Source organism: Leopardus geoffroyi, chromosome B2, assembly GCF_018350155.1.
Source record: "Leopardus geoffroyi isolate Oge1 chromosome B2, O.geoffroyi_Oge1_pat1.0, whole genome shotgun sequence".
NCBI lineage: Eukaryota > Metazoa > Chordata > Mammalia > Carnivora > Felidae > Leopardus > Leopardus geoffroyi.
The window spans coordinates 106,939,661-107,228,018 of record NC_059332.1 but is presented as its reverse complement, the minus strand read 5'-3'; the positions used below and the strand labels follow the sequence as shown (position 1 = coordinate 107,228,018).

Below are 288,358 nucleotides of genomic sequence, written 5' to 3'. Positions count from 1 at the left end.
TTACCTCATACTGAGAAACATTGTGAAGAAAATACAGTTTTTACATTTCAAAAAAATGGTCATTTTGATGTAGTTGCATCAAGGTGGCTGCTTTAATGGTCTTCCCTCTATCAGAAATGCCATCAGAACATCTGTTAGAGTCCGTGGAAAGAAACCCTGACTCTAGACTACAATAGGAGGCAGTGTGCTTTCCACCCCTCGCATGCTAACCTCAGGTGACCTTCCTGGGAACAAGCTATGGACATTGTAAAGTGGGAGAAATAAAGTTCCAAACAACAGCACCCGTCTTAAGCATTTTTCCTGCTCACCCCTACCTTACAGGCTTCCCAGTTCTGATCTGGATTTACACAGGTTATCCACTCTGCTTCTCCCTCCAGTTGTTTTTTGAAAAACAACTTTATTGAGATATAACTTACATATCATAAAATTCACCCATGTTAAATGCACATCGCAATGATTTTTAGTAAATTTACCAAGTCGTACGAGTTGTGTGCAATCCAGTTTAAAACATCTTCATCATCCTGGTAAAGTCCTTTATGGCCATTTATAGTTAATCCCCATTCTCATCCCCAGCCACAGGCAACCACCAATCTATTTTCTATCTCCATAAAGTTGCCTTTTCTGGACATATCACATAAATGGAATCATATACCCCTCTAGTTTTGACATTGCTTCTTATCACCAATGAGAAATTCCAGATTCAACCTCAACTCTCAGAAACTGACCAGCCAGACCCAGGTTTGCATAGTTAGTAAATGACAGAGCTCTGACTCAAATCCAAGTCTTGTGATTCCAAATTCTTCCCAGTGATCTGAATGCATTTTCAATGTTGAATGGAAAATTTGGTGATGGCTGTTTAGAAAGCCTCAAGGATCACTGGCCTTCTGGGTCAGGACACTGAGTTCTTGACTCTTCTCAGCCACCAGGGGGGGCCCCAAAGATCTATCTTTGAGCTGGCTTTTGCTTGTCTGTCGCAGCTGGACATCTTAAGAAAGAATGTCAATTGTGACCTGAGTGGGATTTTTCTGGGTGGGATTTTTCTTACAAAACGTTTCTTCTCTGGGTGATTGCAAATAGCAATGAAGAATAAAAGCTAGAATATTTTGGTGCACACTGGAAATTTCTTTCCAGGCTTCTCAGACCAGGATTGCTTTTTTTAATATAATAAGAATGGGAAAATACAGACTTGATTCAGGAAACTGATGCAGAGTTCTTAAGTTATGATGATATAGCATAACAGATATTAATTAATCATAATATTAAGGGGATGTTGCTGATCTTTTGCATTTTTACATAACGAAATCGATCCTTTGAGGGAAGGGAAATGGAAACATGTTTTTAAGTTGTTGCCCAAATCCAGTTTCTGTGTAGCTAGAATTAACCAGATAATAATTCAGTATGACAACTGAATTAATCTTTTGAGGAATAATTTTATCGTGATATTTCCCCAGCTATCTGGACTAAACATGGCTGAATGTGGTTGACAATTTTGACTTTTTTTCCAGGCTCTGAGCTGTTAGCACAGAGCCTGACACAGGGCTCAAATCTACAAACCATGAGATCATGACCTGAGCTGAAGTCAGATGCTTAACTGACTGAGCTGCTCAGGTGCCCTGATAATTTTGACTTTACAAGTTACTCAGCACTGTAGTCTCCAGAATCCAGAGGGCATATGTGCCTCTTGGCCTCCCCCAACTGAATACCTTCTACACCCCTTTCTATTCTGGATGAATGGAGGGATGGATGGATATGGCTGCTCAACAGCTAGGATGGTAGCTCCTGGGAGCATCTTCAGGAAAACTTAATGATGAGTTGCACTCAGCACCATACCTGCCAGTTGTGAAAGTCACTGGAACCATATGCCTGGTGGTGCTGTGTCCCTGTTCTCTTCATGGACTTCAGGATGGCCAGAATCCTGGCTGCAGCTGTGGAACCAGCATTAGGCCAGAGTCACAAGACATGGGTTTCACGACCAGCTCTTCCATACCTTGCTGTGTGTCACTTTTCCTTTCTGTATCTCATTTGTAAAATCCATAAAATTAGCCACCTTCTACCTTACAGAGTTGTTTCAAGGAATAAATGATTAGAAAAGAATGCTAGACAAAGGCAGTGTATGACTAGTATAGCACTGGGCCCGTGCGAGAAAGAGAGAAAAGAACTCCAGGCAAAGACTCAAAAACAGAAACAGAAGAAACTCAGAGAGGGACAGGGAGAGGGAGAGAGCGAAGGAGAGAGAGAACATCACAGCTCCATAGGCACAGTCCTTCTTGCAAACACACTGTGGTACATCAAGACCTCTTTCCCCATCTTTATGCGTAGCCACCCTTCTCTGAAAAGTAGAAAATAATTCATCCCAGGTTCACAAGATGATTTTACTATTAATATCATTCAAACGTCAGAACGTCAAGAACATTTTTATGCTTTTCCAGGAGGATTAATGTGCTTTTAAAATATAAATGCCCCAACCAAATCTCAGGATTGGGTGGTTCCAGTTAAAATCTCACATTCACTGAAACGCGAGGTCTGAACTGACTCACCGGAAGTGGAAGCCGTGCCTCTTACACCTAGCCTGCACTTGACAACAAAGCCATCGGTGAGAACCTGCCTGTAAGTGAGGACATTGAAAGGATGGTGCTTAGAATATTCAAAAATAGCAAACCTTCAAATTTCAGCACATCTAATTATATGCAATTAATATGCTAATTAGGAAACACAGCATTCTGGCCACCTCAGAAGGGTCCCTGCTGCCTGTGGGAGGCACTTGCATTTTCACTACAGGTTTCCGTCTCCACATGGCAGGCCAGTAGAACTTGGGCCACTTCATACTCTGACTAGGAAGTATTGTGTCTCTAAGAACTGATGAAACTATAGTGTTGAAATAGCACTTTTTAAAAGAGTGGTAAAATACACATAAAAGTTACCATTTTAACCATTTTGTAAAATGTTTATTCATTTTTGAGAGAGAGAGACAGTGCAAGCTGAGAAGGGGCAGAGAGAGCAGGTGGACAGAGGATCCTCAATGGGCTCCCCACCGTCAGCACAGAGCCCAACTTGGGACTCGAACTCACGAACTGTGAGGTCATGACCTGAGCTGAAGTCCGACGCTTCACTGCCTGAGCCACCCAGATGCCCCCCCCCCCCCATTTTAATCACTTTTAAGTGCACAATGCATTGGCATTAAGTAAACTCACAAGGATGTGTAAACATTATGACTATCCATTTCCAGAACTTTTCAAAATCATTCCAAACAGGATGAAACATTAAACAAGAACTGCCCACCCCACCCAGCCCCTGGTAACCATGAAATAGCACCTTTTAAAAAAGTTTTTATTTTAGTTCCGGTTAGTTAACCTACAGCGTTATATTCGTTTCAGGTGTACAAAACAGTGACTTAACAGTTGCCTACATCACCCGGTGCTCATCGGGACAAGCGCGCTCTTTAATCCCCATCACCTCGTTAACCCATCCCCCCACCCACCTCCCTTCTGGTAACCATGAAATATCACTTTTTAAGCACATTTAGTGTGTCGGAGGTGAAAAAATCATTTCGCAGAAAGGAAAAGTGAAGGAGTCGAAAAATGGCGAAACCCCACAAGAGTTATTGTAGTGAAAACCGTAACTTTGCCCATCTTTTCCTAACCCAGAATGAACATCAGAATCGGCCAGGGACACGAAACGTCGTTGCATATAGGAAGTAAAGATGATGCCCGATCGAAGATGTGTCTGCTGACCACCGAGGAAGCTCCCACAAAGGAAGAAAGGGGCAGAATCCCCCCGAGAACCCAGAGGGGTCCAGGCCAGGCTGGTAGGCGCGGCCTGCCTGGGGTCAGCAGCAGGGGCCAACCGGCTCCTCCAGAAACTTCGGTCTCAACGTTTTTCCAAAACTACACATTTCATTATTACTCAAAGGGACATTGTTCTACAGTTGGAAATACCTACACAATTACCTCTTAAATAAAATTCAGTTTCTCAGCCAACCACAATTCTTACGTTTAAAAAAGCGTGTGTAGAAAAATGTTAATGGAGATGTTAACGATAATAAGGATCTATCTTTAATCTGGACTCACGAAGTCTCTTCCTTTATACTTTATTTACGATCTTAGGCACTCACTGTAACTGGCCCCTTTCCAGGACGCTGCTTCTACGCAAAGCCCATGGATTTCATTGTGAAGAAAATACGGACACTTAAAGCTTTCTAGGCTCCCTTCCCCCAAGGCATTTTGCTAATGTGTACCAGAACATTCTTGAAAGGAGAAAAAAAGAAAAAAAGAGCGAGAAAGAAATGCTTTGTGAAGAAAAGGATCTGCCTGCAGGCATTTCTAGCACTACTGCCTCCTGTTAATTTGCAACCTAGTTAAGAGAACCGGAAACAGTTTGTTGTGTGCGGTGCTTTCTGGAACAGCTAACCTTCATCTGGACACTTAGGACGCTCCAGCCACTGTGCTACGTTCTTCCTGTGGATAATGTCGTTTGCTGGGCACAACTACCCGATAAGGTAGGAATCATTTTTATCAATATTGACGAAATTGAGGCTTAACGACTTGAAGCAACTAGCCCAGAGTCACACAGCAAGTAAGTGGTCTAGCCAGAATTTTTAAAATAATTTTCTTAAATGTTTATTTTTGAGAGAGAGAGAGAGAGAGAGCGAGGGGGAGGAGCAGAGAGAGAGGGACACACAGAATCAAAGCCTGGTCTAGCCAGAATTTGAACCCTAAGTAGTTTGACTCCAGGGGCTTCGCCGAGTTAAACTACACTGATTTAATTTATGCAAAATTTCAATAGTATGTGTACATTTTTACTTATATCTTACAGATGAGAAAACTGGAGTTTAGAGTAGTTCATTGATTGGCCCAAGATTGCAACTATTATGTGATTGAGCACAGAATCAGGCTTGGTGTGCTAGACCCCCAAGCCCTTGATCTTCCCCTTAAATATCTGAGCTGCTTCCATTCCTTGGGGCCACTTTATTTATTTATTTCTAAGTTTTTAGTTAAATTCCAGCTAGTTAACACACAGTGTAATATTAGTGTCAGGTCTACAATATAGTGATTCACCACTCACTTACAACAGCCATTGCTCATCCCAATAAATGCCCTCCTTAATCCCCATGACCTATTTAACCCATCCTTCCACCCACCTTCCTTCTGGGAACCAGAACTTGACCTATTTTATTTTATTTTATTTTATTATTTTACTTTTTCTTCCAAATTTTTTTTTAAATTCTAGTTAGTTAACATATAGTGTAATATTGGTTTCAGGAGTAAAATTTAGTGATTCATCGCTTACATACATCACCCAGTGCTCATCATAACAAGTCCCCTCCTTAATGCCCATCACCCATTTAGGCCATCCCCCCACCCGCCTCCCTCCATCAGCCCTCAGTTTGTTCTCTACCATTAAGAGTCTCTTACGGTTTGCTTTTCTCTCTCTCCCTTTTTTCACCTCCCCCTATGTTCATCTGTTTTGTTTCCTAAATTACACATATGAGTAAATTCATATGGGATTTGTCTTTTTCTGACTTATTTTGCTTAGCATAATACACTCGAGCCCCATCCACGTTGTTGCAAATAGCAAGATTTCATTCTTTTTGATGGCTGAGTAATATTCCATTTACATATATACCACATCTTCTTTATCCATTCATCAGGCAATGGACATTTGAGTTCTTTCCATAGCTTGGCTATTGTTGATCCTGGGGCCACTTTATTTATTTACTTATAATTTTTTTTTAGTGTTTATTTATTTTTGAGAGAGAGAGAGACAGAACATGACAGGGGAGGGGCAGAGAGAGAGGGAGACACAGAATCTGAAGCAGGCTGTAGGCTCTGAGCTGTAAGCAGAGAGCTGGACTTGGGGTTCAAATTCATGAACCACAAGATCATGACCTGTACTGGAGTCAGAAGCTTAACAGACTGAGCCACCCAGGCGTCCTGATTCTAGGGCCACTTTAAAAACTGAAGGGAAATTGAATTGATGTATGGCAAGAGCAGTGTAATGGCAGCTTACAACCTGCCACTAACCTCCCACCAACCTGTTGCTCCTGGGAGGGCTCCAGGGTCTGAGAGATCTTTGCACACTTTCTTGGTCTCTCCCTGCAGTCTCTTGAATGGCACTTGACAGGAAGTAGATAATCAAAGTTCAATTACTGATGAGGATGAAAATAATACAAATTGTAGGCCTTGCTTACATGCTATCTGGCTCTGATAGGAACTACCAACCAACAAATGGTGGAGATCCAGATGAAAGAAGAGAGAGCATGTGATAATACAGTAATAAGTGCTTTATGGAATGCTCAAGTGCTCTTACCCTTAAACATTCGGTTTTCTCTCAGGAAAAAGCAACTTCAGTGATCTAAACTCTATAATTTAGGACAGGAGCTTTTTTTTTTTTTTTTTTAAATTTTTTTTCCAACGTTTTTATTTATTTTTGGGACAGAGAGAGACAGAGCATGAACGGGGGAGGGGCAGAGAGAGAGGGAGACACAGAATCGGAAACAGGCTCCAGGCTCCGAGCCATCAGCCCAGAGCCCGACGCGGGGCTCAAACTCACGGACCGCGAGATCGTGACCTGGCTGAAGTCGGACGCCTAACCGACTGCGCCACCCAGGCGCCCCAAGGAGCTTTTCTCTACCCTTTGTGAAGTTCTTGCAAACTTGAAGTTATGACTCAACAAGCTTCTCTCCAAACCAAAATGTGATGTCAAATTTGGACTGAGAAAAAATTCTATAAACATATATAAATTTAATTTTTATCCTAGAATGTTAATTTTATCTATGTGACTCCTGAGAGAAAAGAATGGTTATCATCATCTGAAAATGAACATACTCTCAGTCAGGGAGCTGGTCAACTAATAATTATGGAAAACCTATGTTCAGTAAACAGTAAAAATGGTTAACCCTAGGGTAATACCGTTTAAACTGAGCAACTACTCTGGTACATGTGAACAATCAATGCTTTTTTTTTTTTTTTTAATTTTGAGAGAGAGCACAAGCAGGGGAGGGGCAGAGAGAGAGAGAGAGAGAGAGAGAGAGAGAGAGAATATCCCAAGCAGTGTCCATGCTGCCAGCGCAGAACCTGATGCAGGGCTTGATCTTATGAACTGTGAGACCATGACCTGAGCCAAAACCAAGATATGGATGATTTACCAACTGAGCCATCCAGGTGCCCCTTTTCTTTAATATTTATACTGAGATGTAATTGACATAGCATTATACTAGTTTCAGGTGTACAACATAATGATTTGACATATGTATGTGCTGCAAAATGATCACCACACTAAGTCTAGTTAACATCCATCACTATACATAGTTATGAATTTCTTTTTCTTGTGATAGGAACTTTTAAGATTTGCTCTCTGAGCAGCTTCCAGAAACAACATACAGTAGCTTTTGTTTCAGACTGAGATTTGAAGTCCAGGAAGAGGATGTTCAGAAAGCAAGTTGGCTACCCAAAGTAGATGGGAAAAGATAGATCCAGAACAGGGACCTGTGGAGCCAGAAGCTCAGCTGCTCTTTCTTTCTTTCTGTTTCCCAAGGGCAAGAAAAGGCAGGGCACTGAAAGCTCAGAACTGGTAAGGCCACTAGAGCTCTCCTTTGAAGGAGCAGTAAGCCGACAAGAGCTGAAAGTACGTCCTTATCAGAAACTGCTGTAAGGAAAAGCTCTCTTTTCCTCACACATTCACCTAAGCCAGCGGTTGGTTTTCAATTGCTTCCTCCCTGGTCTATTCAGAGAGCAAGTCCCCTGGGCTAAGAGGGAAATGAAGACCAGAAGTAGGTCAGAAGCCTGCCTCAGCCTCCTTGCTCCACGTAGAGATGCTTTTGTTTCCGGTTCACCTTCTTCGTTTCCTGGGGTTTGTGTTCCTGAAACTGCTCACTCAGACGTCGGCCATGACGTTGCCTCCTTCTCAGTCTTTCCCTCTGACATATTTCTGCTCTGTGCTGCTACTGTTCTATTGGACAGCGCAGGTGGAACCGCAGAGCACCTGCCAGCAAGCTCTTTCCCAAACAGGAAGACGTTCCAAAGGTCGGCCTTTGGAGAGAATGCCTAAGGTCAGTGGTCAGGTTCAGGGTGGGGAAGTCAGATTGCGGGAGCAGAGAAAGTGGGAATGAGGAGTGGAAAGTTGGGAATAATACATTTCTCAGACTCACTGGAGACCACACACGCCCCGGGAGGAGGCAGTGCCCCAAGCGAAGTAACTGGAAATGAGAGGGAGCTTTGTGCCTGTGCTGGCAGTTAAGCACAGTGGGGGTGGGGATGGGGCCCCAGTGGAGTTATAGAGACCGCAGCCCAGAGGCCTGGAGGGGCTTTGCAGCTGGAGGCGGAGTCTCTGAGTCACCACCAGGGGCCTTAGCCTGATGGAAGCCCTGCTGAGCACAACACGAAGGGGCAGTTGGCATGCCTCATCCCGCCCACCAGAACTTGCCTTTTTCTTTAGTGTCTGTACACTATATTCACTACTGCCTCGTCCTACTCCTCTGATCTTTGGCCTTCTTCGTTTATCTCTCTTTATCCTAACCTCACCTTCTGCTTTTCTCTGTAGATCCTCTCTCCCTACAGAATCCTTGCCCTCCTTATTCGCTATGTTCTGGTGCCTCTGCACACCTTCTCTCCAGCCCTGTTTTGTGCCTACATTCTAATTCTCTGACTTGAGCCACCTCCCAGACCATCCTCTCAGGTCAGCTCTCCCAGCAGAAACTTACAACAGGGGCACTACAGTTGGACTGAAATACGGTACCACTCTCTTTTTTCCAACCTCTTGATTCAAGGGATGGATGGGTTTTTTTTCCAGATGGATGGGTTTTTTTCCAGCTCATGTTCTGGAGGCTTATGGTCCTTTTAACTCAGACCGCAAATCACTGTATTAGAATCAGCATTTATCGTAAGGGATTCTTTTTTTTTTTTTTTTAATTTTTTTTAAAGTTTATTTTTGAGAGAGAGAGATTGAGAGAGAGAGAGAGAGAGAGAGAGTGCATGAGCAGGGGAGGGGGAGAGAGAGAGAGGGAGACACAGAATCTGAAAGAGGCTCCAGGTTATGAGCTGTCATCAGCACAGAGCCTGATGCGGGGCTTGAACCCTGAATGATGAGATCATGACTTGAGCCAAAGCCAGATGCTCAACTGATGGAACAACCCAGGTGCCCCTCTCTTAAGGGATAATGGCCAGGGAATTGCTGGACGCTTGTATCACTTACCCTGATGAGGCAGAGCAGAGCCACTCAGTTCAGGGACCTCTGTGGCTAGTCAAGGTCACCTACCCAGCAATCCCTACCCACCGTGTTGTTGTGAGCACTTACCTTATTTCTTCAATCATCATCTACTTCTTGAACTTACAGTTGAGGCATTCACAGCTTGGTCTCATTTATCCAAAATGCCCTGGCCCCTTCTTGTTTGCTTAACACAGGACTTTGGAATTTCTTTGTCCCTTTATGGCATCAACTCTTTTCTACGTAATTCTTTTAGCACAGAGGTCTAAAAGGACTTTGCAGAATTTCACTTTGAAGTCTATGCAGGAAATATTACTTTTAAGGACACTGGAAAAAATCTTCCAAAGTGAAATATTAATTATATCTGATATTTTTCTGGCCTTTGATGTAGAACGAAGACTGTCTTGTTTGCCTGGGACAAACAGCGCTTTCTCTCATCTCCTTTTTTTCCCCAATAAACTTGAATTCCCTCGTAGCTTTTTATTTGCCTTAAGGTCAGAACACTGGAAATGTTTGTGATTTTGAAATGCAGGGTCTTTCTGACACAAGGATGAAATTGTTACAATTTTACAACTTGTCCTAGAAAAATAGAGGATTACAAGAATAAGAGCAATTGCAGGAATGATACTTATATGAACATTGAATCCAGGTTGCATGAATTGCACTTGGCAAAGGATTGTGACCAACATTGCAAAGAAACTTATGACTCACTGAATTATTTTGATAGCAACAGAAATTACCTCGGGAGTCTCTGACACGTTAAGATTATTCTGTGTGTTATTTCTCACTAATTATAGGCCTTAAATTTTGCAATTCAAATGCTGTAAGCTTTGATGTGTCATGACCAGGGTAAGGCAAGGAGGACTTGATGCATCTTATAAAGTAATGAAATGCTGTAGCATTTGTGCCTTTAGAGAAGTTTTAGAACATTCTGGTTATTATTTATAGTAATTAGTATTCATGGAGTGCTTTAGATGTTATATTACAGGTGGAATTTAGTCCTCTATACCACTTCCTTACCTTCCTCCACAAAAAAAATGGTATAATGAATTTGATATCTAACATTCTCATGCATGGTTTACATGTGTATTATAAGTTAATTCATCTTTAAACAATATATACTATTGTGTCCCAAGTTTTGACATTTTATCTAAATGTAACATACTGTATAAATCCTCTTGCAACTTGTATTCTTTTTACTCCGTGTTCTGTTAAGATTTAGTCTATTGATTCACGTAATTCCAGTTTATTTATTTAAATTTCTCTAGAGTATTCTTTTGTATGACTAGACCTCAAGTTATTTATCCATATTTCCTGTTGGTGAATATTTAGGTCATTTTGATGTTTCTCACCGTTACAAACAGTGTTGCAATGAACATTTCTGGACATGTTTTCTTGGGCATATTTGAGAGGATTATTTAGGATGTACACCTAGGAGAAGAATTTCTGGATTTTTAGCTTTTCTTTCACTTTACTAGACAACTGTTTTATCAGGAAAACTTTTTTAAAGTGTTTATTTATTTATTTTGAGAGAGAGAGAGAGAGAGTGAGCACATGTGGGGGAGGGGCGGAGAGAGAGGAAGAGAGAATCCCAAGCAGGCTCTCTGTTAGGGCAGAGCCTGATGTGGGCTTGAACTCATGGACCATGAGATCATGACCTTAGCTGAAATCAAATGATGCTCAGAAATAAGAGAGATGCTCGAAATAAGAGTTGGATGCTTAACTAACTGAGCCACCTAAGTGCCCCAGGAAAACTTTTGATTACAGGTTATAAGAAAGCTCGCTAACAGTTGTTTAAGGAAAAAGATTTAATTGCCCTATTTTGTCAGCAAAAGACCCAGCCACTTTTAATGCTCTCACTCTTGCTACCTTAGTGTGATGGCTTTATTCCTCTTGCTTATCACTTCATGATCACAGAATGGCTTCTAGAACTCTAGTCATCACAGCCTCATTTCAGTGTTCCAAAAAAGAGAATAGAGTATGTGGAAAATGTGTTTGTTTGCTTGTTTTTGCTTTTGTTTCCCAAAGAGGAAAAAACCTTCTTAAGTTTTAGGGTTAGGCTGCTTTTGACTTAGGAGGAGGACATGGGTGAGGAGGACAGTGGCACCTCTACCCCCGCCCCACCCTTGGATACTCTCATGTCCTGGGAACCAGGAGTTCCTCATCAGATCTCCCTTTACATTCCATTGGCTAGAATGGGTTTGCAACCCCTTGGTGTTAAGGAAATGGCAAAGCAAGTGTCTGGCAAAAGAATATGGGTTGGTTATGATCGGCTTAAACCATACACTATTCATACGCTGAGCCTCAGGATGTTACTGCCCTAAATTTTTTAGGGTTTGGTAGACAAGGAAGAAGAGTGAAATGTCTAATGTTTAGGCAATTAACATCCATCCACTTCCAAACTCTGAAGAGATTGTTCCGGTTAACATTCCCAAGAACAGTATCTGAGCATTCTTGTTGGGCCATATCCTTGGCAACACTTGGTAGTTTCTTTTATTTCAGCTTTTTTGAGGTATAATTGACCAATAAGATTGTAAGATAAATTGCCCTCACCTAGTTAAATTAACACATCCATAACAAAAGTTAACACATCCATTACTTCACACATTTATTATTGATTGATTGATGAGATTTAAGTTCTACTTTCTTAGGAAACTTCAATTACATAATACAGTGTTATCAACTATATTCACCATGGGTTTTTGAAGTTTTTTTTTCTTTAATGTTTATGTATTTTTAGAGAGACAGCATGAGCAGGGGAGGGTCAGAAAGAGAGGGAGAGAGAGAGAGTCCCAGGTAGGCTCCAAGCTGTCAGTGCTGAGTCCGACGTGGGATTCGATGCCTTGACCATGAGATCATGACCTGAGCCGAAATCAAGAGTTGGACGCTCAACTGACCTAGTCACATGTTTTACATTACATTTACATTACATCCTCAGACCTATTCATCTTATAGCTGAAAGTCTGTACCTTTTAATCTCTCCCTGTTTCTTTCACCTCCCAGTCCTGGCAACCACTTTTCTTCACTCTGTTTCTATGAGTTTTGACTTAAAAAAAAAAAAATTTCCTACAAATAAGTGATACCATGTAGTATCTGTCTTACTCTGTCTGGCTCATTTCACTTAGCATAATGCCCTCCAGCTTCATTCATGTTGTCATGAATGGCGAGATTTCCTTCTTTCTTATGGATAAATAATATTCCATTGTGTGTTTGTATATATATGTCTATATCCATACATCCATTGATGAGCACTTAGGTTGTTTCTACCTCTTAGCTATTATATATAATGCTGCAGTGAACATAGGAGCAGAGATGATCTCTTCAAGATTTTGTTTTCATTTCCTTTCCAGAAGAGGGATTACCGGACCATGTGGTATTTCTATTTGTAATTTTTTGAGGAAACTTCATACTGTTTTCCATAGTGGCTGCACCACTTTACATTTTCACCAACAGTGCACACGGTTCTGTTTTTACCACATCCTCATCATCACTTGTTATTGCTCGTCTTTTATTATAATAACCATTTAACCAGTGTGAGGTGATATCTTATTGTGGTTTTGATTTGCATTTCCCTGATGATTCTTGATGTTGAGCACCTTTTCGTGTACCTGTTGGCCATTTGTATGCCTTCTTTTAAAAAATTATCGTTCAGGTCCTCAGCCCATTATTTTCACCAGATTGTGTTTTTGCTATTAAGTTGTGTGATTTCTTTATATATTTTGGATATTAACATCTTATCAGTCAACACTTGATATTCTCAGCCTTTTATTGTTTTTTTTCAAAATGATGGGTATGAAATGATAATTTTTTTTAAACTTGGGATTTTGAGCATTTTGTCATACTGAGTTTTTAGTCCACTTGGAATTTATCTGTGGCATGTGGTCAGGATTCATTTTATCTGTCCTCCTCCTGTAGGGTAATTTGTTTGTTTAATATTGGGATTATCTCCGTGAATATCTGGCTAGAACTTATCTCCGAAAGTATTTGGGCCTGGTGTTTCTTTTTGAGATACATGTTATAACCCACACTAACTCATAAGTATGTAGATATCAGATGTTTCTGTACATTATATGGACTGCATATAGATGATACACATGGAGTCTGTATTATTTGTTAAGTTATATTTTTCTAAGAATTCGTACGTTCCTTCTAATCTTGAAAACTTAGCATGACGTTTTTCATCACATTTTCAATTTTTTCATCTGCTGCCTTCGTGCCTATGCTCCTTCTTCATTATAAACACTCTTCATATATTTTTTCTTTCTACTTGAGCAACATTGCCGTAGATTTGTTTATATTATTGATCTTTCCAAAGAAACAGCTTTAGTTTTATCGACTATCTTTGTTGTATCTTTGTTTTCTTTTTGTTACTTTCTTCTTGTATCTTTGTTAGCTCTTTCCTCCTGTTTTCTTAGTGTGTATTTTGTTGCCCTTCCCCAAACTTCTCTACCTGGAAGTTTCACACTTCAATTTTCTGTGTTTTCTTCTAATATGTTTTCTTCTATGTTTCTATGTTTCTTCTATGTTTCTTCTATGTTTTCTTCTATGTTTCTAATATGTTTCTTCTGTGTTTCTTCTTCTATGTTTTCTTCTAATAGATTTCCTGAAGAAAAGACTTTCGTTTCCTAGCTTGTGTAATTATTTTTTTACAGATGTATTTTCTTACTCTGTGTATGTGTTATTTTTCCTATCATGGAAACAATAAGCCCTATATGTTCTGGAACAAAATAAATTAATAGGTAACAGATCCTAAGTGAGGCAGTGGCATTGCTCGGAGGCAGTATTTGCTTTCAGGTCACTGATGTTAGGAGCAGTCAGGCTCTCCTGTGTGTCCCTTGGTGTCCCTGCCAGGCAATATGCCACATCGAAGGGAAAAAGGTATCTGGCCAGGGCGTGTCAGTTTTTACATGCCAGGGATACTTCATGTATCTCTTTCGTTGGTGTAATCCGTCAGCACCATTTCCTCCTCTTTTCTTTCAGTTACTAGTTCCTTTACACTCCAAGCCTCAGTTATTAAAAAGGAATGAATTATCCCCAATGCACTCCAACTCTGAGGGGAGTCAGAACCTTCTGTGACTCTCTTATCACAAGCATTATAATTCATGCTATCTTCTCGGGGGTTTTGGCATCAAGTCTTCAAGGAGTTCTTCAGTACAAGACAACAAGCACATGTTAAATAAGCACCAGGTGGACAACAGGTTGGGGTATAAAGATAATAAAGTGTTGATAAGGGCTGAATTATGTCCCCTCAATATTTATATGTTGAAGTTCTAACCCCCAGTACATCAGTCAGTGTCTGGATTTGGAGACAGGATCTTTAAAGAGGTGACTGCAGTTAAATGAGATCACTGAGGAGGGCCCTAAGCCAATCTGTCTGATGTCCTTATAAGAAGAGCAGATTAGGACACAGACAACACAGAGGAAAGACCATGTAAAGGCACAGAGGGAAGATGGCTATCAACAAGACAAGGATAGAGTCCCTCAGAAGAAACCGACCCTGCTGACACCTTAATCTTAGACTTCAAGCTTCCAGAGCTGTGAGGAAACAAATTCCTGTTATTTACGTTTCTCAGTCTGTGGTACTTGTCATAGCAACCCTGACAAACTCATACAGGCAGATTCTCTGCGGCAAAGGCTTTTATATTCAGTAAGGGAAAATGCATGCTCAGGAATAATTTCAATGCAAGGGCAGAGTATGAGTAACCACTGTTTGAGAAGGATAAAAATGGTGCAAGGAAGGAGAGGTCACTTGTAGCTGTGGGAATCTGGGACAGTTCTCTGCAGGCAGTGGTCTTTGAGCTGAGCCTTATAGATGACACGGGAAAGATGGACATTCCAGATGGAGGAAACGACATGAGGGAGCCCAGAGAAAAGCCCAGAGTCTTTTAGAAGAAAATAGTATCCTGTAACAAGTTCTGTCTCAGTTTAGTTGCAGCTCCCAAAAGTTAGAATCAAAGGAATTGATGACACATACCTGTTTGTTCAAAGTTAAGTTTCCAGTCCACCTTCATAGGACTTTCAGAGGAGGTTGGCAAAAAACCAGTTCTGCATCTCTTGGCACCTTACACAATTGGAGGATGTACAAAAGATTAGAATTTACATACAAGAGATTATTGTTGGCAAGAGATTAGAAATCTGACAGTTAATTTCTTTGGAGAAAGTTGTGGGAGTACTATGGCAGCCCTTCTCCCCTCTGGAAGTATTTCCTTTCCTCTTGAGCCAATTAAAAGGGAACTTTAAGGACACTACTCAGAGATGTGCCCACTGGATTCTGTAAGGATGAGAGGCTGCTACTGGACCCGTGACTGGAAAATCCTAAAGTCAAAGTCTATGACTGGAAAATTGTGTAGGGAATGGAAGTTGTTGGGACAAAGGGTACTTGAGTGATTATTCCCTGGGTTAGAAGTGGCCACAATGGAGAGAGAGTTAGTCTGCCCAATAGTCTTCTTAAAGCAGGCTGTGACCTTAACAGAAGGAGTGGATTCCCAAGTCCCAGGGGTTGAGGGAAGACATTGGATGGAGAAAAAAATCATCCCTATCTCAGGAGTAATGGAGGGATATATTCCAGGTGGAGCCTCCATAGATCCACAAACACACACCAAGAGAAATACCAGCTTTAAACCTCTTCCAGCTGGAGGAAACCAGTGCCAGGTTCCTTGCCACAAGTGAAGGCAGAAACTGTCCTGCTCCTACCCTTGTCTCTCCCTGGGTCCCCTTCTGTGAGGATCCAGGATTAGCCCCATGAACAGAGGACAGAGAGGCATGGTCAGAAGCTCAGATACAGTAAAAAAAAAAAAAAAAAAAAAAAAGAAGCCATCATGCTCTCTTTTCCCATAGCATCAGTTTGGAGCAGCCTTAATTGGGGAAGAGAGGCTTTGAGTGAGATTTGGAGTTCTACGTGTGACTCAACAGTTTACTGGAATGAGGCTATTATTAGGACTCCTGTTGACCACAGAACTTTTCATTATTCACAGGTGAGCTGCCTGAAACTTCACTGAGGATAGTGACGAGTGCCCCAGAGCAGGTGGGATGGGCTATGAGGGGAAGGAACCAGGTTGTCTTCTGATTGTGTCCTATGAATCCTGCTCATTCAGTGTAACAGCTACAGTAGTTTAGTTTGACATAAGAAGCAAAAAGGGGAATAGGGGAAAATACTGCTCTAAAGGTAACGAAAACTTTATGTAGGATTTTATGTAAGACTATAATGCTGTCCTGATCGTTTAGAATTTATTCTTGAGACAACAGGAGAAATTAAAGATGGAGCAGAAATAGGGGCTCCTGGGTGGCTCAGTCGATTGAGCATCCAACTTTTTATTTTGGCTCAGGTCATGATCCCAGGGTCGTGGGATCAAGCCCCACGTCGGGGCTCCACACCGAGTATGGAACCTGCTTAAGATTCTCCCTGTCTCTCTCTCTCTCTCCCTCTGTCCCTCTCCCCATTAATGCTCTCTTTCTCTAAAATAAGAAAAAATTAATAATAATAATAAAAAAGATGGGACATAACGAGAGTAAAGTGATCAGAGCTTCAGGCAGGCTAATGTGAAGAGAAGCCATGGTGTACTTAGCAGGGGAATGCAGAGCACCCCACCCCTCACCATTTTCCTGCCAGATGCCCTAACTCCATGTTTCCAGGACTCACTTATGACCTGTACACAGGGCCCAAAAGGGGAAGCTGAAGCCAAATTATAAGCCAGAGAATCTCTTTGGCTGATCTAGTATTATCAAAATTGTCTCCATACATAACTAGCCTTTAATTTTACTTAAAGTACAAAACAGAACTCTAGGTTTGTCAAAAGTGAACACTATATTGTTAAAAAAAATTATATATATACACACATATATACACACATACACATATATGTGTGTATGTATATGCATATACATATATTTATCTTATATGTATATTGTATGAATGTATTTATATTTATATATGTGTATATATATCTTATATATATATGAAAAAAATCATAAGGAAAAGCAAAAATGATTTGTTTAAAAGTCAATATAGTTGTTACCTCTGGAAGGAAGGAAGGGGGCCATAATCGGGGAGGGACAATGTTAAAGACATAATGAGATTAATTGGTAGGACATTAAATATATTAAATATTGTTAAATTAAAAGTATTAAATGTAAGAGAGTATAGAATCAAGGCCCAAGTAAAAGAGTTAATCTTTGAGATAAGCAAGGAAACTTTATCTTTTATAAATAATGATGGAAAGGGTGTCTTTACAAATTGAGAACGTAGGGGAGAAGATCGAAGAAATTCAGTCATTTTGGTAAAGTGGAGTAAAGGTCATATGCTGAGAGTCCGAGGAGCAGTGGGGTGGTTGAGTGTCAGGCCCCCAGGGTCTGCAACACAGTTGTTGCTCAATAAATGTGTGTTGAATGAATGCTGATTAAGAGTATTTTTTTAAAAATTAGAATAAACACTGCTGGTCATTTGCTAGGAAACAAACCATGAAAGAATATAAGAATAAAAGAACACTTGGACAGCTCTGTAGGTTCAGTTGAGGTTAGTAGCATAAATCTATTGTAGTAAAGCCAACTGGCAACCCAAGAGTTCTAGAGAAGAAAGAAAATGGTGGGCTTGGAAAAGAAGGAGTAACAAAAGGGAGGCATTCTAGGGGGTTAGCAAAGGCATAATAGAAAAGGCCAGTCATGGGATCAGGCTGGCTAAAGAGGGAAATGAAGCAAAGAGGGAAATGAAACCAGCCTTAGAGGTTGAGGGACTAAAGTTCCCCTCTTCTGAAGTTTCTCTCTTTACTGGCTCTTTCCCAACACCATGCAAACTTGCTGTATTTCTCTCATCTTTAAACAAAACAAAGCCTACACTTGACCTCAGTTCCGCTGCCAGCTACTGCCCCATTTCTCTGCTCTACTTTGCAGCAGATGCCCTTGAAAGAGTCTCCTATATTTACTGTCTTAAATTTCCCTTTTCCCATTCCCTTCTAAACCCATTCCAGTCAGGCTTCTTTCCACTGAAATACTCAAGTCAATGTCACCGGTGACCTCCATTTTGCTAAATACTCTAATCAATTTACAATTCTGATTTTACTAGAGCAATCAGCAGCATTAGACATAGTTGGTCACTTCCTCCTGCTTGACACAATCTCTTCACTTGGCTTCTAGGGCACCATACCTTTGGTTTTTCTCCCACATCTCTGGCTGCTCCTTTCTCCCTCTCCTATGCTGGCCCTCCTCTTTTCCCTGACCTGTTAACCTTGGAATATCCTAAAGTTGAATCCTCATTTATTTTCTCTTCATTATCTGTACTCCTTGGCATTGCTATCCTGCCCCAAGACTTTAACCGCCACCTATGTCTCCCAAATGTCTATCTCCTGTCCAGAACTCTTTGTTGAAATTCAGACTTGTACATCCATCTTTCACTCAACATAATAGATATCTCAAACTAATTTTTGTCCAGAACAGAACTTCTGATTATCCCTCCCTGCCCTACTCCTGCATCTGTTCCACCCATAGTCTTCCACTTTTCAGTTAATGTCAGCTCCATCCTTCCATCTGTTCAATCCAAAAGTCTTGGTGTCCACTTTTACTCTTCTTGGATACTGTAAATCCAATCAATTAGCACTTCCTGTAGGTGCTTTCAAAATATGTCTAGAAGCCAACCATTTCTCACTACACCCATTACTAGTACTCTGAGCCATCATATTTCACTTACACAATAGAATGGAATACCCAGAATATCTTGTCTTGCTTATATCTGTTTACTTCCCATCATCTCTCCCCACCTCAATCTATTCTCAACATAACAGTCAAAATGGTTGAAAATGTATTAGATCGTGGGGCATCTGGGTAGCTGAGTTGGTTGTGTTTGACTCTTGATTTCAGCTCAGCTCATGATCTCACAGTCATGGGATCGAGCCCCATATTGGGCTTGCGTTGGGCTCCGCACTGACAGCACAGAGCCTACTTAGAATTCTCTCCGTCCCTCTCTCTCTGCCCCTGCCCCACTAGCACTCTCTCTTTCTCTCTCTCTCTCTCTCTCAAAAATAAATAAATAAACTTAAAATAAAAAGTATATTAGATCTTGACATTCTTCTGTTTTAAAATCTCCAATAGCTTTCCAACATATTCCAAGTAAAAAGTACAGTCCCTCCAATGACCTATGACATCCTCCACAATCTGTCTCGAATTACTCCACTGAGCTCATCTTTACCACTCCCTCTGCTTTCAGTTTTACTGTACTTCTTGTTTTTTTTTTAAGTTTACTTATTTTGAGAGAGAGAGAGAGAGAGAGAGAGAGAGAGTGTGTGTGTGTGTGTGTGAGAAGGAAAGGGCAGAGAGAGAGAGGGAGAGAGAGAGAGAACCTCAAGCAGGTTCCATGCTGTCAGCACCGAGCCCAGTGTGGGGCTTGATCTCATGAACTGTGAGATCATGACCTGAGCCCAAAGTAGGATGCTTAACTGACTGAGCCCCTGCATTTCTTATTATTCCTACAACATGCTTGTCTTGCTCCTTACTTCAGGCCTTTGCTATGGCTGTTCCATGACCTCAAATGTTCTTCTAGATCCCACAAGGCTGACTCCCTTACCTCATCCATGTCTTTGTTCAAATGTCAATATTTGATTTAAAATCACACCAGTGATTTTGGTAATCACTGGTAAATGTTTATCAGATGCTCTTCTGGGAAAAAAGAAGCTGAACTATGTCTCATTTGCACATTTTCATGGTGCAAATGTTCAGGAATTTCAAGTTACCAACGTGATGTCACTGAATTGATATAGCTGAATGTGGCTCTGGCAAAGAGAAGCCACATCAACTCTCAAGAGCTGGTGCAAGATGATTGCAGCACCCCACCGAATGCAACCCTCTCTCCCTGCCATTCCTTGATCCCTCTTAGTGTGCCCTATTTTTTCCAGAGCATGTATCACCTTCTCACATAACATGTTACTCATTATTATGTCTATGGTCTACTATCTACCTTGGGATACCATACCCCCCAAGGTATTCTTGTCTGCCTCGTTCACTGATGTCTTGTCAGAACAATGCCTAACACAGAGTAGGCTATTAATACACTGTTGAATGAATGGACTTCCTAATGAGGGGTTATAGTACAGATACAGCATTGATTGACTAGGAGAATGTACAGGACAGAGAGCAGTGGTCAGACTTGATGATAGGACTATTCAGGACAGGCATGGTCATGCTAAGGAAGGGCTGAAACGGAATGAAATGGGATCGATGCCTTTGGATGTGAGAACACTGTGAAGTTAGGGAGTTCTGAAAAGCTGTCATCTACATGTAGTTTTATTTTTATTTTTGGGAGAGAAAGAGGGTGCAAGTGAGTGAAGGTGGGGGGGGGGGGAGAGAGAGAGAGAAAGAGAAAAACAGAGCTCACGCAAAGCAGGGCTTAAATTCACCCAATATGGGACTCAAACTCATGAACCATGAGATCATGACCTCAGCCAAAGTCAGATGTTTAACAACTGAGCCACTCAGGTGCCCTACCGTCATGTAGTTTTAGAACCAATCTCTTTTCTTGGCAGTAAATCTTGGAAACATGGTTAGAAACCTCAGGGCTTTTTGAGATTGAATATCAGCCTGCTTGTTTTGAAGCTCTAAATTTAACTTAAAGAACATTATTTCAGAATATATCATTATTATCAGTTTGAACAAAAAGAATAATGTGCATTGAAAATGAACAAAGGGAATTTATAGATGTGCACTTACTAAAGAGAGAGAATTCTTCATAGTTTTGGGAAATTCTTTGCTGCCACTTTTCTTTGAATAATCTGCCCTTGAGACTTACTTTTAACAGTGAACATGTTAATGTGACACATTCTTCACATCCTGATCCAGGGCCTTGAACATCTGGATTTTTCTCCTTTCTTACAGTTTAGCAATTACATTTACACTGGAGCTTCTAATAAAACTTTTTTTCCTAATGTACCACAGAAATCCATTTCTTCTCCATACATTCAGTGACATAGGACAATGCCAGCAAGTGTGTGGTTTCTATGAGTTCTAAGCCTAACCAGCAATTAATTGCCATGCCTTTCTGAAACTCAATGTTTTACTGTTCTTACACTTGGAGATAATCAGCCTCTGCCTACATTGCCCTTGATTTGAAAGCTACTCAGCCAATTAACAGCAGTCTCGAAGTCTTTATAGGAATGTTTCCTAGGGGAAGTTGTTCTCATTTATTCAGTTTCTCCAAAGGATAGCTTTCATGAATGACATAAAGGTTGAGTGCCATTTATTATTCTCCTCTGATGTATTGTTGGCTTTACTGTTTGGATACAGGGCAGTCAGGATAGAAAATATTGACGTTCTGTCTACTTAATTTTATCTACTTAAAATTTTTTAAAATTTCATACCCAATGTAAATTTCCACAATCAGAAAAGAAGACCAGAACACAGATGATGAATGTAAGTGCTGATTCTTGGCACTCAGTGAGTGCAAATCTCCACGAGCATCTCCAGAAGGACAGTGTATTGGAGATCTCCCGAAGAATCATTTTCTGCAGCTGTTTATTTTGGCCTTGTGAGAGCTTTGGCATGCAGAGTGTGGGTTGCGGTGGGGTGGCTGCTGTCAGCAATGTGACTGCTGTGAATTCCCTCCCTGACTTGGAATTCTCCTCGCCCAGACCAAGAGAGGCAAGAGGCAGGTCTGAGTGGGTTACCCTCTGCCCTTTGCCCTGATGGCTGCCAGATGTTTCCATGTTGCTCACTGCCCGGCTCACTTGTCCCTAACCCACTAGCTACTTGATGGTTCCTCACGAGATTTTCATCTCCAAGGCGGGACTCTGCTGGCCTGAGCCATGCTGATGAGACCCAGGCCACAACTTCAGTTCTGTCCGCTGGCCGGTTGCCAGCCCAGTACACGTCCTTGTCACATTGTGAACAAAACCACAGATACTACTGGGTCAGTCCAAACTAATTCCCCCACACTCTTCTAGAAAACAAACAAAACCTTAAGGTCCTTGCTTTAACGATAATTTCAGTCAACAAATATTAATTTGAACACCTCATTCTGGCATCTGCCCTTCTGAGGCTTATGTGGGGAGTCAGGAAACCCATAGTAAAAAAAACAAAAAAACAAAAAACACACCCAACAAAAGAGAAGTTGTACAGAGCACTGAATGCTACAAAGAAAACATGGTGAGAACATATATCTGAGAGAACAAGGCCCCTCAGGGAGCATAAAAAAGGTAGCCAGGGGTTCAATTAGAATACAGTGGCCTCACATTTAAATGTTATGTGCTCCTGGAAGCCAAGAATTACAGCACTTCTTGATACAGTGAAATCCTACTGCACATACATCAGGCTCTGGTTCATGAAAACAGTCACGTGAGAAGATGGAAATGGTAAGAGGTAGAATGTAAGTTTTAAATTAGGACTAGCCAGAGGAACTACATTCTAAAGGAAAACATAAATATGGCAAAGCACAGCTTCAGGTGAGGGATTTTAATGACTTCAAGCCCCACCTTTCCCCCCCAGTGAGGTGAATGTAAGCGTGGAACCGACAGAGGCAGGCCTGTGCCATCTCTGTGTGGGCACAGACGGTGCATGATGCCTGCTGGCTCCCAGGCGCTGTGTTGCTCACAGCCCCAGGCTGTTCTCCAGGAGCAGTGCTCATGCTCTGTGTCACTTGACTGTTACATTCAGACACTAGAGCCAGGTGTCTCTTGGACAGGTGTCTCTAGGTCCTCTCCCAGGACAGCCAGTCCAGAGGCTGACCGGTCGTCTGTGAACTGGCCCAAGGCGATAAGCTCTGTACCAAGGATGATGATAAAGTGAGTTTGTTAATCAGATTCTCTCTCATGCTCTCTCTTGCTGGAATTAAAACTGGGAAATATGGTAGCAGGAGAAAAAGCAAGAAAGCCGAGGCCAAGAGAGAGGCTGAGGCACATTAATGCTGAGCACTGGAGGGAAAACTATCCTTCCTCAGCCGCTGTTGAGGGGTAGCAGGAACTAGCAATATCTCCTCTCCCCAGCCCCTCTTCTCCCTCTAGCCTTTCAGTGGCTCTGGCTGACTCTAGCTGCCAGGATCTGTGTCTTTGAGTCTAAAGGCCTTATTTGCAGAATCTATAGGCTAGAAGTACCAGGAAATCAGCACCTCTCAAGAATAGCCTTCAATCAATGGCTCCCGGGAGTCGATATATAAATACTACCCCAGGTCCTTTGCCCCTGGGGTAGGATACATCTGGGTTTCTATTTTGCACCATTTCTTCCAGTTTCCCTGCCAGATGAAGCTTCAGTCACCCGCTGTCATAGTGGCTTAATCAGACATCCTTTATTGCCTGCCTACTACTCTGTTCTCTTCCCTATTCCTCTGCAAGTATTTCCTGTACCTCCCAAATAAAGTATTCGCATATGAATTCTTATCTCAGATTCTGCTTCCCTCAGGAGGCAAGAAGGTGACTTTTAAATACCGAATCTTGAACACCAGTTGCCAAACCCCTCCTGGGTGGCTGTGCCTGGCGTCTTGGAGCTTTTTCCTTTTACCAGGTGTGTCCTTACTCAGCAAGTGGCCATTACTAGTGACCAAAAGAACCTCAATTCTCAAGGCAGGAAACAGGTGTTTAGGGAAGGAAGAAATTTAGTGGGTTCTATCTTACAGATAGACCCATATCCTTTAGGAATATTTTTGGTAAATATTTGTTTCATGCTAGGATGTTTTGTCAAAGCAAAGGCTGATTTCTAGTCAAAGTATTTAATTGGGTCTTCAAAACTTCCTATCTCTGTGAAAATGTACCGTGATTGACTGCCGTGTGAACACTGACACCGTTAAAGATAGGAGGTGACTATCCTAGTACAATCTGTGCATGACACTGTTTTGGAAAATGTTAGTAACCTATGATATTGGGGGAAATTTTTTGGAGTAATACATGGTTGGTTGAGGAATTCTTATCTCTGATAGATTCCACTTGAAGAAGGCTGGAAGGGGCGCCTGGGTGGCTCAGTTGGTTGAGCGTCCGACTTTGGCTCAGGTCACCATCTCACAGTTTGTGAGTTTGAGCCCCGCGTCGGGCGCTGTGTTGGCAGCTCAGAGCCTGGAGCCTGCTTCCGATTCTGTGTGTCTCTCTCTCTGCCCCTCCCCTGCTCATGCTGTCTCTCTCTCCAAAATAAATAAACATTAAAAAAAATAAAAAAAAAAAGAAGCTGGAAGACTAGGTGCTTATATTATATTCATTCTGAAGAGAAAATGTTTCTCCACAAGTTGAATCTAGACCAATTTGTGTGTGTGTGTGTGTGTGTGTGTGTGTGTGTGTGTAGTGATTACATTATGATACATTCATATCATAAAATATTATGTTCAGGATGTCAAAAAGTGCAAAAGACCTTAAAATGTGTAAAAATAACTGCTGAGTGTTCTGTGTAACACCCTCCCACATTATGTCCACCTTCCATTATCTCTGAGACATTTTGTACTCTAAGTTGTAGAAAATAATAATAATGCAAATGATTGTTGTCTGTAAAAATGCAAATGAGCAGTGGCACGTGCAATTGATTATTGCCCTGCAGATCTTGACCAGTTTTGCAGGCAAGTTAAATTCATTTCAGCATCTCAGCACTACTTGTTTTTATTTTATAATAACATGAGAGTCGTTATTTTACCCTTGAAAAAAATTGTCCTTAGACAATGAGATGTAGGTGAAGGAAAAAAACAAAAAACAAAACAAGTTGTTCATTGGCATGAATTAATTAATGAAGGTTCCAAAGAGTAGGGGTCTTGTCTGGAAATTATTGGGAGGTGGGTTCAGAGCCAGAGGAACATCTTTAGGGTGAAGACTGCTCACGTGGAGCTAAGCATACAGGCCTTGGAAGTAAGCAGACATAGGTCCAAATTCGGATTCCACAATTTACTAGCTGTGTGGTTTTGTGTAAAACTCTTAACGCCCCTAAACATCAGTTTCCCCCTTAGTAAAACAGCAATATCTTAGGCCACTTGAAGGATTAAATGAATCGGTGCATGTTACCCTTCATGGTACCTACATGTATGAGTATGTAGTAACCCTAACTATAACAAAATATATCCCCATGTGAATTTTCAGAATGGTACAAAAATAAAAGTTAAGAGTAGGTGTGGGAAGGCCAGGGCCAACCAGGGCCAGTCATGGCCAGAGAGATACAGGGCAAGCTGTGAGCATCAGGTAGGGTGGCAGGTGGTGGGCTGGACAGAGGGAAGTCAGCAGTTACCAGGAGAGCAGTTGAGAGGCTTTGGAGGAGAAGGAAGCAACCAGTGTCCTTTCTTACTCTAAAGAGCCCAGTTCTGGAGTTCTCACACAGATTGCAGGGTCTGTAGGAGCCAGATTCAGAAGTTGGGCAGACAAGCCATGTAGAGCAGAGAACTGAGAGAGTCTGCACTTGGGTTTTGGCATCAAGTCTGAGGTCTTGCTGGAGAGGCCAGAAGAGCCAAAGGTATGAACTGGGAAGCAGGGCTTGCAGGTAGACCGGAGAGTTCACGGCGTCAGAGTCAAGGGGGCCTGCTTACTCCCTGTCTACTCACACCAAGGTAGGTGGCAAGCCCTCCCACCCTTCACTGTAAACTGTGAACGTTGGACTTTGATTCCCTGAGGCCCCTCCAGCCCAAAGATCAGTAAGAGTGGCACGTGTGCACACATACATGAATGTGCACACACACACACACACATGCACACACCCGTGCACTCACAGAGCTTCTGAAGGTATCAGCAAGAGGCAGCCATGATGTAAATTATACCTGACGGGAGTGGCAGCAGCAGCAGCCACTGACTTTTAAACCCAGAATCAGGGTTTAAGTAGCTTGATTTCTTCTCCTCAGTGTTTTGAGGAAGTACAGATTTCTCACAAAAGAGGAAGGTGTGAACGTGTAAACGGGAGGCATATTGTTGGACAAAATGGCACAGAAGTCCCCAGAACACCATCACTGTTTCACTGCTGGGAGCCTTTTTCACTAGATGTATCTACCTGATTGCTTCTCCTTCATCTTTTTTTTTTTTTTTCATTGATAGTAGGGTTGGAAAATTCATCTAGCATACAGCAGTGCATGTACCTCCCAAAATATAGTTTTGTTTAGCTGGGCAAATCCTCCTGCCAGGCTCTCACTTTTTGGAGGAAGGTGAAGTGGGAACTCCCATCTGGCCAGTTAAATATATATTCTAATTGCTTTGAATGATCTAACTTGCTCTTTTACATATCAATACTGCATCTTTTAGATTTCTTTCCCAGTCCCTGCTCTTCCCAAGGCAGTAACTGTGATCAGATATGGATATGACTTTGTGGGTTGGAAGAGGGCTTTGGGCCCATAGACATAGATCTCTTGGGCCTTTTAGACTTCGCAAAGTCCTCCAGGTCACAGGGCTCTGTTGGTATCTGCAGCTGAAGCCTGAGGCTGGTGGTCTGTGGCCTGTTCCCTTGGCTTCGCAGGGCCTGGTGGTCTTCACTTGCAGACTGGACCTCACTTCTGCTCTTGGTGCTACTGTGAATCCCTTTGTGTCTTAGCTGAGTTCTGCATTTGGCCTCTGGTTTATGTTGTCCATGCCATGGCCTCTGTGCAGAAATAGCCCCACCATTTCTTCTTTGATCATCATGGCAGTTACCTTTCAGCCACAGAGGAAGAGAGGGGCCTCTGGAGACTAATCAGAGCACCCTCCCTGAGTGTGGGTGCCTGCTGTTTCCTTGGGGTCATCCTGCTTGTCTCTTTCCGGAGTTCTAATGGGGGAGTAGGGCACAAGATCCCCCTGCTTTCCATGTCTCCTCAACTAGCAGGACCCGCTTCTTTGGAATTTTGTTTGAAGAGAAGTCAGAACATACTTGACGAAGTGTTTGGTTTCTGGACTTCCATCTTTTTCGCCTTCCTTCTCTCCACTGGACTGGACGGAGTGGATCTTCCACTTCCCTTTAGTGTCCGTTTGGAATTTCTCTTGTTATTTCCTTCTTTCCTAGAACAGCAAGTCTTGCCACCTACTTACCTTCTCCCAGCCAAACGTTAACGGGAGCTACCAGCTAGGACCCCTGAGGCCAAAGTACGTTAATTAACATCACAAAGATGTGTCCCTGCATTCATTCATCTAATCATCAGGACACCCTTTACACCTCTGCATGTGAGGCACCAGGCTGACATAAGAGACACAAACAGGAGAAAGACTCTCCCTCCTCTCAGCGAGCTCTGTAGCCTGGTAGAAGAGACAGACATAAAAATGAGTAACCATAGTCCAATACAGGTGGTTCTAGGGTCAGGATAAGAAGATGCAATAGGGCACCCAGGAAGGGGTGGGTGACCCTGTGTGGATCTGAGTGGTTCTGGGAAGGCCCAGCAAAGATGACAGTTTAGAGGAACTAACCACTGAGCAAAGAAGTGTAATCCCCCCACAGGGTCAGTAGACCAGGTTGGAAAGAAAGTGCTGGACTGGAGAACAGCAAGGGTGGGAGGTGTGGTAGAAGGAAATGGTGGGGGAAGGGGGGTCTGGCACCAGTTTATGAGTTTGAGGCTGAAGAATTTGGACTTAATCACATGGGTAGTGGTTTTCTGTGGGAGTGACATGTCTGTGCATGGTGTAGGACACAGATCTGTGGCTGGCCTGCAAGCACGTTTGGGGGAGGGGTGTCATGTTGCGTCTGCTCCTGAGCCTGTTCCACACTGCGGTTGCTTCTCTCGCTACTCTGCTTCTTCCTACCGCTACTGATGACTGCTGCCGGTCACTGCCCGGAGCGCCAGGATTACTGTGCTACTTGGCACAATGATGCTACTTCTACATTGTCATCAGCTGAGAGGTGAATGCGGATGCCATACTCTTTTTATTTCCCTCAACACCGTCATGCAGGCCGTAAAGACATATCAGACTATCGAAGGGTTAGGGTGATGTAGAAGGTTGACATTAGAGCAAGAAATCTACTTGGAGTTGAATACGGGTTTAAATCCCATGATCTGCAATTCTTAGTGCCAGAAACCTCTGAAAGCTGATTAAAAATGTTAGGACTCACCCACAAAGGCTCCACTCTGTGATATCACTATTTAGTTATGCTTTCTGGAGCCGCTTCTGGCCACGAGGCTGAATACACTCTAAGAGAATGTCAGAGTTAACATCAGTGTGCCAGGAGCTCACATCCACAGGGAAATTAGAGCCCAATGTGGCTATAGGATTCTGGATGAAGCAGTAACATGCTAACGACAAAACAGTTTCCTAGAAACAAAGAAAGACCAAGACAGGGTGCTGCCAGGAGAAATACAAGAGCAAGAGCCTTTTTCTAAGGTGCCTGAGAAATAAGGGCCTTTTTGCTGTAGAATTTAATCTCAGAGCAGAATTTGTAAAAAAAAAAAAATTTTTTTTTAACGTTTATTTATTATTGAGAGACACAGAGCATGAGCAGGGGAGGGGCCGAGAGATGGAGAGACACAGAATCTGAAGCAGGCTCCAGGCTCTGAGCTGTCAGCATAGAGCCCGATGCGGGGCTTGAACTCACAAACCGCGAGATCATGACCTGAGCTGAGTTCGGATGCCCAACCAACTGAGCCACCCAGGTGCCCTTGAGAGCAGAATTTATTTTTACCACCAGATAGCCTTCTGTTGGCAGAACTAAAGGCATTTATTTCAAGCAGCTGTCTCTTACCATTGTAGGTGAATCTTTCTCAGCAGCAAAAGTCCACACTGGGGATTAGGCAAAGATAAGGTTAAAGAACTCATTTAGGGCATAAAGGTGTAGGCCTTAAATGACAGACTTAGTAAATATAAACTGTAATAATGAGTTTTTAAATTTTTTTAAACGAAGCATACAAATACAGTCAATTCTCATTGTTTGTGGCAGTGATGTTCTAGAAGTCTCCGGTAACGCTGAATTGGCGAATACTGAGCTTGTCCTTCTAGGGGAATATTCAGGGTTGTGAGTCCGGTCACAACACATTCATCAGCCGCTCAATACGTAACTTTGTTTAGTGTGTGTTTCTGTAAAAGACACCTTATTTCATGTATATTGTTGGTTCATAACTGAACTCACAGCCAGCAGCACTGTAATTCATGCCTGAATGAAACTTATCTAACACACATATTTCCTCCACAAGGCACATCACTTGTTGTGTTTAAGAACACTACAAAGCTCTTCAGTACTACACACAGGGACCATTTTAAACAGTGAAGTCACCAACAAAAAGCACAAAAGTGTGGAAACTGTGGCACTAAATACACTGCAAAAGGATACTCACGTATACCATGAGCCTTGACCTCAGCTGGGAACATGCATGTTAAGTGACTCCAATTTTTCACCACTCTGTGCATGTTCATGACTGTCTCTGAGAGCACTGGGAACACTGGTTTGGGGGGTATGAGTAAATTTTAGCCATTGGGCAAATTCGCAAATACTGACTCTGAGAACACTAGGGATCAACTACATGAGCTTTGTGTTTGTTTGTTTGTTTTTAAGTTGTTATTTATTTAAGTAATCCCTATACCCAATGTGGGGCTCGAACTCACAACTCCGAGATCGAGTCACATGCTCTTCACATGCCAGCCAAGCGCTCCAGACTTTGTGTTTTCAAAAGAGAAATTCTGGTGGCAGTGTCATGAAAAACCTAAAGGAAGTGTTGCTTTAGGCAGACTATTCCATGTGTGATATGTTGTTTGGGACATAGGTGAAAGAAAGAAAAGAACCCCCCTGGAAGGCTCCCATGTAGTTTGTAGGCTCCCAATAATTTGCTCCCTGCAAATTATTTCAAAGCTAATCAATACCTAACAGGAAAAGTTATTAAAGTAAAATATATCAATAGCAATAAAGACTTATTCAACATAAACCTATAAGTCTAATTCTGGGAATCTACCCAAAGGAGACATGGGAAAAGTTTAAAAGTTTAAAACATGGGAAAAGTATATACTGAAAATGTTTGCCACAGCGTTATCTATAATTGGGGGGGGGGGGAATGGGAACAAACGTAAATATTTAACAAAAGGGTTATGGTTAAGTAAATCATTATGGATATATACCAGACAACATATTATATAGTCATTTAAAATGCTCATTAAGGGTACTGTATATTCTGGCTCACACCTGTTAGGGTGGCTACAATGAAAAAAAAATTGAAAAAATAACAAGTGTTGGCAAAGGTGTGGAGAAATTGGAACCCTTGCGCACTATTGGTGGAAGTGTACAATGGTGCAGTTATTATGGAAAACAGTATAGAAGTTCCTTAAAAAAAATAAAAATGGAATTACCATATGATCTAGCAATCCCACTTCTGGTTATATATCCAAAAGAATTAAAAGCAGGGTCTTGAAGAGATATTTGTACACCCACATTCACAGCAGCATTATTCACCGTGGCCAAAGGGTGGAAGCAACCTAAGTGTCCATCCACAATGAATGGGTAAACAAAATAGGGCATATAAATAAAAAGGAAGGAAATTCAGACACTGAAACAATATGGATGAACCTGGAGGACGTTATGTTAAGTGAAAGAAGCCAGCTACAAAAAGACACTGCATGATTCCACTTACATGAGGTACTTAGAGTAGTTAAATTTATAAAGACAGAGAGCAGAATGGTGGTTCTCAGGGACTGGAGGACAGGAGGAATAGGGCACTGTTGCTTAATGGTGTAGAGTTCCAGTTTTGCAAGATGAAGAGTTCTGGAGACTGGTTGCACAACAGTATGGATGTGATTACACCACTGAAATGTCCACTTAAAAATGGTTCAGATGGTAAACTTTGCATTATGTGTATTTACCACAGTTATGAAAAGGAAAACTATATAGTCATAAGAAAAACATCAGGGAGCTAACGATAAGTCTAAAAAGCAGAATCAAACATTATTAATATAACTTGATAACAATTAGCAGAAATCTATGCAAATGAAAAAATGATGAAAAAGTTCAAATGCTTACTGTGATTATATGAGTATGGTAGGATACCAGATTTTTTTCTATTTTTAAAGATAAAAATATATTTATTAAAAGTGAACTAGAGGGGCACGTGGGTGACTCAGTCGGTTAGGCGTCCGACTTTGGCTTAGGTCATGATCTCATGGTTCATGAGTTTGAGCCCTGCGTTGGGCTCTGTGCTGACAGCTTGGAGCCTGGAGCCTGCTTCCGATTCTGTGCCTCCCTCTTTCTGCCCCTCCCCCACTTGCACTCTGTCTCTCTCTCAAAAATAAATAAACTTAAAAAAATTTTTTTAAGTGAACTTGATAGTAAAAATACGATTTGATTAAAAAATTAAGGAACATTTTTGTTCAGTGTGCTTTCTATGTATGTTAATTTTAGATTTCTGTTGAAATGGATGGCAAGAATTATTCTGTGGTTTTACTTTTTAAAAACTCCTAGTACTTGAAATATAATCAATGAAAAGTATGCTTAAAATACTCACATAGCTTAAAAAAGAAAAAAATTCTCTAGTCACAATAAATGGATATCTAATCATTTCAGCTCAGGTTGCTCAAAAGTCACTTGAAAAGCACTCTAGGGTTTGTTGTGTTTTTTTTTCTTTCAAGAAGAAAATGAACAAATGAAGGAATGAGCAAGCAACTAAAGGAAACTTGCCAATCCTGCTTTCTTCAAAAGAAATGAATTGCCACATGGAAAGTAAAGATGACAGACCACAGTCACTACAGCTGCAGCAAGATAAAAAATGAATATTAATGATTGATTTCAAATTAGCCAGCTCTTTTTCTTTTGCCCACAGCTGATGCTATAAGGAATATTGAGTCTCAAGAGATTACTGAGCTTAGGTGGCTATAATTCATCTAATCGCCATTCAAAAGAAAAAAAAAAGTCCCTGTTCTGTTCAGTTTCATGAGATTTAATGTTTTTAGCATTCTAATTGTGTTTGTGCACTCCAGTGATGAAACAGATTTTTCCCCAGACTGCTTTCCATCTGGTTGTTTTGTAACCATAAACAAATTACATTAGAACTAATTTTTTTAAAACCCAAACTCCCATTTTCTATTCTGTTTAATGTAGGTGAGTACTTGAATGAAATCTATTATTTTCTGGCTTTCCTAGTGCACATTTATTATTTAGTTATGTGGGTGTGTTTGAACCTATCTGTATATCTGCAACTAGAAGTACACATAACACATTTATGTAAATAGATGTGTGTATAATATACACACATGTATACATATATTGGAATATATATGTGTGTGTGTGTGTATATATATATATATAACTGATATATGCAGATATATACATATACACATGTGCAAATCTCTAGCTTTTCTCTTTTATATGCCCTTTAGAGATTTTCTGTTATATTCTTTTAGACTATCATAGTTTTAGGACTTGGCTTGCAACCTCAGGTGTGTGGCAAGAGTCTGACCTCATCGCCCCAGGAAGATGGAGTTTGTTTTGACTATGTCAGGAAGGAAAGAGTTTCGTAAACGTGTCCTGGAAAACTCCGTGAGCGTGTGACGCACTGACACTGCACGGAGCACATGCTGGTATGTTGATCCCAGGGAAGCCAGGAAGGGCGATGCCTTCCACGTGGTCTCTGCCCTACAGGCTGAGCGCGCCTCAGAAAGGAGCCCAGCAGCCAGAGGCCTCCCTGTTGGACCTGCTGTCAATAAAGTGCAGTCTGTGAAGATAAACCCACCTCACGTTGGTTCTTTAAAATCAGTTCTGTCTTCATTAGAAAGACACAGAGGAGCTGGGGTGGAAGGTTGGTGTGCAGCCCTCTCTCTTCCTTCTAAATCTGCTCACACTAGCCTGAAAATTCTTCTTTGGGGAAGGATGTCCTAGAGACTGGGGGCTGTCTTGTGTCCGTGAGCAGCCCAGCTCCACAATGCCAGTTGGGAACCCCAGGAAGAAGTCCCTCCTTCTGCTGTCAGTGATGGCTGGGTGCTGCCTGGTCCCCTCCAGCTGCTGCTCCCAGAATTGTGAGCACTTCTGCTGCCTGGGCAGTTTTGCACTTAGGCATTCTTAGGTAAAGACCCAATTAGGTGGATAGTTGTGGCAAGCAGGGCTCTGAATGGGCTGGGGAGGCCATTTGGGGTCCCGTTTGTACATATGTGTTAGCCACTAAGATATTATGGAGTCAGTGGGAAGAGCAGGGTGGAAGCAAAGAGAGGGTTGAAGGAGGAGAAAAGAAAAAGCTTCCCTCTGTCCCTCTTTAAACTCAGTGAAACATGTAAGCTACCCTTAGGTTTCTTTTGAATTGGGATGCTATTTTTGTAGTCACTAGAAAAAATACCAAACCTTCATGATGTCCTTGGCTTACAGGGCTTTTTGAGAGTTTCCCCTTCTGTCTGTTTCAGAATCTGGCTCCATCAAGCATCCTCTTCACATCTTCAACTTCCTTGAATTTCCAGGCTTCCTTTCTCTAGCGGCTAGCCCGTAAATGCACGCAAGAGTCTCTTAGCCAAAGGAAAACATTCATTTGAACTTGTGCTACCCTCTGTCAAGTGCCCCATTGCCCCTTCCTTTTTATGCATCTTCTTAAAAGTATGGTTTACACACACTATCCTTCACTTGCCATTTGCTCAGGGCATAACAGTCTATCTTCTGAGCTTATCACTTTTGGAACTGCTCACCAAAGCAGTTCACCAGTTATTCACCAAAGCTATCTAATTTTCAATCCATCGGACTTGATTCATTCTTCATCTAGCTGGACCTTTTTGCTGCACTGACACCAGAGTGTAAATCATATCTGGGCAGAGATTTTGTTGCTTTGTTCACTGTTGTATCCAGAGCATTCTGGAACAGTGCCTGGCATGGAGTAGGAGCTCAATGGTATTAGTGGAATGAATGAACGGAGACTCGTTCAAGTGTCCACTCCTGGGCTTCAGGGACTTGGCACCCTCCTGGTTCTCCTCTCAGGCCATTCTTTTCAGCCCTCCTTCATGGACATCCTTTCTGTCAACATCCCTCTGTTCCAGAGCGCCTGGGTGGCTCAGTCGGTTAAGTGTCCGACTTCGGCTCAGGTCATGATCTCGCGGTTCGTGAGTTCGAGCCCCGCGTGGGACTCTGTGCTGACAGCTCAGAGCCTGGAACTTGCTTCAGATTCTGTGTCTCCCTCTCTCTCTGCCCCTCCCTGCTCTCTCTCTCTCAAAATAAATAAACATTAAAAAAATTTAAAAAGAATCCCTCTGTTCTGCTGTTCCTGAGTTTCTTACTTGTTTGCATCTCCTCTCATTCTATACCCTTTCTCTGAGTGATCTCATCAACCTTCTGTTTTAGCTCCCCCAGCATACTGAGGACTCACAAATTAGATCTTCAGCCATGACCCCTCCTTTGAATTTCAGGCTCAAATGTCCGAATGTCTCTCAGTCATCTTTCTTTTTCATCCTCAAAGTGCCTCGAAACCAATGTTTCTAACACTGAGACTTCAGTCTCTTTCCCCAGATCTGCTTCTCTTGATCTCTCATTTGATAGAACCTTGTCACCAGAGCTAGAGTATATGAGTAAGTGAGGTCTTAAATATGAGCCCCTGCTTGGAATTTGACAAGTGTTGTTCATGTCAGGCCAACTGGAAGGGTGGGTCTGCTTCAGAGACCTGTTTACACAAAGGATTACAAGTCCCCTTGGGAAAGGACTCTTATCAAAGGAGAGATGTATGGGCAGATTAGACTGGTTTGGGATTGCTGAGTCTGGGAAACCTAATGGTCAACTTTGATTCTCTTTCTCCCTTATATGGTCCTATAGGACAGATGAGGAAACTACCTCATCATAAGTACATAAAACATTATATAGAGGGACCATAGTAGGTACGTACAATCTTCAACTTATGCCAGCTTGCCTCTTGAAAATTTTTAAAAAATGTGTCTCCTTGTCCTGACTGTTTATTTGCCAATGTGCACTCAGGCCCATTCCCAGCCTGCCTTCTATTCAGCAGGAAAGCACATTCCCCTTTCAGCTGAGAGGTTTGGCAACGGGAGGAGCCATTGGAAGCTGGAAGGTAGGCAGAAGGGAGAAGCCAGTGTAGTTCTCCCTCTTGCTCTGCCTCTGCTAGCATTTGCCCCACAACAGCTCTGGGCTGCCTTTGCCGGCTTGCAGCAGCCAGACCAGTCATAGCTCCGTCTCCCAGCAGATGGCCCAGCTTCTGGCTCTGGCTACTCTACCTCTTCCCTTTGTCTTCCAGCCTCGGGGTGACAGTGACTTGTGCTTTTGCTAGCTTCCGTACGGTATTATTGTCCTTTCTTAGGCTTTTCATCATTTTCATCACTAGATAATCAATTCACTGTAACTGTTTCCTTCTCTTTGAAAGACCTGGGGGCATTTCTGCTTCTCTGACTGGATCCTAACTAACAGTGCCCCTTACACTTCCCTTCCTCCTCCTCACTCCTTGTGCAGACCCTGGTCATCCCGCACCTATACCCCTGTGTCATTGTCTCCTCTCTCATTTTCCTGCCTGCGGTCCCCTCTCCTTTAAGTTACCTTCCTCAAATCTGCCCCAATGATATGTCTGGAATATAAATATGATCTCACCATTGCCATGCTTACAATTCCTTTTGTGATTCCGTGTACATTCAGGAAAAATTCCAGATCTGAGCTCCCCGTAGGGTATCTGCTAGCTACACATGGCTATGGAGCATTTGGAACGTGGCCCATCAAAACTGGGATGTGTGTAAGTGTAAAACACCCAGCAGGTTTTGAACATTTAGTACAAAAACAAAACAAACCAGTTTATCATCAATTACTTTTAATACTGAATACATATTGAAATGATAAAATTTTGGATATGTTGAGTTTAATAAAATGTATTATTGAAATTAATTTTATCTGCTTCTTTTTGCTGTTTTTTTTTTTTTTTTAATTTTTTTTTTTTCAACGTTTATTTATTTTTGGGACAGAGAGAGACAGAGCATGAATGGGGGAGGGGCAGAGAGAGAGGGAGACACAGAATCGGAAACAGGCTCCAGGCTCTGAGCCATCAGCCCAGAGCCCGACGCGGGGCTCGAACTCACGGACCGCGAGATCGTGACCTGGCTGAAGTCGGACGCTTAACCGACTGCGCCACCCAGGCGCCCCTTGCTGTTTTTTTTTGACACGATTATTACAAAATGTAAAAATACATACGTGGCTTGCATTTCATTTCTTTTGGAAGAGCACTGCTCTAGACTACTAGAAACAGCAGATATGACCCCCCAAGAGCCACACACTGGCTTGTCTCTCTAGCCTCACTGCTTATGACACCCTGCTTTTCACTTCAGGTTCTAGGAAATACTAGCAGTCCTGAGCCCCCCGGGCCTGCACCCTGCTCCCATATCACTTAGTGTCACACTCCAACCACCAAGGCTTGTGCTTCCCCCCATCCACAGCCACACCCCACTGGGAAGAGGAAAGGAATGTTGGGAAGGGTCCAAGACAAACAGCTGAGGTGCTGGGAGGCTTGAAAATGTGAGACATTAGAAATTCTTGCTTCCTCCTGAATGATCTTTCTGGGTCCTCCCCTTTTCCTTTGATTCCTCCTTGGGGTGAGCTTTTGGTGCTCTTGATCCCTCACTCAACCTGGGACTGGTGGAGCTTGAGAAGCCAGACCCTTCCTTCTCTTCTCTCCACTTAAAGCAGGGCTATAAACTCAAGTGTATGGTCCTGTGTATCTCATCCACTACAAACACTACATAGTGGCCCCACAGCTAATAAAATGATCTTGCCCAGGGCCTGTCCTACGACTATGGCTCTCGGTTGGTAGCCTACAGTGGCAGATGGTTGAAAGATGGGATTTGAGATGTTGATCCTGAGGATGCAGAAACATGGCTAATGCACACTGTGCTGTATCTGGGCTCTGGGCCTTTGTTCATGTGTCCTCTGCCCCTCTCTTACTCTTCTTTCTCCCTGCTGACTCCACTTGTTCTAAAAGATACATTTCAGATGTGCTTCTGGGAATACCTTCCTTATACCTACGTATAACTCCAGTGTTGGATTTATGGCATCTTATTTTCCCGATCAGTTAAGTCTCTCCCCCTCTTTGGACTGTGAGTTTCAATAGTGGCAACCCTATTTTGTTCATCTTTGATCCCAGTGCCTCACTATAGAAGGTGCTGTATTAATATTACATCAATAAATGACTAAATGTATGGATGGAAGGATGAGTGAGTGATTGATGCTTCTCTGAGGTTCTTCACAGTATCTGACACAATGTCATACACATATTTTTGGATCAATAAATAATATCATTTGAATGACTGAAAGTTGAATTCCAAGATATGCTCATTAAACTAAGCTACAGAACCAAAATAAAAACCAGATTTCTGGTCTAGCTGCCAGTACTTTTGTATGTCAGGAATGTCCCCAGATTTGGATCTAGTTTAAGGCCACTTTAGAGGTAGACCCCAGACAAATATGGAAGAGACAGATTGGTAGAGTGAAAAGCTGCCAGGGTTCCAGCAAAACAAACAGCTTATCAGCAGACAACTGTCTCTTACACACTTCTTAATTAAGGATTACATTCATTATTGTCACTTTAACCTTGAAATACTAGTATACCTGAAGGTATATTGACTTGAAAGAAGGAAGCCTGAGTTATTGTTAACGTCTGACAACTATTGGCCAGGTTTTCTTGAGCAAGTCATTTACTCCCTGAATCTATTTGTTTATCTGAAGTCTGGGAGAAATAATACTCACTCTGTCTGTTTCACCAGGCTTGGTGAGAAGCAAGTTGGGTTTGATATATCAAGAGCTTTGGAAACTATACATTGTTATACAAATGTTGGGAATTAAAATTATATCTCACATTATTTCTTAATTCCTCATGGGGTTTAGAAAGGAATAGTGGAATAAGATTATAGTTTGATAGAAACATTTGCAAATTCAAGTATGTCTTATCTCAGGCTACTTACCCAAATCATTCTTTAACACATATTAACCTTAAATGCTATTTTTATTGGATGAAGTTTCAAAATACTTTAGTTATAAAAAAATCTGTCTGTACATAGAACCCAATCTTTCTGTTATGCTGGCAGTCTCAATTAAATGCCCTGACCATGTGTTTTAATTTTGGTCTTGTTTTTTCTCTAAATAAGATAGTCTATAGGGAAGCTGAAGAAGGAATAGGAAATACTTTTGCTAACATACAAACTCATGCATATGTGTGTGCAAACTGGTCCTTATTGAATTGAGAACTACATTTGTTTGTTTGTTTATGTTTGTTCAGTATTCTCTTTTCCATTGTTCTTATATTTATTTCATCAAATTTTAAGAATATTGTTGAAATTATAACTTGGAGGAGGTGATTAATGACCCCTAAAGATAACATGTCGTAATCTCTGGAACCTATAAATGTTACCTTACATGGAAAAGGGATCTTTGTGGATATGATTAAATTAAGGGTTTTGAGATGAGCAAATTATCCTGGATTGACCAAGAGGACCCTAAAATGCAATCACAAGTGTCCTTATAAAGGAGAGACAGAGGGACATTTGACACGCAGAAGAGGAGAAGACAATGTGACCAGGGAAGCAGAGATTAGAGTGACATGGCCATTAACCTAGGGATGCTGGCCACCATGAGAAACTGGAAGCAGCAAAGAACAGATTGCCCCCAGAACCTCCAGAGCGAGCGGCAATGCTGACACCTTGATTTTGAGCCACTGAAACTGATTCTGGATTTCTGACCTCTAGAATTTTGAGAGAATAAATTGCTGTTTTTGAAGTTATCAAGTTTGTAACGAGTTGTTACAGTCGCATTAGGAAACACAAACTCTTCATGGGATTCAGGAAGAAGGGCACTTAGAACTAGTTATGAGAACTAGTTATAGATCCATGATTCCCAGCCTCTTCTTCAAGATTTAATAAAAATGTGTTGATTGAGCCGTGTAAGGTGCCTGGTCTGGTGCTAGGTGCAATAAGGAATATATCTAAGAAGTAAGAGATACTCTTCCCTGGAGGAGATTGTCATTTAGTTGAAGGATCAAAACAAATAGATTAAAACTCTTAGCTCATAATTCAAGACAGTGGCTAAATTAAGGGATAAATTGTTCAGCACCCAGTACTAGGTGATGTGAGCAAAATAAGCAGAGGTAAGAGCCAGAATGAACAAGGGAGGTTGTAGGCAGAGAAACCACCCACGGGATAGAAAGCTTATGGGGCGCCTGGGTGGCTCAGTCGGTTGAGTATCCGATTTTGGCTCAGGTCATGATCTTGCACTCCGTGGGTTCCAGCCCCACATCAGGCTCTGTGCAGAGATCTCAGGGCCTAGAGCGTGCTTCTGATTCTGTGTCTCCTTCTCTGTCTGCCCCTCCCCTGCTCAGGCCCTGTCTCTCTCACTCTCGAAAATGAATAAATGTTAAAAAAAATTTTTTTTTAGAAAGAAAGCTTATGAGGGGAGAAAGTAAGAAGTTCCATGGTTGGGAAGGGTTTTTTGCAAAGGAAAAATTGAGGAGTGGAATATCAACTTGATATTAGAGGAAGAAGGGAGCCTTTGGCTATTTGGGACTAAAGAGTCGAATGATGAAAACTATATCCAGGGGAGGCTCGTTTTTCTTTTTTTTTTTTTTCTTTTTTTTTTTTCAACGTTTATTTATTTTTGGGACAGAGAGAGACAGAGCATGAACGGGGGAGGGGCAGAGAGAGAGGGAGACATAGAATCGGAAACAGGCTCCAGGCTCTGAGCCATCAGCCCAGAGCCCGACGCGGGGCTCGAACTCACGAACCGCGAGATCATGACCTGGCTGAAGTCGGACGCTTAACTGACTGCGCCACCCAGGCGTCCCTCGTTTTTCTGATGGGACAAATTGCACACTCTATTTGGTCAGTCTGCCATCCCTTAATAGGTGGAAGATGACATTATATTTTAGAATACATTTTTTTTTTTTCTGAAAATTTTCCTTGAGAAATGTTTGGGACAGCTGTGGTTCTGCTTGAAATGATTGGAAATACTCTTGAGATGCCAGAAACAGGAGACTCAAATCCTTCTCTCCATACTCCCAATTAGATATAATTGATATGTCCCCAGATCTTATCAGCTAAAAAACAAGAACCTTCATCCTTTAATATCCAAAGTGCAATGAAGCCTCATTTCGTGGACAAGAAGAAACCCATTTTTCTACTGATTGCCCCTTTAGTGTTTTCTGGACATCTTAGGGGAAGAAGGTGTGTAATCTGACTTCCTCAGGCTGCTCTACTTCTGCATGTCTGTTGCTCTGAGCAGAGGTTCTTGTTGCTGTCTTTAGTCCTCACAGCTCAGCAAAGACCAGGCTGTGGTGGGGATAAACAGACATCCAGCACAGAGCAGCAGACACTGCTGCTAGAAGGGTGCTCCTATGGATAATGAGCCCAAATCAGTCTCAGCAAGAGGCATTAAAGGAAACTTCTATTAGGCTTCAACATGGAGGGGGCTGCTTCCTCCAAAGAGCATACCCAGACAGCTTCCTATATCAGAGTATAGTCTCAGGAAAAGAAGATCCTTCCCTCCTCTATCTTAGGCCAACTCACTCCCACATCAGGATGGCTGACAGTGGGAATATCCATCTCAGGTTGCAACTTGTTTAGTTTAATGAGGATTTCATAAATAATGTGTGGATTTTTGCTCCATATGATGGTTAATTTTATGCATCAGTTTGACTGGGCTAAGGGATGCTCAGATGGCTGATAAAATATTATTTCTGGATGTGTCAGTGAGGGTGGCTTCAGAAGAGATCAGCATTTAAATTAGTAGACTTAGTAAAGAAGATAGTCTTCATCTCTGTGAATGGGTATCATCCAATCCATTCAGGGCTTGAATAGAACAAAAAAGCCAGAAAGGACAAATTTGCTGTCTCTATTCTTGAGTTTAGACATCCATCTTCTCCTGCCCTTAGACATCTATACTTCTGATTCTTGGGTTTTTGGACTCAGACTAAGAGTTATACCATCAGCCCCCTGGTTTTTAAGCCTTTGGACTCAAACTAAATTGTATCAATGATTTTCTTGGTTCTCCAACTTATGGACAATAAATTGATTATGGGAATTCTTGTCTTCTATAATCCTATGAGCCAATTCCTATAATAAATTTCCACACACACACACACACACACACACACACACATCTTAGTGGTTCTGTTTCTCTGGAAAATCATGACTAATACAGTACTTATTTGTAATAAATAAATGGTCAGTTCTACTAATTATTTTCAGTGAAAGGAAGTGTGTTACAGAGACAAATAATTGATGGCAGCTTTAATTAGTATTCCTCCAGCTTTCAAGGATAAAGTAAAACCCTGTCTCTACCATACTCCATTACGTATTTATTGAACTCTAAATGTGATTCAACAGCCTCCACCAATCAGACGCCGCAAAATGAACTCCACCCTCTATCTCTCCTCTATTTGATCTTCCACTACATCTTCCTGTCTTTATTCTAAACATTACTTTACCCATTCATCCATTTGGGGAGATGTTCAGTGTCAGCAGAAGATAGTGATCTCTTAGTGACATTCCTCAATTATCTTCTTTTTCAAAAGCACTTAGGGAAACAGAAAATGAGAACAGGGATATGGAATCAATGTTTAAGATATGCCTTGTAATTGGAGAAAGGATGGGAGGTTGAAATACCGATGAAGGTCAGGAAGGGGGAGAAATTCCAAGTCCGGGACTGTGAGAAAAAGTGAAGGTAGAGCCGTGGGAGACAAAGAGCCTGTATCAATGGTATTGAAGTGAACCAGAGGGGAGAAGGGAGAGGATGACAGACCATGTTGAGGGCAAGCAAACAGGAGGATTGACCTCATTTCTCTTTCATTCTTTATGTGCCCTGTAAATTCTCAGGATTAAGTAATCTGAAGAAAGTAGTCCCAACAGAATAATCATACTTTTCAAGATCCAATTATAAATTAGATTTGGGCTCAGTTGTTTTTATAGGAAAACGTGGCAAATGTTACCATAATCCTTTGTCCAAGGCTGTACAAATGATGCGATGTAGGAAGCCCTTATTTGTTTCCAGGGAGAAAATGATCCATGGCAGGTCAAACCATCTAGGGTCACCCAAAGCTAAACTCCAGGGATGGCTTTGTTTTTTTATTTGGTAACAGGATATTTTGAGAACAGATGGACATTGAATCTGAAACAGAGGTAGCCTTGAAGCCACTACAGAGATGGCACAATATCCAGCACTATACTGGGCATTATAAAGAAAAATAAAGAGGGAAATATGTTTTAAGCCAGATAAGCAACAGGTTGAAACCATGTTTATGGAAGACTACTTCTTAACCACAATCTGATTATGATTTATAGCTAACAGTCAAATTTTACATGAAAATTAATATGACTAGAACCAGCATTGTTTACATATAAGTTTGTTTGAACAGACTCCTAGAGTACATAGGAAATATGATCAAAATGTAAATATTTTATAAGTTCAAAAATCATGACATTCTTGAGTCTGTTTGTAACTGGACTTTTGTTTTTTTATTGTTTTTAATTTTTTTTATGTTTATTCATTTCTGAGACAGAGAGACAGAGCATGAGTGGGGGAGGGGCAGAGAGAGAGGGAGACACAGAATCAGAAGCAGGCTCCAGGTTCTGAGCTGTCAGCACAGAGCCTGACGCGGGGCTCGAACTCAAAAACCGTGAGATCATGACCTGAGCCAAAGTCAGTCGCTCAACTGACTGAGCCACCCAGGCGCCCCTAGACTTTTTTTTAAAATCAAGAATACTGAGACCAAAGTTGTTGCTTCACAATCTAAGTACGTCTGATATGGACTTCATGTCTTTATCTTTTTCTCCACTAACACCATTGTCGTCGTCGTCGTCATAATCATCATCACCACCACCACCACCACCTACCATCAGCAAACATTCATAAAGTGTCTACATGTTTGCGGCACTAGACTGGAAAAAGGGAAATCAAAGGGCTATACGTCATAGTTCTTTCTTTCAGAGGGATTAGGATCCAATCAGAGAGTGCAAACACAAATTAGCAGTCAAATACAGGAGCAAAATGTATGCAGGTCAGGAGCAGCTAGGTTATTTTGCAGAAACAAATTTTGCAGAAACAAATAACCCCCACATTTTGGAGAATTATAACAACAAAGGTGATTTCTCAGTCCTTCTATATGGCCATCACAGATTGACATGGGGGTTTTGCTCATTGTAGTCACTCAGGAACCCAGGCTAATGAGGACACCTTTCTGATACTGATTTTATAATCATTGAAGCAGGAAGAAGGGAAGGTGATGAATCACCCAATGGTTCTTAGAGCTTCCTCCTAAATGTTACATTGTCACTTCTGCTCATGTGTCATTGTCTAAAGCAAGTCATGTTCACACCTGACTTCAAGGGGTGGGAAAGTTTGATTCTATCCTATGCTAGGGAACTATACATATCTGGTGAGCAACACAAATGCTTTCCACAAAGTGTATATATTAAGAGCCAAATAAGTTATGTGGAATGAATAAATCTTTTGTAAATCTTTTCACAGGATGGAAATTTAGATGATTTATGAAAAAATAAAAATAAAACAGTATCACCTCACATCCATCGAGATGGCTACTACAAGAAAATAGCAAGTGTTGAAGAGGATGTGGAGAAATTGGAACTCTGTGCACTGGTGGTGGGAATGTAAAATGGTGCAACCGTTATGGAAAATGGTATGATGTTTTCTCAAAAAATTAAAAATAAAATTGCCATTTGACTTAGTAATTCCATTTTGGGGTATAGCCCAAAATATGGAACAGGGATCCAAAGGTTATTTATGTACCATGTTCATGGCAGCTTTATTCACAGTAGCCAAGTGGTGGAAGCAGTCCAGGCATCCATCTATGGATGGATGAATAAATAAATGTGGTATATATATATACACACACACACACAGTGGACCATTTTTCATCTTTAAAAAGGAAGCAAATTCTGACACATGCTAAAACCTGGATGAAACTTAAGGATGTTATGTTAAGTGAAATAAGCCAGTCACAAAAAGACAAATACTGTTCAATTCCACTTAAATGAAATACCTAGAGTAGCTAAATTCCTAGAGATAGAAAGTAGAAGGGCAGTTTCCAGGGCCTGAAGGAGGGAGGAAAGAGGAGTTTATTGTTTAATAGATACAAAGTTTTGGTTTTGCAAGATGAAGAGTTCTGGAAACGGATGATGGCCACGGTTGCACCATGTGAATGTGCCTAATGCCACTAAGCTATGCACTTAAAAATGGTTAAGATGGCAAATTTTACATTAAGTGTATTTTACTGCAATTACAGATAATTTTAAAATGCAAACAAAAAACAACAAAAAAATTTAAAAACTTCTAGACTTTGTAAAATCAGCAGCCATTTATTTTTTTCCTCAGTTTGAGGCATCTCATTTTATATTTTATATTAGAGAGTAATTCTCTAATGTGATGCTTACACATTCCCCACTGTCCAAACCCTGGTGGCTCTGCCTGCTGCTACATTCCGAGAGTTCCTATCCTAATTAACATTTCAGTCTAATAAGATTTTCTGGCTCCTAAAGTGTGATCTATCAATTGTTGGCATATCTTGGGATATGGCCAGGCATAACCCAGTTAACTGTAGTGGAACAGGCAGTCTAGGAGGGGGTGGGGGACAAGCACAAGAACAGGTGCCAAGAAGAAATGCAGTCAGCAGAACAGGTAGCAGGGCAGGCCTACTCCGCAGGGCAGGAATGAGTAGTGGGGTGATCCATTACAACAAAGTTGCAGGGTGTCCCAATGTGGAATTTAGGCAGGTGGTGGCATTCTTGGGTTCAACAAGAACTTAGATAGGTAGAGGATATTGGAGAAGTTTGTTAGCAGTTCCTTGTTTAGATTGTTCCCAGAAGGGAGACTGACCAGAGTATGGCAGAGCTTCAAGCCTCAAGTGAAGACAATTTAGCAGGTTGGAAAGGCAAAATTCTCAGCACTCAGAATCCCTGTTATTAGATCTTGCCACAGAGATGGCCCAGAAAGGGTGACTGAGCCTAACTTTTAGAATTTGGGGCTGAAGTTTATACTCCTCTTGCATCAAGTCAGGATTGGCTCCAGGCTGAGCAGAGCAATGGTTAGGGCCATGAGGACTGGGGGCTAGCCAACTGGTCAATGATGAATCATGAGAAAATGGAATCATTCATTTAGAGACATTGAGTTTTGGCAGCTGTTAGTATTCTCAGCAGCTTCTCAAATATAAGGAGTCTACCAGTAAAGAATCTAGCATCCTGAAGACCACAAAGCATGTCAGAATTTAAAAACTTATGACACAAAGAACATTTTGAAGTAGAAGCACTCTAAGCTCTGGGCTGGAAGGAAAAGTCTTGGCAAAACATCTATACCTAGTATTCCTCTGGTGTAAGTGACAAATGCTGTATCATCCTAACTGGCCTCATAGAGAGGAAGATCCTGAATAGAGAAACTGTTGGCCCTAGTGAGCAGACACAGTTAGAAACAGAATTTTGTATGTATGTATACATTCAATTATATGTATGTATATAATCCATTTCAAGTCCAATGGGAGTGTGCACAAAACCTGGGACTTTACAGCAAAGAGAAAGCAGCTGTACACCAGTAAAAAAAATCTACAGACTGTCCTTCTAGTGCTTTGGTTGAGTACTTGCAGTGGAATATTATGCTGTTCTGGGCAGTGCTGGCATTTTATCAAAGAGGAAACTAAGGCTGGGGAGCTTATTTTCTCAAGACCTCTTGTCTAGGTGATGGCAGTCCTGGGGTAGAATCCAGTCATGAAGGGGATAAGGAGAACTGGAGGATCCACATAAGGCTCAGCACAAGAGAGATTTGTAACTATGTGGTGATGGATGCCAACCAGACTTAATTGTGGTGATCACTTCACAATATATACAAACATTGGATCATTATGTTGTACACCTGAAACTAATATAATGTTATATGTTAATTATATCTCAGTTACAAAAAGGAGACAACCACATTTACCAGTATATGTTCATAGTCTTTCTTTTTTTTTTTTTTTTTTTTTTTTCAACGTTTATTTATTTTTTTGGGACAGAGAGAGACAGAGCATGAACGGGGGGCGGGGCAGAGAAAGAGGGAGACACAGAATCAGAAACAGGCTCCAGGCTCTGAGCCATCAGCCCAGAGCCCGACGCGGGGCTCGAACTCACGGACCGCGAGATCGTGACCTGGCTGAAGTCGGACGCTTAACCGACTGCGCCACCCAGGCGCCCCAAGTTCATAGTCTTTCTAAAGGGAGATTATAATGTAAAAAACTAATATAGGTGGGCACCTGGGTGGCTCAGTTGGTTAAGCATCAGACACTTGATTATGGCTCAGGTCATGATCTTAATGGTTTGTGAGATTGAGCCCTTCATCGGGCTCTGCGCTGACAGTGCAGAGCCTGCTTGGGATTGTCTCTCTCTCCCTCTCTCTCTCTGCCCCTCCCCACTCTATGTCCCTTTCAAAATAAATGAATAAACATTTAAGGCAAAAAAAAACAAAAAACAAAAAAACAACCTTATCAAGGCATTTACTTCTAAAATTTTTTTAAAAAGATGGCGTGGGGAAGAACGTCCAGGTCTAGTCCAACAGGAGCTCATATAGCACTCCATCACCACCTGGGAAAATCTCTGTTCCAGAATTGTAGCTGAGTGGTCTCCTAGCTCAGGCTTGGAGACTAAGATTCAGTGACTGCCTTTATTCTCTAAAACAAACAAACAAACAAACAAACAAACAAACAAACAGGTAAAATGACAATTTGAAGGGTAACTGAATTCCATGATCTTTGCTGAGATGTATGAGGAAGAACCCGCCCTTCAAGGAAGCCCACTTTCCTCAGCATCCCAGTTACCCACCCTACCCTCCAGGGCTCAGCCAGCTACCTGGTCTCAGTGGCTCAGAAGGTTGGCCCCTGGCACCACTGTTGGAGGCCAGACTTCGGCTCATGATTCCTTTCCCAGGCTGAGGACAATGCCAAGTGTCAGGGCCAGCCTTGGAAGAAGAAAAAGCAGGTATTTTTTATTTAATTTTTTTAACACTTATTTATTATTTTTGAGAGACAGCATGAGTGGGGAAGGGCAGAGAGAGAGAGGAAGATACAGAATCTGAAGCAGGCTCCAGACTCCAAGTTGTCAGCACAGAGCCCTACAGGGGACTCGAATTCATGAACTGTGAGATCATGACCTGAGCCGAAGTTGGCCGCTTAACCGACTGAGCCACGCAGGAACCCCAGAAAGCAGGTATTTTAAATAAACTCTGGATTCAGAAATGCTCTAATTCATAGTGTGGTATAATCGACAGAGAATACATCTGTATTAGTTTCCAATTGCTGCTGTAACAAATCATTCCAAACTTAGTGGCTGAAAACAACACACATTATCTTATAGTCCTAGAGGTCAGAAGTCTGAAATGGGTCTCACTGGGCTAAAATCAAGGTGCTGGCAGGATTGTTTTTCTTTCTGGAGCATGGAGGGAATATGTTTTCTTGCTTTTTCCAGTTTCTAGAGACTGCCTGCATTCATTGGCTTGTGGCTCTCTCGCATCTTCTAAGCTAACAATGGCTAATGGAGTCTTTCTTGCATGTTGTCTACTTTGACCATATTAGCATATTAATCAAAATTGTTTTAGATTCTGAATCCGATAATTCCAATATCCTTGCCATTTCTGGCTTTGATGCTTGAGCTGTCTCTTCAAACTGTGTTTTTGGTCTTTTGGTATGCCTTGTCATTTTGTAGCTGTTCATCATGTACTGGGTGAAAGGAACTACTGTAAATAGACCTTCAGTAATGTGGTGGCCAGGATGGGGAAGCATTCCACACTCCCGTGATCAGTTCACAGGCTGGTGAGCTGTGTGTGCCTCTGGACTGTGAGCTCACAAATGTGTCTCAGTTTTTGTCTTCCCCTGCCCCATAGGTGGGAAGCGATGGCTAAAGTGGGCTGGAATTGGGCATTTCCTTTTCCAGGTCAGTTAGGCTCTGAGAATACCCCAGCTGGTTAGGCTCTAGTTAACTAGTTTCCCCTGAGGGCAGGCCTTGTTAAGAACAGAGTGCCCTGGTGTATTTCAAAATGGTTCCTTTCCCTCTCCCCTGGCCAGAAGCATGAGAGGATGTTTCTCCCATATTTATTGAGGGAGCCTGGTAGAGCTCCTGGAGGTAAGTCTCATGCTGCTTTGGGCAGGTTGTTTTACCCTGGCACGGGTTCCCACCGTGTCTGCTGTCTTGCATCCCTGCTCAGGGAAGCTCTGATGCAGGCACACAGGCCTGTCTTTCTAACCTTGTGGGCAGTGGTTTGCCCTGTGTCTTCCATTCTCTTTTGGATCTATGAAGAGATGTTGATTTCCCAGTCTCTTCAGCTTTTTGTTGTGTTGTTAGGATGGAGTGGCAACTTCTGAGTTCCTTGCATGCAAAACTAGAGACCGGAAGTGTCTATGAGCCTTGCTTACATTGAATCTCTCTGACTCTGACTCTGACTCTGCCCTCCTGCCTCCCTTTTACTTATAAGGATATTTGTGATTGCATTGGTCCTAACCAACTGGTCCAGGACATTCTCCCCATTACAAGACCTGTTGATTAGCAACCTTGATTCCCTCTGCAAGCTTAATTTACCCTTGCCACATAACATAACCAACACATTCACAGGTTTCAGGGACTAGGATATGGACATTTTGGGAAGGGGCATTAATCTGCTTACCACAAGATCCTTTGTCAAAACTTTTTTGGGGAGAGGAGGGAGGGGAACAGGAAACGCTGGGGTATTGTGAAGACAGAAGCCAGGGAAAGCATCAGGACAATTATCACCATTTCCTGAACCCCAAGATGCCTCCACAATATTCTCTAAAGACTTGTTGTTCCTTCTGTCCTTGTCTCTCAGTTCACCCCAGGGGAATTGAAATTTCATGTTTGAGGAGGAGTGGGTTTCTCATTATACACAGACACAGTATGTGTTGAAGGAAAATGAAGGCAAGGGTCTTTTCCCCCGAGGGCCAGTGGATAGTGCTTCTAAATCAATAGTTTTCAAAGTACAAGTTTCAGTCCTCTGTTAATGATAGTAATGAGTCCTGAGATCAGTTTAGAGGTTGAAGAACAGCAATAGAGAAGAAGAGAGAAGGAAAAAGAGAGAGGGAGGAAGAGAGAAGGCAAGAGGGATGGAGGAGGGATGGGAGGAAGAAAAGATGGATGGAAGGAAAGAAAGAAGGAAGAGAAAAATGAAGATTACCAGGGTGCCCAACGTGTTCTAGGATAAAGATTGTTTCAGTCATATCTGCGCGCATGTGCTGGCTTATGGTGTAAGATACATGTTCACAGTGAAACCGTCTAAAAATCTAGGGGCTCACGAGGCAGCTGCAGATGTTTGCATGGAGAGGCTTTCCCTGCAGAGGAGTCGCCCCTAATTACTACTGAGAAAAGCGAATCTGCTTGTCTGTGCAGAAACTGTGCAAAAGGACTTTAGGGGATTAAGGAAGCCAAAAGGATGGGAATGTGGAGAAAGGAGATCAGAACAGAAGATGGAGAGGGGCACCTGGGTGGCTCAGTAGGTTAAGCATCCAAATTTGGCTCAGGTCATGATCTCACGGTTCGTGAGTTCAAGACCCACGTCCTGCTCTGTGTTGACGTTGCAAAGCCTGCTTGGGATTCTCTCTCTCCTCCTCTCTCTCTGCCCCACACCCACTCGCATGCACGCTCCAGCTCTCACCCTCTCTCAAAATAAATAAATTAAAAAATTAAAAAAAAAAAAAAACAGAAGAAGGAGAGATGGGAGTTCAAAGGAAAAAGGAGAAAGTGAAATGAAATTAAGAACGTTAGTCCAGTTAGATAAGAACAGAAAAAGGGTAGACTCAAAAGAAATCATCCAGGAAGTTAAGCCTGCACTCACATGCCTTCCTGGGTGAAAGAACAAAAACGAGAAACCTCAAAAATTGGAACCCAAACCACCCTGTGATCAGTATCCCCTCTTCCTAAGGCTGTAGCACCAAACCTCAGTTTTCATGCCCGTGCAGGTGCTTGTGGCGAGAATATGTGCACCACCGCTGGCCAGCTGGCCTTGGTGGCATTTAGCTGTTGTCACCTCCAGCTGTGTCACCTGCACCTGTGCAGTGAAATCGGAGCAGGAGGAAGTGAAAATGACAGGGGACCTGGTCTGGGTGATGGGCAGTAGGCCATGCAGCACCCATTGGGGGTTTCTGTTTAATGCTTGCTGGACATTCAACGTCGACCCAGATGATCAGTTCACCACCCGCTCAGGTGCAACTGCTATTAAGCACTGTTAGACGCAGACCAGGTCCCATTAATTCTGTTACATGTAGGAGGAAACTGGGTCTTAGAGGGGTGCTAGAAATTATGCAGGAGCGGTAGGTGGCAGGTTGTGACTCTAGCCATCCTCTGACCTCCTTATAGGAGGTCACCTACAAGGACCTCTTTCCACCACAAGGACTTCTACCCTTCAAGAACGAACTTTTCAGGACGCCTGGGTGGCTCAGTTGGTTGAACATCTGACTCTTCATTTCAGCTCAGGTCACGATCTCACGCTTTGTGAAATCAACCTGAGTGTGGAGCCTGCTTGGGGTTCTGTCTCCCTCTCTCTATGCTCCCCCAACTCTCTCTTTCAAAATAAATAAACTTTAAGAAAAAAACCCACAAACTTTTCAAGGACCCATGCCTATCATACATGGAAATTGGGTCAGCCATTTATGCCTCAGACCTCCATGTCTCCATCCCCGACCAGGTCCCTCCTCTGAGGTTGGGACAAGTGGATCTTTGGGAATACAGTGTGTAGGTTACATTTGGGGAGACTGGGGAGCCCAAGAACATGTCTTTCTCCCCTAATCAGGGTTCTGGGAAAGGCATGATGAATAGGTGAAGGCAGCCCTCTCTTCCCAAGATTAAAGTAGAACTTAAGGTCTCCTTCCTCCCCCTAAACACAGAATGCTTACAAAGAAAGGAAAACATGATTGTCACTTCACTCCTATACAAAAATTTACAAACACCTCTTTAAGTACTATATTCACATCCAATTTTTGTTTCCTTGGTGTAACTATAATGACAGTTTACTAGTCACTATTGTTCTTTCTAGCATTTTTCCCACTTCTTTTTTCTCCTTATGTCCTCAAGCAGCCACACCTGCCTGGGAACTGAAAGATTCTAACTGAGGGTAGCAATGGGTCTGACATGAAACCTCTGGAAAAGACAGCCACTCCAATGGATGTCTGGGAACTGGATGGGGACTCTGGAATCCTGCTCACCTGCCCATTGAAATGTCCTTAAGAAGGGAATGTCTAGAGAAGTGGAGATTGGGGACATGCGGACCTCCAGAGAGGGCATGACATGAGGTCTCCATGAATTCACTCACCTGTTGTCTCCTTCCCATGTGACAGGCTACACACTGGGTAAGAGAGAGTGTCACTGTGTTCCATCATTAGGAAGAAACATTAGATCACACAAAATTAAGCAGAAGGCTTTCCTTCAGGACTTAGTTGAATAAACAAACAAGCAGTATGAATCTCCCAAAGAGGAATTTGGCATGAAGTCAGGGGTGGGATCCAGATTTGTGAGTCCTAGAGCTCTCTTTGGTGTCCCTTTCAAGAAAAGTAGCACAAAGTGAGGGCAAAATATTATTAATCTTGTTATACAGAAGAGGAAGTTGGTTTCAGAGCAGTCCAGGGAAGTGTGGTCCACACCACACAAAATCATGAGTATAAATTAGGTGTACAGCTTTGGATGTTACCCATACAAATAAAGCTAATGCCTTCTTAGCTCATGGTTAATCCATCTCTATACTCCATCTTTTCTGAAAAATTTTTACCGGTTTTTCTTTTGGGGGGGTTGAAGGGAGGTGAGGAGGGGAGAGCACCTAAGGGACCATGTTTCAAAAAACACTCTTCAGGAACTCTGACCTGGTCTAAACGCAAAGTCGTGGGGTCTTTGGTAGCTAGTCTGGCTCTGCCCTGAAGGGTCTGGGCACATGCTCTCATCCACTTGAGTCTCTTTTTAGCACTGCTTTTCTAATTCACTGAACAAAGTAGTGGCCCTTGGACTGGCACTTGTCTGATATGAAATGATAAAGAAAAGTCACTCATGGGGCGCCCGGGTGGATCAGTCAGTTAAGTGTCCTACTTTGGCTCAGGTCACGATCTCAGTTTGTGAGTTTGAGCCCCATGTTGGGCTCTGTACTGACAGCTCAGAGCCTGGAGCCTGCTTCGGATTCTGTGTCTCCCTCTCTCTCTCTCTGATTCTCCCCTGCTCGCTCTCTCTCTCTCTCTCTCTCTCTTTCTCAAAAATAAACATTAAAAAAATAATTAAAAGAAAAAAGAAAAGTCACTCACACCTTGATGATGGCTTCAGGGATTTGTTGGGGTTTGTTTGTTTTAAAGTTTATTGATTTACTTTGAAAGAGACAGAGACAGCATGAGCAAGGGAGAGGCAGAGAGAGAGGGAGACCAAAAATCCTAAGCAGGCTCCGCACTGCCAGCTGCGGAGCCCGATGCGGGGCTCGAACTCGCGAAATGTGAGATCATGACCTGAGCCGAAACTAAGAGTTAGATGCTTAAGTGACTGAGCTGTCCAGGCGCCTGGGCTTTATTGTTCTTATTGCTGTTTGATTGATCCTAGACACTGTGCAGAAGGTTGAGACCTCCTAGAAGGTGAACAGGCAGTGACACCTTCCAAAGAGAATGAGTCAATGCCCTGGGAGGCTGCTTGGAGAAACCACATGGAGAAACCACTTGGAGGACAGTTCCTTTCAGTCTGCTGGTTTTTAAAAGGTTGCTCATTTCTGACTCATGTCACACAAGTCAGTGTGTGACAATTGTCAAGGATGAACTTGGGCTGCACCTTTAAGCAAACACTGCTAATGTGTTTCTGATTACATTAGCAATGCTACTCTTTCCTGCATGTTAACTCACCACGATGGATTATCAAGAGTATATATGCTCATACCGAAAGTTCATGTTAACATGTGTCTGTATCTTTCTAGCTGTAATTTGGTTTCCTACCGATACAAGTATCAATAAAATCTGAATTAAATGTAGGATGGCTGGCATAAAACTAGAACACAAAAGATTTAGATTAGCTCTGAAGATTTACTAAGAGGGCCAGTTACTAAACACTGAAATAGGTTAAGGGAAATTACAGAATCTGTTTCCCTGGAGGTTCTTAAAATAAGACAATGTCTATTCTATAGAAGAATGTTCCAGGATCCTGACAGAAGGAAGATAGCCTAATTTAGCTGTCAGGGTCTTCTAACAAGAATCACAGATACGTGCTCGAGGTATCCATTGAAGAGGCTTTCCTACCCAGATGGTATTTTGATTCCTTAATGCCCTGCTGATCTTGTTTCTGTTAGGAGAATTAGAAATCCCATTCCAGATCAGACTAGCCAGGTATGAGCTTATTACCAATTCCACAGCTCCTTCTTACCACTGTGGTGATTATACTCTATACGGTAAGGCAATTCTTGTTGTTGTTGTGGTTACTACTATAATAATTATTGTTATTACCTACCATTTTTGAGTACTCACTCGCTATATGTCAGGCACTATGCTAGCTCTTTACACACATTACTTCATTTTCCTCACCTAGCAACATCTTAAGATGAGTATTATTACATCCATTTCAGAGATATTTAAACTGAGTCTTGGAGAGGCTAAGTAGCCTGCTGATCATAGATCAGGATTCAGACCGAGGTCTACTTGACTCTAAAGCCTGTGCTTTTATGTACCACAAGGTATGGCTAATGTTTTTAAAAGCACATCAGACCCATATAACGTTGACTCTTGCATGCAATCTCATTGGGAAGCTATACTTTTCTGTTGGTGCTCAAAAGATGCGAAGCTCTCTTTTGGAATTGACTTCATTTCCACAGATACTTCAGAGGGTCACCAAAAATGACATATTTTCCATCAATCCCTGAAACTTTAGGTTGAGAAAGATCTTCATGACTATTGAATATTTATTAAAAACATTTTTTTAAGTTTCTTTATTTTGAGAGAGACAGAAAGCACAAGCAGGCAAGGGGTAGAGAGAAAGGGGGGACAGAGGACCCAAAGAAGAAGGCTCTGTGCTGACAGCAGAGAGTCTGACTCAGGGCTTGCACTCAGGAGCCATGAGATCATGACCTGAGTCTAAGTTAGATGTTTAACCCACTGAGCCATTCAGGAGCTCCATTGACTATTTATCATGTAGGTGTTCTCATTAGGAAAATAAAAGTTCTGTTAAAAACTATTGAAAATGTAATAGATTATTTTGAAAATTCTCAAAATTATTTGAAAACCCATTGAAGACATGTCTTAAGGGAGGAAAATACTTGAGGACTTTTTAAAACCAAATTTGGTGAGTTGGGAGAATAATCCACTTATAAAAAAACAAGAGTGAATGATAAAATAATGATGTCAGGTTTTTTTTATGTGACATTGTGACATATACAATTGTATACACCCTGTATTTCCATCACAGCCAACTGTGGCCCCAACAATGATGTTTGTCATGGAGTCTACTCAATGACCTAGAAACGTCTCACCTATTCAGTGACCTGTATCCAGGAAAGGGCCAAAATGATGACCTATAGGAAATGCATTAATTTAGCACCTGGTAAACTTTAGCACAAAACATATGGTGGAGGTGATGATGTTGTGTGAAATATTTCCTCCCTCAGCAAGATTGCCAAAAATGTGCTCCTTTGCTCTTTTCTCTATTAAAGATGTAGGGGGAAAGATTCTTTTATTTGTGCCTGTAATAGATATATTTTCCTTAAATAAGATATAGGTCAGTGATAAGCATGAACTTCATAAATATTTTTTATGGGTTTTAAAGGATTTATTTATTTTGAGAGAGAGAGAGAGAAAGAGAGAACAAGTGAGGGAGGAGCAGAGAGAGAGAGGGAGAAAGAGAGAATCCCAAGCAGGCTCTGCCCTGTCAGCACAGAGCCCAATGCCGGACTCAAACTCATGAACTGTGAGATCATGACCTGAGCCAAAATCAAGAGTCAGATGTTTAACCAACTGAGCCACCCAGGTGCCCCCATAAATATTTCTTATGCGCATTATAAGTGGGAAAAAATTAGCCTCGTTATGAAAAAAAAAAAAGCATGGTATTCTTTTGATAAGAATTTTGAATTTATTATATTTTTTGAATTTGAATTTAAAGTTGAATTATATTTTTGAATTTTGAATTTAAAGTTTTGATTCTGCTTCTAATAGAGTTTGGGTCATATGTTGGCCACAGGTAAATACAGACGGAATCAGGCTTATTTTCTGTCCCTGTTCTCCTTATATACCTTTATCAGATATCAAGTTCTCTGTTACTGTGAATTTCTCCATTCTCCTACAAGCCTCCTATGTTCCTAATCTTGTCAAACCTTTCCCTTCTATGATCTTGTCCAGAAAATCACCAATTTCCTGATTCCTTGCTCTACAGGGCTTCTCAAAGCCATAAACCATATACTGTGTCCATTCTCCCAAAAACAAGCCAGACTGAATCGAAACTTCATATCTAGACAATGGGAATAGCTTTTTCCTCCCCACCTCGAGTTCCTTCTTCATGGAAGCCACCCTTGCCAACAGCAAGCACACTTTTGATCACTTGCCTGACAAAATTAAGTCAGGGTCATTCAGCAAGTATTCTATCAATTTTTTACTCACCTCATCGTCTTGTATGCCTTTACTGTGGCTACAAACCCGTTACTGTCCCTTCCCTCAAAGGCCCTCTGCCTCTGAGATATCTGCAGAAGATTTGGCCTGGCACTTCCCACCAAGTGATGCCACTTGTGTTCCAACACTGTTCAAGATTGTCCTCTGTCCTGATGTTTTCCCAGGGTGTATGTGGTTTCCATGTTTTTATTCCCACAACTTGCTTTAACATCCTTTTATCCCTTAGGCACTGAATTGTACAAGACAACTAAAGGTAGAAGTTAAAATTTTACATGCAGTTGTGCTTGTATTTCTACCCTCTCCATAATTTCCTCCAGCTTCTTTCATGCAAGAGTCAATTTCCATTTTTGATGCAACTCAAGCCTTGGGCACCAACCCCCCCCTCCTCCCCTGCTGCCCAAAGACCTATTAGTCCCCTCTCAGTCCAAGATCATCTTTAAAAAATTCCACCTTCTCCTTCAAAATGTTGAAGTCAAAAAGTCCTTCCTTGGGCTATGTGACCAAACTTCTCTTGCTAGACTTAATCCACTGAATACCTTGATTTCCTTTGTAAAGAGTTTTCTCTGTAAAGAAATCATTGGTCCTAAAAGCTGAGTTTTAAAACCATTCTCTCTTTTTTCCAAATCTTATTTAAATGTTGGGTGACAAAGGAGGATTTGAGATTTTTAAAGAGCATTTTTCTCTGCACAAGCTATTAATCTGAGATTAAGAGGCCTATGAAGCTATTTAGCTAGGATATGTTTATTTTTTTAGGTACTGAATTCGTTAAGTACATTCATATATATCAATTTATTTTACCCTCGAAGTAATTCTTGGAGATGGCTTTTATTATTCTCAAGTTATAGACAATGAAACCAAAGCTCAGCGCAGTTGAGCTGTGGGTTCGTCACCCCAAGCTACAAGTAAAGTAGGATTGATGCTTTGTTTTATTGCCATCTAGGCCCAGCACTCTTTCCTGCTTCCTCGCTGTTCTGTGTCACGGGCCTCTGGTTAGCACTGAGCCTCTTAGTGAGAAAGAGACAAAGGATAATGTAGCATGGTTGACAGTGGTGGTGAGGCAAGCAGACCTATGGGGAATGTGTCATTTTGATTAGATATTACAGTCCCATGTACATTTGGAACTATTTCTGGGCATTAATTCAGTTCCATTGTTTCGTCTGTGTGCTTACAGTTAGTATCACACTCTTAGTTATTGAAGCTCTCTATTTCAGTATCTGATAGGATTAGTCCCTCTCTCATTGCATTCTAGTCTCAGCCCCAGATTTTCTTCTTGCTTTAGAACCAGCTAATCCAGGGGCGCCTGGGTGCCTCAGTAGGTTAAATGTCTGACCCTTGATTTCAGCTTAGGTCACGATCTCACGGTTTATGAGTCCGAGACCCGCATCGGGCTCTGTGCTAACAGAGCAGAGCCAGCTTGACATTCTCTCTCTCTCTCTCTCTCTCTCTCTCTCTCTCTCTCTCTGCCCCTCCTGCGCACACTCTCTCTCTCTCTCTCTCTCTCGCTCTTGCGTTTCTTTTTCTCCCTACCTCAAAGTAAATAAACTTAAAAGAAAAAAAAAAAAAAAGAACCTGCTTATCTAGTTCAAAACATCATTATGAAGATTTTGGGTCTTCTGTCAAAACTGTAGATTAGATCAGAGAGTGTTTACATCTTGATGTTTTTTGTCTCCCTAACATAGAACACCGTAAGTTTTTCCCATTTGGGCTAGTGTTCTTTTGTGTTTGTTTAGTGTTTCCTAGCACTGGTGTCTTTTGTGTTTTTACCAGATCATAAAGGTAAATCTTTTTTTTTTTTTAATCACTTTCAAAATAATCTCTCTCAGGTCATTCTCTGTATTTGAATGGTGCTGTCTTTTCCTTTCTCCTACCTTCCCTCCTTCCTTCCCTCTGCCCTCCACCCCTCTCTCTCTTTCTTTTTCTCTCTTTCATACAGCACACATGAACAACACACAGGAGCTTCTTCATTCACAGAGTCATCGAGGGCACTTAAACTTAACAGAACGGTCCAGGACCTTCTGTGATGCAATAAGGTGTTGTTTTCCCCTACAAGAACATGACAATAGGCTGTCATAATCTTCAGGATGGAGGGATGTTTACCTATTTTGTCGACTGCAGTTTCCATATGCCTAGAACAGTACTCAACATATAGTAACACTCAGTAGCTATTTGTTGAGTGGATGAATGAAAAATTCACTATGGGCCTCCCTAAATTCCTTGGAACAACAAGGTCCTTGGTTTATGTTAGCTGGCAGGTCAAACTAACTCTGGGTATTTTGTTGTGCAAAGTCTGTTTAGAAGAAAAGCAGTGTGTAGACTATAATTTTCTCCCTGTGTGTGTTACACTGACCTATTTCTATTAATAATAAATGCCCAAAGCTCTATTGAAAATAGCCATATTCCTTTTTGCTTATTATTAGCCAGAGTCTTGAAATTCACACTTGCACAAGGATGGCTCTAAAATGGATCCTAACAGATGGGTACTTCTTGAGCTATCATAAGGCCGATGGAGAAAATCCAGTCAATGTGTGGGTTAAGTCTGTGAAGAACAATCCTCATTCTGATGAACCATGTTACAAAGCCGGGCACTGGGTTCTTCATCTTATACTGTTTCCTGGCAGTGTGGGAGGCAAAGTGCATGCAGGAAACACTGTCACCCTTGTGGTTTCAAACAGTTCAGGTTGCCTTTTATGAATATGCATGAGGGGCTGGGTCTTGCTCTTGCCTCTTGAGTTTTCTTGAGTTTAACTTAACCCTCACAAACCCTCTTCCTGCCTATCTTTTGAAGACGTTCCTTGAGGGGATTTGAAAAAGTGAGTTATTTCTCCAATTGTGGAGCATTTTACTTTTTCTTTTTCTCTTAAAGATGACAAACGGCACCCTGATTTATTTTTATTCACCGTGAGTCATTTACTAGTCTTATTTTATAAATAATATTTTCTACATCTTACTCAGAGGCAGATGGGAAAGTTCAAGGAAACACCCTCTGGAAAGAGGAAAAGTATTTCAGTCTGGATTTGTACGTTGGTGCCATTGCTAGAGTCCCCTATGCACAGTGCTGCCATGAGGAAATAAACAGATGGCAAATAGTTCTTGCAAAGCAGCATTTAGAGGGGGTTTTCTTTGTTTGAGAAGTGACTGCTATTCTGCTCGTAGGGTGAACTCTGTGTATTCCAGAGAATGCAAAAAACAAGTTGGAAATGCTTTTCTAATATTCGTAAAACAGGTCACTGGGTCTAAAGGGCGCTTGGCCAGTTGGGAGCACACATACACACACTTGATAATCATTATTGCATGTTGTCTTTGCGAGAGGAAGTGGGGGAGGGGAGGGGAGCTCCTCTGAGCCAAGAGGCAGCTCCAGGAACCCACGTGGTGAACAGCATGTGCTGGGAAATGCCAGCATGTGTCGCTCCTCAACTTGGCATACAGACTCAACTCCTGTTTGACAAAATTCACAAGGCAGACAGGGAGTAGTAGGGTTGTTTTCTCTGGACAAACAGTAATGGGTGAGGAAATGGGCAAATGTAGGTTGCTATGCAGTTGTTTTGCTGTTGATGTGGGAGCAATGCCAGGCAACACTTAGATACTGGGAACATTTTCATTAATCTGCAGAGTCCCAGCCTTTCCATAAGAGAACCCCCACTAATGTCTTTTCCTTTAATGACAATAGTTAGGGAGAAAATGTACCTTTTTCCTAGATGTGCTGCTTTTGTTTCTCCACAGGCTAATAGTCCCTTCCTGAAATCCATTATCTACCTAATCCCAGTTGTCATAGATTACCAATTTCTAATGAACTGTTTCGTTTGTTTGTTTTTAATGTTAGGCATTCTTTTTTTTTGTTTTTAACATAAACATTTGTGTTTTAAAAATTGCTCAGCACTATTTTGGCATTTAAAGTTCATGATGTAAGAGCTGATGATTTTGCCTCGTTGTTAAGTGGTGAAATAACAGGGTCAAAGTGAGGTTAACAGGATTAGAATCCCAACTGGACTGGAGTCTTTCCTTTTTTTTAAAAATGGTGGGGGAGAAGAATAGAAGGGTGGAAGGAAGGAAGGGAGGGAAGGAGGGGGGGGGGGAGGGAGGAAGGAAAAGTCTATTCAAGAGAAAGTCTTATCTGAGCTAAACCTTTTTATATGCTCTTCCTATGTCTTACTTTATTGGTTCCACAAATACCTTTCTTTTTAATTTTTTTTAACGTTTATTTACTTTTGAGAGAGAGAGAGAGAGAGAGAAACAGAGCATGAGTGGGGGAGGGACAGAGAGAGGGAGACACAGAATCCAAAGGAGACTCCAGACTGTGAGCTATCAGCACAGAGCATGACACCGGGGCCAAACTCAGGAACCGTGATAACATGACCTGAGCCAAAGTCAGACGGTTAACCGACTGAGCCACCCAGGTGCCCCCACAAATACCTTTTAAGAGTACACTAGGCATTATGAATAGCATAGAAATTTTGGTTACCATTTAAGGACATACTCTGGATTTTAGTCCCCAAAACTAAATCTGTTTTTCATTTTGCACCTCATATTCTGTCTCCAATGCCATTGAAAAAATAAAATAGATTACCTGTGACTTTTATTAACACAGTTTTGTTTTATAGCAAGTTTATGGATTGTGTTTTCCCCATGTCCAGTTATCTCTACTCTGTTCGGCTGTCCTGGACCACACAACTTAATCCAAGGTCTTAGAACCATGCTGTGTCATAAAAGGTCATGCAAAGTGTGCTTTTCAGTGAGTTTTTTGCAGCCTTCCATCCCAGGTCTGGATTGCTTCCTTAGCACCTCTTCCATGAACTCCAATTGCTTGTGAACTTCTCTGTCTTCCCCATAGGCTGTGAGTACATTCAAGGAAGGGCCTGTGCCTTGTTCATTTCTGAAGTGATGGCAACGTAATCAGCACTTAACAGATATTTGTAGAAAGAAATGAGTGCTGCGCAAAACATCTTTGTTTATATATTCTGACTTTATGGACTTTTTTGTTTTTATGGAATTGGATTCCAAAAGTGAGTTTGTTGGTTGAAGTCTCTCTATATTTTTGATTTTACTTTAGTTTTATTTTTTAAATGTTTATTTATTTATTTTGAGAGAGAGCATGAGTGGGGGAGGAGCAGAGAGAGAGGAAGAGAGAGAATCTTAAGCAAGCTTCACGCTCAGCATTCGGCACTCAATGCAGAGCCCGACACAGGGCTCAATCCCACGACCAGGAAATCATGACCTATGCTGAAATCAAGGATGCTTAATTGACTGAGTCACCCAGGAGCCCCATTTTAATATATGTTGCTAGATTGCTTTCCAAAAAAGTTAAAGCATTTTCTCCCATATTTCCACCAGTAGTAGGTTTTATTGGTCTTCTAAATGTTTGCTAGTTTAATAGTATAATTTTTATTTTCCTGGCTATTCATCAGTTTGAGTGTTTGTTGGTGATTTAGATTTGCTGTTCTGTGAATTAACTTTTTATATATTTTGCCTATTTTGCCACATAAAAGTTTGCATTTAAATCAATATATATAAAAACAAGTATAAAGTCCTCTTTACCTAAAAATTCCAATTGCAGGTATGTATCATACAGAAATATTTAGATATATAAACAAAAATATACATGTAAGTATCCTATTACATCCCATCTGCATAATATATGCATAAGCATCCCATCTACAAACATAAGAGCATTGTAGTAACAAAAGCTGAAGTTTTAAGAAAAGAAGGTAGTTTGATATATGGTGTTTTCTTATTATGGAACAAGAAGAAGCATTTTAAAAAATGAGGTAAATCATGTACTACATAAAGGATTTCAGCCTATTGTTAAATGAAAAAAGCAAGTTGAAGAAGAGGAATTGCATAGTACTACCCTACATTGTATATTTAGAAATGCACAAGTGGAAGAAACTGTTTGTCCTTAATCTTAGAAACAATGAGAAACTGTTTTTTGACTCACGCTGCAACAAGCAGATAGCTACTATTGTAAAAGCTAGGTCACATTCCAAAAGATGCACTGAGGTTTTTTTTTTTTTTTTTATGTTTGTTTATTTTTGAGAGAGAGAAAGAGACAGAGCACAGTGGGGGAGGGGCAGAGAGAGAGGGAGACACAGAATCTGAATCTGAAGCAGGCTCCAGGCTCTGAGCTGTCAGCACAGAGCCCCACGTGAGGCTCAAACCCACAAGCCATGAGACCATGACCTGAGCCTTAGTCGGACGCTCAACTGACTGAGCCACCCAGGCGCCCCTCACTGAGTTTTTATAATGTGGGAGATACATGACCAATTCGAGGTGGCAGAGAAAGAAACATAGGTAGAAAACTCAGTGAGTCAGTTCCTTGAGGGATCAATTAGTTGTGTAGTGACTAGCAAGAGGCACGATTAATTATTAATCTTATGTTTCTTTCTGTGACGACTTTCTGTATTATTTGACACATGTTTCACAAACTCTGATATTGATAGCTAAGGATAGTTTACAGTTCAGATGGGTAAATTCTGTGTTTGTAGTGAAAACATTTAATAGAGTCCCTATCTTTTCAGATCCTCTCTGTTGTGTTTCCTAACTTAGATTTAGTTTGTGATAAAAGCGTATCACAAAATTCCGTGTTACTTGAGATCATCATCTCAGTATAATGAGTTGGCAAGTAAATTCTGTGTTTTGCTCCTGGATCGTTAATGTTCTCTATCATTTAGCTTTCTTATCAGTTTATTGAAAGTAGCTTAAGTTTAGCTCCGAGTGATTTGCTTCATAGGCCGTAAAGTTTTATTCCTATTTAAAGGAAGACACGCCTTTCTAATGTTTACATTTTGCCCTCTCGAAAAGATGACTTAACTATGTAGTTTCCACAACGTAAGTGTTTATGCGTATGCCTGCAAACATCTTTTTGTATGTAAACCCTTAGAAATGAGCACTGTATGGACAGAACAGCAAGCTCTTAACAGGCTTCTGTGCAGGGACAGGGAGAGGGAAAGGGGAAAAGGGATGCTTTGAGAGTTCACTTTTATTCTGAGTACTTCTATAATGTTTGATTTTTTTTTTTTTAAGTGAGAATTGTTTCGTTGTTTGGTATTTGGGTAATGTTCAGAATGAAAAGAGAAAATAACTAGTAATTAGCAAAAATCAATGTTTTCTGTATCTCTCAGAACAATATTCAAGGAGATGACAACTTTTTGGAGTCTAAGGATGCCCTTTAATTTTTGAGTAATTTTCTAGACAGTTATATGATAGTAGTTATACATTTAGTATCTGTTTACAAAAGAAATAATTATCTTGGGGTGTGCCTGGGTGGCTCAGTCGGCTAAGCATCCGTCTCTTGATTTCAGCTCAGATCATGATCTCATGACACTGGGCTCTTCACTGGGTGTGGAGCCTGCTTTGGATTCTCTCTCTCTCACTCCCTCTGCCCCTCCCTGCAACAACAACAACAACAACAAAAAAAAAAAAAAAAAAAAAAAAAAAGAGAAAGAAAGAAAAGAAGAGAAGACACTACAAATCCATTTGTAGTTTTTAATCTGAAATATTATCTTGTCCATAGGGTTTCTCTCTGGTATCTCAACTCCCTTTCCTCTCATCAGTCTGGCAGATCCCAGCCTCAAGTGAGTTCACCTGTATGTCTCCCTGTGTGCACCACACCCCACATTATCGAGGTGTCCTGGAGAAATAACACGACTAGGCCATGGGTACTCTCCAACTCCGTGTCATTAGGCCGCAGTCCCTCACAGCTGTCCAGCAACCCTCCTGTGTTTCCCTAGTCACCTTCTCTTCCACTTGCCATAGTAAATACTTCATCCACTCACCTTCTTCTCAGACATCAGCCTCCAAATAACTCACTTCTCTGATCTAGTTTTAGTTTCAGTCTTCTAGGCTAGATCCTCAGCTCTCAGCGGGTGAGAGCTTGCCTGCTTTGCTCACAGTTACCTCTCAGGACCCAGCCTACTGCTAGAGTGGGCACTCAATAAATATTTAAGGAATGAGTAAATGAGTGAATGAATGATGCTTTATAACAAATAGATGAGGAGGGATATGATGAAGGTTTCTGGGCCCCTTTGAGGGACTAGTGCTTAATGACGTGGAGCTGGCCTAGCACGCGTGGCTGCGTGGTATTATTCTCCAGGGGACCGCAGTAGCGTGGGCACACACAGGGAAACATAAAGATGAAGTCATTCAGGCTTGGGGATTTGCCAGGCTAATGAGGAGCAAGGGAGCTGAGACACAAGAGGGAGTGGTTAAAGTGAGGGACCATGGGATCTCTGCTGGGCAGGGAAGGAGTGAAGAGAGGAGGAGATAATAGGGGCAGATAGGGCAAGGCTGATGTGAAGGCCTGGAATAGTTCTGATGGCCTGTGTGAAGACCAGCTAACTGAGAGCTGGAAGTGGAGGGTATTGTGGTTGGAGAGAGAAATTCTTGCCTAAGGGTTTCTGAGGTGAAGCAGTCCAGGGTGGTGGGTTGAGGGTGTGGCTGAGGTAGTATGGGGCTGAATGACCAGAGGGGTCAAAAAAAAAAAAAAAAAAAGAGAGAGAGAGAGAGGCCTCCAGGACGGTGGATATATCACCATGTAGATGTTCCAGGTGAGGAGTAAGTCTGTTTATGGGGGAAAGCGCCACCGTTTACGATGACAGCAGGGACTGTGAGACTCAAAACCACCTCGATGAGGTGGGTTGGAAAGGGATAAAGGAATTAAATACATAGAGATGTGAAGAAAAGAAATTATTATGATGTAGGTGGTATTGACTGATACTTCAAGTTGGAGAAAAGACTTAAAAGAGAGGAGTAAATATTGAAGAGCAGTGAAAATTGCATGTAATTATCGGTTGTTTAAAGCAAACAGCACATAAAACAAAAATTCCAGGAAGTTCAAATACATGTCTCATCATTTGTTATTACTTGAAGATAAAAACTTAAATCATATAAAAGTTTTCTGAACCTCTCAGAAAACGTAGCATCATCTCAAGGGGCTCACTTCTAGAAGGAAAACTGTAGTAACTTGCCAGTTCTAGTTCTGGTCAGGCATTCCTAGAATACCTTGGAGTGGATTTTAGTCTCACAGGGATCCCACTTCCAGGGTATCAACAGGTCCTGACAAATAAAGCTCTTGAAAATGTTCTCTACTGCAATGCTCGGTCTGCAGACCTAGTTAATGACAGAAACACATCTACTTCATTTCTGGTACTTTGCTGATAAACTTGGACTTAAATACACACAAAACTACTGTTCCTTCTCCTCTTAGAAAATGAAACTAACAACAACTGCCTTGTCAAAGCATCTGTGTTCTATTACTACTAAATTTAAGGCAGTTTATCAAGTATACATGACATGCAGGATTTGAGTCCTTCCCTCACAGAGAGCAGTGCCTGAGGAGCAGGGACACAGCAAGAGAAAGGCTGTGGTGCTAACAACAAAGCAGCCTCCAGCATCCCCCAAATAGCTCGGTGTTGACTGTGGGCAAAGAGCTGAGAGCAACAGTGTGGGACCGAGTTGTCAGGGAAGGCCTCCAGGCATTACATAAATGCCCAAGGAGAGAGAAAGAATTCACACCAAGGAGGGAAATTATTTATGGCATTGCAAGGGTGAAAAGATTTTTTTTTTTCAAGGTCCTGGTATCTCTGATACTGTATCCTAGTGTTTAGACATATGGAGTCACCATTGCCATTAAACTATTAAAATGTGGCAGAAGACTTGGAATCTCTTCAGAGCATGTTGTAAAAGGGCTGACACAACTCCAATTATGCCTTTGGTACAAGTATCATGTCAGATTGATGTCTGCAAAAGGAGGGGGATTTGGGAAACTGCATAATGGGTTCTTGTATTGTTTTTATCCTTTATTTGGTGCAGTCCACACTCACCATGCCACTAGTAGCTTCCACAAAACTCAACAAGGTCAAGGTCTGTACGAAGGACTTGCTAGCTCCTTTGATCCCTCATGGAAACCTCTTAAAACCTGGATTTGATTCAGAGGTCTAAGCAAAAGCCCTCCATGAAGCCGTGCCATGCCTTGTAACTAAACTTTAAGCATTTTCTCCTTCATTGTTCCTTTAGCAGAAGTTATATCCCTGCTGCCCATCTATAAATTGTCCAAGCTGGAAAGGATGTTTTGTGTTTTTTTTGTGTTATCTCACAGCCTGGGGGAAATTAACAGATAAAACAAGAAGTCAAAATGTAATAAGAGGGGCACTGTGCAGGATGGTGTGCATCTCTTTGGTATGAAGAAAAGACAGAGCACCCTTCATTTTCTTTTAGAGACTATTTGACCCATGGGCTTAACAAAAGCAGCAGAAGAAATGAGCCAAGAGTGGAAAAGAGTGTGTGTTGGTGATGTTGTTACTTAGCAACAGGAAGCTTCTGGCTGATGTTCTGAACTGAACAAAGGAAAGCAGCTATGACAGCATGGAATAAATGAATGGGGAGAAAATGAAAGGAAAGAAAGCAGATGCAGTGGTGGAAGAAGGCTAAGAGGGAAATGAGAAGTAAAGGAAAAGCATGGAAATGGATGTAGTAGTTACTTAAAAACCAGAATAGTATGAATAAAATCATTTGGGAAAAAAAATAAATGAAATAAAGATGGAAATAGCCAGAAGAATAAGAAACCATCTGCAGGGGAAGCTTGTAGGCAACTAATTGGTGGAAGAAAATCATGCCATGTATTGAACTCACAGTGCCTGGAATCTGAGTTTGAGGTCATGTAGGCTTGAGGCAAGGTGCCCAGAACAAAGTCCACACCACTGAGTCTGATTAGGCTACTCAGAAAATGAGCCAGGAGGTATGATAGCTCCAGGGATATTTTGGTAGCATGTTAGAATAGGTATGAACCCATAGAATAACCCTACAATAACTTTTAGGTTTTTAGACCACTACATCAGTTCTGACCCAAAAGGGCAACCCCAGGAGAATTGGAGAAACTTTAGATCTGGCAAGAAAACTCCTAATTCCATCTCTGATTCTTTCAAAATCTTATTACAATGTCATAGCACAGAGCAGGCCAAAAAAGTATTTACTATGGATACATAAGCCTTGATGTAGTCCCAGGGCCTTTGACATGGCAGTTACATGACATCTTGTAGGCCTGGGTGTTTGTTTATATTACATGACCAGTAAACTTGTCTTCTACATTTGTTTCTTAAAAGGGCAACCATGCTTCCTAGCCCATCCTCCGCATTTTTTGACCATTTACACTTGTAAGTCAAAATATCATGAGCATTTCCTCCCAGTATATGTACATTTTTATTCACAAGCAATATACATATACTATCCAATGATACGTGGGTCATTAGAATATGACAAGATAAAATTACATACATGTGTTTTTAATTTTATTTAATTGCTTAAGCGTTTTATTTTGTTTGTTAATGGAAACTTCACCTCCTTATCCTTACCTTCATTTCCCCACTCTTCCTCTAGCCTACCTACCTACCAACCACAGGGCATAACTTAGGAGGTAGCATGGAACAGGGGACATTAGGTATTTGCAGTAAATACAAGTGGAATGACATTTTTCCATTCCCTGCTCGGAGCTGTCACCTCATATTTTATAGGCATACATGGAATTACTTATGTTATCAACTCCCATTATTATTATTTTTTTTTTTTAATTTTTTTTTCAACGTTTATTTATTTTTGGGACAGAGAGAGACAGAGCATGAACGGGGGAGGGGCAGAGAGAGAGGGAGACACAGAATCGGAAACAGGCTCCAGGCTCTGAGCCATCAGCCCAGAGCCTGACGCGGGGCTCAAACTCACGGACCGCGAGATCGTGACCTGGCTGAAGTCGGACGCTTAACCGACTGTGCCACCCAGGCGCCCCTCAACTCCCATTATTTATATTACCACCTTATCAACTCTATATGTTATTCATTAGCTACATATAAAATAGGACTAAGTTTTTAAGTTAATCCTCTTTCAAAAACACTTCTTTTATCTATAGCATTTAATTTCTTTTTTTTTTTTAATTTTTTTTTTTAACATTTATTTATTTTTGAGACAGAGAGAGACAGAGCATGAACGGGGGAGGGTCAGAGAGAGGGAGACACAGAATCTGAAACAGGCTCCAGGCTCTGAGCTGTCAGCACAGAGCCCGATGTGGGGCTTGAACTCACGGACCGCGAGATCATGACCTGAGCTGAAGTCGGGTGCTTAACCGACTGAGCCACCCAGGTGCCCCTATAGCATTTAATTTCTAGTTAAGCATGGCTAAATGACAATACACTTTTTGGTCTGCTTCTTTCTCAAATCTCACTAAACTGACAGTGAAAGGATAGGCCATGAAGAAGCAATGAAAATTAGAAAAAGCTTGGTGTATCTATTACTGCATAAAAACTACCTCAAAACTTAGTGGCTTAATATAACACCATTTTTTAGAAAACCATTCTTGGGTCAGCAATTTGTTCAAGGTGCGGTCCGGATGACTCATCTCTGCCCCCTGTGGCGTCAAGTAGGCTTACTTGCAATTGCAATCAGTGGGCATTTAGCTGGGGTTAATAATTAGGGTGCCTTAGTTCTCCACATGGCTTCTCCAGCAGGTGAGCTCAGGCTTCCTCACGTATTGTTGAGATTCCAAAGAAGGCAAGAGCTGAAGCTGCAAAGGCTTCTTGGGGACTTGTTAGAAGTCATAGACATCACTTCTTCACTTCTGCAGCATTCTGTTGGTTAATGCAAGTAGCAAGGTGTAATAGACTGGGTTGTGTTCCTCTGAAACTCTTATCTTGAAGCCCTAACCTGCAATGTGACTGTATTTGGAGATGTACAGACTTTAAGAAAGTAGTTAAGAATAAATAAGGTGATAAGGGTGGGACCTTCATCCAATAGGACTAAGTGCCCTTCTAAGAAGAGGAAGCAACACCTGGGATATGCATGCACAGAGAAAAGGCCTCAGTGAGGAGGTGGCCTTCTACAAGCCATGGAGAGTGGTCTCACCTGATACCAATCCTGCCAATACTTTGACCTTGGACTTCCAGCCTCCACAACTATGAGAAAATACTTTCCTATTGGATAAGCATCCAGTCTATGGCATTTTGTTATGACAGCCTCAGAAGACTAATACACAAGCCCAGCCCAGATTTAAGGAGTAGAACATAGACTCCACCTCTTGATGAAAGGAGCTGTAAACAATTTTGTGACCATTTTTAATCCACCACATTTGGAAAATGTCAGCTTGTTTTAGAAAGTGTAAGTATATCAAAAGGAATACTTAGAGAAATGCACATATTACTCCTCCCTACCACTGCTTATTTTCTTTAAACAACTTTGTAACTGAAATTGCATCAACATTTTTTATCTAGGTAAATAAGAGGTAGTAACTTAGTAGGCATATATATAATTAGGTATAACTAGAAAATGATATCAAAGGCATAGAATTTCCACTAGAAAGCGGAAGCCACATTATGCCAAAGCAAAGCTATATATGGAGAATAAATATAGAGGAAAAAAATGCCTTTTCTAAGATTGAGCATTAAGCTTTAAATACTGTATTAAATTTATTCTTCTCTGACTACTGAGTGAACATTTTTCATTTTCCATAGTTGTTGTACCATATCAATAGATGTTACATCATATGGACCTTTCTCCGTCCTTTTCTCTAATAAAAACCTCAATTTTATTCAGGTATTCAACCTATCCCTTTTATACAGAGGCACACTAATTAGATTGAGCCATCATGTTAATTCCTTTCCTCTATCCTAATGACCAGTTCAGAAATCCAATATTGAATGCTATTTTGTACATGCCATTTCCATGGTGACCATTACTGATGCAGAGAATGCAAATCACTCTGAATGGGAGGACTTATAATCCATGACTCTGAGATGGATGGTCTCTCTTCTACTGAACATAAACATTGTGATCTGGTGGCCACCTTAATAACCATGAGGACTGCTCACCTAAGAACAAAGGTAATACACTGAGGCTCCTGAATGTCAGAATTCTGTCTAGAATTCTTCTTGTGTTATGTAATAAGTGTTCTGACTCTTTAGGCCAGTTTCATACAGGATTTTTTTTTTTTTTTTTTTTTGCCTGTAGCCAAAAGAATCCTTCCTATCTGATGATGCTGTTCCTGTTTAACCTGAGGAGTCCTCAGTGATCTCACATGGAATGGTTTTACAAGGCAAGTCAGTTCTTTCCATATTCCTCCATTGCCCCTCAAAATCGCCAGATCTGTAAGCTGATTGAGATCTCTGTATGCCTCACAAGATCCATTTTAAAGCAAATCTAAGAAGAGAAAACACACCCATCAGAGGAATTGAAAGACTGCTAATTTATGTTGGTAAAATATGGAGAATATGTGTGGAAATGGATTCTGAGAGTACCAGACTGAGGAAGGAAGAACACAATTATAGATCAGATAGAATTTATCACTAGGGATGCAGTTATTGGAGATTCTGGATTTAATGTTCTAGCTCAAACAGTTGGAAGTTGTCTAAATTATTTGCTAAATTATCTCATGAGCTGTGCTCAACAGTAGCCCATTCTAAATGAACCTGTGATACTAGAAATTTCTTATTAAAGGGGAAGAAATCCAGAAGTTTTATGGAGATATAAATATTGGGTAGATTATCTCCTGTGAATTGTTCACCTATTCCCTGTTTCCTTCTTCTAGGGGGAGGAAGAAATGACCAGAAAACATTTCCCATACCAGGGGCTTGAGAATTGTATAGGTGTATGCAAGATCCCACTTCTTAAAAAGCACTTTGGTGGCTCTTCATATGCTGGGGTAAGAAGAAAATACTCTGCGTTGGAAAAGCACTCCTGATTTCAAATTGGAATGCTAAGGTGGAAGAGGGCAAGTAGTGGCACTTAACTGTCAAAGTCAAGGTGGGCATGCTGACCATAATAATAACAATAGAGCTGGCATGGTGTTCAAAATGATACAACTCTCAAAAGTTTCTGCAAGTTTTTTATATGTAAGAGACTCACAGTGATCAAAATAGATGATAAGTTAGGGTTCTAATTCATTTGTATAATGGAAAATACTCCAGGGTTAGTGGTTACAGTTCTAGTGATGTGTTCTTGAGCTCAGTAGTTCTGGTGGTGGCCTTTGGACACCTGCCTCTCCAATCTTTACAGTGATTTTGTAAGCACCTAATCTCCTGTCTTAAAACTCTTCTACTTAAAGTACCTAGAGTGGTACAGTGCACATAACACTCACTGATGCATTCCACTAGAGCTCTAAACTCTTGCCATGATTCTTTCTTCAGTGTCTGGGTATATTATTGGGATAGATACTCTCAGAAAATGGCAGAATTCCAACATTGACTTCTGGTCTATTGATTAGAAGCTACCAAAGATATATATTATGGTAGGAATAGTTTAGTGAAAGCTCAGGAGCTCAACCTCCCAGACCTCAATTAAAAAAAAAAAAAAAAATTACTGAGGGGCACCCAGGTGGCTCAGTCGGTTGAGCATCTGACTTTGGCTCTGGTCATGATGTCATGGTTTGTGGGTTCGAGCCCTGTGTCGTGCTCTGTGATGGCAACTTGGAGCCTAGAGCCTGCTTCAAATTCTGTGTCTCCCTCTCCCTGCCCCTCCCCCCTCACGCTCTGTCTCTCTCTCTCCCTCTCAAAAATAAATCAAACATTAAAAAACAATTAAAAATACTGTAATTTTTTAACTGCCTCTTTAAGAAAATGCTGAGATGAGGCTACTGTATTTCCTATCATATCCCCACTTTGGGCCAGTGCAAAACATGGGAGAATTTTGGGGTGCCTGGCTGGCTAGTTGATAGAGTGTGCAACTCTTGATCTTGAGGTTAGAAGTTGGAGCCCCATGTTGGGCATAGAGATTACTTCAAAAAAGGAGATGGGAGAGTTTTGAGAATCCAGGGGATTACTATAGGCTGAGTCAAGTAGTAACTACAAGTACATATGATCTTCCATGTGTAGTTGCTTTATTGCAGCAAATCAACATATGCTGTGGCATACTGACTGCAGCTTTTATCTGGACAAATCTTCTCCGTTCCAACACAGAGAATACCAGAAGTAGTTTGATTTCGCCTAAAGTGGCAGAAATAGATTTTCAAATCAAGATTATCTTAATTCTCTATTCTATGTGCCATAAATGAGTCTACAAGAATTAGGTTGTCTAACCATCCCCAGGGCTAAATTGGTGATAATATGCTGATGAGTTCCAGAGAGCAGAAAGTGCTGGTATCTTAGACTAAAAGTAGGCATGCCAGACGGTGGGAAATAAATCATATGTTAATACAGTGAAGTTTCTTGGGATCTGTTTTGTGTGGCATGTGAGTTTATCCTCTCCAATGTCAAGGACAATTTGTTTTCTACATCTAGAAAAAAGTGCTGTGATTAATGGTGCTGTTTAGATTTTAGAAGCAGCATATATCACATTTTGTATGTCCTTCAGCTCTTTCCTGAGACACCTGAAAGGCTGACAGCTTTGAGTAGAGTCCAAAGGAAAATTCTCCATGTGGTCCAGGCTGCAGCTTTTCCATATGGCCTTGTAGGATCCAGTGAGGTTAGTGGTCATTAAAAATCAATTGAAGTCTGTGGTGTGGAAAGATTTAATGCAAGATTCACAGCAGAAAGATCACAGTTTTAGGACAACGCTATACCTCCTTCAGTGAATAACCATTCTTCTTTGGAGGAATAGTGCTTGGCCTGCTATTGGGCCAGCCATATACCTGGGCCATAAAAACCAGGTACTTATGAAATATAAGCTACCTATCATGAACTGAATGTTATCTGATCTACTCAGCTATAAAGTCAAACATATCCAAGTGGAAACAGTCTGTGGGTGAGTGCATCTTAGCAGATCCTGAAAGCTCCAGTCTCACATACTGATATCTTCCTGTTATGCCTACTCATGCCACACTGCCACCTCTCCACAAACCAACCCACAGAATCATGAACAGTTAACTCTCTATTACGAGTTAACTGAAGAAAAAGAAAAAGAGAGCATAGTTTACAGATGGCTTTGCATAATAAGCTGGAACCATTTCAAATGGATTGCTGAGTCCTACTCAGTCCCACTGAAGTGAAGGTGGAAAATTTTACCAGTAGGTACAACTTTGAGAGGTATGACGTCTTTGTTTTTTTCCCTGGAAAGAGAGATAAGTTAATAGGCAGTAACAGATGATTTAGTCAGATTGACATGGACATGAAAAGAGTAAGAAGGCCAGAGGACTAGTGACAAAAAGGCTTGGGAAGAAGCATGTAGGTGGGTCTCATAAAATGGGCCCATGTATAAAGATAGTTAGGTTCCATATACATGTCCATAATATTGACTGACAGCCCAATATCCATTCTTGTGAATAAAACTTCAATTTTATACAGGTATCCAGGCTCCTGCATGTGACTTTATACTCCAAGGAAGGCTGGTCACATTTACACCCAGCAGGTGAATCAATTAATCTAGCCAATCACAGTTATCTAATCTCCTTATGAGTGGTTGGTTTATGAGAAGCCACGTGACCCAATTTTGGCCAATAAAACATTGCAGGAAGTCTTCTGGGGGGTTAGTTCTGTGCTAGTTTCTTCGTCTATTAAAAAGAAAATAAGGGGTACCTTGGTAGCTCAGTTGGTTGAACATCCGACTCTTTATTTTGAGTTAAGTTGTGATCCTGGGGTTGTGGGATGGAGCCCCGCTTCCAGCTCTGTGCCAACAGCATGGAGCCTGCTTGGTACTCTCTCTCTGTCTCTCTCTGTCTCTCTGTCTCTCTGTCTCTCTCTCTCTCTCTGTCTCTGCCCCTTTCCCCTGTTCACACTCTCAATATACAGGTAGATAGAAAGATAGATAGATAGATAGATAGATAGATAGATAGATAGAAAATAAGATAGTCCCTTCATCTGCCTCACTTGGAAATGGGAGTTAGCCTTACAAATAAGGAAAGAGAGGGGTGCCTGGGTGGCTCAGTTGGTTAAGCATCCAACTTTGGCTCAGGTCATGATCTCTCAGTTCGTAGGTTTAAGCCCCGCATCAGACTCTGTGCTGACAGCTCAGAGCCTGGAGCCTGCTTCAGATTCTCTCTCTCTCTCCCTCTCTCTCTCTCTCTCTCTCTCTCTCTCTGCCTCCACTGCTCACACTGTCTCTCTCTCTCAAAAATAAATAAAAACTTTTTAAAGAATTTTAAAAATAAGGAAAGAGAGGGTTGCACTTGTGCTTGTATTGGTTGTAGCAACAACTAACTGCATCAGTGGTAGTACAGAAAGTATGGTGTTGACAGTGGCAACTGTGCAAGCTGTAATAGCTGACACTAAGTGGCAGCAGCACCCATGTCCTCACAGGACTAGTTTCGTGTTAGATTCTGGTTGTGTCCCCGGCTGCATGGCTTCTGAACTGGATTGCTCTCCTGGATTGTTTTGTTTTGTTTTGTTTTGTTTTGTTTTGTTTTGTTTTGCTTTGTTTTTAACGTTTATTCATTTTTTGAGGGGAAGGAGGGGAGGAGAGAGAGGGAGACACAGAATCTGAAGCAGGCTCCAGGCTCTGAGCTGTCAGCACAGAGCCTGATGTGGGTGGGGCTCAACTCACAAACCTCAATATCAGGACCTGAGCTGAAGTCAGACACTTCAACTGACTGAGCCACCCAGGAAGCCCTCTCCTGGACAATTTTTGAGCTAACCAATAAGCCTTTCAATAAATCCTTTTTCTGCCCAAACCAGGCATAGTCCATTTCTATTGTTTGCCATGAGGTTCCCTGGCAGATATAGATCTTCTGGATCAAATGATCTTTGAGATATTGGTCCAAAAGAAAAGCATTTTTACAGCACTATCATTGTTTTCAGAGTTGAGTGTTTCCTTGCAAGTTTTACTTTTTGATGTTATTAAAAGTTAGGAAAGGGGCGCCTGGGTGGCTCAGTCGGTTAAGCGTCCGACTTCGGCTCAGGTCATGATCTCGCGGTTCGTGAGTTCAAGCCCCGCGTCAGGCTCTGTGCTGATGGCTCAGAGCCTGGAGCCTGTTTCAGATTCTGTGTCTCCCCCTCTCTCTGACCCTCCCCCATTCATGCTCTGTCTCTCTCTGTCTCAAAAATAAATAAGCGTTAAAAAAAAAAAAGTTAGGAAAGACAAATGTTTGTCCACCTACCAGTAGTATTGTCTGGATCAATCTCCAGCTTGTACAAATAACTAAGGAGTAAAACATGGAAATTTTAAAAAATTATTTAAAATTAATAATGGACTAAATGAAAAATATGAAATTGGAAATGGAAAATAAAGGCAATACCTTACATAGAAGTTTTGGTGCTAGCTTTTACTTATTACTGCTCCTGAAACAAATAGGCAGAAGTTTAACTCTCACAGAGACTTTTAAAATGTATCATCAGACTATCCTTTTTCATGAACTGTATGTTGTAGTTTCACCAGTTTTTCAAACTATCCCGAATTCTCTGCTTTCCTTCCATCTCATCTCAACAATTTGGGCCACATGATTCCTACCTTCACAATCTTTGTATGTCTATACCTTCAGGCCAATGCTAATCAGAGGTAAGAAGAATTTAAATAGCCCCAGCCTCACATTTTGGCTTACTGTATGCCAGGCATGCTTCTTGGGATTAAAGATGCTTCAGCATCCCAAAGATACAAATTTCAAGTTTTAGTAGGACTTCCTTTCTAATGATTTCTCTCCTTGCCTGCCAGCAAAAATCCCTCATGCCCTCTTCTGTCAATACATCTATACTTTGTTTCATTTCCTCTGTACTGGCCTAGCTCACTGCCATCTGTGCCCCAAGTATGGAAGGGTAGTGGGAAGTCTCAGTAAATCTATTAGATGAAAAGAAGTTGGGCATTGTTGCTTTTTCCATTTGAGAGATTAATATTTTTATTTACTTCAGATGTATTATCTTACACTTTTGTAAGACCCAGATGTTTTAAATTAGTCAATGAGGGTGAGTCTTTTCTTGTTGAGGTGGGACGGGCGGGGAGGTTGTTTTTTATAGTTGCAATGCTTAGCTCTGAACTCTGTCCTTGGGGGACTATTTTAATGGCTATATCACCTGCTGGCTTTGGGAGCAAAGGCTGATTGCTTTCAATGCTTTGTCCCATATATGGGTACATGCCTCTTCCTTGGACACCATTTAGTTCAACTGAGATACTTAATACCCAAACTGAACTTCACAAAAGGCTAGATTATAATGAAATGGCAATTACTAAGAGTAGGACCATAAGAGTAAATAATATAACATACATTGTATAACTTACTCATCTTCAGCTTTTAACTCATTATAGGGCTTTTTCCTTTCTGTTTTGTGTTCTGTTTCTGCAAGCCCATATCCCCAAATAGCTGGCCTTGTCACTCTTAAGACCCAGAAAGGGATGGAAACTTCCATTTACCTTAGACCCATCATCTCAGTTCTGGATTTCTACCTGAGGGCCTCCTTCCCCGGATATTTGATCCTGGTAATAACCACAGGCTTTATGAAGGAAGAAAAGACATCTCCAGTGGCATAGCCTAACCCTACCAGTCCTATCCTGAGCACACATATCAGGCATTAGTCAGGCCTCTTTCAACTGCAGGTGACAAAAATTTATCTTAAACTTGCTTAATAAAAATACATAATTCTTTGGCAAAGATAATTGAAAAGACAGATCTTGCTTTTTCAGGCAGGGCCGAACAAGGAAGTTCAAATGACTGTCATCTGTCTTTCGTCATTTGACAGAGCTTTTCACGTGCTTTCTCTTTTTCTCTCAGTCTTACTCTTGTTTAGAACTCTCCCCCCCCGTCTATTCTTCTTTGTTTTCCTTTCCTTTAAGTCCATCTCCAAGGAAAATTGCCCACACTTTAGTAAAAATGGCATTAGCAACTTTAGATCTACCTTAAACTACAGCAGTCCCAATGAAAAGAGAATGATGAAATCCCTGCCTTTTGGTGTGGGTCCATCAAAATCTTAAGAGATGGCTCTGATTGGCCCAGTGTGGCTCTCTGAACCAATCCTGTAACTGGCAGATGGAGGCTCTGATTGGCCAGCCTAGATAATGTAACTATTCCTGTGGAAGGAGTGCCCTGTGGTTGGCAGTTTTACTAGGAGCAGAGTGGTATTTTCCTAAAGGAAAAACCTCAAGGCATTCAAAAAGTGACAGATCCAGATACACTATGGTAGTCCCAATATTTGTTCTAGAGATGTAGGTATATAACAGCAGGAGATTATTAGAGTCATAGTAAGATAAATTTGCTATGGTCTACAGGTCAGACACAGAAAAAACTGTGAATTATTAATTATAAAACTGGTTCAGTCATAAGCAATCTGAAACATTACATCACCAGAGTTGTGGAGAATGGTCTCCAAAGTATTAGACAAGCCTAAATCCCATATAAGATCAAATGCCATATAAGGCATATCCAGAATTTAACATGAACTATTTTTGAACTTTAAATTTAATGAATTTACTTTAATTAATAATTTAAAAAATATATAAGTTATAGACCCAATTTGGCTTTCCCTGAAAGCACAGGCTGAGACAAAGACTTGGCTGCAGATCATATGTTAAGGAAGTAATTCTAGGAAACAGGGAGAGTGAGACAAGAGAAGAAAAAGTCAATATAAGGGTGTGTTATTTAAGTCTCTGCTGAAGGCACAAGGACTCAGTTTGGCTGAAACTTTTGGGAAGTATGAATTTTTTTCAGAACTTTCTATCTGAGGGAAGTGAGGATGAAATATGGTTCCCACGTTGGCTAATGGCTGACATTTGCCCTGGGGAGTAGTAGCATAGCTCACTTTAGGGCTGTGTTCATATGTAAGACCAGTGGCTCCAAGGCATGGAAGAGGCACAAGACCGAAAGTGGAATAATTCTATACCTGCTTGAGTTAGGATCTTGTCAACAGAAGGTGAACCTTAACACTTAATAGCTAAAAACAGAGATGGGCCAAGGGAATGGGAATGGGGCTCCAAAGTATCTGCTATATAAAATAAACATATGTGAAGACCAAATATGGTACATACATGGTTTGCCAGTATTTGATTTTCAGTCCATTGGTTTAGAAATTCACAAACTAGGGGCACCTGGGTGGCTCAGTTGGTTGACCATCTGACTTCAGCTCAGGTCATAATCTCATGCTTCCTGAGTTCGAGCCCTGTGTCGGGCTCCCTGCAGTCAGCTCAGAGCCTGCTTAGAATCTTCTGTCTCCCTCCCTCTCTCTCTCTCAAAAATAAATAAATAAACAAATAAATAAATAAACATTAAAAAAAAAAAGAAATTCACAAACTAGGGGTGCCTGACTGGCTCAGTCACAGGAGTGTGACTCTTGATCTCAGGGTTGTGAGTTCAAGCCCCACATTGGCTGTAGAGATTAAATAAATAAAACTTAAAAAAAAAAGGAATTCACAAACTAAATTCATATCATGATCTAACCAACGTCTCAGAAACTGTAGAGATCAAATACATAAGAGGGCCAAGTTTTGCTTCTTATTTATGTATTAATTCAACCTATTTAATGGATGTTTGCCACATGCAACATGCTGGAGATATATCCAAGAACAAGATAAACAAAGTACCTGCCTCACGGAGCTTGCGTTCTGGTTAGGAGATAGTCAACAAAGGAGTAAGGTAATTTTAGATTATTGGGTTAGAGGTGCTGGTGAAAAATGAAACAGCAGAAGCTAATAGAGAAATATGGCTGCTATAGCAGATAGGGTGGTCATAGAAGGATTTTCTACATGAATAACATTTGAGGAGAAACCTGAATGAGAAGGGGCAAGCCAAATGAAGGTCTGGGAGGAACATTCTAGGCAAGATGAACAGTTTATGTAAGAGCTTGTAAGGCAGCAGGAGCTGTTATGTTTGAGGAGCAACGGGAGCAACACTGGTGAAGTCAAGAGTGAGGGAAGTAGGAAGAGATGAGGTGAAACATGTCAGCAGAGGTCAGGTCAGGCAGCGCCCTGCTGGCTATGGCAAGGGGGTAAGGCTTCATTCTTCGTGAGATGGAAGTCACCAGAAAATCTTGATCAGAGGAGGAATGAGATCTGATTTTCAATTTTACAAAACCCACTCTGGTTGCTGAGTGCAGAGTGTTCATGGGCAATTGTGTTCCCTGTATTCATGGAACACAACAAACCTGCATATTTGTGTTTTCCATGAACAAGTGACTCTCAGTCACGTTTTGTTTAAAACACATAATAGGTTTCCACACAAAGTCTTACACACAACTGTTCTTACTAGCATTACTCATAATAGCTGAAAAGTGGAAACAACTCAAGTGTCCATTAACTGAGGAGTTGAAAAACAAAATGTGTTATTTTCAAGCATATATCCATACAATGGAAAGCCATTTAACAATAAAAAGAAATATGGATGCCTGCTACAACATGAACGTCAAAATCCTCAGGCTAAGAATTCAGACCCAGAAAACCACATATTACAAGATTCTATTTATATGAAATGTCCAGAAAAAGCAGATCTATATATAGAGAAAGCAGATTACTGATTGCCTGAGGCTGGGAATGGGAACAGAGATTAACTGCAAAGGAGCAGGAGGGACGGGAATGGAGTGATGGGAATGTGGCCGTGATGGCTGCACAACATGTGAAATCTACTGGAAATCACTGAATTGCATACTTAAAACAGGTGGATTTCAAGGCATGTAAATTATACCTCAATGAAGTTGCTTCTTAAAATATATAGTTATTTCTAAATTGAGAATATATATCCTCAGATCATATAGACCCCAGGTCTCCACAGACATTGGACTGGCTGACAGACTTCCCCCACCCCCTCGATGCCCCGCCGCCCCCTCAGAACTCCCCTTGCTTTAGACAGCAAGTGGCCCTGGTCCCCAGTGGTCTGCTTTGTGAGTCAATTGAGTTAATGTTTCTTCCTCTCCAACTTTCCTCCCTCTTAGGAGATGGTCCCCATTCCAAACATTCCCTATTTCTCTGATTTTCAGAACTTGCAGGTTGGTCTCTTCCTCTGTAAGAAATCTCTTTATCGTCTTCTGCCCACTTATTTCTTTCTCTCAGTTTTTGGCAACTGTTTTAAGAAACTTTATTTTCAGGGGCACCTGGGTGGCTCAGTCGGTTAAGCGTCTGACTGTTGGTTTCTTTTGCCTCAGGTCCTGATCACACAGTCGTGGGTCGTGAAATAGAGCCCCGCCTCAGGGCTTGTGGTGGGCATGGAGCTTGTTTGGGATCCGCCCTCTCTCTCTGCCCCTCCCTCTCTCTCTCTGTTTTCTTTACTGTCACCATCACTCTTTCTCTGTATTTGTTCCATGACCTGAGCCAAAGTCAGATGCTTAACTGACTGAGCCACCCAGGCACCCCTCCTGTTATATTCTTAAAGGCCAAAGGACAATCATAGATGTAGCTAAGTAAAACTAAATTTCCCTGTCAGTGGAACAGAAGACAGATTCTTCATTTTTGGATCTTCCTATCACATGAAATATACAATTCTGGGAATAATTAGTATATTAATAGTCTCAATTGTCAGAGTTCACTTCTTGGTTATGAATATGTAAAAGAGTGAGATTCTGGGGCGCCTGGGTGGCGCAGTCGGTTGGGCGTCCAACTTCAGCTCAGGTCATGATCTTGGGGTCCATGAGTTCGAGCCCCGCATTGGGCTCTGGGCTGACAGCTCAGAGCCTGGAGCCTGTTTCGGATTCTGTGTCTCCCTCTCTCTCTGACCCTCCCCTGCTCATGCTCTGTCTCTCTCTGTCTCAAAAATAAGTAAATGTTAAAAAATAAAAATAAAAAAATAAATATAAAAGTGAGATTCTAAATTCCTTTAAAATTCAGCTTATAGGAAACAATCAGGACTGAAGATCATAATGCCCTGTTATGTGAGATTATGAAATAAGGTTACTATTATGTCTTGCCCTAAGGGAGGTGGATATATACAGACATGTCAAGGCAGAGTGCATTCAGGGGCGTAAAGAAACTGTTCAGCCCTATTGGGAGAAGTGTAGGAAGAAACAATGCTGAGCTTTCATTTCCTGTGGGTTGCTCATAATTTATGAGATTTCTTTGCATCTTCAAATATCTTTAAGCCTTCCATATACTTGTTAAGCCACAATAATGAAATCTAAGATCATAAACAACAAAATCTCCATTTAAGTGTGGGGTGGAATTTTCTAATGCAACCTAGGGGGAGAGTATCTCAGCAAAACAAGTTTGGTTTTATATTTTCATTTATGACTGCTAATTTTAAAATAGGCTGCTATAGAAAAGGGTGTGAGTTTGTTTTAGCCTGGTCTCCATTTCCTGTGTAAATCCTTTGGATGGGTGTTGAGTATAGATATGAAATTACTGGAAAAAAAAAAAAACAATCAAAGAGAAAATATTATTACAAAAATTAAACATGAATTTTCCATGTAGTTATTTTGAAAGGAAAATCAGTTTGGCAAGGCAAAAAAGGACTTTGGCAAAATAGGTGGCCCTCACCCTCTAGGCTCCCTGAGTAAAAAAAAAAAAAAAGGCCCAGTTCTTTGGAAGGATCATCCCCAAAGGTAAGTAGGCTATGATCCAACAAATACCTTTTTACCCCACAGGTTGAAGTCTGTAAGAACCATATGATTAAGTTCAGGGATTTTACTCAGTTGGCCATGCTTTTGAATCCTGCCCTTTAATTTACTATATGCTTTACAAAATTTGGTAGCTGTAGTAGACAGTTACACCCGGGTGCTAATCACCTCTTTCAGTAAGAAAAAGCATTGGAATTTACGAATGGGCATTGACCTGTCGCTATCTGTTGATGAGAATATTGTGATCTTTGTCAAACCATGCTACAAATGCACCCAGATGTGGCACTGATTTTCCAACATTACTGCTGGAGTTGGGAAGGGAGACAGATGAGTGGGTGCAGTGTACCTTGGGGAATATTACTCTTCATGCCCACCTGGGCCAAGTGACTCCTGCAAACAGCCAATAAAAAATTTAAAAATTAAGTTTGCATATAGAAATATATATGGTTCATATCTTTCCATATAGGCGTTTAAAGGTGGGGGGTGGGGAATGAATTCCCACCAGCTTGGCATGAAAAAGATTGGCTTCTTCTCCAAACATTGCTTTGGAAGTCTTCCCAAAATGAAGCTGTCCAATCAAATTGCTGTAATCCTAAATAGTAAAAACATTGCACTAAATTTATTTATTTTTTATATTCAATTAAATTTAAGTTTTTAATGTTTTATTTTTATTTTTATTTTTATTTATTTATTTTTTTAAAGCTTAATGACTTTCTTTTTTTTTTTTAATTTTTTTTTTCCAACGTTTATTTATTTTTGGGACAGAGAGAGACAGAGCATGAACAGGAGAGGGGCAGAGAGAGAGGGAGACACAGAATCGGAAACAGGCTCCAGGCTCTGAGCCATCAGCCCAGAGCCTGACGCGGGGCTCGAACTCACGGACCGCGAGATCGTGACCTGGCTGAAGTCGGACGCTTAACCGACTGCGCCACCCAGGCGCCCCTTATTTTTATTTTTGAGAGAGAGCATGAGTGGGGAGGGGCAGACAAAGAGGGAGACAGAAGACCTGAAGCGGGCTCCATGTGCTGGCCATGGCAAACCTGATACAGGGCTCAAACCCACAAACTGAGAGATCATGATCAAGCAGACGTCGGATGCTCAACCAACTGAGCCACCCAGGCACCCCATTAATGTACTATATTTAAATGTAATATCAGATTTTTCCAACCATAGTATAAGAATCCACAAAATCATCTTGTCTAGGATCTTCAGAAAAACGCACACCTTTGTAATTTAGGATGGATCACTCCTTGGAAGCCTCCAGGAGCTCCACAATTTCTCTTAGTAGCAACTATAAGATTCCAACTGCCTTAATCTTCATGCCTGATAAAATCTTGTACCTTTTCAAATTTGGGCCATAGCTCCCTATTGGGCATTGTTCGGGTTCCTTGTCCTTACTGTGGTTATTATTACCACTCTTGAAATTCAAGAAAGACACCCAAGTTCTAGAAACATTTCCAATTTGGATCTGTGAATTCCAAAAGTAATATTTTAGTATTGAGTATCTGATATTCAAGAGCAAAAATTTAAAGAAGGCTTAAAATGTGTGTGTGTGTGTGTGTGTGTGTGTGTGTGTGTGTATTTCAAGAGTAGGAGGACTTAACTTTTGGACACATTATTTTTTGAAGCTTCACTCACCTCTACCTGAAGCACAAACCAAAGAAATGTGAACAACTTAGTGGTAGAGGGGACACTTCTGTGCCTTGTGCTTAACACTTCTTTTTGGAATTAAACTGTGGACTCTTGGAGGTAAAGCCCGTATTTCACATACAGAGAGTCTGTGTTTCTGAATCCCAGCACCTGGTATAACCCTAGTACATAAAGTACTAAAAACATGATTGACAAATAAATCAACAAATTAGTAAGCACGTATTTACAAACTACTGTGACTACGAAATATAAGGTCTTATTAATAAGGTCAGTTTATGATATTTAGTTTGAATAAACAGCTGCTTGGATTTCAAAAGCAACCACATTTTCAATTTCTTTGTGTTTTTCTGAGATTAATAATTTTGAAATGAAAATGTGGGTGGAAGCATCTCAAGTTTGCAGGAAAGTTTCGCAGGGATATAAGTACTATTAAAATGAAAATCAGGGGGCCTGGGTGACTCAGTCAGTTAAGCATCTGACTTCGGCTCAGGTCATGGTCTCACAGTTCATGAGTTAGAGTCCCACATCAGGTGAGCTCAAGCCCACTTTGGGTGAGCTCGTGCCCTGCTTCGGGTGAACCCAAGCCCCGCTTTGGGTGAGCCCTGCTTCTCTCTCTCTGCCCCTCATAAGATTCTCTCTCTCTGCCCTTGCTCACTTGCTTCCTCTCTCTCTCTCTCTCTCTCAAAAAAAAAAAAAAAAAAAAGGAAAATCGCAAAAATTTAAATAGTCAGTGGGAGAAAATAGAACAACTTCAACAAAAAGATTTTGAAATCTTTTTTCTTGAAAATATTAACATTAGATCTGTTTATATTAATCATGGACATGCCGGGGGTTTTTTCACCCCAGATCCCTGATAATTAGTATTGTCTTGTCCAATTCCTTTCTTCCCAAACTTTCTTTCTCCATCTTAGGATTCTATAGATGTATCCAAGAGTACTTGGACACCATACACTCTAAATAAAAAACATAGCACAGTTCCTTATAAAAATGTGCTTCTGTTTGTTGTATGTGTTCTTTTTCATTTCTACATTTGACTTGTAGAAATCCACATCTTTAAATTATCATGACTGCATTCAATATTAAGGTCAACAACTGTACTTTTCTATGTTGAATTCCTGGTAAGTTTCCTATGTTGAATTTCTTGGCAACCAAGTGAAGGTTCTTTATAAACTGGACTAAATAGCTCTTATTTACTGTCAGTCCAGAATTTAGTTCTCCAAGTAAATGTCATACGCACAATAGTCCTGTTGTGGATTCAGAACCAAGTACCATTTCAACAATAGCAACCCCTCCTCATCAGTCCATGTTCTGTAGACATCTAGTTCCAGCCAGGCACTGGAGAGACACCTAAGAATGTTTTTAATAGTTCTGTTAGGCCATAAATTCTGACAGATTCCCAGATGCTTAGAACTAAATTATTTTCCTGCCTACCTGTTACCTATGTTATGCACGTCAGGTCCACGACTCCACCTCGAATCTAATGCATAATCTGAAATGCCGGCAGAGGTTGCTCACCAGTAGTGTAATTTTGAGGAGTTATTTTCTTTTTTCCTACATTTTCCAAATATTTTTCAAAGAGCTTGTGTTGTTTTGTAATTAGAAAATAAACTTTGTTTAGAAAAAAACAAAAGCAATTCCAAGGATAGATATCAAGATATTTTGTATACAGGAAAAGATTCTTTTTCAAAATTATTATTTCCGGCTGCCAGTGAAATTTCTGCTCTGATATTCTGGCAGACTATGAAACCATCTCAGAAAGAATTTAGCTTCTTAGTATAAATATAGAAACATCCTCTTTTTCTACAAGGTTGAAAAGGTTGTCCACGTCTCTCTCCATTCAGCTCCAGGGTAGTTCAGAGTATGTTTGATTTCAAAACATGTAGAAGGAGAGGTAAGTCAGCAGCTTGCCGACCACATCAGGTCCAAATGCCTGTTCTGTTTGGTGACTACATGATTTAAACATTGAAGTTGAACACCCCTTGCATGAACATTTTGTTCCCCAGAGGCTCACCACATATTTAGGTAAGCTGCCTGGCACCTGAGGCATTTGAATTTAACACCTTTAGTTTAGCATTTAGTAGACTGAGAAATAATGTCACTGAGACATGTTAGACAAAGCAATAGTTGTACTAATGACCTCATTCTGCTTTTCATTTTGCATATGGGAAAAACTAATTTCAGAACTAAGGAATTACATTTAATTCAGTGTCTACAGTCACATGCGTCTTGTATAACCTTATAATTTTATCCCCTTCATCTTCCCCTGTTTAATCTGTTTTGCACACATTTCCTGGTTAATATTCCTAGAGCTTAACTTTACCCATGTATTTATTGTTTATTCATTCTTTCTTTCTTTGCTGTGTGCCAGGAAACAAAAAATGGATAGGAAGCTCACAGTTTCACATCCCCTGAAGGGGATCACATGTGTAAATTAGAAGTAACAGGATTGCCATGGTAGGAACAGAGTTCTATAGAACCACAGAGAGTGAAGATTGTGATAATGCCTGAAAAGTTTTCCAAAGGTGGCAATTGAGCTAAGTCTTGAAAGAAGTGGACATTCAACTGGTGAGCAACTTAGATAAAGGCATTTGAAACCAAAGGAAGAGCAAACCCAAGGCACAAGTTCAAGGGAAGACCTGGGAGATTCAAGGAATTGCAGTTAGTTTGGTTTGACTGGAGCACAGGGAGTAAGGAATAGGGAGAAAGGAAATATGCATTATTCATTCATTTCATGATTCATTTGATAAATTGTTTAATGACTTACTATGTGTCAAGCATTGATTATACAACAGTGATTTATATAGACAAAGCATTTGTTGCACAGAGATGACAGTCTAATAAAGTACACAGAGAAGAGGCAATAAGATACAGTGTAGTAAGTGTTATGACAAAGTGAATACTGGAGGTCAAGGAAGCACAGAAGGATGTGCAGAGGTAGACAACAGTATGGCAGATTTTCTGATGTGCTGCTGGTTCCCCTTCATGTGTAAAGTATTTTTTCTGGGAGTGCTGCTAGAAGACAACCCTCAAATTGTAGCATTGCTCAAGGTTATATTTCCTTCCAGGAACATCCTGCATCCAGTCCTTGATCAATGTATTATATAAAGCTCTTCCCCCCTCCCCCAAACTTAGAACATTCTGAAGGGTCATTTCAGCTACAGAGCTCCCTGTGGGGTAGGTTGAGAGGCCTTTCTGAGACTGCAGAAAAGCTCAACTCTTCCCTCTGCCTAATCCGGTCTCCCTCCCTTCCCTTCCCTTCCATGAGTAGTGACCCACAAGGAATTCTCTAGTAAGTGTCCTGAACACTAGTCTCTGTTTCACACACAGTCATCTTTCCTGAACAGATTATGAAGTGTTACTGAATGCCATTTTAACTAACTTGGATTTTGTGTTAATATCAGTTGGATACACAAAGACCTTTTACCAAGGAAATAACATGATCATGTGTGTAAGTTAAAAGGGTACAAAACAGAAGAGAGATTAGTTAGAAATATCTTTAAAAAATGTAAGCAATAAATGTTTAAAATCTGAATAAAGACAATGACTATGGAGTAGAGAGAATGAAATGGATGTAAGAGGTATTCACTGGCAATATTGGCAAGATTGGGTGATTGATTACAGGTGGCAGACAAAGTAAATGTTCTACAAGATCTCCCAGGGTCTTTGGCTTGAGAAAAAGAATAAATTTTGGTGCCATTAATCAAGGTGGAAAATATAGGTGAATAAACAAGACCCTTAGTGAATATGATCAACTCATTTTTGGACCAGTTGAGTTTGAAGTCAACTCAATGTAGTAAAATGCAAGTGATGCTTGGCAGATAGTTGAAAACATGCACTGAGAGATGAGGAGAGAGGACACTACTAGACATATAGGTTTGGGGACCATTAGCATATTATGTAGTAGTTAAATACACAGATATACATGAGCTTAAAGTATCACTGTATGCTCTAAAATGCTCAGATTTCCATAGTGCTAACCGAAGCAATTCCTGACTCCTCCAACTGGTATTCAGACAAAACAATGATGATTCAGCACTATGGACAGTGGCAAAATTTCTTGCACATCCCTGCCCCCTCCTAACCTCACCCCCCAATATTTTAGTTCTGTTAGATAAGGGTTTTATTATCTTTCCCTGTTTAACCTTGCTTTACCTCCCACCAATCCCTTGGCCCATATCATATGTTTAAGGTAGGCTGTGTTAAAGTCATCTAGTTCAAGTTTTTCTTTGTTTTTATCAGATGACAACCTGAGGCCCAAAAAGGCTAAACGATTTGCTCAAAGCCACATTGTTGGGTTAGTGACAGAGCTGGGACCCAGATTTCCAGATCATTAGATCATTAATGATCTAGAACATCATTAAAATGTTCTGCTACATATAACATGGACCAGAGACTCCACATTTTTCCAAACAACAAGTTTTAAGCTAATAGTTTGTAAGAAATAACAATAACAGCAATAAAATAAAATAAACAAATAACTTTTTATCTGATTCTCTGGATCTTAGCTTAGTCTTATGCTCAGGAAAATTTTTAAAATTGGTTATATAATTATTCTATCCTCTTTTTTTAAGCTTATTTATTTTGAGAGAGAGACACACACACACACACAGAGAGAGACAGCACGAGTTGGGTAGGGGCAGAGAGAGAGGGAGAGAGAAAATCCCAAGCAGCTGCCACACTGTCAGCACACAGCCCAATGCAGGGCTTGAACTCACGAACCATGAGATCATGACCTGAGCCGAAATTAAGATTCGGACATTCAGCCGACTGAGCCACCTGGGTGCCGCTTATCCTCTGTTTTTGAAATCCTTTATTGGATATCCTAGATTTGTTCCCAATACAGCATCTTTCTTCCCATCTTATTCATTACTTTATCACTTTCTCCAAATTCTGAGAGATTTTTGGAGCTTATCTTCAGATTCATTGATTTGATTTTTGGCATTTTCCAATTTTACTCTTTGCTGCTTCTGTTGCATTTTTTTTTTAACTTTACCAATCCTATTCTTATTTCTGAAGCAATCATTCCTAATTTCAAATTGTTCCCATTTTAAATATGTAATGTTATCTTTTTTATTTATTATTATTTTTTTATTTACATCCAAATTAGTTAGCATATATGTACTGTTATTTTTTAAAGGGACAGCTTTATTGAAATAAAATTCATATACCATAAAATCCACTCTTTTAAACTATACAATCCAGTGGTTTTTAATATATTCATAGCATTGTACAATCATCATCATTATCTAATTTCAAAATATCTTCATCGTCTGCCAAAGAAACCCCATTTACTTATTAACAACAACTTCCTATTTCCCCAGCCTGCTCAGCCCCTGGCAATCACTAATCTACTATCACTATGGATTTGCCTTTACTGACATTTCACATAAATAGAGTCATATAGTATGTGGTCTTTGTGTCTGGCTTCTTTCACTTAGCATGTTCATCGATACTGTAGCATGTATTAGCACTCCATTTCTTATTATTGCTGAATAATATCTGTGTGTGTGTGTGTGTGTGTGTGTGTGTGTGTGTGCAGTTTTGTTTATCCATTCATCAAATGTTGATGGACATTTGTGTTATTTCAATTTTTTGGCTATTAGGATAATGCTGGTATGAACATTCATTTATGGAGTATTGCATAAACATATGTTTTCATTTCTTTGGGGTACATTTCATTTCCCTTGGGTATATACCTAGGAGTAGAATTGCTGGGCCATATGGTAACTACGTTTAACCTTTTGAAGAACCGACAAACTATTTTCCAACATGCCTGCACCATTTAACATTCCTATGAGCAATATATGAACATTCTAATTTCTCCACATCCTCACCAATACTTTTAAAAAAATGTTTATTTATTTATTTTGAGAGAGAGAGTGCATGTGCAAGTGGAGGAGGGGCAGAGAGAGAGGGAGAGACAGAATCCTGAGCTCAACATGGGGCTCAATTTCACAGCTGTGAGATCATGATCTGAGCTGAAATCAAGAGTTGGGATGCTTAACCACTTAACTGACTAAGCTATCTAGGCACCCCTGTCACCAATCCTTCCCATCACCCCCCACCACCACCGGCCCCAAGAGATTGGGAGCCAGGGAAAGGGACAGAAAGAGAGGGAGGGAGAATCCCAAGCAGTTTCCAAGGTTAGCTTGGAGTCTGACTGCAAACTCAATGCCACAACCCTGGGATCATGACCTGAGCCAAAATCAGGAGTAGGGTGCTCAACCAGCTGAGCCACCCAGACACCCTTCCCCAATACTTTTTATCATCCTTTTATATTATAGCTTTCCATCTGGGTGTGAAGCAGTATCTCATTGTGTGTGTGTATGTAGGGGGGAGGGATTTAATGTTTATTTATTTTTGAGAGAGAGAGAGAGACAGAGTGTGAACAGGGGAGGGGCAGTGAGAGAAGGAGACATGGAATCTGAAGCAGGATCCGGCACAGAGCCCAACTCAGAGCTTGAACTCATAAACAGTGAGATCATGACCTGAGCCTGAGCCGAAGTGGGATGCATAAGCATAACCAGCTGAGCCACCCAGGCACCCCTCTCATTGTGGTTTTGATTTGCATTTCCCTAATGACTAATGATGTTGAGCATCTTTTCATATGCTTACTGACCATTTGTCTATCTTATTTGGAGAATTGTCTACTCAGATCATTTTAAAATTGGATTGTCTTTTTATTGTTGAGTTGTAAGAGTTTTGGATAAGGTCCCTTCTCAGTTATGTGATTTGCAAATATTTCTCGTTATATGAATTGTCTTTTCACTTTTGGAGTGCAAAAATTTTTAATTTTTATTAGGTCCAACTCATCTGTTTTTGTCTTTTTCCATTTGTGCTTTTGGTGTCATATCTTAGAAACCATTGCCTAATCCTAGGTCACACACACACACACACACACACATACATGTATATATATACATTTTTAAAAGAGTTTTATACTTTTAGCTCTTGCAATTAGGTCTACAATCCATTTTTGTGTTAAATTTTGCATATGGTGTACATATGGCATAATGTTCTTTTGAATTTTGATAACCTAGCATCTTTCTAGTTTCTGGCATTGAGATATTTTCTAAAAATTTTTTTTGTATTATTAACTGTTTCATGGGTGTGATCATTTACGTTTATTCCTCTTTTTAATCTCATTTTATAGATTAAAACTAACTTTTAACTTAGAAGATGGTTCTTTTGCTTGTTCATTTTTATGATTGTGTTCATGTCCATCCATGGAGTTCACAGTTTTCAGAAATGTTTGTGGGTCAAGGCGCCTGTGTGGCTCAGTCAGTTAAGGGTCAGGTTATGAGCTCACGGTTTGTGAGTTTGAGCTCCGTGTAGGGCTCTGGGCTGACAGTGTGGAGCCTGCTTGGGATTCTGTGTCTCCCTCTCTCTCTCTCCCTCTCTCCCGCTTGTGCTCTGTCTCTCTCTCAAACATAAATAAACACTAAAAAAAATAATAATAAAAAATAAATGTTTGCAGGTCCTGTTAAAATACTAGGTGCAGACAAAGGGAGAAGGGAAAAGTTAAGATTTACGATAGTTCTACTTTAATAAATCGAATTCCAGCTGTCTGTTGGAGTAGGGAAAGAATTACAGCCCAAAGTGGTAGGGCCAGACTCTACCATGTAGTATAGAATTCCTCCTTGTCTTTTGTGACTTAGTATACCAAAGGTAAGCTGGATGTCATGGGATATTGCTCTATATGGACCATTTGATAGTCTTCTCATAGCTGTTGGTAGGATTATTATTTGTTCCTCCCTGACTGCCCTATATCTCACATTTGCCTCTAGACACAGAACACTTTAGCAAGTGCCAATTCACATTCCCCATTTTTATATCTTTTTTACATATTCAGTAGTAGTTAAAACCCGTAAACTCAATGTCTTTGATCAGAGCCCTTCTTTTAGCTGCTAATTTGGCTCTGTTCATTACTGAGTATTCATGGCTTCTATCTACTGGCTTAGATGGAAGCCAGTTCAGCTTCCTATTCTCCTCATCCTAAATGATTATTTTGTGGTTTTGCTGGTGTTCCCTATACTTCTCCTGCCCCCTCCATCACCTCTCCTGACCTTGGTGACTGATTTCTGGATGTTTTAGAGAATTAGACAGGGATCAGAGACCAATTTGTGCTTCTGCTGGAGGCCCCTAGTATTTCCACATTGCCTCACCTTTCTTCATTCTTATAGTGAACCCCAATTACATTTAAAGTAACCAAGTCTTTGTAGTATAGAAGTGCCTAACACACATACAGGGGCTTTGGAAGGATAATGAAGTACCTTATTCGTCTTTATATTTCTCATAGCACTTAGCACCATGCATGCACATAACAGGTGTTCCACAAATAGGTTAAAGAATTCACTTGAGAGGCACCTGGGTGGTTCAGTCTGTTAAGCATCCATCTCTTGGTTTCAGCTCAGGTCATGATCTCATGGTTCATGCGATAGAGCCCCATATTGGGATCCATGGGGCTCGATGGAGCCTGGAGCATGGAGCCTACTTGGGATTCTCTCCCTTCTTCTCTCTCTCTCTCTCTCTCTCTCTATCTGTCCCTCTCTCCTGCACACTCCCTCTATCAAAATAAATAAATAAACTTTAAAAAATAGAATTTACTTGGGGTGCCTGGGTGGCTCAGTTGATTAAGCATCTGACTCTTGATTTCTGCTCAGTTCATGATCTCACAGTTTGTGGGTTTGAGCCTCACATCAGGCTCTGTGCTGACAACATGGAGCCTGCATAGGATTCTATTTGTCTCCCTCTCTCTCTGCCCCTCCCCTGCTTGCTCTCTCTATCTCTCTCTCTCCCTCAAAATAAATAAAAATAAACTAAAAAAAAAAAGAATTCACTTGAATAATTAAGGTAATAATATATAAATTCTTAGTAAATAAAAAGCTTCGTCCATAGTTCAAATAGCTTGAAGATAGTTTTCATCCTTATATTTATTTTGATGGTAGATTTGAAATGGTACAGATGGATATCAGTGCTTTATACACAATACTGTTTAAAGGTAATTTAGAGCAGAGAAATAACATATTCTCAGTAAATTTTAACAACAAAAGAGTTGATGGATCAATGATATGAAATTGTACTTTTATCTTCATTGTATGAATTGAAACTAATGTTTTTCTTAGTAACAGTAGTGTTTTATATATTCTCAATACTATTCCCGAAAGGACTTACAGTGGCTGAAAAAACATACAATAGAACAAATCTTAATGTAATGTAATAAAAATAGTAAGTTATAAGGAAAACATAAAAAGAGAAAATGTATGTAGGAAAAAAGATGAAACCAGGAGAGATGTTGGTAAACAGAAGCTATGGGGCAAGGTCACCTACATGCACTTGCTGTGGAAGGCCCCATGTTAGGCTCTGACTTTTCCAAGCAATTTCAAGACTGCTCACAACCAGTTATAGAGTCGATGTCTATAGATTTAAACAAGCCAATTGCTCAGGATGAACACAACTTCTCCAGTTACTGAAACTAGACAGAAATTTCTCCAAAAGGTTGTTACAAAGAGTATACTATAAGTGATAATGATCACCATCTTTGAAACTAACGCAGTACAACTTCATAGGAGTTATTTCTCAATATAGGTTAAAAGCACACAATTCTTTATACAGAAAGCTCAGTAAACTAATTTTAAGTTGTGCAGTGTTCTTAGCACTGACAATTACCCTGATGTTGGTCCTAATATGGAGAACATTTCCATGGTCAATTTGAAATGCTTAGATGCCTCTAATGCAGCTCAACAGCCTTGAAGAAATTTCCAAATAGGCAGGCATTTTGTTAGATAAAATACACCAAAAAAAGTAAAATAGCAAGATGTCTGTGGTTTCTGTGAGATTTCTGGTGTGAAGTGATGCATAACAACCAACCCCAAATTTCAGAGGCTTAAAAGAACAAACATTTGATTTTCTTGCTCAGGGTTTGGTCAGCTCCACATCTCCTTGTTCCTGAACCAGTGGGTAGTCAATAGATTGCAAAAGAAAAAAAGTAAAGCCAAAGACAAACATGTGGAAAGCCTCTGTTTTCATCACGTTTGCTAACTTCAATTGGCCAGAGGAAATCACATAAGCAAGCCCAACACGGAATAGGTGGGAAAAACGGTCTGCTTCCTCTGACGGAAAGCACTGCAAAGCCAGTTGACAAATGCTGTGTAACTCTCTATCAGGGAATAATTCTATTTGCTATACCCCTTCACCTTTTGTTTTCCATTTAGTACTCTAAGAATCATACAACTTTAGACTTGTAAGGAAACTTAAAGTTTGTTGAGGACAATCTTTTCACTTTTTTAGCTGTTGATTTATTTATTTTGAGAGCGAGAGAGAGAGTGGGGGTGAGGTAGAGAGGGAGACAGAGAATCCCAAGCCAGATCCATGAATCCAAGCTGTCAGCACAGAGCTCAACACAGGGCTTTATCCCACAAACTGCAAGATCATGACCTGAGCTGAAATCGAGTCAGTCGCTTAACCGACTGAGCCACCCAGGCACCTCAGTCTTTTCATTTTATACATGAGTTATCTGGGGCCCAAGGAGCTTATGGGACTTGGTATAAGTCAGTTCTAAGTTCTGCTATGTTGACCTAAACGTTGTGATGCCTCGATATTCCACCTCTAAACCCTAGCTCTACGTGGAGTTTCAGGAGTTTAGTTAGTGAGATGGATATATGATTAAGGATCTAACCTTCAATTTCCAGAGGTAAAAGCCTAGATTGCTTGTGAAGATAGAGTTTGGGTAGTACACTGAAGGGAGCCCTTAAATTCTAGGTTCTGACTTGGAGGAATTGGTTTTTCATTGAGTTTTTGTAAGGAAAATATTTAGACTCTGAGTTGTTATTTAAAAACAGGTTATGTTTCCAGAAGGAAATGTTTGTTTCCCAGTTGCTTTCCATTGTCTCCATGTTTCATCTGACAAAGAATCAAATGTAAGGAAGGGCTAGAGGGTGGGTGGGTGGACTGAGGATGGAAGACTGCCAGAGATGGAGGAAAGATATAAACAGGGCCTTTTCTGGGTGACTTTTGTTTTTTCAGTTTCCCTAATGACCTCCCTGAGGTAAATCACCAGGGGCTATGTATTTGGCTTACTCCTCAAAAGCAGATCAGAGCTCAAATGGTAAGTGAACTGAAGTGGACTGGAGTAGGGTTTGTTTTGAGAGAAGGGAACAGCTGTTTCTCCTGGAGTCCTCGGCAGACATGGAGCCTGTCCATTTCCTCACTGTTCCTAGACGGTATTGCTTACAGCCCTATTTGTGGTCTGTTTACTGTTCCAATTCTGTAAGTTTCACCGGATATTACCTTTTTTTTTTTTTTTTTTTTAGAGACACTTAATAGTTAAGATAGTATTTGTTATCAATGTCCTGGCCAAGAATGACAGCTTCTTTAACATTTCATGGTTTTACTTCCAGTTTGTTTACTTGTGTGTATCAGCTCTCCTGGCAAGAAACTTGACCCCTGTAGATGATATTATCTTGGAGGAATGTAGGGCTAAGCTAGAGGGTAGTTTTTTCTGAGAATCAGTGATCTGACCATACATAATAAACAAAACCAGATAAGAAGCAGCCATTCAACATGAAACACAAAGAGTAATAATTTAGCTATACAACTTTAAAATAGAAGCACAAGAAAAGATGCAAAATACATTTTAAAATAATTATTTCCTAACTTAATCTTGTTCTGTTCCCTTTATTTTGGCCTGAAACAAATGGTCCCCAAATTTTTAAGTATGATTTCATTTTAACCTAAAAAAATTCACATAGCCCCATGTAATAGTAATTGTAATTTTAGTAGAATTCATGGAGAAAATATATAAGGACAAAACACATAATTGTGAATTCAGTAATGCTTTTAATTAAAGTTATGCCTTATTGAAAAAAGAGCATTTATATTCATTTGAAGAATAGGAATACAAACCAATGCAAACCCCCTTATTCAGGATACAAATAAGCATACTTCATGGAACTATTATGGGTCTCTTTGTAATCATTTTAAAGTTCGCAAATTTCCACGACTTATAGTTTGGGATCTAAACTTTGTCCTCAATCTTTTATTTTAAAAAAGTTTTTTTTAATGTTTATATTTATTTCTGAGACAGAGAGAGACAGATCATGAGCGGGGGAGGGGCAGAGAGCAAGGGAACATAGAATCCAAAGCAGGTTCCAGGCTCTGAGCTGTCAGCACAGAGCCTGACGTGGGACTCGAACCCAGGAACCATGAGATCGTGACCTGGGCCGAAGTCGGACACTCAACCCACTGAGCCACTCAGGTGCCCCCCCGTCCTCTATCTTTTATATCTGTCAGTTTTGGAAGCTGTTCTATTTTATGACATCATTGGTCTCCTGTCTCCATAGGCCATGCAAATTCTTTTTTTTTTTTTTTTTTGACTGATCATAGTTCTTAATTTTTATTAATTTCAAATTAGAGAAACTTTGCTCTATGAATTAATAACTACTAAAGCCATTGATAAACTTGTTCAAACAGTACTTAGATTCCAAAATGAACCATGATTGTACATATCATGTTCATATGTTGTAATGGGATCCTGTATGATAAATTATTTTAGAAAATATTATACAATGTTATAGTTTTATCATATAAGTCAGTATCACTTATTTGCAATTGATAATCTCTTAAAACAATGTCTAGATTGATTTAATATTTCTTAATTCCTTCTTTCAAATTTTCTTTTAAAACATTTTTGTTAGGGGTACCTGGGTGGTTCAGTTGGTTGAGCATCCAGCTTAGGCTCAGGTCATGATCTTACAGTTCGTGAGTTCAAGCCCCTCATCGGGCTCATGGAGCCTGTTTCACATCCTCTGTCACCCTCTTTTTCTGCACCTCCCTGGCTTATCTTTCTCTGTCTCAAAAATAAATAAATGTTTTTAAAAAGGTTTGTGTTTTTAATTTTAAAATGTTTATTTATTTTTTGGAGAAGGGTGGGAAGGTGCAGAGAAGGAGACACAGAATCCAAAGCAGGCTCCAGGCTCTGAGCTGCCAGCACAGAGCCCGATGCAGGGCTTGAACTCATGAACCGTGAGATCATGACCTGAGCCGAAGTCCGACGTTTAACTGACTGAGCCACCCAGGTGCCCCCTGAAATATATTTTTTTTATCATGATAAGTGTACCCTTTAATCCCCATCACTTATTTCACTGATACTCCCCCACCTCCTTCCCACTGGTAACCATCAATTTGTTCTCTGTAGTGAAGAGTCTGTTTCTTGGTTTGTCTCTTTTTTCTTCCTTTGCTCATTTGTTTTATTTCTTAAATTCCACATGAGTGAGAACATATGGTATTTGTCTTTCTCTGACTGATTTATTTCACTTAGCATTATACTCTCTGACTCTATCCATGTTGTTACAAATGGCAAGATTTAATTCTTTCTTATGGCTGAATAATATGCATATATATATATATATATATATATATATATATATACACACACACATATATATCTGTGGTATACATATAGACCACATTTTCTTTATCCATTCATCTATCAGTGGACACTTGGGCTGCTTCCATAGTTTGGCTATTGTCAGTAATGCTGCAGTAAACATAGAGGTGCGTGTTTCCCTTTGAGTTAGTGTTTTTGTATTTTTTGTAGCAGTAGTAGTGCAATTACTGGGTTGTAGGATATTTGAGAAACCTCCGTACCATTTTACACAATGGTTGCACAAGTTTGCATTCCCACCAACAGTGCACGAGGGTTCCTTTTTCTCTACATCCTCACCGACACTTGTTGTTTCTTGTGTTTTTTATTTGATCCATTCTGACGGGTGTGAAATGATTATCTCATCTAATTTTGTTTTGCATTTCCCGGATGATGAGTGATGTTGAGCATCTTTTCATGTAGGCCATCTGTCTGTCTGCTTTGGAGAAATGTCTGTACATGTCTTCTGCCCATTTTTTAATTGGGTTATTTGTTTTTTGAGCATTGAGTTTTATAAGTTCTTTATATATTTTGGATACTAAGGCCTCATTGGATACGTCATTTGCAAATATCTTCTCCCATTCTGTTGGCTGCCTTTCAGTTTTGTTGGTTGTTTACTTTGCTGTGCAGAAACTTTTTATTTTGAGAAAGTTCCAAAAGTTTATTTTTGCTCTTATTTCCCTTACCTCAGGATACATATCTAGAAAAATGTTGCCTTGCTAATGTTAGAGAAATTACTGCCTGTGCTCTCTTCAAGGATTTCCATGGTTTTAGGTCTTACATTTAGGTATTCAATCCATTTTGAGTTTATTTTTGTGTACAGTGAAAGAAAATCGTCCAGTTTCATTCTTTTGCATGTAGCTGTCCAATTTTCCCAACACCTTTTGTTCAAGAGGTTGTCTTTTTCCCATTGTATATTCATTCTTCCTTTGTCAATTGTGGGTTTATTTCTGGGTTTTCTATTCTATTCCATTGATATGTGTCTATTTTTATGCCAGTACCATGCTGTTTTAATTACCACAACTTTGTAATACAACTTGAATTCATTTTTCTTTTTCAACATTGCTTTGGCTATTCAAGGTCTTTTGTGGTTCCATACAAATTTTAGGACTGTTTGTTTCAGTTCTGTGAAAAATTCTGTTAGCATTTTGATAAGGATTGCATTAAATCTGTAGATTGCTTTGGGTAGTATAGACATTTTAACAATATTTGTTCTTCCAACCCATGAACATGGAATGCCTTTCAATTTCTTTGTGTTGTCTTCAGTTTCGTTCATCAGTTTTACAGTTTTCAGAATACAGGTCTTTCACCTCTTTGGTTAAGCTTATTCCTAGATATTGTATTGTTTTTGATGCAATTATAAATGGGATTGTTTTCTTAATTTCACTCTCTGCTGCTTCATTATTAGTATATAAGAATGCAACAGATTTCTGCACATTGATTTTGTATATTGCAACTTTACTGAATTCATTTATCAGTTCTAGAAGTTATTTGGTGGAGTCTTTAGGGTTTTCTATATATTTGGTAACATCATTGGTCTCCTGTCTACCAAGGCACTGCAAATCCTTGTTAGTTGGATCAAAGAGGACAAAATCTATTGAACTAAACCTGTCTTTCTAAAGTCAGAAGACTAGAATTTGGAGTATTTTTTTAAAAAAAATCTACTATGTGTTTGCTTAAGGAAATTGACAACTTTGAGAGGTGGCCCTGGGGAGATGCTTGCTCTGTCCAACTCAATAGATTATTGTCAAGATCAAATTAGATTAGGTAGCACCTAATTATATAAATAATAAATGGGGGCTGGCCAGTCAGTATTTTAGTAAAATCTTCCCAGTTGAAGCCCAATCCTTAGCTGATGCAGTACTAGAAATATATAGGTTTCCTAGAGTTACACTGGCTTGGGTGACTTCCAGCTCTCCAGACTCACAGTGCCTTGTGAGACAAGGTGTAAAAGGTCTGTACAGTGGATTGGTTGGAAGTGGTGGCCTAATTTTAAGATTTGCCTCTGCCATTTTAGTGAATCATTTAAACTCTCTGGGCCTCAGTTCTTTGTGAATAGAGAAATGGACCAAAATTTCAGAGGTGTTTACTTTTTGCAGTGGACCTCTTTTTGTTTTTCTTGAATGAAATCTTCTTGAGATTCTCCAGTATATAAACCAAATACAAAACAATGCACAGTTTTCATGCAATTTAAAACTTGCTGTTTGCAAGTGAGGCCCTAGGGATATAGCTCAAAAACCACTGCTTTGGTTCATATTTAAGATCCATTTTATAAGTGAAGATGTCTATTTATTAATTTAAAATGAGAGATGTTCCTGTCCAAAGAATTGCTAGTTGTTATCTTCATGGGACATCTTGCCCTAATGGTCATGTCCACTCAGGAAACCAAACTTTAGATTGGAGCTTTGAGCATAAAATAAATCAAAGCAAGTTCTATATTCTTGAAGAATGGTACTATCAAGCAGTGATGATCCAATGTAATGCCTCCTTTATACTAATAATTTTTTTCTCTAAAGAACTTGGCAGAGAATTCTAGAATCTCGGCACTATCCTCCATAGATCAGTATTGGAAAAAACATTCTTTGTGATCTTACCATTTAACCTGCCTTTTTAGCCTTCATGTAGATCTCAATACTCCTTTTGATATGACCTCTTACCCCTCGGAATATGAATCATGAACTCCAGGCTGAGAACTTTTCAGGTCATCATGTGTTTGAATGCTCTTTGTAGAATCTTGGTGGCAAGGCCACGTGGGTGGTCACTCAGACTCTGCTTATCTATTTTTTTTTATGTTGGAGGGTTTGCTTCCACTGAAGAGAGAGCCATTTCTCTTTCTCCAAAGACAAATTCTTAGACATTTCTTATATATATTGATCTTAAGTAGGACTTTCTCAAGCTTTAAGTATCAGCAAATGTGTAATGTTCTGACAAATGAGTCATGTTATAGTGTGCACTAGACTGTAAGTTCCCCACAAGATTCTGAGCTACTCCAGGACCTGGGTGTGAAGGATTCATCTTTCTTCGGTCAGTGCCTAACTGTACCTGACATACAGAAGACACGATAGATAAATCTTGAATGACTACCTAAATGAATTAAATGAAATTCTAGCAACTCATTCAATAAGAAAAGGCTCAGTTACATTATAATTTTCAAAAGCAGCATTTATAAAGGTTATCACGCTGTTTGTCACTGAGGAAATCTAGTTCATACCTTCAGACCCCACAATGCTCCTGCACTCTCATGGCTTCAGAAAATGTGAGTTTCTAAACCACACTGGGGTCATTGTCATGGTACACACTGAACTGCCACCCAGTTCTGCCCCCATTTCCAGCCACAGAAACGACTGAGGGGATCTAGAGCATGTAACTGGTAGAGCACTGTAGCTAATGATTAGAACCATACAGACTGACTTTCTGGGTTCCAATCTTGACCTTTCCATTTGTTAGCTATGTGACTCTCGGCAAATTACCTACTATCTCTGCACCTGTGAAGTTGATAGTAGCTAATGTGAGGGTTTCATGAGCTAATGCCCCTAAAGCTATTAGAACAGAGCCAGGCATGTTATAAACATTCAGTAAATATTGACTCTCTCATATATGCATCCTGGTTTAATAGGAGGAGGATAAGTTTTGAGGTAGGTAGCCAAGCTTTTAATTCATGTTCTGGCCCTTTTTCTTAGGTAATCACTTAATTTCACTAACCTTGTTTCATCTTGTATAAAATGTGGATAATAACATAGCATTGGGGGAGAGGGTGCTATTTAAAACTACATCAGACTGCAAGCCTTCTGATTCCTCATACTCTAAGTGTAGCAAAACACCCTGATGGGTCTGCTTTGGAGGAGAGCAAGGAAGCCCCAGACAGAGAACTAAAGTGTCTTCCATGATTAGCAAGTATTTTGAGCATCCTAGAGCTTGAGATGAAAGCATCAACCTCAGGAAGGAGAGAAATCAGCAAAATAGCCCAGTCTGTAGCTCTATTTGGGGCAGTAGTCTTAATATCCGATATTGAATTGTCACTTTGGCACCACATTCCTTATCTTTTCACCTGAACATAAAAAAAAAAAAATGTCTATTACACACACAGGCATATGTGGGTGATACTTTGGGAGTGACAAAATTGGGGTGATGTGTTCACGGTACTGACTAAGGCAATACAACAGAAGGGAAGGCAAACACAAGAGGGATGTAGAGGGGAGTTGGATGATCTGGCCCGTGCAGGAAAACAGAATGTGAGGAGAGAAAGAGAAACCTGGAGAAGTGGGGAGGAACAGCAGATTTCTCACCAGTGTATGAGATGGCAATGGAACACTTTTATTTTTAAAAGGATAAAGAAAGCTAAAGTTAGTAGAACCTAAGAACCCTGGCATTTGAGATCTATACTCAGCAGGATTCTTAGCACAATATGAGTTCATGGACATAAACTCCTAGCACAAAGTGATCCTTCTGTGAATGATAACCATCATCATTCATCCCGTCAATTCATATATTATTCAATGAGTATTTACCTAACCCAAGGAAGCTGGGCAAGGAACAGCTGGCGTATGTGGGGGGCAGTGGAGCATACAGACTCATTCATCTTGCCCCTGTGGGAGACTTACCTACTCACCACAGCTCCACCCCTGACCTCCCGGCTCCTTTCTGCACAAGGAAGTACACTCTGTGAAGGAACAACATCGCCTTTCAGGAGTGCTAGGGTGGTGTTTTTTGGGGAACACAGGCGGGCTTGTGTGATTTTTCCTAAGTCATGTTCATACTTAAGAGAATGCCTGTAGACAGAAAGTTAAAAATCATTTCATTAATCAACTCAGTTAAGGTAAGAGTAACAAGCCCAAGTTCTAAAAACATGCAGTTATTTTGCCCATGATCCATTTTCCAGTAAGTGACTACCAAGATAGCTGGAGCACAAGAATAGGTAACGGCTTTGTTTTCCCAAGATGTAGTCATTGTGATTATTTTTAGATGAAAGATTTGGAGCCAGAAGCACAGCTCATAATTATGTTGCTATGATTCTACAACCAGTTGTTTTGTGGAATTAATTCAACCATGACAACTTTAAAGTCATTGCATTTTCTGAAAAAGAATCAGAAAATAAAAACTGAAAATAAAACATGAAGTGCTGTTGCCTACCTCATATCTTTCTACTGTTTGAAGCTTGCCTGCCCCCTTCCCCTAGACCCTCCTCTAGGCCTAGTTCTACAAATTATTAAAGCCACTGGTGGCTCCTTCTTCGGGACACTCTCCTAAAGACCCCAGCATGATGGACCTCCCCTCCTCTGAACTCTTCAACTGACTGTGGATTGTTTATAGTCTTCCTTGAAGCTCCTTGTCCTCTCCCTTGAATTCTAGTTTATTTTCAGACATAACTCATTATTTCCAAAGCTGAGTTTTTACCATGTAATAATTTTACATTACAGAAACAATATGGCAGGGGCACCTGGTGCCTCAGTCAGTTGAGCATCCAACTCTTGACTTAGGCTCAGGTCACGATCTCATGGTTTGTGAGATTGAGTCCTGAGTTGGGCTCTGTGCTGAGCAGTGTGGAGCCTGCTTAAGGTTCTCTCTCTCTGTCTCTCTCTCTCTCTGTTTCTCTCTCTCTCCCCTCCCTTTCTACCCCTCTTCCTGCTTGCTCTCTCTCTTAAAATAAACAAATAAATAAATAAATACCAAAACAAAACAAAACCCCAATATGTCAGATCATTGTTACCCAAAATTCGAAAGAGAAAGGAAAGAAAAATATTCATGATCTGATCATCCTAGTACTAGTTCCATACTCATCATTATAAGGTGTTTCTTCCTAAACATTATTCTATGCATATTTTTTCATTGATTTAATTCTAGGGGATATGCAATTTCATATTCTGACTTTTTTCAACTAATGTTACCTCACAACCATTGCACATATTGCTATATAGCCTTCATAATTAAATGTTACTTTAAAGGCTGCATAATATTAACAATTTTTAAAATTTTATATTGTTTATTACATTCCACTATTATAAATAATACTACAGTTGGCATCTTTATGCATATAGTTTTTCCAGCATGTGTATTTATATGTGAATGTGCATGCATATTTTGATAATTATTTCTTAGGATAGTGTACCAAAAGGAAATTTACTGAACCAAAGAGTATGTTTATTTTTATAGTTTTAGAAACATATTGCCAAGTTAGTTTCCAAAAGAGTTGGACCATTTTATATCACCAGAACTGTATGAGAATATTACTTTCTCTAGACTTTAACCAGATCATCTGAATTACTTTGTTTTCATATAAACAAAATAGGGTGCCATTAATTCACTGTTTTAATTTTTTACCATGAGTTATTTAAGTTTATTTATTTTTGAGAGAGAAAGTGTGAATGAGGGAGGGGCAGAGAGAGAGGGAGAGAGAGTGAATTCCAAGCAGGCTCCACACGGTCAGCGCAGAGCCTGATGTGGGGCTTGAACCCACAAACTGTGAAATCATGACCTAAGTTGAAGTTGGACACTCAACCGACTGAGCCACCCACGCACCCCATTACCATGAATTATTTAAAGCATGAAGAAAAATAGTAACCTATGGCCCTGTTTTAGCAAATCTTAATACATTTCCATACTTTTACAGTTTTTTATAAAAATAAAATATTATATCTATGGTTAAATTCTTTGTGTAACCTCTATCCAATTCTTCTCCCCCCTTCCTTCCTTCTCTCCACAGAGACAACTGGAATTGATGTTTACCATTTCTTTGTATTTCCATTTCCATATCTTTCAATTGTTAAATCTTTGATTACTAATGAAGTTAAACTTTTCCCCATAACACTACTATGAAAGTACTCCGGTTCTAGAATCAGGTAGCACTGGCTTTGAATTCCTGCTTTGCCAGTTGCAAACCATGCTTCCTTCGACTTCCCTGTGCCTCAGTTTCCTCATCCATAAAATGGAGATAATAATCATTCCTACTATGCTTTATCATGTTGTTATGAAGATTACATGGAACAGGGCAGGTAAAATCTTTGGTGTAGTGCTCAGCACTGGATAATACTTTTCATTATCACCCTAGTTTCTCTTTTGAATTATCTGCCCTTTGTTTTCCTTAAAAAGATTAAATTATCTAAAATTTGCAAAACACTTCATCAAACATGATCACTTTTGCTCCTCACAACAGCTTTATGGGATAATACTGCAACAGTCCCATTTGATAAATGAGGCAGGGAGCAGGGCCATGTCTGAACCTGGGTCTCTGGTGCTGGTACCTCACCTTTCACGCTTAGGTTGTTGCCCTCTTGTTAACCTCTGAAAGTTAACAAGCAGTTTTATGATACAATATTGTTGGCCCTGGAGGTAGTTTTTAGTATTGCTTTTTTAGCACAATCATTATAGATAGATCGCAGTTTCTCATTTGTAATTGTTTTCTATTTTTTTCTGAATATTCTGTATGAAATATTTATAGCTTCTATAAATCTAGATATACTCTTAAGTTCAACAACAAAAAAAATGTTATCAATTATATTATACTTACATTGTTAGAGATTTAAATTTTTTTTTTTAATGTTTTATTCATTTTTGAGACAGAGAGAGACAGAGCATGAACGGGGGAGGGGCAGAGAGAGAGGGAGACACAGAATTGGAAGCAGGCTCCAGGCTCTGAGCCATCAGCCCAGAGCCCGACGCGGGGCTCGAACTCACGGACCGCGAGATCGTGACCTGGCTGAAGTCGGACGCTTAACCGACTGCGCCACCCAGGCGCCCCAACATTGTTAGAGATTTAAGATCTCCAGGCTTGGTATTCCTTTTTCTGAGGGTTTTTTTGGTTTTTTGTTTTTTTTATAAGACAAAGTAAAGATCTTAAGCAATTTCTGTATCTGAATTTCCATCCTTTAATGAATTGACCCTAAACATTTTAACTAAAATAACCCCATAATGGTCCTGAGTATTTGTGAATAGTTAGCTGGTGTAGGATTAAAATTTTAGGATTTAGGGGGTGCCTGGATGGCTCAGTCGGTTAAACATCTGACTCTTGATTTCTGCTCAGGTCATGATCTCACAGTTCATGAGTTCGGGCCCCACATTGGGCTCTGTGCTGACATCGTAGAGCCTGCTTGGGGTTCTCTCTCTCTCCCTCTCTCTTTCTGCCCCTCCCCTGCCTGTGCATGCACTCTCTGTCTCCTCTCTCTTTTTCTCAAATGAACATTTAAAAAAATTAAAACTTTAGGATTTACAAAAATTTAATTTTATAAGAATAATGTCATATTTCATGAAACCTTAACTTTCATTATTTTTTTTCAAGGTACAAGAAAGAAGTACTCTGGATATAGAGTATAATCCTCTCTTGCATGAATTAATAGGACACATTAATAAATACTAGTTTTGTTTATACATTCAACTATAAGAACATTTTAAGGGGACATTTTATGGTAATCATGTTTTTCCCAGTTTATCAATGCTCATTTTTTTTCTTTGAATATTTTGACACTTTTCACATTAAATGACGTCCTCCTTATCATATTAAAAAAATCAGATTCAAAGAACCCAAGAGAGGTGAGAGTTAATGAGGCAGCTACAGACAGCATTACAAAGCCCCTGGGCATAGTGGGACGAGGGAACTTTAATGGCAACTGGAATAGCAAAGAGCATCCCCAGACTCAGTAAAAGTGTGAGTTACAGACATATGATCCTGCAAAGGCTATTTACTGAAATAAATACCCAAGTATTTTGAAAAGACCAATATAGATCCTGCAAACCTAAATCCAGTGTTTGTTTTGTTTGTTTGTTTCCAATAGGAGAATAATCTGGTACTTTTTTCTCCCAGAAACCACAGGGTTCAGTATGGGTTACTGGGAGTCTATAAAAACCATCACTTTATAAATGACAGTCTGGCTGTCACCTGGCAATCTGCCACTTCGCCCAGCTACTCACTGTAGCAATACTCTGGGTCTGGCCCTTTGCCAGTATCTGAAAAGGGATCAAGGCATATGAGCTTCACGGTGGCTCTTGAAGTCTCCTTCTTCTGGCACCTTCTCTGGGAGGCAGGCTGTCACCTCAGCAGAAAGCCACTTTGCAGCTTACAAACATTACTTTCCAACAGAGGTTGTATTAGCAGCAGAATGCCCACATGTACCGAAACATTTTAAGGAAATTCATTTTAAGTCCCTGGATGAAAAGGCAACAGGAAAACTCCAGTGCCTGGTACCAGCTTCCCGTGTGGCAGGTAGGTACCTAAAGGGTGATGACTACCTCGGTCCTGGAAATATGGAGACGCACACTTTCATCGGCTAGCTATGACTCATTTCCTCTAAGAAATTTTAAGCAGTCTGTTCTAAAAGATGGTATGTGGGAAGATGAAAATTCTTTTAAAAAAATTATGTGGTAAAACCCAAACTCAAAACTGGAGCAAAAGTGGCATTGCTCTTCTATGCATCTGAGTTTCTAGAAACAGCTTTAGGCAGCAGGCTCAGGAGCTGGATGAATTCAGGGGCCATTTTAGGGCAAGCCAGGGTGGGATTAGATGTTCCATTCTGCACTGTTCTCCTAAGCCTGCCATGATCTGAAACTTAGCTCTTGGGCCTGGGCCAGAACCAGATTGACATTCAAAAGTGAGCAAAGAAGTCAGCAGCGTTCAGGCAATCGCTGTGCAGAATTCTCTGGATAATGACTTTCTCTCTTTTTCCCCCCAATGCTGATCAAATGCGTCCAACTCATGCCCCTCTTTAGTGTCTCTATAGGTCCCTCCTGCTGAGATCATATGTTTTTTTTTTAGATTATGAAAATAAATGCTAACTGCTATCTCTATCTTTTGGTCCCAGTTGAAGACAGTTATTCTTCAGTGATCTTTCATGGAATAAATAACTTGCCTAAATTTTCTAAGGCTAAGTTTGCTCCATAACTTCATCAGGAAATTATCTGTAATGAAAAAAAAAAAAAAAAAAAAAGAACCTAGTTAATTAATATGAAGACCAAGTAATGTAAAAATTTGTATAATAACCCAATTAGGAAAATGTCATATAATTTCATATATATAACTTACATACATGCATATGTATGTATATGTAATTTATTTTGTCATCATTTATAGTACATGTATGAAGAGTGAATTTAATTGTAGTTCCTTTGTTCATTGTTAATTCTTCTTATATTCTCTGTGAGCACTTATGATAATGAATGTGTTTGATATTCAGGTGGCTTTTCTGTGATTTCATTTTGCAGTTCAGTAATTGGAGATTCAAGGTTCATTAAAGACAGAAGTCTCAATTACTGTAATGAAAGTATAAATTAGTTATTCTGCTAGGTTTTAAAAAACTTGTAAGTCTTTCTGTGTTGTAAGAAAAGTCTGTGAAATGTTATTCTTTCCATATTCAGTTTTAGATAGTTAAAAATGTTAAAAATGGATTCCCTGAACATAACATTGTGAAAATATTAGAAATGTTTAAGAAATACCTTGTTTGTGGCTCAAAGTAGAGAAAAAAAAGGCCAATTTTAATTAATTAATTTTAATTTAGTTCAGATATGTTCAAATATAAGGTGATCTCCTTTTTCCAGATGCATTTTCAAAAATGGGTTGAAAATGGGACAACTTGATATGCTAAAATTTTGAGATATAAGTGAAACAGATAAGTAGCCACACAATGTTAGTTTATTTATATATATTTAACATATTAATTCAAATATGTTGCTTTTTTCCACTGTCATATTTAACATATATTTACAACCACTACAATGTAATAATTGTTTCACTGCATTTTATTTTATTTATTATTTTTTAATGTTTATTTACTTTTTGAGAGACACAGAGCATGAGCGGGGGAGGGGCAGAGAGCGAGCAAGACACAGAATCTGAAGCAAGCTCCAGGCTCTGAGTTGTCAGTACAGAGCCCAATGTGGGGCTTGAGTTTACAAACTGAGATCATGACCTGAGCTGAAGTCAGATGCTTAGCTGACTGAGCCACCCAGGCGCCCCTGTTTCACTACATTTTAAAGTGATCTTTAAAAGTTCGCATCTTTTTTTTTTAAAAATACAGATTCCAAATTTTGCAGATTGAATTTAAGTCAGGCTAAATGACTTCTTCAATCAATATGTTGTTGGTCAAAATAATTAAGAGAGTAACCCATAATATGAGAGGCTGTAAGCACTGGAGTACAGAGTGACTCCACCTTTCCTTAGAGATAATTTGGGTTAGAAAAACCTCAGACAACACTTACCTTATTGATATATATATATATGTTCACACAATAGAAATTTTAAAAGCTATAAAAGTTTATAGTGAAGTAAGCCAATTTTTCACACATGTCCCTAGTTTTCCCTACCCTACTTAGGTACTCAACAAATATTTACTAAATGAGTAAGTCATGATTATTTTTATACTATCTTCTTTCTGTTTTTGAAAATATGTATTATTTTTATAATCAGAAAAAAAGATAAGAAATCAGTTTCTCCATAAACCTGAAAATTGCAGCTAGACTTGTGTTTTGTTTTCTGAACATAATACTTGTTAAAATTCCAGACCTCCATTGAAATTTTAGCAAAAAGTTCTGATCCTTAAATCAGTCCAGATCATTCTAGGAATTGTTTTAGTGCTGTTAACTCAACAATTTTAGAGATCACTGTTTTCTTCTATTGTATGAGCAATATGGAGAAAATTCTTTGGATGAAAACTTACCAAAGTTAACAGAGTTATTGAGTTGAATTCTCTCTACTACCTAGAAGAAAGAAGGCTACTATGAAAACCATGTTCACCTTTCAAAATTATTTGAGCCGCAAAGTTGCAACCAATTAATGACTCTTAATTAGCTAAAATCCTGTTAATCTCAGTGAACACGGCAAATTTCACACATTTGTTGTTTGCTCCTGAAGTACCTTGGATAGTGGCAAATCTTTCTCATTGGGGCAGCAATTGCCAGGACCCCAGCCCAGTTGGGGCTACTCAGAACTTTCTCTTAGGAGTCTGTATGCCCGAGTGGCATTCTGAGTCCACATAAACCTGTTGTTCCTCTAGGGGCGCCTGGATGGCTCAGTTGGTTAAGCGTCTGACTTGGGCTTGGGTCATGATCTCATGGTTCCTTGGATTCTGTGTCTCCCTCTCGCTCTCTGCCCCTCCCCCCCTTTGACCCCAACTTGTGCTGATGCTCTCTCTGAAAAATGAATAAACATTTAAAAAAAAAACCCGAAACTGTCATTCCTCTTGATCCTGCCTTCCTCTGCTATTCAAAATGTAAGGTGCTTGCGTATCTATACTATTGTATAGTTTCAGTCCATGTTGCTATGTGCTGCCTTCCTGGTAACCCATCCTTTGTTTTCTGTCCTTGGAAACATTTTCATCATGCTTTACAGAACCCTCACCTTACTATTTAAAATGAACAAATCCAACTCCCTTATATCTTCAAAGATTGTTGCAGTTGTGTTCTCCGGGAAGCAGATGTTAACATGGAGTTAGGAGTGCAAGAGGTTTATTGGAAGGTAACACCTGTGACAGATGCAATAGGATTGCAAAGACTCAGACCCTAGTGCAGATCTGGCTAGGTCACAGTCAACCCAGTAGAGAGCTAGAAAACAAAAACTGATGATTACAAGGGTTCTGCATCGGAAAGAATGGCAGGCCCCCATGTCTCTGCCATGTTCAGTCACAGGCTGGGGCGATCCAGGAAAAGTGTGGCCTCCACTCAAAAGCTGAGGCAGATCCCTCCCTCAGGTGCTAACTGCTGGAAACTGTCAGTCAACTGCATTCCTTGTGGCTGAACATCAAAGTCTTTCCTGAAGGGAGATCAGAGACAGACATACAACTCCAATGCTGCCTCATAGATTAATTCCTCCACTGTCCCACTTCTGAAATCTTAAGCCCCACGACATTCTCCCCACTTACCCTAATGCCCCATCTTTCCACCCTTCACTCCCTGATTGTCATTGTATTTGCTTTGCGATTTCATGGGAATCTTCCACTCCCTTATTCCTTCAACCTTCTGTCAATGTTTCAGCTGTCTCTTGATTTCACTGTTTTCCCTAGATAGGATAGACCCAGATTCCCATCACTTCACTCATTCTCCAGCCAGTATCCTTGAATTTTTTGCCCCCTTTCCGTAAGTGCCCACATCACAAAATCCTGTTATACTATCTGCCTTCTTTATTCCTATACTCAAACTGCTGGGTGCAGCTAAAGAAAATCATACAACACCACAGATTAATGTCACATGGTTTCCAATCTTAGCTGAACCCTAAACATTATACAGAAATCCTATAATTAGGCACTTCCTTCTCACATGGCATCTGAAGAAAAATCTTATAATTTGTTTTGCAACATATTAAAGAGCATGATGGGAAAAGCATGGGCTTTGGGATCATACGGATTAGATCTGAATCCTAGCTCTTTACTGCCTGTATGACCTTACTTCTCTGGGTCTTTTTCTCCCAATCTTTAAAATGGAGCTAATATTGACTATTAATGACAGACTGTTTTATTCATTTATTTAAAAATTTTTAATTCCAGTGTAACTAACATACAGTATTATATTAGTTTCAGGTGTACAATATTATGACTCAGCAATTCTATGCATTACTCAGTGTTCATTGTCATAAGTGTACTCTTAATCCCTTTCATCTATTTCACCCATCCCCCACAAACCTCCCCTCTGGTAACCACCAGTTTGTTCTCTATATTAAGTGTCAGTTTTTGGTCTGTCTCTTCTATCTTTTGTTCATCTTAAAAAAAATTATTTTTTATTTTTGTTTTGATGACAGATGGTTGTGAGGATTACATAAAACATTTAACTGGTTTAGTAAGAGGTCTCAAATGACTTAAATATAAATATTCTAAAGTCCCACTACTGTTACCAACTGTACTTTATTGAAAACCCACTTTTCCACTGAATTTATCTCAATCCAATCGATAATGTTTTAGCCACTTTAAGTTATTAAAACAGTCCTCTTCTCCACTAGTGCAGGTTAGATGGGAGACTCTGTGTGTGTGTGTGTGTGTGTGTGTGTGTGTGTGTGTGTTTAGTGAAGGCATGAGCTGCTTTCTTGGACTGCACACTTTACTCCATGCACTTACCTTTCTGATGTCTAAACAGGAAGACAGGGAAGAACTTGTCTTTTTATACATTGTCAAAGTTGCTGTCCTCCTTCACTGTAAATGACCTTGTATCTTTACACATGTATGAAGTGCCATTCACAAATATGTCAGTCCTAAGCAGTTTCAGTAAACATTGATGGTACTGTGGAACACTTAAATTTGTCTTTTGTTTAAATTCCATCCTTCTCAGCCTTGCCTCCCACTCAAAGGACTGCTCCATGATTTAGTGGTCCATTTCTTACCTACTTTCTCATTGGCCATTGCAGCCCAACTTTGGAGCCAAAGATACAGGTGGGATTCATCTTCTGTATCTCCCAGGAATCATGGAGTTGAGATTAGGTATCCTTACCTTCTTGGCCTGGCCATATCACAGATGAGGAAAGTGAGGTACAGACAGATTGAATAACCTTTATGTCTTCTATTTACCTTTCTATAGTTGAATGTATCTGCTAGGACTATAAATAAGATTTTCCAAATCCATTGTTAAAAGAACGAGTTTCTTAGTTTTCTTTTTTTCATTATTATAAATGATTATTTGAGATTACAACCACCCATAATAAATTCAGTAACTTGTCATTTTTGTGACCTGGAAGAGGTTATATATCACGGTCCTTGTAACACTCTTGGTACACCAGAATTATCTGTTCCTTGGAATTTTTTAGTCTTCATCCACAAATCTGTCCCTCTAAAGTGGCAATTGTTCTTTAGGAGCTATTTAAATTGTTATCGGATGGTTTAATTTTTCTATATTTTTTTGGTTTTGATATTTTATGTTTCTATAAACATTAACTTCTCTTGAAGTTTCCTCATATTATGCACAAGATAGATTATCTTCTCATTTTAAAATATCAGTTTTATCCTTTGTTACATTACTCTTCAATTCTCTGGTTGTTGTTTGCCCAATATGATGAATTGATGTGAGAAAAATACATGTAATATAGTTTAACTTAATCAGATCAGAGATTCATATCCAAATAATATTTTTAAAGTTTATTTATTTTGAGAGAGAGAGAGAGCAGGGGAGGGTCAGAAAGACAGGGAGAGAGAATCCCAAGCAGGGTGTGTCCTCTCTGCACAGAGCCTGACAGGTGGTGGCTTGATCTCATAAAGCATGAAATCATGACCTGAGTTGAAATCAAGAGTCGAATGCTTAACTGACTGAGCTACCCAGGCGCTCTTCCAAAAGATTAACAAATGCAACATTTATTTTTGTTTTTAAATAATGTCTTTTTTTGAATACACTATTTCATTCTTTTTATTTATTTTTTAAAATTTTATTTTTAAAAATAATCTCTACACCCAACATGGGGCTTGAACTCAGAACCTTGAGATCGAGAGTCACATGCTCCACCAACCGAGCCAGCCAGGTGCTCCTTGAATACAATATTTTAAATGAAAAGTTTAATATAGTTTGATATTAAATATGGTGTTGTTTTGTACTATTTTACTCTTTTGTGATCTGGTTTATATTTTTTAAAAGTCCCCTCCCAAGATATTAAGTATCTAAATTTCACCTAAGCACGTGTATTTGTATACACACACACAAACATACACGGTCACTGTTTTCATTATTTGCTTTTATTATCTCTGCTTACAAGAACAATTACTGAAATACTTAAGTTCAGGAATACTTAAGTTCAGTCTTTGCTTATAAGATTTTCCTTATAGTTTTTTTTTCATACTATCATAACAAACCAAAAATATGCCAGTTTACCACATCAGGCTTGGTAATGGTTAAGTAGTTCTTAGGCTTTCAAGCCTTTGCTATGATAAATTTTAATCATTCGGAGAAACATGGATACTGGGTGTAATATGGATATAGGGGAATCTGAGTTCAGATTCTGAGAATACTCACAATCTCTATGATTAAAAAAATGGTTGGTTACAGTTTACTTCACATACAGAATATTCTCACTTAGTATTTAGGTTATTTTAATTGCATTAGATCTGTATCCTTTCAAGTTTAATTAGTAGGAACACAAAATTTTTTATCTTTGGTGCCAACTGCCAATGTAACATGTTTTTACTATTTCCTCTTACTCTGTAATAGGCATTTAAAATATTTTATAGGCTCAGCTTCAGATGTTCTTTTGCATGTGTAGTGGCACACCCTTCACATTGGTAAAAAACATGTAGAAAACTTGAGCAAGTGATTTTTTTTCCCTAAAATACTACTTAGAATTGAATGCAAGTTGGCAGTTTTTGGAATAACAAATAAACATATTTTAAACTCACAAAAGACCAACATTTATCTGTAATTCATACATTTCTTAGAACTGTATTAAAAAAAGTTTGGTGTTTAACAAATACTGTACCTAATATGAGACTATGGTAACTATAAATCATGAAAAAAAGGATACTGTGATATAGCACTATAGCTTCTGATAATTCTTTTTGGAATTTATTATCATTAATTGTTAGGCTTCATTCTGAACCTCAACTGTTCAAGTGCCTAAACTTGAATGCCTAAACTATTCAAATGAGCTCATGCACATTTAAATCAGGAAAAGTAGCCAATCATATCCTTCTTCCATATTTCTGTCACTTTCTATCCTCAGAACAAAGTGACTCTTGGGCCGCCTGCTCATGATTTGGAGAAATAGTGGAACTCTACTGGAGGGAGACGAAATGTAAAACTGCAATGAAATAAAGTACAACACAGATGTAGTAAGTAATAAACTACACAAGTAAATGTAATTTAACCTCTAAAAGTTTTAAGCAGTATTTCCCAACTCCAAAGTCTTTAAGTAGAAATAAGAGGCCTTAATTACTAACAAACTTCTAAAACAAACAAACAAAAGGCATCACTGGACTCAAAGTCTTGTTAAGGGTAGGGACTTCCTTTTCAGTTTGTCTCTGATTTACGAGCCAGGGGGTAGAACCCGCTTTCTTCTACAGTGCTCTACCAATATTTATTAAATGAACTGTTTTGTATCTAAATATTGGAAGGATCCTAATATTGCCAATGAAAAGTAAGATATAAGAAAAGGCTGGTGGACCCTTTTATGCTTCCTTCCAGAATACTTACTTGCTCCTGTACTCCAGGTTTAGATGAAGGGTGGGAACGGACCAAATGTAGGAAGAACAAGAAGGTGTAGGGTGTAAGGAAGTTACTCCCATTACAGACTTTGGTACCATTTTGATTCCTCTCTGGTTGCTTATCTGAATTTCTGAATTCCTGGGCTACTAGATTAAAATTTACAGCTCCTCTCTGAACCCTCTGGTCCTTTCTGCTTTTTCCTGTGCACATTCTTGTATAGTAGGTATTTTGCTACCCTCTCCCCCTTGACCGCCCCCCCCCCCCCCGCCACTGAATTTACGAGTTCAGGAAAACGACTTATTTTCTGTCCCACAAAGCGATTTATAAACGATGTTTCTGGAATGTATGATGACTTCAATCCCAATCCCAAATAAGACTGGCAGTCCCTCAACCCCTCTCAGGAGAGCCTCTTAGCTCCAGTAGTTATGCAGCGAAGACAGGTCTTCCTCTTCTTTTCCAGAGAGGTGCCCCGGAGGGCTTGAGGGATTACCCAAGCGAGGGCGGTACCGAAAGATACCGCTCCGGGCCACATTCTATTCATCCTCTTTTCTCGTCTGACCGAGTGCAAGGATGGGGAGGGAGGGATGCAGCTGGTGCTTCGAGTCTATCCACCAGTCCCGGAGTAAGCGAACCGGCGTAAGGGTACCCAGCGGCACCGGCCCGCAGTTCCCGCCCCGCGCCGCGCACGCGTTATGTAAGCGCCCGAGGCCCCGCCCCTGGCAGGCCCCGCCCCCACCCTGCCCGGCTCCGGCTCCGGCTCTGCCGGCGGAGGGGGCGGAGAGAAGCCGCAGCTGCAACTTCGCCTGGAGGCTCTGATCCTAGCCTGGGCTCAGCCGGGGACCCAGCCGCCGTCACTGCGGAGCCGCCCGCTTCCTCGGCCCGGGCCTCAGCGCAGCGGGCTCGGCCATGGCAGCCGCCGCCGCCGGCGCCGCGGCGAATCTGGCCCCTGCGCTCGCCGCCAGTCGCTGAGCAGCCGTTAACCAGACCGCCCGCCCGCCCTCCTGCTGGTGCCTCCGCGGCCCCAGGTTCCGCACAAGTTTCCGCCGCCGAAGAAGCAGGAGGCGAAGGCGGGGGAGGACGGACTAGGGGAGTCGTACGCCCCCGGCCCTCCCGCCCGCTATGTGGGGGCGCTTCCTGGCCCCGGAGGCCGGCGGCCGGGACAGCCCCGGCGGAGCCCGCAGTCTCCCGGCGGGTAAGTAACGGGACAGTCCCTCCCCCGCGGCTGGTGTGGGGGTCGCGGCCGACCGCGACGCCTCGGGACCCTGCCGCCGTTCCCTTCCCTTCTCAGGCCTGCCTTCCCCCCCCGCCCCAGGCCGCCTCCCCGACGCCGCCGCGCGCCCGCCCGCCCCGTTTCCTCCCGGCTGCCGACACCCCGGCACCGCGGGCTGACATCTGGCGGGCCGCGTCCCTGGTCCCGTCCGCCCCTGCATCGCGCGGCCGGGCGTCCAGCCCGCTCCTCCCCGGGCCGCAGCCCCGGCGCCCCAACTTCAAGCTCGCCAGGGCCTCCTCTGGTTGCGCTTTGTTGTCCGGCCTCCTCCCTTTTCCCTCGTGGGGTGTGTGGCCGACGTGGATAACGGGGCTCACGGGGACCCGAGCGGGAAGGTCGCTGCGACCGTGCTGCGGCGGCGGCTTGGGGCGCGCCTGGGAGGGCCGGGGTCTGCTGCGCCCACGCCCGCAGCTGCTACTTGGGGCGTTTTGGGGCGGGAGGAGGTTGCTGGTGATGCCATCTCCTCCATAAGTGATCCCCGAGGGGACTTTAGCCCCTCAGTGAAACCTGGTCACCTCCCCGCAGCTCTCTCTGGCGTCAGGGGAGGACACGTCCTGCATGAGCCAATCGATCTCTGAGCGGCGGGGGTGTTAATGCGTTTGCCTCTCCCTGGCCCCTTCAGGGAAAATTTGGAGATTGCCGCGTTCACTGTGTGAAGGGAGCGGTTTGTGTCGGACAGCCATTTCATGCCTGCATCGCTCAGAAGTTGTGTGGGAGCCACCAGATTGGGATAAATCCTCCCCTAATTTGGGATGAAAAAGATAAGGCTTAAAAAAAAAATAAGACTTGGGTTGCCTGTGACAAGTTGTCTGACCCTGACGATTCCCCAAGACACTTTAATTGGATCTTGAACCCTTTGAGAAGCTGAAAGTTATATAGGCCTTTTATCCAGAAAAAAATTGCCATACGTACAGACGTAAAATTTTTTCCTCCAATTTTAGGTGGTTCTCGAACTCCTAAGTAACCTTGTTCCACAAAATATTTTGAGTTCCACTTGTAACTGACATTTTTGTATACATTTTTAAAGCTATTTGCAAAACAAAAACCGTAGAAGCAGCATATGGAAGTGAGAATTTTTTTTTCTGGTAGCATTTTCTGCTCTTTAAAGTATACCAGGCACAGTTGCTATTAAAATTTCAAATAATGTAATTCTATGATAGTTTAGAAATTTGTGATGTGTTTTTTTTTTAGACATATAATTTTACTAGTTATTGGGGGACTGTAATTGACAAGTACAAATTGTATATATACTTAAGGTGTCCAACTTGATGTTTTGATGTATGTATATGTATGCATTGTGAAGTGATTTCCACAATCAAGCTATTTAACATATTCATCACCTCATAGAGTTACAATATTTGTGTGTGTGTGGTGAGAACACTTAAGATTTATCCTCTTAGCAAATTTCAAGCATATTGCACGGTATCAAGTGTAGTCACCATACTGTACTTTATTCGAGACATATGTAAATTTTTAAATCCAGAGTTAAATTTAAAATCATTCTCTTAAATTTGGTTCTGCAACACTTGTAGCAATAATGGAACTTAATGTAGGCATGGATTTAGTTAAAAAAATGTAAGTGGGAATTATCTTCTCTAAGATGTATACTATTTATCCTAATAAGGGGAGAGTGCAGTTGAGAGGTTTCCGATGCTTACTGACTACTAGAAATACTACAGTCACAGTTAACTTCAGTAAGCGAGAAGACAACTTCATTATCCCTAGGGATTGGAGGGAGTGGTTTCAATTTATCTGTACCTGTCAAGAACCATCTGTAGTGTCTTTGTAACCTAACCTCTTGAAAGAGATTTGTAATAATAACATGTTTGGAGATATAATGTCACCCAAGCATTGTATCCATTTTTCCATTGTTTTCCACGAGGAAGAAAACCTCATAGTGAGCAGAAGTTAAGCAACTGAAGGAAGGACTTTGAGGTTGTATTGCAGGCCCTCGACCTTTGCTGTAACAAAGAATATAGTGAAAGGAGATAATTTATAAACAGTACCCAGGTTGAAGGAATTTGGACAGGATATCTTTACAAAGCATATATTTTATCATATTTTGACAGTGATAAGCCATTGGTAAGTCAGGACATGCCTTTCCAATAAATTTTTTTTTCAGCGATATGCCGAGAGTGAATTACTTTTACAGTAATAGTGATGTACTTTTTGCTATGCTTCTTTATTCTTTTTTTTTAAAAAATGTTTTTTAATGTTCATCTATTTTCGAGAGAGAGGGAAAGAGAGCAGGGGAGGGGCAGAAGGAGAGGGAGACACAGAATCTGAAGCAGGCAACAGGCTCTGAGCTGTCAGCACAGAGCCCGACGCGGGGCTCAACCCATGAACCGTGAGATCATGACCTGAGCTGGTCGGACACTTAACTGCCTGAGCCACCCCGGTGCCCCAATGCTTTATTCTTGAGCAAATAAGTATTTAAAATTATTTTTTAGTTAATTTTATAAAGTTATACCTTAGATGAAAAACTTACATGTAGTTTCTTTTACAAACGAACAGATGGTAAAGGTCAAGATAATGACCTCTGAGATGCTTTATGCAGGGATTTCTTTTCCTTTCTGAGAATTTGAAGAAAATTTATATTTTTGAAATAATGTTCAGTATATCTTTTGACCAACTTGAGCAATTTTAGAATTTTGTGAAAACAAAGAGTTGTTTTCTGATTGTATTTGTCAGCAATCATTTTATTCCTGAAGGCCAATATGAAACCAGGGATAAGTAAATAATTTCTGGTATTGAAATGAGTTTACTACTTCATTATGTGGGTTAATTCTAGGTATCCTAAAACTGATTTGTTTATAGAAATATGTAACTGGACTAAAGAGAAAATCAGTGGTAATGTAGAATCAGCTGAAAATATTGAAGGTAACAATTTTTTTAAGGTAATGGTAGTAAAATCAAATAGGAACGATAACAAGTGTGGTTTGGAGAATACTGAACTTTTGACCTTTGCTTTGGGATTTAATTTTGTTTTGGTACCTACAGTTTTTCAGCTTTATAGAGTAAACGTTTATAAATGTAAATAATATGAACATGTTCATATATTTCCATACAAAGAACACCCCCCTTTCCCCCTTTTGTGTTGGCAAGTATGGTTAGATGGCTAATTTTATTTTGAGAGAAAGCACAAGTTGGGGAGGGGTTGGGGGGGGGAGAGAGAGAGAATCCCAAGCAGGCTACATACTGTCTGTGGAGACTCTGATGCCAGGCTTAGACTCCCCGTGAGATCATGACCTGAGCCGAAGTTGGACGCTTAACTGAGCCACCCAGTTGCCCGTTGAAAGCTAATTTTAAATAGAAGAAGTGATATGTCTTTATGTATTTGATTGAATGCATTTGAGAATACCTTGCTGTTCAAAATGTATAATCAGAGGGAGAGGGAAAGGGAGAGAGACTCTTAAGCGGGCTCCGTGCCCTTCCTGGAGCCCAAAGCAGGGCTCCATCTCACAACAGGAAGATCATGGCCTGAGCCTAAATGAAGTCTGACATTTAACCAACTAAGCCATCCAGATGCCCCTTTCTTTCCTTTATGTTTTAAAAATCTAGTATGATATAGTGGTGTTTTGAGTACTTTTGCCTAGTTATACCGAATTTGATTCATTTTATAAATTATACTTTAAAAATATTAATATATTCAACCCTTACAACATTTGGGGGCAGGATATGATAGTTTTAAAGTATGCTAAAATATGAAAACATGAGATCTGGAGAAATGTCAGTGCCTTGAGCTTGAAATCTTCTTCCTAGTTGATGCATTGCCATAAGGTGTTTAGTGATGTCATAATGATAGTAGTGATAACTGGTATGCTTACACCAGATACTGAGGTATTGTTCTGTGGTTCTGAATTAGATGGATCTAAAAGTACTGTGGTAACAATGAAACGTAACTCTTTTGCCTGAACTCATTTGGACATGTTCTATTATAATAGGCTTTGGGGGGTGAGGGGCGAATCTTAATTTTAGTAATGACTGTGGTGAAATGAACTTGATTAGTAATTGGAACTTGATCATTTCTTGGCTTGAATGGAGCTGGTAAATTAATCTGAGGCCAGGGAATAAATGGTGAGTTGACAACCACTATTGTCATGTTGTGAATATTTTTGCATGTTGAGAACAGAAAAATTTTAGAGTCATGATTTTTCTGACTGGATGAAATGTTTGTATGCATATTCTGAGAAAATGGTGATGACGTGAAGAGTCCTAGATAGTATTTTACTGAGTGATGGCTTAATTAGTGGGAACTAATGTGTAAAATGTGCATTAAAAAATGAAGAATGTCATCATCTAGATAACTTCCAAAGCTGCAGTGAGATACTAATTATTATTACTACCTTAAGCATGTTCATATTTTACACTGCCAAAATAATATTCTGAAAAGTAGAATTTATCATATAAAGTATTCATTTTAAGAATGGAAATGATCGGGGTGCCTGGGTGGCTCAGTCCCTTGAGCGTCTGACTTCAGCTCAGGTCATGATCACTCTGAGTTTGAGCCCTGCATCAGACTCTGTGCTGACAGCTGGGAGCCTAGAACCTGCTTCGGATTCTGTGTCTCCCTCTTTTTCTGCCCCTCCCCTACTAACACTGTCTCTCTCCCTCTCTCCCTCTCTGTCTCTCTCTCTCTCTCTCAAAAATAAACATTAAAAAATTTAAAAAAAAAGAATGGAAATGGTCAACATAAAAAGAACGTCAAATAGCTTTTCATACTAATATCTTACTTCTACTTTCTATTTTTCTTTAATTATAAAAATCCATTGTTATTACCTGGTATAGTGGTTGGCACATAATACGTACTTGGCAAATGTTTGTGAGTCATTCTTTCAATAAATATTGTGTAATAGGCATTGTACTAGTCCGTAGCAATACATCACTGAACAAGAAAGATAAGGTCCCAGCTCTCAGGGAGCTTACATTCTAGTGGGGACGAAGCTGTCTGTAAGTAAACCAACAACAAGAGAGTTCACCTGGTAAGTACTGTGAAAACAGGGAAACTGGGTGAGATGGCAGAGGTTGAGTAGAGCTACTTTGGATCGGCTGGTCAGGGAAGGCCTTTCTAAGGAGGTAACGTTGAGCTGAGGCCAGAATGATAAGGAGCCAGACGTGAGGGGAGGAGTGTTCAGGCACAGGGCACAGACACAGCTCCAAGGTAGAAATGAGTTTGGGGAGTCTGAAGAATATCAAGAGCCAGTGAATCTGGAGCATGGAGATCAGGAATGTGAGGTGAGGGAGCCCAGATAATGTAAGGCATTGTAGGAAGTTTGGGTTCTGTTCCGTGTGAGGGGAATCTAGATATAAAAAGGGTAGGAGAGATGACCGTTCATTTATTCATTCACTGGGGAGTGCCTACTTTGAGGCAGACACTCTTCTAGCATTGGGGAAACAGAGTAGATATTCTCTGTCCTTGGTGTTTATGGATCACTCCTGGCTGTTCTGTGGGGAAAAATTCTGGAGGGTTGGGGGAAAGAAGAGCAGTAGGGAAGCCAGTTAATAGCATACTGCAGTTAATAGGTTACGTACAATAGATGGTCTGGGATCACAGTGGTAAGATTGGATTTGGGGAGAAGAGAATGGGTTTGGAATATACTTGAGAAAGCTGGGAGGATTTGCCAATGGTTTGGAGATGACAAAGGAGGGAATCAGGAATCATAAATGATATCTTAGTTTTGGTTTCAGAAATTTTGTTTGGTGGTGCTATTTCCTGAGGTGGGGGGAAGAGAGAGGAAGGCAAATAAAATCAAGAGTTCTTGTTTTGGCCACATGCTTTTTTAGAGGTTGCAGGCACCATGTTGAGTCAAGCTCAGTGGAGAGATGGGAGAGGTGCAGGTAGGCATTTTGAGAGATGTCTGTGTATAAATGGTGTTTAAAGGTGTTCACATGGAGCGAATATAGAGAATACAGCAGAGGATCAAGCTCTGGGGCATTTAATGTTTCCTGTCAGGGAGAGGAAGAGGAACAATCCAAAGAAACTGAGAGGGAGCAGCCGGTGAGTTAGGAATAAAACCACAGAGTGTGATATTCTAGAAGAGAGGAGGCTGAGGGGAGGAATAATCACTAAAGTCTTGTGGTTCCAGGAGGTCATATAAAATCAGTCAGAATAGATCAGTGGCCCTGGCCAGTTTCCATGAGAGACTGTTAAAAATTTAAAAATTGGCCAGGATTAGAGATCTAATCCATTCAGTTCTTTTTTTTCTTTTTTTCTTTTTAATGTTTATTTTTGAGAGAGAGAAAGAGTGCGCCTGCAGAGGGGCAGAGAGTGGGAGACAGGAACCTGAGCTGGCTTTGCACTGACAGCAGAAAACCCAACGCGGGGTGCGAACTCACAAAGCAAGAGATCTTGATCTGAGCCCGAATTTACGAACTGAGAGATTATGACCTGAGCTGAAGTCGGACACCCAACCCACTGAGACACCTAGGCGCCCCTCCACTCAATTCTTTATTGCATGGAGATTGATACATAAGTGCTAAATAAAAGCTTGAATTGCTTTCTCCTTACTACTTCTCAAGCTAGGGTGACCGATGGTCTGGGTTTACCTGGGGCGTTCAGTTTCAAGACTAGGGGAGGGGAAGTGTCTCCTGGGATGCCTTACATTGAACAGTGGCTAAACCTTGACTCAAGGACATCTCAAATAGTGTAAGTGTTCTTCCCACCAGAGTAGATTTTCTGTCAGGGGGACCAGACTTTGGTATTTAGTTTTATTTCATGCTTTGGCCTGAGAATCTGCCTCAAAATAGTAACTCTCTATTTTTGTTTCTTCTGTGATAAATGGTTTTAAGACTTCATTACATGGTGCTAAAATAATTGAAGTCATTGATAAGATTTTAAATTACTTTAAAGAATGAGTTTAAGATCAGGACCTTTGTTCTATACCTTTTCTGTGTAGTAGATGTCTAGTGAATAAATTTGATTGCTTTATTGATGCTACTTTTCGTTACTAAAATTCAGAGTTAGAGATGAACTGTAGTTCTTAGTTATCCTGCTGGAGAATGGGATGAAATATTTGGACTAAATTTGGTGTAAAGTTCAAAGTTTTCTACAAGGTGGTTACGTTGTAGACAGATTGTGTGTTTTTTGACTGTAAGAAATATATGTTGCCTTCCCATGACATTACAGAAGCTTTTTTGAAGCTTTCTGAGTAGTACTGAGCATTACATCTTATTTTAGGAATGATGTACTGAAAACTTTGACTAGAAATTAAGTTCTTTAATTTTGGGGAGATATGTATTAATTTTCTCAACACTTTAATTTGAAATGTTTTAGAACTAAAGTTTTGTTTCAGTTTTGGCACTTAAATTAGTTGTGTGTGGCACTTAGGTTCCTAAGTATGAGTAAACAAAAGGCTAATTGAGAAATAATTAGCCTACTCAGCTTTCTTTGGAGGTTAATGGCTACATAAATTAAAAGTAGCATTTGTTAGGTCTGACAGTTTAGGAAAATTTATTTTGATTGGGATTTTTATTTTCTCCTGGATGTTGTTGATCCTTCTAAGTTTTGGCATAATTTGCTACCATGGAGAATATTTTTTCTGGTGGTACTATGAAATAGTTACAGTGAGAGACAAAGGTGGGCCACTGGAATACTGCTTGGTATACTTTCTCCACATTTGTAGTGGTTTTATTAAAAACTTCATTTTTTACCAGTGTGTAAACTGAAACAAAGGCTTATGAGAGGTTAAATTAAATGTGGTCCTCATTCCAGATGGCTGCCAGTATACTTTTTTTTGAATACAGCATTTCAAGTAACCAGAAGATAAGCTAGGACTTCCACTTGTTTACATATTGACATCAACATGCATGTAATTTTTGTCATAGGAGGAGATAGACTTGTCTGTGTTGTTTGCTGCCCTAACCCTCTTGAATTCCTTGCTTTGTATAATGAGTACTTGGCATATATTTGTTGGTTTGAATTCATATTTTTTGTGTGAAAGGCAAACCACTTATTTATCTGGTGTCTTCTTAATTGAGGTAATTTTAATCTCAGCCTGAACCAGTGAAAACTTTTCCTTGTTATGGTAGAATTGAGAATAAGGAAATTTCAGAATTACATTGAAGGAATGTAGTCTTATACCTTTTGTGGTAATGTGTTTAAAATTATTCATAGTAGTTAATGAACTTCCCTATTTATGTTTAAGAAAACAAAGAATACTAGTTTTTGATTACTTAAAATTCAGTTTTAATTTACATTCCCACCAACAGTGCACAAGGGTTCCCTTTTCTCCACATCCTTGCAATATTTGTTATTTCTTGTCTTTTTGATAATAGCCATTCTAATGGGTGTGAGGTAGTATCTCATTATGCTTTTGATTTTCATTTTCCTAATGGTTAGTGATGTTGATGTTGACACCTTTTCATGTACCTGTAGGCCATTTTTATATCTTTTTTGGAAGAATACCTATTCAGGTCCTCAGCCCATTTAAAAAATCTGATTTGTTGTTATTGCTGTTGCTGTTGAGTTTTATGAGTTTCTTATATATTTTGGATATTAACTCCCTATCAGATACATAGTTTGGAAATACTTTTTCCCCGTTCTATATGTTGCCTTTTCATTTTGTTGATAGTTTCCTTTGCTGCATAGAAGCTTTTTAGTTTAATGTAGTCCCACTTGTTTATTTTTGCTTATGTTGCCTTTGCTTTTGGTGTCCAATCCCCCCAAAAAAACATTGTCAAGATTGATGTCAGGGAGTTTACCCTCCGTTTTCTTCTAGGAGTTTCATGGTTTTGGGTCTTGTGTTCAAGTTTTTAACCCATTTTGAGTTGATCTTTCTGTATGGTATGAAGATAGGGGCTCAGTTTTATTCTTTGGCATGTGGCTGCCCAGTTTTCTCAGCATCATGTATTGAAAGAGATCATCATTTTCCCATTGTATATTCTTGGTTCCTTTGTAGTAAATTAATATACCCTATATGTGTGGGCTTGTGTCTGGGCCTTTTTTTTTTTTTTTTATGTTTATTTATTTATTTTTGAGAGAGAGAGAGAGTGAGTGAGCAGGGGAGGGGCAGAGAGAGAGGGAGAGAGAGAATCCGAAGCAGGCTCCATAGTGTCAGCACAGAGCCCGAAGCGGGGCTCGAACTCAAGAACTGTGAGATGATGACCTGAGCCGAAACCAGGAGTTGGACACTTAACTGACTGAGCCATCCAGGTCGCCCCTAATTCTGGGCCCTTTATTTTGTTCCATTGATTTGTGTGTTTGTTTTTATGCCTGGCACTTTAGAAACAATATTTTTTCATATTTATTCAATTTTCACAAAAACCCTATAAGAGAGGTACTCTAATTTGTTTTCTCTTTTTACATGTGAAGAAACAGAGGTACAGTTTAGGTAAGTGACTTACTCAAGGTCTCACTGCTAATAAGAGGTGGAATAGAGCTTGAGTCCAGGCAGCCTGGTTTCACAGTCCATTCTTTACCACTAAGCCACACTGTTATTTCTGTAATAAAAGAAAAAAATTAGGACTATTAGAGTCAGTTACCCTAGAGACAAACAGTACTCAGATGGACTGGAGGATGGCAATGAAGAACATAAATATTGTTATTTTAAGTGTCCTTCATTTTAGCTAGATATTCTCCAGTGTAGTTTGAGGTTTTTTTCTCAGTGTGTATGTGTGGTTACTATTAATGTGAATGCTTTTTTATGTTTTAATGTTCTTTTTAATTTTTTGTGACTTGTGTTTTTTGGCCCTAGGAGGTTGTTTTCTCATATTTATTAGGTATTTTAGCCATCCCCTCAAACCACTTATAATCATTATTTTTTTTAGCTGTTTTGGAAAATATTTACTGATCTTTAGGAACTTAAATGCAAACTAGCTCAAGGGATAGTTAAAAATCTGGATTTTAAAATAGACAACAAGCCCCCCCACCCCTATTTAATCCTTTTTCTAAAAGGAAGAATATTTTTTAGATCTAATTATAATGTTTCCAGAATTTTAATTTTATACCATGAACATTTATTTGGTACCTAGTAGTAATAATGACTTAAGTTTATTGAGACCCTGCCTGGCCCTAGAGCTCTGTGTTAGAGACTAAAAAAAAAAAAAAAAAAAAAGGAAAAAAAAGGTGTCTTTCACTGTTCTTAGTTTGCTGAGGGAGAAGAAAGTCCTACACAAATGGGTTAATATAATTTAGTAAATCCCGTTCTGGAATTTTGAGTGATATATTGGGAGAGCACAAAGTAGTAGTTATTGAATGCCACTGAATACCTCTTGATACCTCTTGGAGGAATCAGAAGACATTTAGAACAAGATTCTGAACTGGGACTTTTAAAGAAGGTAGAGAAGGAAAAGAGCATGGAGTTGTTAAAGAACCTCGACTGTCTGGAGGCAGTGATTAAGTGTGTGTGGCTAGAGAGTGTTTGTAGGGCAGCTGGCATAAGGGAGATAGGGGTTGCAAAGGATTAGAAAATGGGGCTGTAATTGGTGAAGAAGTTTGCCAAACTTAAGTAGTTTGCAGGAAGGAACCTACAGATGTATGTAAGCAAGAGAATGACAAATGTACTTCATTCTCAGAAGAGAACTCTGGTAGTAGGGTCGAGATAGCTTGGGTGGAATTACTTGCAGCAGTCCAGCCAAAATATATGATCTGTGACGGTGGACATCTAATTCAGTTTAGTATTTTCAAAATGGACTGAACAGTTTTAGAAACTGATTACTCTTAAGTGTTTAAGGAATAGCTTTTTTGTTGTGTTCTCTGGATTTATTCCTTTTTAACTTAGTTGTATGTTGATTTCTACTGATAGTATTGGGGCAGTTGAAGGCCACTTTGTGTAAAAGTACTTTGTACTTGTTAACATTTCAGAGGTGTTAAAAGGTGAGACATGTGCATCTTATGTCCTACAAGGGTAAGTGTGCTTTGATATTTTCTGTTTTGTTTTATTTTATGTAAAATGGTTGGTCTCAATCCACTGATAACCTGCATTTTGAGAAACACTGCAGTTTGTGTTCATGATTTGTATTCAGCTTTTTATGTAAAAATAAATATGCTTTGTCAGTGGTGTTATTTTTATTTTCTTCTGACTTAGAGTTGTCATTAAAAAAATTAAGTAAGAGGCACCTGGGTGGCTCAGTTGGTTGAGTTTCTGACTCTTACTTTTGGCTCAGCTTATGTTCCCAAGGTCGTGGGATCAAGCCCTGCATTTGGCTCTGTGCTGACCGTTGGAGTCTGCTTTCGATTCCTGCCCCCCCCCCCCCCGTCTCCCTCTGCCCCTCTCCGCCACTCACACGCTTTCTCTCTCTAAAGTAAAAAAAAATTCAGTAAGATTGGTCGTTATTCTAAATGCAGAAAATTATAGGTATATCAACATATTGTGGAAGACTTGATACTGTATGCATTTTTGCTTCCAATTAAAAAAAAGTGCTTCAGAGAGAAAATGTAACAATAGGTTACCTCTTCATTTGATGCTAACCTTCTTATATTTCCAGTGTGATAAATATTAATAATTTTAAGTAAGTTTTTCCTGGGCATTCAGTATTCTATTTAAAAGAATTGAAATTCATGTTAAAAATTTTAAAATACCATTTCCAAAGAGAAGTTCCAGCATACAAAGGTACTTCTGTCTTTGTTCTGGAGAAAACTGATTTTACAGTCAGTTATTCAATTGCTTTAATATGATAGGACCTAGGTAAGACTTTATTGTCAGAGATCCCTGAGCCTCATTGTAATTTTTTTTTAAAAAGTCCATAGCATGTACCTAGAAATTGAGTAGTTCCCATTTCAGTAGCAGAGTTTTACAACTATAGTGTAAGAGAGTTTTCCTTATTATATCCCATGGTAAGCATATTTCCCTTCTATGCTTAACTACTTTGTGCTTCTGGATTGACTTGAATAGAGACAAGACATGGCATTCTCCTCAGAATGAATGAATTCAATCTAAATTAAAGATTAGAATGTTGTTTTATTCATGACATTTGTTAATTATTTTCAGTGTTCTAGGCATATAATATACTTTTTTTTTTTTTTTTAAAGAAGTACAGTTGAACCTTGAACAATGCAGGAGTTAGGGGCACCAGTCCCCTGTGCAGTTGAAAATCTGTGTAAATCTTTTGACTCTTGAAAACTTAACTACAATAGCTTGCTGTTGACTGGGAAGCTTTATTGATAACATAAACAGCTGATTAACACATATTTTATATGTTATATGTATTATATACTGTATTTTTACAATAAAGTAAGGCAAAGAAAGCATTATTAAAATCATAAGAGAAAATACATTTGCAGTACTACACTATGTTTGTCAGTACCATAAGTTTATGTCATCTGTGTATAAGATGAATTGTCAGTATCTATATCAATATTGTCTTAAATGGTACAAGTCTGTGTAGGTGTTGTATGTGTTAACTAACACTAGACACCAAAAATGAAAAGATAACCTGAAGAACACATTCATATATTACAGGTATACACAACAAGTCATGCATTGAAAGTGAAGAAGCAGTAATATGATTGTCCCACAGTAGCCTAGCCTATACACTAATGAATGAGTCATTGTAACATTTTAATGGCATACAGAATTATAGTCATATTCATAATATATTATTGGAAACTGTTAGATTTTTAAAAAACACTTACGTGTGGTAGGCTGATATGCAGTTTTTTTCAATGACGAGAGAGAGGGGCATACTATATGGTAATGTAATTCTTTGAAAGCAAAGTTATAAAACAGGAAGAAAACCAACACATTATTAATTTTGTATTAAATGTTACTCATTTTATGCCTATGTGAAGATAGGCTATCCACTACCATACAGGTTTTGCGCAGGATATTGTACATGGTGAATACTTAGGTGGTGATGATGATGATGGCATAAAAACATCTCACACAGTTCTTGCCTTACAGTTACTGGATTTTCATGCAAAGACATACATACAACAGGTAAATTTTTTAACTGTATGGCATGATGATTATTTCTATTCATTAAGTGGAGGTGGATCATCATAAAGGTCTTCATCTGTGTTGTGTTTCATGTTGAATAGGGAGGAGGAGGAAAAAAAGGAGGGTCTTGCTTTCTCAGGAGTAGTAGAGGTGGAGGAGGTGAAAGGGAAGACAGTAGAGGCAATCAAACTTGATATAACTTTACATAAATACATCATAATTTTGGTCTGACTTTTTCGCTTTCTCAAAAATGTTTCTATACAGTACAAGTGACTTTTCTACTATTTGCCTTAGTTTTAGTGCTTGTATCATGGAAAGGCCATGTTGTAAAAGAAGTCAAAGCAGTCTTGAGTTATCAGAACCGTTCTGCCAGATTGTTTAATGTCAGTTTGTTTTCTGACAATGCTTCCATGTCGTCTTTTTCGTTGTCTGGCATTGGTTTAGAAGCACTCATCTCTATCAAACCATCTTCTGTTAATTTCTCTGTTGTGGTATCTATTTGCTTTTCAATTTCCTCAGGACCCGTATCTTGAAAGCCTTAATTTTCCACCTATTTTGCCATATCCACATCTGTTTCGCGATTCCTTTGACTGGCTCTGTTGTTAATCCTGTGAAGTTATGTGTAACATCTTGACACTGTTTTCTCCAGCAGGAGTTTATTGTTTCAGGGTCGATGGCTTTCACAGCTTTTTCTGTAACGATGTTGGTATCTTAAATGGTGTAATCCTTCCAGACTTTTATGATGGTTCCATAGGGAACCATGCAAAATGAATCTTAAAGGTCCTTATGACCTCTTGATCTAGAGGCTGAATTAGAGACCTTGTATTAGGGACAGGTAAGCCACTTTGATATCTTTGGTGTTCAACTCATAAGGTTCTAGGTGGTCAGGGGCATTGTCCAATACCAAAAGGGCTTTGAAAAGCAATCCCTTACTGGCAAGGTACTTCCTGACTTCAGGGACAAAGCATCAGTGGAACCAGTCTAGAAAAAGCGTTCTTGTTCAGCCTGTTCTACAACCAAAAGTCTGGCTGCTGATCATTACCTTTTTCCTTCAAGGCCTGGGGGTTAGCAGCTTTACAGACAAGGACAGTCCTGATCATACACCTGACTGCATTTGCACAAAACAATAGAGTCAGCCTATCCCTTCCTGCATTAAATTTGGTGCTCGTTCCTCTTCCTTACTAACAAATATCCTTTGTAGAAATTTTTTTCCAGAGTAGGATACATTTGTCTGCCATTCAGGCAGATATCCTTTCTCGTCAGTGATTTTTGTAATGGTGTTTGGGAGCTCCTCTGCTGCCTCTTGGTCTCAGAAGCCGCTTCTCCTGTTATCTTGACATTTTTAAAGCCAAACTTCTTTCTCAAATTATCAAACCATCCTGTGCTGGTATTAAATTCTTCAGTTTTATATCCTTCACCTTCCTTTGCCTTAAGTTGTCATGTACTGTAATGAGACTTTGCTTTTTCTCAAATCAATCTAGAGTCTATAGGTAGGCCATTCTTATGGCAGTTTTGCACCCACCTACAAGCTGTATTTTCAAATCAAGAAAAAAAATTTCATAAAGTTTCCCATGTTTTTGCTCTCCTGCTGGTGTAGCTGCAGCAACAGCTTCGCAAATTTCCTTTTCTTTCTTTCTTTCTTTCTTTCTTTTTTTTTTTTAACAATGGTCTTGATATTGGATTCAAGCATTCACCTTTTTCTTTCTAATGTCCTGACTTTTCTGCTTCTTGGGAGCGTTTCTAGCATCACCAGTGATACCTCATATGGGTCCCATGGCGTTGAAAGGTTATGTTATTGCACAAAACATGAACTATGGAAACTATGTGAGATCCATGAGTGATCAGTTCATTGTGCTACACATACTAGAGATGATTACCTTCACGTGGCTTTTTAAATGGATGCTTGCAACATGTGAGTTCACTGCAATAGCAACAAGAAGTGGCTGTAAAATCATTACAGCAGTATACTGTGTACTACAGTTAATTTTATGCAGTTATGATTTATTATTACATCTTTGCATTTATTTACATTTCTCTTTGAATGGCACCATGTATGGTGTGGAAGTGTTTATGTAAGTTTTGATAAATTGTAACTTTTTGTAATAGGATTTTTATATATTTTATGGGAGTAAATGATAAAATAGGACTAGCATCTACATATATTTTATGTGTTCATGACAAACCTAACTTTTTCTTAAGTTTTTTGTTATTTCTAGGCTACTTGGTGTGTCTGCAAGTTTTTTTCATACTGTCACAAATCTCCAGGAAGTTTTCTGATATGTTTACTTAAAAAATTCCACATATAAGGGGAGTCGCTCAGTTCAAACCCATTGTTGTTCAAGGAACAACTATAATTTTAAAAATCTAAACCTTTATTTTTTAATTTCTCGGTTAGTAAGATTGGACACTGTTTCATATCTTTATTTGGCATTTACATGTACTCCCAGCCTATTTATGCTATTTGCTGGGTATTTCTGAAAAATATTTCTCCAATAGGTTTGCATATGGGAGAGAAAGTAGTGGACTGGTTACCCTTTTTGATAATGGTTTAGACAGGACTTTGAGTTCATATACAGGGGATATTACCTGAGGAGCCGATTGAAGCAAACATTTTGGTATAGATTATAGGCAGATCAGAGAACAGGCCTGGTTACAGAATACTTTCACTTGGTGCTTTTATAGGTGAGTAATTAATTAAGTGAATTAAAGTAAGTCCCATTCAGAGAGAGGTCTGGAACCTACAAAGTTTTAAGTGGTTGTTCTGGACATCAAAGCTTGTAGAAGTGTCTCTGGTCAATATTTTAAATTTTTAGTTAGTTTAAATGTATATGGTTTTCAAGGCTACTTATTTGTTTTATACATCTATGAAACCAAAACATTTAATTTATAAATTACATGTAAATAGAAATTCAAACTAATATTAACATGACATAATGTTTTATTAAAACTAAAGATTTAATGTTGGAATTAATATTGGTAGAAACCAGCTTCAGCTCTGGTTTTATTATTAATCTGTTTATGAATTTTGATTTTTTAATATTAATATAAAGAATGGCTATCCTGAAGGTGTGGTAAAATGATTTAATTCATTTTATGGACATGTTTATCTTTCTGTGATCCTTATGTTGAAATCTAAAAACTTTATTTTTTCTAAAGACTGCTAGAGGGCACTTGGGTGCCAGTTTCAAAGTGTGCCAGTTTGTAATTCTGTGAAGATGTCTTATTTCATATCATGATAAGTGCCCCATGTGTTATTTGCTCTTTACTTAGAAGTAGCTGTACTCGTGAACATGAAACACAAATGTGGGCATTAAAATTACTCAGATCATCTGTAATGTGCTTATTAATTTTTTAAGGATGCATTGAAATGAAAGCCCCAAATTCTTATATAGAACTTGTTAACTTCCACAAGTCTTCAGGCTCCAATTTGAGAATCACTGTGTTAGCCATTCATAAAGATATGTGCTTCTATAGCTTTTATATAAAATTCAGCAGATTCAAAATTGCTCTTTCAGATCATACTAACTTCTATAAACTAGTAATAAATAGTTCACAGACTGGTACTGGTTCACAGATATACTTTGTGTGGCATTGTAATGGATACTAATTAATGAAGTATGCAGAAAAGTAAAATGAAGGATGAAACCACAAAAGGCAAATAAAAATTAAAAATGGAAAAGATAAGTAAAAATAAAGACTGAGAGAACATTGAAAAATGATGTTAGCTAAAAAATAAAGATTTAATATATATAACTCAAGGGAAAATAGAGCAGAGAGCCAAGATGTTATGGTGTTTAACTTTTACCAAAATGTAACTAAAGAAATAAATACACGATAATTTTAAATGTTAAGTGATAAGTATATAATAGAAAAAAAAAGATTTATTTTCCATTAGCATATTGCACTTAAATTATCATGCGGTATGATTCAATTAGGCTTTCCCTGGACCTCCATTCTCAGCTAATGCCTCTGTGTGGAATGATAGATGCCTGCATATCAAATATTCCAGAGCAGAGTGCTGGCATTTATAGACAGATAGATAGATTTGACATTTTATTTTATTTTATTTTTTTATTTTTAATTTTAGAGAGACTGTGAGCAGGGTATCGGGGTAGAGGAAGGGAGAGAGAATCCTAAGTAGGTGCCACTCTCAGTACAAAGCCACATGTGAGGCTTGATCCCACCACCCTGGGATTGTGACCTGAGCTGAAATCGAGTCAGATGCTCAATTGACTGAGCCACCCAGGCATCCCGATTTGACATTTTATTTTATTATTTTTTTTAATGTTTATTTATTTTTGAGAGAGAGAGCATGAGTGGGAGAGGGGCAGAGAGAGGGAGACAGAGAATTTGAAGCAGGCTCTGTGCTAATTGCACAAAACTCAAAGTGGGGCTCCAGCTCACAAAGTATGAGCAGAAGTAGGATGCTCAACCAACTGAGCCACCCAAACACCCCCTGATTTGAAAGTTTTAACAAGGCAGCAGTACGTGTTTAATTAAAAGTTCAATACCTGTAAGGGGAAATCAGAGTCCTTCAGCAGAGGAAGCTGCTAAATCAGCATTGAATTTTTAGGTGTATGATATGTAAGTTTATTTGATGAATCTTAGATATCACTGATCTATTTTAATTATTTGGGACAAAAAATAACCTTTTTTTTTTCTTTTTTTTTTTTAGTTTATGTGTATTTTTTCTAAGGTCAAAAAAGATCTGTCTACTCATAGACATTGTAAATATGCTAACATTTGCATATTTTCCTTTGTAGGCCCAGATTATTCCTCATCAGCATGGTTACCTGGTAATGAGTCATTGTGGCAGGCCACAGCTGTTCCATCCAACCATCGAAATAATCATATCAGGAGACATAGTATAACTTCTGACAGTGGTGACACCGGCATTGGAACTTCTTGTTCTGACAGCGTGGAAGGTGAGTGGAAATTCTGAGTATTTAGACATGAGCCTTCAGAATGGTTGTCATTGAGAACATTTAAGGGATGTATTTTGTTGTTCTAAAATAAGAAATTATAAAGTAGTATTTGAATATTTAATAATGTTCAGTGTTGTTATATATCAAAATTCTTTCTCTGATCATATTAGTTTTTCCCTCATTCACTTTTAAACTGTTTATTTTGAGATAATTGTAGATTCGCATCCAATTTTAAGAGATAGTGCAGAGATTTTATGCATTCTTTATTCAGTACCTCCAACCCCCACCCATGGTAATATCTTGCAAAACTCTACACTATGGTATCACAACCAGGATATTGATACAGTCAAAATACAGAACATTTCTATCACCGCAGTGTATACTTCGTGTTGCTCATGCTCCCCCATCTCCCTTAACTCTTGGAATCCACTAATCTGTTCTCTATTTTTATAACTTTTTCATTTCAAGAATGCTGTATAAGAGGAATCACACAGTATGTAACCCTTTAATTTTTTTTTTTTTTTACGATTCATTCAGGTTGTTGTGTATGTCAGTAGTTTATTGCTAAGTAGTATTTGGCATTGGTGGCATTAGATAGACCACATTTTGCTTCACCATTTACCCACTGAAAGATACTTTTCAGTTTCAACTATTGGCAATAAAGCTGCTATAAGCATTCACGTGCAGGTTTTGGTATAAACATATGTCTTCATTTCTCTGTGGTAAACATTGAGGAATGAAGTTGCTGGTTGTATGGGAGTTGTATGTTTAGTTTTTAAAGAAATTGTCACACTGTTTTAAAGAGTGATTATTTCATTTCCATTTCATGGATCATCGTGAAGGATCTAGTTTTTTCTTCGTTCTAGCTAGTATTGGTGTGTTTTTTTTAAGTATTTTTCTTTTAATATTTTTTAATGTTTTTTTATATTAAATATCATTTATTGTCAAATTGGTTGACATACAATACCCAGTGCTCATCCCAACAGGTGCCCTCCTCAATGCCCATCACTCACTTTCCCCTCTCCCCAACCCCCATCAACCCTCAGTTTGCTCTCAGTATTTAAGAGTCTCTTATGGTTTGCCTGTTTTATTTACTTTTGAGAGAGAGAGAGTGCGCGTGCGTGCAAATGGGGGAGGGGCAAAGAAAGAGGGAGATACAGAATTTGAAGCAGGCTCCAGACTCTGAGCTGTTAGCACAGAGCTTGACATGGGGCTCGAACCCACGAACCATGAGATCATGACCTGCACTGAAGTCAGACACAACTGACTGAGCCACCCAAGTGCCCTGCATTGGGCAAAGAAAATGAACTTCAATCTTAGTTGTACGAAAAGATTAAGTCACCATGTTTCGGTTTTCAACATCTTGTACATTCTAAGACAGGTTTGACCCTTGTCTGGCTCCAAAGAGGTAACCTCTAAACCCTTGGAATATCCTGCTTAATAAGAGTGTCTTTGTTTACCTGGGGACCTTGGTTTTCAACCTTGGTGGTTTTTAAATTCTGGCCTTTCTGATGAGAATGTAGTGGTATCACTGTGGTTTTAATTTTCATTTCCTTCAAGATTAATAATGTTGGACAATTTCTTCACATGCTTATTTTCCATCTCTATTCTCTTTGTTGGTATGTTTCTTCATGTCTTTTGCCCATGTTTTAATCAGATTATTTCCTTTATTTTACTGTTGAGTTTTGGGAGTTCTTTATGTATTTCGGATACTAACCCTTTGTTGGCTATATGGTTTGCACATATATTCTTCCACTCTGTAGCTTGTCTTTTTATTCTCTAAAAGTGTCTTTTGCATAAACATAAAATTGGATGTTTAGTGTGGTTTTTTTCTATATGGATTTTGCTTATAGGGTCAAGTCTAAGAACTCTTTGCCTAGTCCCAGATCTTGAAGATATTCTCTTAATTTTTTTCTTAAATTTTTATCATTTTTTCTTTTCCATTTAATTCCATGATCCATTTTTGAGTTAAATTTTTATAAAGTAAGTATGTTTGGGTGTCTCCAAGACCACCCTTCATACCAGTGATTTGCTTTAAGGAATCACAGAACTCAGAAGAGCTGTCATACTAATGGAATCAGCCATAGAGAAAGAAGCAAAGGGCAGGATCTAGGAGACACTAGGCCCAAACTTGCATTGTCTTCTCCCAGTGGAATTGTGTCTGCTTAATTCTCCCAGCAGTGATTTGTGACAACACATACAGAGTTTTGCTAACCAGGTAAGGTCCACCCAAGCCTTGGTGTCCAGGATTTTTATTATGGTTTGGTTATGTTGGCATGGTTGACTCCATGTGTGGATTACCTTACTCTGTAGTCCTTGAGAGGTCAAGCTGGTATCACATGATTCAAGCCTTCCACCATAAATCGCATTATTAGCATAGACCATATGAAGCAACCCAAGGTCCCCAGGCAAACAAAAACACTCTTATTAAGCAGGATATTCTAAAGGTTTATGGGTTACCTCTTTGGAGCCAGATAAGGGTCAAACCTGTCTTAGAATGTACAAGATGTTGAAAACCGAAACATGGTGACTTAATCTTTTCGTACAACTAAGATTGAAGTTCATGTTCTCTGCCCAATAAGTCTTGAAATTGGGTAGAATAATTATTCCCATTTTATTCTTTTTCAAAACAGTTTTTGCTATCTTCATTCCTTTGCTTTTCTATATGTTTTAATAATTTTGTCTATATGTACCAAAAATTTTGCTGAGAATTTTATAGGAATTGTGTTATCTATATATCACCTTGGGCAGAATTGACATATTTACTCTCTTCAGTTTTCTAGTCCAGTAACGTGGTATAGTTCTCCATTTATTTAGATTTTAACTTTACTCACCAATGTTGTACATGTTTTGTTAGATTTATACCTGAATATTTCATTATTTATTTATTTTATTTTTTTTGAGTGATTGTCAGTGGCATTGTATTTCCAATTTTGGTGTCCATATGTTGTTATTACAATAGAATTAAAGTTGATTTTTGTATATTTATTTTGTGACATTGCTGAACTCACTCTTTAGTTCTACGAGGTTTTTTTTTTTTGGTAGATTTCTTGGGATTTACTCTATGCACAATCATGCCATTAGTAAATAGGGATTTTCTTCCTTTACAATCTATATGCCTTTTATTTCCTTTCCTTCACTTATTGCAGTGACCAGACCATCCAGAACAGTGTTGAAGATGAGTAGTAGGACTAGACGTTCTTGTCTTTTTCCTGATCTTACAGATAAAGTGCTTAGTCTTCCACTGTTAAGTAGCTGTGTAACAGCTGTTAGTTGTAGGTTTTTCGTAGATGCCATTTATCAGTTTGAGGAAGTTTCCCTCAAATTGCTGAGATTTTTTTTTTTTTTTAATGAATGGGTATTAGATTTTGCAAATGCTTTGTCTACATCACTTGATAAATGATATTCTTCTTTAGCTTGTTGATATGGTGGCAAGTTTTATTGCTTGATTTTTCAAATAGTGAGCCAGCTTTCCATCCCTGGAATAAACTTCACTTGGTCATAATGTATAATTCTTTACATATATTGCTGAATTCTATTTGTATTTTGTTAAGGAATTTTTCTGTGTATCCATAGAGATATTTGTCTGTAGTTTTCTTTTTTGAAGGAACTGTCTTATCCTGTTTTGATGTCAGGATAATACTAGCTTTATAAAATGAATTGGAAAGTATTCTCTCTTATTTGCTGGAAGAGAAATGTATGGAATGATATTCTGTAGATGTTTGGTAGCACTCATCAGTGAAATAATCTGAGCCTAGAGATTTCTTTTTTCATAGTTTTAAAATAATGAATTCAGTTTCCTTAATAGTTATAGGGTTATTCAAATTATCTCTTTGAAATTGAATAAATTATGATAGTACCCGCTCAACCCCGAGGGAAGTGGTCTGTTTTGTCTTAGTTGTCAAATTTATGTGTATAGAGTTGTTCATAGCTCTTCCTTATTATCTCTTCATGTCTGCAGCCTCTGTAGTGATATCCCTTGTTCCATTTCTGGTATTGTTAATTTGTGTTATCTTTTCTTTTTTCTTTTTTAGTCTTGGTAGCAATTTGTCGGTTTTATTGATCTTTTCAAAGGATCAGTTCTTTCTTTCATTAATTCAGTTCAGTGATTTCTGCTATTTATTAATTTATTTCCTTTTGCTTTGGGTTTATTTTACTTCTTTTCTAAATTCTTAAGGTGGGAGATTAATCTGGTTAGTGATTTGAAACTTTCCCTCTTTTAGATGTATGCATTTGGTGCTATAATTTTTTCTGAGTACTGTTTTGGCTTTGTCCACAAATTTTGATATGCTGTGTTCTCATTTAGTTTATTGTATTTTCTTAATTTACCTTGAGACTTCCTTTTGACCTCAGTTATTTAGTATGTTGTTTAGTTTCAAAGTGTTTGGTGTTTTCTGCCATCTTTTTCTTATTAATTCAAGTTTGATTGCATTGTGGTCAGAAACATCTGATTTCAATTCTTTTAAATTTTTTGAGGTTTCTTTTAGGTCTTAGCATATGTTTATTTTGTATATCTTCTGTGGGCACTTGAAAAGAATGTGTATTTTGTTGTTGTTGGGTTAAATGTTCTATAAATATTGATTAGGTCATGTTGGTAGTGGTGTTTTTTTCTATATCTTTGATTTTCTATGAAGCTATTCAGCCAGTTGTTGAGAGAGCAGATTTTTAAAGTCTCAACTATAATTGTGGATTTGTATACTTTGGTTGGTTCTTTAAATTTTTGTTTCATATATTGTAGTTCTGGTGCTTGGTGCATATACATTTAGGATTTCTATGTATTCTTGGTCTGTTGGCCCTTTTATCATTATATAGTAATCCTGTCTCTGGTAATTTTTTTGTACTGAAGTCTGCTTTATCTGATATTTATATAGCTACTGTGGCTTTCCTTTGATTAATGTTTAAATGGTAAATGCTTTCCATTTTTTTTACTTTCAACCATCTGTATCATTATAGTTGAAGTTACTTATGACAACATACAGTTGGATCATGAGTTACAATTCACTCTGCTGATCTCGGTCTTTTAATTGGTATATTTAGGCCATTTACATTTAATGGAATTATTGATTTATTGATACTTAAGTTCTCTGTCCTTTTTCTTTTTTCATATTCCTGCTTTCCTATGCATTGCTGGAACATTTTTAGAATTCCACTTGGATTTATCTAAAGTATTTTTTAAAAAACTATATTAGAATACGTGTGCATGTGCACATATGAACGGGGAAGGGCAGAGAGAGAGGGAGATTGAGACTCCCAAGCAGGCTCTGCGCTATCAGCATGGAGCCCAGTGTGAAGCTCGAACCCATGAACTATGAGATCATGAGTCAGACAGCTAACCGACTGAACCCCTCAGGTGCCCCTTTAGTATTTTTAAGTGTCTCTCTTTGTATAGCTCTTCTAGTGATTGCTGTAGGTATAGGCATATATATACATATATATATATATATATATATATATATATATATATATATATACATATATATATATATATATGTAATGTAAATAACTTACTTTAACAGTTTGAGTGGAGTATAGAATCCTTTTACCATCCCCCACTTATAATAGAATTGTTTCAAATATTATCTCTTTATATATTAATAACTATATTAGTGTCATAATATTTACTTCAACCATCAAACATAAAACATAATTTAGGAAACTCAAGAGCAAACAGACAGCCTATATTTGCTTTCTGTGTTATTTTTTCCTTTATATTTTAAGGTTCTTTTTATTGTTCCCTTTTGGTTTAGCCATTTTTTAGGATACAAGTTACCTGAATTTCTTTTCAACTGAGAATGTCTTGATTTTCCCTTGATTCCTGAAGGATAATTTCATTGGGTATTCAATTCTAGTTTGACTTTTTTTTTTTTTTTTTTTTTTTTTAGTACTTGAAAAGTATTGTGCCATTTCTTTCTGGCCTCCATGGTCTGATGGCAGATCTCTTGTCATTTTCCTCTGGCTACTCTAAAAATTATTTTCTTTGTCTTCAGACTTTAGAAATTAAGTATCACATGTCTTCGGGTGGATTTCTTTTTTTTTTTAATTTTTTTTTTTCAATGTTTATTTATTTTTGGGACAGAGAGAGACAGAGCATGAACGGGGGAGGGGCAGAGAGAGAGGGAGACATAGAATCGGAAACAGGCTCCAGGCTCTGAGCCATCAGCCCAGAGCCTGACGCGGGGCTCGAACTCACGGACCGCGAGATCGTGACCTGGCTGAAGTCGGACGCTTAACCGACTGCGCCACCCAGGCGCCCCGTGGATTTCTTTGGGTTTTTCCTATTTGGGATTTGTACAGCCTCTTGAATCTGAACTTCCTGCCAAATCTGGGAAGTGTCCAACCATTATTTTCTTTGATTACTTGAGCCTTTCCCTCTTTCCTTCCAGGACTCTGATGGAACAAATCATAAATCTTTTGTTATTGTCCTACAGACTTCTGATACTCTGTTCCTTTTTTTCCTCCCTCTCCAATTTTTTATTTGTTATTTAGACTGGGTACTTTTTATTATTTTGTCTTCCAGTTCACTGATTTTTTTTGGGGGGGGGGTCCACTCCATTCTAATGGTGAGCCCATCTGCTGAGCTTATTTTTGTTACTGTACTTTTCAGCTCTAAAATTATTTATTTATTTATTTATTTATTTTTATGTGTTTTATTTCTTAGCTGATGCTTTGTTGTCATTTGTTTCAGGCATGCCTGTATTGTTCGTCAAAGCAATTTTATAATGATTTCTTTAAAATCCTTACCAGAGAGTTCTTAACAATTCTGTTATCTTGGTGTTGACATCTATTTATTTATTTTTGCATTTATTTTGGGAATTTATTCTTTGTATGGCAAATGATTTTCAACTGAAATTTGGAGTATTTTGTACAGTTATGAGAGTCTAGATTTATTTACTACATGGCAAATATTGTTACATTTATACTTTTATCACATGTCTTATAAACACATAAGTATATGTAATATAAAATTATTTTAAATGTTTATTAGTATGTTTAAACCTTTCCTATTAGCTGATTTTGTAAGATACTGCTCTGGCATGTGAAATGAGGAGGGGTACTACTTCCTTACTGCCAGATGGAGCTAGAAGTCTAGGTTCCCCACTTGGCCTCTGTTGATACCTGAGGAGTTTGGAGGGGAGTGCCTCGTTACTGCTAGATGGCGGTAGAAGTCCAGGTTTTCAGGTCATCATTACTGACACCATTTGTGTGTGACCTCTGTATTGCTGGGAGATGGTGAATGTCCAGCCTCTCTGTTAGGCAGGCCCCTCTGATATAACCTGAGAATATATGTGTGCATGGTGGTTATCCATACTGCCAGACAGGGATGAAAATCATGTCTCCCTACTTGGCCTTCTTTGGAATTACCCTGGTGAGGCTATTTTAGAGAACTGTGTTATAGCATGGCAAGATTGGAAGTCTAGGCTCTCCACTTACTTTTGTTGGTGTGAGTGGAAGTAGGGCTGCAGTTTTTTGTATGGTTGGCTGGAGAAGAGTGTTTACTGTCTGGAAAATTTCTGTCATTTTAGGCTTCCTCTTCCCTGGTCCATTGGCTAGGGAGAAAAGGCTTTTCTGGGACTTTTTTGGGCCATGCCCATGGTTCTTTTGGGTGGCTGTTTTTTTGTTTGTTTGTTTGTTTGTTTTCAGCTCCAAAGCTGGGTGGCAAAAAGAAAACTCAAGGAATTCACTGTCTCGTTCTTTGGGTCCTGAGTTTCTTAGCTGGTCTGCCATATTTTCTCCAACTTTTAGTCTTATGTTTGTTTTACATATAATGTCTAGGGCTTTTAGTTGCGTTTAGTAGTAAATATGGGGAAGAGTGTGTGCTTTCCATTATCTCACCAGTGTTTTCTCACAGATGTTAATAAAAATCTTAACTATTACTGTTTGCCATAACTTTGCTAGTAGTTGCATTGAATATTGATTTCATTGTGGTCTTGCATGTGTTGTTAGTTGACTATTTAAAACATACAACTCAAGGAAAGGAAGGAAATATATACAAGGTGGTGAAGGGGCAGATAAATAGGAGTGTGAATTGTAAAAAATAATAATTGTAAGACAAGTATTCTTTTGTTAAGTTGAAACATTAATATAATTTAAGTATATGGTGCCTCTATTTCTTTAACTTTCTTTCTTATGTTCCCTAAATACAAGATTTTATATCCTGTTTTCACAGCCTTATTTGGTTTATAAATGGATACTCTTAGAACTGTTGATTTTATTGTAAGTCTGTTTAGGTTTTATTCATATTTTTGTCTCTTGAAGTGAAATTGACAGGGTATATTGGCAGTTGTCTAGTGGAGTTTTTTTACTTGATTGATCTGAAATAACATTTTAGTATAGTATTCTACATGTACTACTACTGACATTTATTTTAGAGTCCTTCAGCGGGAGGCTGGTGATATTCCTTAAGTATTAAAGAAAATGTCCCATTATAGAGACTTTTTTCAAGCTTTCAGCATACTAATGGTCTGTTATCTTAAGCCGTAAATGATAAGTAGGATTATTTTCTTTTGGTAGTAGTCATAGTGTTAGAATTGGATGGGTCTTTAGAGAAAATATAATTAATTAGACCATTATATAAATGAGTAAATTAATTCCCAAAAGATTTAATGACTGCTCTTACTAATATGGTAGTTAAGAGCTTACGCTGTGTTTAAACCTGTTGTCATGTAATTATCTTTGCAACCTTGAATAATTTCTCATTTCAGCCTTATATTTTTCATCTCTCATTTGGAGATAACTTGTTTTTATGTATTATGAAGATTTAACAGCATGACTTTTAAATTGCTTAGTGCAGTTCTTTGCATTACCATCATTGATTTTAAAACGATTTGTGTTCTCCTTCCTTGATCTCTTTTTTGTGTCTCTTTCCTCAGATTTCTCTGTCTTAGGAAGTTTACCAGCTGGCTTATCTAAAACAGTGTTGCTTCTACTGCCACCCTCACAGTTTTGTACCCACACCCTTGCTTTATTTTGGGTTTGTTTATTCTGTCATAGAACAGGAACTGGTATTTACTGGATGCTCAATTTTGTTCAACAAAACAGTGCATATGTAGATTTTCAGTTAAGGTTCCTGTTTTTAGCCTGCTTTTGTACCTGATATTTCTGAGGTTACACCCTCTTTGATGTTCTCCTAAATGAACTCCCTGTGCTACATTTCCAGACTTGTATTTTATGCCACGTATTCTGTTCTGCTTCAATAATTAGCCCTTTATTTTCCACCTTCTGGGATTTTCTTGCAATTTTTTTCTCTGATGGTCCTGTAATTTTCATTGCCATGAGTTTCTACTGTCATTTTGTTGAGCCTTGAAAGGGAGAGAATATAACTTTGTGTGCTCAGACAGTAATCTTGAACCAGAAAATCTGTGAGATGGATATAAATGAAAAACAAAGAGAGGGGCACCTGGATAGCTCAGTCAGTTAAATGTCTGACTCTTGGTTTAGTCATGATCGTGCAATCGTGAATTCAAGCCTTTCCCCACATCGGGCTCTGGGCTGCTGGTGTAGAGCCTGCTTGGGGTTCTCTCTCTCCTTTTCTCTCTGGCCCTCCCCAACTCTGTCTCTCAAAATAAATAAATAAACTTAAAAAAAAAAAACAGAAAAAGAACTGAAAAAGGTTATACAACTTTTCCTTAGTGTCAGTTATTCTGTGTATTTCTTCTACTTCGCAAATTTTTTAAAAAAAGTAATAAACGCACATTTAAAAAAGCATAAAGGTGAACATAATTTTAAAAGCAAATTTGTATTTCAAATATCATTAAATTTGTGGTCTTTGAAAAATTTGAACCTATATAGTATTAAATAGAACAAGAAGTGAAATCTCCCTTTATTTTCCCTTCTTTAATTCTTGCTTTATTTTCAAAGGTAACAGATACTATCAGTGTGTTCCATATTCTTCCAGATCTTTTGTGTACATTTATTCACCTACACACAAGTTTTAAAATAAAACTATAACTGGATCATTCCATATATGTTTGTGATTTGCTTTCCGTTTTTTTTTTTTGTCTTATTTATATTGGATTTCTTTAAAAAATTAATTTTCATTGTAAATGAATCACATGACCTAGTCCATATCACCTCCTAGAATTGCCTTTTCTCCAAGGACATTCAAACATTCAAATGTTGAGATAAGATTGGGGCTGGATTTGACCTCCTGGGCATTTAAGAGTAATATAGACTTCTTTGGGTGGGGGATGGGGGATATTTTTTGATGTATTAGAAGGAACACACAGAATGAATAAAAGTCTTACCAGTTTACAACAGATGAGCCAAATCACAAGTTGGAATAAAATAAAAGGCTAGAATACCTGTTATATATATATTTCTCTAGCAAACGTATCAACTTAAGTATTCAAAAAAATTTTTTTTAATGTTTATTTATTTTTGAGAGAGAGACACACAGAGTGTGAGCAGGAGAGGGTCAGAGAGAGAGGGAGACACAGAATCTGAAGCAGACCCCAGGCTCTGAGCTGTCAGCACAGAGCCCGATGCAGGGCCCGAACCCATGAACTGTGAGATCATGATCCGAGCTGGAGTAGGATGCTTAACCGACTGAGCCACCTGGCCGTGCGCCCCATCAACTTAAGTACTTCTTAAAAACACATTGATTTAATGAAAATTCAAAAGTTTTGAATGAACACTGATAAAAGATAGTAAATTTAAGAAATGACACACTGGGAATAAATATTTGAAATAAAACTACATGGAAATAATAATTCATGTTATTTAAAGAGCTTCTACAAATAAGGACAATGCCCCCAAATAGGTATTCACTTATAAAATTCAAAATGTTTTATAATTTTAAATATTTTATAGATAAAAAGTAAACAATTCATGGGAAAAGTACAGATGCCCAATAAGCATCAAAAAGATGAACACAGTCATAGTGAAATAAAAGTCTGGATGATGGGATACTGCTTTTCAGCAACAGGGGGAAATTGTCCCTTTTCCCCAAAAATAGACTCTAATATCCAGAGTCTGAGCGTAGCTGGGAAAAGTAGTACTCTCATAACTAGTACATATATTCAGCCTTTATAGAGGAAAACTTGGCAGTGATAACTAACAACTTTCTAGCTGTTACTATGTCTTAGGTACTTTACACAATAATTCATTTAATCTTCACAATAACCATCTAATGGAGGAAGTGAGACACAAAGAGGTCAATTACCTGTAAATATCCTAGGTAAAGTATAAATATTCTTGATTTAGCACACAGACAGGTGAACAAAGATCATACATACAAATATAGTCACTGTAGCACTGTTTAGTAAAAGTTTAGAGACAACTTTAAGTATATTAATAGGGACATGGTTAAATATTTCACTGTGTATCCAGTTAAAATAATTAGGTAGCTTTATATGTGCAAACCTAGAAATTCAAGCAGGACTCTACCTTAAGACAACAAGTTGAATACTGTCCTTTAATTTACCTAACTCCTTTCTGAAATCCCTCTGAAACTCGGGGAAAAACAAATAACACTATGGTGACAAGGAGAACAAGACAAAACAAGAGTGAAATTCTGGGAGCTATAATTCAGAACAAGTAAATTTTTCTAGCAGATCCCAAAGAGTTGAATCCTAAACCAGCAACAAAAATTCAGGAGCAAGCTGTATATATATTAGCAAGCTGTAATAATATAGTATATATTATTAAAAGTCCTCAATAAGGTCCAGGAACTGGTAGTACCTGGATTGCCAGGTTTCTCCACTGTATACTAACTCTTCCACTTTTTTTTTTTCAAGTTTATTTCTTTATTTTGAGAGAGAGCATGAGCTTGCATGCAAATGTGGGGGGGACGGGCAAAGAGAGAGGGAGAGGGAGAGAATACCAAGCAGCCTCTGTGCTGTCAGTGCAGAGCCTGTGGGCTCCATCCCATGAACCATGAGATCATGACCTGAGCCAAAATCAAGAGTCAAGACACTTAACCAACTGAACCACCCAGGCACCCCTTCTGCTTTCTACTGTATTATGTTATTTGGATGCAGTCTTAGGGGGAGTATTAAACTCCACCTCCTAGAAGAGGAAGTACCTGAATTTAATATTTAGAATTATTCTTTAAAATTTATTTGTCCTTTCTATTCCATTTATTTATTCACTTGTTTGTATCAATGTGGGCTCATGTATTATACCTACTTTTTTTTTTTAATTAAACTTCAGACTTTATTAGAATTTACCAGTTTTTTATTAATGTTCTCCTGCTCCTAGTTCCTATTCAGAATACCATATTACTTTTAGTTGTAATGTCTCCCTTAATCTCCTTTGGTCTGTTACAATTTCTCATGCTTTCCTTTTTTCATAACCTTAAGAGTGTTGAGGAACACTGGTTAGGTATTTTATAGAATGCCCCTCAAATTGGATTTGTTTGATGTTTTCTCATGATTACATTGAGATTATGCTTTTTGGGAAGAATAGTACAGAGATGAAAGTGTCATATGTCAGGGGGTATATGATATTTATCTGATACCAGTGGTGATGTTAACCTTGATCTCTTGGTTAAAATGTGTTTTCTGGGTTTCTCCACTATAAAACTATTATTTTGCCCTTTCATATTCTATTCTTTGGAAGCAAATCACTAAGTCCAGCCCAAACATAAAGTGGTTGTGGGGTACTGAGTTCTATATACTGGAGGGGAAAATATGTATATAATTTGGAATTAGTTTTTTTTTTTTTTTTTTTTAAGGTAGGCATCATGTCCAACATGGAGCCCAATGTGGGGCTTAAACTCACGACACTGAGATCAAGACTTGAGCTGAGATCAAGAGCTGGGCAGTTAATGGACTGAGCCACTCAGGCGCCCCAAATTGGAATTCTTTTATAAGAAAGATTCATCCTTATCTCCCTCATTTATATCAGTATGGACTATGCATATATATTTTATTTTTTTGGGTTATGATTCAATAATATTTATTTTGTTGCTCAAATTATTACAGCTTTGTTCCATTAGGAACTCTTTCATGTTGGCTCCTGTGACACTTTCTGCCCCACACCCATCCTTTTGTTTTTGAGCATTTCCTAATTTTGGGTACTATAAAGTGTCCCATGCTCGTCTTATATTTTCTCTACCCTCACCCTGGAATCAGTGATTTCTTCAAGGAGCTCTGGTTCCTTTTATTGGAGAATGGTATTTAGAAATCAAGATCTGGGTGCTAGGAATGCTTGTTACTGCTGAGGTGTCATGGCTTCTAGGCTGTCCCAGAGGACAGAGCTAGGCTATGCAGGTATGTCTACCAACTTGTGTATACACACATATCTATAATTGTTTCTGTGTGTATTCATCAGTATTTATATTAAGATAAACATATGTTTCATGCTGATATCTCTTGACTCTAATTCAGTAAAATAGAGCTTATTTTAGCCTTTTCCTTGCTTGTCTGTATATAACTTCTCTCTCCCAACAGTGAGATACCTCCCACCACCTACCATCCATTTACTTATTGTTCAACCCCTAGTGTACAAGTAAAGCAAGTTCAGAAACATTAACCCATATTTCCCTGTGTTCGTTTTCTGGGGCTTCCATAACCAATCACCACACACTGGGTGGCTTAAAACAATAGAAATACATTTACTTATGGTTTTGGAGACCACAAATCCAAAGTCAAGGGGTCTACAGGGCCATGCTGTCTTCAGAGGCTCTACAAATGAATTGTCCTGCCTTCCCTCTTCTAGCTTCTGGTGGTTACCAGCAATCCTCTTTTACATGGCTTTCTTTGGTTCTCCCCAGTGTCTTCAGATCTCTCTTTCCCCTTATAAGAACACCTGTCACTGGATTTAGGGCCCACCCTAATTCAGCACGACCTCATCTTTTGATTACATTTGCATGGACCTTATTTCCAAAGTAGGCCACATTAGCAGGTTCTGGGTGTTTTAATGTATCTTAAGGGTGGACTCAATTCATTCCATAACACTCTATTATATGTGGTTAAACAGGCATAAAATAAATGCTGGAGAGCAATTTGAACTAAGTTTAATTGAAAATAAAACAACTGCTTTGAGGGCTTAAAAAAAATGTAATTAGCCATTCTCTTCAATGAATTTTAAAAATTAACTTGTTTTTTGAGGAGAGAATGATGTGGGAACGATAACAGATCTGAGGAGTTAAAATTTGCCGAGTGGATGCCCTGGGATTTTTTTAGTTATTGTAAAGCTGTTTGCTTTAAGCAAATTATACTCTTTCTTAACTTGGGTCCTATGTTTTGACTTTTCAAAAATTTACTTGAGATCCAGAAATGAAATAAACTCAATAAAATTACTCCACCCTCCATTGAATATTATGGTGTTAACATGGATCCAGGTGGAAATTTTCCTTCCTCAGTTTGGCCAAGGAGAGCTTAAAAATAATCTCCCTCCCTCCCCTCAGACTAGGTTACGAAATATCAAGACTGTATGCTACCTTTTCATAATGACTGGCTGGAGAACTGAAAATACCTTATTGAGAATATTACTGGTAATGGTTTCTTTTTCATAATCTCCAGAAACTGTGATCCTGCTGTGTATTATTATGTAATTATTCAACTTTTCTATTGCTATTTAGAAAATGACCTTTTCTTCAGTCTCCTCTCTTCAATTAATTTATTTGTTTTAACAGTAGCAAATATCATGGCTTTTTCTCACTAATTCATTGGGTGTTAAATATAAGTTCCTTTAATCTTTTAGGGATGAAGAGCATGATTTCTACTTTCTTCTTGAATTGAGCCAATATGAAGATGATATATTTTTTGGACTTCCATTATTTTTTGCTGTTACCTCTAACCTGAACTCCCAACTCCTTTCCCTGTCAGTTTTTTAGTAACGCATGAAGCAATGAGTGATTTTACTGGTATATATTGCACAGAACTATACAGAGTATCCTAATGGCCAAAGAATCCATTGAGTTTAAGGCATGATCACAATAGGTAGTGTTATTTGAAGGCTATTACATATGGATAAGGCATAGGGCAAATAGGGCAAGAGTTCTAGGAAAGGATAAGGAAGGAGTGTGAAGAATGGTGGATGAAAGTTAGATGGAGTAATAGAACTCTGGAAGACTGACATTAATAGAAATTTAGGACTTCTGTGGAAAATGAATCAGAATTATGGTTTGAGTGATTGGTGCGTTTATGGATGATCTTGATTGCGTTTATGATGGACTATCTGGAAAGGTGAAGTGCAGCTGTTTAAAAATGTTACCTGAATATAGGAAGTAGTTTTAGGAGGTATAATAGTAGTTACCTGAATATAGAAAGTAGTTTTAGGAGGTATATTAAAGCAGGCACATAGAGCAGGCATATCTGTTTAGTTAGAAGGAAAGCTTTGTGTTTGCTTATGTAATACTGGATTCCATTTAGGATATGTTTTCCCTCCTGAATTTCTGTCTTTCTGAAGTTCTCGTAATATCCACTTCATGGGAGCTATTGTTTTGCTCTTCATCTTCTCTGTTCTTTGGTAATTGTCCTGAATCTTTTAACTTACAAAGTCTTGTTTTTCATTGTGGACTTTGCTTCATGGCATATCTGTTTTATGTTAAGGGATCAGGAAAACAACCATTGTGGAGAATTACTGAATATTGAAAATAGCCTTTCATTAGAACATAAATAATAGGTTGAGATTTATAATGTAATGGCAGCTTTATAAACTAAACATACTTTGTGTTAGTTTATTTTATATGAATGTCATGTGCTTTACTTACTTTGGCCTTGTCTTTTTGTTATTCACTAACCATAGATCTGTAAAGTGTTTTTTTCTCATTTATAAAATTAAATCTATCCTTATGAAATGCCAAATGTTATAGAATAATCCAAAAGTGTTCATCTCCTTTGTTCTGTAACTCCCAGCTGAGAATTACCATGGCATATACTTAATTTCAAAATAATATACATGAGATTTGGACTAGTGTTACCAAGTATAATTTGAGTTTGTTTTAGAGTGTATCTACAGAATATTTTATTTAGCTATCTTTAATTCTGTTACTGTTCCTATTTTGTCTTGGAGGAAGGTATATCTTCCTTCTTGATTTCCAATGCTGTGGCATGAAGTGCTGCATTATTTTGGTTTGTTGTGACAACTTTTAGGTGAAATGTGTAAATGCGTTTGAATTCTTGAAAGATTGATTATTGTAAAAATCTCAACATACGTATTAAATAACTACATGATTTACATACCGCATGGAGCTGTATTAAAAACTGTTGATTTAACTCAACAATTTCACTATTCTTGAGATCAATATATATACTTAAAACTATTGTAAATTACAGTCAGTTTTTTTTGGAGATATTTAATGTAGTTCATGGAAAACAGTAATAGAGAGCTGTGGGATCCAGTATGGTAGCTGCTAGCAATATCTGGCTTATTGAGTGCTTAAACTGTGCCTCATTCAAACTGAGATGTAAAATGCACACTGGACTTTGAATACTTCGTGTAAAAAAATGTAAATATCTTACTGATACTTTTTAATACTGATCACATGATGAAATGATAATATTGGATTTTTTGGGTTAAATAAAGGCATTCTTGAAGTTAATTTTACCTTTTTACTATTTTCATATGTGGTTACTACAAAACTTAAAATTACAAGTGCACTTTATGTTACATTTCTGTTGGACATATTGGGCATACTGGTATTGGCAGTGTATAATTTGTAAATGGTTTACTTTCAAAGATTTTATGAACGTATATGTTTATATATTTCCAAGTAGAAACAACATTGGCTTCTCAAAACAGCTATAAGCCCACTTTGTATTTAATGTGAAGAAATTTATATTGACAACATTATGTCTATGATAAATTATATTCTGTCAGTCTGGGAGTACCAAGAGCACACCCCTTTTATCATTTTGACAGGGATAAGAGCTTCGAGCAGTGGGATTGACCTAGCTCCTTTAACAAAGAGAAAGTTAGTTGAGTATGGTGGGGTGGAAAGGATTAGGTAGGGAAGATTGTAGATTGGAGAATTCCTGAAATTCTGAAGAGTTCTGTTGTTCAGTTGGGAAACGGGGAAAAAGGAATAATGTCAATAATTCCTGCTGGAATTCCCCTTTCTTGGGTCTGAGATGTAGGCACTTGGACTCAATTAGGAGGGAGGAAGGAACATTCCCCTGTAGACTCAGAGCATAGTTCGCTGCGAGGCCAGTAGGCACTCATGTGAAGGTGAGTGGGTAGAAGAGTCTGATAGCACCACGCTTTGATAATACAATATTTGTTTGGAAATGGAGTGTTTAGGAGGAAAGAGCCAATCTTGCTACAGGCTTCTAAAGTTTGGCTGCTTTTTGAAAATAATAACTATGTTACATAATTTAGATATTTAACCTGTGATAGTAAATTTTGAGTTCTTACTTACCTCAGTAATTATTTCTCTTTATCTGTAATACAATTATGGTTGAATAGGTATACCTCTGTATACTAAATGTAAACTTAATTTATTGGGTATAGATCAAAGTACATGGAATCATTTTTATTCAGTTCAATGGTACATTGCTTTAAGTAACCAGTACATCTGTGAAGTAAATTGTCTGACTTTAAACTGCATAGTACTGTCTAATCGGACCCCTAACCCCTATCCCATTCTCTGCCTTTTATTATTGTTTGGTTTTAACTGGTGTTCCAAGTGATACTCTTTGGCCATTGTTAAATCCTCAAAGTATCCTATGAATCACCTGAAAAATAACTTGCATTCTTTTTTATTTTAATTCTTTAAAAACTTAAAATCTCTATGAATATAGAATAATTGAATACAGAATATAAGTGCTCTATGAATAACAAATATCCAGTTTTATAAATGACTGTTACATATATAGAAGTAGCTTTCCTTTTTTTTCCCTCTCCAACATGTAGCTTTTAGAGAGGTTCATTCACTTATTAATCCTCAGATCAGTTTTCTAGGTGTGCAGGATAGTTTATTGTTGGTCTGGCTGTATTTCATGAAAGTGAGACACAAAAAACTTCCATGCTGTTCCGCCATCTTGGCTCCTCTGCTTGAGGTTCATTTACTTAATTACTTAATAAGTATTTATTGAAAACTTCATGTCTTTTAAGAACCAGAGAATTGAAAAAGATCAAAATGGAGGGAGAGGATTACATCAGAATCTTAGCCAGAATAGGACTCTAGTACAGAACTATATTCTAAAATTACGATTGCGTGATTTGCTTTTCACCATGGTATTTTGAGATTTCAAATAAAGCTAAAAAGAGTGTGAGGGTTTTTGTTTTGTTTTGTTTTGTTTTGTTTTTCTGTTCAACAAGAAGTTGAGGTACTAATTTAACATTAGTGGTACGACCTTTTAGGTGTGGTAATTTGTTCATGAGGTATCCAATTCAGGTTGGTAGGAAAATAGATCTATGACCTGAAGATACATGCATCTTCAAGACCACCAAATAGTAACATAGACCACACCGGCAGATCACCAATTTCTGAGGTTTTCTTGCTGAGACCTGGAGGCTGTAAATAGCTGCTGTTACCGTAGAAATTAGTTTGAAAGGGAGTTGTTTTTGAAGTGTGCAGCACTTGTGTAGATATAACCTAGATGTGGTGCCAGAGTTGAGTGATTAAGGGGGAAAGAAATAAGAGGAAACTGGGAGTATAGGACCCTGTGGTAATAAAAGAACTTATTTTTTACTTAGGCTGGCTTTGTCACCTTCCACAGGACAATCTTCCTCTCCCTTATGACATGAAGCCTGGGAGGTAGGGCTTCTAGGCAGTTTCGTTTTTTGTTGTTGTTGATGTTGTTGTTTTTAATCTTCTTAAACCTGAGTTTTTAAATGTAGCTTCTAACAGTCTGTTTGGGGCTGATTTTCAAGCATATTTATATATTTTATTTAAAAAAGGTACAAATAGAGTTAAGTAATTTTTTACTTTGATAATTTCCAACTGCTAATTTGTATTAGAGATAATTTTCTTATCTAATTAACCTCATTTATTTCAAAAGGAGGGACTGATAAAAATGGACTTCAATTTAATCATATCTTCATTAGTTGTTTTTACTAAGAAATAATAGGACTGTTTAATAATATAAATTTTGAGGTCATCCTGTGAATATATATCAGAAAGGAAGAAAAATTAGAAAAGTTACCAGTTGGTGCATTATCTTTATCGTATGAAGATATGAAGGCCTTGAAAGGTAAGAACTTGTTCAGTCATTTATTCACATAGCTAATATTTATTGAGTGTCTGCTGTGTATGAGATACTGTGCTAGGGGTTAGGATTAAACAGACATTTTCCGTGTTCCTTGTGTACATAAGGAGGAGACAGGAAACAATTATCATAAAATAGGAACAGTATGATTGATGAAATACATAGGGTAGGGGGTATACCTAGATCCACTGGATTAGGTGAAGGACCCCTGGCAGAAGTGGTGTTTAAGCTGAGGCCCAAAAAGTTAAGTAGGAACTGGCAGGGCACAAGGCAGGAGAGTAGGCTGAGAGAACAGCATGGTCAGTGACTAGAAGGTGAGAGATTCTGGGGATGGAGCAGAAGAGAGCCAAACTGGATGCAACGAGACCACCTGTGTTGCAGGTAGGAGCCTTGGTGACTTGTTCATAAAAAGAGAGTGGGAAAGGAGAAAATGAGGTTATTCAGGAGACATTTAGGAGATGAAAACAGTACATTCTTTTTAAGCAGCTTTATTTAGATGGAATTCATATACTTTACAATTCAGCCATTTCAAGGGTACAATTCAGGGATGCTTGGATGGCTTAGTTGGTAGAGCATGCAACTCTTGGGCTCAGAGTTGTGAGTTCAAGCCCCACTTTGGGCATGGGGTCTACATGTGTACAATTCAGTGGCGTTAAGTGTATTCAGAGTTGTATATCTATTACCAGTATCACTTTTGGGACATTTTCATTATCTCCAAAAAAGCCCCACTCTTCCTTAGCCATCATCCTGAACACTGTTATTCCCCCAGCTCTAGGCAGCCACTAATTTTGGAGGATGTCATAAAAATTTCCCAGGGCTCTTTTTTCTTTGCTTATATATTTTATTACAGTGATTAGGTTTTATTAGATTAGCAAATGTTTTCTCTAAAACACCTCATTTAAAATTTTTTTTTAATGTTTATATTTGTTTTTGAGTCAGAGAGAGAGAGAGAGAGAGAGAGAGAGAGAGAGAGCAAGCGAGCATGAGTGGGGGAGGGGCAGAGAGAGAGGGAGACACAGAATCTGAAGCAGGCTCCAGGCTCTGAGCTGTCAGCATAGAGCCCAACGTGGAGCTCGAACTCGTCAACCGCGAGATCATGACCTGAGCCAAAGTTGGACGCTCAACCAACTGAGCCACCTAGGCACCCCTAAAACACCTCATTTTAAAGTAAAATATTCTCTTGCTGTTAGTTTTTTTTTCCTTTTTTACAGAAAATTCCAAATATCTGCCAAAGTAGAAAGTAAAATGGTAAAACCCACATGTACACAGCACCAAATTTATATAATCAAAAATTATAACACATGGCAATCTTCCAGCTATTATTTCTCTGCTTATTCCCACACCCTTGGTAATATTTTTAATAAATTGACAGCTCCCTCTTAACCCTTTCATTGTAACAATAGTAATATTTATTGAGCATTTACTGTGTAGAAGACATGATGATAAGAAGTGGACATTATTTCAGTTAATTAAAAAATTATATGGTAGGTACAATTATATACCTATTTTCTAGGTGAAATAAATAATATTTAAGTCATTCTTTAATCTGTTATATTTGTTTTATTTTATTAATGGTCAGTTAGTTCATTGGTGGATAATACTATGTTTTTGCCAGTTCATAACTTTGGAAATTTCAGGACTGGCCTTTAACATTAATAAAAATACCTACCATAAATTTTTGCAATATGGAGTTTTGTACTTTATACATGATTTTTAAAGATTCTTTATTATAGAGACCTTCTGGGGTAAAATATGATTAACTTTTTTTTTTTTTTTACTGGTGAAAAAGGAGTTAGAGGGGGTTAATAATGTATCTGGGGTTATATAGCTATTCGAGTGACAGAGCTGAGATTCTTCAAACCTAAGTTCAGAGCTCTGCCTAACCCCACTGTTTAAGATATCTGTACTCAGAAGGGAGAAACTAGAGGGAAAGAAGCCTTGAGAGGTGTAATTTAGGATAGTCTAGGTAACCCTAGACTGAGAAACAGGAGACCAGCATTCTATTTTGAGATTTGTACTTGGTCAAGTAATTTAACCTTTATGGACTTTAGTTCTTCATTTGCATATGGGAGTAGGTCAGAGGTTATGCACAGAACATTTTTTTTTGCTTGTGAAATTAAATCATTTCAAGGCAGCCTTCAAACAATAACGATTTACATTCTTTTGCAAGAATGCAAATACCCTTTTCCTTTGCTTCCCATCTCTAGTTTTCTTGTTGATCTACATTATTTCTTAAAATGAAATATTTGAATTTTAAATTCTTAAACATGGCATGTAATGGCATTACAGCTCTACTGGGTTTGCAGGAGGATTGTTTGCTTGAGGTATATTTTGTATCTTTACGGACTTCATTTTTACCTTCAGTGTTACTCATTCATCCATTCATCCATCCATTCATTTTTTTCACTCAGTTTTTATTATTTTGTTTCTTGGCCTAGTAGAATATAAATGCTTGAGCCTGATGACCAAGCTGAGCTGAATTAAGTTCATTTTACTTCCCTGTGATGACCCTATGTACTATTGACCTGGAAAGGCTGTTCACATGACCGTGGGCTTAGGGAGATTAAGGACTTCACATCTCCCCTGACTTGCAGATAGATAGAGGATAGATAGGTGGATAGATGGGTAATTTGTTGTCTGTTCTGTCATAGTAAGTTTTGTTTCTAAGAAAGTTTGCATTGTAAAAAATAATTGTAATTTAAGAGATTAAGTTGTAATTTGATTTGTGAAAATTTTTACAGGAGAGAAATAACTTATAGCTCTTTTCAGGTAAACTGCCTGGTGAGACTTAATCTTAAAACTAGTGTGAGATATCCAGAAAATGGTACAGTTGAATGAAATTTTAGAAGGCATTTAAAAAAAAATTAAGTTTTATATAAAGAGGGAAGCTGTTTTTACTGACTAGCTTTTAAAATGAGTTTTGTTTTGAATTATTGGCCTCTTTTTAAAAATTATTTTTAATGTTTATTTATTTTCGAAAGAGAGCGTGAGCAGTGGAGGGACAGAGAGAGAGAGGGAGACACAGAATCCAAAGCAAACTCGAGGCTCTGAGCTGTCAGCACAGAGCCCGACATGGGGCTAGAACTCACGAACCACCTGATCATGACCTGAGCCGAAGTCGGACGGTTAACCGACTGAGCCACCCAGGTGCCCCTAAGTTATTGGCTTCTTTAAGCTGTACCTCAGATTGTCCTTTAAGTTGCTGATAATCTGGCTGGAGATCAGAAATGCCCTCTACTCTCTTTTTTTGAAACCAGTTTTCATTTTGTTTTATATACACAGAAAAGCTTATGCACAGAATTGTATACTGTTGCTATCATAAGTAATCACTAAAAGAGTATAAGCCATACGTTTGGCTGTAAGGAAACAAGTTTCTCACTATCCTTAAATAAAAGCAAGAAATTTAGGAAAGCATGATTTTTATGATACTGACACTTGACATACAGTTTTTCTAACATGCTTGACAGTTATTTTTATATGATTCTTTTTTGTGTTTATTTTTAGACTTGATACAGATAACATAATTCCAAAATGCCAAAAGAGGGCTTAATATTTTAGGTTTATCTTTGATTAAAAAATTACTTGAACAATTTTTTTTTTTTTTTTTTTGGTACCTTTTCACTTACTGTGATGACTATTACATTTTGGTGCATTTTTAAACTATTGTATGCTTTCTTTTATGCTTTTTGCCTCGGGTTTTTTTCCATTTTTTCTTGTCTTCTTTTGATTGAATTTTTTCTTCATGCCATTTTCCTTCTAGTTTATTAGAATTATACACTACCTGTGTTTTTAGAAAACAGCTTTATTATTGGGGTGCCTGGATGGCTCAGTCAGTTAAGTGTCCAACTTTGATCATGTCAGGTCATGATCTCACAGCTTACAAGATCGAGCCCTGTGCTGACAGTGGGGAGCCTGCTTGGGATTCTCTCCCTCTCTCTCTGCCCCTCCCCTGCTCATTGTCTTTCTCTCAAAATAAACTTAAAAAAAAAAACAAAAAAAAAACAAACTCAGCTTTATTGACATATAGTTCACATACCATACAATTCACTCAGTATACAATTTAATGGTTTTTAATATATTCTCATTGTGCAGTTATTACCACAATCTAATTTTAGAACATTTTTAGCCTCTGTTAAAGAAATGCATTAGCTATCACTCTTCATCTTCCCTAAGCAACCACAAGTCTTTCTGTCTCTATAGATATCTTTGTACTGGGCAAGTCATATAAATGGGATCATCTAATATATGGTCCTTTGTGACTGATTTCCATTAAGCATAATGTTTTTAAGATTCAAGTTGTAGCATATACTAATACTTCATTTCTTTTTATTGCCATATAATATATTGTATGGATAATACCACAATTTATTTATCTTTTCATCAGTTGATGGCCATTTGGGTTATTTTGGCTTTGGGCCATTAAGAATAATGTCTCTGTGAACATGTTTTCATTTCTTTTGGGTATGTATCCAGGATTGGAATTGCTGGGTAATATGGTAACTCTGTGTTTAACCTTTGGAGGAACTGCCAGACTGTTTCCTAAGCAATGGGGCCTTTTTTCATTCCCACCGTGTTGTATGAAGGTTCCAGTTTCTCCACATCCTTGCCAACACTTATTAATATGGCATTTTGATGATAGCTATTCTAGTGGGTATGAAGTGGTATCTCATTGTGGTTTTGACTTGCAGTTCCCTGATGACTACATGATGTCCAGCATCTTTTCATATGCTTTCATAAGTCAGTTTGTATATCTTCTTTGGAGAAATGTCTGTCTAAATCTGCACCCATTCTTAAATTGGGTCATTTGTGTTTTTATGGAGCTGTAAGAGTTTTTAATATAATCTAGATACAAGTCCCTATGAGATAAATGATTTGCAAAAATTCTCTCCCATTTTGTGGGTAGTCTTTTTACTTTCTTGTTAGTCTCATTGACAGCAAGTTTTAAAAATTTTGATCAAATCCAGTTTATCTTTACTTTTTTTGTTGCTTGGGCTTTTCGTATTGTATGTAAAAAAAAAAAAAAAAACACTGTCTGACTTAACATCATGAAGATTTACACCTATGATTTCTTCTAAGAGTTGTATAGTTTTAGCTGTTGTATTTAGGCTTATGATTCATTTTGAGTTAATACTTATGGATTGTGCAAGGTAGGGGTCCAACTTCAGCTTTACAGTTGTACCAAGTCTACCTATTCTTTAGTTGTTAATGTAGACGTTACAATATGCAACCCTTAACTTGACTGTCTAGAATGGTGATTAGAAGCTTTGTCTTCCTCTCATAGATATGAGGACCTTAAAACATGGGAATACTGATCTACCCCTGTTTTGAGTTGTATGTCACAGTTGCCAAATATTTTGATTCTTTTTTTTTTTTTTTTCAACGTTTATTTATTTTTGGGACAGAGAGAGACAGAGCATGAACGGGGGAGGGGCAGAGAGAGAGGGAGACACAGAATCGGAAACAGGCTCCAGGCTCTGAGCCATCAGCCCAGAGCCCGACGCGGGGCTCGAACTCACGGACCGCGAGATTGTGACCTGGCTGAAGTTGGACGCTTAACCGACTGCGCCACCCAGGCGCCCCTGATTCTATCTTTTTTAGCCCAACTGATTTTATTGTTTTATGCAATTGTCCTTCATTTTTTAGATTTGTGTTTACTTAGGAAAACTTTTTATTTTTATTTATTTTTTAATTTTTTTAATGTTTATTTTAGAGAGAGAGAGAGAGCGAGTGTGAGCAGGGGACAGGCTGAGAGAGAGGGAGGCAGACGATCTGAAGCAGGCTCTGTGCTAACAGCAGACAGCAGACAGCAGTCTGATGCAAGGCTTGAAGTCACAAACTGAGAGACCATGGCCTGAGCCAAAGTCAGACCCTTAACCTACTTCACCCAGGTGCCCTTTATTTATTTATTTATTTATTTATAATTCAGGGGTCATTTGTTTTCTATGTGAAAGAAACTAAAGGAATCTTAGTAGCTCTTCCGGTGAGTCTGTTGATGATAAGCTCCATTTTTGTTAGCTGAAAATATATTTTGACCTCATTCTTGAAAGATAGCCTGCCTTTCCAAACAATTCTTGGGTGCCAGTTATTTACTGTTAACCCTTTGAAGGTAATACTTCACTGTGTTGTAGATTCCATTATTGCTGTTGAGCATTATTGCTCAAGAGCAGTCATCTTGAGAGTTCTTTTATGAATAGTCTGCCTTTTCTCTCTGGCTCACATCTCATTGTCTGCTGTTTTGTAGTTTCCTTCTGATAAACTTTAGTCTTGGCTTGCAGCTGTGTATGTAATGGTGAAGTATGAACCCTGAGGGGAAGGGCTATATTCATCTTTTTGTGAATAATGTATTTTCATTGTCTTTTCTACCTAGTACAGTTCCTTGTAGAGGATTCATTCCTAGGAGATTCTTCGGTTTAATTATTGTTGAGTTTCTTTCTATAGGTCTTTTCCTACCAGAATGTAGTTTAGAATATTTTTAAATATTTATAAAAATATAGGGAATGCTTAGAAACGTTCATTTGTTTTAAAAGGATATGGTTACATGTGGCATAAAAATGTGTTTTTTTCTGGTATGATATGATTAAAGCATTAGCAGGAAGGGAAAAAAGTATCATGGTGGCATATGAAACTTAATTATTGCCTTTGGGTTAGAGTTAAAATTTTTATTTAAAAATTTGTTAGAATAGTTATGTTAAATAAAAATATTTTGATATGGGGTTATATAGTTTCCTGATTAATTTTTAATTATGAAGACTTGTGATTTATTGTTGTAATATAGGTCTGGAGGGTGTGGTCTTTTTTGAATTCATTTCCTTTTAACTTTAAAAAGGATAGGGCAGAGAGAGACTATCTCTATATACAAGAGAAGATAGAATCAATGTGTTCATCTATTTCCAGGTAACAATAACATGACAGTGAAACAGAAGGTTGAGATTTTGTTTAGAATTCAGAATACGTTATCTTAAATATTATTCACTTGTCTTGTCGGGTTATAGTGAAGTCCTCTTATATCTTTCCCTTGCAAGCTGAAATCTGTCTGAAACCATTAGCTGTACTATGCTCTCTGTGAATGCTATAGACCCAGTCCTCTGGCTTTTAAAAGGACTACACTCGGCTGGTTTCAGATTTCATTGTGGTGACTTAGATGTGGCCCAGATGCCATTGTAATAACTTGCATTTGAGATTTGTGTCTACAACTAGATAGCATAATAAAGCACATGAGGAATTGTATTTTGTCTACCCCTAATTGCCTGTGTTTCATTAGGGCAAAATAACATTTTTAAGGTGTTAAAATTAATATTTTTCTGGACTCCTTTCTGAGAAATAATGGTCCCTTTTCTGGATATTCATACTATCAAATTTTTATTTTTTTCTTTATTATTTCATGTTGTATGTGCATGTGTATGTATGTGCATGTGTGTGTTAACAGACTAAGCTTTAATTAATCCTTAGTTTTGGCAGTACTGAATTCTGAAAGTCACAGTCAGTAAGTTTTTAGACTAGAACTCAGATACTGGTGATGGTTGAGGTTGGGATATTCAAGCTTGAAAGCTTCAGAACTGGAATCAGACCCAGATGGAATGATGTTGTAGTGAATAGAACAGAGAATCACTTACTGAGCAGTAATATTTCCTGGTCCTCTCTCTACCTTAACTGAATCAGGATCTCTTAGAATAGGGCTTCAGAGATCTCAGGTAACTTTTAGTATGTTAAAGTTTGAGAACTTCAGATAAGTGACTTTTAGGAATAAATTCTATCCTCTGTGTAATATTTGAATAGTGTATATCAATTTTTTTCAGATTTGTAAGAGTAAATGCTAGTCTGATATGGAATTTGTTTTTATCACCAGTTGTTGATTTTCTATGCAGTTGGGAAATACTGAGCTAGCACAGGAAGACAGAAAAGTAGCACATTATCAGATATAAGTAACAGCCAAGGCAGTGATCTCTGGTCTCAGAGGTTTCAGCTGTGACATGGAAAGTGAGACAGTCACCTGATACATTATTCATACTTAAGTAACAGTGTTATTTGAGATATTTTAAACTCTTTGAGGTCACAAACCAAAACATCTTTGCAATAGTTTGACCAAATGGCCAAGTTATGCTCCTTGAAAAGAAATTAAAATAAGACATTGTATGTCCTCTTTCCATGATGAAGGGTGTACCTTTGTTAAGTTTGGGGTGTATTCTTTCATACCATTTCTCTGCTTATGAATAGATACATATTTACATACATTCACTTGTATGCTGGCATATTTTAAATATTGATATGTATAGACAGATTGCCCCTCTTCTCTCAAATGCTATAGCAATTTATGATTCCATTATTGTAGGATATTATAGCCTTTAATAATTTTATGAATAGGATAGGGAACACACTTTAACTATTAATGAGTTTGAACATCTGGGTTTTTTTTAACATGTATTATTTATTTTTATTTCTTGTGATTTGCTTTCTAATTTCCTTTGCTTGTTTTAAAATTGGTTTGTTAGGTTTTGTTTTGTTTTAATTTATTGGAGTTCCTTGTATAGTATGGATATTTACTCTTTTGTCTGTTATATGATGGAATAATGTTTACTTAGCTATTTCAGTGATGTGATAATAATTAACATTTTGCTTTGTACCGGGAGTTCTTCTGAGTCCTTTCTGTGCAATTTTTTCTTTTAATCTTCACTGTTGTCATGTCTACTTTATGGATGAGGTGACTGTGATGCAAGGAGGTTAAGTAAGTTGTTTGAACACATGTGACTGAGTGGGAGAGCCAGGATTTGAATCTAAAAAGACTAGTTTTAAAACTGTTACATTTAACCTTATACTTTATCTTTAGTTACTAAGTTTTTTCAATGTAAATAACTGAAAATAAAAAAAAAAATTTTTTTTAGTTTTAAAGATATTCAGGACACCTGGGTGGCTCAGTCAGTTAAGCATTGGATTCTTGATTTTGGCTCAGGTCATAGATCTCATGGTTTCATAACATTGAGCCCCGGGAGCCTCACTTCAGACTCTGTGCTGACAGCCTGGAGCCTACTTGAGATTCTGTTTCTGCCCCTCCCTGCTCATGCCTTTTTCCTCCCTCTCTCTCAAAAATTAATAAGCTTAAAAAAATAAAGATATTTAATGATTTTAATACAAATACTCGTTTAGGAATAGTGACACAAACGTGTGTGTTTATGTATCTATACACATAATTATATAGTTGGTAAACAGATTTAATACTATAATATATTAATACAGATATTTCATAGGCTTTTAGTGACGTTTGTCCTATTTCTATTTAGAACTGACCTTTAGTAGCATATTCCCTTCCTTTTTTCTATTGATTACCATAATAATCTGTTAATCTTCATGTGGCTAATCATTTTGCTTTAATCCTCAACAGTGTTATTGGAATAATCATTTTAAGTATGGTTTTGATCATGTTACTCCTTTGGAAACTTTCAGTGGTATCACATTTCTTGCTTAATGGAGGCCAGCCTCTTTCCTTACCTGGGCATTTGAAGACTTACATAACTGTTTCACCTTTACCTTTCAGGAATTGACTTGAGCAATTTTTTTTTTTTTTTTTCTGTTTAAAAAATTTAGTTTGCTGGCTGTGATGCAATGTGTAGTATACTAGTCTTTGAATCTAATGGTTCAAGTTCAGATTTCCATGGCACTTTATTTTGTTTGCATGCAATATGACATAATCCAAAGCACTGCCATTTCTAGAATTTCTGTATAGGTATGACCTAAGATGTGTCAGACTGGTTGGAAAGGGAGTGAGGGAATCAAGCACATTTATCTGAAACGAGGTTTGCATAACAAACAAAAAGTTTTTCTTTCTTAACATTGTGTATTGGAGTTGATGGGAGATTGGGTATAGGGGGCAGGACTGAAGTCTACCCCTGCCACACCCTAGTGTTCAGCCACTGGTATTAGATACAGGTTTGCAGTATCTGAAAGACCCTCCTTACTATGTGATCTTGAGCAATACACTTAACTCTAAATGTTAATTTTCTCCTTTGAGCAACTTTTCTTGACACTGCATACAGCAGACAAATGGGATAATCTGTTATTTACTTCGGGAATTACATTCTTCTGGCTTTATACTCTGATCAGTTAGTGTTCTTAATCAGCAAAAGAAGCTTGCCGACCTGATTGAGAAGATGAAGAATTTATTTAAGGGTGTTTGGTACCTCATAGAATTTTGGGGGAAGGCTGGAGAACCAGGCTTCAGGTTAAACTTACAGGTAATATGCCTCAAATCATTTCTGAGAACTGTCACTTCTCTAGCCCCACCAAGCACCAGTGCTGCCCAGTTGCTGCCCTTCTGGGGTGGTGCTCCCATTGTGGAAGGCCGATGCCTCTGCTGTTGCCTATGCCAGCCAAAAATGGTGGGTCCATCTGGATCCTGTTTTCTAAGTGACTCCCTTCCAAACTGAAATCTTGTGCTGGTGCTTCTAATGTCTGCATCATAGTTGCAGAATATGTTGGGAATTTGAGATCTAAAATTAATTTCGTGTGATTAGACTTACAATGTGGCAATTTTCATGAGTATAAAAAGGTTCTGCAGAAGCTGATGAAAAGCTTGAACATGTTAAATAAGTGTTCACTATAATACTTTTGCTTGTATTCTCCCATCTGTAATATTTTTTCTTCTTTATCTCCAAGTGAAGAAATTCTGTGTAAAGACCTACTGGAATTTCATTGTTTGAATTAGTCTGCCTAGCTCTTTCTAATGTGAATTTTCTTATGACCTTTACATCATTTCTTTTTGCATTATTTTATTTCTTTAAAACAATATCAGTGCTAACAAGTAATAGTAAATATATTCTAATGTACCAAACAATATGGAAAATATAGAATAAACTCTGAAGGTTGCCTTTTACTACTCATGTCTTCTCCCTTCATACTTTCAATTGCTATCCTATTTCGAAGCTTCCTCTGGTAAAATTTATAATCTTTAATTTTAAGTTGGCACATTTGATGATAATTTGGAACTTGATGGTAAGTTCATGAAATATAGAGGTCTTTATTTGTGCTTTGGGTTTCCATGGAGCCTCTAAAACTGTTACTGTGTGTAGAACAATAACACAGGAAGGCGTCAACTAAGGCAATAGCTGTGTAATCATTTTGGAAGTGAAGGCTTACAACTTAGGGATTTAGTGAATGTGCAGAGAAAGATAGCCATCTAAAGTAGACTCCAGGAGTTCTAGCTTGGGAATCATACCATTGATGATGCCATTTAAGGGAGACTAGGAATGGAGGAATTACTCTGTATCCACAAATATATTGCTGGAATGCTTTCTGATTATGTTCCATTGTTTGTTTATTTTGAGGGAGGGAGAGAGAGAGAGAGAGCCAGTGTATGTGAGTGGAGGGGGGAGGAGGAGGAAAGAAAGAGAATCCCAAGCGGACTCCCAGCCTTTAGTGCAGAGGCCGGTATGGGGCTTGAACTCATGAAGTGCAAGATCATGACCTCAGCCGAAATCAGGAGTTGGACATTTAACCCACTAAGCCACTCAGGCACCCCACCCATATTTCTGATTCGAATTAGAGGTTGGTCAGATGCTAAAATGTTTAAGTGTGGCATAGATTTCCACAGTTCAGGAAAGACCATGAAAAATACATTTTCTGGTAAAGTTATTTCTGGGCTGGATGATGAATAAGACCTCTCAGTGAGGAGATGGATTTTTCTTTTAAAAAAGTAAAAATAAATAAGGTGACTATAAACCTGTTTTCTAGTCCTTTGTCATCTGTAAGTAGATAGTAAATGGGCATATATTCCATTGTGTATCCATTTTTAGAAAATAATATTTGAAAGTATGTTTGGTTTATTTCAGGTAAACATAATGATAATAAACTCATTTTGATAAAGTATCTCTGAAAAACTTGTGCTGGGAAACCATATTCAGATATTTGTTTTGGCATTTCACATTTAGAGCCTTCCCCCCGACCCCCATTAATTATAACTAATTTGACATTCTTTTCTCTTTCCAGATCATTCAACTTCAAGTGGCACATTATCTTTTAAGCCTAGTCGGTCGTTGGTTACTCTTCCTACTGCCCATGTCATGCCGTCTAACTCCAGCGCTACAGTTTCCAAACACAGGGAATCATTGACATCAGATGGCTCAAAATGGAGTACTAGCCTCATGCAAGCATTGGGAAACCACAGTAGGGGAGAACAGGACTCTTCACTAGACATGAAGGACTTCCGGCCCCTCCGGAAATGGTCATCTTTATCCAAACTCACTGCCCCGGATAACTTCAGCCAGGGTGGCATTGTACACACTGAAGAGTCAAGGAGTGGTTTGGAAAAGACAGGGAGAGGCAAGGTTTTAACCTCGCAACTAAGAACAATTGGGCCTAGCTGCTTACATGATAGTATGGAGATGCTTAAACTAGAAGACAAGGAAATAAATAAAAAACGATCGTCAACTCTGGACTGCAAATATAAATTTGAGAGCTGTAGCAAAGACGACTTTAGAGCTTCCTCCTCCACCCTTAGGAGACAGACCTTAGACATGACATACAGTGCCTTACCTGAAAGCAAGCCCATTATGACAAATGCAGAGGCTTTTGAACCTCCGAAATATTTACTGCTTGGTCAACAGGCAGTAGGTGGAGTCCCCATTCAACCTTCTGTGAGGACACAGATGTGGCTTACGGAGCAGTTGCGGACAAACCCATTGGAAAATAGAACTACAGAGGACTCTTACAGTTTAGCTCCTTGGCAACAGCAGCAAATTGAAGAGTTTCGACAAGAAAATGAAACACCAGTGCAGGTATGGCTCAAAGTCTAGTGTTTGCTTCCCTCCAGTGGATGTTACGAGTACAGTAGCACACTTGCAGTAAGGGTATGACAGTGTGTCCACAGACACAGATGGTTTTGTTTTTCCTCTTTCCTACAAGTTACTAAGTTTATAAAAGTTGCTACAAGTTTATAAAAGGTATAAACTCCCAAAGTATTGTTTGGATAAACAAAAGTTAAACAAATACTTGAGGCTGATTAACATGGAAAATTTTAAATCTTGTACCTAACTTAGTTTTCACTTTCCTTCTCATTTGTTAAGTGGGCATAAAAATAAAGAAAAATATACTTAATTTAAAGAAATTTGAAACAGATACGGGGACTGGCACAGTATAATTGGAAAAACAGTAATTCTGGAGTATGAGGTCTTGGATTTTATTTCTGGTTCTATCAAATTCAGAACCTGGATGATTTTCTACCTGTCATTTAATACTTCATTTCTTTGTGTCTTAGTTTCTTTTCCCTTTCTTCTTTTTTTTTTCTTGAGATATAATTGACATATAACATTACATTAGTGTCAATTCTACATCATAATGATCTGCTATGTATGTTTTGTGACCTTATCACCACAATAAATTTAAGTCTGGTTAACATCCCTCACTATGCATAGTTTCCATTTTTTTTCCCCTTGTGAGAACTTGTAAGATTTTCTCTTAGCAACTTTCAAATATATAATACTATGTTATTAATTATAGTCATCATGGTGTATATGATGCTGTACAAGTCACATCCTCATGACTTATGTATTTTATAGCTGGAAGTTTGTCTTTTGATTCCCTTCACCTATTTTGCTCACCCCCAGCCCATGGCAACCACCAGTCAGTTCTCTATATCTGTGATTTTTTTTTTTTTAAGGTTCTACATGTAAAAGATCATATGGTATTTGTCTTTGACGTAATTCACTTAGCATAATGCCCTTAAGGTACATTCATGTCACAAATGGCAAGATTCCATTTTTTTTAATGACTGAATAGTATTGTGTTGTATATGTACCACATTTTGTTTATCCAGTCAATCATCAGTGAGCACTTAAGGTTGCTTTCATGTCTTGGCTGTTGTAATTAGAGCTGTAGTGGACATAGGAGTGCATATATTTTGGGGAGTTAGTGTTTCCATTTCTTTCAGCTAAATACCCAGAAGGAGAATTTTTTAATTTTTCATTTTTTGAGGAACCACCCACACTGTTTCCCATAGTGGCTGCATAAATTTACATTCCCACCAACACTACACAAGGGTTCTTTTCTCTCCATATCTTCATCAACACTTATTATCTCTTGTTTTTTTGATCACCGTTCTCACAGGTGTGAGGTGATAACCTCATTGTGGTTTTGATATGCATTTTGCTGATAGTGATGTTGAGCACCTTCTCATGTATAGGTTGGCCATGTGCATGTCTTCTCATTTCTTCATCTATGAAATGAGAAAGTGGAAGTAAAGTTATAAAGTTTTGGTGGTGTTTGAAATCTATTAGGTTTATAAAATAGAGGTGTGCTTATTTTAAAAAGATTAAGTTGGGTATCAAGATTTATTAATCAGTTTGAGGAAAGCACTTTATAAAATATCACATATAAATAAAATGGGTGTGTATCCCCTAAAGTAACATGTAAATGTGTACATTTTTTTTGATCTGGAAATGTTTTCTATTCCAAGATAATTTCCACAGCTCATTTTAACTGGGAAAGCAATTATCTGTAGAATTTTCTGTAAATTCTATCATCCATTTTTTATTAACAGTATTTTCTGAAACAGTATTACTGAAACAGTAATTTTCTGAAATTAATTCTGTCAGAAATTACAAACTTTCCCTTAGAGAAAACATTTAAAATTACTATTCATTACTGCTACTAATAAAAAATAATAAAGATTAAAGGAATATATTCTATGGAAGGATAAGGAGATCACTTATCTAGAAACCTCACAAATCTGAGTATAGTCCCAAAACGTACACACACCCTGTTGTGCTACATTCACAAGAGAATCCTTAACACGTCCCTTGTGCCTTCCTTACTCTTGTTTTGGGCAAGACTGCGTATAGTCTTGATTATGTATATTCAAATCACATAACCAAACAAGCATTATTACGATGTCTGAACTACAAATCAGAAAAGAGCAACTTAACTAGACTTGTGATTTATCAGTTCAAGTGATTGAAAGATAGGAAATGTAATTTTTAAAAGACTATTATATTTTATTTTTTAATTAAAAAGTTTTTTAATTTTATTTTTGAGACACACACACACACACACACACACACACACAGAACATGATGGGGAGGGGCAGAGAGAGGGAGACACAGAATCTGAAGCAGGCTCCAGGCTCTGAGCTGTCAGCACAGAGCCTAACTCGGGGGCTGAGCTCATGAACCCCGAAATCATGATCTTAGCTGAAGTCAGATGCTTAACTGACTGAGCCACCCAGGCGCCCCTGTTATATTTTAGTTCTCAACTGCTTTGTGATTATAGGAAAACAGGGATCAGGCATATACTTTTCCAGCGGGTATTTTTGCACAGAATTGTAGTAGTTCACAGGGTGCTGAACCTTTAGTAGGTTGTGATAACCTAACTTAGTAGGTATGATAGAAAGGTAACTGAGAAAATTGGATGAATTGAATTGAAAGAAGTAAGTCCTAATTCACTCATTCTGCTCAGAGAAACCTCTGTTGTAAACTAGGTTTTTCCCAATCTTGAAGCAATGCAGAGAGGCTAGGGAGCTTGGAGGTGCACTGTAGAGCCAGACTTCTTTTTAAATCTTCTCCCTAGTACATGTAGAGGAAGCAGGCTACAAAGGGACAAAAGTTGCACACGCCCTGGAATGTCCTGCCTTTTGATTAACCATATTTGGGATGGTTTCTTTGTAGTGCTCTTAAGTTTTGTAGTAGAAAGATGAAACCAGGTAAAGAACACTTAAGACACTTCAGTTGCTATGTTTATTTTTTTTTTTTATTTTTTTATTTTTTTAAATTTTTTTTTTCAACATTTATTTATTTTTGGGACAGAGAGAGGCAGAGCATGAACGGGGGAGGGGCAGAGAGAGAGGGAGACACAGAATCAGAAACAGGCTCCAGGCTCTGGGCCATCAGCCCAGAGCCCGACGCGGGGCTCGAACTCGCGGACCGCGAGATCGTGACCTGGCTGAAGTCGGACGCTTAACCGACTGCACCACCCAGGCGCCCCCAGTTGCTATGTTTAAATGATCACTTCTCTTATTCCCTTCTTGGACTATTACAGAAAAAGTCTTCAATGCCTTCTCCTTGGAGCCTCCAAGTGCTGCCTTTATTATAAAAGTTCTCATCTTAATTGTTTCTTAAAAGACTTAAAAAAATTTGACTTCCTTTTAGTCTAATTTTTATATAAAGGGAAGAGCCGTAATGAGGATTGGCCCATCTGATAAATTGGGAGAATGTGTATGATTTGCAAGCACAACTGCTAAACTCTCACCATGAAAAAACCGTCTTTTTACAACTATGGAAAGGAATTTGGCTGAGAGTCACAATCTAATACCACCATACATTTATATAGAACTTTAGCTTATCTCATTTGATCTTAACAGTTTTTTTTCCACTGCTTTTGTCCCTCAAAAGGTTACTATTGTAATGCGGAAGTTTTGCTCTTCTTAGGGATAATCATTGACTTAGCCTCACTGTCTAATGTTCATGCTGTTCCTTGCTTCCCATGATTTCCTGCTAAATCAGAGTGCAGGTAGTATAGTATTCTGAAACGTTTTCCTTTGTGAATAAAGAGAAGCCATCTGTGCCTTGAGGTGGTTAGAATATATATACACCTCCATGTGCAAACTGTCTTTGGGTCTTTTCTCTGTACTATGTTGTCCCTCTCCTGTCACCCTTCCCCAAATCTCTCTGACCCTACAAGGACTATGATAGAAGAGAAAAACAAACAACAAAGTCTTGTCTTCTCTTTGGAGAGAATGTATCCCTTACTATGTCCCTCTTGTATTTCTTCTGTGGGGAGCAGGGGAATGGGATGGGAATGGAAATTGTATACCTCTGTATAAAACAGTATCCATTGGGTTCCTATAAGCTCACAGTGTGTCTCTCAGGTAGTAGTGAAGAAATGGACTCTTTATGGACAAAGTTGTTTATTCTCTTTTTCTCTTATATTCCCTAGGATGTTTCTAAGTTCTGGGTTGCAATTATTAAAAAGAGGAAGATAGGATTTTCTTCCTAATTAAATCATGCAGGGGCTTGATCAGCCAAGATATTGACACCTAATGATTTCAACATTTTTTCTGGAAAATTTATATAAATCAAAAATGTAAATAAAAATTTGATCAAATGACTTAAAGTGAAATGACTTGGTTTTTGTTTAACATGATAAGAGATTGAAAAAAGTTTTATTTATTTTATTTTTTTATTATTATTTTTAAAAAAATTTTTTTTTTTCAACGTTTATTTATTTTTTTGGGACAGAGAGAGACAGAGCATGACCGGGGGAGAGGCAGAGAGAGAGGAGACACAGAATCGGAAACAGGCTCCAGGCTCTGAGCCATCAGCCCAGAGCCTGACGCGGGGCTCGAACTCACGGACCGCGAGATCGTGACCTGGCTGAAGTCGGACGCTTAACCGACTGCGCCACCCAGGCGCCCCTTTATTATTATTTTTTAATGGTTATTTTTGAGAAAGACAGAGACAGAATGTGAGTGGGTTAGGGGCAGAGAGAGAGCGAGACACGGAATACGAAGCAGGCTCCAGGCTCTGAGCTGTCAGCACAGAGCCCAACATGGGGCTTGAACTCAAGCTGTGAGATCATGACCTGAGCCGAAGTTGGATGCTCAACTGACTGAGCCACCCAGGCACCCCCTTTTTTTAAATGTTTATTTATTTATTTATTTATTTATTTTGACAGAGAGAGCTCGAGTCAGCAAGAGGCAGAGAGAGAGAGACAGGATCGCAAGTGGGCTCTGTGCTGATAGCAGCGAGCCTGATGTGGGGCTCAAACTCAGGATAGGTGAGATAATGACCTGAGCCGAAGTTGGAGGCTTAACTCACTGAGCCACCCAGGCGCCCCTGAAAAAGTTTTATTTTTAACATGAGGGTGTTTTTTGTACTCTATTACATACTATGAAAAAAAAGTTTTCTTTTTTTCTTATTTTTGTATTATCTTGAATTTTTTGTTTGTTTTTATTGGTTAAAAAAATGTAACTGTGCATTGAAAGATGTGGACCCTATGACAGTCTAAATAGTTAGGATGTGAGATTGTGATACATTTAATAGGTAGCTAAAAAGCATATAATTGGTTTTGTATACATGCTGTAGTAAATTAGTAATGTGTTTGACTTTAACCTTTCAATTTTTCTACATAGTATTGGCATATAATTTTATGCATTTTAAAGTTGTGCTTTTACTTACCGGCAGAGCAAATATTTTCTGAAAATTTATTATTTTCCCACTTTGCCTGAAGTCTAAAAAATAATCAAAAGGAGAAGTAAAAATCTAGACAATAGGAAATTCATTACTTTATGTAGGTCTGCCCTCTTGTGTCTGTATCAGGAAATCTTGATCTTCTTTTATTTGAGAAAAGCCACTGAAAACCTACAAGATCAAAACTACTTATAATTAGATTGTTTTATGGTCATATCAATTATGAGTTTATTAAAGAGAGATGTTACTGAGTTCAAAACAGTTCTTTTTATTGTAGGTGGTTTACATTAAACAAACATTTTGAACCAACTAAAGTATAAAAGGAACATTAAACATTGAAAAATTGGTTCATTTTTAGTACCCTGTAAATTAAGAGTAGAATTTATTCTACAGGAGAAAGAACATTTGATATTTAAAAAATTTTAAATACATTGTTTTATTATTTCTTACTCTTTACATATCATGATAAACAGAATAAATAAGTTCCATTTAAAGAATAGACTTTTGTTCTATATTATAGTCTGAGTTACAGTATTCTGTAATTTTCAAGAAAAAGGTTTTAATTTCTGTTAAGGGCAGAATGAAAACAAAAAACTTACTTCTGTTTTACTTAGGAAAAACCCCATGACTTCACATTTTATAGTTTGATGTTGATGTTAGAGAGAACAATATAATGGAAGGCATAAAATTTGGCATTTCGAATTTTCCACTTATTTTTAAGATCAGTGCAGCTAATAATAGAACTTGGTTACTTTTTTCATAAGTAATTACTGACACCAGTGAGGTAAATGTATTGCTTGTTATTTATAAGCTTTTTAATTGATGTTAGGGATTTCCAGCCCATAGATGAGGCTTTGCTGAAGAAATCTCCCTGTCAGTATGACATCCCTTTTTCCTCTTTTCTCAGATATCAGTGAACCAAAACTGTCTCCCTCCCCATCTCCAGTACCTCTCAGATGCCCAGAAAAAAAGCAGTGTCTCCTAGACCACACTGTTAGTAGCACTTGTACTACAAACCAGAATTGGTACACTGACTTTTCAAATTCTTTTAGTAACCTCATTTTGGCAAGTCCGTAAATTACGTGTTTTCTACTCTTTTAGTAATTGCTATATTAGTAATATGTCTTGAATTGAAGCTAAAATTATTGGATTATGCAGTATAGGTATAAATTACTTTAGGCCTAATTTTAAACTGAGTCAAATTACTTAAATCATGACATTTTGGTGAATTTATTTTCCAACACCACTTTTTTTTTTAACTTCCATTATGAGTTGGAAGGTATTTTTAAATGATCACAGGGGAAATTGAAAATGTATTCAGCAAGAAAATAATTGTAGATTAGCATTGCTGGATTTATAACTTAGCACGGTAGAATGGCCTGCCAAGTAGGTAGGTATTGACCATCTGGTTGATAGATTAAGGAAAATAGCTATATCCTCTTAATAAACAGTAGGACAAGAAGTTTGTGTCAAAATGTGATCAAATAATTAATTTGGGGGAACCCAAATTTTTATTTTTTAAATGCTTTAAATAATATATTTTTCTTTTATTCTTTTAAAAATTATTTTCCTTGCCTACATTGAGTATGAGGTTAGAAGACAATCTATAAAATCATTCTAAAGTGTTAAGCTTTCATGATTCAAAAGACATAGTGTAGTAAGTTATATACTCAGATGATCAACTGTAGTGCCTTAAATTAAGGTTAGATTCTAGTAGTGTATTAATAATTATGGCTGATTATACTATCAGCTGTTAACCAGTAGTTCTCATCTGAAGATCATAATGTACTAGAGAGGACAGATTTATTGTTAGCCTATGTATACTAGAATTCTGTAATTCTTTGAAAAAATTAAGAGAAATTTTATTTATGTAAGCATATGGCCTTGCCTTTTCATATTTGTTTTTCATAAAGCTTAAAAATGTTAGTGTAGTATAGAGAAAGAATACAATTTCTGTTTTAAAATGTAGGTTTTGAGAGTTACTACAAAGACTTCTGAATGATAATAACAAAAGTAAATGATGTGAGGAATCCATAGGCTATTTCAAATGATGACACTTCATTTGAGTGATTAGTTTGGTACAAACTTGGTGAAAACCTGAAAAATACTTAAACATCGGAGAGGCTTTTGCAGTACAATATACATTTACCCCAAAAAGTGAAGCTAATGCTTTATAGGTGAAGTGAACGGGTTAACAGTGCAGTTTCAAAACTAAACTTCTAGTTCATCCTCAGAAGAAATTTGGGATAGAAACTTACAAGCTCTGTAAAGGAATTTGATAGTTACATTATACACACTTATAGTCATTTTGAAGTTAATTTTTGAAAATAAAGCTCCTTTCATGTTTACAAGATCCCACAGATGAATACATTTGCTAACAATTGTTTTGTTCTGAATCTTGACCTTTTCACAAAGAAATTCTTCTACTTAGGAAGTGGTCTGGTATGTAGTATTTCCCGTTCTTCATGGGATGACAGATTTTATGCTGATGGTGACAAGTTGCATCACTGGGGATTGCAGCAGAACTTCAGAGAAGCATCACAATGATGCAGATCAACAAGAGACATATTAAAATGAGACAGAAATTTATAAATAGGTTCTGGAGATTTTGACGTGCTTGTTGAGGCATTTCAATGGTTGAAGCTCTTCTTATAGCAGAGCGAGTGAGGTATTGGACTTTCTCCATGATGCAAGGAAAGCAGGAAGTCTGAAGTTTTAAATGGTGAAGAGGAAGGTAAAAGCTGGCAGCCAGTTGTGAGCTCAATCACTGTCTTCCGTTAGGTAGCCTGGAATGATAAAATAGTGAATGGATTAGGATCATATGTGTAACCTATTCTCTGAACAGGTAAAAACACAATTTTGTTATTAATTCATCTTCTTCATTGTTATTTGTATTTATGACATCAAATATGTACATATTGATATGACATCAAATATTCATGCATACACACACACACACATACGTGTTTCCCTATATCTGTCCTGAGTGTGTGTCTTTTTTGGTAGGGTCACCGTGATGTCTCATTCGTCTTGTGTTCGGAGTGTTAATGACTGCAGTTTTTGCCTCGTCCTCTCAAAATGACTAGCAGTATAGTTAGGTTTAGGGTGCAGCTCATTTTCCACTATTCCCTTGAGCAAAAGTTCTCACATACATAGTTTCATTAAGACTATTTCTCTGAGAGCATTATTGTTGTGAACATTAGTGCATTGATAGCTTCAGAGAAAATCTGATAAAAAGAAATGCATACAATAAATTATTTTCCAGATGTTGATTTTAGTCCAAAATAAAATAGTTAAATGAGAAGTCTTTTATCAGAACTATAGATTCAAATGTTTGTCATTCCTTTTTATGATTTTATAGTTTTGTAGCATATGCTGTCTTGAGTTACGTTTTAACAAGACGATATTAAATACTGAAGACTGTCAGGCTCAGAAGGCATAGTAATAAAACCATCACTATCTCACTGTGTACACAGTTCTTATTAAAAAAAAATTTTTTTTAATGTTTATTTTTGAGAGAGAGAGTGCAAGCGGGGAGGGACAGAGAGAGAGAGAGAGAGAGAGAGACACAGAATCTGAAGGAGGCTCCAGGCTCTGAGCTGTCAGCACAGAGCCTCATGTGGGGCTTGAACCCACGACCGTGAGATCGTGACCTGAGCTGAAGACGGACGCTTAACCAACTGAGCCACCCAGGTGCCCCTACGTAGTTGTTATTTAGAAATGGCCTGTACTCAAGAGCAGTGGTTTCTGTTTGCTTTTTTTCAGAGCTTCCATAAATTATTCTGCCTAATTAATTGATTAGTTTCTGCCTAATTAATTGTGGTAATTAATGAGACAAAATAAAACTTAATGCATTATTATAGAAAAATTAGAGATTAGAAATTATAAATTGAATGTCTGGAGATAATAGTTTACAAAGATTTGGGGATATTTTATTGTCAATTAGGATATTTCTATATAAATTTTGAAACAAGAACAATTAGAAATTGAATAAAATATAACCATAATCAACTGCCCAGAGATCATGGCTGTTAACATTTGTTGTTATGTAGCTGTTGATCAAGATATTACCACCTTCCCCAGCTTCCAGGTTTCATTTTCTCCCTAATCTGTATACATCATGTGAAAACCCAGTTCTACCAGTAAGCTCCGTTTCTGAGAGAGACCAGTGCTGAAGAGAGCAGAGGGGAGAACTAAAAGAATGGGAGAGGGGAGTATATATTTCAGGCATGATCAGGGAGAAGGAGGCATTTCGTGTTCCCAAAACACCGTGTGGTTTATGGTTACATTCTGTAGTTCTGGTACCTCATGTTGGCTCTGTTAGGTTTGAATCATATATTAGACTGGGTTTTCATTTGGCTGTAGGCTCTGGCCTCCTTTCTGGTATTGGTATGTAGTGAGGAGATCCAAACAACTTACTAACATCAAACTTCATTCTCTTAAAGACTTGGTTACAGCCTGTGTTTCTCTGGCATATGTATGTTTGTAGCATATATTCCTCACTGTCCCACACCAATGGCTGTTAATTTATAACACCCCTCTACTTAGTAGATTTTAGACCAGCTTAAATATGTTTATTTAATTTAATTACTTTTGTTTGAATTCCTCAGATAAAATACTATAGGAATAAAAGCTTTTTTTTTTTTAAAGAAAATGAATTTTTAAAGTTTTTTTCCTGCTTATATTTATTTGTGTGTTATAGATATAATGAATTTATACTATTGGGTAATGGTGGGGAGGATCCCATTATTAATTTTTTTATGTATTTGACTAGTTTGTAAGAGGATATATAACAGAATAGTTAAGAAAGGAATGCGAACTAACATTGGTCATCCCTATTTGAACTTATATTTTTGTGAAGTCCCACAACTTAAATGGTCTAAAAATTCTGAATGTAAATTATTTTGAGATAAAACATGGAAAAGGAAGAAGCTGTCTAGTTGTTCCTCACGAAATGTGTATACACGAGTCATTCCCTACCCTGACACTTTGATGAGTGGTACTTCAGTCACATGAAACATGTCACCTTTCCATAAATACTTCATTGCCTTTTTTGATTCTGTCTTTTGCACATGTTGTTCTGGCTTTGCCTGGAATGTCTACCCTCCACCCCCCCGGTCTACCTTTGATTCTTTGCCAGGCAAACTTCAGTTGATCCTTAAGGCCCAGTTTAAATATCACTTCCTAATGAAACTTTCCATTACTCATTAAGGTAAAATTGGTTGTCACCTCTGCTGGTTTTCAGTTGGGTTTTAGTGTTACCTATTTCAGCAGTGCTACAATTTTTATTTACATGTCCTTGCCCACAAGTAGGCTTCTAGTTCATGAGTATAAGGAACCACATGTTTATTTTGTGTTCTAGTATGCAGTGCATGATTGTTACTATTTGAATAAATCAATGAAGTTGAACAAGGAATTCTTATGATTTACTTTACTGTTTCCAGAAGATTGTTAATTTTCTAGTGCTGTGGCTAACAGATTAACCAGTTAGAATAACAGAATTTGATAGTTGAACACATAATCTCCAATATTCTTCTCAAGTCTCTATTACAGGTGAAGGAAATGAAGCTCAGAGGATTACAGCTTACATAAGTTGTTGTTAATATTAACAACCTGAACGAGGCTTTGTTCAGATGGGTATTTGGTGTTTGTGAAATATAAACAGTTAGGCCCTAGAAAGATGAACTCTGCTGATGAAAGTATGATGAATATGCTTTAAAGATGATATCATGGCAACAGGCAGCTATGTTCCTGAAAACAAATTGAGTGTAAAGCCAATAATCAAAAATAGTGTCGTTTCCTGTCAAACTTAGAAATATGTTGTTATTCTAAACTAATTTGTAGCTGCTTAGAATCTTATGCTAAAACCAAAACCAAATCTGCTTTATATACTGAAATGTTAGTTGTATGCCTTCAGTTTATTGGGCCTGATTTATTTCCCAGTGCACAACCTGAAATGTGTTGAGTCCTGATTCTACTGAACTTCCAAAATATGTATGATAATTAACCCAGAATTCACCCCTATAAGATGGGTCTTCCTGTCGCACATTGAAAATTGAAAAGCTGTGTGGCAACAGAACAATCCTATCTTTAGAGTTGTCTGTGACCTTCCGTGCATCATAATTTATGACATGGTTGTCAGGTGTTTACCATTCTTTTCTCTGCACTCACAACATCCTATGAGGTTAGAACTCCTACAGTCTTTTTTACCCCTCCATTCCTTAGCTGGTAATAGAGTAATACTTGATGGAAGGCATAGAAAAAGTAGTTTCATTAATTTAGGATAATCAGAAAGAGATTGTATTGGGAAGTTGTGAACTTGCATCTGGCACCAGTAGCAATGGAGATAGAAATTAGCCCTGCTCCCCTTTTTATTTATTTTTTTTTTTATTTTTTATTTTTTTAAATTTTTTTTTTTTTCAACGTTTATTCATTTTTGGGACAGAGAGAGACAGAGCATGAATGGGGGAGGGGCAGAGAGAGAGGGAGACACAGAATCGGAAACAGGCTCCAGGCTCTGAGCCATCAGCCCAGAGCCCGATGCGGGGCTCGAACTCCCGGACCGCGAGATCGTGACCTGGCTGAAGTCGGACGCCTAACCGACTGCGCCACCCAGGCGCCCCCCTGCTCCCCTTTTTAAAAGAAATGTGTACATTAGTTGTTTGGGACAGCAGGAATAGAACACTTTAAAAGTTAATTCATCACCCAGGCCCTAGAATCAGAATATTCAAACTATGAAATACTCTTTGATAGGCGTTTTTGACAGAAGATTACCCACAGAGTATTTTGTTGTATGCCTGTGGGATCTATTCTAATTTTTAGAGGAATGGGAAGAATAACTCTACTATTCTTTGTAGGATTTATAAGGTTTTTGTTGTCCACTTTTCCTGATTTGCTCAAAAAAGTGAAATTGAGAAGTAAATACTGTCAAGTTCAAGATAATACTCTGTTTCTTTGAAGTAGAAAAAGGAAAGAGACAAACCACATGGGATGCTAATCTTTCAACTAATATGCCATGGTAGGCAACATTTTGGATGGAAGGTACTGTGTCAGCTTCTGCAGGGGTCCTAACTTTGTAGTGTTTCCTGTTTCTTAATATATGAGATACATTCTTGTGCAAAACAATCCTCAGTCTCAGTAGACTTTGGAAAACTTTTAGTTTTCTGCTTTATTACCCTGCTAGGACATTGAAGGCTTAACAATGCTGTGTATGGTAAGCAGTAATCTTCATCCTCAGTGTTTTGCATGACTTTCTGAACTTCAGTTGTTTGGGGGTGCTTTCTCTGCTGAAACCATAAATTCCTGAGATTCTTTATATTTGTGGAATTCAGAATTTTGCTTCCTTTTTGGCTGCTTATTCTTTTAGTAAATCTGCGCATATTTTCCCAGTAAATTCAAGTATTCCAACACTATAGTCTGACAGATACTTTCTAAGAATTTTTCCCATGTAATTGGTTCAGAAGATTAGACCTATGTATATTAAGATTATTTTGGGGTTTTATTTAGTCTTACTCTTCGCTGTCATTTTCACAGATAATCTGGAAGTGATTGTGTATGTATTTTTTTGACTTGTTGAATTAAATCAGGACAGTTTGTCATTAGAATCATAATCAATCTGTTGGCATCCAGAAGTTCACTTTGGTGAAATGCTTTTCCCTTTGAGATTGCCTAACTTGGAGGTTCTGTTTGAAGTTACTTTGTGGCAGCAATATTCCACAACTTTGTTGGTCCACACTGGCTATCTTAAAGAATCTTCAGGCTGCTTCTGCCTAGTTATGAAAAGAATTGTGTAAATATAAAAATCTCAACCTCTAAGTTGACCCCATAATGACATTATCACTGTAAAGCTCTGCCTTGAGGAAGATCCGTTAAACAACAGCATAGAGAGATTTTTTTCTCTTTGAAATTGTCACATTGCTGTTTCTATTTTGTCTGTAAGCTTGTCCTTGTTATCTGTTTATTATGTTAAAATTAATTTAGTCACAGTTAAAATATTCTTTTTAACCCTGTAGTAGTTGAGACTTCAGATTCTTCTTTTGGGGGAAAAGATGCGTGAAGGGAGTGTAGGGGGAAGTTTTAAGGAAAAATGAATGCTAGTTAAATATACCCCCACTAATCTGAGTGAATTGGTCTTTTTTTTTTTTTTTTTTTTTAAGTCCTTGAGGTGGAGTACATTTATAAAAGCACTAGAGGTCCTCAGTTGACTGTGAATGTACTTGAGTGGAGCCGTAGGCCCAGGCTTCATTTTCACGTGTTTATTTGGTAATACATGCTTCAGAATTATATAGGGTAAGAATATTGAAGTACAATTTCTAGAAATGTTCAGAGAGACTATGTGTTATCTGATTTACGTAATTGTAATTTAGATAGATTATTTCCTTGATTTTTAACCTTTAGGTTTATTCCTTTGCTGCTCTGACCAGCAGTGTTAATTGACTGTGTAGATTTAAGTGAGTCATTTTCATAGCATAAATAACAAGGCAAGATTCCTCTCTTCAAGCATTTCACAATAAATGGTAGAGTGTGAGGAGGTCAGTAATGAAACTGAGGAAAGGTAAGGGTTTAATATTGGAACTGGAATATAGTACAGAACTGTGGTTTTTGTGAAAAGTTTTGAGAAATTAAACTTAGTTTTTAGGTATATAGGCTAAATAGATTAAAGGCATGAATATTTTGGGAATGAAACAAATTAAATAAAAGGAAACATTGATTGTAGCATGTTACATTGTTTTTAAAGCCTGTGCAGTTATTTTGAGTTTTGCCTTCCATGGTTTATTGCTTAATAACAAGGATATCTATAACTTTCTAATATCCCTGACTTTAAAAGTGATTAGGAGGATATTATATAGGTTTTTAAGGGTATAATGCCCCATGTGTAAAATAGCTTTAAATGAAATGGAGTGGTTTCAGATTGAAACAGAAGTTTGTGTCCTCTAACTTTACATTTAGAGTACCATTAACAGTATTTGAAGTCTTTTAGTTTATTTTGCTTTGCCAATGTCATGATGTATTTTTAAGCCATGTTGATCAGTGGATGTGATGTGCATGTGGTTTAGAGTTCTAAAATTTTGGCTCCTGCCAAGGTACCACCATTTCCTAGCTTTGTGACCTTGTAATTCACCTTTTTGCATCTGTTTCCTAATTTGTAAAATAGAGATGCAGCACCAGACATACAGGGAGTTAAAAGGATCAAATGAAATATTTGTATACAGCAGTGCTTTTAGAAGATTGTTCAATAATAAAGAAGGAAGTTTTAATGGACCCTCTTTATTTCTAGAATTGGTAATAAATATACAGTCTAACTTAGTTAATCTAATCTTTACATTTAATTTTTACTTAAACATTTAATGTGTTAAATAATTTAACACATTACACAATGGGCAATATATGACATAATACATTTAATACATTACAATGTTTATTTTTTTTTACAAATTTTTATACAAATATTTTGTTTATACAGATGTTCTATTTCCAATTAATTAGAATAAGAAATAACATATAAAAATATATAACCAAATGCACTTTTTTCTAGAATATTATTTTCCTTTATGTCCACTGTCAAAAACATTTTGATATTTGCATTTTAGGAAATGATAGTAACTGACTTAGTAAAGCAACTTACTTTAGCTTTTTCACATTTTAAAAACATTTTTCATAATTTAAAAACATCCTTCATATTTCTCCTATTTCATCTGATACTTTTTTTTTTTTTAGCCCTTAGTTTTAAAAATCCTGTCTTCAGCAATAAAAGCAGTACTTAAATTTCACCTTATGATAGAGATAAATTGGGACAAAATGTCTGGCACTAGGGCATTTATGTTTGAAATTTGAACAACAATCACAGTAACTGTGTGATTTCTATTAACCTGTACACATTTTTAATCTAAGGATAGCTTTAATAGCAGAATTTGTGCTCTTTCTAGAAATTATTAACTTTTTGGAGTAATATGTGATGTGGTGAAATTCCAGTATCATAAAAGAGCTCATGAATATCTCATTTGAAGTGTGAGAATATAATTTGATAGGTATTTGTGTAAAAATGCATATATATATATATATATATATATATGTATGTATAAAACACCAGCACCAAGTGACTTTTATATGATAGCAAAGGAAAAACATTTTATGAGTATAAAGATAGTGAGAGACAATTAGAGTACCTCAGTGGTAGACAGAAATTAGAAATGTTTTTGCATGTCTGAAGGAATTCTGCTTGTGGAATTATAAGGTCTTTTCTGTAAAAAGCAATAGAGTTAATTTGTCATAAGAACTTAGAATTCTAGAGGTAAATTTTATTTTGTGGCATACATATGAAAATAAAAATTAGATAAAATCGATGTAATACTCTTTGTGTCCTGGCAGAGATTTAAGAAGGAAGACACATTTTGTATATTAAACTGAGGATTGGTAATATCAAGAGTAAGTGGAATTCAAACAGAGGTCATAAAATTTATTGTATCGTCTTCATTTCTGGGCATTTTTAAAATTTCTTTCTCCCTTGTCATTCCCCCCTTCTAATTGCAGGATAGAATAATGAGAAACCATGGAGAATGGTAACTTGATAACAGCATGTTCATTATTAATAGGCAGAATAAACATTTTATCAAATTAACTCAAATGAGATACTTAAGAATATTCTGCCAAAGTAATGTCTCTTTATTTAAAAAAAAAAAAATGCTGAATTAGTATTCCCTAATTTTACATGTGTTTTTGATGGGTGTTTAAAATTTTCTAAACTTGTTATTCATGATATAACGCTGGATTTCATATAAGTAACCGAATTTATTAAATCTTAGAATTCTTTTTAGAAGTGTTTGTTAAAAGTTTAGTGGACTTTATAGAGAGGGAAAAAGTGTTTAAACACATTTTAAAGGTAGGTCGTTTTATATTGTTTAAAACTCTATTAAATATCTACTGTAAGGAATCATCATATTGGAATAGTCATGCCAGCAATATGCATGTTTTACAATCACATGACTGTTCATAGTATCACGGATGCAAATAGAAGCCCAGTCCTATCCTGATTTTCAGCACAGTAACATATCAAGATGAAGTCATTGTTTTTGCGTGAAGAAATAAAATCTCCACTACCACCAAATAGGGTAACACAATTGAAAGATATTTTAGTTGGCAGACATTCATTTTTGAAAAGCAAAATAAAAATGAAAGTCAAAAATGATAAACCAGTAACCAGGGTCAAAGATGATGCAACCGTTGTTATTTTAAATTTAAATCTTGTTTACTGTCACTCAACGGATATGCATTTATTTAGAGATTAAGGTTTTTGTCATATTAAGCATTTTATTTAACCTTTGAACTGAAATTTATAAAATATGATTAAGTTTTGAAAAAGTTAAGTAATTTTGAATATTAGAAAGCAAGAATGACCAAAATCAGTGAAATCTTTTTCTTACCTTGGCTGTTGTGATGATCACAATATAGAGAGTATTGTGAGTTGTATCAAGTCTTATCGGTGTTTAGTTAGAAAGTTTTCTGACTCTGTTACCAGACTTCTGGGAACAATTGAAGTAGGTGTAGGAGGAAAAGTATTCTAGGGAGGTCTTTATGATGTCACACAAGCATTCTGAAGTTATGATTGGTTAGCCATAGTCTTATCACAACCAAACTTTTTAGAATGTCATTTATCTTACTTTAGGTGTGGAAAGGTCATTAACACTTTGTGCCACATTTTTTTGCTTGTATTTTTAAAAAGTATATGGGAGATAAATGGAAAACAAAACAAAACAAAACCAACCTAAGTTTTCAGTAGTATAAAGCTCCTTTTAAAGATTCATGAATCTTCAGGCTTAGAAATAATTGTGTACTAATGGTGATAATGTTGAGGAACTAAAATAGATATGTAGGAATTTTAATAAGTGATAATATTACTAGCTTAAGTCAAACAACTTTCATTGTGTTGTTACTGCTATTGCTCTAATACTATAGTTTCATAATGCTAGTTCCTAACATACAGTAATTAAACATTTTCACAGGATGAAATTTTATACCTTTTACTATCTAGTTTTCTTTCTTCATACCACTATGTATATGGGATGGAGTGTGTGTGAGAAACCCAGGCTACTGATTTCAGTTTAAAAAAATAGCTTATCATACAGTTAAAATAAGAACTAATACGTGTATTTGTGTTTTCTTCAGTTAGAGCTTTAACAATATATTTATGAACAATAATTATCATATTTAAACTGATGTATATTACCCCAGGAAAAGTTACACTTTGCAAATTTCAGAATTGAAGATTTTTTAGCATCTGCATTCAACTACCATAAAATATTATTAAATTTTAATAAGCTCAGACAGTGTCAAGAGTAACTTTCTGCTAAAAATGAAATAATCAGATTCCTAATCAGTGGCATCCTAGTTAATGATACTTTATTGAAAATAGATGTGCATTTTGTTAGACATTTAAGTTGTGTAATTTTTCTGAAAGGATTCACTCATTTAATGCATCAGTTGTTCCCATGAAAATTACTATACAAATGAAATTTTAGTAAATGGAATTATATGAATTTTCTAGAACAGTTTAAGAATAGAGCTGGGAAACAATTCGTTTGAAAAGCTATGCATTATTTTCCTATTTGCTCTGCTTTTTTGTTTATACTGTATATTTGATTTGCTTAAATCACCATAACTGCAAATTCTAATTTTTAAATCTTTTCTGTAATTCTGGAGGAGTTATCTGTTAATTTTATATATATATATATATATATATATATATATATATATATATATATTCATAGCAGAGTGAACTCAGCCTGCTTCACTTTCTTATGGGTAACTAAAATGTGTTGCAGCAGCTGCGTATGTGTCCTTAAATGGAGATGGTTTTGGCTTCTTCCAAAGAAAGATAAAATCCTTCTCTAGAGCAAATCTCTTGTTATTTAAGGAATCAGCTAAAACTAATAGAAAAATAATACTTCAGAAGACCCTCTGTGAACATTGCTAAGGGAAAATTTATAACTTAAAACCCAAAATTAAAGAAATTGCATGAATAATGTTTGACATTTTGCTCAAAATGCTACGAGCATTTTTTTTCTTTCAGTCCTTACATATCAAGGATCTCTTATTAATACTATCAATTTCCAGTGATAACTGAAATACAAAACCTAGGTTTGAAATGCAAACCTAAAGTGGGACACAGTGGTTTGTCAAAGATCACACCTCTGCTAAGCACAGACTGATCCGGATCCATGTAGTTACAATTCCCTGATAGATGGGCATGTTGGGGGGACGGAGTCATAGCGTGAATATAGATTTCACAGAGTAGCATACATCAAGTAAGAAATTTTAAGATGGTGATAGGTGAATTATTGAAAACTGTTATTATTTTTAGAAAGTCTGCTTTAAGCTTGTTTGCCAGTTAGTTATGCATTCACTTGAAAATGAAGCTTAGGGGATAGATCGTTATAAGCACTTCTAGTTCTAAGAAAATACAATTAGTAATACTTAGATAAACTAAGAAATTGCCATTGATTGAAGAAAATCTGCCCTAGATATCTCACATGTTGACATGTTTGCTTAAAACCCATACGCAGGCATGTGCACACACCCACCTTAGAAGAGATGCTGACTGTATGTGTCATAGTTGGAAAATGGAGACAAAAACTTACTTTGTAGATTTGTACATAGGTGTGGAGCTTCTGGGTTTACCCTTTTCCGTTTGGTTACCTGCTGTTGCTGCTTGGTATTAGTCCAAATGGAGCTCTAGGAAGTGTTGCCGTTTAGTTTTAGCTTGATTGCTCAAATAAAAAGTTGTTTAGAAGGAGCTTTGTCATAACAGTTGCAACAGTATTTTAACTAAAGCCCATACTTTATTGAGATTTCCTCTGTTTTCTCTAGTGTCCTTTTTCTTTTCCAGGACTGTATCCAGGGTACTAGATTACATTTACTAGTCATGGCTCCTTTGGTCTCCTTGGTTTTGACAATTTCTGAGACTTTGCTTTTTTGAATGACCCTGACCATTTTGAAGAGTGCTGGTCAGATATTTTGTGGAATGATCATCAGTTGGGATATGTCTGATATTTCTCTCATGGTTAGTTAGACTGGTTAATGTGTTTTTGAGAGGAAGACCAGAGAGGTGAAGTACCATTTTTATCACATATTAAGAGTACATACTATCAACATGACATTACCATTGCTGACCTTGATCACCTTGCTGAAGTGTGGCATCCATCATCATTCTCTGCTATAAACTTACTCCCTGCCCCTTCCTTGCCATGTTCTCTAGAAGAACTGTGAGTAACTATGTACCGCCCACACTTAGGCCTCACTACCTTAAGAATGATGTGTCTATAAAATTATTTGGAATCCTATATTTTTGATGGATATAAAAACATTCTGAGAACAGATCAGTAGGCTTTGGCACTCTGCCATAAAAAGTCAGTGGCACATAAGTTAATTTCTGTGTTTCTGTAATTGTATGGGCAGCCCTTTTTCGAAAAAGGAGGACTGAGTTTTCAAACAAGCTAAAATCCAGACCTCTTAGTTTGTTTTTTTAGGCTCTGTCTTTCTAGCTTTGTCTCTTATCACATTCCTTTGTATCCTGTGCTCTGAACCTGTGCTGTGGCCCTCTGAACAGTCTGTTGTTCTATTTTAAGCCTCCCTCCTCCTTACCAACCTTTATTCTCAGCAAAGGGCTGTTTCAGTTTACATCAGCACAGCCCTCCCTGCCTTGTGCCAATTTTGCATGTTACTCTGTTGTCTTTTTTTATTGTGTGTGTTAGTGGTATCTGCCTAGACTTTAGTCTCCTTGAGAGCTGATCCAATAACTCATATTTATACCACTACTTACTCTCTGTGGTACTATTACCTACTGTAGAGCCTGGCTCATTATAACTCTTAAATACTGATTGAATGATTGGACAAGTGAATAAAAAAACAGGAAGATTGCAAGGTGGTAGTGAATGTGTAATCCTGAAGAAGGAAATGTTAAGGACAGTTAAAAAATCCTTCTAAATTTCAAAGCTCACTGTGGGAGAGGAGGAGAAGCATGTGAATGATTGAGACACTTGGGACAAGAGTAGAATAACAGAAAATAATTTTCCTTTTTGTCATTTAAAATTGTTGAACATTGGGGCGCCTGGGTGGCGCAGTCGGTTAAGCATCCGACTTCAGCCAGGTCACGATCTCGCGGTCCGTGAGTTCGAGCCCCGCGTCAGGCTCTGGGCTGATGGCTCAGAGCCTGGAGCCTGTTTCCGATTCTGTGTCTCCCTCTCTCTCTGCCCCTCCCCCCGTTCATGCTCTGTCTCTCTCTGTCCCCCAAAAATAAATAAAAGTTGAAAAAAAAAATTAAAAAAAAAAATTGTTGAACATATATTTGGAGGTTAAGAGCCAAGGAAGATTACACGATAAGCTCGTGCTTCCCAAATTGAGCCTTTTAAAAACTAAAAAAAAAATTTTCTCTCCTCATTGGATTCATAGCAATCTGTGGTACTTTCTATACTCTGAATATTGTATGGCCTGTTTTTATGTAGTTACTCAGCTTTTATTCTAATAGTAATTTTTAAAATTGTAGTTATATGCACCTTTAAGTTACTGCCTAAAACAAAAGGCAGGATGTTAATAATAACCCCTATCTAGCCACCTGGTCCTGCCATGTTCCCCTTTTCCCCACCCAAGCAAATGATTATTCTGGATCCTGGGTTCATTTATTTGCATTTGTTTTTGTATGGTTTTGTGACATTTTTAATGTATTCCTTGAAAGTATTTTTTTTTAATTTTAGTTAACTTTATGTAAAGGAAATCATGATATATATAATCTTTTACATGGAATATTTACATTGCAACTTGTAGAGTGGTGTGTCGGAGGCAAAGTTTCAAGGTAGACCAGTTTTAGGAAACTTAAGTGGTGATGAAATTAAAGCAAAATATAATACAGTACAAAAATAATACAGCAAACTGCACACTTTGCGTAAGTTTTTGTGATACATACAACATCCTATTTTTCTTTTAAAATTTATTTATTTTGAGAGAGAGAGGGAGAGAGAGAAAGCTGGGGAGAGGCGGAGAGAAAGAGAGAGAGAATCCCAATCCTAATGCAGGACTCAAACTCATAAATCATGAGATCATGACCTGAGCCAAAATCAGGATGCTTAACTGACTGAACCATCCAGGTGCCCCGAGACATACAACATTTCAAAGATAGGGAGCTTTCTTAGGTTAGACCTGCTAGACAAGCCAGGAGAAATATTTTACCTAACTCTTACGGGCACTTTTCTATTAAAAGTTTGAGAATTACTGCCTTAAAATTTAAAACCACCTAAGGAAGAATTAGTTGAAAAAACATCCAAGAACAAAAAGGAGAATAAGAATAGTAGTCCTAGACTGAAGGGATAGGGAAGTGCCTAAGGCAGTAAGAAAGAGAATAGGCTCACTTAGTGGGGAAAAAAGAAAGACCAATTCTTTTTAAATTTTTATTTAACATTTATTTATTTTTGAAAGAGAGAAAGGGAGGAGTAGAGAGAGAGAGAGAGGCAGAGAGAGAGAGAGAGAGAGAGAGAGAGAGAGAGAGAGAGAGAGGAAGGGGCACACAGAATCCAAAGCAGGCCGCAGGCTCTGAGCTGTCAGCACAGAGCCCAATGCGAGGCAAGGCTCAAACCCACAGACCGCAAGATCCTTACCTGAGCCGAAGTCAGACGCTTAACCAACTGAGCCACCTAGGCTCCTCAAAAGAAAGACCAATTCTGAAGTAACCTGCAAACCTTATGGTCATTTGAGGGAGGTAGATTTCATTTTTAGAATTGATTTGCCAGATACTTGGAGGCCCAAACATTTTATTTTTTCCTAAATGTTTGAACTCTCGAACTCTCTTTCCTTGTTAAATTTCCCAATTCGCAATGGGAAAGAGTTTGACATCAATAAAGGCCAGTTAGTTTAAGTAAGGGCTTACATAAACCTAAGGTTTGCACAATTTTTGGAAAATTTATGAAACACGCTCTGAGTGGTAGAAAGAAATGTTATAGTACGGTCTGTGGCTTCAAAGAACTTGTCTATCAGTACACAAGTACTATGCAAATGAAATATTTAACATTTGGAAGTTAACTATTAGCGTAAGATGACATCTGGAGGACAAGGAAATTCAAGATTAAGAATGAAATTAGCACATGTAATAAGGAACAATAGGTTTTCTAAGAGAACTGCATATTTTTACAAAGGGAGCTGACGGAACCAAAGCCAATATAAGAAATGGAAACACACACACACTTAAGCCAGAGTACAGATGTAACAACAACAAAAACAACATTCAGGCCTCTAGCTACTTATTCAGAACTTTATAAACCATGGTGCTATTCCATTGTGGTTAAGATTCTAATTCAGTTCCATGATGTTTGGTTTTTTCTCCACACATTAAACTCATTATCTTTGTGGTTGGCACCCCAGCACTTGGGCCCCTTGCATTCCCAGTTTTTGTGGTGGCATCATCATTTATTTTGTCATCCAGAATGGAAATTTGAGGCTCATTTTTGTTTCTGTCTTCTACCAGATTCTCCATTCACTAAGAAATAAAATGCAGATTACCAGATACAAATCTTTTATCCATTTCTTCATCAGCTGTCCTCTAAACTTTTATAGAAGCCTTGTAACTAGTCTTTCTACCATCTGACTTGACCCTCTCCTCTTCAACCTTTACCCTGTTATCCAAGTTGCTTTCTCAAGGGCAAAATTGACTGTCACATGTTGAGAACTTTTCTTTGTATCATCATCTCCTTCAAAGTGAAAAGCCCAGACTTTGCAGCCTTACATAGAGTCTTTCCTGATCTGTCATTGTCATCTATTCTAACCATAATGGATTTGATTGTATATGTTATTTCTTCTTTCTGGAGCCCATTCCTTACTTTCTTGTTCCCCTGAAGAGCCTTCATTGTTCAAAATCAGTAGGGAGGAGGCTGTTTTGTTAGTTTCTAGTTTTTAATTGCATAAGTAATATCTTTCATAATTCAGGTAAATCAAATAAACCAGTCATTGGAAGGGGATTTTATATATTTAATGGGTGTATTTGTTTTCTTTGCCATGAACTTCATGAATAGAGGCTGATTTATTTTTTCTATTCTCCTTATACTGCTTACCCCTTAAAAGTTAAATTTAATGGATATTTAGGATATTATTTTACCATTATTATAAATGAGCTTTTAAAAGGATAAGTTGAAGGAACAACGGAGAAGTGAGAATAGAGACCCTCTGAGGTTTCAGACAAACTGATTTCTTTGAGATTCAGTGAAAATGAGATCATGCATGGTCCTGAGCTGAAATCAAGAGTCAGACACTTAACTGACTGAGCCATCCAAACACCCCCAAAAAATGTGTTTATTTTTAAAGGCCATTTATATTCTGTTAAAATAATTAAACATGTAAACATGTAAATTTTACATATTGGTTTCTAATTCATTCTTTTAGTCAAACAGGTTTACTGGGTAAAGGATGTCTTTATGCATCTTATATTTTAGAAGACTCTTACAAGAAATCAACACATATTCATTGAAGAATAATTTTTATTTATTAATTTGGGCATCTTTGATGTTATATATTACAATATATATTATAAATTTTAATGACTTATTTTTGGCATATAAACGTGACCTAATTTATTGAATTAAATTAGGTGGTTTTAGTGATTTTGTGGTTTTAGTGATTTATAATTTTTGCCATTGTAAACCATAAAAACACTGTGATGAACATCTTTATGAGTAAACCTGATATCTTTCTTTGTCCTTTTCAGTCTCCTGGCTCTGTAAACATGTTTTAACTGTTAGTCTATTCAAGGATGATCAAGGTCTTAAGTGAATTTGATTTGTGTGAAATCCAATTTAATAATTTTCAAAATTTAGGTATTTAGTTGATAGCATTCCGTTTTAATTAGATGAACTTCTTTGAGAAAATGACCTAAGAACAGGAACTTTTTGGTTGAGGGTTAGACGCAAACTGGTAAATATTCAGAATGATGTGAATGGCCACCCTACCTGCTGAAAGAGTAACACTTTTAGTTTAGATCAAGTGGCCTCTTGAACTGTGCCCCTGCACTAAGGATGGGAGAGATAACCTTACCCTAATTTAGGTCTGAGCTTTCATAGAAAGACATTGATAATATCAACATTTAAGAGAAGTCTTTGCCTTAGGTGAGAATCTCTAAAATATAATAGCTTCTGTTGTTTTTTTTTTTTTTTTTTTTCATTTCTTCTCAGAACTACAAGATGAGTTCTGAGAGTAGGTTTTATTTATTTATTTTTAATATGAAATTTATTGTCAAATTGGTTTCCATACAAGTGCTCATCCCAACAGATTCCCTCCTCAATGCCCATTACCCACTTTCCCCTTCCTCCCACCACCCATCAACCCTCTGTTTATTCTCAGTTTTTAAGAGTGTCTTATGGTTTGGCTCTCTCCCTCTCTAACTTTTTTTTTTTTTTTTTTTATGTGCTCATGGATTGGAAGAGTAAATATTGTTAAAATGTCAATAGTGCCCAAAGCAATCTACACATTCAGTGCAATCCCAATCACCAGCATTCTTCTCGAAGCTAGAACAAGCAATCCTAAAATTTGTATGGAACCACAAAAGACCCCAGATAGCCAAAGCAATATTGAAGAAGAAGACCAAAGTGGGAGGCATCACAATCCCAGACTTTAGCCTCTACTACAGAGCTGTAATTGGGGTGCCTGGCTGGCTCAGCCGGTTAAGTGTCTGACTGGCTCAGGTCGTGATCTCATGGTTTGTGGGTTTGAGCCCCACTTTGGGCTCTGTGCTGATAGCTCAGAGCTTGGAGCCTGCTTCAGATTCTGTGTCTCCCTTTCTCTCTGTCCCTCCCCTGCTCACACTTTGTCTCTGTCTCTCTCAAAAATAAATAAACATTAAAAAAAAGGTTAAAAAAAAAAAAAAACAAAGCTGTAATCATCAAGACAGCATGGTATTGGCACAAAAACAGACACATAAACCAATAGAATAGAATAGAGACTCCAGCAGAATTGGACCCACAAAAGTATGGCCAACTAATCTTTAACAAAGCAGGAAAGAATATCCAATGGAAAAAAGACAGTCTCTTTAACAAATGATGCTGGGGGAACTAGACAGCAACATGCAGAAGAAAGAATGAAACTAGACCACTCTCTTAACACCATTCACAAAAATAAACTCAAAATGGATAAAGGACCTGATGTGAGATAGGAAACCATCAAAACCCTAGAGGAGAAAGCAGGAAAAAACCTCTCTGACCTGAGTCGCAGCAATTTCTTACTTGACACATCCCCAAAGGTAAGGGAATTAAAAGCAAAAATGAACTACTGGGACTTCATGAAGATAAAAAGCTTCTGCACTGCAAAGGAAACAATCAACAAAACTAAAAGGCAACTGACGGAATGGGAAAAGATATTTGCAAATGACATATCGGACAAAGGGCTAGTATCCAGAATCTATAAAGAATTCACCAAACTCCACACCCGAAAAACAAATAACCCAGTGAAGAAATGGGCAGAAAACATGAATAGACACTTCCCTAAAGAAGACATCCAGATGGCCAACAGGCACATGAAAAGATGCTCAGTGTCACTCCTCATCAGGGAAATACAAATCAAAACCACACTCAGATATCACCTGACACCAGTCTGAGTGGCTAAAATGAACAAATCAGGAGACTGTAGATGCTGGAGAGGATGTGGAGAAATGGGAACCCTCTTGCACTGTTGGTGGGAATGCAGATTGTTGCAGCCATTCTGGAAAACAGTGTGGAGGTTCCTCAAAAAATTAAAAATAGACCTACCCTATGACCCAGCAATAGCACTGCTAAGAATTTACCCAAGGGATACAGGAGTACTGATGCATAGGGGCACTTGTACCCCAATGTTTATAGCAGCACTCTCAACAATAGCCAAATTATGGAAAGAGCCTAAATGTCCATCAACTGATGAATGGATAAAGAAATTGTGGTTTATATACACAATGGAGTACTATGTGGCAATGAGAAAGAATGAAATCTGGCCTTTTGTAGCAACGTGGATGGAACTGGAGAGTGTGATGCTAAGTGAAATAAGCCATACAGAGAAAGACAGATACCATATGTTTTCACTCTTAGGTGGATCCTGAGAAACTTAACAGAAACCCATGGGGGAGGGGAAGGAAAAAAAATAGCTTCTGTTCTTCAGTTGTGTATTAAGGCCTCTTGAAGTTGTTGGAATACAAATGCAATTAGCTCTTGATTTTTCAGCATAGATGCATTCTTGAAAAGGTTATGTGAAGGGAATTTTGAAAAGTGGAATTCATGTTTACCTTATAAAGCAAGAGCTATAAAGTGTCCCAGTGGAAAAGATTAATAAGCTCAACTTCTTGTGTAGGCATTGTAACTTTTTTTTAAGGAGAAAATCTTTTAAGTTTATTTATTTTGGGAAAGCCCAAGCAATTGAATGGGGGAGGGGCAGAAAGAGAGGGAGAGAGAGGAAAAACTCCAAGCAAGCTCTGCACATGAGACTTGAACTCATGACTCAGGGCTGGAACTCATGAACCATGAGATCATGACCTCAGCCAAAATCAAGAGTCAGCTGCTCAACTGACTGAGCCACCCAGGTGCCACTAGGCATTGTAACTTTTTATCTGTAATTTAATGAGAGTTGTGCAGTTGTGCACTGGTTTTGATACAACTCAGTACATCTGTACTTCCTCCTTAAACCCATCTCCAAATTGAAGGTTTATGTAACAAAGCAAAAAGATGTATCTCATCATCTGCTGTTTTCATTTGCCTTTGAATAACTGATCAAAGGTGATAGGTGGGTTTTAGGACCAGCCCTAATATTGTTATCAAGAGGATAATTTTGGCACAGTTGTTCATGAGCCTCTCTTTTCAATGTATTCATTTTTATAGGTTTATTGCTTAGTTGGGATCATGAATATTTGAAGAATTGATTGTTGACTCCAGCATTACTATATTGATGTTTTTAAATCTATCTTGAAAAAAATAAATATCTTAAAAATATTTTAAAATAAATATCTGAATATATTTGTATAATTGTAAATCTGTGTCATAAATGTTAGAGACCAAATGTGCTTTTAAGACTTCACATCGTCAACATAGAATGCAGTATGGCCACTGAAGACTGTGTTTCAAATTTATCTCTAAAATGCAAAATAAAATTAAATTAGTTATGTGGATTATTCATAGATTTGCTAGGTCTGAAAGAAATGAGGCTAGACATCAAGGGCAGGAAAATATTTTTATTCACATGTAAGTTTATGAACTGATCTTTGAACTATAATCTTTAAAGTGTATATATTTCTTTTTATAATGTATATTATTGCTATTAAATATAATGAGATTTTAAGTAGTCATAATTTGAGAGATGATAGCTTTTTGTAATTATTAACTTTTAGTTTTTTTAAATGTTTGTTTATTTTTGAGAGAGAGAGAGAGAGAGAGACACAGAGTGTGAGCAGGGGAGGGGCAGAGAGAGAGGGAGACACAGAATCCGAAGAAGAGTCCAGGCTCTGAGCTGTCAGCACAGAGCCCGAAGCAGGGCTCGAACTCAGGAACCCTTGAGATCATGAACTGAGCTGAAGTCAGCCGCTTGACCCGACTGAGCCACCCCAGGCGCCCCAAGTAATTATAAATTTTTAGATCACTCAGTATTTAGCACAAGTTCTGTGCTGAGTACCAGAGATTATAAAAGAATAGGGCATGGTTTATGATCCAGATTAAACTGGGAAAGTTTAATTATTTAATTTAATTATAACACTGTCATAATTAGTGTTGTGATACTCTAATTATAATACCTGTTTGTGCTGTTGGAAATATTTACAAATTGTTTTGATGTCTGAAAAATATATTTGAAGGACTGTAGTTATTCATATTCATTTGGCTGATTGTGTGCTGTGGGCCAGGTGTTGAACTGGACTCAGGATTTTAAAAAAATTCTAATATTTCTGATTCTAACAATTTTTAGAAAACAATGTGAAGGGATATTTAAATTGAATAGCAATCAACTTGCTCATGTTTTATGCTCTAACAGAGAGAGGACTCTAACTCCTCTCAACAACTTTGCCCTGAGAATATTTTCCATTGTCGAAATGGAATATTTTTTGAAAACAGTATTTTTAACATCTATGAAAAGAAAACATGGAATGGCCCATAGCTGTACTGTTAGAAAAGAAAAAAGTATGTGGATGGTAAGCAAAGTCAAATAATCCAACTGATACAAAGTAAAAGCCTCCTTCCTCTCTCTCCACAAGATAACCATCATTAACAGTTGCTTTTGTCCTTTTAGAAAAATCCTTTTGTACATTTTAAAATAATGTAGACAGTGCTTTGGTCCTAAAACACATCTATTATGTATTTTTCTTTTATCTCTTGATGGTAAAATATGATAAACAACTTGAATAAAACATATTTTGGTAACCTGCTTTTAAAAATAAATGAAATTCGTTAGTGCTTATGTTACAGCTCTGTTTTAGTAGATTCTGGTTCTATAGTGTGTATATTTGTTAAATATACCCTTGGCTAAGATCCCAGATAGACCCACATTATATTAAATATCTCATTTTGATAGACTTCTTTCCATTTCCATTTCATGCAGTATCCCTTTCATAAGTTATCAGTTTTATATATATATATATATGTATATATATATATATATATATATTTTTTTTTTTCCAGTTTGGTTACCAAAGCTGAAGCTGTCAGGTTTATTAATTACAATTAAATTAAATTTATTAAATTCTGCTGTTAATATATTTTATCTTAAATTTTTTAAAAGTAAATTATAAAGGGTTTGGATAAGGCTACATTCTGTTTTAATGATTAAATTTGAAGACTTAAGCTTTATTATTTTTTTTTTAGTCTTCTAATTGATTTACTTAAGGAAAATGATTTGCTCCTTAATCTTGGATGTACCATTTCTCCCTTCACTTTTGAATTATGACTGTAATGAGACCATGTTTCATGGTGGATCATTCCTTTGCTGGCATTTTTATTAATTAATTATTTATTTTTAAGCGTTTATTTAATTTTGACAGAGCACAGGCAGGGGAGGGGCAGAGGATCCAAAGATGGCTCTGCATTGGCAGGCCAACAACAGCGAGCCTAGTGTGAGGCTAGAACTCAGGAACTGTGAGATCATGACCTGAGCGGAAGTTGGACGCTCGGCCTACTGAGCCACCCAGTTGGCATTTTCTGAAAACATGGTAACACTAACAAAGATTGTACATTATGCAGTTTGATCTTTGAGAGGAAAAATGTTGCTTCCTCTAAAAGAAAAGTTAATTTAATAGTAATTTGGTTGTTTAGCAAGGTGGAAATAGGTAATGTTTTTAGGATTCTCATTATTTTCAGACACATGTATTTTTAAGATATATAGGTGTGTATTCCTTTCCTCTCATCGGGTTTCTTCTTATAATTTTTTTCAGGGTTTTTACCCTTGAAGTAACTCAGTATATTTGCATTATTATTTAGTAAAGCATATCAGGATGGCAAAGATAGCTAGCATTATAGAATTAGTAATAAAGACAAATTGAAGAAATAATGAGATTATTAAAATGCAGTTCCTTCTATAATTTAAATTTCAGAAGTCAAGATGCAGACTTCGGTTTATAGTTGTTCACTAGGAAGAGGTTATAGATAGAATGTTTTTTAAATATGATCTTTTGGTTTGAATTTTGTTAGAGAAAATTTGTAGTAATACACTCTAAATAATTACATGGGCTTTAAGATATAAATTTTTAAATAAGTGCACATTTCTTTTAGTAATAATAATATAGTATATAATATATTAATTTTATTTTAATGTACAGGTTTTTTTTTAAGTAATCATATAATCCATGTTTTTCCTACTCTTGGTGAATAGAAGTTGTCTGAATTCTATGTAATTAGTAGGTTTTTTTCATCTTCCTTACTGAGTTTTGTGAATTTACTTTTGGGTGAAGTATCATGATTGTTTTACCAAAAAGCACTTGTAGGATATTGCTTCAGATAGACCAATTCCAAGAAACAGGAAGATTTACTGTGTTGTATGACATGTTATGAGTGATGAACAAACGAGCTAAGGAACAAAGGCAAATGAAGGAGAGATAACGAACTTGAAGAATTGCAGAGGCTGTGTTGCAGTTAAGTGTGGTAGCACTAGATTATCTAAATTTAACAGTATTTGTCCAAGCTGAGGCCAAAGAATTTTGAGCTATTTTCAGCTGCAGTATGGTACGCTTATTTTAGAAGCATGTTTGACCATTAAGTGACATATTTTGGCAAGTTTTCACAGCATCTGGATTTCATCTAAGTAGCATGTATTTGGGGTTGTGGATGCCTGCTATCTCTGTTCAATTATGAGTGGAATTGGCTGTTTACAATAAGAAATGCCTATATATGTATTATGGGTCTATAAATCTGGGTGGTTGGGGTCTAGATGCAGAAGAGTGATGATTCTTCTTTGACCAGGAAATTACTGTTTTCTTCTGTAAAGCACAATTGCAATAATGTATCTTAGGCATTTTTAGGTAAATTCTACTTTTTCCTTGAGTTTGGTAATTTGAATATAAAATACTTTTTAATCCCAAATAAGTCAGAAAAATGTTTACTTGTGAAAAGTGTCCTTGTTTGACCTGCACAGATTTTGAAATGTTCATTACTTTGATGGCATCCTTTCTGTTCTATATTTCAAATTAGCTCACACAGTTACGTGCCTTTATAATTATCTTTTAGATTTAATGTTCATGTCTAAAGTTTTATTATTATTCATAGCCTATAAATATAAACGATATATGAAGTTATCAATGTCTCCTTGATTACGTATATTGGCTATAGTCACATAGAAACATGACTGACTATTTGAAATTCTAAGTAGAACAGTATCACAACAGTAATTTTCTATTTTATTGATATGTGAATTTTAATATATATTTTTTTCTAGAAATATTCAAAACTCTCTTCAGTGTGTCTTATTCACCTTCTATCAAAGCAGTACCTATGTTTTCTGGAATATGGTAAAAATGTGTATTTTACTAACAATAACAATATATAATTGCCACAAAATACTCTGCCTCTCTTATCCAGTTGTGATTTTATAGAATAGAAATTCTTCATTGTTTTCTAACTACTTGGGATAAAAGTGTGTTACTAATGGGCAATAGGGGAGAGGTTATTTGAATATAAAATATTTTCCTCTCTTCATATGAGGGAGCAGGTTGTCCTCTGTCTTAAAAGAAGCCTTCTTTGTTGTGGAGTATTAACAACTCTTAAGAATCAGGTTGTAGGTTGTTGTAGGGGAGGAAAAATAATTTTTCCTCCACCTTTCTGAGTTCTTGGCTGAGACTATTGTAGTAAAAGACAGATTAATAAGAGAAAAGCAGGTTTATCAGTATGTATACGTCATATACCCATGGAAGATACATAGGGGAAAATGAAGTCATTAAGAAGCAAATTTAGAATTCAGGATTAAATATCATTTTAATGAGGAAAGTAGGGGTAGGATATAGGCCTCTAAGGGGAGAGTAAATGATTTTTAGGAAAGATGCATGCGCCCTAAGAAGAATAGATGGGAGCTATGATAGTCTGTGAGAAAGTTTGTCTGAGTGCAGTCAGTGTCTGTTACAAGTCTCATCTTCCATGATAAGTGTCAGTCCTCCCCGGTTGATGAAGTTTCCAGGGAGGGGATTTACGATAATTGAGATCTTTTTGGAGGATCTGTCTTTAGGCAGATAATGGAGTTCAGAGAAAGCCTCTCCCAACATTTGCTGTTTTTAAGTGCCTGTGGCTCAAAATAATGGGGTGGCATATTCTACCCTTCATTATCAGTTTGTTCTTGCATTCTTGGTGTACTGTATTTACTTCATCTGGTGTTTTATCTCTTGATTATTTGTAGATGTAAGATAGCCCCAAAGTGAAGAAGAGATATGAAATAATATTCAGGATAGTATATTGTATTCTCTACAGTGTACCTTTGAGTACTTAAGTATTCTCCCCTAGCAAACAAGGCCTTCATTTCCCCTTAGCCCTACTCTATGGGAGAGAGAGAAATAAAATGTAGGTGATATGTATGGTTTTTGTGTATATATTTGTTTTTGTTGAAGTCTAACATATATACAGTAAAGTATATAACTGTAATTGGTCTTACCGTGTAATAATAGCTTCATTCTATTTAAAAATGTATACACTCCACTCAAGTGAAGATTCTATTTAATAATGTATATACACCACTCAAGTGAAGATAAAAAAATTTCCAATGCCCAATAAATTTAACATGACCCTCTTTGTCTGTATAGTGTAGTAACATCCCATGCATCTTCACTGTTCTGGCTTTTATTATCATTGAATATGTATGGTTCTTTATCTGAATTCTTTGGCCTCATATAATGTCTCTGAATCTCATCCATGTGTTGAGTATCTGTACTCAACAGATAGTATAGTATTATGTTCTATACCTATAGAACATACTGAGTAGTATTATGTTCTATACCTATAGAACATACTGAGTATTTGTTGGCACACATTTGGATTGTTTCAAATTTATGATAAATTCTTTTTACTTCTAGTATTGTTGAATGGGATATATGTACATATTTACTTGTAACTATTTTTAGAAAAATAAATTTTATTGAGGTACTTAAGAAACAAAATACACCTATTTTAAATAGAATTATGAGGTGTAACTTATATACAGTGAAATTGAACCTTTAAAAATGTATAGTTTGAGTCTTGAAAAATGTATATAGACATGTATGTCTTAATAGTCATGTTGTACAACATTTCTATCACCCCAGAAAGTTACCTTTTTCCCTTTTGTAGTCAACACCCAATCCCAGGTCTGGCAACCAGTGATCTGATTCCTGTCTCCATAGATTTGCTCTTTCCAGATATCATATAAATAAAATCCACCAGTGTGTAACCTTTTGAGTATGACTTCTTTTACTCAGTGTAATGTTTTTGTGATTCATCCATATGTTGCATATATCATTTGTTTTATTGTTGAGTCCTATTGCATTTTATAGATGTAGGACAGTTTGTTCATACCATTTGTCGATTTAATGGACATACAGATTGTTTCTAGTTTGGGGTAATTATCAATGCACATTTGCCTATAGGTCTTTGTAGACATAAGGTTTCACTTCTTTTGGTTAGTGAATTCAATGAAAGACAAATACTTTATGATGTCACTTTTATGTGTAATCTAAAAAAGCCAAACTCATAGAAACAGACTAGAATGGTGGTTACAAAAGACTGAGGGGTGGGGAAGTGAAGAGATGTTGGCCAAAAAGTACAGACTCATTCTATGAAGCCAGTATTACTTTGATTCCTAAACCAGACAGAGACCCAGTAAAAAAAGAGAACTACAGGCCAATATCCCTGATGAATATGCTACACTACACTTGATCTTAGCCAAAAGGCCGAGAAGCGATTCCCTGACGAATATGGATGCAGAAATTCTCAATAAGATACTAGCAAATCGAATTCAACAGCATATAAAAAGAATTATTCACCATGATCAAGTGGGATTCATTCCTGGGATGCACGGCTGGTTCAACATTCGCAAATCAATCAACGTGATACATCACATTAATAAAAGAAAAGATAAGAACCATACAATCCTGTCAATCGATGCAGAAAACGCATTTGACAAAATTCAGCATCCTTTCTTAAAAAAGACCCTTGAGAAAGTCGGGATAGAAGGAACATACTTAAACATCATAAAAGCCATTTATGAAAAGCCCACAGCTAATGTCATCCTCAATGGGGAAAAACTGAGAGCTTTTTCCCTGAGATCGGTAACACGACAGGGATGTCCACTCTCACCGCTGTTGTTTAACATAGTGTTGGAAGTTCTAGCATCAGCAATCAGACAACAAAAGGAAATCAAAGGCATCAAAATTGGCAAAAATAAAGTCAAGCTTTCACTTTTTGCAGATGACATGATATTATACATGGAAAATCTGATAGACTCCACCAAAAGTCGGCTAGAACTGATACATGAATTCAGCAAAGTTGCAGGATACAAAATCAATGTACAGAAATCAGTTGCATTCTTATACACTAATAATGAAGCAACAGAAAGACAAAGAAACTGATCCCATTCACAATTGCACCAAGAAGCATAAAATACCTAGGGATAAATCCAACCAAAGATGTAAAAGATCTATATGCTGAAAACTATAGAAAGCTTATGAAGGAAATTGAAGAAGATATAAAGAAATGGAAAAACATTCCATGCTCATGGACTAGAAGAATAAATATTGTCAAAATGTCAATACTACCCAAAGCTATCTACACATTCAATGCAGTCCCAATCAAAATGGCACCAGCATTCTTCTCGAAACTAGAACAAGCAATCCTAAAATTCATATGGAACCACAAAAGGCCCCGAATAGCCAAAGTAATTTTCAAGAAGACCAAAGCAGGAGGCATCACAATCCCAGACTTTAGCCTCTACTACAAAGCTGTAATCATCAAGACAGCATGGTATTAGCACAAAAACAGACACATAGACCAATGGAATAGAATAGAAACCCCAGAACTAGACCCACAAACGTATGTCTAACTAATCTTTAACAAAGCAGGAAAGAACATCCAATGGAAAAAAGACAGTCTCTTTAACAAATGGTGCTGGGAGAACTGGACAACAACATGCAGAAGATTGAAACTAGACCACTTTCTCACACCATTCACAAAAATAAACTCAAAATGGATAAAGGACCTGAATGTGAGACAGGAAACCATCAAAACCCTAGGGGAGAAAGCAGGAAAAGACCTCTCTGATCTCAGTCGTAGCAATCTCTTACTCGACACATCCCCAAAGGTAAGGGAATTAAAAGCAAAAATGAACTACTGGGACCTTATGAAGATAAAAAGCTTCTGCACAGCAAAGGAAACAACCAACAAAACTAAAAGGCAACCAACGGAAAGGGAACAGATATTTGCAAATGACATATCGGACAAAGTGCTAGTACCCAGAATCTATAAAGAATTCACCAAACTCCACACCCGAAAAACAAATAACCCAGTGAAGAAATGGGCAGAAAACATGAATAGACACTTCCCTAAAGAAGACATCCAGATGGCCAACAGGCACATGAAAAGATGCTCAGTGTCACTCCTCATCAGGGAAATACAAATCAAAACCACCCTCAGATATCACCTGACACCAGTCTGAGTGGCTAAAATGAACAAATCAGGAGACTGTAGATGCTGGAGAGGATGTGGAGAAATGGGAACCCTCTTGCACTGTTGGTGGGAATGCAGATTGTTGCAGCCATTCTGGAAAACAGTGTGGAGGTTCCTCAAAAAATTAAAAATAGACCTACCCTATGACCCAGCAATAGCACTGCTAAGAATTTACCCAAGGGATACAGGAGTACTGATGCATAGGGGCACTTGTACCCCAATGTTTATAGCAGCACTCTCAACAATAGCCAAATTATGGAAAGAGCCTAAATGTCCATCAACTGATGAATGGATAAAGAAATTGTGGTTTATATACACAATGGAGTACTATGTGGCAATGAGAAAGAATGAAATCTGGCCCTTTGTAGCAACGTGGATGGAACTGGAGAGTGTGATGCTAAGTGAAATAAGTCATACAGAGAAAGACAGATACCATAGGTTAGGGGGATCCTGAGAAACTTAACAGAAACCCATGGGGGAGGGGAAGGAAAAAAAGAGGTTAGAGTGGGAGAGAGCCAAAGCATAAGAGACTCTTAAAAACTGAGAACAAACTGAGGGTTGATGGGGGGGTGGGAGGGAGGGGCGGGTGGGTGATGGGTATTGAGGAGGGCACCTTTTGGGATGAGCACTGGGTATTGTATGGAAACCAATTTGACAATAAATTTCATATATTGGAAAAAAAAGTATAGACTAAAAAATTATAAGACAAATTGTCTGGAAATTTGATGTACAGCATGGTTATTATAGTTAATAATACTGTATGATATACTTGAAACGTGCTAAAAGAGTAGATCTTAAATGTTCTCCCCACAAGGAAAAACAAACATAGTAATTTTGTTAGGTGGTGAAGGTGTTAGCTAACTCTTTTGGGGTCATTATCAATTCAGCAGTTGTATGTCTTAAACCTACACAATGTACACAATGTTAAATAATAATTAAATAATAATATTTAATTTTTTATAATAAATAATAATATATTAATGTTATTTAACATTGTGTGGGTTAAATCTGTATAAAACTGGTGGGGGGGTGAAGGCCAGTGAGAAGAATTCTTTTGTGGTGATGGAAATGTTTTGCATCTTGGCTGTGTCCATATTCTGGTGGTGATAGAGTTTTGCAAAACATTACCATTAGAGAAGCTGGGTAAGTATACATGGGAGCTCACTGCATTATTTCTTATAACTGTATGTGTATCTATAATTATCTCAAAAATTTAATTAAACAAAAGGAAAAAAGATCAGTTGACCATTATGGGTAGGTCTGTTGTAGATCTTTATTCTGTTCCATTCATCTATCTTTATGTTAATACCACACACTCATGAATATTGCAGCTTTATAATAATAAGTCTTGAAATCAAATATTGTAAGCTCTTAACTTTCTTAAATTTCCACAGAAATTTTAGAATCAGCTTGTCAACTTCTAAAACATCTGCTTGGATTTTAATTTGGTTTGTGATTAATCTATAAATCAGTGTAGAGACAAACGATATCTTAATACTGAAGTACATGTCTCCTTTTTAAAAAATAGTTTTTCATAATGTTTTAGTGATATTTTATAGTTTTCAATGTACAGATCTTGCCATGTGTATTGTTAAAGTTTTTATCTCATGGATATAAATTATATTAAAAAATTAAATTTGTAATTGTTTATATGCTACACATAGAATTATGATTATTTTTATGTTGCTCTTGAATTGTGCAACCTTGGTAAAGTTATTTTAGTAGGTTTTAAAAATTATTCTATTAATGTGATAAGTTGCATTCCTGTGGTAAACCTAGGTCATATTATCTATCCATATGTCTATTTTAATTGATTTTGTTAAGAACTTTTATATTTATGTTTATGAGGGATGATGATTTGTAGTTTTCTTTTTCCTGTTTCTCTGGCTTTGATATCAGAGTAATATTGCCAATCTCATAAAATGCGTGGGGAAATGTTCACTCTTCTGAGTTTGTGGAAGATTGGTGTTAATTCTTTAAATGTTCAGTGGAATTCTACAATGAAACTGTTTGCCTAGAGATTTCTTTTTTCAGGAGTTTTGTGGATTCAATTACTCTTATAGTTTCAGAGCTATTCAATGATCCAGTTCATACTGGATGCATTTTGATAGTTTGTACTCTTTGAGAAGTTTGCCCATTTCACTGGTGGTTCAATTTATGTGTGTAGAGTTCCTCCTAATAATTCCCGTTTTTTTTTTTTTCTTCATATCTACAGGATCTGTAGTGATATCTTTTGTTTCATTCCTAATATTGGTCATTTGCATCTTCTCTCTTTTTTCTTTTTCAGTCTAGCCAGTTTTGTCAATTTTATTGAAAGAATTTGCATTTTTTTGGCCCCATTGACTTTTGTGTATTTGTTTTCATGTTTTAAATCTAGTGGATTTCTGGGCTTCTGGGTGACTCAATCAGTTAAGTGTCTGTTTCAGCTCAGGTCATGATCTTGCAGTTCATGAGTTTGACTCTGTGCTGACAGCTCAGAGCCTGGAGCCTGCTTTAGATTCTGGGTCTCCATCTCTCTCTGCCCCTCCCTCATTCACGCTCTGTCTCTCAAAAATGAATGTTAAAAAAAACACAAAAAACAAACCTAGTAGATTTCTGTTCTTACCCTTGTTTTCTTCCATCTGGTTTCTTTGGCATATATTTTGTAGTTTCTGAAGATGGGAGTTTAGATCACTGAGTTGAGACCATTTCTCTAATTTAATGATTTAGTGCTATAAATTCTTTTCTTGGTCCTGTGTTAGCTACATCTCACAAATTCTGATATATTTACAATTTCATTCAGTCAACCTATGTATTATTTAGAAGTGTGTTTTTAAAATGGTGGTACTGTTTTAATGTGAATTTCTGCATTTGCTGCGAAGTGTATTTTAAATCTTCTTAGTTTATAACATGCTTTATTATTATTCTTCAAGCCTTCCCTTACTGTGTTTCTCAAAAATTTTTCTTTTGCACTGTTTTATCTTTTCTTAACATTTAGGTAGAAACTACCTATAAAATTACTACCTGATGTAATAAGTAGTAGACTCACTTTTGGTAATTGTTATTTTCTCAAAAAGTTTGCAATTTCATGTAAAATTTTAGATTTATTGATATGCTGTGTATATTAAATACAGTTTAAAGTATTCTTTGCATATATATGAGAGAGAGAGAGAGAGAGATGCAGTCTCTTTTGCAACTACCCAACTTTGATGGGGAAAGCAGCCATAGATAATATATAAAAGAATGAACATGGCTATGTTCCAATAAAACTTGGGGCGCCTGGGTGGCGCAGTCGGTTAAGCGTCCGACTTCAGCCAGGTCACGATCTCGCGATCCGTGAGTTCGAGCCCCGCGTCGGGCTCTGGGCTGATGGCTCAGAGCCTGGAGCCTGTTTCTGATTCTGTGTCTCCCTCTCTCTCTGCCCCTCCCCCGTTCATGCTCTGTCTCTCTCTGTCCCCAAAAAAATAAATAAACGTTGAAAAAAAAAAAAGTTTAAAAAAAAAAAAAAAAAAAAAAACTTTATGAGCCCTGATTTTTAAATTTCATATAATTTTCCTATGTCATAAAATATTTTGTTTATATATGCCTATCATTAAAAATGACAATTATGGAGACTTTTTTCATCTAAGGCTTTTATAACAAGGTCATATCATTATATAATAAAACCATATTAAACAAAGTTATAAAATTCGACCTGAAGTAGAGTTTTAAAAGATTTTGTAAAAAAATCATATTGTGAAGTCTCAACTAGCAAGGCAGCCATTGTACCTTTATGATTTTTTAAAAATTTATTTCATTTCATTTATTCATTCATTCACTCATTCATTCATTTATATTGAGAGAGAGCACAAGCATGAGCTTGTCCTGACACGGAGCTCATATTGTATATGTGTAGTATATATATGAGACTACAAATATTTAAAACTGGGGCTTGATCTCATGACCTGAGCCAAAATCAAGAATCAGACACTTAACTGATCGAGCCCCCCAGGCACCCCTGTACCTTTATGATTTTGCATAGAATATAAACAATGCTTTACTATTAAAGAAAAGGAACAACTAATGAAATTTAAAAATTGCTTTTAAGTTTACCTAAAACATTTAGTTGTGTGTCAGATTTTGTTCTTCTTTTTAATCTTTTATGAGTTAGAGTTAAGGTTCAGTAAGGAAGACTATCATGCTGCTGATTTGGTAATTCTTTGTTACATTTTTAAAAAAAATGAGGTATAATTGACATTTAACATATTAGTTTCAGGTGTATAACATAATGATTTGATATTTGTATATGCTATGAAATGGTCACCATTATGTCCAGTTACCATCCGTCACCATACAACTGATGAAAATAACTTGAAGCAGTTCAGACTTCAGTCTTGGCAAGGCTAAAAGAGAATCTGACAGAAGTTAGCATAGGATTATTTTGTACAAAATTTATTTTGAGAGACAGAGTGAGCGCAGGAGGGGAAGAGAGAGAGGGAGAGAATCCCAAGCAAACTCCACGCTGTTAGCGTAGAGCCTGACACGGGACTTGATCTAATGAATCATGAGATCGTGACCTGAGCCAAAATCAAGAGTCGGACACTTGACCGGCGGAGGTAGCCAGGCACTCCATTATGAAACTTTTAATATTTACTCTTTTAGCAATTTTTAAATGTTAATGAATCTTTGTTATAAGGGAAGCTGTTCTTTTTTTTCCTTTATTTCTGTTTGCTCAGTTTCATAGCTCAATTTTGATTTGTTTTCCAAAGAGTTTAGATCAAGGGAGCTACAAATCAGAAGAATAAATTTTCATGTTGTTTTGTGTATATTCATGGAAGTGTTTGGTAAGTGCTTTAGCAGTCCATTCTGCCAATGATTCAGGTGCTGTAAGCCAGGCAGTATCGTTATTTGCTTTTCTCTTCAAAACTATTGTTATTTGCTTTTCTCTTGCAAACCTACTTTTTCGTTCTCTTTACTCTCTTTCTTGATACCAAGAAGTGTTTCAAAACAAGAAAAGCCTTCTCATTAGGAAATTGTCAGCCATAAGGAAATTCTTTAGCAAAAGACATATCAAGAGTAGAGTAGTTCATCATCTCTTGCCTGGGCTTTTGTGTTGTTGTTGTTTTTACTTTTTTTTTTTTTTTTTTTTTTTTTTACTTTTTTGAGCTGTGGGCATTTGTCTTATTGAAATAGGAACAAGATATAGAAGGTAAAGATAGCTTCAGTATTATAGTATCAGTCGTTCCTGACATGTGGTAATCAGAAATGGAGGAGCCTTTCTTAAGTCTTTGGAAGAATAAACTATACCTGAGATGTTTTTTTTGTTAGGCATGATAACAATATACAAAAACCATTATTTAAAATATCTGTCTATTGGCATCAGGATATTAATATATAACTCAATATATATGTAAAGTGTATATTCATTTTTAGTCATCAAATAAATGAAATGTTTAGTATTATAGCACAGATGGCTTACCAAATCATTAATTTGATAATTTCCAAATCTTACATTGAGTTTTGGAATTGTTGAGATGGTTTTTTATTTTGCTTATTAGCTTTTACTGGTTTTAATGAATTCCTGTTTGAGCTATAATTTGACAAAATAAATTTAATCAAGTGACTTAACCCACTAAATTGGTAGTCATTAAGTAATACGGAGTTGCAATAAGTAGAGACTTTCTCATAATTTCAGCAATATTGTTTATGGTGCGGAATTCTCTTTTAGCTCCTAAGAGCAGTTACTATCAAAAATGTTTTCAGCTCTTGTGATGATAGGATATTTTGTGAATACCTTATTTAGGCCATAGTAGAAGCAGTGTAACAATTTCCTTAAGAACACATGCTCTTTTGTTGGGGTGCCCCTATTTGAATTTCAGTTCTGCCAACTAAATACAAGCTGGTAGGTAGTTCTGAGATGGAAAATTTTTGGAGGGTTGACTACAGCAGGGAACCAACCAATCAGAAAGGATGCCATTTATGGATGGAGCATATTGAAGGCCCCTTTTAATGTCAAGAAGTAACTCTTCATTTGTTGGATGATGGAGAGTTCTGAGGAGTGGCCTGGATAGTGGAGAGGACCTTTGGGAGTTTGGACAACAGCTAGTTACCAATCACAGTAAAAACACTTCAGTACTGTGGCAACTAATGTATCTTTACTAGGGCATATGGCTGATTATCAGTCTGGGTTGTATGTTAGGCAAAGGAAAGAATGAAATTCAGAGAAGGATCTCTGACTAACCTGGCTATATATTGTTATGTGTCACTAACATTCCAAATATCTGCTCATCTGACAAAGTTATGTTCCCTGTTATCTCCTGGTTTCTGTCCTTCCTGGTCTGTTCATCTTGTTCTGTCTTCTGCCTGAAACATCCTATCCTAGTATACTTGAAAACCATCTTAATTGAACGGGTTAATATAGGACTAGTTGATGTCACACAATTAGTGGTTTATTCAGAAATAGGTCTTGCCAGTAGCATCTTTGGAAAACAAAGGGTAAAAATATCACTGAATGTTTGAATTCTTCTAAAGTTGCTTTGGAGTGTTTCTATAGGATTATTTATCCTGCCAAGGAATTTATGTTCCTACTTGATTTATCAATTGTATTAGTGTCCTAGAGCTGCACAAAGGACACAACTGGGTAGCGTCCACAACAAATTTATTGTCTCACAGTTCTGAAAGTTACAAGTCCAAAATCAAGGTGTTGGCTGAGTTGGTTCCTTCTGTGGGCTGTGAAGAAGAATCTGTTCCAGGCTGAGCTCTAGTGGCTTGCTGGAAGTCTTTTATGTTGCTGACGTTTAGATGCATCACTACAATCTCTGCTTTCATCTTCAAATGGTGTTCTTTCTGTATCTCTTTGCATAGAATTTGTGTTCAAATTTCCCTATTACACAGTTTGGGGAATCATACTGGATTCCCCAATCCTAATCATATTGGATTAGGGCTCACCCCAGTGACTTAATCTTTAAAAAAAAATTTTTTTTAATGTTTGTTTATTTTTGAGAGAGAGACAGAGTGTGAGCAGGAGAGGGGCAGACAGGGAGACACAGAATCCAAAGCAGGCTCCAGGCACTGAGCTGTCAGCACAGAGCCTGACATGGGGCTTGAACCCACGAGCCACGAGATCATGACCTGAGCCAAAGTTGGACACTTACTGACTGAGCTACCCAGGCATCCCCCCTCCCCCCGGGGACTTCATCTTAACTTGATTACTGTAAAGACCCTGTTTCCAAATTAGGTTACCTTTTGAGGTTCTTGGGGATTAGGACTTCAACATATCTTTTTGAGGAGATGCAATCAATCTCTGACTATACAAGTCATACTTACTAGGGTTTTCTTTTTGTTTGTTTCAGAAATTTGAGGGTATTTGTCATATTGGCTTTTATCAGTATTGATTTGTTTTAAATCTTTGAAATTTCTCTTCAATTCTAAGCAGATATTTTTCTAAATTGTGTACTTTACACTGGAGACCAGTAATCACCCAAATCATATGTGCTTAAGTCATATTTTCTTTAAATATGTTTACTATTTTGTGAAAATACTTTTGCTTTTGAAATTTTAATGTAATTAAGTGTGATGTGATGGATGATAATTTGAAGTCAGCATACTACAGATACTGTTTTTATTTCCTTGTAGAAACCTTTCCAGTAATGTTTGTCTAGTCTAACCATGGTACGTTGTTTCATTGTACTTCTTCCTAGGCAGTGAGTGATTAATATCTCACTTACAGAAAGCTTCTACAAGATGAGATAAAATCTTGTATATAGTGTTGTAATAAGGCAGATTAAATATTGTATTGTCACTACTTCATTAGACTTGTACTTTTACTTCAGAACTTTCTTGAAATTCTTCAAGTTACGTTGTATTCGCAAGTGTGATTTCAGACAGTCTTAAAAAAACCAGCGGTTGAGTTTTCTCATTTTTTAATAAAAATCGTTGGGAAAATATTAGATGACACATAAATATTTCTTTTAAACACTTCTAGTGTACTAATAGTATAAATATATTTGTGCAGGTTTTGACCGGATCCTCTCGTCAAAGTTATTCACCTTCTGGCTATCAGGATTTCAGTAAGTGGGAATCAGTGCTGAAAATAAAAGAAGGACTACTAAGGCAGAAAGAAATTGTAATTGATCGGTGAGTCTATTTTCTTATTTACTAAATATTTCAGGCACACAGAAATGTAGATCACTAAAACAAATAGTATCTACTACTTAGAGTTTAAGAAATACTATCTTACAAATACACTGTCTCATTTCTGTCCCTCCCTCATCCCACCCCCTTAAAGAACCCCTATCAGAACTGAGGGTTGGTGTGTTCTTTCTGTTTTCTACCATCCTTTCATTTATGTTAGAGTAACTCATTTGGAAACTCCACTGTCTTTTTTTTATATGCAGAAAGTTAGCTGCAATGCTAAGGAACTGTCAGAGCTACAGGCTGTATCTTTGTGTTTTATACTTGGAAACTATCAAATTGGAAAGCTACTTTAAAGTGCTAATACTTTTAACTAGTGTGTGTTAGATATGAAGGCAAAGAAACTATGAAAATCATGAATGTTTAAAATTAAATGACTTACAGATAAGAATTTTGGAAATTTGGGGGGACAGTTCAGAAATGTTGCATTTTTGAGTACCAAAGCTCTGAAAAAAAGTTTTTGTACTTAATAGACAGTCTCCTGATTATTTTGAGCAATAAACATTAATTTTTAATTATGTTATCCTTGATGTATGTTAGTTCTACGTAAGTTATGTATACTTTAGGGTTAGTTAAACCTGTGTGTGTAGTAATGGGGAAATTGGGGAGACATTGTTTTCTTAATGCTAGTTACTACTTATTTTCATGTGCTTATTTGAGATAAAGTAGTAGACATTTTAGCCTTAAAATTAAATCCCAGTTCAAATCTTTAAATATATTTAGGGGCGCCTGGGTGGCTCAATCGGTTGTGTCTGACTCTTGATTTTGGTTCAGGTCATCATCTCACAGTTGTGGGCTCAAGCCCCACATCGGGCTGTGCGCTGTCAGCACAGAGCCTGTTTGGGATTCTCTCTCCCTCTCTCTCTGCCCCTCCCCCACCTGTGTGCTCACACACACTCTCTCTTCCCCAAAATAGATAAATAAAACTTAAAAGATATTAAAAAGATAAGTATATTTAATAGCTGAAGTTTCAAAAGATTTTGCTTAGGACTTTACCATTATTAAGCAGTATCTACTGGAGGGTAACTAGAGCACGGATATCTGAACTTTTTTTCTCTACTATGTTCCCAACATCTTGAACAGATCCTGGCACTTAGTATATGCTTAATGTTTGATACTTGTGAGGCAGGAGGGAAGAAAGACTTGAGAGACAAGTTGACCAGAGTAAAACCATTTTGATTTTAGGCTGACTCTTAACCTGAAGGTCAGCAAGTCATAAAAAAGAGTCACAAGATCTGACTCATAGAAAACCACAAGACCCCACTCCCTCCGGCAGTAAAAGCCACATAGGTTGGACATTCTTAAAATTGTTCCCTGTGGGTAATTCCAAAACTGTAAAACAATGGAAAAACCAAACTGCCCAATGTGAATGAAGAACCCCAAGTTAAAGAGTACGCTCCTTTCTGTATGGTTAGCTAATTTTAAAACAAACTTATAAAACCCTTTGTTAGAGACAAAGAGGAGCCATCTTCCTCACCTGGGAGGAGAGACCACTACGTTGTCTGTGAAGTAGCAGCTTTCTTGTTTCTACCCTTAATAAATCTTTGCCCCTTTCTCTAAATGGCTAGCTCTTAAATTCTTTCCCACACAAAGTTAAGAACCCTCTTGGCCATGGGCCTGACACCCTCCCTCTGGAGGCCTTGCCCGTCTGACATCACTTGCATATTTGATAATTAAATGAAGATTCTAGAAGATAGTTTTGATTGAGTTTATGAAAAGGCTGTATAAAAGTATTAGATATTTTTTAGTACAAGTGAATTTTATAAGTGGGTAATTATAGACCCTGATGGACATATGTTTTGTACACTTAGAAATTTAATTCACTGTACATACTTGAAATTAATATTTTTTAAGCAGACTGAAATTCAGAATTTTATTAATATGGGTGTACTCTCCCTCAAAACAATCAGAATCTATTGACTTTTATTATTTTTTAAACACCATTGTAATTACTGTTCCACTGGGTATAAATAAGTTAATAGGTATCTTAGTTCATTTGGGCTGCTTTAATAAAATATTGTAGACTGGGTGGCTTACAAACAACAGAAACTTATTTCTCCTTGTTCTGGAGACGGAGAAGTCCAAGTTGAAGGCACCAGTAGAAGATGCATTGTCTAGTGAGGGTCTTCTTTCTGTTTCATAGATGGCGGTCTTCTTCCGGCAACCTCACATGGTAGAAGAGGTGAGGGAGTTCCTTGGGGCCTCTTTTATAAAGGCACTAATTCTATTCATGAGGACTCTGCCCTCATGACCTAATCATCTCCCACAGGCCCTAATCTCCTTATACCATCACATTGGGCTTTGGGATTTAATATATAAATTTTTTGTTGGGGCGGGGCACAAACAGTCTATGACAGTAGGAAATGCATATAATTATCAACATAATCTATTAAAAATATATATATTTCCCAAGTTTGTATCCTGTAGAAAGGTACTAAGGAAATAATCTAAAATAATTCAAGTTGCTCAATTTTGCATTTCTTTATCTAGTCGCATTTACCTATGCAGCTCCCTTCTTATACCGAGTTTTAGAGCATGAGGCTTCAGCGAGTGAATGTATTTAAAAATCTTAATACTGCCAGATGCATGGGTACCATCAGCAAATAGTAGCCACATACACATGATTTGCAAATGATAGTTTTGTTTCTGGGCTTGTTTCTCCTCAGTAGACTCCAGCCCCCTCACAGAAGAGACTGTTTCTTGTACATTTTATTACTCATAATAGGTACTCACCAAACATTCATTAAGGGGAAATAACTTCATTTTAATGGAAAAGAGGTTAAGGTTGCTGGTTAACCTGTGCTGTTACTGATACTAGTAGTTCTTATAATTGCTCAGCTTTTGCTACTGGATTGATCAGATAAAATTTAGGGATAAGTCATTGTACTTGAGACTGATCCAGAGAGGCCACCCTTAAACCTTCTGCAATGACACAGTGAGTTAATGCTATTAGTAAATGACACTGGCAGGGTAGAGGGGAATTCTCATTTTATCGTTACTTATAGTTTGCAATATGTATATTTGCTATTTAATTGTGTGTGGAAGTAAAATCACATAATTGTATTAGTAAGCTTTTAAAAATCAGTAGTGCATTCTTTGGTGTAGTGTGGATACTTATTTTATTAAAATCATAGCATCCTTTTAATTGCTTTACATGCTAAGGTTTATGATCAGATTTATTAAAGCAAGGCCTAGATGTACATACTATGGTTCTTAAAAATTATTGGAACTCCATCCTTATGTATTTGATCAGTTAACATGTGAGATTTTATTCATGGCAATTTGTAGTACATGTCTTTTACTTTGAGAGGGACTCCATAATGCAAGAATAGTTATTTTTCATCACAGGTGTTGAAGTGAGGTTTGGTTACTTTTTTTTTTAATTTTTTTTTTTTTTAATGTTTATTTCTGAGACAGAGAGACACAGCATGAGTGGGGGAGAGGCAGAGAGAAAAGGAGACACAGAATCCGAAGCAGGCTCCAGGCTCTGAGCTGTCAGCATAGAGCCTGATGCGGGCCTCAAACTCACAAACCGTGAGATTATGACCTGAGCCAAAGTCCGTCGCTCAACTGACTGAGCCACCCAGGCGCCCCAAGATTTGATTACTTTTATCAACTGCTTTAAACATTTAGATAGTTTTAATAGTTCATTTCTAGCTAAGATATTTTGGTTGTTTATACCTAGGCATATAGTATTATAGAATCAATTTCTAAATTTACATTTGACCTTGAACAGCATGGTGGTTAGGGACTCTGATCCTTCTGCACAGTTGAAAATCCATGTATAACTGTTTACTTCCCCCAAACCTAAGTGTTAATAGCCTACTGTTGACCTGAAGCCTTCCTGATAACATAGTCAATCAACACATATATTGTATTCTTAAATACAATACATGTAGTCTTAAACTAGAGAAAAGAAAATGTTATTAAGAAAATCATAAGGAAGAGGAAATACATTTAACGATATTATATGTTGTTTGTTGAAAAAGATCTGCATATCAGTGGATCTGCACCTTTCAAACTTTTGTTGTTCCAAGAGTCATATTGTAGTTCAGTCCCACCTTCTGTACTGCAATTCAGTTTTGACACTAAATACCCTAAGTTAGCATCAGACTCCACAGCTTTAAGGGCACACAGTCCCCAACAAGACTGCCTATCTTCAGATGCCAGTCTGAAGGTGGCATCACCAGGATATCCACACTTCTAGCCAACTGGCTACAAATCTGGTGAGTTCCCAGAATTTTTATTGGAGTTTCATTGTGTAGGCACAATTGATTAAATCATTGGCTGTGTGATTGAACTCGGTCACCAGGCTCCTCCTCTCCCTGGTGGTTAGATTGGCTCAGAGTCACAGACCTCCAGTAACATGGTTGGCTTTCTGGTGAATAGTCCCTCCCCATCCTAAAGCTGCTATCTAGAGCCTGTGAGTCACCTCGTTCTCATAAATACGAGAGTTTTCCAGGGGCTCATTAATAATAAACACTCCAAAGATTTAGAGTCTCCTTCCCAGGAACAAAGGCTGTTTCTTCATAACTCTTTATTACTGATTCTCTATTATTTGTAAAATCTTAAGATTTGCAGATACATATGTAAGAACCCTTTTAATATACCTTGGGAGTATTTTCAAGCTATACACTTAGCTTTGTTTGGCAGGCCCACCTTTGGAGAAATTGAAAATTCTGACTAGCCCAAGAAAAATTAATACAATCCATCCTCTTTTCTTTCAAATTAAAAAATACTAACAAAGTATATTTAGAAGTATATTTCGAAACTAAAGCCCAGGGTCATATTTCATATTGTCCCAAAATGTGTGAAAACTGATTTTGGAAGCCAAGGGTGAGGAGACAGTTTCTTCAAAAACTGTTTTATCCCTTGTTTACAGTACTAGAGGTAGTTTGAAAAATGTGAACTAATGAAATAGAGGATACATTTATACATGGTTGTAGGTTTTTCCTTTTATGTGCCCTCTTTTGAAACAGATTGGGAGAAAGGAAATGCATGGAAAATTAAAAGAATAAAATCTCAGGGTGCCTGGGTGGCTCAGTCGGTTAAGTGTCTAGCTCTTGATTTCAGCTCAGGTCATGATCATTCTTGCAGTCGTGAGATCAAGTTTCACATCGGGCTCCGTGCTGACCATGGAGCCTCCTTGGGATTCTCTTTTTCCTTTTCTTTCTGCTCCTCTCTCTCTCTCTTTCTCAAAATAAATAAATAAAACTTAAAAAAAGAATAAACTCTCATCAGTCTTTCTCATTCCACCCTAGATCTTTTGCTACCTGTGCCTTTATTTCAGTTCCCCTCTCTCCTTTTATTTTGGTAATGCATGGGGGGTGTCACTTTGATAACCATTTCTGTTAAATTATTTAAGATGGTATATTGCGCATAATTCATTTGGTGGTAGTATCCATAATGGCTTCAGAAGCCATTAAGGATTTAAACAAAAAAATTTTTTTAATGTTTATTTTAGAGAGAGACAGAGTGCGAGTAGGGGAGGGGCAGATAGAGAGGGAGACACAGAATCCAAAGCAGGCTCCAGGCTCTGAGCTGTCAGCACAGAGCCCAACAGGGGGCTCGAACTCACAAACCGCAAGATCATGACCTGAGCTGAAGTCGGACGCTTAACCGACTGAGCCACCCAGGCGCCCCAGCCATTAAGGATTTTAAAACTCACAAGGGAAACTATTTTCAGAAACCAAATTTAATTAGAAAAGAAAGGAACCTCCTCAAAGGTAACAGATACATACTTTTGCTTTTCTGTATTTTCTCAACTAGAGACTGAATTTGTGCATATTCTTATTTGTTCCCTGGATCAGGGACAGGATCACTGCATTTCTAGGTAGGTCCAATATTTCTTTTAGTCACATAGTTGTTGTAGCAGCTCCTTGATTTCACAATTTTGACCTAAATTTTTTAAATGTATTTTCTGATTCAAAGGCCATATTTATTAAGTATTCTACCTGATTCCTTTTTTGTTCTGTTGTAATAGTCCCTACTCTGGTCAGGACCTTACTGTCTGTTTCAGTCAATTCTTGGCCAAAGGAAGGTCTGGGACTCACTGGGTACCAGCTCTCACTTTTTTCTTTTTTAATGTTTATTTATTCTTAGAGAGAGAGAGAGCAAGAGCAGGAGAGGGGCAGAGAGAGGGAGACACAGAATCTGGAACAGGCTCCATGCTCCCAGCTGTCAGCACAGAGCCCGACAATGGGCCTCAAACTCACAAACCGTGAGATCATGACCTGAGCCGAAGTCAGATACTTAACTGACTGAGCCACCCAGGTGCCCCTCACTTTTTTTTTTTTTAACTGTGAAGAAAGAAAAATCACATAACATGAAATCTGTCATTTTAACACATCTTTCAGTATGCAGTACAGTTTTAGCTTTATGCATAATTTTTTACAGTAGAGTTCTAGAACTTTTTCAGTTTGCATGCCTGAAACTCTGTACCCATTCAGCAACAACTCCTCAGGTCCTCCTCACCCCAGCCCATGGAAACCATCATTATACTTTTCTGTTTCCATAAGTTTGACCACATTTTTTTGATAATGTAGGGGAGGAAAAAGTTTTTCTCGACCCTTTAGGGCTCCCTGGCTGGATCTTGAAATTAAACTGACAAAACAGATAAACAGTGGAAAAGCATACAAATTTATTTAATGCAAGTTTTATGTGACATAAGAGCCTTTATAAGGAAGTGAAGACCCATAGTAACTGACCTATTTTATGCTAAGCTTGTTGAAGAATGGATAGTCATGGAGGAATATGATAGATTAAGAAGTATGAGGTAATTGTGTAGTAAACTGGGAGAAATTTAGCAAGGCATTCTTGGTAGGATTCTTCCTTGGGTCCTTTAGTCTTCAGAGATAGGGATGTACCTTTCCTCTGGGTTTGGTGGGGGGGGCACCTTCCACTTGAGTGTTTTGTGACATGTTTAGGGAAGAAGGGCAAGGGTGGGGAGGAGGTCAGAGTGACCTTGCTTTTGTTATTTTCTCAAACTCCTTTGACTTAAAACATCAGTATACCAAGGTGCCATATTTTGGGTTAGCATGTCCTGAACCCAGTCAAATCCTCCTATAAGTGGAATGATGCAGTATTTGTCCCTTTATGACTGCTTATTGCACCTAGTATGACATCCTCAAGGTTCATCCGTGTTGTAGCATATGACAGAATTTCTTTTGCTTTTTAGACATTGTATGTATATGACATTTTTCTTTATTTATCCATTGATGGACATTTAGGGTGTTTTCATCTCTTGTCTATTATGAATATCACCTTTGTTTTTGAAAGATATTTTGGTTGATATGTAATGCCTTGATTGGCAGCTATTTTCTTTCAGCACTCTGAAGATATTATTCCATTGCTCTCTGGTTTCTCTTGTCATCCACAAGTCTTCCTGCTGCCATATTGAATTTTGTTATTTTTTGGATGTAATCATTTTTTCTATTTGTTCTCAGCTGTTTTGCTACAATGTGCCTGTGGTGGTTTTCATCATATTTGGTATTTTTGGAGATTAAAGTACTTCTTTTTTTTTTTAATTTTTTTTTTTCAACGTTTATTTATTTTTGGGACAGAGAGAGACAGAGCATGAACGGGGGAGGGGCAGAGAGAGAGGGAGACACAGAATCGGAAACAGGCTCCAGGCTCTGAGATGGCTCAGAGCCAGACGCGGGGCTTGAACTCACGGACCACGAGATCGTGACCTGGCTGAAGTCGGACGCTTAACCGACTGCGCCACCCAGGCGCCCCTAAAGTACTTCTGATTCCAGGTTAATGTTTTTCATCAGTTTTGGAAAATTCTTGGTCTTTATCTTTTCAAATATTCTATTGCTTTCTCTTTATATTTTTACTAGGACTGCAAAAATATCTATGTTAGACAATTATCACCATTTCTCATGTCTTTTTCTTTTATTAAGAAAAGTAGAGAAAGGGGAGGAAAGAGAATTAATTAAATGTTTAACTTAAGAAGACCAGTAAAAGAATAGTAAACATAAAAGAGAACAAAGGAAATAATAAAAGTAAGAGCAGAAATTAATCAAACGGATAAATCTCTTAGTTCTACTAATCAGGGAAAAAGAAAGACTCAAAATATTAGTAATAAAAAATTATGGATTTCAAGTCAGTATTATAAACTTACATCAGCAAATCTGAACACACAGAAGAAAATGAATAATTTTAAAGGAATAGCAAAATTGACTTGAAAAGAAATGGAAAACTTGCATAAATAAGTAATGTTCAAGGAATATAATCAGATGATGTTAACTAGATATATTGAGGTGGTGGGGTGCCTGGGTGGCTCAGTCGGTTAAGCATCCGACTTCGGCTCAGGTCATGATCTCGTGGTCTGTGAGTTCGAGTCCCATGTCGGGCTCTGTGCTGACAGCTCAGAGCCTGGAGCCTGCTTCGGATTCTGTGTGTGTCTCTCTCTCTGCCCCTCTCCCGCTCATGCTCTGTCTCTCTCTCTGTTAAAAATAAATCAAAACATTAAAAAAAATTTAAAAAAAGATATATTGAGGCGGTTATTTCACAATATATACACATCAATGTGTTATACTCAATCATTGTTATATATTTGAAATTAATATGTCATATATCAATTATACTTCACTTAAAAAAAAAGTATAATCAACAATCATAAGTCGTCTAGATCCAGATAGTTTTAGAAATAAGATTTGCCAAATTGTATCTTTAACGTGTTTTGTTTTCCTTTCCCATTGAAAAAAGGGGGGAGGTGCCCGAGTGGCTTAGTTGGTTAAGTGTCAGACTTTTGATTTCAGCTCAGATCATGATTTCATGGTTCACAAGATCCAGCCCTAGTGTTGGGCTCTGTGCTGACAGTGAAGCCTGCTTGGGATTCATTCTCATTCATCTTCTCTCTCTCTCTCTCTCTCTCTCTCTCTCTCTCTCTCCCTCTCCCTCCCTCCCTCCCTCCCTCCCTCTCGCCGCCCCCCATCTTTCTCTCTCTGCCCCTTTCCCACTTGCCTGCTCTCTCTCTCTCAAAATAAATAAATAAACATTTTAAAATAGTGGGGCTTTTTTTGTTTTTGTTTTTTGTAGATAGCATATAGTTGAATCTTTCTCTTTACCATTTGGACAATGTCTGCTTTTTAATTGGAGTTATTTAGACCATTTACATTTTGTAATTATTGATATAGTTAAGTTTAAATTTCCTGTCTTGGCTGTTTGTTTTCTAATTGTCCCATCTGTTCTGGGTTCCCCTTTTCTTTCTCTTAAATTAGTATTTTTTTTTTTATAATTCCCTTTATGTCCTTTGTTGGCTTATTAGCTATAACTCTTTATTGAGTTATTATAGTGGTTGCTATAGAGTTTATAATATACATCTTTAAAGTGCAGTAGTCTACCCTCAAGCATTACTTTACCATATACTGTTTCATGTATAACATAAGAATCTTATGAAAATATACTTCCATTTTTCTTCTCCCAGTCCGTGAGATATTTTGTCATACATTTTACTTCTACAAAGATGATAAACCCCACAATACATTATCAGTTTGTTTGTTTGTTTGCTTTACACCGTCTGTTGTCTTTTAAAGATATCTAAATAATAAGAACAGTATGTTATGTATTTGTCCATGTAGTTATCATTTTTAGTGCTCTTCTTTCGTGTGGATCCCAGATTTTCATTTAGTATTGGTTTCCTTTACTTGGAGATGTTCCTTTATCATTTCTTATAGTTGAAGTCTGCTGTGATGGATTCTTTGAGCTTTTTAAGTTTTCAAAAAAGTCTCTTTCACCTCTGTCTTTGATGAATTCTAGGTTGGTAGTTTTTATTTTGCTTTAAAATTGCCTTGGGCAAAAAATTCTGTAGATTGATACCTTTTAAATTTTCATACTTTAATGTAATACTTTAAAGTACTATTGTCTTCTTGTTTGTATTATTTTAGATGAGACATCTATCCTTTTTACCTTCTTCTTTGTGATTGAACTTATCTTTTTTTCACAGCCTTCTTTTAAGATTTTATCTTTATCACTGATTTTAAGCCATTTGATTAAAATGTTCCTTGGTTTAGTTTTCTTCTTGTTACTTGTGCTTGAGGTTCTCTGGTATTCTTAGATTTGTGGATGTACAGTTCTCATTAAATCTGGAAACATTTTGGCCAGTTTTCTACAAATATTTTTCCTCTCTACCCCCCTTTAGAGATTCTAATTATATACATATATATATACATACATATATATACATATATATGTGTGTGTGTGTGTGTGTGTATATATATATATATATATATATATATATATATATATATGTATATATATATATATGTATATATATTTGTCCTCTTAAAGAAATCCCACAGCTCAATGATGCTCAGGTCATGATCTTGCAGTTCATGGGCTCGAGCCCTGCATCCGGCTCTGCGCTGACAGTGTGAAGACTGCTTGGGATTTTGTCCCTCTCAGTCTCTTTCTGCCCCTCCCCTGCTCTCTCTCTCAAAATAAATCAATACACTTAAAAAATAAAAATATAAGTTATATTATCCTGCTTCTTTGCATGCCTGGTAATTTTTGATCAAGCGCCAGGCATTACAGATTTTAACATTTTTTGGATGTCACATGTGTTTGGATTCCTGAACTTTGTTCTGGAGTCAGAATTGCCCTTTGTTGAAAAGTGCTGCTAAATGATGCCCTGTGAATTATGAAGTTTTCCACTGTGGCATTTGAAAGCAAGCACACTTCTAGGACCCATGTAAGTTTCAGGCACTGTTCATTCTTATCTTTTTGGTGGACCACCACCTGCCATCCTCCCCCACATATGTACTTTAAGTAGCTCCTCATGTGTTTATTCATTAGTACTCAACTAAATATTCAGGGTGACTCTGCACTGTGAGCTCTGATTGCCTTGGTTTCTCCAGCATCCCAGCTTTGTCTTTTCAGTTCAGAGAGAGGCCTCTTTCCCTGTGTTGGGTAGGGCCTGCAGCAGTAGGCTCTGGCAGTCATAGAGCTCACCTCATTTGTTGCCCATCCCTCAGAAGTCACTGTTCCTAATTAACTGATACCCAGTGTCTTGAGATCATTGTTTCCTGTATTTTGTTCCGTTTTGTAATTGTGTCAGGCAGAAAGGCACAGCTTGTGTCTATTACTCTGTCTTGGCCAGAAGAGGAAGTTTAGTTTTCTTGGTAAAGCTTGAAATTCTTTGACAAGTGTCGTGACTCTCCTAATTTATCTGTTTACTTTTTTTTTTTTTTTTAACATTTATTTGTTTTTGAGAGAGCACTAGGGGGGCAGGTCAGGGAGGGCAGAGAGGGAAACACCGAATCTGAAGCAGGCTCCAGGCTCTGAGTTGTCAGCACAGAGCCTGATGCAGGGCTCAAAGCCAGGAACAGCAAGATAATGACCTGAGCTGAAGTCGGATGCTTAACCAACTGAGCCGCTCAGGAGCCCCTATCTGTTTACTATTTGATGTTTTCTATTTGAATTTTCTTTAAGGATAGTGTATCTAAAAAATTAAATGGCTCAGAGTAGAATAAGTTCTCTGATTCAGTCTGAAACTTATAAGCTAACTTGCTCCAAAAGTTACTTTGTGAGTAATTTGGAAAATACCAAGCTATATGTTTACCCACATGTATGCTTACTTTTTCTTAAAAGTCTTTCTTCCTCATAACCTTATGATGAGACTTGTTATTAAAGGATTTTTGAAGATTGTCAAAAATACATATAAAGCTCTTAACAGGATACCAGCTACATAACCGTTTTCAAATATAGTTGACCCTGAACAACACAGGTTTGAACTACATATGCCCACTTATAACATGGATTTTTTTTCCAGCAAATACAGTACTATAAATGTATTTTCTGTTCCTTATGATTTTCTTAATAACATTTTCTCTAGCTTTATTATAAGAATATAGTATATAATACATAGAGCATACAAAATATGTGTTAGTCAACTGTTTACATTATTGGTAGGGCTTCCAGTCAACAGCAGGCTTTTAGTAGTTAACTTGTTGGGGAGTCAAATATTATATGCCGGTTTTAACTGCATGACAGGGCAGGGAGGGTCAGTGCCCATAACCCCCACATTGTTCAAGCATCAACTGTATATAAGGGTACATATTCACAAAAGTTAAATAACTTGATTAAAGTAAGCTATGAGTTGCTGAGGAAAGATTTGAACTTCAGTGTGTCTGTTTCCAACATGAAGTTCCATTAAAGTGAAACGTCTGAGCTTTCCAAAGATGCAACTCTGTCACCAGGTGAGTTCTCCATCATTGGCGATGGTTATGTGTAGACTGTGTAACCTAGGATGTTGCTGAGAAGATGCAGGCCTAGAACAGCAGTTAGGCTAGATGATATTTGCGAAAATACCTTTCATCTCTGACAGTGAGATTCTCAGAACTGTCAGTGTTAAACAGAATTTGCATGGATGAAAATAATGGATTTTTAAGGTAAAGGCATTCTAAATTGAGGACATAACATTTATTAGGTAATAAGAAGAAAGGAAGCAAAACATGACTTTGTTATTACAAGAAGGATAGTCTACAAAATACTGTATTTTATAAAACGCAAGAAATACTCTACAGTATAAATACCCTTTCTGTATTCGGCATAACCCATGGTGTGGTGGTTTTTTAAATTTCCCTATTATGAATGTTAATATTGATAATACTCTTAACTCTTACATCAAATTATTGGAATAAAGTTCTACTCTTAAATGGTCTCTTAGAAAAGCATATTCTTTATAATGTCTCCTCAATTTATGTTTTGCAGGCAGAAGCAGCAAATTAGCCACTTACACGAGAGGATAAGGGATAATGAAATACGGGCACAACATGCCATGTTAGGACATTATGTGAACTGTGAAGATTCTTTTGTGGCTAGTTTGCAGGTAAGGTGTAGAGAATTTTGTAGTTGTTGTTTATTAATAAAGTATGTGTTAATTATATGCTGACCTTGTAATATTAGGATGCTTTTTAATTAATCATGTTCATGTTTACATACATAGTAGAAGATGTCCCAAGAATGGTCTTCTAGATGTCAGGTTCACATCCCCTTCTAGACGTCAGGTTCACACCCCACACAGGAATTACTGCTACCAGTTTCTAGTGTATCCTTCTAGAGTTGATATGTATCACTAGCAGATATAAATGTATTTTATTCCTCTATCTTCACAAAAAGTATCAAAATATATACATTATCTATTCATCTTGCTTTTCTCCTTTATATTACATAAATTATATAAAATGCAGTGATTAAAAAAGCAGAGAAAAACTCAGAAATACAGAGAACAAACTGATGGTTGCCTGGAGGAATGGGCAGAACAGGTGAAGGGGAGTGGGAGTTACAGACTTCCAGTTATGGAATGGATAAGGCATGGGGGATAAAAGGTACAGAACAGGGTATGTAGTCAGTGGTCTTGTAATAGTGTTGTATGGTGACAGATAGTAGCTACACTTGTCGTGAGCACAGCATAACAGATAGACTTGTCAAATCACTATGTTGCACACCTGAAACTAAAGTAATGCGGGTCAACTGTACTTCTGTTAAAACAATTTCAGTGATTATTTCTATGTCATTACAAACACAACATCCTTTTCCTTTGCTTTTACAGCTGATTGATTTCCCACTTTATGGAGATAGCATAATTTATTCATCTTGTCCCTACTAGTCAGAATTTGGGTTGTTTCTTGTTTGGGGCTACTATGAATAATGTTGTGAAGAATAAAACACTGTTTTGCTCATGCGAGTGTTTTTAACTTAAATTCTCTGAAGTGAAATTTATAGGTATTATAAGAGTTGGTTACTTTTACTGAAGTTGTCAAATCGCTATTGTATTAACACACTGTGAGATTTTTGCCTTTCTAGTGGGTTTGCATAAAGGGTAGGATGGTGGAGTTATCTCCGTGGTTTTAAAAAAATGTTAGAATTCTGTTAAAATACATAATTTCTACCATCATAGAAACATAACATAACATCATAGAACATAAAATCTACCATCATAACCATTTTTTTTCATCCTAACCATTTATTTTTATTTTTATTTTTTTAACGTTTATTTACTTTTGAGACAGAGAGAGACAGAGCATGAACGGCGGAGGGTCAGAGAGAGAGAGGGAGACACAGAATCTGAAATAGGCTCCAGGCTCTGAGCTGTCAGCACAGAGCCCAACACGGGGCTCGAACTCACGAGCCGTGAGATCATGACCTGAGCTGAAGTCGGACGCTTAACCGACTGAGCCACCCAGGTGCCCCCATCCTAACCATTTTTAAGTGTGCAGTTCAGTGGTGCAAATACACTTATAATATTTTGCAACGATCACCACCATCCATTTCCATACCTCTTCACATCTTACAAAACTGAAATTTTGTACCTGTTAAACAGCAACTGTCTATTCACCTCCCCAACCCCTGGCAACTACTGTTCTACTTTATGTCTCTATGATTTTGATTACTCCAATTATCTTGCGTAAAATAAATCCTACAGTATTTGTCTTTTTGTGACTGCCTTATTGCACTTAGTATAGTTTCCTCCAGGTTCATCCATACACTAGCATGTGTCAGAGTTTCATTCCTTTTAAAGGCTGAATAATATTCCATCATTTGTATATCACAGTTTGTTTTATCCGTTCATCTGTTGACAGGCATTTTGTCTGCTTCCACATATTAGCTCTAGTAGGTAATGCTGCCATGAACATTTTTTATATTTATTTGAACATGGGTATATAAATATCTCTTGAAGACCCTGCCTTCAGTCCTTTTGAGTATATACCCAGAAGTACAATTGCGGGATCATATAGTAATTCTATTTTTAAGGTTTTGAGGAAGCACCATACTGTTTTCCATAGTGACTGTACCGTTTTGCATTTCCACCAGCAGTATTACAGGGTTCCAGTTTGTCCACATGGCACCAACACTTGTTATTTTTTGTTTTGTTTTTTGATAGTAGCCATCCCAGTGGGTATGAGGTGATATCTCATTGTAGTTTTGATAAGCATTTTCTTAAAGATTAGTGGTATGAGCATCTTTTTATGGCTTATTGGCTCTTGGTATGTCTTCTTTTTTTTTTAATGTTTGTTTATTTTTTGAGAGAGAGAGAGTGGGAGGGACGGTGGGAGAGGCACAGAGAGAGGAGGAAAGAGAAAAATCTCAAGCTCTGTTGGCAATGTGTTTTCATTCACAAAAAGTTTTTTTAAAAATTTTTCTTAATGTTTATTTATTTTTGAGAGAAACAGAGAGAGAGGGAGACACAGAATCTGAAGCAGGCTCCCGATACGGGGCTCGAACTCATGGACTGCGAGATCATGACCTGAGCCAAAGTCGGACGCTTAACCAAGTGAGGCACCCAGGCGCTCTGATGCACAAAATTTTTTAATTTTTCAAGTCCAGTTTGTCTACTTTTTCTTTTATTGCCTGTGCCTTTGGGGTCATATCCAAGAAATATCGCCAAATTCATTGTCTTGAAGCTTTTGCTACATGTTTTCTTTTACGAGTTTTATAGTTTTAGGTCTTATGTTTAGCTCTTTGACCTACTGTGAGTAATTTTTGTATATGGTATTTGGCAAGGGTCCAGCTTCATTCTTTCCATGTGGATGATCCTGTTTTCTCAGCACTATTTGTTGAAAAGACTCTTTTCCACATTGAATGGTCTTAGCACCTGATCCAAAATCATTTGACCGTGTATGCCAGGATTAATTTCTGGGCTCTATATTCCATTCCATTGGTCTATATATGTCTTTCATTATCCACACATTATTCATAACAGCACCACACTGTTTTGATCACTGTGGCTTTGTATTAAGTTTTGAAGTCTGGAAGTGTGAGTCCCCCAGGTTTTTCTTCTTTTTAAGATTCTTTAAGCTATTTGTGGTCCCTTGAGATTCTATATGAACTTCAGGGTGGCTTTTTCTCCTTTTGCAAAATAATGTGATTTTGATAGGGATTGAATCGAATCTGTAGATCACTAGATCACTTTGAGTATTATTAACATCTTCACAATATTAAGTTTTCCAAACGTTTCATTTCCAAACATGAAATGTATTGCCATTTATTTATGTCTTCTTCAATTTCTTTCAGCAGTGTTTTGTAATTTTTATTATACAAGTCTTTCACAAACCTCCTTGGTTAATTCCTGAGTATTTTATTCTTTTTGATACTGTCATAAATGGGATCATTTTCATAATTTCCTTTTCAGATTGTTCATTGTTAATGCATCATAGAAATGCAACAGATTTTTGTGTATTGCCTTTGTATCCTAATACATTGCTGAATTTACTCAATAGTTCTAACAAGTTTTTTGTGGAATTGTTAGGATTTTCTACATGCAAGATTATATCATCTGTGAACAGAGATAGTTTTATCTTCCTTTCCAATAATGGATGCCTTGTATTTCTTTTCCTTGCCTAATTCCTCTGGCTGTAACTTCCAGTATTCTGTTGAATAAAAGTGGGGAAAGTGGAATCCTTGCCTTGTTCCTGATCTTAGAGGAAAAGCTTTCAGTCTTTCACCATTGAGTATAATGTTTGCTATCAGTTTTTACTATATAGCTTTTATTATGTTGAAATAGTTTTCTTTCAATAGTTTTCTTCCATTCCTAGTTTTTTGTGTTTTAATCATGAAAGATACTGAATTTTGTCATGTGCTTTTTTGACATCAATTGAGATGAGTATGGGTTTTTCCCTTTATTCTGTTAATGTGGTATATTACATTGATCAGTTTTCAAATACAGAACCATGCTCGCATTCCAGGAATAAATTCTACATGGTCATAGATTATAATCCTTTTAAAATACTGCTGCATTCAGATTGTAACTATTGTTGAGGATTTTGGCATCAAAGATACTGGTCTGTAGTTTTCTTGTGCTGTCTGTCTGGCTTTGGTATCAAATAATGCTTGCTTCATAGAATGACTTAGGAAGAGTAGTTTCTTCTCTTTCGGTGTTTGGAAAAGTTTGAAAGGGATTGGTGTCCGTTTTTTTCTTTCTTTGTTTTTGTTTTTAACATGTTTGGTAGAATTCACCAGTGAAGCCATCAGGTCCAGGGCGAGGGCTTTTTTAAAGGGCAGAGTTTTGATTAGTGATTCAATCTCTTACTGATAGGTCTACTCAGATTTTCTGTTTCTTCATGATTTAGATCGAGGTTTTATGTTTCTCGTAACTTGTCCATTGCATTTGGTTTATCCAATTTGTTGGCATACAGTTAATCACTCACAGTACTCTGTTACAATCCTTTTTATTTCTGCAGAATTGATATTAATGTCCCCATTATCATTTATGATTTTAGTAATTTGAGTTTTTTTCCTTAAACCATCTAGGTGAAGGTTTGTCAATTTTGTTGATTCTTTTTCAGAGAACCAAATTTTGGTTTCATTAACTTTCTCTATTTTTATTTTCTCTATTTCATTTATCTGTTTTAATCCTTATTATTTCATTCCTTCTGATAATTTTGGATTTCGTTTATTCTCCTTTTTCTAATCCCTTAGGTTGTTAAGTTAGGTTGTTGATGTAAGATCTTTCTCGTTTTCTTTATATGGTTTTAATATGTTTTTCTCCTGAGTGATGTTGAATTTTTTTTATATATCTCAGGCCCCATTCATATTTCTTTTCTGTGAAATGTCATTTCATATCCTTTGCTTGTTTTTCTGTTAGGTATTGGTTTTTTACTTATTGATTTTAGAAGCCCTTTGTCTTATAATTTGATTTGAAAATACATTTTCTGAATTTGTCATAATGTTTTCTTTCTATCTATGTCATTCTATTTCTTTTTCTTGTATCTATTACTTTCTATCATGAAGTCTCTATAATTTTAATGAACATTTTACAAATAAGTTCTGTCTTCACTAATGGACCCATTTAACAGAACAGTTACTAAACATCCACTGTGTTAAATTATGAGGTCACAAAGGTAAAGAATAGTTCCTACCTTGATGAATCTCAAACTACACTGGGAGAGACTATATAGGTAAACATGTTTACCTATTCCTTCAAAATTTGTGTTTACTGTGGGTAAAGCAGTGTGTAGGTGCACAGAATAGAAATGTGAATGAGGTTAGTTTTGCCATTGAGAGTACAGTCTAATTGGAACATAGACAGAGGGTCTTTGAGACCTTATAACAAAATTTATATGGCTGGAAGGGTGACTTTCCCCAATTATTACTTTTTTTTTTTAAAGAATTTATCTTAAAAATTGTTTGTATGTTTTTCTGTATTGACTTTATGATTGGCTTATTTCCCAAAGAATATAAACTATTGGCATTTTTATTAGGGTCAAAAGTGAGAATTCATAACTTTATAGAGTTATATACTTCTATTTGTGGAATTTTTTTTTCTTCCTAATTAAGGTCTTTATTTCTGGAATTAAATCATTTTAAGTGGGATTTTTTTTCTTCCATTGTATTTTCAAACTTGTTTACATATGTTCAAGGAATTGATGTATTAAAGTCAGGAAATATTGAAGACCAACTAATTATCAGAATACTTGAGGCAAAAACATTTAACAGAGACTCCAGCTTGTTTACCATACTTCAGTTACTAATACATCAGAATAGGTCATTGCAGTGTTATCTTATCTACTAGTTCTATCCCATGATAGTAAGGCTCTATGGAACTGAGATTAATAGTGTACAGTTATTTAAAAGTGGTATTTTTATACTATGTCAGTAGTATAATTTTTTTTGAAGACAGTTCTGTAGAACCATGCAGTTTTTCTTTGTAACTTTCTTATTCTGAATAAAGGGTTAACTTGAAGCACACAATTATTATATTACCAGAGGCATGTGTATCTTAGTGTGCATCTGAAAGCTGAAGAAATTGTTTTTTGACATAGCATCAGGCCAGTAGAGGGCTCTCCAAGTCAGTCTACAAGGACATATAGAAATAGCTGAAGGGATATAGAAAAGAGGGTTGCTGAAAATGTTAGAAGGATTTAAAATTATGTGGGGAATTAAAATATGGTTGAGAAATTAGTCTTCAAAAGATAAGGTAAATTAATAAAAGGGAATCAAGGAAAACCCAAAGTACTAAATGGATATTATAAATATAGGAGATGAATTTTTTTTAGTAGATATATATAGAGAGCTGATAAATGGCAAGGGTTTAAAAAAACCAATAAATATAATAAAAAATATTTCTTAGCAAATAAAGTATTTAGGTGTTTGAACAGTGCTTTTCAATTTTTTATTGATTAATTTGACATTTAATGTATAAGTTTAAGGTGCACAGCACACTATTTAACACACTTATGTATTATGTTTGTTAAAGTAGCAGTACTTATTACATTACATAATTGTAGTACATATTATTGTCCATGTTCATTACACTTCGCATTAAATTTCTATGGCTTATTTACTACTCCTTAGTACCCTTATACAAGTTTATATCCTTATACACTGTTATTCAAATTTCCACCTCCCAACTCCCCCATCCTCTGGTAACCACCAGTTACTCTGTTTTTTACAGGTTTAACTTTTTGTAGATTCTACATATAAGTGATATATAGTCCTTAATATTTCTCCTTCTGACTTATATTGCTGAACATAATGTGCTTAAGGTCCATTCATGTTGTTATAAATCATAGGATATCTTCCTTTTTCATGGCTGGATAATATTCCACTGTGTACATTTAACACATCATTTTTATCTATTGATAGGCATTTGGGTTATTTCCATATCTGACCTATTATGAATAATGCTGTGATAAACATGGGAGGGTATATACTTTCAGAATCCTGTTTACATATTTCCTTTGGGTATATACTCAGAAATGGGATGGCTAGATTATATGGTAGATCTATTTTATTGGTCCATGGTGGCTGTACCAATTAACCCCCATCAGTGGTGTGTAAGAGTTCTTTTTTCACCACATCCTCACCTGCATCTGCTATTTGTCTTCTTGATGGTAATCATTCTAACAGGTATGACATGGTATCTCACTGTGATTTTAATTTGCATTTTCCTGATGATTAATGAAGTGGAACATTTTCCCCTGTGTCTGTTGGCCATTTCGATACCCTCTTTGGAAAAATGTCTATTTAGGTCTTTTGCCCCATATTTAATTGGATTAATTTTTTATTATTAAATTGACTTGAGTTCTTTTTATATTTTGGATATTAATTCTTTTCTGATACATAGTTTTCTGAAATATTTTCTTATTCTATAGTTTTTCTTTTCATTTTGTTATATTAGATCTTCTGCTATGCAGAAGCATTTGAGTTTGATATAGTTCCATTTGTTGATTTTTGCTTTTTGTTGTTTGTGCTTTTGGCATCATGTCTAAAAAGCAAATCATTGTTGAGACCAGTATTGATGAGTTTTCCCCTATGTTTCATTCTAGGAGTTTTATGATATCAGATCTTTTAAGTCTTTGATCCATTTCAAGTTAGTTTTTGTGAGTAGTGTGAGATAGGGGCTCGATTTCATTGTTCTGCATGTGTTTGTACAGTTTTCCCAGCACACGTGTCAAAGAGACTCTCCTTTCCCCATAGGGTATTCTTGGTTCTCTGGTCAAATATCAGTTGACTGTATATGCCAGGATTTAATTCTGGGCTCTCTATTCCGTTACATTGATTGATCTGTCTTTTTTGTACCAGTATCATACTGTTTTTATTACTATGGCTTTTTACTATAGTTTGAAATCCAGAAGCATGATCCCTCTGGCTTTAATTTTTTTCCTTTTTTTTCCCCCTCAGGATTACTTTCGGTATTTGGGGTCTTTTCTGGTTCCACACAGATTTTAGAGTTATTTCTTCAATTTCTGTGAAGAATAGCAAAGGAATTTTTATCTTAGATGTATGAACAATGTTATTTTTTATGCATAGCATTTTATATGTGCACAATTTGGGGCACATACCTTGCTCATCCTAATTCCATAGCAAATTAAACAAAGAAAAATATGTTTTTCATATTCTGTATATTCTAGGTTAAAGAAAGTAAATTTTTGACATAAAATAACATTCTTTTATGAATTTATAGATGTAAAACATATTTTGGGTAAATAACTCTATTTGACTGTTAAAAACTTTGAACAGCCTACGATCAAGATGACCTGAAAGTTAAACATCAGCAAATCTCATAGGTAGAAAATGAGAACTAGGTTTTTATCCAAAAATTCACACTTCCTAGATTGTTTTAGTAGTAAAATTGCTGGAACTGAAGAGTGATTTATCTTTATAATGCCCTATACCAAAATTTTAACCTGTGGTTTACAAGGCTTCTTAGGGGGAAAAAATGTGAAGGATCCTTTTTATCTTTTGTTAAAAACTGAAGAAGAGCTGTCTTCTTTTAACATAGATGTGAACCTTGGAATAGACCAAGCAGATAATATTTAATTACGCTTCACTGATGCATCATTTCTTGTTTTCTTTCCATTTTATCCTTTTTCTATTTATGTAATTTTTTCTATTTCATTTTCCTTCAGCCATTTTTTCTACTACCAAGTTTTGTGGTTTTAATGAGCATTTTATAAATGAGTCCCACCTTTACGAATGAGCTCATTCAACAAAACATAAACACCTAATGTGTTAAATTCTGGGGCAGCAAAAGTGAAGGATACTTTCTGTATTCATGATCTTGAATCCCACAGAGAGAGACTATATCAAAAAACATGTTTATCCATTTCTTCAGAAATTACTTGTTTACTGTGGATAAGGCACCATGTAGGCTCTAGTAATATAAATGTGAATGAAGTTGGTTTTTTCATCAAAAAGTGTAGAATCCAGTGAGGAAGACTGATAAACAAGAGATAATTGCAGTAAGTTGGAGGTGCCCAAATGGGATATATATGAAGTAATATGGGAATCCCTACTAAGAACAGATAAACTAGCCTTGCAGAGGGAGGCTTAAGCTTCCTGTAGGAAAGGACATCTGATCTGAGAACCTGATGAAGTAAAAGAATTTAGGCAGGTTAAGGAAATGGAGGAATAGTGCTTCAGGCATGCTATATTGTGTGTGAAGAGGCCCAAAGATAAAGCATTTGGAAAACTACACATTATTCTGTATGGATGAAGTGCAAAGTGAGAGAGAGTAGTAGTAAGAGGTGTGCTTAGAGAGAGGTAAGGCAGGGGTCAAGTTGTATCAAGGGCTTAAAAAGTAAGGGACCCATTTGTCCCTGTTTTAGCTACAGTGTCAGTTAATGCTTGTTGTACTCCCATAGTGATTAATAGCACCCCCTTTCAATCTCTGAAGTGTCCTAGTTTGGTCACCCCTGGGGCGTAATAGACCCTGGATTTAAGATGGATGGTATTGGGGCAGAAACCAGGCAGGAAGCTCTTATCAATAGTCCAAAAGTTAAATGGACATCTGAATTTAACAACAATGTTGGTTAAGACAAAAGGAAGAATATTTATTACACATTTGTGTGACCAAGCATGGGCTTGATTTGATGACTTTAATGTGGTGAGAGAAGTGATTGCCTAGTTTCGGATGGGCAAAATTGATTGGCTTTTATTGCCAAAGGCCAGTATAGAGACAACTACATCAGGATTAAGTTCTATTAGAGAATAATGAGTTACGCTTATATATTATTATATTGTAAATTTGGGACTAAGATGAAGAATGAGGCTGATATTCATAGGTAGGTCTAAGGGAGAGGTTAGAAATATAGGACTTGTCAGTCCACCCAGGTGGTGGTTGAAGCTTGGGCATGATCACTTCTTCCAGGGAGTGAAGAAAATGGGACCCGTAAGGAACGACAGGGAACAGCAGTATTTTAGAAGTCAGTAAAAGAGCACAAGTTATGAAGGAGCATGGTGGAGGGGCGTGGGAGTGGGGGTTGCGTATTGTTACAGAAATGAAGGGAAGACCGGCTTTCTTCACAGATTCAGTGGTTGTAAGACACTCTGGCTGAAAAAGCAATTTAAGGGCTTAAAGCAGTTCTGGCTTCAGGCTTTTCTCTTTCTGTCTGCCTAATTTCATGTACAAGTTCTACAATTTGTCTTGTTATGAAACACATTTCTGTAGTGCAGATTTGCTCATACATGAATGGTACAACGAGGTCAGTATAGTTTTCAAGTCTCATTGGTTCATATGTGGTTTTTGTTTTGTTTTTCCAGGCAAGGGGATTTAGAATAGTGTGAGTAAAATTAGAATCTTCGGCAGGCTGCAGAACAGGCCTAGGCTCACCTGCTGCCTTGACAGCAGAAGCCTCTTCAAGTTTCATTTTCAGAAAATTGTACTGTACTGCCTTGAGACATGCACTCCCTCCTTTAGTAGCTTCAGTTCCTGGCAGGTCGTGTTGCTCCTACCCACCTGAATGTAGTCCCCATATTGCAGAGTTCTACCTCTATCATCTCAATACCCACCAGACCTGCTCTAATTAAAGTGATGCCAGCATTTAATATTAACTGTGACTGCCTGCCCAAGAAGTTCAACTCTTCTCCCCAGTTACTATTTTGATTAGTAATCTGGTTTAAGTTGCGTAGTCTTTGAATGGACTATTGCCTTTCCTTTTCCCTTAAGCCCTATTTTTAGTGCTTCGTTTTTGAGTGCTTTTCCAGGAATATTTCATTGTAGTAGAAGCATCTGTATTAACTTATTTGTAAAATTAATAAATTTTATATTTTAGAACAGTTTTAGGTTCACAGCAAAATTGAGCAGAATGTACAGAGTTCTCATATATCCTGTGCCCCCACATACCTACGGCTTTCTCCACTGTTGACATCCTCTGTCACAGCATATCTTTGTTACAGTTGAACCTGTACTGACCCATTATCATCACCCAAAGGCCGTAGATTACACTGAGGTTCACACTTGGTGTTACAATTCTGTGAATTTGGACAAATGTATAATGACCCATATGCATTATTGTAGTATCGTACAGAATAGTTTCACTGCCCTAAAACTCTGTGCTCTACCTGTTCAATCCCTCCTCTCCTTTAACCTCTGGCAACAACCAATCTTTTAACTGTCTCCATAGTTTTGCCTCTTCCAGAATGTGATATAGTTGGAATCATACAGTATATAACCTTTCAGATTGGCTTCTTTCACCTCATGACACACATTTAAGTTTCCTCTGTGTCTTTTTTTTTTTTTTTTTTTTTTGAGAGAGAGTGTGCAGGCATGCATGCACATGGGCAAGTTGGGTGGGTGCTGGGCAGAGAGAGGGAGAGAGAGAGAGAGACAGAGAGAGATGGAAAATCCCAAGCAGCCCCACGCTCAGCACAGAGCCTGAGGTGTGGGGCTTGATCCCACAACTCTGGCATTATGAACTGAGCCAAATTCAAGAATGAGATGCTCAACCACTGAGCCACCCAGGGTGCCCCATCATCATATTGATAGCTTATTTCTTTTTAGTGCTGAATAATATCCCATTGCCTGTATGTACCATAGTTTATTTATCCACTCATCTACTGAAGGAAATTTTAGTTATTTTAAAGTTTTGGCAAATATGAATAAAGCTGCTGTAAACTTTCATGTGAAGCTTTTTTTGTGTAGCATATTTTCTATTCATTTGGGTAAATACCAAGGAACACAATTGCTGGATCATATGGTAAGAGTATGTTTAAGTAACTGCCAAGATATCTTTCAAAGTGGTTATATTACTTTGCATTCCCTCCAGTAATAAACAAAAGTTTCTGTTGCATATCCTCACCAGCATTTGGTGTGCAGAGTTTTTGATTTTGGCCGTTCTAATAGGTATATAGTGGTAGGTAGCTCATTGTTGTTTCAATTTGCAATACCCGAAAGACATTTGATTTTGAACATCTTTTCATATGTTTATTTGTCATCTGTATATTTTCTTCAGTGAGATAACTGTTCAGGTCATTCCTCCATTTTTAAAATTTGTGTTGTTTTTTATTGTTGAGTTTTAGGAGTTCTTTGTATAGTTTGGATACATATCCTTCATCATATGTGTCTTTTGCAAATAGTTTCTGCTAGTATGTGGCTTATCTTCTCATTTTCTTGATAATGTCTTCTGCAGAGCTTAAATTTTTAATGAAATCCAGCTTATCATTTGTTTCTTTTTTTTTAAACATTTAAAAAAAATGTTTATTTATTTTGAGAGAGAAAGCAAGAGCACAAGCAGTGAGTGAGGGAAAGAGAGAATCCAAGCAGGCTCCATGCTGTCAGCACAGAGCCCAGTGTGGGGCTCAATCCCATGAACCATAGATCATGACCTGAGCCGAAATCAAGAGTTGGATGCTTAACCAACTGAGCCACCCAGGTGCCCCCATTTGTTTCTTTTATGGATCTTACCTTTAGTAGTGTATCTAAAAGTTATTGTCATATCTAGGTTTTTTTCTATGTTATCTTCTAGGGGTTTTATAGTTTTCCATTTTAACAGTTAGGTCTGTAGTCCATTTTGTGTTAATTTTTGTAAAAGTGTAAAGCCTGTGTCTAGATTCATTTTCTTGCATATAGATGTCCCATTGTTCCAGCATCATTTGTTGAAAAGACTTTCTTTGCTCCATTGTACTGCCTTGTTTTTTGTCAAAAATCAGTTGGCTGTATTTATATGTGGATCTATTTCTAGGCTTTCATTTCTTTTCCACTGACCTGTTTGGTCTTTCCTCAATGCCATACACTCTAGATTACTGTAGATTTATTGTAAGTCTTGACATCAGGTGGTCAGTCCTGCATCTTTGTTCTTTTCCTTCAATATTATGTTGACTATTCTGGGTCTTTTGTTTTTTCATAGAAACTTTGCAAATCAGTTTGTTGCTACCCACAAAATAACTTGTTTGGATTTGCCTGAGATTGCATTGAATCTATGGATTAAGTTGGGTAAAACTTAACATCTTGACAGTATTGAGTCTGTCTGTAGACATGGAATATCTCTTTGTTTATTTCATCCTTCTTTGGTGTCTTTGATCAGTTTTGTAACTTTCCTTATATCTTGTACTTTGTTACATTTATACTTATTTCATTTTGGGGCTGCTAATGTAAATGCCAATGTGTTTTAAATTTCAAATTCTACTTGTTCATTGCTGGCATATAGGAAAACACCTGACTTTCATATATTAATCTTGTTTCTTGCAACCTAGGTATTATTTTCCTATTAGTTTCAGGAGGTGGGTTTTTTGTTTTTTGTTTTTGTTTTTGTTTTGTTTTGTTTTGTTTTGTTTTTTTGGTCTGTTTTCTTGGATTTTCTATATAAGTGATTATATCATCTGTGAACAGAACTGTTTTAATTCTTTTTTCTGCCCAACTGGCATACATTTTATTTCCTTCTCTTGTTTTATTGCATTCCCTAGGATTCCCAGTACAGTGTAGAAAATCAGTGGTGGGAGGAACATTCTTGCCTTGTTCCTGATGAAGCTTCAAGTTTCTTACCATTAACTGCTGCTAGCTATAGTTTTTTTCTAGATGTTCTTTATCAAGTTTAGTAAGTTTTTCTCTATTCCAAGTTTGGTTATAGTTTTTAGCATGAATGAGTGTTGAATTTTGTTAGAATTATTTTCTACATTTAATTGATATGATCATAATGTTTTTTCCTCTGTAGACTGTTGATATGATGGATTACATTAATTGATTTTTGAATGTTGAACCAGCCTAAATTGCTGGGATAAATTTCAGTTGGTCATGGTGAATAATTCTTTTTATACATTGTTAGATCCAGTTTGCTATTTTTTTGAGGATCCATTTATGTAAAATATTGGTCTGTAGCTTTCTTTTTTTAAAAATTAAAACAAATTTTTTTTTTTTTTTAGTAATCTTTACACACAACATGGGGCTTGAACTCATGACACTGAGATCAAGAGTCGCATACTCTTCCAAGTGAGCCAGGCAGATGCCCTTATAGTTTTCTTGTAATGTCTTTGTCTCATTTGGTATTAGGGTAATTGTGGCCTCATAGAATGAGTTAGAAGTATTCCTTCTGCTTCTGTGTCTGGAAGAGATTGTAGAAAGTCGGTATAATTTCTTCCATTTTTATTTTTATTTTTTTATTTTTTAAAAAAATTTTTTATTTTTAACGTTTATTTATTTTTGAGACAGAGAGAGACACAGCATGAACGGAGGACGGTCAGTGAGAGAGGGAGACACAGAATCTGAAACAGGCTCCAGGCTCTGAGCTGTTAGCACAGAGCCTGACGCGGGGCTTGAACTCACGGACCGCGAGATCATGACCTGAGCTGAAGTCGGACACCCAACTGACTTGAGCCACCCAGGCACCCCTGATTTCTTACATTTTTAAATGCTTGGTAGAATTCACCAGTAAACCCATCTGGGCCTGGTGCTTTCTGTGTTAGAAAGTGATTAATTATTGATTTAATTTCTTTATTTGGCCTCTTCAGATTATTTATTTCTTGTATGAGTTTTGGCAGGTTGTGGTTTTCAAGAAATTAGTCTATTTCATCTAGGTCATCAAATTTATTGGCATAAAGTTGTTCATTATAATCCTTTATTATATTTTTTAATGTCCATGGGATCCGTAGTGATGTTTGCCCTTAAAATCTGATATTAATAAACTTGTGTCTTCTTTCTTTTTTCTTAGCCTGAACTAGAAGGTTATTGATTTTATAGATCTTTTCCAGAATGAGTTTTGATTTTGTTGATTTTCTATATTGACTTCCTGTTTTCAGTTTCATTGATTTCTGCTTTAATTTTATTCTTCTATATTTTGGATTTGATTTATTTTTCTGTGTCTAGTTTCCAATGTGGAAGCTTAGAAAATTGATTTTAAGCCTTTCTTGTTTTCTAATATATGCACTTGACATTATAAATTTCCCTCAAAGCACTGCTTTAATTACATCCCACAAATTTTAGATAATCTGTATTTTCATTTCCCTTTAGTACAGAATATTTTAAAATTTCTCTTGATATTTCTTCTTTGATCCATAAGTTATCTAGAAGTGTACTATTTAATCTTCAAGTATTTTGGGATTTTTATAGCTACCTTTCTGTTGATTTCTAGTTTAATTACATTATGGTTTGAGAGCATATATTGTTTGATCCTTCTTCTTTTAAATTTGTTAAGACATGTTTTATCACCCAAAATGTGGTCTATTTTGGTAAATGTTCTGTATGAGTTTGAGAAGAATGTGTAATCTGAAGTAGTCTATACATGTCAATTACATCCAGGCAATTGTTGATGCTGTTTAGTTCAACTGTGTTCTTAGTAATTTTCTACTTGATGGGTCTGTTCATTTCTGAAAGAGGGTTGTTAAAGTCTCCAGTTATTATAGTAGATTCATTTGTTTCTCCTGTAGCTCTCTCAGTTTTTACAGCACATATGTTGCTGCTCTGTTGTTAAGCATATACACATTAAGGATTGCTAAGGCTTCTTGGAGTATTGACCCTTTCATGTAATGCTCATTTTGGTTCCTGATAACTTTCCTGGCTGTAAAGTCTGCTTTTTCTGAAATTAATATAGCTATTCTACTTTCTTTTGATGAGAAGTTAGCATGACGTATCTTTTTCCATCCCTTTGCTTTTAATCTGTGTGTGTCATTATTTTTAGGGTGGGTTTCTTGTAGGGAGCATATAGTCAGGTCTTGTTTTAGGACCCATTGAGGCAGTCTCTGTCTTTCAGTTGATGTATTTATACTATTTACATTTAAAGTGATTATTGATACATTTGGGTTAAAACCAACCATGTTTGTTACTGTTTTTTTGCTCTTGTTCTTTGTTCCTATTTTTGTCTTCCACACTTTGTCTGCCTTTTGTGCTTTTACTCGAGCATTTAATATAATTCCATTTTCTCTCCTTTCTTAGCATATAGATTACACTTCTTTTTTTAGTGGTTGCCCTAGAGTTTGCAATATACACTTACACCCACCCAAGTCTGCTTGCAGATAACACTGTACCTTTCATGAGTGGTGCAAATTCCTTGTAATAATTAAGTACTACTAAATCTTCCTTCCTTTTTCTTGTATCATTGCTGTCATTCATTTCACTTAAGCATACACACACACAAACACACACTAAGTGAACACATTGTTGCCATTATTGTTGAATAAGCATATCTATTAGATTAAGACAAATAAAAGCTTTGATTTGATTTGATTTGATTTAAGTTTCTGACCTATATCATTTTCCTTCTCTCTGAGGAACTTCCTTTTAACATTTCTTCCAAGCCAAGTCCATTGGCAACAAATTCCCTCAACTTTGTTTGAGAAAACCTTTACTTCTTCACCTTTGAAGAATAATTTCAGAGTATAGAATTACAGGTTGGTGGGTTTTTTTTCTCTCAACACAAAATATTTCACTCTACTTTCTTCTTGTTTGCACAGTTTCTGAGAAGTCAGATACAACTATTATGTTAGCCTGTCTGGAGATAAGGTGTTTTTTCCTCTGGTTTATTTCGAGATGTTTTTTTATCTTTGATTTTCAGAAACCTAAGTATAATATGCCTCAGTGTAGTTTTTTGGAATTTATTCTGCTTGATCTCTGAGCTTCCTGAATCTGAGATGTGGTAGTTGACAGTTTGGGGAAATTCTCAGTCATTTTTGTTTCAAATGCTGTTTTCATTCCTTTCTTCTCCTTGTATTGTTATATACCTTTTGTAGTTATCTCACAGTTCTTGGATATTCTCTTTTATTTTTTCCAGTGTTTTTTCTCTTTGTTCTATAGTTTTGGAAGTTTCTTGTCATATCCTCAATCTCTAAGATTGTTTCCTGAACTGTGTTCAGTCAACTGATGAGCCCATCAAAGACCTTCTTTATATCTGTTACAGCATTTTTGATCTCTAAAATTTATTTTTTATTCTAAGGATAGCCACCTCTGTGCTTATTACATTAACCATATGTTCTTGCCTGTTTTCTGCCTTAGCATTAATGGCCTATATTGATCATAGTCTTAAAAATTTTTCGGTCTACTAATTCCAGCATTCCTGTCATATCTGACTCTGGTTCTGTTGCTTATTTAGTCTGTCCAGCTGTGATTTTGTCTTTTAGTGTGCCTTGTAATTTTTTGTTGAAAGTTAGATCAGATGTACTAGGTAAAAGGAAATGTGGTAAATAATAATATAATGGTAAGGTGTAGAGAAAGAAGTATTATGTAGTCCTTTGGTTAGGTGTTAGTCTTTTTGTGAGCCTGTGATTTTGGACTCTGAACTTAATGAGTGCTTCTGTCTTTTTCTTTCCTACCCTTAAGTGAGATAGGATGGCTAGAGACAACTAGAATTGAATATTTCTCTTCTAGGTAGGTTAGTTCCCTTCTAGGTAGGGTAGTCTCTAGTTTAATAGTTTCTACTGAAGACAGGTCATGTTAAGAAGAATGTAGTGTTCTGGTGTATTTCCAAATGGTTCCTTTTATCCTCTTCCTGCTAGAAACATGAAGAGATTTTCCCCTGATAATTAATCACTGTGAGGACCTGATAGAGCTCGTGGCAGTAAAACTCAAAAAAGTTGAGTGTCTCCTATGACTAGATCTCCCTTGGAGTTTTTGACTCTCAGAATTGTCCATTCTGAGCCTCCAGCAATTCATCAACTTCAGTTCTGGTTTTCCTATTCCAGCATTGGTTGCAAGGAGGGTTTTGTTCTAGTAAGTGTGACTTTCTATATTCATCTGTGTCTCCAATTTAGGGGGCAGAAGTTTACCCTGTGACCTTACTTCTGGTATATCTAAGAAGAATTGTTGATTTTTCAGTGTGTTCAGCTTTTTCACTTGTTAATAAAACAGATGGAATGGAAATTTCTGAGCTCATTACATGCCAGATTATAAACTATAAGTCTGTGTTATTTTTTTTTTTTAGTTTCCTATCCTGGCCCACCCATCTTTCTGAATTTTAGACCCATCTCTCTAACTTCCTCTCTATTTGTATGTTCAAATGATAATCTTAATAAGCTCTAATTGTAATTAAGTACATCTGCTTAGAGCTGTTCTCCTATATGACCTTCTTACCTTGGCTCAGAATAGGATCTTCCCTGTTACTCGACTAAAAATCTCAAACCTTAGTTATCTAACATTTCCTGTCTGTACACTTCTTAAAAAATAATTTTCTCTAAATCCTCTCAATTCTACTTCCAGACTTTCTTCATTCTGTTCTCCATGCTCTTGTTTAACTCCTCTTTTTTATCAGCTAAGTAGGTTAGAATAATTTCTGAAAGTGACATATTCATATCCATTCATCCATTCTCAGTATCCTCTAATTCCTGTTGTCCACTGCCTCCAGTGGTTGTAGCACTCTCTTGTTCTCTTTACTCTTTTCTTTTCCCTTCAATCAAAAGTTACTGAGAGTTGGGAAACCTGGGTGGCTCATTCGGTTGAGCATCCAACTTCGGCTCAGGTCATGATCTCTGGGTCTGTGAGTTTGAGCCCCACATCGGGCTCTGCTGACAGCTCAGAGTCTGGAGCCTGCTTCCCATTCTGTGTCCCTCTCTTGTTCTTCCCCTCCCCCACTCATGTTCTGACTCTTTCTCAAGAACAAATAAACATTAATAAATAAATAAACAAACAAAGTTATTGAGAGTCTGCCTACTGGGCTAAATGCCAGGAAATACAGAGATTTACAAAACAGAGTTCACGATCTTCTTAAATCATGTTACTTTGTTGTTATAAAACCATTACTGGTTTTATAACCAGTGGTTTTATGGTCTTAACTCATTTCCTATGAGTTAAGATTTAACTCTGAATCTTGTGATTATACAACAGTATGGTCCCACGTAGATTTTTAAATTTCCCCTTATATCCATCCTCCCTCTTACAATCCATACTTTAAACAGCAATGGGTATTCTCTGTATATATTCCATTTATTTATTTTTTTAAGTTGTATTTATTTATTTTGAGGGAGAGAATGAGAGAGAGCGCGCAGGAGAGGGGAAGAGAGAGAGGGAAAGAAAATCCCAGCCAGGCTCAGCATGCTCAGCACAGCCCAGTGTAGGGCTCCATCTGATGAACCATGAGATCATGCATAACCTGAGCTCTTCCTTTCTCCATTTCTGCCAGAATCCTCCTTATTTTCAAAGGGTATCTCAAAAGCCACCTCCCAGTAAAGCCTTTTTCCTCATTCTCCCAATGTTGTCTTCATTTGTCCTCCCACCTCCCCATTCTTTTTACTTAAAACGACTTTTCTTTGGCTACCATATTGTATGGTGCTCTCTATATATATAATCATCTGAGGGTTTCTCTGATGCCTCTGATTAGAACTTGAGTGTTTAAAGGACAGTGGTAGAGTCTGTCATCTTTCAAATACTCAGCACACGATAAATGCTACTTATATAATTTTTGAATTATAACTCCTCCTTTGGTGAAGTATGAGTTCTTCAAGGTCTAGTTCAAGTTCACTTGCTGTAAAACCTTTCCATAGGTACTACAGTACAACTGTCTCTGCACTTAGACAGTTTTCATTGTCTTTCTTTGTGTGATACTTTATTAAACTGCTGAGACCTTGCTTTATTAACTGTTGAATCCCTAGTACACAATTCTTAATATATGTGCTTAAGTAAATATGTGTTGAGTAAGTGGAAAAATAAATTGTCTGTTTACTTTCACATTACTGTATCGGTATCTTTTACAGTACTTAGAACATTTTAATTTTTTGAGGAAATATTTGTATTTTCTGTCTGCCTTTTCCTGATTGTAATGCTGCACGGTAGGGGAAAGATCTAACCTGAATTCCTTATAAAATCTCGCTCATAGAAACAAGAATGCATTTGTTCAATCAGCAATTATTTTTTGAGCTCTTGTTTTATGCCAGTGATTATTCTAGGAAATAGTGATATAAGGGCAACTAAGATGGACAATAATTCCTGCTTTCATGGACCTTACATTCTAGTTAGAGGAAAAAATTAATACTTATTGATGGGGCACCTGGGTGCCTCAGTCGGTTGAGTGTCTGACTCTTGATTTCAGCTCAGGCCATGATCTCATAGTCGTGTTCTTGAGCCTGTGTTAGGCTCTGCGCTGGGCATGGAGCCCACTTGAGATTCTCTCTCCCTTTCTCTTTGCCCACCCCCTCCCCACCCCATGCTTGTGCGCATGCACTCTCTTTGTCCCTCTCAAAAATTACTTACTGAGTTTAATATTAGCTGGAAATGCTCACCTGTGAAGAATTAGTTCTTTAGTTTTTATCTCCCTAGACCTCTCATTTCTGTTTAATGTATTATTTATGTCTCTAATTATACTTTTTAACCAAAAACCTTGCCTTTATTAAGCTTTTCTTTATGTGTTAGGAACTTTATGTATTTTATCTCTGTTCTTCAAAAAAAAACACTGCAAGGTAGACTTTATTATTTCTGATTTATAGATGAGAAGACAGGTTTGGCATTGGTAAGTAAGTAATGTGATTTAATCATGGCACATAACTCGGAAGTGGGAGAGCTGGGATTCATGCCAAGGGCTGTCTGTTGCAGAAGCCTATATATACACTCTCTGTACAATACCTTATTTCCGGTTTCTTTCCATTTTTTCAGGACAAGTAAATCTTTAACCTGTTTTATTTTTTTCTTTCCTGATAGCCGCAGTATGAGAACAGTTCACTCCAAACTCCATTTTGTGATCAGTCAGTATCCCATTCCCAGCAAGAGGAACTTGAGCAAAAGCTTGCATCTACTGAAAAAGAGGTTTTACAGCTCAACCAGTTTCTCAAACAAAGAATAAGCCAATTTAGTGAAGAAAAGAAGAAACTGGAGGAAAAGGTAGATATTTTTAATAAAGTTGAATTAGGTCAATAACATTGCCTCAACATATAATTCTTTGTCATCTACTATATTTTAGGTGTTATACCAGGTTGTACACTTAGATTAAAATGATTAGTTGTGTAGTAACTTTTAAGAAAGTCTGTGCCGTCTACAAAAATCTAGAGATTTCTTGAGGGATTAAAAATGCCGCAGTATATTACATCTTGCTAACTAGTAGTGAAACGTTTTTTTAAGTTTGTTGCCTACACTGAGATGTGACACAAATAACTTTTTCTTCTCTTTTTTTGGGTCCCTGTTTCTTTGTCTTGTTGAGTATGAAGGATTGGTAAATGAAATAAAGGTGGTCTTTTTTCATAAGAACATGACTTAAAGTTATTTAAGCTGAAGCCCCTGATTCAGAACAAGTAGTGAAAAAACAAAATCTTTATGCATGCGATATATCCTTATATTTATTTGACCTTTCTACCTTTATTAAAGTATTTTTGTATTTCCTTTCATTCCATTATAGTGTCATTAAAGATCGAGTAGATTACCTGCTAGCCCTAATTTACTGAAGAAGCATAGATCCTTAAGCTGCTACTTAGTTGCAGAACTGGTTTTAGACTCTTGACATGCCCAGCTTATTATTCTATTAATTGAAACTTCCATTCAAGTGATCTTGAAACAGTCACCGTGATTTCTGCAGGCATGTTTGGAGTTATTAATAGAGCACTCAGTTGACATTTTTGTGTGTTTGTATATGTATACATGTGAGTTAAATTTTGGATCTTCCAAAACCTGACAAAAATGTACATGGTTTCTCTTAGCTGTATGATGTATTTTATGTTGGCTAACTTGAAAATAACTTAGGTACCTGTTTCTTGTTTCTTTTCTGTATTTTGGGGGCTCTGTGCAATACCATAATCTGGAGGGAGCTAAGAAAATATTTACTGGTTCTATAGATGTGGGAGGGATTAAAATATTTTGTCACCTGAGATTTGTTAATTGAAAGATTGTGTGCAAATTACGATGATTCAGTGGATACAGACTTTAAAATATATTTTTATGTCTTATCTAGATTTTTCTCATCTTTTGTTACTTGAAAAATATTTCAAGTTGTTCATGTCCAAAAGATAATTCTTATTTTGCCTTCTGAGTGCCCTCTTCTTCCTAAGTAATATAAAACAAAATTTTCTTTAGTGTTCATTACTATATATTCAGTTACTCATGCATGCTGGAAACCTTACCAACATTAAGCCTGTCTCCTAAATATATATACAATCCATCTAACACTACCAGAGTGGTCCAAGTTATCATCTCTTGGCAAAAGCTTTTTTAAGGGCCTCTTCACTGGTGTCTCTGAATCCAATCTTTCCCTGCCTGTCTGCTTTCCTCTCTGTCTCCAGTCACTTTTTTTGTTGTTGTTGTTACAATCCGTGTATTTTACTTATTATATTTTCTTTAAATTGAAGCATAATTTATATATAGTCAAATCAAAACCTCTCAATCACTAGGAGTGCCTGGCTGGCTCAGTCAGTAGAATATGCAACTCTTAATCTCAGGGTCATGGGTTTGAACCCCATGTTGGGCATAGAGTTTACTTAATAAGCAAACATTTCAGTCACAAGAAATTCCTTTGTGCTTCTTTCTAGTCTAGTTTCCTTCCTGTTTCTGAAACACTGTTACCATACAGATTAGTTTTGAATCTTCTTGGTCTTCATATAAATGGAGTCATACTGTATGTATTCTTTTGTGTTGGTTTTCTTTCACTTAATACCTTTGATATTTATTCATATTGTTGTATATATATTGGTAGTTTGTCCCTATCTACTGCTGAGTTGCATTGTATTATATAGATATATCATGGTGTGTCTACTCTCTTGTTAATGGATATTTGAATTGTTTGCATTTTGGGGAAATTATCAACAAGGCTGCTGTAGACATTCCTGTAACACACATTTTTTATATGAATATTTTCATTTCTCCCAGGTAAATTCCTAACAGTGGAATTTCTGAATCATAGATTTCATACGATAGAGGTTTAACTTACAAGAAACTACCTGAGTTCTGCACACTTAGTGACCTTTCTGAGTTGGCCATAAGGATTGGGGCATCCTGAGCCAGTGATCCTGTGCTGAGATGCTTCAAAGCCTTATAAAAATACTTAGATCCCCACTTAGAGGCCTGCTGTACCTAAGTTTAGCAAGAGATTTGGAGGTAGGAATGAGGTTGATGGGCTTTGTCGTTTATAAAATCAGGAGTGCTCATAAAAGAAGTAAAGCTTTGAAAGCTCCAAGTCCTGCATCTGCTTATGGTCATCATTAATCAGCTTTACGTGGAGTACACATCAGATGGAACCTGGTCAGCTGGCTTTAAATTTCAGCAAGCTCTGTTAGAAGGGAACATGGAACATCGCTATACATTTGTAGAAGTGCTGTATTGTTTCTGGTGTGAATAAATGTACCTGTGAGGTAGAAAGAAAAGGAAAGACCACCCGAGTTCTCCCAGTGCTTGTACCATTTAACACTTCTATCAACACATGAGAGTTCCAGTTGCTCCGCAGCCTCCCAGCCCATTCTTCATCGTGTGGAGGACTGAACTTTTTAAAATGAAGACCTAGTCATTTGACTTACCTGATAAAACCCAATAATGCCATCTCATTGTCTTTAAAGTAAGAATCAAATTCTTCCCCTGACCAGAAAGGCCCTGCCTAACTATAATCTTTGGCTCTAGCTGTCTCCCTCTGGTACACTGTGTCACAGTGCAGTGCTTACAGTTGCTCCAACAGGTCAGGCTTGGTTTCTGGCATCAGAGTCTTTACACAGAATTTCTTCTTTGCCTGGTTAATACTCGACTCTCTTCTCCCACTACTCACTCACCCATTTATTTTGTCAAGTCTCAGCTTAAATATCTTTCTCCTGTAACCCCTTCTTTTTGTATGTTTAGAGCATTTTGTTCTGTTTTTCTAGTACTTAACACAATTTTGAGTAATCATTGTATTTTAATATTTCTCTGTAAGCTCTAGGAAAGCAGGGATGTATCAGTCTGTCACTGTAGCATATGTAACACCAGCCATGGTGCCTGGCATATTGAATGAATGAATGAATGATTGAATGAATGAATGCTTTCAAGTGATTTTTGCCAAGAGAGAAGAGAAGAGAGATAAGAGTGAGATAAGAATAAATTAGATATTAAAGATGTCAGAGCGAGTGTATGATAGAGCAAATTCCTGAGAAAAATAGGAAAAGGTTGATAACAGATGCCAAGATGGAAGAATTGCTTTTGGGAAAGAGGAACAGTCTCTATATGGAGTGAGGCAGTTGAGAATGGAAATGTGTATACCAGAGAAATTCGGAAGGGGGGTTGGTGTTAGAGTTTGTGTCAGAGGCCATGGAGATGATGTGAGTTTTTGAAGGGAGTGTAGAAGCTAGTAAATAGACTCATGGGTAACACATTAACTGATCAGCACTTGAGGCCCACATGAGATTGGACTGCATCGTTTCCTTCTGCATTTTCTCTCTGTTATCCTGATCAAGACTGATACTACAACAGAGAAGCATTCAATGTGAAAAATAACAAATAGAAGTTGCTTTAAAAAAATTTTTTTAATATAATTTATTGTCAAATTGGTTTCCATACAACACCCAGTGCTCATCCCAACAAGTGCCTTAATGTTTGTTTGTTTTTGAGAAAAAGACAGAGCATAATTGGGGGAGGGACAGAGAGATGGAGACACAGAATCCGAAGCAGGCGCCAGGCTCTGAGCTGTCAGCACAGACCCTGATGTGGGGCTCTAACTCACAAGCTGTGAGATCATGACCTGAGCCAAAGTCATATACTTAACCAACTGAGCCACGCAGGCGCCCCAGAAATTGCCTTTTGATAAGCTCTTTCTTTTATATGCCAGATAGCATGTGAAGGTGCATTAAGTGCATTTTTTCATTTAATGTTAACTAATCTTCACAAAAATCCTGGCAGATATATACTATCTCCCCATTTTAAAAACTGAGCAAATTGAAGCTCTGAGACAAGTTGAATAATTTGTCCAGTTGGGTGTAGGTAGAAATTACCGAAAAGCAAGGAGTAAAATTCAGGACGGTTTAACTCTACAGCTGATGCTTTGTTCTAATAATAATGGTTTATTTATAAGAAAATTTAGAGGAAAACATTTCCTCAGTAATCTATTTTGTTCTAATGACTGTATTTAAAATAAAAATATATTTGTTTGTAAACCTCTTCTGAAAACAGGGCCCTCCTTATTGTCTTCTAGAAATAATCTCAATACTAAATAATATTTCCTTGAACAAAAAAAAGTAACCTTTTATAAATTGAATAGGGAAGGTTTCTTGGTGATAGCTGATTTACCTGGAGGTAATTACTGGAGCTCAGATTTTAGTAACCAACATAAAACTTTTAAGTTAAAAATGAAACAAAACAAAACAAAAGAAAACAAAAGAGCTTCTCATCAGTGAACAGGGCTTAAAAAACAACAACAACAACAACAACAACTCAGACTTAGTGATTATGTGTAATCAGCTTGTGGTCAACAAATAGCATAAACAGTATCCAGTAGGAGAGTATTGGCAGACATTTGTGATGAAGGGCAGCAAGCTTGACACAACAGCACAGAAGACAGTTGTCCAGCCAAAGAAAAAAAAGCAAACTAGGACATCTTTGCACAGGAGAAGATAGCATGACTAACCTATTCCATTGGCTTCTCTTTGAGGACATCGTTGTGTCACATTTAAGACACTTAAAAAATTAAATATAAATTGGGGCGACATTAATAAAAATAGGCTGGTTATTTTTATTTCTGTAACTTACAGGGTCATTTGCTAAGGCAAGAATAGGCTTTGTTGATGGGGAATACAGGCAGAACTGGTTGCTAGAGAATTTGGGGGAATTTGGTTATGCGGAGTATGAAAGAATTGAAAGAACATTGGCTTTTCAGTCATAGGTTTTTTTTTTTTTTAATTTTTTTTTTTCAACGTTTATTTATTTTTGGGACAGAGAGAGACAGAGCATGAACAGGGGAGGGGCAGAGAGAGAGGGAGACACAGAATCGGAAACAGGCTCCAGGCTCTGAGCCATCAGCCCAGAGCCCGACGCAGGGCTCGAACTCATGGACCGCGAGATCGTGACCTGGCTGAAGTCGGACGCTTAACCGACTGCGCCACCCAGGCGCCCCTCAGTCATAGGTTTATATTTGAATCCCACCTGTGTCTCAGTGACTTGTACTTAAGTCACTAAAGATCTCTGGACCTCATATTCAAAAAAGGAATAATTTATGTCTTTTTTGGAAAAATTTCTGTTCACATCCTCTGCTTATTTTTTAATCATATTATTTGGTTTTTTGGTGTTGAGTTGTATAAGTTCTTTATATATTTTGAATATTAACTTCCTTATTGGATATATCATTTGTAAGAGAAATTCAGTACCACGAGATACCATCTTACACCTGTCAGAATAGCTGAAATCAAAAATGTAAGAAATAACAAGTGTTGATGAAGAGAAAAAAGAACCCTCGTGCACTGCACATTTGTGTAGCCTCTGGAAAACAGTATGAAGGTTCCTTAAAAATTAAAAATAGAATTACCATATGAACCAGTAATCCCAGTACTGGGTATTTACCCAAAGAAAACAAAAACACTAATTTAAAAAGATACATGTACTCCTGTGTTTATTGCAGCATTACTTAATAATAGCCAAGATATGAAAGCAACCCAAGTGTTTACTGTTAAATGAATGGGTAAAGAATATGTGGCATATATACACAACCAAATAATACTCAGCCGTGAAAAAGAATGAGTTCTGTTTGCAACAACACGGATGGATGTAGGGAAGATCATGCTAAGCGAAATAACTCAGTCAGAGAAAGACAAATACCATATGATTTCACTCATACATGGAATTTAAGAAACAAAACAAATGAACAAAGAGAAAAACAGAGAAACCAACATCCGACTCTTAAATACAGAATACAAATTGGTGGTACCAGAGAGGCCGAGTGTGTGTTGGGTGGGTGGAAGTTAAAACAGATAAAGGGAGTGAAGAGTACACTTACTTTGATGAGCACTGAGGAATGTATATATTTGTTGAATTATTGTACACCTGAAACTAAAATAACACTGCATGATAATTATCCTCCAATAAAAAAAAGAGAAAAGGGGAGAAAAAAGGGAATGGCATTATGTGGTCTTTCAGATGATTACCAGTCACAACAACCTGTGAGTTCTGAAAGATCACAAATTATCACAGCATCACACTTGCCTCTAATCCAGAGAAAGCCCCAGTAAATATTAGAACTTAACTATTTTATCAATGTTGCTCTTTACCCAAGTTAATAAATATATCTCACAGTTGTTGATGGAATGAATAGATGAAAGGAGAGGTGATTTGTTTTTCCAATTGAAGTTGTTTTATTAAAAATTGTTACACAGTGGACTTAAAAGAAATTAGATAAGACATGAAAGAAACCAGATTGTGCACAAGTGTTAGCTTTAATAAAATTTGGGAAAGTGAACTATTATACTACTAATTATTGACACTTATTTCCCTGGTGAATATGGGAAAAGGATGTAAAAACCTGTAAGTTTTTGGAAGACTAGTAATTTAAGGTGAATAAGAGTCTGGAGTTTACTTTTTAGGTAACTGTGTACACATGTTATTTGTAATTGATCTGAAATATGAAAGAACTTTGAATTTGTGCTATGAAATTTAAAGATCGTATATTTCAGGTGGAAAGGTGAAAAGATTAGTACATAAAAATCTGAGGTTCACCCTTCACAAATTAAGATATACTGGAATCATGTACCATATAGTGTTCTATAATAGGTGTTCAATTAACATGTTCTGTCAATCCTAAAATGACATCAGTGGTATGGTAAACCTTTATCATATGTAACTTTGAGAAAAAAAAATATGTTGCAAATTCAATTATGACCTAATAAATACCTTAACAGTAGTCTTGGCTTGAGGTATGGGCTGGTCTCACTAGTGCCCATATCTCTTTCCAAGTATCTGGTGATTTTTGTATGTTCTCCTGGTTTTGATTGCATTTCTTGAGTACATGATAAACAATTTCTTTGCAAGTCAGTAACAAAACAGCTTTAATTACTTTTAGGTATCTTCTTTCCTTCTTTTTTTTTTTTTTTTTTTTTTTTTTTTTTTTTTTTTTTTTTAGGTTTACTTATTTTGATAGATCATGCATGCAAGGTGGGGTAGGGGCAGAGAGAGAGAGGGAGAGAGAGGGAATCCTAAGCAGGCTCCACACTGACCTGAGCCAAAGTCGCTAACCTGACTGAGACACCCAGGGGCCCCGGGTATCTTCCTTTCTTATTTCACATGAAATGTTTGGATATAGCTTTGTTAGAAATAAGAAATTGAAGTCATCCCTCCAGAGACGAATATTTGCTTCATTGATTTTAAAATTCAAATTTAAAATTTTTAAATTAAACCCTGTGGCTCTATTTCTTTGTCTTTCCAGATCGTAACTTTTTTTTCCACGCCAAATTATAATGTAATATTTTAAGGTATTTTAAATATCATTCAAATTCAGCCCATAGTTGCAACATATACACAGTGTTGAAATGACAGAGACGAATAGCTTTGACCAAGTTTGTACATGTGCAGGCAATAAAACCTATGTCATCCCTGCTACCTGGCTAACTGCAGTTCGTAGGATGCCATCAGTTGCAAAAGCAAACAAAAATTTCAAAAAATTTCTTGACTTCAGTGATATGACAGTTTCTAAAAATGTGAATCTCAGAATTGATGAAATAAGGTGAATCTTACCTGAGTTGGTGGTAGTCTAAACTATAACCTGGAACTGTTGGTTCTGTTGTTATTTTTTTTAATGGCACAAAGCCTCTGAAGATCCATAATCTTTTTTCTTTAGCTTAAAACCAGAGATAGATATATCAGTAGCCTGAAAAAGAAATGTCAGAAGGAATCCGAACAAAATAAAGAAAAGCAGAGAAGAATTGAGACCTTGGAAAAGTATCTGGCTGATCTTCCAACTCTAGATGATGTACAGAGTCAGAGTCTTCAGGTAACATGAAATAAAATGCTCACTTTTAAATGACTTGAAAACATAACCACTTTATTAAGTTGACTCTTTAGAAATTTCATAATTTTTAGAATTTAAAATTTTGGTTCTACATTTGGCTAATTATATTAAATTGATGTGTTTAATTGCTGTCTTTAGAATTAACTTTAATTAGAAACTTTAAGCATGAGTGTATCTTTCTTGTTGTTAATTAATACATGGTTATTTGCCTGAAAAACCTGTATGTTAACTCTTTTACTTAACATTTTACTCTAAAAGGTAGTTTCTGAACCAGTCTCACAGCCCCATCCCACACATATATGCATGCACCATATGTTCTCTGGCTTTACCCAATAATCTCTGGCTCAGCCAAGGCTCGACAAGACGTTTTTTGACTGTCTTTCCAGGTATTTGTTTTCTTCATTCATCTTAACCTTTCCATAAATTCGTACACCTTAGTCTGTGGTCTCCATTCACTCCTCTTACCTCTTCTGACCATTTTTCTTTTTTACAAGTACCTTATCCAGAGTCTTTCTACCAACTCTGGTGAAGCCTTTCTTCTCAAAACCTTATTTATAAATCTGTGAAACTTACTCTTCAGTCTTTTTCAGTTTTTCTAATCATGAAATTCTCAACCTCAGTGCTATTGACATTAAAGGGTGGATAATTTTTGTTCTAGGATTTTGTCCCGTGCATTAAAGGATGCTTAACAGCATTTCTGGCCTCTACCTGCTAGATGCCAGTAGCACTGCTCCTTCCCTCCTGCCTCCCCAAAACCAAAAATGTCTACAAAAATTTCCAAATATCACCTTGGGGGAGAAATCACTCTCAGTTGAGAATCATTGGTTTAATCCATGGAGGGTCATTATTTTACAGACTCTAGGCCTACAAGGGATTCTCTGTCTATAAGACTAAGAGAGGATAATGTCAGGAAGGAACTAAAGAAGTACCACAGGAGTTGGCATGAGCAGGAACAGAGAGGAATATAGATGTAAAAACACATGTCCATACCACCTTACACCATTAGGTTGGCTAATTAAAAAAAAAAAAAAGAAAAGAAAAAAGAAAGTAACAGGTGTTGGTGACAATGTGAGGAAATTAGAATCCTTGTGCACTGTTGATGGGAATGTAAAATAGTGTAGCCACTGTGGAAAACCATATGATATGCTTCTTTAAACAATAACCATCAATTCCTCTTCTGGATATATACCAAAGGAATTGAAAGCAGAGTCTCAAACAGATGTTTGTACATACATATGTTCATAATAACATTATTTGCAACAGCCAAAAGATGGAAGCAACCCAATCGCTGATGGATAAAATGTCACATATCCATATAATTCACCTATAAAAAAGAATGAAATTCTGAAACATGGATAAACCTAAGGCCATTGGGCTAAGTGAAATCAGCCAGACATAAAAAGATAAATATGGTATGAGGTACCTAAAGTAGTCAAATTCATAAAGACAGAAAGTCAAAGTGTGGTCGCTGGAGACTGAGGGCAGAGCTGGAAGGGGAGTTGTTAATGAATATAGTTTGTTTTGCAAGATAAAAGGGTTCTGGTGATTAGTTGTACAACAATGTGAATGTAATAATACTATTTATTGTACATTTAAGCATGGTTAAGATGGTAAATTTTGTGTTCTGCATATTTTAGCATAATTAAAAATAAAATTTTTAAAGTATCCCCAAATTGAGATCATTTACCTTTCTCTCTGTCCTCTAGAAATTTCTGACCCCATTCTTTTCTTCTCCGTAATCTCATTCTCCTAGCTCCTGTTACAAAGGAAGAAATAAAGTATTATTAAGTGCTCTAGATAAAATATACTGTGATTTTAATCACAAGCTTGTTAATAATTTAGAACACACAGTTTCTAGCAGAAACACATTTAATATTCTATGTGTTATAAACTTTAAGAATTTTCTCCTTAGCTTCAGATTCTAGAAGAAAAAAATAAGAATTTGCAAGAGACTCTGCTGGATGCAGAAAAAAAGCTTGAAGAGATCAAAAAACAGTGTCAAGAAAAAGAGGCACAACTAATATGCCAGAAAAAGAAAGAAAAGGAGTTGGTAACTACAGTTCAGAGGTAAACAAACCTTTAGTAATTTTTTATTTTTGTTACTCATATTTTTCATAAAGCATTTCACTTAAGATACATTAATTTGTAATTATTACTATATTGTTGTCTTAAAGATGAACTCTTTTTATTTTTTTTTTAATATGAAATTTCTTGTCAAATTGGTTTCCATAGTAGGGAACTTTTATTTATTTTTTTTAATTTTTTTTTAATATGAAATTTATTGTCAAATTGAAAGGTGAACTCTTAAGAACTGTAAGTATTATGTCATTGAAGCAGGTTGTCTTGGCTATGATTTCACATTTTAATGCAACATACTGACATCTTGCCAAAAGTTTTAGATGAGAATGGTGAAAATGTAACACCCCCCGCTGCCAAAACAAAAACAAAAACAAAAACAAAAAAACAATTAGAAACTGAAAGTATTAACACAATCTGATGGCTTTGCCAAAAAGTAAGTAAACAAAGAGAAGCAAATACTCAGACTGCACTCCTTAATGAGATACATCAAAGTGAAATAATTGACTTCCATTTTCCCTTACTGTAGAACAACAGGTATGGCTATTTTGTCATGTATCTTCCAAGTTTACTCATGTATCTTGCCTGATGGTACTCTTCTCTTTTAAATTAATATAGTTAGAATGACAGGGAATATCATTTATTAGTATATTTAGCTAATATATTTCATCTGGAAAATTAATACTAGATTGCTAAAAAACCTAGAGAACTATGTTGTATATGCAACTACATGCACTCTGTTTTATAAAACTTAAACCTTAATAGATGATCAAATATAAATAGCCAAAACTATACGGAAGAATAAGACAACAAAGCAACAAAAACTAAATTTAAGAAATATACTCCTCATGCTTTGACCAATTGCATGTAACTCTAATCAAAATCCATCTGATAATTCCATGTTAATATTGCTTTACTACTTTCAAAGCCTTAAATATGCCTGGTCTACTCTTTTTCTTAGATTTCAGTGCAGAAAACATCTGATTCTGAGACATTATGGTCTTCAGTGTTTCTAATCTCTGCTTCAAAAAATTCATACAATTTTTTTTAATGTTTATTTATTTATTTTGAGTGAGAGAGTGAGTGGAAGACAGGCAGAGAGAGAGTGAGAGCGAATCCCAGGCAGGCTCCCTGCCGTCGGTACAGAGTCCATGCGGGGCTTGTTCTCACAAATCATGAGATCATGACCTGAGCTGAAATCATGAGTCCATCACTTAACCGACTGAGCCACCCAGGTGCCCCCTAAAATTCATATACTTTTAGCTTTACATTTATTTTTCCCTTCGTTTTTGCTTTCTTGCTCTTTAATTTCCCTTCCTATAACTCCACATCTTATAGTCTATTCTCTATTCTCAGAACAGCTTCCTGACCTCCACTATTTCAACCATATGTTCTTTTTCTTTCTTCTTAGAGAAAATGAGAAGAGATTTTATAGGGCATTTGATCACAAACTCAAACTGTGCCATTTTATGAATAGAATTAGGAACACTTGAATATAATTAGTTTTGTTCCATTGTGTGCTTTTATATATTTAATATGATATTATACCTTCCTTTTATTTAGATTTTCTCAAATATCTAAAAATCAAATATTTAGATTTTCTCAAAATTGAGCCTAGTCTTTTTCATTAGACTTAGTACAGTGCATTTCAGAATCCTTGTTCCATTTTTTTACCTTGATACTTTCAGAGATGTTAGCATCCCAGAAATTTTCTTTTAATTTCAAGTAGATACAAAAGACCAAATAAGGTCTTCTGTAATTCTTCAGTACTTATATAGCTATGGTCTCACTTGAACTAGGAGGTAAGGGTGTTATTTCAGTTTCCTCAGCTATATGATAAACTGAAGTTCTTGTTTCCAGAAGAACTTCAGATGTGTATGTGACTATGAATTATATCATTACATTTATCTGTGCCTATGTAATGTCTCTAAGTTTCCCACTTTATTAATATATGAGAACTCTTGGTATTTAAACATCAGATAAAAATTTTTCATTAGAAGTGAAAATGTAAGTAAGATATGTGGGTGGGATCCCTAGTAATAAAGTTGATACCTTTGCTATTCAAGAGATTTATTACTTTCCTAAGTGAGCATGCTTCATAATATAAACAAAACAAGAATGTGTACATGAAAAAAGACTTATTTGGTACTTTTTCATGACGCAGTATGTTGTTCCCTTCTCATAGCTGGTTCCTTTTTTTAAAGACCTTAACAGTTTTTAATGTAATTTATTTTTCTTAGAATGTTGTAACTACATAGAAGCAGTGTATTGACACTGATTTGGAGGGAGAAAGCTCATTCTGAAATAGAAATAATACACTTGTCACTTTTAGACTGAAAAAGCAAATAGTTTTATGACAAGTAACAATATATTACAAAGCAGTGTACTGCATTCATAATACATGAAAATTTGTCTGGTGCCATTATTTATCAACATATTGGAAGCGCTTTTGTGCCAGGTAGGACTGTCAGTTCTTTGCCCAGAATGTAGGTATGGCACTTCTTTCACTTCTTTATTTTTAGAAGAGAGAGAAAGCACAGGAAAGCCACAATACTTGAAAGAAGAAAAATAAGGGCTAGTATCCAAAATCTATAAAGAACTCACCAAACCCCACACCCGAAAAACAAATAATCCAGTGAAGAAATGGGCAAAAAACATGAATAGACACTTCTCTAAAGAAGACATCCAGATGGCCAACAGGCACATGAAAAGATGCTCAACGTCACTCCTCATCAGGGAAATACAAATCAAAACCACACTGAGATACCACCTTACGCCAGTCAGTGGCTAAAATGAAGAGATAAGATATTGTGGTTTATATACACAATGGAATACTACTTGGCAATGAGAAAGAATGAAATATGGCCTTTTGTAGCCACATGGATGGAACCGGAGAGTGTTATGCTAAGTGAAATAAGTCATACAGAGAAAGACAGATACCATATGTTTTCACTCTTATGTGGGTCCTGAGAAACTTAACAGAAGACCTTGGGGGAGAGGAAAGGGAAAAAAAGGGAGCCAAACCATAAGAGACTCTTAAAAACTGAGAATAAACTGAGGGTTGACGGGGGTGGGAGGGAGAGGAGGGTGGATGATGGGCATTGAGGAGGGCACCTGTTGGGATGAACACTGGGTGTTGTATGGAAACCAATTTGACAATAAATTTCATATTAAAAAAGTAAAAAAAATAATGAAAATACCAAAACCCAAACTGTAAGAAGTGTGTTTCTTTTAGTGCTCTGCAACTCTTAAGTCTGATTGTAAGCTAGAGTGGAACTATTCCAAGGTGTCTTTCTGTTTTGATTTTGGTCATTATTGTTAATGGTGTCATTCCTTTTAACCAGAACATGACTTATTCTTTCTTTTCTCAAGATTAACATGTTTTTTTCCCTTTCAATCTTTTACTCTTAATATACCCGAGGGACTTCCTTTTGTTGTTTTCTCTCTGTAATTCAAGTCTCTGCCATGAATAGCAGAGGAATAATACATTGCTGCTGTTATTAATGAAGGAGAAATGTAATAATTCTACTGGTTTTGGCAACAACTATCCTTACAAACAAACTTTGGCTGAGCTCAGAATGAAGGTAAAAGACATGTATCCATATAATTAGGCTCCCAAACAAAATCATCTTAATCAAGGAATTCTGCTTTTGCAGGAGAAAGAAAGAACAGGATTTGGACTGCAGAGCTCAGATTAGGGTCATAAGGAACTTCATTAGGGCCTAAGGATGTCACACACTAAGCAGCTTTGGATTCTGGTCTCAAATCTGTCATTTCTAAAAAGATGACCAGCGTCCATTGTATTTTTTTACTTCTATGAGATGTAGGTGCTCATTCTTATTCATATGGAGTCTGTAGGTCTTCATTATCACTCAGTTAAAAAATATTATAGGCCCTAAGAAGGGACTATCTTTTATGTTGAAGTCATCTACCAAAATCAGCACATAGAGTGGGTTTTCTTTATTTAATTGTCTTTCTAAAACATACAGCTTGCAGCAAAAAGTAGAAAGATGCCTTGAAGATGGAATTCGCCTTCCCATGTTAGATGCAAAACAGCTTCAAAATGAAAATGATACCCTGAGAGAACAAAATGAGAATGCTAGTAAGGTCAGTTGATGTCTTTGATAATAAATATGAAATCTGTGTTATGTTGGTTATGTGTGTATGGACATATAAGTTATAGCTACTTTATATTTTTGTTAATACTTAATAACTTAGTTTGAATGTTTTTATTTGGAAAGAAAATGACTCTTTTATTTATACTTTTTAAAATGTTTAATTTGTGCATGAGTGGGGTGGGGGGGCGGGGTGCAGAGAGCAAGGGAGAGCCCGAATCCTAAGCAGGCTCCATGATGTCAGTGTGGAGCCCAATGCAGGGCTTGAATTCACAAACTGTAAGATCATGACCTGTAGCCAAGATAAAGAGTAAGATGCCTAATCGACTGAGCCACCCAGGTGCCCCTATTTAATGTGTTTGTTTTTTGTTTTTTGGTTTTTTTGAGAGCAAGAGTGAGAGCAGGGGAGGGGCAGAGGGAGAGGAGGAAAGAGAGAATCTTGAGGCTCAATGCCCAGTGCAGAGCCCGATGCAGGGCTCAATCTCACAACCATGAGATCATGACCCTGAGTCAAAATCAAGAGTTGGACAGTCAATGACTGAGCCACCCAGGCTCCCCACGTTTTTTTAAGTAGGCTCCACACCCAATGTTGGACTTGACCTCACAACCCCGAGATCAAGAGTCACATACTCTACTGACTGAGCCAGCCAGTCTCTCTGAAAATGACAATTTAAGTAAATTTAAATAATTCAAATTTTTGTTAAAGCCAAACTAAGAAGAAATTATATTGCCTTTTAGCAAAACAAAAGGGTTTCTTTTCCTTCCTAAATTGTTCGACATCTGTCTCAAAGTTATTTTTATAAATTACAGAGTTTTATCAAGAAGTAGAGGAAAACTTTTGCAGATTTATGTATGTGTGATCCAAATAATATGTCTATTTAAAGGATACTTGGTATGAATAATTTTGTAAAAAAAGAAAATCATACCCTGATTTAAAAAAATAAATTCATTATTTCCTGTGTTTTCCTTTGTTTTCTAAATATTGGTACTTTTCAAAAGCAGTGGAAAAATTTTTAATTCACACTGATAATATTTTCTGTGTTTTAGATAATAGACAGCCAACAAGATGAGATTGAAAAAATGATTTTAGAAATTCAGGTAAGGAATGTTTTGTGCATATTTTGATTTAGCTGTATGCTGATTTACTCTTAGTGGCTATATAATCTAAAAATATTAAAGCATATATGTATTTATATGAAAAGATTAATAGCACTTGAAGTGAAGTTACAAATTCTTTAATATTAATCTTTTACTTTTTTAGAATGAAAATGCTCTTTGGTAAATCAGTCATTCAAAATATTTTGAAGATTATTCTTTATTCCTTACCTTTCCTGCTTTTAATTGGGTGTAGTCTACTACTGAGAACACATTGGTTAATGTGTGATCCGATCATCAGTGATCTACTTATTAAAGATCACGGACTGTTTCCAGTCTATTGTGACTGGCCAACACTTCTCTTCCTTCTTGTATTATTCCTTCTATATTATCAAAGTATAACATGTTGTTTACATATTTGTGTTTTTACCTCCTGCTTAGTTTCCTGGGAGACTGTCGTAGCTCATTTGCATATCTAGAAGTTAGAGTGTCTGATTCATAATACACAATCCAAAATTTGTGGATTAAATGGATTTTCATTTTTTTTTATTGATTTGCCAGATACTTACTGAGCACCTACATCTGTGTCAGGCACTGTTCTTGGCACTGGGGATTCATCAGTGAACAAAGCAAGTCCTGGCTATTCTAGTGGGGTGAGATGGACAAAATGGAAATATAATGTCAAGGAATGATTTGTACCGTTAAAAAAGTAGGGTAGAGAACAATGAATAGACAGTGCTGCATTAGATACAGTGGTCATGAAGTTTTTCCTGAGGAAGTAATATTTGAACAGAGTTCTGGATGAACACATCCAAGGGAAGAGCATTTCAGGCAAAGAGAGCCACCAGTGCCTGAAGGTGTCTTTTGTACTCCATGACCAGCAAAAAGGCTGCTAGTCTGGAGTAGTGCAGTGATTGCGAGGAAGAGTGGTGAGAGGTGATGGTGAAAAGTAGTCTGGGGCTAGATGTTCTTTGTATTTTATTCTGTGTATGATGGAAAGCCGTTGGACATAATTTTGCTGAATAATTTTATTTTTTTTTTTTGTACCTCCTAATTGTTTTACTTCTTAAAAATGGAAGTAAAGGGGCGCCTGGGTGGCTCAGTCGGTTAAGCGTCCGACTTCGGCTCAGGTCATGATCTCACGGTCTGTGAGTTCGAGCCCCGCGTCGGGCTCTGTGCTGACAGCTCAGAGCCTGGGGCCTGTTTCGGATTCTGTGTCTCCCTCTCTCTCTGACCCTCCTCCGTTCATGCTCTGTCTCTCTCTGTCTCAAAAATAAACGCTAAAAAAAATTTTTTTTAAAAAAAATGGAAGTAAAGAATAAAAAGATAAATGGTTTAAGTGTCAGAATTATAGATGGTATACTTTGTCTTTTGCGCATGTTAAGTGATTTATCGTTTTAATCACACAGTAGGCCAGTTCAACAAGTGTGTGGGCCTGCTGGATTGGTTCACAAGGTTATACTCTTTAATCTGTATTCCTGTAGACATAACTTCAGTTGTTCTACAAACCATTCAAATCACAAAATGGTTAGGTTCCTTCAGCCATTATTATTTGATTTATTATAGGCCATAATAAAAGGAATTTTATTTCATTTGGTAACATTTTCTAAGAAATCAGTCAAATAAAAGTTATCTCCATCCAAATTAAGGACAGTGAAGATGGTCCTTTGACACTGAAATTTTGGTGGCTAAGACTTGTAAGAGTTTATTAATTCATCACATACTATCTCTCACATTACAGATTATCAGGATGTATTTATATTAATTGAAATATGCCTTTTACTTATTTGTGGTGGCATCTTAATACAATTTATTTTTACATATCAACCAAGTCTTTTAGTCACATTTAAACATCATGACCATATATAAATGAATATGTAGAAGAATATATAATTATATGCCATTCTATTCTTTGATCTTAACATGCTTGAGTAAACATTTCTTTATTTTTTCAAACTAATTAATGAATGAAAATCAAATTATTGAGATGCATTCATTTCCAAATATTTGGGGCCAGACAATATACTCATTAATTCTGTTGTCTTGTTTTTTGAAGCAATGAGTAAGTCATTGTGGCCATCTAGACCTATAGATCTTGTATATGGTTTGCTAACGGAGACAGATAGCAAATGTTGATAACTGTCCAGAGCAGCTATATTTATCAAGATATTTAAATAGAAAATTATAGAGGATGACAAATATGCTTAAAATGATGACAAAATTTTTTGCTTTGTGTTTCTTATGAAAACTTTTGAGTTTTTGGCCCCTTACAGTTAAAAAAGCTAGTTTTTTTATTTGGTGGTTTCTGATGAATATAAAAGGTGTGTTCTCTGTGAACATCTAAAAATATTGCTTATTCTAAAAAATTGATACTAGTTATTTCCCTAGCATTGGAAATCACAGAGAGAATCTTTTTTTATTATTTTTTAAATATTTTCTTTTATTTATTTTTGAGAGCAAGAGAACACAAGTGAGAGAGGGGCAGAGAGAGGGAAACACAGAATCTGAAGCAGGCTCCAGGCTCCAAGCTGTCAGCACAGAGCCCGATGTGGGGCTCCAACTCATGAACCATGAGACCATGAATTAAGCCAAGGTTGGAAGCTTAACTGAGCCACCCAGGCATCCCACAGAGAGAATCTTAAAGAGAACACTCTGAGTTGAAGAAGAATTTTTGTTGCTTTGTACTATAGTTAACGGGCTTATTATCAAGTTGATACACATAATAGAGCAGTTCCCTTTAATTACTAGTTATTTAAAACTGCCTAGTCTTGGGGCACCTGGCTGGGTCAGTCAGTTAAGCCTCCAACCTCCTCTCAGGTCACAATCTTGCAGTTCGTTCCTGACTTTGAGCCCTGCATCAGGCTCTGTGCTGACAGCTCAGAGCCTGGACCCTGCTTTGGATTTTGTCTCTTTCTCTCTGCCTCTCCCCTTCTCACCCTATGTCTGTCTGTCTGTCTGTCTCTCTCTCTCTCTCTCTCTCTCTCTCTCCCTCCCTCTCCCCACCCCCCTTTCAAAAATAAATAAACATTAAAAAAAAATTTTCCCCTTAACTGCCTAGTCTTTTCCCCACCTGCTTACATAAGGAATGGCCAGCCTTACTTCTGTATAGATTATGATGTCCTTCCTATATGCTATAGCTGTTTTTAATTTCTTCAAATTCCTTTGCATAACACAAAAAAATACCTTATAATGAGGTATTTTAGAAATAAAATGTTATTTGCAAAGTAACACAAAATACATTATAGTGAGTGATAGTAGAGCTTTCCAGCCATTTTTTTAAACATGAATTAATACAATTACTTTAAAAAAAATTTTTTTTAGAGTTTATTTATTTATTTAGAATGAGAGGGTGCAAGCAAGGTAGAGGCAGAAAGAGAGACTCCCAAGCAGGTGTGGAGCTTGATCCCACAAACTAGGGGATCATGACCTGAGCTGAAATCAAGAGTTGGTTCCTTAACTGACTGAGCCACCAGGTGCCCCGAGTTATACATTAAGCTATCAGTACAATATTAAATTTATTGTAAAATTTCACTGCTATTATAATTTGCATATTCTTTGTTCATCCACAGTGCCAGGAAGTTCTTCCATTTTAGAGGGTTTAGTAGACAAAACGAATGTAGTATTAGTAGAATGTCATGTTTCACTACTTCTTTATGTCCCTGCAAACTATTGAGATGACCAAATTTGTTCAAATTCCATTTGGCTGACTTTTGGAGTATTGCATTGCCTTGGGTGTAAGCAGGTTATTCTTACAGTTTAAATTTTATGACAAAAGAGAAAAATGAAATCCCTTGCCATATTCATTTTTTGTCCAATTTATAGGAGATAAAAATAAGGCATTGTTACAGAGTTGAAAGTGCTATATTTAAAATACAGCTGTGGCTTACCACTATGTACCAGAAGTCAAATAAATACATAGCTGGTTTAGGGCAGTGGCAGATTTATTGATTCTGATGTTGGGGAGAAATCAGTCTTCTCTTAATTATATTTGTTGCTGAATATAGAAAGGTAGTACTTTATGTAAAAGTATCCTGATTTTGAAACTGAGTTTAGTGCTGTAAAAATACAGATTTGTCTACTATTTTGTTCACCCATCAAGGTGATGTTAACAGGCATGTAACTTGTTTATTCATTGATCCTTTAGAAGTAATGCTTTTGTCTACATTTATGAAACCAGTATAGCTAAATTGGTTTCATAAACTGGTTTCAAAAACCAGAAGTTTTTCTTCTGTCAGTGTACAGTATAAAAGATATTTTGTAATAGAACATTCCCCATCATTTCCATAAATGTGACTTCAGTCGGAATGTGAATTAGTTCATTGGGCATTGCCTTCCCTCCTATTTATTCCTTAAAAGCACATTTCACCTGCATAAATAATCCTGTTTCCAGTGAGCTGTTATCATTTTGTGTAACTATTATAAGCTTTCGGCAGAGGACATACAGAATAAAAAAGTTTGTTAGATATACTTGTTTTTCCTAACATACTGAAATTGTTTCTTCACTGAAAGAGTTTTCCCGTTTAAATTGACCTTCTGAGTTGACAGCTATCAATGAACATTGTAACATAAAAGATACAATAATGCTTTAAGGTCATTAAGACTGTTTCACTTTTAAAGGCATGGTTGGAACCACCAATCTCAAAACTGTAACAGCCTGTCCTATTTATATCACTTCAAGAGAACATGTTTTCACAGCCTCCAAAGATTTTATTCCAATATTTAGCAAGTCTCTCTTAAAGCCTTCATCCAGCAGGTTTTCTCAGTAGAAACAGTGGGAAAATGGATCATAAACCTTTAGAATGTCTTATAAGCAGAATTTAACTTTCCTTTAACCTAAATAGATAAATTGGTTTAATATTTTCACTTTATTATTATGTGATGTTTACCTCCTGTTTTTATGTTATCCTAGTTTTGTGATGTGACCTGACATGAAGTTCTTCCTTCCTAGTTTTTTTTAAATTTTTAAAACATTTTACCTTTGTGAAATTGCTTTTATAATGCATGAAAAGCTAAAAATATTCTGATCAGAAATTAATACTAATTTTTGAAAAACCTAGCAACCAAACAGTGTCTTTTATCAAAGGAAAAGTAGTTTTTAAAAAAATAAGCTTTCTTGCCAATGTTTGTACTTCTAAAGAGAACAGTCTTTCATGTACATGCAGGCCTGTTACGTGCACATTATAGTTGTTAATTAAAATGTGAAAAACATAAAAGAGGTGCCTGTAACTTCTGAAAAATTCTTTGTGTCTAAGGTGGGGAGCTCTGATACAGGAAGAGAGTCCACTCACTTGAATCAAGAAGGAATGTTCTTGAGCTTGTTGTGTGCTATGAGTGGTCACCAAAGCTCTATGAACATTCCCATTATTTAGATTTCTGGACCCCACTGGGAACCCGATGACTCAGTATCTCTGGGGTGAATCTTGAAATCTGCACTGTTAGCATGTTCCCCGGGCAGTTCTTCCTTGGCCTGGCAGCATCCTCCACTTGGTGCCAGTAGGAAGTGTGGTCGGGGTCCTTGGGAGGGAGGGGGCGGGGGGCCTGGGGCTCATTGCTCCCAAAGTGGGAATTGACTGGGAAGACTGAGATTTAAAAGAAAAAAAGAGAGAGAGAAGTAGTTCTGAGAAACCTTGGTGTGTTCTCGACACATTTAAGTTGTTTTGGTAGTTCTTGCTTATAAGCCTGAAAGCAGATCAAGAGCTTACGAGCAGGAACCTGGCAGGTTGTTTTTTCTTTATATTGTGCCAATTTTTAAATAACAGCTTTACTGAGATAGAATTCACATAGTCTGCAATTCACCCATTTAAAGTGTACAATTCAGTAATTTTTAGTGTGCTCAGATACATGGAACCAAGACCACAGTCAATTCTGGAACCTTTTTATCACCTCATAAACCCCCTTACCTTTAGTTGTCACTCCCTTAAACCCTGTTTCCTCCCCATCCATCTCAATCACTAATCTACTTCCCATCTTTATAGATTCGCCTGTTCTAGACATCTCATATAAATGTAATATGTGGTCTTTTGTGACTCTTTCCTTGACCACACATTAACTGCCAGCTGATTGCTCTGTTGCTTTCAGTGATGCCCTGTGGTATAAATTGCTTCACAGACCAATGTATTCTGGTTCCTTTGGAAGAAGAGCTCCTTAGGTTAATGTTTGAGATTCTTTTCTGTTCCCAGGAGTGCTTTTCCCAGGTATTTCTTTGTCTTTTTCTCTCGAAGAATCTCTCCAGCCAGTAGTTTATCCTGTACCTTCAATGAATCTAACAGTTTCCTCCCAATTCCCTTTTGCCACAACCTTCACTGTTTTTGAGAGTGCCCTTAGGCCTGAACTTCACAATCGGCTGCACATGAATTCAGTTCCTTTAGAGAGACATTTAGAGCTCTGTATTCTGTGGCTGGCTTCTCTCCAGGCAAAATCTTGGAGCCAGGTCAGTGCTGGTGGGAACAATGTCAAATTTCTGAGTGACTCCAGAAGGTAAACACTCGGTGGAAGGAGAGTGGGCAATAGCTCTAGATCTTGGCTTGCCTTTCCCAGTGTGGAACCCCAGCCACAGAAGCCAAGGCAAGAGCAGTCAGGTCCCCAGTACTCTCCATAATGCTGTACCCAAGGTAAAGCCTCAGTCCGTGAAGGAGCCTGGGAAGAAAGGGAGTCTCCACCTTTTGGCTGTACTGGTCTGGAACTTAGCCTCAGGTGCAGGTAGCAGAGGGCAGGAAGAGAAATGCTGATATCAGCCCCTCCTGGGAAGATAGCTCTCCGCTGGGGAGCTAGGGACAGAGAGCCCAGTGTGTTACTGGCTGTCCCAGTCAGAAGTGAAATTTCCATCTCGCTGAGAGCTGTGAGAACATAAAGATGGAGTGGGTTTTGGTTCAAATATTATAGACTTTGCTGTTCTTTCAGTAGATTTTCTTGAATATATGTTTATTCATTTGCTGTGTGCTCTTAGGGCCATTTCCAGAAACTTTAAATGTGCTCTTTTATAATTTTCACTGAGGAGTGGGTCTGAGGGGCTCCTCATACTGTCATGCTGGAAGCAGAATTCTCAGACAGATTTTTTTAAAAGTTAAATCAGGTAGTAAGGTGATAGTTAAAGGAATTTGAGCTATACATGGTCTTGGATTATTGTAAACAAAAACCTAAAAATAGCAGTTTTAATTGTGTTTGTGTATTCCTTATTTTTTTTATCTTAGAGTTTATAAGTATTTTGAAAATTCTTAATTTTTTAAATGTTTATTTATTTGAGAGAGAGAGAGAGAGAGAGAGAGACAGAATCCGAAGCAGGCTCCAGGCTCTGAGCTGTCAGCACAGAGCCCAGTGCAGGGCTCAAACTCACAAACCATGAGATCATGACCTGACCCCCAAGTTGGACACTAATCGACTGAGCCACCCAGGCACCCCTGAAAATTCTTTTTATTAGTATGTAGGAAGGAGGAAAAGGGATTTACTATTTCTCCACAATTAGGCTAAAGTGAGAAATGGAGCCCCTAATAAGTGCAGAGGTATCAGTGATGATGCTGTTGAGGAAGATATTACGTGGCACAGAAACTGTGCTTCTGATTATATTTACTATTTCTAAACCTCAATAGTAAGCTTACAAGGTAAGACAGAGCATCTTTTTATATATGATATAGCCAAGATTTAAAGAGATATGCCTAAGGTCTCAGCTCCAGTTCTAATTCCTGTCTGACCTCAGTTTGTGCTCTTGGCATTGCTCCTGGCTGCTTCAAAGGGAAGCATCCCAAGAGAAAGGAAGAAAGGCACAAGAGGTTAGTCTGATATCTTCCTTATGTAAGCCTTAGGGGAAAGACTTGTTTTAAGGGTCTTCTCCAGGCATGAAAGATCTTAAACTGGAGCATGTCAGAAAACTAGCCTTGAGAAAGCACCTTGTGTTCAGTTGCCTAGAAGCAGAATTTGGAAATTTTGCCTCCAAAGTGAAATTTTTATTGTATTACACTCTGCAATATGGTAGTATTATTAGCTCCTTGAGATTAAGTAAAGTGCCTGGTTTTGTTTTCTGATATAGTTATTTAAGAGTTTTCTAATAGGTGCACTATGCTCTTTGAATAATCCTTATCCAAATGAACACTAGTACAGTATAGTATAGCATAGATACTCCGTAACTATTTTTGAATGAATGAATATAGCCTTTTACTTAAAAACTAAATTGGGTTTTAGTTATTTTCTCATCTTTTTTTTGTTCAATAACTTTAACTGAGTTTCTGCCGTGGGCCAGGCATTCTTCTGGTGGATAACTAGTGAACAAAGCAGACCAAAAACCTTTGCCCACAAGAAAATTAAACCCACAGTGCTGAATTGGAATAGGCTCTTATTTTTTCCAGCTTTATTGAAGTATGATTGACAAAGTTGTAAGATATTTAACGTGTACATCATGATGATTGGTTATAAGAAATGGGCTCCTTTTAATAGTATAAGAAGAATTAGTGATTATTGCATAAATATTTTGTACCAAGTGAAAGTCATTTAGGCTTTTGGTTTTAAGCAAAAAACCAATTCACTTTAGCCTAAGCAAAAACAGAACCACTGTGTAGAAAGAACGTAGCGATACTGTGGAACCCATCAGAAGGAATAAAACCAGTCTTCAGGAAAGAAGAGGCTTTGTTGCTTCTCTCATTGCAGTGTGTCTCATTCTCTTCTCTCTGTGCACACAGACTCCCTTTATTCTTTAGCTCACATAGCAGAATATAGTTGTCCGCAGCCTCTTACATTCTGTAGTTCATTTCCAATCATGAAGAGATGAACTCCTAGACTCTGCATCCCAGGTTCTCAGGTGTGGTTAAGTGTTCACTCTGCTTGATTCAGTGAGAATCCTGAGAGGTGCAGAATTCTTAAAATATGGCCGCTTGTGACTTGTGGGATTTGAGACTAGGCAGGCACCCAAAATGTCTGTATACACACTGCATAATTTTCACAATACCTTACAAGTTTGGAAATTCTTTCTGATGAACTTGGAACCTAGAAAGGTTGAATAACTTATCCATGGTTGCACAGCACATAAGGTGTAGACCCAGAACCTAGTTTTGTGTTACTACAAAATCTTATGCTGTTACCATTAACTCTATACCTTTTTTTTTTAACTGTTAACTTATTTTTTATTCAGATATATAACATATTAGTTTCAGGCGTACAATCTAATGATTTGTTATTTTATATATTGTGAAATGATCACAATAATCTAGTTTATGTCCATCACCACATAGTTTGCTTTTTTTTTTTTTTTTGTGATAAGAACTTTTAAGATCTATTCTCTTAGTAATTTTCAAATATAACTGTAGACATCGTGCTGGACAGTACATCCCCAAGGCCTTATTTTATAACTGGAACTTTATACCTCTTTACCCCCTTTCCCTAATTCCACTCCCCACCCCAACCATTAATTTGTTCTCTGTTATCTCTGAGGATTTTGTTTTGTTTTGTTTTGTTTCATAGGTGAGTGAGATCACATGGTATTTGCCTTTCTCTGTCTGACTTACCTCACTTAGCATAATGCCCTCAGGGTCCATCCACCTTGTTGCAGGTGACAAGATTTTCTTGTTTTGTATTGTTGGATTAATATTCCATTTGTATAAACCAGATTGTATATATCACACATTCTTGATCCATTCATCTATCAGTGGATAGTTTGTTTCCATGTCTTGGCTATTAGAAATAATGCTGCAATGAACATGGGGGTGCAGATATCTTTCTGAGTTAGTGTTTTTCAGAAGTAGAATTGCTGAATCGTATAGTAGTTGTATTCTTAATATTTTGAGGAACCTCCATACTTGTTTCCTTAGTGGTTGCACGAGTTTACATTCCCACCAACAATGCACAAGGGTTCCCTTTTCTCCACATCCTCACCAGAGCTTGTTATCTCTTGTCTTTGATAATGGCCATTCTAACTATGTGAGGCGATATCTCATTGTGGTTATGACTTGTATTTCTCTGACAGGTAGTAATGTTAAGCAATTTTTCATGTACCTGTTGGCCATCTGTATATTTTCTTTGAAAAATGTGTATTTAGAATTTCTGCCCATTTTTTAAATTAAAAAAAATGTTTTTTTGAGAGAGAGAGAGAGGACGAAGAGCAAGGGAGGGGCAGAAAGAGAGGGAAAGAGAGAATCCCAACGTGGCTCCATGCTGTCGGCACAGAGCCTGATGCAGAGCCCGAACTCAACAAACCGTGTGATAATGATCTGAGCCGAAATCAGGAGTCAGAAGCTTAACCAACTGAGCTACCCAAACGCCCTCATTTTACTTCATTTTTTGTCAGATTTTTTGTTGTTTTTGTTTGCTAATTAAGTTCTATGAGTTCCTTTGTATATTTTGGATATTAACCGCTTGACGGATATGATTTGCAGTTATTTTCTCTGATTTGGTAGATTGCCTTTTCATTGTGTGTGTGTGTGTGTGTGTGTGTGTGTGTGTGTGTGTGTGTGGCTATGCAGCAGCTTTTTAGTTTGATGCAGTCCTCCCATCTTTTTATATTTTTGTTGCCACTTTTTCTTTTTTATCTTATGTATCCATTAACAAACTATCACTGTTAGTTGTTTCTACTACTTTTGTGTTTTAACCATCATACTAGCGTTATAAGTGATTAACCCACCACCCTTACAGTGTTATTTTGAATTTTACTATATATTTACTTTTACCAGTGAGATTTATACGTTCACATGTTTTCCTGTTACTAATTAGCACCCTTTTAGCACCCTTTCATTTCAGCCTAAAGAAGTCCTTTGAACATTTCTTGTAAGGCTAGTCAAGTGGTGATAAACTCTTTCAGCTTTTGCTTGTCTGGAAAACTCCTTTTTTTTTTTTAAGTTTTTTTTTTTTTTTAAGGTTTATTTTTGAGAGGAAGAGAGTGTGTTTGAGTTAAGGAGGGGTAGAGAGAGAGGAGGAGAGAAGTGGGATCAGAGGCTCCGAAGCGGACTCTCTACTGTCAGCATAGATGCAGGGTTCAAACTCCTTAACCATGAGATCATGTCCTGACCCCAAGTGGGAAGCTTAACTGACCAACAGCCACCCAGGTGCCCCTGGAAAATTCTTTATTTCTCCCTCATTTCTGAAGGACAACTTTGTGGGGTTAACTATTTTTGGTTGACAGTACTTTCAACTCTTTGAATAGATTTTGCTGCACCCTCTGGCTTGCACAGTTTCTGCTCAAAATCTGTTGAGAATTTTGTAGGGGTTCCCTTGTATATAACAATTTGTTTTCCTCTTGCTGCTTTTAGGATTCTCTCCTTGTCTTTAAGTTTTGAATTTAATCATAATGTGCCCCTTTGGGTCTCATTGGGTTCATCGTATTTGGAACTCTCTTGGCTTCTTAGCTCTTGATGTCTCTTTCCTTCCCCAGATTAGGGAAGTTTTCAGCCATTATTTCTTCAAATAAGTTTTTTGTCCCTTTTTCTTTCTTCCTTCTGGGACCCTGTAATGCAAATATTGATTTGCTTAGGATTGTCCTTTCAGTCCCTTCAGCGATCTTCATTCTTCTACTTGTTGCTATTCTGATTGAATGAAGTCTGCCCTGTCTTTGAGTTCACTGACCTTTCTTCTGCTTCATTTAGTCTGCTGTAGAATCCATCTGTTATATTTTTAGTTAAGCTATTCTACTCTTCAGCTCTATGACTTCTACTTGGTACTTTCTTATATATTCTATTTGTTGAAATTCTCACTTTGCTCATGCATTGTTTTGCTGATCTTGGTGAGCATCTTTATGACTACTATTTTGAACTCACTTATCTTTGTTTCATTAAGGCCTTTTTCTGAGGTTTTCTTATTCTTTCATTTGGAATATATTCCTCTGGTTCTTTTTGAGTCTGTCGAAAATTTTTTTGACTCTGTGTGGTTGTTTCTATGCATTAGGTAAAACAGCCACCTCTCCCAGTCTTTAAGGAGTGGCCTCATTTAGGAGATGATCTTTCTTTTAACTAGTTTTTCTAAAGATGTTGATGGGGACCTGGGTGGCTCAGTCAGTTAAGCATCCGACTCTTGATTTAGGCTCAGGTCATGACCTCACGGGTTGTGAGATCAAGCCCTGCATCCGGCTCTGCACTGACAGTGTGGAGCATGCTTGGGATTCTCTCTCTCTGCCTCTCCCCCACTTGCTTGTGCACATGGCGTACTTGCTCTCAAAATAAGTAAACATTAAAACAAAAGAAAAACTATTTAAAAATAAAATAAAAGGAGTTGAGAAAAAATATCAATTTCATTCAGAGAATGCATTCCCCTTATTAATGCTTTGTAGATGCCATTATTACCTTTCTGTTACGTACGTGCTTCTTACTGCTATTTCTAATGCTAGTAGCGCCATGATCTTACCTTTCATGTATAGTTACGTAAGCTGTTACAAGAATAGTGGTATTTGTACTAATGGAATCATAACAGCATGAAACTTTGTATCTGTTCTCAATAATAAATTCAAACTGATTCACTTATGCCCTATATCTAGATCATTAAAATACATACAATAAAATTTTAAATGAAAAAATTTTAGAAGAACTTTCTTTTTAAAGTTTTTATTGTTATTTTCTTGTTTTATTTAACTGGACACAATAAATTTAACATCTGTAACATAAATCCTATTATAATAAAGATATAGGCAGACTAGTAGGCTAGTGTATAAAAATTGGACAAAGTACCTTATTAGAAGTTTTCTTTCTTATAATTTAGGGGGATACGTTTAATTGTATTTGTGATATTTAAGTTAAAGTTTATTGTGCAGACATGTAAAATGCTTTCAAAAAGTTGTACCATATTTCAAAAAAGGTCTGTTTCTTTCCTAGAATTCTGTACCTGTATTTGTCTTAGTGATCTTGCCCAGTCCCATGGCTTTGCATGTAATGTGTCTGCTCACTACGCCCTAACTTCTTCCAGCTCATAATTCTTCCTGACCTTACAACTTGTACATCCAACTCCCTACTCAACAGTACCACTTGACATATCAGACATAATAAATCCAAATTGAATTTCTTTCCTTCCCCAAAGAGAAAATAGTAAAACCTACTCTACCATCCATGTTCAGGCCCTTCTCTATTGATGGAAAATTTTTCCTTCCATTTGTTCACTCCAGAAACCTTAGACTTACCCTTCTCTTCTGCCTCGTATTTGTGAACAAATCTTATTACCTTCAAAATATATCTAGCATCTGACTTCTCCTGACCACCCTGGTCCAACACATCTTTATTCTTCATATGAATTATTTCTGCCTGCTTCCATCTTTGGTTGCCTGAAGTCTATTCTCATCAGCCTGAGTGACCTATTAAACAAAAACCAGATCATGTCATGTCTCTTCTCAGAATCTTTTAATGGTTCCTCCTTTTTTCCAAAGTAAAAATCAAAGTTTTTTCACTGGCTCAGCAGCCTTACACAATCTGTGCTTTCTCTGACTTCATCTTTTACTATTTTCTGCCACCCTGGCTCTCTGGCGTTTTCTCAACACAGAAGACACCATCTGGCTCAGAACCTTTGCACTGACTGAAACACACTGTAGATATCTATGAGATGCAGTCTTTCACCTCCTTCAAGCCATTGCTCAAACGTCACCTTTTTTCTATGAGCCTATACTCTGCTCCATTTGTGATCTCCACCTCCTCTCCCTTGCCATGCTAATTTGTTCTCCAAAGCGCTAGTCAAATTCTAATACAAAATACTATGTAACTTACACATTGTTTATTTTCTTTGATCTTTTACTTCCTAGTAAAAGTTATGAAAGGGCCAGAGTTTTGACTGTTTATTCACTGAGGAATCATCATCCAGTGCACAGACTGTGCTTGGTTATAATTTTTGCTAAATGAATGATTGCATGAAGAAATGTATTTGTGAAACTCTTGTATGGTGTTTTTGTGTGTGGTGTGTGTGTGTGTGCGCACGCGCGCGCATATAGGTGCATTGTTTGGGATGGAGTTGTGTGTGTTTATATAGTAAAACTGCTAACACAAGTTTTTAATCAAAATACTTTCTCTTAAATCGAGTTTGTGGAATACATGATATTTATTGGTGAAGGCACAGCTGTCTTTCCTTCATTTGAGCTATTTTGTTTATGGGACAAAAGATAGCATTTCTAGATATTTAGATCAAAACAACAAATGTTTTTTTTAAGAAATGTTTTTTTTTAACGTTTATTTATTTTTGAGATAGAGAGAGACAGAGCATGAACGGGGGAGGGTCAGAGAGAGGGAGACACAGAATCTGAAACAGGCTCCAGGCTCTGAGCTGTCAGCACAGAGCCCGACGCGGGGCTCGAACTCACGGGCCACGAGATCATGACCTGAGCTGAAGTCGGCCACTCAACCGACTGAGCCACCCAGGCGCCCCAACAACAAATGTTTTTAAAACCATTTTTCAACTTTAAGAATGATTGTGATAGGGGTGGCTGGGTGGTTCAGTTGGTTAAGTGGCTCAGGTCATTATCACATAGTCTGTGAGTTCCAGCCCCATATCAGGCTCTGTGGTGAAGGCTCAGAGCCTGGAGCTGCTTCAGATTCTGTTATCTCCCTTTCTCTCTGCCCCTCCCCCACCCTCTCTCTCTCTCAAAAATGAATAAACATTAAAAAAAAGTTTTTTAAAAAGAATGTGATAAATATATATAGGTTAGTAACTTAGAATTTTTAAAAGATGATTAACTGGAAATTTATAGACATATTGTAGACATTTGAAAATTAAAGTTTTTAATGTTAGTAATCCCGTTCTAAGATTACTGGAAATTTTCCTTTCTCTTTTTTTCTTAAGCTTTAAACATATGCTTTTTCATACAATTTAGGATAGAGAAATAATCTTATAGATAGAATGTTGTGTCAGACAGCTATGGCACTCATACCCTCATATTAGTCTAGAGGTTATACAACATATGGGCCTTTTAGGATAAGTTTATCTGTGAACTCTTTCCCCTATTAAAGGACTGTTTCATAAGTACCCTGAACCCAACCAACATAACAAACATCTTAAGCTTAATATATTTCCCAAATCCAGATTTTTTTCTTATGAAAAATAGCACTAATGCCAAACATTTCATATTTAATCTGATGGAGACAATTACCTGTTTCTGATTTAAATTGTCTTATATATGAACATGTTAGTCAGATTTGCTTGCTAATTATTAATCACATTCAGTATGACTGAACTGGTAAAAATATAAAACACTAGATTACATTATAGTATTGTGAAAATACCTCTCAGGGTCAGATTTTATTGTTAAAATGTTAGATTTAGAGTAGCTTAACTGTTATGCCTTTCCTCCACAATGCTAATAAGATAAATAGTCAAAAATCTTAAGAAAATGTAGGATAAATTCTGGATTCCAGTCAGATAATCTTGTTATGCCTGTAAGCTTAGATCTTCAGCCAGATAAATAAATACATATCATTCAAATAGGTTTTTGGTTCATTCACATGCAGTTACAAAGGAATTTCAGAATCCATGTGACTTTCTGCTGTGAGATTAAATTTTGTGAGATATAAAGTTTTCCCTGGAAGGAAATACACTTGTTATAGAGCTTAATTCACTTTTCTTTTTTTAATGTTTATTTTTGAGGGAGAAACTGCACAAGCTGGGTAGGGACAGAGACAGAGGGAGACGCAGAATCCAAAGCAGGCTCCAGGCTCCAAGCTGTCAGCATAGAGCCCAATGCAGTACTCAAACCCATGAACTGGGAAATCATGACCTGAGCTGGAGTTGGATGCTTAACTGAATGCGCCACCCAGGCACCCCAGAGCATAATTCATTTGTAACCAACTTACGAGTTATTAAATGTAAACAAATTTTGTATAGAGTTTAGCAAACAAATCCAAGTAATAAGCTACAAAGTTGAATATCTGTTACTAAGAAAACTGCTTTATATTTACAGAATCTTATCTCAACCCATGGTGACAGCTATCTTCTTTTATCCTAGCCAGAGATAATATGAGCGGGGGGAAACCTTCATAATGTATTGTGTACTATTTAAGCAGTCAGCATGCTGAAGTAGTTTCAGAATTGGGACTAAATAAATATAGTCCTGAGAGGGGGGGAAAAAAGAAATCTCTTTTCTTGTCAAATGTTTATTGATCTTGTGATTTCACAAAAGGAAAAAGTGTTAATTAAAACCTCTAGAAACCACTGATAACTACAGAGTTTATGGCAAGTTTATCTTTGGTGTGTAGCTGAAAATCAGACTTAGCAGCTGAAGTGACCCAAGTACTCTTAAAATATCCTATATACCGTTTTGGTACACTCAGAATTTTATTACAATGGATAATTTGTAATTTATAGAGTTAAGAAAGAGATTCATTTATCAAAGTCCCATAATAGACCTTTGGCCTGAATTCATCATATTCACTGCTCAGAATACCATACACTGAGAGAAGTGTGTTTAGCTATGTTTCAAATGATAGAAAATGAGGATGGTCTTATGATCTTATTATCTTGTATTTTATTAACCACGAGAAAAATGGGATGTGGAGCATGGGAGGTATAGATTTGCTAAAACACTCTGAATACATGAACAAAAAATCAGTTAGTAAGAGCTGTTTGTAACATAGCATTCAACACCAGCTGCTTTAGGTTTAACATGTTTTACCCAGACTGTCGACTTTCTTGGTAAAGATGATATTTGTTTTTTCCTTTGTTGTCATCCACTCTAGATGCAGTAAGGGTTGTTTTAAAATGAAGGCTTCATCTTCCAAGGGGAGGGGGAGGACAGATTCAAAGTATTTCAGAGCCTGTATTCCTGTCTACCTACCTGACTGCATTTTGCTTTTAGCATTAACAACATTCTCTGCTTTCCAATTCTCTTTATTCTAGTCTATGCAAGGGAAGCTTTCTAAAGAAAAATTGACTACTCAAAAGATGATGGAAGAGCTGGAAAAGAAAGAAAGAAACCTACAGAGATTAACAAAAACATTGCTTGATGTGAGTAAAAAAAAATTCAAATTGCTGTCAAAGAATGATTCAGTACTTAAGTTAAAGCACATGCTTATTTTGTACATATCATGGAATATTTTTAGTTGAAGATTGGATTTTGATATGTCAGTTAATTAAATCCATTAGGTTTCTTACAAAGTTATAATCAAAAAGGTAAACTTTTATTTTTCTCATGTCTTAGAATACAACTCCAAAGACTTAACTACAACAGGCAAATGCTATATAGAGATTAGGTCCCAAAGTAATTGAATAAAGTGTAAATTGAATATAAACAAAATTATCCTTGAAAATCCTTAAGAAGGGTGCAATGTTAACACTTCATCATTGGAACAGATTATACTTTCTTCACTTAATTATAAGCTGACATATATGGCTTACATTATACAGAAAATATTTACTTTAGTTTTTTAACTCTAATCATGACATTTTGCTTCTAAATACCCAAGAATGCATCTCCAAAAGTTAGGGACATTTCCTGTACAAACATACCACCATTGTCACACCCAGTAAGAATAATGTTCCTCGATATTGGATAATACCTAGTTTATACTAAAATTTCCCCTTTGGGAAATTCAAATGCTTTTTATAATGACAGTTGAAACTAGCATTCAATCAAAAAAGACCATGAGTTGCATTTTATTTTGTCTTATAAATCTAAAGTTTCTCATTTTGTCCATGTTAGTGACTTGTTGACAAACCTGGGCCTGTTGTCTTATAGAGTTACAGATTGTCAGACCTAGATTTGCCTGATTGCCTCCTCATGGTGTCATTTATCTTGTTCTTTACCCCTTCTATTTCTTATAAGCTACAAGAAGAACTAAAGATGTCAGTAAGTCAAGTCAAACATTTTTTTGTCATTAATACTTTGTAGGCATTGTTCATATCATCAAACTATATATGTTTGGTTATCCCACTGTAAGTGACAGAAATACTGAGTTCACCGGGTTAAAATGTTTAAAATAACAGACTTATTCTTCCCTTTGTTACATTATGGCCTCTGCAAACAGTAGGTAGTGTATGGAGAGCTACTTAGGTAACTGTGTGAATATGCGGTTTATTAGCACCCTTTCCCTTGATGGTTTTCGTATTCACTGGTGATAATTGTCTGGATCGTTACATGATTAAAATCATATTTTTTCCTAGTTATTTTTATATTTATTAGCTGGCATTCATCTATTAAAAGATATTTTCCTCATCAGTGCAAGCTATTTGGTAATTTTTAAATAGAGTTCCAACTGGAAAGCTTTATATTGTCTCTAATTAGCAGTTTTCAGGATGAAGAGTAGATAGATGGTGACAGTTTGGGGGATAAGGTGAAGGTAGCTTTTTCTGAGTATGATAATTTATGAGTTCATATTGATATTTCCAATTCGGATTTCACAATTCAAGATTATTAGGGGTTTTGTTTCCTTCTTTGATTTTATACTTGTATTTCTTTTTCTCTTTTGCTGAAACTTTTGGTACCTGTCAACATTAACAAAACATAAAAACTTTTTCCTCAGTTTGCAACAGATAGTTTAAAGTAACTAAATCATTATCCCTACTAACAGTAAAACTATAGGATGAGGTTTAAAATTTCTTCATAGGTCTTTTTGTTCTTGGGATAAATCTCATCATAAAAAAACACATACATAACCCAGATGCTTATCAGGTGATGTTATATGATATGAGATACTCCTAGACACTGAATCTGGATTTGTTGCCTTTCTCAGGTTTACCCTGGGGCATGAGATGGTCCAGAGGAACCATTGAATCATTTTCACTGTTTAAATTCCTTTTCTTTTTTTTTTTTCCCTACTGTGTGTATGCAGTTAAACTTGGTTAATGTGAATGTAATAGGACTCTATCATTTTGTTTATAGATGGTGGAAAATGTTAACCTGTATGTCCTTTGAGTACCTTCCTCTGACCTAACAACCTGATTTTTGTTTTCTTTATGCGTTGCAGAACCAAAGACAAACAGAAGAGACGTGCTCTTTATTGGATCAAGGCCAGGAAGGAGACCAATCCAGGCAGCAGACAGTACTCACTAAATGGCCACTATCTGATTTGAGTGTGATTGATCAGCTGTTCAAGGAAATGTCCTATTGTTTGTTTGACTTGAAGGCATTGTGTAGTATTCTTAATCAGCGTGCTCAGGGCAAGGAGCCTAATCTTTCCTTATTACTGGGAATCAGATGTAAGTGGCTGATGCCTTGTCCTTACTATATCGCTTAGCAATTAGAAACCTGTCTTCATGAATCAGGAATTTCTGACTGCCTTTTTTCTATTTGTTTTTATGTCCTTTCCTACTTAGATTTATAAATCTCTGAATAAATCTGTAGGTGTGTAAATAACCGTTATTACTTCGTTATCCTTATAGAAGTGATCAGGTTCATAGTTGATTCAGACTGCCACTTGGCAGACTGCCTGTGTGGATGAGCTCTGCTGAATCTGTTAATATGTGACTGGAGTGGTAGTTAGGGGTGATTTCCTGGTTACTCTTCTAAAAGCAATGATTCTGTTTGCTTTCATGTGGTAATTCTCTAAGTTAATGACCCAGCCATCTGTCTGCGTTAAACTATTTGAGAAAAGATACTCATTTGCTTTCCTATGCAGTGTATGTTCTATGGCAATGACTTAATATATGTACCAGTGCTGTCACAAGAGCTGGTTTTCATGGCCCATATATCTGTTGCCCTTGTCATGCATACATTCTGACTTTGTCCCTTTCAGTGTGTCACCCACCCATTATCCCTCAATTCCATCTTCTTCCACACATAGTTGCGAGAGAGCTGCCCCAGGAATATCCTAGAGTCCTTCTGTGCTACTTTTGCAGAAACACACATCTCTGCTTGTGGTTCTAAATCATTATGATATTGACATATGTTGGTCTCTTTTGAATACAGAAAAAATGGACATAAGTAAAGAGACATGAATGGAGTAAGACTTTTAAGTATTATGCACCTACCATGTTGTATTGAGCAATTATCTAATAATAGGGTTAATAATGTAACTAGACTGGGGACTAGTTTTATTTGCAGTTTCATCAAAAAGATTCCACATCTGGCATCATGATAGTTGTTTCGGCAAACCAAGTAACACTTTTGATCAAAGTATATCCCTTTTTAAATGAAACTGTAACTGTGCTCAGAGATGTCAGTAGAGTTTTCCCTTCCACTTCATAGATGTGTATGTACACACATGAGTGTGGGTATGTAAAAAATATTTGAAAGTTTAAGTATATTCACTCACTCAGGAAGTAATTTTTAAATGCCTTATACGGTCCAGGTACTAAGATGCTGATAATGCAATTGAACACTGCCCTTACCCACACATAAACTACTAGAGCATTGTGATGAGTACTATAATTGAGATATGGACAGAGGATGGTGGGAGCCTAAAGGGAAAACTAATTAAGTCTACCTGGGAAGGGCTGTGAAGACTCCGTGGGTAGCTGGTGTTTGGGTTGAATCTTAGAGGAGGGAGAATTTGCCAAGTGAACATGGGGTGGTTTAGTTAGCAGTGATCCCTCAGAGCAACCAAAAGCTCACACACAAAAGACTTATTTTCTTCACCATTTTAGAGCTGGTCACGCCTTCAGTTCTTTTGTAACCTTCTGCATTTATATTCTCCTGTATAGTATTTGTCAACCTTTCCAGTTACCAGATTAAGAGAGATTTCCAAATGTGAATGAAAGGAAGACTCAAGAAGTTTGCCACATTCACCTCCTAGTGTATACCCCTTCCAGTATTTAAAGTTTATACTCCTTACCTTATAGTTTGGTACTGTGAAAATCTGACTAGACTGTTCACTTGTCAAAAACCAGTGGATTATTTTGAATCTCCAGTCCATTTTGAATCTCCTCACTCCATCCACTGTCCATTGATGCTTTTCATCCCTCCTTTTTTTGTAAATGCGCTGCTACCGTGGTTTCCATGACTTTGTTCTCTAGGTTCTGCTTCTATCTTTATGACTGCTTAGTCTCAGTCGTCTGTGGAATTCTCTGCCACTTAAATATTGGTGTCTCCCATAAATCTTTTGTTGTTGATTTTTTGTTTCTTTTTTTAAATTGGATTATTTGTGGGGTTTTTGGTACTGAGTTGTATAAGTTCTTTATATATTTTGATATTAATCCTTTATCAAATATATCATTTGCAAGTATCTTCTCCCATCCAGTAGATTGTCTTTTGTTTTATTGGTGGTTTTTGTTTTGCTGTGCAAAAGCTTTTTATTTTGGTATAATCCCAACATTTTGATTTTGCTTTTGTTTCCCTTGCATATTTAGAAACATGTTTCTGTGGCTGATGTCAAAGAAATACTGCCTATGTTTTCTTCTAGGAGTTTTATGGTTTCAGGTCTCATATTTAGGTCTTTAATCCATTTTGAGTTTATTTTTGTGTGTGGTCTAAGAAAGCAGTCCACTTTCATTCTTTTGCATGTAGCTTGTCCAGTTTTCCCAACAACATTTGTTGAAAAGACTTTCCTTCTCCCCCATTATATATTTTTGCATCTATTATCAAAGATTAATTGACCATATAAGCATAGATTTATATCTGGGCTCTTTGTTCTGTTGATCTATATGTGTCTGTTTTTGTGCCAGTACCATACTGTTTTGATTACTACAGCTTTGTAGTAATACACCTTGAAATCTGGGATTGTGATACCTCAACCTTTGTTGTTTTTTCTCAAGATTTCTTTGGCTGTTTGGGATCTTTTGTAGTTCCATACAGATTTTAGTATTGTGCTAATTCTATGAAAAATGTCGGTATTTTGACAGGGATTACATTAAATCTATAGATTGCTTTGAGTAGTATGGACATCTTAACAATACTTGTTGTTCCAATTTATGAGCTCAGAATATCTTTCCATTTGTTGGGGTCATCTTCAATATCTTTCATCCATGTTTTATAGTTTATGGTGTACAAGTCTTCACCTCGTGGGTTAAGTGTATTCCTAGGTATTTTATTCTTTTTGATGCAATTGTAAATGGGATTATTTTCTTAATTTCTCTTTATGCTGTCTCATTATTGGTGCATAGAAATGCAACATATTTCTCTATATTTCTATAATTTTGTATCCTGTGACTTTACTGAATTAATCTATCAATTCTTTGGTAGTCTTCAGGGCTTTCTGCAAGTAGTGTCATCTACAAATAGTGAAAATTTTACTTCTTCCTCAACAATTTGTATGATTTTGTTTCTCTTTTTGTATATTTTTCTCTGAGTAATACTATCCACATTCTTTAGTTTTCTGTTAGCACCGTACCTTTGACCCATATGGACGTTTATCTCTTACCCTGCCTAGAATGTTCCTTCTGGGCTCTTGACTATACTAACCTTACGTTAGAACCAGCTCTTCCATAGGCATCATAGACTCACTATATCCAAAACAGAAACTACCTTTCTTCCCTCCCTAAACCTGCTCCTCCTCTCAGTGAGTAGCACCATCATCCACCTATCATCCCAACCTAGAATTTTATCTTCCATCCTGCTCCTTCTTTTATCTGTGTGTTTCCTGTGCCTAGTCCCTAATCCCTACCCAACTCATGATGGTTAGGCTGTATCATTTCTACCGGTCCTTCCTGGCATTCATTCCTACCATTACATCTCCATTGCACTGTTGCCTTAAATAAAGCTTTCAGATTCCTTTTTCTGCACTGTCTAGCCCACTTTCCCCCACTAATGCATTTTTTCACATTGCTGCCAGAGTTCATCTAACCTAATGGTGATTCTGATTTCTTAATACTAACAGTCCCCAAAATAGAGATAGGCAGCTCCCACGTGCCTCTTCCAGCCTTGTTTTGTGGCACTTTCCTCTCATAATTTGTATTCTCCCATTTTAGAGCTGGTTACTGACTTTTTTTTTTTTTTTTTTTGAAGTTCCTCAGATTCTTTGGTTTTCTGCCTTTATACATACTTTTGTTCATTCTGCTTCCTTGGCCTATCCAGTGAACTTGTACCCTTTCCAGTTAAGCTTGTTGTCCTCTTCTTTGTGCCACTGTAGCTTGTGTATGGTGCTAGGTCTCTCACAGTACTTGACTGTGCTTATTTGTTTATGAAAGTGCATGTAAATCATTAAGAATAAGCCACTACATCCATTATTTTGCTGGCCTCAGCATCTAGCATAGTGCCTGGATCATGTTCAGTTAGTGTTTGTTAAAATAACAAATAAGTTAACCTGACTCTTATGCCTCCAGTAAGCTACCAGTGCCAATGATGGTAGAAGGAAAGACTTACTTTACAGTTATTGGCTCCATCTGCTTTTAGGTTGAGATGTGCTGACAAAGAAAGGAACTGATGAAAATAATTAAAGCTAGCTGACTCAGGGCCTCACCCTCAGTTACTCAGCCATTGGGCAACTAGCCATCAGTTCAATTCAATTGTGTGGGGTTGTAGGCTTTCAACACAATACACACACACACACACACACACACACACACACACACTCACACACACTTACCATGTATTTTGGAAATTTGTGTTTCCATGCCAATAAACCCACTTTGCAGTCTATAAAAATTTAAGCTATCACCCCTGAAAACAGAAGTGATTTTCAGATTTTTGTCAAGTCAGAAGAAATGAATGCTGTAGTTGAGCTTGATGAGAGCTATTAGAGCATGTTTTTTCCTACTTTGGGAATACTGTCATCCTTTAAACATGTTGAACATTTGTATTACTATATAGGTTTAATGCGACTTAATTAGCAAAATTTTAACAGGACTAAGTAGTAAGATCTATTTAATAGTGAATGATACATAATTTAAACCTTAGCCGGACTCGTGTTCAGCATATGGCATTATATTTCTACTTATAATTAAGTTTAAAAATCCTAAAGTGACTTTATTTGGAAAAGTTTGAGACATTCTCTCCATATTTTATTTCCACAGCAATGAACTGTTCAGCTGAAGAGACTGAGAATGACTACAGCCCAGAGACACTCACTAAAAAATTGTCAGATGTATGCCAGTTACGGAGGGACATTGACGAATTAAGGACTACAATATCAGACCGCTATGCTCAGGACATGGGAGACAACTGCATTACCCAATGATCAACTATTGGTCCCACAGCAATAATGACCCATTGTTAAATGCTGCTGTGTTACAGTTCTTCATATTTCTTTTTAGGAGCCATAATGGAAAGTCACAAGTGACATATCGCTTACACATAGGATTTTTTTCCGTAAATTTGTTTTATTGGGGTGAGAAAGGGGATTTGATGAGGTTTCAAAGGGGCTCATCTAATCAGGCCAAAAGAATGACTTACTATTTGAAAAATGTGATAAAGTGTTTAAGAAAAAAAAAAAAAAAATCTGTATTCTCAAACTACTGATCGTAGGACCAAGCTGTGAAGAGTGCCCTTCAGATAATGGGGTAGGATTTTTTTTTATCTGTAATTGTATGTGTGTGTGTGTGTGTGTGTGTGTGTATGTGCGCGCACGCGCGTGTGTGCGTGCATGTGTGTTATTCACAAAATTATAAGGATTTCTAGGGTCAAAGCAAAGCTTCTAAGAAAGGCACACACTGTTTATTCTTGTATTTCTTTTCTTTAATGTAGAAGCTTGTGTTGTACTTTGAGGTTTTCAAGGGCTGGCTGAACAAGAGTATTCAACAGCAGGCAAGTGTTTTAATAGTAGTACAGCTGGCAAAACCATTTGTATTTTGAACAACCACTGTGCTGAGATGATGAGGTTGTGGGATTGGGTTGATTTTAGTACTGTAGATAGGTCAGCTATTTTTCCAGAGTGATTATGGATTGCCTTAGAGGTATGAAATTTTGATGTGATGATCTTTTTCATTAGCATTGTAATTTATATGTCACAAGGCATTTTAACATAATCTGAACTAATTTTAACATGTCCCTTACTATTTACAATTACTATTTACTTACATATATCAATGTAAACAAAGCCATAAAGAATTAATGCAAACCTTCTAAGGCTGTTGTAAAAGAAGGATTAAGTGAAAAGTCACTCTGGAACAGTAGTTTATTTATCCAATTCTCAAACGTTTACATTTCAGGAGTTTTGTATATGTTTTAAAGTTTTAAAACATAAAGTATATGTTTTAAGAAAAGCCAGTCTGTATTCTTTATATCTGAATTATCACTAACATAAAGTTTAAACCAGGTGATGTTTCAATTCCATTTATTAAGTAAAGTACATTAAAAACAGGGTTTTTCATAGACTACAAACTTGACCAGGTTAGTTCTTCTTCAGGAATACAGGATATCACTATGAAATGCAACTGATTGTTAAGTAGACACAATTATTTAAACTTCCAAATGAGTATATTCCTGTTTTAGTTGGTATTTTGGAAGGACTATGTATTTTAATGCCTTTAGAGCATTTATTGCATTCTTTTGAATACTTATAGCAATCATTGTCCTTTAAAAACTGGTTTGTTTTCTTGATGCAACCAGGTCTCATACAGGTCAAGACTAAATAAGAGAGAGAAGGAATAAGGGGTGGTAATTAAGCAGGAAAATACTGTTTGGGGCAAGAACAGATCATGTGTCTGGTTTTTGTTTTGTTTTGTTTTGTTTTGTTTTGTTTTGTTTTGTTTTGTTTTGGGTTTTTTTGCCAGGCTTAAATACTGGTATAAAGGCTGCTCCTAGAAAAGATTTTTCTTAAATATTTTCAGCAGTGAAAACATATGTGGGATAAGAACTTCAAGGAAACTGCCCACGAAGACATTCAGTTCAAAATTTGGCTTATATGCAGTGCTCAGTAAGTTATTTTAAGGTTATGTTGCAACAGTCAGTTATAATACATTGTAAGGACATCAGACTTTGTTTCTGTTCAGTGCCTGAGTATTCCTTACTCTTGCTTCTTAGGATCTGGGCACTAAGAAATCAGTGCATTATAGTGATTCTGCATCCCAAGGTCCCTAACTTAATAAGGAAAAGTCACTGGTAAGAACGTGGCATTCTAATGTGTTCATTTGTTTTCTTAATGTTGGCGGTTTGAAGACAATCAGGGAGCAGTAAAGTTATACCAAAAATCTGATGCAAAGAATTCTGCCTTGTAAAAGTATCTAGAAAAATGGGCCTTTACAGTAAAATAGATAATAACATCTGAGAAAGATAAGAGATATGCAGCACACATTTTTACATTCTCTCTGAATAGAAATCCCTACCCTTATCCCCAGCCTCCACGGTTTGGGAAATAAAGGCACCCTAAGGTGATAGTGCTAATGCACATAAGTAATCACTGATTTGGGTCACTCGGTTCTTAATGTCTTTGAGGTTTTTTAGTATATGTTTTGGGGTTTTATGGTTACTGTTGTTTTAAACAAACTTTTGGTCATTTGTTTTAATATACTGTAGATACATTTTTGTTTTCTGGCTTAGGATAAAATAATTTGATTTTTTAAACAAGTTTTCTAAAACTTACAGAATTTGACTTAATTTACTTGTCTTGAGATTTTAACTTAGTAAAAAATTGACAAACTACTGATGTATTTCAGTTTCCAACATGTATACGCCCCCATAAATAAAAAAGGGAAATAAGATGTGATAGTTCAGGTATAACTCTGAATTACAAAATGTAATCTCTTGGAGTCTGGAGTTTGTGAAGGGACCTAAATAATAAGTAGAAAGCCTTGGAGGGAATTGGGGTGGGGGGTGGGGGGTAATGAAACTAGTAGTAGTCTAATTTGTCAGCATTTAATATTGATTTTATTTTTCAGAAAATTGCCCTCTCCCTAGATAACCTCTTGTGTTAGAATGTAGTAATAGTAATATCTCATTGAAAGCAAAGATTTTACTATTAGGTCAAGTAAGATGGGCAGATAGAAAACACTGTAGTGTCTTATCCTAGTTTAAACTGGGATGTTCTTAGAAGTTATTATACTGATATATATCTGAGATGAAAATTAACCTAAATTTTGAAGTTAAATCTATTTGAAAATTTCCTTGTATGTGAAAAAATTTTAATTATGTTTCTGTGAATTAAATGCTTATCTTCTTAGGAAATGTCTTATGCAGTATTAACATTTATTATTGATCTGCTGGGTTTTGAAGTTGAGTTTATTCTGCCCCAGTGACACTAAAGCAAGGATAAAGTAACAGTATCTCAATAAAAGACCCAGTTACCTATGCAGATAAAATTAACTGAATCAAAGGCACGGTAGTTGTCTTTTCATTTGATGTCCAAAAAGGATGACTTTAGTTTAACTTAGTAAATTTCCAGTGGCCTCTAATTTTAAAAGCTCAAGTGTTGACTGGGTAAGTCATGCCTGAATTTTTTTTAAGTGTGGCCCCTTCTTATGTTTGAAATGGGGTTCAATATTTAATATTAACAATATTGTTTTTTAGTGAAACTTATTTTGGTCATGACAGCTTATTAAACTGAATTAGACTTCTTTCAGTAACTTGTTGGAGACAATCTCAAGGGCCGGAAAGTGTTGCTAAAATGGATATTGTACATTTCTGACTCACTAATGAGCTTATAAATTAATTTTGTCATAGTTCAAGACATTAATAGAAATCTCTTAGAGGATATTTTCAAAGAAATCTGTATTGGGAAAATGTTCTTTTGATATCAGTAATAGTTCATTGAATAACTTAGCAGCGGAGAACTTGGACTATATTTTTACATAGCATAGCTCAGCTCATGCACACCTTTAGTTTGGATTATTGGTATTCTTTTATGTAAATTTCTATCATTGTAGATATGTAATTATAGTAAGAAGCAGTTCTCATAACCTTGCTCAGACTATATCATTTGAAACTGCCAGTAGCTGTAGCTCTCAGAGCCAAAGTTAATTCATTTTGTTTCTTTCCATTTTGGGCAAATTTTGGTGTTCACAAAACAAGAAAAATGATTTCCTATTTGATTATAAAGAGTATAATTTCTAACCTACCCCAAGTTGCCATGGTGGCATATTACTGTATGATAATATTATACATTTAATCATGAAGGGGGGAGAGCTTTTGGATTTTTAGAATTTTCTTATTTAAAAGTATTGAGTATATTAATGTAGTTTCAAATCAGTAATTCATTAACAACACTTGCAGCTGCATACAGAGAGAACCTTTTGTGCCTTTTTGCCTGCAGTAAGCATTCATTTCTATTTTACATGAGTTATAAGAATGTTGATGATTATTGCACCTTGTTCTTCTGTAAATAGACCTGATTAAGGATTTTTTCTTAAGCAAGGAGCAGTTTTTCATTACTAGGTAAATACTTTAGGAAAGTTGAGAGGAGGGTATCGGATACGTCTTTGGAGCCCAGCCCTTTCCCAGTATAGTGAGCAGGAAACTCCTTCGGAATGTAGTTATTTGTGTGTATATGTGTGTACATATGTGTATAAATATTTAAATACAGAAACATAAAATTTGGCATCACATTGGTGTGATGACAAGAAGTAGTAAGGTGCTAGGTGGTTACATTAAAAGCACAGCAGAGTGTATAATCAGTCACTGTGACTGGTGGTTTTGTAAACTAGGTTCAGTTTTTGAACCACCCAGAATACCTCATGTGTAAATAAAATGGTCATGACTTAATTGAAATACAGTTATTGTAAAGAGAATGTGAAGCCACTGGTTGGCTTATGCCTTCTGATCTATCATTCTTGCCTCTTTTTTTGTAAAGGGGTTTTTTTGTTTTTGTTTTCTAATAGGGTTTACAGCTAGAATTTTGAATGCCAAAGTTCTATTTATTAAATTAAAAAAAAGTTTTCAATGTTAATGGCTAAGTATTTTTCCACTGGACTATTGTTTGTGATGTTGGAATTTGTATTTACAGAGAAATAAATTTTTTATAAAAAGATGAATGTCTTCCAAGTGCCTAATGTTAATATAAGAATGTATTGGAAATTGTAGACTCCACTGAATTCTCAGTATAAGAATATGCTGACTTGACTTTTAGATAAAAGCTTCCTATAAATACACAAGAGAATCTTTGACTAGAACATGGATTTTTCTTTCAGTCTCTGTTATAATTTCTTTATAGTTATAACTGAGAAAAGGTTTTTTTCTCAGGGCCTTGCCATGAAGGGCGCTGAGATTTTCTGATGACAGGTGCCATAAATACAAAGGCATCCCTAGATTTATTTTAGCCGATAGTGCTGTGTCCCCCTTTTGAATTTTTAAAATCCCTATTTAAATCAATAGTCTTCTTTCTACTTTTCCAACAGACACAATTGGTTTCAGTTTTCCCTATTGCTGGAAGGTTGGACTGACAAGTTAAACCTTTTTTTATTTTCCCCCCTTTAATCAAAGGTTGAAACCTTATTGATACCTCATTAAAAGGTAACCATGCAGGGGTGTTGACATCTCAGCTTTGATGGTTTGCTAGCCTAGGCCCAGAGATGCCCTGTGGATGGCACCCTCGGTCCTTGTTGGTTCTGTTCTAACGCATATGGGCAGCAGCCTCAGTGTCTCTAGGAAGTTGGTTGATATTTGGATTAGCAGTATCTGTTTTCAGTCCAGCTAACTTGGTATTGCTGTCATCTTTCGCGAGGCATCTAATTCAGTTAGCAGGAGAAGGACCACTTTGGAAATCATGTATCACAGACCATTTAGGTTGCAAGCAAATGTCTTATGAATAAAAACAGAGTGGATAAAATCCTAGAATATGTCTAAGGTGATTTGTGGAGAGAGTTCTCCTTCAGAATGAAAGATATGATGATTTTTTATCTGGTTAAAAAAAAAGTGTTTTGATGAGGGGAGTCAACAAAGAGCTTTTGATCATGTATAATCCCAGTGATTTTGTCAATGGTTTGAGCTTCTTTTTATGCCAATTTCCCCAACCAAACAGAACCATTCTGTGTGGGAACACAGAGGACTCCATTTAAAAGAGGTGTGTGGGGCACCTGGGTGGCGCAGTCGGTTAAGCGTCCGACTTCAGCCAGGTCACGATCTCGCGCTCCGTGAGTTCGAGCCCCACGTCGGGCTCTGGGCTGATGGTTCAGAGCCTGGAGCCTGTTTCCAATTCTGTGTCTCCCTCTCTCTCTGACCCTCCCCCGTTCATGCTCTGTCTCTCTCTGTCCCAAAAATAAATAAACGTTGGAAAAAAAATTTTTTAAAGAGGTGTGAGATGCATTATTAGTATTGGCACAAAATGGGAGAGTATGGATCCAGAAGAGCAAACATTTGAAAAATGATAGCACTCTAACATCTTTTCAGTTAAGACATTCTCCTTGATTTGAAGGAGTTCCAGTTTGAGGCTTGACCTTAGGATAGAAGATTTCCAAAATATTTAAATAACACTGCGGTCCTGACAAAAATTTAATGTGATCGCAAAAATAACAATCTTTTTTAGTCAACCTATATTTACTTAAACTCTGTCTTCACGGTCACTGCTGATTCCCTCATAAGAGAAGGTTTAAACTAAACACACATCTACCTTGTAACCCAGAAATTCTGCTCTGGGTTTTGAGAGATAAATATAAACATATGCCTAAAAAGCAACTTGTAGATGAATGTTGTTAGCAGTTTTATTTGTAATAGCCAAAAACTGGAAATAGTCCAGAGGTCTGTTAGGTAGGGTTCTCAGAATTTGAAACAGTGTTCTTTTACAATCCTGTATTCTATTGATTGTGGCTTATCTTCAATATGCTTTTGTTGTTTTAAATTTCTTTTAATGTTTTATTTATTTTTGAGAGAGAACACGAGCAGGGGAAGGACAGAGAGAGAGGGAGACACAGAATGCGAAGCAGGGTCCAGGTTCCGAGCTGTCAGCACAGAGCCTGACACGAGGCTCGAACCCATGACCTGAGAGATCATGACCTGAGCTCAAGTCGGACACTTAACCGACTGAGCCACCCAGGCTTCCTTTCTATATGCTTTTGGGAAAGCAGAGTAGAGTTTAATGCACAAAAAGACAGTAGAGAGCTAGAGTTGGAAAACAGACTTCCTATTTACCAGAGGCGCTTTTGTTTTCACTTTCTTCTGGGGAACTGTCCTTTGTCATGCTGCCACCTATGTTCCATGAATGTCCACAGTTCATGGGAAGTACTTGGTGTTATCCTTCCTGAAACAAAGAAATTGTTTTGGTTTTTTGCTATTTGTTGTTTGGGTGCCGGTTTCCCACCAGACTTGAGCTCTTCTAGAGCAGGCACTTTGACTTACTAAACTTTGTGTTTCATGAGCAATTAGGATATACTAACAGATGTACAAATACCTGTTATTAGCCCCAGGAAGGAAGAACTCCATCTCCAAGAAGAAACCATGGTCTTTAAGGCATAGGTCATTCTAGGTGAGTGTGGAGCTTTAAATAGAAGGGCAATGAAGTGATAATAAATCCTATTTAGCCAAGTTCTGTTATTCTCTGTCTCTTGGATCTCTTGTTAATTGCTCCTGTGACTATACGCTTTCTACCCTTCTGTGGGTCCAGGGCATAGGATTAAGATACAGTTATTTCCCAGTCCGAGCACTCCTGGAGCATAGCAATCTCATCAGACTTTTGGCCAGCCGTGTAGGTTTTATAAGGGCAAATGTGAGGTCTGGCTTTAAAAAGGAGCAAAATATCAACCTAGAAAATGGATATAGTTGCATCTAACTTTAAGTCTGAAAGTGCATACATGCACAAGTCCAGAGAATAATAATTCAAACAGAAATAGTACATACAGCTGGCATCCCTTCTAAACAAGAAAGCAAGGTAATTTAATTTCCATTTTTATCCCTACACTGATCCTTTAGTCATAAAACAAGTGGTTAAGCTTGTTTAATGGCCCGTAATAACTAAAAAACAATACACAGGAAGTGCCTTCTGTATCATCACTATCATCATCATTCTCAATAACCAACATTTGAGCACATGCCAGCCAACCACAAGGACCTTGCATAAGTTATCATTTATTTCTCTTTATAATATTCTATGAAGTAGGTGCTGTTATTATCCTCACTTCAGGCAAAAAGGTAGAAGCATAGGAAAGTTTAGTATCTCAATGAAGTTGGAACAGCTTATAAAAGGCAGGGCCATAATAAGAACCAGGCCTCTTTAACTCCAAAGCCTGACTCTAAACCACTCACTGGAC

General features: G+C 37.5%; 2 protein-coding genes and 3 long non-coding RNA genes across 8 annotated transcripts; 2 read left to right on the top strand and 3 right to left on the bottom strand.

Moving 5' to 3' along the window:
- Positions 1 to 14,825: 14,825 nt before the first annotated feature.
- Positions 14,826 to 16,040, bottom strand: LOC123609802. The gene is made up of 2 exons (XR_006717969.1): positions 15,801 to 16,040; positions 14,826 to 15,262 (listed from the first exon to the last, which is right to left on the bottom strand). It is a non-coding gene; the product is annotated as an uncharacterized LOC123609802 (long non-coding RNA).
- Positions 16,041 to 58,302: 42,262 nt separating this feature from the next.
- Positions 58,303 to 69,639, top strand: LOC123608936. The gene is made up of 3 exons (XR_006717522.1): positions 58,303 to 58,383; positions 69,291 to 69,426; positions 69,554 to 69,639. It is a non-coding gene; the product is annotated as an uncharacterized LOC123608936 (long non-coding RNA).
- A 44,173-nt stretch (positions 69,640 to 113,812) lies between these two features.
- Positions 113,813 to 285,147, top strand: CEP85L (centrosomal protein 85 like). Of its 4 annotated transcripts, XR_006717520.1 has the most exons (14): positions 113,813 to 114,278; positions 131,992 to 132,153; positions 163,227 to 164,014; positions 207,530 to 207,651; positions 220,426 to 220,543; positions 240,986 to 241,165; positions 249,045 to 249,197; positions 251,128 to 251,282; positions 255,281 to 255,398; positions 256,454 to 256,504; positions 273,275 to 273,382; positions 275,341 to 275,572; positions 280,262 to 282,102; positions 282,210 to 285,147. XR_006717520.1 is itself a non-coding variant. In XM_045499405.1 (13 exons), exons 1-13 carry the CDS (start codon positions 114,206 to 114,208, stop codon positions 280,423 to 280,425), a joined length of 2,424 nt encoding a protein of 807 aa, XP_045355361.1. In that variant the 5' UTR covers positions 113,813 to 114,205; the 3' UTR covers positions 280,426 to 285,147. The 4 variants fall into 4 exon arrangements, 2 of the variants coding, with proteins under 2 accessions (XP_045355361.1, XP_045355362.1); XM_045499405.1 differs by having other exon boundaries at positions 280,262 to 285,147; XM_045499406.1 differs by lacking the exon at positions 240,986 to 241,165 and having other exon boundaries at positions 280,262 to 285,147.
- On the bottom strand, positions 169,667 to 180,971 carry PLN (phospholamban). The gene is made up of 2 exons (XM_045499407.1): positions 180,838 to 180,971; positions 169,667 to 172,203 (listed from the first exon to the last, which is right to left on the bottom strand). Exon 2 carries the CDS (start codon positions 172,101 to 172,103, stop codon positions 171,945 to 171,947), a length of 159 nt encoding a protein of 52 aa, XP_045355363.1. The 5' UTR covers positions 172,104 to 172,203; positions 180,838 to 180,971; the 3' UTR covers positions 169,667 to 171,944.
- On the bottom strand, positions 227,729 to 239,573 carry LOC123608937. The gene is made up of 3 exons (XR_006717523.1): positions 239,445 to 239,573; positions 230,947 to 230,951; positions 227,729 to 227,739 (listed from the first exon to the last, which is right to left on the bottom strand). It is a non-coding gene; the product is annotated as an uncharacterized LOC123608937 (long non-coding RNA).
- Positions 285,148 to 288,358: the final 3,211 nt, after the last annotated feature.

Coding starts and splice junctions, on each gene's coding strand:
- PLN (XM_045499407.1), bottom strand. CDS start 172,103: ATGGAGAAAGTCCAATACCTCACTCGCTCTGCTATAAGAAGAGCTTCA.
- CEP85L (XM_045499405.1), top strand. CDS start 114,206: ATGTGGGGGCGCTTCCTGGCCCCGGAGGCCGGCGGCCGGGACAGCCCC. Junction 220,544..240,985: donor CTTTTGTGGCTAGTTTGCAG/GTAAGGTGTAGA, acceptor CTTTCCTGATAG/CCGCAGTATGAGAACAGTTC. Junction 256,505..273,274: donor AAATGATTTTAGAAATTCAG/GTAAGGAATGTT, acceptor TCTTTATTCTAG/TCTATGCAAGGGAAGCTTTC.